Source organism: Melopsittacus undulatus, chromosome 6 (assembly GCF_012275295.1).
Source record: "Melopsittacus undulatus isolate bMelUnd1 chromosome 6, bMelUnd1.mat.Z, whole genome shotgun sequence".
NCBI classification, from domain to species: domain Eukaryota; kingdom Metazoa; phylum Chordata; class Aves; order Psittaciformes; family Psittaculidae; genus Melopsittacus; species Melopsittacus undulatus.
In genome coordinates this window covers 82,950,898-83,239,255 of record NC_047532.1, presented here as the reverse complement: position 1 = coordinate 83,239,255, position 288,358 = coordinate 82,950,898, and the positions used below count along the sequence as shown (strand labels likewise).

General features: G+C 40.3%; 1 protein-coding gene across 2 annotated transcripts; it reads left to right on the top strand.

The window, feature by feature from the left end:
• The first annotated feature begins 133,285 nt into the window (after positions 1–133,285).
• GRIA3 (glutamate ionotropic receptor AMPA type subunit 3) lies at positions 133,286–279,082 on the top strand. Of its 2 annotated transcripts, none has more exons than XM_005148297.3 (16): positions 133,286–133,559; positions 134,348–134,506; positions 167,650–167,889; positions 197,174–197,361; positions 215,027–215,080; positions 216,586–216,747; positions 220,091–220,258; positions 223,852–223,956; positions 225,565–225,672; positions 226,828–227,034; positions 236,388–236,764; positions 244,118–244,316; positions 258,695–258,942; positions 275,521–275,635; positions 277,628–277,875; positions 278,803–279,082. In XM_005148297.3, exons 1-15 carry the CDS (start codon positions 133,469–133,471, stop codon positions 277,871–277,873), a joined length of 2,667 nt encoding a protein of 888 aa, XP_005148354.1. In that variant the 5' UTR covers positions 133,286–133,468; the 3' UTR covers positions 277,874–277,875; positions 278,803–279,082. The 2 variants fall into 2 exon arrangements, with proteins under 2 accessions (XP_005148354.1, XP_005148353.1); XM_005148296.3 differs by lacking the exon at positions 275,521–275,635 and adding an exon at positions 259,504–259,618 and having other exon boundaries at positions 133,340–133,559; positions 278,803–279,077.
• The last annotated feature ends 9,276 nt before the right edge of the window (positions 279,083–288,358 follow it).

Below are 288,358 nucleotides of genomic sequence, written 5' to 3'. Positions count from 1 at the left end.
TTAAAACTTAAGTGAAACAAAATCCATCAATTTTTCTTTATTTTTGCTCTGAATTTCAGCACTTGTAGAGACTAGAGAACATTGGAAATTGATTGATTGGGCGGTTCCATGTTGTACAGGGAGCCTTTTCTTATGATGTTCCCATTTGAAATGCAGTAATGTCTTTAAAGTATACAGACTAGCAAAAGTATAGGCTACTGCTAAGAAAAACTGAACCTAGCCACCTAGTGATAACTCCTCAGAAACAGGGGTGTTTGTCCAGAAGCTGTAAATGCAGGCAGGTATGCAATAACAAATCAATCCCAGCATATAAATGTCCGTTAAGGAAGCAGTAAAATACAACATTTATGCTTCAGTGGAGAAAAAAAAAGTATATTTATCAGAGTAACCTTTTTAAAATAGAAAAGGTATGTAAGCATTTTTTGGTAAAATCATCATCAATTCTAAATATGTATTGGATAAAATAAAAGAGTCAATTTACTTGAAAAAATAGTCTGAAAGACCCTGTCTAGAAATGTATAATTTTCTCTTTTAACAGAAAGAAGCCATTTATCTCTTTTCAGAAAACAGACTCCAATTATAGATTTTGTACATGTTACACTCAATATGCAGAAATGTGATCAGATCAAATGCCTACACACAGGGCACACCACTTCAGAACTACTTTGGAACAACAGCTCGCAATCTTTATGTAAATTCAGATGTGTCTATCTTGTTCTTCCTGTGTTTGGTGTAGCATGAAAAACTGCATACATCATCTTTTTGAAGGGAAATGACTGATGAAATTTTAATAAAGGTTAGGAACAGTGTTGTGAATCGGGTTCTGTGAAATAGTAAGGGCTAGATGGCAAACAGTTTTATATTGCAACATGGTGAATTCTTTTGGCAAAGGAGGAAAACCCACTTGTGGTGTGACCTCTCCTTTGCAATAACATTAAAATGCTTCTGATTCAGAAGTTGAAAATGAGTTTGTTCTCATTATTTTCAAACACCAGGTGAAAGACAATACTTTAAAACATATCTGAAACGTTTTGAACATGCTTGAAACCTGTAGCTTCTTTTTGGTCTTGTCCCTTTGGCCTGAACATTACAAAGGGCTTGTGGGGGTGCAGGAAGAAAACGCTGGTGTGAATAATGGCATTAAACTTAGTTTGAAGGGGTAGTTGGAGTGGCTGGTGAGTTAAGGTCTATCATGCCATCACAGTCATATATCCCAGATCTACAGTCAAATCAGATTAACTTTAACATAAAGGTTGGCATGTGAAGGGTGATTCCTTTGGCCTTTTGACATTGTATTACTTAAATACATGAACTGCCATCTGCTCTACATGGCAAAACTCCACTGAGTTAGATGTACTCTAATTTTCAGCTACTAGGAAATGAGGAAAATGGTCCAGATGTCAATAAGCCAGGGAGAACATGGAAATGATGGATAAAACCACTAATAACGGAACAGAAGGTGATAAAGAAAGGTGATGGACTGCAATGTTTGTATCATTAATCTGATATATTTTGGTGATATTATAAAACTATTAATTTTACAGCTTCCGGAATGGTTGTGCTGTAGTGAATGGGCATATGTAATGAATGGGCTCAGCCAAAGGTGTTTATTCCATGCTATGGCTGAAGTGCAATGTGCAGTCAATGCACCATGTAGAGGAAGGTACAGTTGCCAGTGAAGCAAAAAGTCACTGTGAGGTAAGGAAAGATGATCTGTGTGACTCAGGAAACAGTAAAGGAAATCGCTTTTAAACTTGTTCTCACTCTCAAAATTCTGCAGGAAGGAGAAGAAATATTAGTTGGGCTCTTTTAGCTCCTTGGGATTTAGAGCAGTACTCACAGGCCATATGTTTGAGAGGGAGACTTTACTGATACCGTGTTATATATTCCAGAAAAAGCAAAATTAGGTTTCCTGTTTACACTGTGATCAAGGGGATATCTTGTGGGCAGCACTTGTTCAGAACTTGCATTGATGGGGCTGCAAAACGTTGCCCATTTCTAGCTGAAGGCTGGGAGCTGCTCAACTGGAAGCATAGTGCCATGAGGAAAACTGTAGCAGGGTTTTGGCAAATGCTATTGCACTCACTCCACAATCCTTACCTGGCTGGTTAGTTTGTGACTACACCAAGTACCTTCATATTCAGCTGCAGTTATTTCTGTGACTGTCACAACCCTGATTAAAATGAGGTTCCAGTCTTAAAGAGTAGCTAAATGGATTTGTCTGCCTCCTTTGAGGATACTGATGAACGTAGAGGGAGAAGTTTGCATCCCATTATATAAATTCTACAGGTTGTGAAGGCCTAAATTGTAAAGAGCTCAATCCTTTGGTGAGATGTGTTTCTATTTAACTGTATAGATACTTGCAACAAGTGCAGAGGGCCTAGTTATTGCAACATGTTTTATATTCTTAGTAATTAGATTTATAATCTATACTGTCTTGCATTCTCTGCTTTTAGTAGTCTTAATGGCAGGCTTTGTATTTATTTTAATTGTAGTTGTTTTCCCAATCCACTGTAAACCATGTATTGCTTGAGATGTGCTCCTCTTCTGCTTTGTTTTTGAATCATAAATTTATGTTTTTATTTTCATCTGGTTTTGACCATTTATGCAGTGCTTCGGGATTTCAGAACTGTAGCTGAGAAAAACCCATACACTTACAATGTAAAACAAATCAGCGTTGCTACTTCAGGCTTTTTTTCTTCTTGCTTCAGTCTCTGCTTCCTCTGTGCTGCTGCTGCTAGGAGTTGAAAGTGGCATAATCAATGAGAAATCAGGTCTCTGAAGCATTCAGGTAGGAATGTATCATAAAAAAATAGGTACTACTGCTGAAGCGTGTTGCTGTGTAGAGCTTTAGTGTTCAGATGTGCCTAACAGAAGAAGGAAACCTGGTCTGTAGCTGTTAAGAGTTGACCCTTCGCTTGTTTGCAGGTAATTCTCATTGATGCATCAGTGACCAACTGTCCTGACACTTCTGGACTTGAAGCATCCATTGTCAGCCCCTTCATTATTGTTTCTGGGGCTATCAAAAGGCCAAATATTATCTAAAGTGTTCAGTACTTTTGCTTCCCTCATTTTCCCCCTTCCCGTTCACCTGCTTTTTCACTGTGTCGATTGCCAGTGAAGAAAAAGCAGCAACATGCAAACTTCTGCAAACATCACTGTAGACTGGAGAGCAAATAGGAACCTCTTTAGGGAGCCAGCTGGTAAATTATAAACTTTGACAAGGAGCTATTTTGGTATGGAAGTGCTTCATAAATGAGCAGTGTCACTGTGCTCTTTATGCTACAGAAGCATTTGTGTCTTCATTTCCCATGCAGAGCTGTGTAACGTTTGCACTGATACCTGGTTCAGTGCTGGGCGCAGCTGAGCTGTGAGAGAAGCAGCTTTAGCAGGCTCAGTGGCAGTGTGAATTCTCAGCATAAGTGAACTGCTTACAGTGTAAATCGCAATCAGCTGCAAAACCTTCTCTTTGGAAAGGTAATAAAAATCAATAGTGGGCCTGCTAATATAGAAAGGACAGCAAGAGGCAGACATTTAATTTTGTTAAAAAGTAATCAGAAAGGAAAGAGCCAGACTAAATAACCTGTGTAATTAAAGAGTTTAAAGGAAGTTCCAACTGGAATGTGCAGCTTTCATGTGTGTGGGAAGTAGGGAAAATATATGTATATATAGTGAGCTAAATTTAAAGTTTTCCTGGCAGTAGCACAGCCTTCAGCAAAGGACTTTCTGCTTTTGACAGTGATGTGAATATTAACACAATTTAAAGATTAATATGTTATATAGAAAAATCAATGACTGCCTTAAATGCTTTAAAGACTGAAAGGAAAAGCTCACATAGAAGAAAAAGGAGGCAAAGAATGGCTGGTGAATAATACATTTGCTGCTAATTGATAGACAGAGGAAGAGGAAAAACTGGCAAACAGATTGTGACTTTCTCAAATGTCATTTTCCCTTAAACATGCTTCTTGTTCTAAATAGCTCACTGTGAAGCAGTTTTGGACTTGCATGCACCCATGCTTGCAAATAGGAATGAGTAAGAGTCTGGCTCACATCCCCTCCCACGGTAGCCACACCATGAGTCTGGGCTGTTAGGAACCAGTGAAGCTGCTCACCATTTGCATAGGTCTCCAAAAACTTGGGTAGGACTCATCCTCCACCATTCACTGCCTGGGAGTGACTGCTGAGCAAGTACCAGGCTTTGGCTTGCACATGTCCAGTGTGGGAATGCTGGGTTGGATGGACAGGGCCGTTTTGACTAGCTGCCATTCAATTGGAAGTCTTTAATTGCATTTGTTAGCTGTCTTCATTAGTATGTGAAATGGATAAAAGATAAACTCAGTCTCATACACAAAATAGAAAGATGGAGAACGCTTGAAGAAAGCACCAAGTTATAAAGTGCAAAGCCATCAGCATGCAAACCATGGCTGCTGCTTCGCACCAGCAGTGCTTTAGTAACTTGGTGGGAACAGGAGATTTCGCAGAAATACGACTATTTTAATGAACATTTTACAACATGTTCTGGTTCCTCTAAGGAGTAGAGGACATCCCACAGCAGTAGCACTTTAGGAAGATATTGGTCTTGTATTTAATAAGCAAAACCCAAGATCAAGTGAAAGGTTCTGATCATCCCAGCACCATTCCCGTGATCCTTTCTGATCCACTGATGAGCCGGATGGAATTTAGAAATCGTGACAGTTTGTCCCAGCTTGTCATATTTTGTGTCAGTTTCTCAGGTACTTCTTTTGAGCCATCTACAGTGTTTTCTCACTCAATCTGTTCTCACTCAATCTTCATGTTCTTCCTGCAGTAATTACAAGCTGTTTATGACAAATTTCTGTGCAAAGCAACAATTTTTCTATGTTTACCACCACCAGTTAGCTCACTGGAATGACTGTTTGGTGTTTGGAGAGGGAAAAGAAAAGTTGAATGAGTGTAGACAGTAGAAAGCCTGGCTTTGCAGTGACGGCAGATGCTGTTGATGTGTTTTGGATTCCCTTATGACCCTGTAAACTGAACCATGGTTTTACAGTCTCCCTTCACCACCACTTTGTCCTTGCAGCCTGTAGGTGAGTCCTGCTGCATTGCCCCTGAAGCTGGTTTATGAACACTTCTATTTTCCTGCTGTCTTTCTCCTCAGGAGTGGGCTTGCTGCTTGCCTTGAGATGATGCTGCTCAGCAGTGCTCCTGCAGGGCCCCCTCAACCTCTCCTTTCCTCCCTGAGTTCCTCCAGGCTGACAACCTTGGCTTTGAGCCATTGTCTCTTGTGCCCTGTTGTCTGTACCACAAAGGCACAGTTTCCCCCAACCCTGAATGGTCTTGCATGTGTGAGGGTGGATTATTCACCCCCTCCCCACTTGGCTCCCTGTTCCCAGCATTCACATCCTCTCTCCTGTGGATGCATGATCACTTTGCCCTGTGTTTAAGGGTGCTCTGCGCTGCTCCCATCACGTTGGCTGTGCTCCCACAAGCAACCTCCTCCTGCTCTGCTCTGCTAAGTCCCTCTCTGCCCAGTCTGCTGGCTCTGGGTGCCCTGGATCTGCTGCCAAACACCAAATGGAGGTGTGCAAACAGGAGGGGAACCTTTACAATGTTCTGGGACCTGGTTTTGTAATTGCCTTCCCCTCTGCAATGGGGTCTTCTGCTCCAGAGCACAAGATTAGGGCTTGTATATGCAAATTCCTCCCATCTATCTTCATATAACAAAATTTAGAACCATTTTTTGAGCTTAAAATCCCCACATTCAAGTTGTAATATTTAAATTTGATCTTATCTATGTACTGTGATAGGCTCCTCTTATAGGCAAGTTACTGGGCTCTTCTGGGTTTTCTTGCTAGTCAGTAGCTGTGCTTTCCACACGTGCTGCAGACCCAGCTGGGTGCAGCTCTGGGACCTTCCTGGAATTGAACCTCCCACTCTTTGGGTGCCTGGGAGTTACTTAACCCCAATTTGAAGTGTTCCATATGTTTCTTAGTCCACTTCTTATTTTACAGTGTGCCTAATAACAGCAATAAATGGCATATGATTGCAGTTGAAGACCCTTGGCTCACTCATTTACAGCTCTCTGTTGAGTCATTGTGCTGTGCTGTGCAGGGAGGACGTCTGTTACCAGAGATGCTAAGTGAAGCAGAAGGCACCCACCTTTCTAGAGCCAGAGATCATTATATTAGCATATTGGTGGAAAAGCCAGGCTGATGCCAGTGTGACTGGAAGAGAAGTGGGAAGAGGCAGTGGAAGTAGCTTAGCAGCACTTTCCATTGCTAGGATAGCTGGGAGAAGGAACTATATTAGTTGAACTGGGGGGACTGGGAAAAGCCAGATCTGTAGTCTTGGGTGATCAGTGAGAGCTGTTGCAGCAGGGACCAAAGTTGCTTTACTCAGTGAATTGAAGAAAGCAGGGAGAAATGCAGTGAGGAAAGATGGGGGGAGAGGTGGAGAGGGAAAGCACTGAACAGATGCATCTCTTTTTCATGGGAAAGGATGGTGTAGGCGGCGAATGAAGTTGCCTGAAGCTGGCTTGGTGATGCTTGTGGTTTGTTGCCAGTCTTGTCATTTTAGAAGGAGATGGGAATTGGAAAAGAAATGTTACTTATAGGGTTCTTTTGGGTTTGGGTATTTCTTTTGTTGTTTTATTTTAACACCAGGCTTGGTAATGCTTGTTGCAGTTCTGCAAACTGAACCTATCCTGTTTATAAAAAGAACTCCCTTAATTTCTGTCATTCATAGAATCATAGAATAGTTAGGGTTGGAAAGGAACTTAAGATCATCTAGTTCCTTATACTTGGATCTAAAGTTGGTTCTAAAAGATACTCCTTAAAATGTACATCTGCTGTTAGCTGGGGTTCCAGTGTATGGCTCTAAGTCACCATTTAATAAAGTTTGTATACCTTTGGAGATTTAAGAGTGAGTTACAGCTTTATGCAGGCAGCTGTTGTGACTGATATGACTCAGATATGGAAGAATAGTGGTATAAAAAATAGATCACATTTTGTACAAATAATATTTTGATATGGTTTAAGCTGATAACTATTTTATAACAAAGTTAAAGTAAATGCAGAGTTATCCAAATGTGAATAGAGTTCTTAATACTTATGGCAGAGAGGAATAACGTTCATTTTTAGCAGTACTTTAGGTATTGTGTATTTTTATTATGTTATAAATTAAAATTATGTAAAAACACCCACAACCACGGACTTTAGTGCTTCTTTTATGTACTGCACTAAATAAGCAGAATATTTTTATTAGAAATACTTCATTTAAAAGGAATCTGAAGGTAGGAGTGGAAGCTGGATATCTGAATTTTAATGGTAGCATCTCATTTCTAAGGGAGATTTTGCTCCCTTTATACTCACAGTGAGCAATTAGTTTCTCCAAGTCAATAGTCCTGGGATAATTCAGTGTGAACAAAGGAGCAGAGAATAATTCTTAGTATATCTTGGCAAAAGTTTGTTCCTTTTTTTTTAATCTTTATTTTTAAAGCAGCCATTTTTAAAAAACAATGGGAAATAATCCATATTGTGGGGGCTGCAGCATATTTATAAATGTAACTGCTTTTGTTACCAGGGAACCTGTCTGAGTCAGCTAAGCTTAGCATTTCAGCAGCTTGTTCTTTCCTCTCATTCCTGTTGTTCTCCATCTGATTTTAGGCACCTAATGACCTAATGTACTTTATCAAAACAGGAACAGTTTGTCATAGTTTTCTTTAAGTTTTGATAACTGTGCTAAAGCATCTCATGTATATTCCGGGATGGCGAAAGGAGGCGTATGTTCTGTGCTTTACTAAAGTAAGAATTACTGGTATTTCTACCTAGTCTTGTCACGCATCAAGATCAAACACATTAGGAGTGTAGATGAAGCAAACGGGACTTTTGCAGAACTTGGCAGTTTTGGAATATCTCTAATTTTAGATAACACCTTCTATATTGCATCTTATCACCAGTCTAAACCAGAACTGCCTCTCTGGGGTTTCAACAGGATCTATAGTTCAGTGCTGATCATCCTCACCAGCCTTCTTTTCCAAAACACAGATATCCAGTACTTGAACAGAAAAATACTATCTGTTGCTTACAATAATATAATCAATGCTGAATTTCTACTACTTTCATTAGCAAATATGGTCCGTATGTATCTTTGACCAGTTCCATATAGCTTTTTTCCAAAGCTTACACCATATGATTTTAGTGTTTTCTTTATATTTTCAAAACTTCCTTAGTATGTTTCATAAGCCACAGTAGCTTATTCATATTTTAAGCGTGTTATAGCTGAAAACTGTTAGAATATCTTGATATGTTTTAAGCACTGGTAGCCACATAGGAAGAGATACCATTCTCAATCAAGTCCGTACTTGTTTTCAATTGAAAGAGACGCTTATTTACTGTTGGTGTCCATAGAAGCCTTTTAATCAAAGTTGTATTGCTTTAAGGTGAATCTTGAAATACAACATGGTTTAATTTTCTTTTACAGTCAAGAGTCCTACATAAATAACCATAGATAATTCTCTCATGGCCTCTGGTTGTTCCTGTTGCAGTGCCCTTCTAATTGCCTATATTTACATGTTTCATAGCATTTGAATATCTTCAAGAGCTTGGTTTCTAGACAGTGTTAGAATTCCAGTCTTTATTTTGGTTATGGAAATGTTATAGGAAGACACACAGTTATTAAGACCAAGTATGTAGAGCCTGTTCTGAAATGATGAGATAGTTTAGTTTTCTAAGCTATCATCTGTAAATGTAACTTATCACCTTCCACCACTCAGAACTCCAATACTTTTGAAGAATAGGTTCTCCGGTTGTCTTTACCATTTACCTGCCAATTCTGCATTCTTCCTCTGTGCCAAATTGCAGGAGATGTCTTCATGGACCTCTGAGGAAGTCTTCCCTTTTGGATCTCTCTTAAAACCTTCATCCAAGCTTTCTCTGAAACTTAAAGGGAATCTATCTAATTTTCCTTTAAATTCTGTCTCTCTCTGACATCCTTCTACAGTCTGCTATAGAATTAACCCTGTATGGTAAAGCTCCAAACAGAATGCTGTTTTCTTCAGCAGTGCTGGAGGAGTAAATCTGGAGGAGATTGTTATAAAATTCTAATAGGGCTTTTACCTCAAACTTTAAACATGCTATCAAGAAAAACTGTCCTGCTACCATGCATCCAAGGCCCTGTTCTTTGCTTTGCAATGCTGAGCTTTGTAACTTGGGTGCCTAGGCCTGACATGCCATTACTGTTAGCGTGCCCAGTAAAACCTTTCCAAAAGGTTTCTTCTTCTCATGTTATTTCTTTATTGATCTTGCAAGTATAAAAACAGTGATCTGGGCTAATCCCAGGTTTTGAAATTCAAAGCCCACTTCCTTGATTATTTTAGATGTGCAATTCAATGCAACAAGAGAGGCTTTTTGAATTTATTACTCTTGGGCCTTTCACATTGCTTTATAAGGCTGGGTCACTTCAAACTGAATTCTATACTGGAAATAATGAAGTTTCACACTTGTACTGCTTTCTGTTGCTCTTCAAAGGTGTGATTGATTGTCTCAACCTCTTGCAGCAAAACGGAGGACAGGTGGTCACCTGAAGTAACAAATCGAATAAGCCAAGTCTTTCATCAGTTGGTGGTGTAGGAGGGATGCAGGAGGTGAGGAGCTAGAATATGTTTGCGTGTGAAGTCTGCCCTGAGGGGTGAGCTGAGATATGGATTCAGCTGTGACTGTTTTCTGGGCTGAGGCTGATTGTTTCTGGGGCCAGTATAAAGGACTTACAATGGGGACAGTGGGAAAAGGACATTTAAAATAAACTTGTAGGTCTAGATACCCAGTGGGACTGCAGTTTGCCCATTTTGCCATACCTGCTTCTTGCTCTAGACCAACCAGTAGTGCATCTGATTTGAGTTGCTCATCCTTCATAAATACACTTGTAGGAATCTGGTTTCTGCAGAATGCCCCTTGACAAGCACTGCATAGTTTATCAGATACCTCACTGTGTTAAATTCACAGAGCACACACTGGTCAGAATTTCTGTAGCTACAACCAGCAGTGTATGTGTAACGCTTGCTAAGTGACCTCCAGAATGATATTCTCTGTACAACCCAACTTAAGCTACACTAAACCTGAAAGCAATGCCATTGACTTGGTGCTGTACTGAAATGGCACACGTTGAAAAATGTTTCAGTACATTTGCCCCATATTTTGCCTGGAAAACAAATATTGCAACAGTTAAAACCTTGAAAATTCACATAGTATGATATTGAAGCATTAAGATATTTAGGAAATTTAGAGCATGGAGATACAGGAAATAAGTTGTATGTGCTGTCAGTATGAATCTGAACATCGCTGTCAGTCATGGGCAATAATCTAATGTAGAAATTGCAGCTCATAAACAGTATAAGCTGCAGTAATGGCTTTGTTATTGGAAGATGTTTTTCTGAAATTGGAGGTTAGCCTTCAAAATAACAGCTTTGCAAAATGACATTTTCCCACTGACGTGTTCAATGCATTGCACCCCATTGGTATTGGAGGCTCATGTCTATCACCCCAGCAACTGTCACGTTAAGTAGGGCATGATGCACAGGGAGAGATTTTAAATACAAAATAAGTGCTGTTGTCTTCAAACTGTGTTTTCCTTACCAGAGCATTAAGGAATGTGAGATTCCTGTAGTCCACAAACTCCAGATTAGCACTTAGCAGGGCAAGGTCCAAACTAGTGGTAAAAATGGTTCTACTGGTAAAAATAATATCAAATACAGTAAAAAATAATTGAGCATCTTGGTGTAATTTATATGCAACTTGTTCATATGAGGTAAAAAATGTTTGTTCTTTACCATATGTTATTGTGATGCATATGCATCACTGTAAAACATTATGTATAATAATGGAACTAAAAAGTCAGCTGCCTTCCCCTTGCCTGGTGCTGTACTGGAGCTCATAGTAACCCTCCACCTTCTTGTATGGGGAAGAATACTTAGGTCCTGGAAATTGATTTAATCCCCCAGTGTAAACCCAGCAAAAGAGAAACAATTTCAAAGGATCATGTACTTACCTCCTGAACTAAACAGATCATACTAGTAACAGAGGGTGTACTGAATGAAATTACCAGTTTTGCCTACTCTTTTCCTTTCATTTTCTCTACATTGAAGCTTGGCTTTTTGAAGGCGAAATTCTCTACCACATATTAATAATTTCCATTTGACAGCAATACTGGTGCAATTTAGTCCACGTTTCCTCATCAGAGTTGTTCTGATACCAAGAAGTAAACTTAAGTTATATCCAAACTCTTTTTAAACTGCTCACTCATTTACAAGCCCTTTACATGTAATTAATAGTCATTGTACCGTAAGAAACCTTCAAAACTTAGCTTGTGAGTCATGGACTGTATCCGTGCTTGGGAATGTTGAGAAGTAAATAACTCCAATAAGCATTTAATTTAGATTTAGTAATTGATACAGGAATGTATAGAGATGTTAAACTATATATTGCAGGAAGGAAAAGCTATTAACTGAAGTAATGCAGTTAATTTAGCAAAAAATTAAGGACCTGAAAATGTGAATATGAATTGAAGTTCTAATTTCAAAGTCTATGCTAAACTAATTAGGTTGCTATTTAAAAGCTTGAAATAATCCCACCAAAATACATAATCTAAGTTCTGAAAATTTGTGGAATAAATGTAATTGTGAAAAAAAACCCACCAAAACTGCTGTGATGAAATGTTGGTTTCCTGATATCAGAGTGGGTGATGTGCGCAATAAAATTACTTTCTGCACATTCCAAGAATACATTCTGTTGATTTTTCAACTCCAGAAATATAGCTGACTGTATTTTGGGGCAGGAATATCAGCTTCATTAAGAAAATAGCTGAACCAAGGTTTGAATTTCTGAAGGAACCTGAGAGCTTTAGGATTCTTTATAATTGTAAATACTCAGTGCTATTTGTCTGAGAAGTAAAGATGGAGGAGATAAATTTTCCTGATTTCAGTTGATAAAGTGAAATAAAAAGTTAGGGAATTAGTTTTTCATATAGCAGGATCTTAAGAGAAGGAAAAAAAACAGCAAACAAGTGAAATGTATCATCATGAACTATAGGGAAATGGAGAAACAAGGGGCTTAGGTATTATTCAGGTTACTTCTGATTTTCTACCACCTTCACTGAGTGGAAAGTCAGGCAGATGCTAGGGGAATAATTGCAGAGGGATCTTAATGTCTTTTAAAGCAAGAACACAAATTTTGCTGGCACATCTCCCCCTGGCTAATGCTATACACTTAAACAGTCCCTGTGCTCATGCAGAATGTATTTCATGGACACAGAAATTAACAGCAAGCAATTTGGTATTTTACTACCTGAGAAGAGAGAAGTGTCATCTAGCTCATCCTTCTGATCAACTAGTGCTTTACTCCAGATTCAACACACCTTTTTTTAATAGGACCAGGCTTGCTGTATGGCAAAACCACAGCACGCAGTTTCATTTAGTTGCTCATTCACAGAAGTCCTGTTGATTTTGAGTTTTGAGCACACAGATATGCTTTATTAACTTTGGCCACTTTTGGGTACAGAAAACCTATATTTGCCTTGAAATGAAGGATAGATAAATAAAATAAGGGGGAAGGGCAGTGAAACATACCCATAGAAAGGAATTAAAAGCAAATTAGCGTGATGTTAAGCCAAGGATTTCTTTAGTAGTTAGTGGAAGATCTACACTGACTTATATAGACTGAGTCTGTCCATGTGTGTTTGCTTTGAGAGTTATGTCAGTACTTTGGAGGTCTCACAACTATTAGTACTTAAAGCTGAAATTAAGTTCTTCATTATATTATAGTTCTTGACCATTATTCTAACAATGGAGTGTTAAGAGATGCAGATAGATCAGTAACTATTATTCCTACCACTTGTTTGCATCATGTAAACTTAGTGTCCTGTACTGTTCACTAGTGTGAACTATCTTTAATGTCTAGAGATTCAGAAGAGCTTAGGAAAACCTTACTTCTGCCTCTAGAATTTGAATAGATGGGCAGCATTCCAGCCCTACTACCAGTCAAATAATGCTTGCTAACTGTTCCTGATGTTAACAGAGCAGAGCTGCAGGAACTCCATTGATTTCAGTGAAGTCGCTCAGGTAAAGATAACCTATGCACATTAAAATAACATAAAATTGCACAAAAGACATTTTTTATCCTTGTCTGCAGCCACTTTGTTCCTACAGGGTGGTTCACACTGCAGAACTGGCATCCAGACTCTCAACAGCTCATTACAAAGCACTCTTTTGAATCTTGACTCTTATTCGACCTGCTTAAAATATACTCTGTGAAATCTAGTTCTTAATTGAAGTTTGCATTTCAAATATTTGCAGAGTTCCCATGCATGTCTTAATGTCTTTTAACAAATGATTATCAATGCCTTTATACATCACGCAGTAATGCCAACAAAGAGCAGTTGTTAATACTCCTTAACTATGCTCAGAAAACACAAAGGGGTGACTTGCAGTTTGTGTGTGGATATTTAAATGGAGCAGGAGCTCTTTGCGAATATCAAATAGAATGGGAGGGGAATAAAGGAGTTCGGAGCTGGAAACAGCATCTTTTCTCTTTTGGTCTTCTATTGTTACCGTTGGTAAGTGCACATATTGTATTTGCAGATAGATTATGAGCAAGTGTAAAAATGTTACTCCAGGACTATATGAATTTCTGCATTTCCAGTTCCTGAGCTGTCCTCTTCACTCCAGTGTATCTGTGCCTGGATATGCAAGCAGAAATGAAGATTTGGTACAGATACAGGGTACAGATAGTTGTGAATTGGTTTCCATATTTGGATCTTTTTATTCTTACATAAAGTATTCAAAGGTAAACTGTGATCTAGTTTTCATGGGAATGGAGCCTTATTCTCCTGTTGGCAGTTACAATATCCATACTGGAGTGAAAACTGAGCAAGTGCTTCTCTTCTAGGGTAGAATGATGTCCTAACCTGAACCTTTCTAAAGCACGAAGAATATTTCCTGAAAAATGCCAAATACCATTTAAAATGGTTTTGCATGAAGGAGGCAACATTTTCTTAGGGGACAAGAGAACTCTGTTCCACTGAGCAGCTGGAAGTATTGGGAGCAGCAATATGCTGTATTTAATGCTGCTCCTGCCTTAATGTAAAGAACCTTAGTGTGCACATTTTATGCAGGATAAATCCTATGCTGGTTCATTGACCAGAACATGCTCCTTTTTATTGTGAAGCAAAGGCTATTTTAAGGCACTTTCAGTGCCGTGTTCCTCAAGGCGATGGCATGCTACATAGGTCTAGGACTGCTAATATGAATGTGTTCCTGCATCACTCAAATACCCTTTTCCTTGAGCTGCTCTACTTCCTACACACTGAGGGAATTCAAGCAATTTGAAATCCCCTCTGTACTAGTGTAGCAGCCCAAGGAGAGCTAATTGGGCTTTGAACATCTGCTGAAATATAACTCCTACAGCTGTGTCTTACCAACCTGTTGAGTTCTTCTTGATTGTGGCCTGCAAGAGACTCTCTCTACTTGCCTGGCCAGGTGAGTATTGAGTACAAGGAGCTGTTCCCAGTGTGGAGTCTGCAGCTCTGGGTCATACACCAGGGTGCTGGTTACTGCCTTGCTCTTCTGAGAAATGAAGATTTCCTCTTTGTGTTGTCCATGGAGATGTGTATTTATCCCAAGGATTCCCCAGGTCTCTGAAGTTGATATTTGCAGCTTGAAATCTCTCATAGACACTTTCTGAAGCAGTAATCTCCATACTTTATAGGTGCTGCGGAGTAGATAATTTCCCAAGGTGTTAAGCTTGTAAGTCTTGTACTGGGAGGCAGAAACATACAGTTAATCCCCTCCATTTCTAAACAACATAGACCTAGCTGTTAATTCTTCCCCTGGTGTATGGGGTAGTGATGGACATAAATCCCCTTAGCATTAATAGAAATTAAATGTGTGAATGCCATCTATGCCAGTGAGAGCATTGATTTCTCAGTTTCTCCAGCCTTTCTGGTTCTCTAAAATACTGAACTTCGTGTGCAGGTTGCCTGCAGCTATGCTGCATGCATTTCTGCAATGTCCTTTCCTGTGATGTGATAACCATTGTGAATTATTTAACTTTGATTTTGCAGGCATTTATATTCTCAGGCTTTCATATTATTTGAATAAACTGAATTCAGCTTTTACTCTCTACATCCATTTACATATGTAGGCATTATTTGTACAACTTTATGATTCCATAGTAAGTGAAGACACCATCTATCTACTCAGAAGTACTGTGCCAAATGTATTTTGAGAGGGCCATCACTTAGTGGTGCCCCTGCTGCATCTCAGGGGGCTCAGGGCTCTGCCATTAGGGTTTAATCCATGTCTCTTACTTGTAGTAGTTCCTGATGTTTTCTGTCATCCATCTGTATGTTTGGTTGATTTCTTTTACTGCATGGATCTGCTCACCAGCTTCCTTATCAACCTACCACATGGTACTTCTAAGTTACTCATGTATCAGTGAATCAGTGAATAAAACTTGATCTTGGGGCTAGTGAAAGCTGGGTGAAATACTCATTTTCTCTCCAGACTATATTAGGTATCAGCATTTTTTCCTCTGAAAACTGTTTTATTGTTACTCTTGCTTGTAGAAACGTCTGTATTTTGGGGTCTTTGCCTAATTGCTAGTGGCTGGTAACAAGCTATGGGAGATGTGGTGCTTCACTATGAAGAATGGGCTCAATCATGTAAAAAAGAGCCATCCTTATTTATTTTCTCAATAGTTATCTTCATGCTGTTCTACTTCATCACTGCTTACATCTTCTACTTTCACTAAGAAAGAAGTCACACTTTTTGGTCTATTACTGTCTTGTCGCATACATATCAAGTATCAACAAAGATACCACATAAAAACTTAATTATCCTTCTCTTCTTGAATTAAGTTCCAGTGTATCTTGTATGATAATTTAGAATAGCCATCAGTAGCTAGGAGGAGAAAAATGTATCACTGTAATGACTGGATTTTTTTGAGTCATCTGGATTTGGAAAGCATTCCATACTACTATCTTTGTTAATGCTGATTATTATTGTTATTTTAGGTACTAAATAAGGCTTGTGAACCTCCTTCCAAACAATTCACTATCTCAAATTCCTTCTAATCATGACTTCTAGTCATTTAGTGTCTTGCACTCTTGTTTGTTTAAGTTCTGTTTGTAAAAGGAGATTGCTGCCAATTTGTTAGCCATGGAAGTCTTAAAATCCAGTTTGTATTGTGTGTCACAGCATTTCAGAAGGCTGAGCTATCTGAAAGTTATGATCTGTCCTTTTTTAACAAATAGGGTGCCTAAGACATGAAGTATTATAAGGAAGACTGAATAAAACTGTGGTACAGGAAGCCATGGCCAGAAAGTATCATAAACAGTAGCTGGAGGGATAAGAAGGAAGAAGCATTTTCTGTTTCAGTACATATATAACCAGTGTCCCTTGTGTAGTGTGGGCTTGGAAAATCTGGATCACACTGTCAGATACAGAGATACACAGAGCCTAGAAACACTAATGGAAATTTTTCATAGATGCACATTTGTCCCAGAAAAGAAGTTTCTGAACCAGGGGTGGGTTATGATGATACAACTTCACATGCTGTAAAATGGTGGCTAGCCTGGAAAACCATCAAAGAAATGTGGAAAATCAAGCTACCCTAACAATACAATATGTCCAAATGAAGTCTTCAAGAAAAATCTTCAGTCACATTATGCATATTTTTATCCCTTGTATCTCTGGTTTTCTGTTTTATGTACATTTTATGCAATCCCTCTTATTTTGCTTTCACCTTATCATAATATTCTTAAATGCAGTTGCTTCATGGTTAGATGAAAGCTGGAACAAATTTCCTATTGCTGTTTCTTGTCAGTATCTGTAGTTTGGAGTCAGCAAAACATTCCTCATTCCAGCAGGGTTGCCTGATTCAATTTCCATGCATCTTTTTTCCATGTGTGAACTGTATCACCAGTATGCAGAAGGTCAGCTCACTAAAGCAAAGAATATTAACAGTGAGATTCAATTCTTTTTTGCATTTTGCATCTAAATGACAGAATTGCTGTTGATGCATCACTTTATAGCCACATTGAATGTGTTTTCTCTGAATTACATCTAACCTGAAGGCTACTCTTTTCTGTTAGCAAGTATTAAATAATCAGTGACAGCTTTGTCTGCCTGTCTTTCCTTCCCCAACTGAAAGTTCATATTAAAAGCACCCTTACTAGAATCTCCACACAAAAAACTACACGAGTATCCCAACAGCACTTTAATTATTGCTGATCACTGATTCATCAACATTGTGAGCAAGAGCAAATGGAAATTCTGTGCTGTGCAAAACCCACTCTGTTTAAAGAAGAGAAGGAAACTTCTCTGAACTGAAGCAATGAACTGTCAAAGAGTAGATAGAGTGCTTAACACTTTATGTAACCCTAGCAGCAGTCATCTTCTTCAAATAAAGAATTCAAAGTGGAGATGCAGTGAGCAAGTTGCGATAGGGAGTTTTCAGTGGCATTCTATGGGTCTTTGTAAATCAATTAAAAGAAAAGCTCTAATCTAGGCCTTCTGAAATAACTTTGCCACTTCTTTTCCTGTGTGTTCTAGAGAAAACTGGATACAAAGGTACCATACTAACAAAACCAGAAAAAAACTGCCTTCAAGTTTTCTCTGGGGCTATTTGAAAAAGCTAATCCTAGTATCAGATCCAAAAAGCTCTGCTCTACAATGCTAATGTTTTGAAATGTAAATTGAGTCATTGAATCATTTAACTTTACTTTGTCTGATTATAATTAATATTCTAATAAGGGATTTAAGAAAATGGAGAATTAAATTTCTTTACACCTCTCTTTCAGAATAGCTGTTACTGTTTCAGACTGTGTTCATTTAGATATCTTTAATTATCAACAGTTAAAAAGTGGACTTCCCTAAGCACTACAGACTTCCTTAATTGAACAGTTGTGAAATAATGGTAGCTATTAGATTGTTTTGCAGTGAAAAAGTGGCTCATATTTGTTTTGCAAGTAGTTCATTTAAAGAGAAAATACTTGTTTTACCAGAATTTCTGCTATTTTGTCTCTACAGATACTTTAATCTCTTCAGTCCTTTTCATTTACTTCTTTAGCAAAAATACGGCTCAGTGGCTTAGAACATATTTTTGTTCACTTCCTACATTGTAGCTTCTATCCTTTCATTTCACCATTTTATTTTTCTTGTATCTCACATATTATTTTATATTGAAAAAGGACAGAGCTTTGTACTGAGTTGTATCTTTTCACTAGCAACTAATGTCACCCTGTGTGCACTCCAGCCTTTATATGTGAAGACAATGAATCTGCTTCAGTTTTGTTCTATAAATAGAGATGCTAAATCTTAATTATCCTTTCAATTTGCTATGTCTGTATCTAGCCATGCATATGAATGTTACTGATCAGCGTATATGTACTATTGAATTTATTATTTATCTGAAATTGCATCCTTCAGGATACAAGTCAACATCTGAAAAGAAATAACTTGTATTTAGATGGACACATATCAAATGCTGAGAGACCTCTCCTCTCTTACTGGTCTGGGTTTACTTCATTCCAGTATTTCTGCAATGTAATACCACACTGGTATTATCCAAGTTATACAAGCTTATATTTTCCTTTTATACTTGCCCTATTCAGGCTGGATTCCCAAAGATAACATGCAAGTGTCAGGCATGAAATTTTACAATCCTCCTGTATCCCTTTCTTCATGAATTTGTAGCATGCTATGAAAGCCGAGCCGCTTAAAAGGATTTTATCTTTTAGCCAAGCTTTTGCCTCCTAACTGTGTAAGCCTTTACAAATATGTCCTTAAATTTTCAGTTGAAAACAGTTTATAATAAGAATGTGAGCGACATTTCTTTCCTCCATAGCAACATTGCTATTCCCTTAAAAAGAAAATAACTTCCTTTGCGGGTAATTTTTGAGAACAAAGTCTAGAAGAAATGGCGTTACATCAGTCTAAAGATACCTAAATCAGTCTGGTATTACATTAAATGTTCTGATTTAACTATAAGGAGCAGCTAGCATTTCAACAAAACATTTTCCAGAATGTGTCTGCAACAAAGTGGATACACACTCAAAAGGTCTTTTGAAGTTTTGATTCATATGGCAAATAGGAACATTGGGTCAGGTAAATTCACCCGAATGCAGCAATGTGTTATCCTGGATAGCAGCATTATCTGTATGTAGGAGTGCATTTGATATACTCTATTCAGAAGGGGGGTTTAGAGAACCAGTATCTTATTTTACATCTTTTTTAGTCTTTGGAATTTGTGCAAACAGCCACAGTCAAAATATACCAATTTGGTTAGTCAAGAAAATACATCAGCAACATTCTCTGAAGAATAAAGGGTGCTGTTGCAGGCTTTTCCCTACATTTCAAGACATTCTTACTTCCTCTGAAGTCCGCTATATCATTGTCCTTGTGTTGTAAAGGGCACTGTGTACCCTTCTGGGAATGATGTTTATGTCCTTGATGCTGCACAGGGATGCATTGCACTGAGCATGCGGAGACCTTAGGCTGGTGCTTAAGCTGCGGATGCACAATGGACAGCCTGAAGCCCAGAGGTTTAAAATGTCATGCTTTGGTGAATTCCATTAGTACTGTAGTTTTTACTTTAGCACATTCAATGGCATGTTCTGCCTGTTTATAATAGGTATAGATAAGGACTTTCCTGTAGAAATTCTGATCCTCCCTATTTAATCCTTCACCAACTTCAGCCTTCAAAGCTTTTTGTCATTATTCCCTTCTCCTGGAAAAGAAGTTCTTTCTATTTCATACTTATCATTACCTCCAATAAAACATTCTTTTTTCAGCCTTTCCTGCAGTAGTTTTCTTGCCAATAGGTACTGTACACCCACCTTTGTCTGAACTAGTGCTCTGGTTTTATCCTGCTGGCACCAGCTCCTGCAGAACTTGAAGACAGATGGTATATTTTATCTGGTGTTTTTGTGTGTTCTCAGAAACATTTATGTGACTCTGTCAAGTTAGCAAAATGGTGATTATTAATATGACATTGGTTTTGCCTCCTCTCCAGCCAGAAAAATACTGCAAAAGCTGCTTTTCTTACTTGGATGCCATTGAAATTGGAGGTTACATAAAAACCAAAATGATTTTTTAAAAATTATTTAGATTTTCACCCTTTTTTTGTAATTTTCCTTCAATTCCTGGCTTTGGTTGCTGCTCTGGGAACACATCTCATTATAATTGGATTGCTCTACACATCCCAGTTATGTTTTGTGTTTTGTATTGTGTCTTTTATCAGGCCCTCATTCCAGGAGTGGGGAACTGGAAAACAGATTTCTGACAATGAAAAAGCTGAACAATAAGCAGCTGATGTACTGGGCCTGGATGCTTCTAGGAGCCCCAGGGAAACTGGCTGCTGCACAAGGGCCAGCACAAGTTGAATACATCATTTTATGTCTCAGGATAAAGTCCCCAGGAAAGCTTAAGTCATTCTTAGACTATGTGTACCTTTTATCCTGTGACAGAGGGGATTATTTTTGTACAGACCTCTTTTGTCTTGTGTAGAAGTAGGAAAAACTGCTTACTACAGTCAGAACACTTTCCTGCTCTTACATGGAAAACAAGACATTTACTTCTTCTGGCATTATTGCCTTTTCCTCTGAGGAACTGGCATTTTATAGAGACAGCAGTCAACAGGGAAGCCATGCCTGCCCTCCAGTTTGCTACTATTAACAAAATCAAGGGCAGAAATGGTTCAGAGACTCTGGACAGGCAGCTCTTTACTCTTGGAGGCCAGATGAATTGTGAAAGCAAAGTCTAGCTTAGTCTCCATGGAGAGGGATGGCAAATTGTGTTCTTCCTGCACAGCATATGTTTAGGGTGTCTTTTTTGCTCTTTGTGTCAGGCTTTTTCCTTCCATCTATGACCTCAAGTGGGTTGCTCCTTTCTTTCGAACTATGATTTGGCTACATACTGGCTCTCTTTCCTTCTAATCACCTGCTTTGATTTCCCACAGTACAGTGCCAGCAGATCTGACAAAGGCAGAGGTTTGCCTTTTCATCTGCTTGTTAGATTGTTAGTCAAAAGCAGCACAGAAACATAGTGCAACCTGTCAGTGCAATTTAAAAACCCATATTCTAAATTGCCACTGAGGGTTTGTTTACTGGAGCAGAAGTTTCCCAAGAACCAGCTCTCTGGGGCTGTTCCCCTATTTTATGTCAGAGCAAGATACTGCTAAGGCTTCCCACACAAATGTCACAGGGTATGAAATTAGCCTGCTGATCTTAGGAGAGCAGCTTAAAATAAAGCAGTTATTGCCAGCTTGATGAAGTTCCACTTCATTTAACTTATCATAAATATATCAGTTTTCATACTCGACCACTTTTGTTTGTAAGGAGCAATGACTTACTGAGGTGTCACCTCATGCTTTTGCAGTCCAGGCTCACACAAGACCCCTCTCAGCATCTCTTGCCAAATCAAACGAGGCTGTGAGTCAGCCACCCCTGTATATTTATATTTTTCAATGTAATATCTGCCCCTCCTGGTTTCCAGTCTGTGATCAAAACTCCCTCAATTCTGAGTAAAAGCTGAGTAAGGACCTTGGGGTATAGCCTGTGGGTGCCTGGAGACTCTGCTGGCATCAGGCGTGGAATGAGTTGCTCTGAGATTAGCTCGTTCCCTGGTATTTCCTCCTGTCAGAGCCACAGATGTGCTTCATTTCATTAGGTGTAGCTGTGGGCATACTGCCATCCAGATCTGCTGCTGACTTTATCCCAGTAGTGCTGAAGGCCAAATAATCATAATCATTTCAAGTTGATAGCACAGTATATTTCCCCAGGGAATGCTATTCAAATTAAATCAGTCATACCAACAACAATTTTATAATTATAGAAAAGGAGCCCTCTACTCCAGTTATATGTAAAAAAAAAGTTGCATTCTAGTAAATGGTTATTGCTCTTTTCAAATTACTTTCTTCCCAGAAATCTTGATAGACTTTGCCTTCTTTTATATGAAAAAAATCATTATTCTGATAATTATCATGCTTACATGCAATCAGTGTCAAAATGAAAACAAATGTGAACTCCAGAATTCATTTGATGTAGGCAGTAGTTGCTGTAAGATAACTTTGCCATAAGTCAGAGTATCAACTAAGTCTCTTTCTGAAAGCACTGTGCATTTCTGAAGGCTAGGTTGAGAATGGAGAGTGAAATTCTCTTGTGAAACTACCATGACTGGTCAGAGGTTGGTCAGTCTCAAGCTCTTCATCTTCAGGTTCAACAAAGAGTTCTATTCTGAAGGCCCCAAGTGATTTCCTGGTGTTACTTGGACACTTGCAGTGCGTAAGCATTTGAACAAACCAGATGTGACATGGTCGGGTGTAGCAAGCTGTATCATGAGTGAGTACAACTGATCTCTGCAAGTGGGTTATTCCAGCATAATGCAGCTCCTTTTTTGTAGTAATGCTCCTATTTTCTACATCAGAGCAATAATTCAAGTAGCAAACCCCTCCTTATTTCTCTTAATGCAAGCAAATTTCTGAACATTTACGATGTTCTCAGATTCGAAGCAGGATGAAGCCTGTTTTCATAGAATCATAGAATAGTTAGGGTTGGAAAGGACCTTAAGATCATCAAGTTCCAACCCTCCTGCCATGGGCAGGAACACCTCACACTAAACCATATCACCCAAGGCTTCATCCAACATGGTCTTGAACACTGCCAGGGATGGAGCATTCACAACCTCCCTGGGCAACCCATTCCAGTACCTCACCACTCTAACAGGAAAGAATTTCTTCCTTATATCCAATCTAAACCTCTGCTGTTTAAGTTTCAACCGTTACCCCTTGTCCTATCACTACAGTCCCTAATTAATAGTCCCTCTCCAGCATCCCTGTAGGCCCCCTTCAGATACTGGAATGCTGCTATGAGGTCTCCACGCAGCCTTCTCTTCTCCAGGCTGAACAGCCACAACTTTCTCAGCCTGTCTTCATATGGGAGGTGCTCCAGTCCCTGATCATCCTCGTGGCCTCCTCTGGACTTGTTCCAACAGTTCCATGTCCTTTTTATGTTGAGGACACCAGAACTGCACACAATACTCCAAGTGAGGTCTCACGAGAGCAGAGCAGAGGGGCAGGATCACCTCCTTCGACCTGCTGGTCACACTCCTTTTGACGCAGCCAAGAATACAGTTGGCTTTCTGGGCTGTAAGCACACACTGAAGCCGGCTCATGTTCATTTTCTCATTGACCAACACCCCCAAGTCCTTCTCCTTGGGCTGCACTGAATTTCCTTATTGCCCAACCTGTAGCTGTGCCTGGGATTGCTCCGACCCAGGTGTAGGACCTTGCACTTGTCATGGTTAAACTGCATGAGGTTGGCATCAGCCCACCTCACAAGTGTGTCAAGGTCCCTCTGGATGGCATTCCTTCCCTCCAGCGTATCAACAGAACCACACAGCTTGGTGTCATCGGCAAACTTGCTGAGGGCACACTCAATCCCACTGTCCATGTCAGCGAGAAAGATATTAAGCAAGACCGGTCCCAACACTGATCCCTGAGGGACACCACTCGTTACTGGTCTCCAGCCAGACACTGAGCTGTTGACCACAACTCTTTGAGTGCGACCATCCAGCCAGTTCTTTATCCACTTTTTTTTTTTTAGGCTAGATCAAATTGATTACAAAAGGACTAGAGCTAAAATCACTCTACCTTTTTAGAATGAGATGATTTATATCTCCCTTATGAGCAAGAGATGGAATGTTCTGCTCTGTACACTCTCCACAGAAATACAACTAAAAATATGCCCTAATGCAGACAAGTTTAAAATAGAGCTCAGAGCAGACACGTATTCATGAGCAAATGAGTTAATGATTCCGACTGGTTGGGCATGTACCAGATTATCAAACATAACCTTTCCTAAGTGTGTGTGGTTTTATTTCATTGCTAGGCAATAAGTAGCATCAAGTGGCAGGCACTGTGAAATCTTGGATGAGGTTGAATCGGTGTTTGAGGAATGACTTCAGCAGCATGCAGGTGAACTTCGTGAATATGGCCCTCTATCACTCATTTTCCTATACTCTCAAATACTTAAATGTATGACACAGTGACTGATGCCTTTAAGGTGGTCATAAAAGTTTTCCCAAGGCTATCATATGTAATAGAAGGGAACCATTAATGGTCACAATTTAGGTCTAAATCTGATTTTGAATCATATCAGACTTCTGAATTGGATGCTTCCGTTAGTTTGTCACAAGCGTTCCCTTTCTTCTACCATGTTATCATCAAGGGCTAGTGAAAAGATTAAGTTCAGGAGATTTCTGGTTGTTAGGAAAACAATGACCTTTTGTTCTAACTGTGAATGTAGCTTTTATTATGGTAGTTGTATTTAATCTGTCTTTACAAAATCATTTAAAATCTCAAATGAACACTTCTGCTGTCAGAGACAGATAAAACTGATTTAAAGTTTTTAGTATGATAATATCCTGTTCTCAGTTTGGCAGTTCCTGAGAAATAAGACTAGGTAATATTGTAATCAGTCATTGACTTATGGTTTGTTTTGGGGGCCAAAGTTATGCAACCAGAATTCCAACATTAAGTTTGCCCAGCCATTTCAGCTGATGTTCTAGCAAGTGATGCTTCACCTCATTTCAACTTTGCTGGTCAGGATTCCCCATCCTTTGCCTTTCACCAAAGGAGAAAAAGGATTTTGCTTTTCCATCATTAATCCCAAAACCTTCTCAAAATGAAATTAAATTGCTCCTACACTGAAAATAAGAGTCTAATTGCCATCAATTGATTCTTCAAAGTGCGTATTGCTGCTTCTCATCTATTAGTCTCCTTCCATCATAAACTATATTAATGTAGCATATTGATGTAATGACTCTTTGAACACCTACAGAGACACATGTAGCATGCTGTGCCTCATCAGTGTCATAAAGGTTACGTGGAGGGTTGTATCAGAAGACAGTGTGAATGCTGTGTATATGATCTTATATTCCACTTTGTGTGCTATATTTTGGCCCTTGAATTTACATCTGGACAGTGCCTGTTGCTGCACATTAGCAGTCCTGCATGTCTATAGGTGAGGGCACTGCTCAACTTTTATGGGAAAGGTGATATCATTTTGTTATGTGTTTTGGGTAACGTATATCACAATGTGGTCTTGCTCCACAGGCGCTTGCTGAGATGCTGCTGACTGGCAGATAGTAATGTTGGGAGAAAAGCTGTTGCTCACCTAAGCCCTTTCCATGGGCTTTTCCCATACACCATATGGCCATCCCTGCATCAGTGAGCAGGAGCCACCCTTCTGTGAGGAGTTGCCTTAAGCTGTCAATGCAAACACGCCTTCTGATTCATAAAATGCACTAATTAAGCATTCACTTAATTATAGTGATTACAGTTTCTTCATCTTAGTGATTTTCCTACAATTCAACTGACTCTGGCATCAGTTTATTGCTTTCTTCTTATAAAGCATTTAAAATGCTTTCTTCTAAGTGTAAGTATCAGGCTAGAAAAAGAGGTTTCAGTGTTTCCTTTCTCCAGGACAGTGCTTTGACCTAAGCATTGATGCTAGGAGCCTTCATTGTTGTCTTAGAGATATTGTTGCTTTTTTTAACTATGTCTGATGAACTTTTAATTGACCAAAACATCAGTCACTAGAAATAGTGATTTCAGTCATCATTCTCTTGCACTCCAATCTTGCCTCAGAGAAAACTCCTCTATTGCTTTTTTATCTCCCCAGGGCATGCTACCAGCATTTGTTGTGGCTGCTTTTGTCCTTTACTAAACTAGCTTATATTCGCTAATGTAATTTCTTCCTCTTCACTCTCTTTTCAGCCTCTAGTTGGCCCTCCTTTCCATTGTGATTGTCTTATTTTTTTCCTCCTCCCATTATTTATGCTTGTTTTGTCTTATTTTTATCATATAAGTGATGGAGCTAAAGGAGTCAAGCAATAGTGCTTCTACCAACTAAATTAGAGCTACAGTATCTACAGCTTAGGGCAACCTTTAACAGTTTGATAATGTGATAAACTGGAAACAGACAGACCAGTAAAACTTCTTTCATTGCCTCAATTCTGTTTTCCATATACATTAACTACATCATTAATATTCTGTGTGCTGGCAGCAATGCTTAGCACCAATTCAAATTAAAGAATTCATGAGACAAAAGAAATAGTGACAAGCTTGGACTGGAGCATGACCAACATCATATGGATTTATAGGAGCAAGAAATGCAGCTATGAATAAATACCCTTTAAGGAGTTAAGTGTACCCTTGCTCTAGTTCTCCTGTCTCTGCCTTGGTTTTGGACTTTGTTGCCTGAACTTTAATGCTCCTCTTTTAGATCAGCCTTGAGAGTATAAAATCTGCTCCTCAAATGACCACTTTTCCTTTATCTAAAAATCACTTTTTTAACAAAATTTGCTAATGATAACACAGTTGACAGAAGACTCGCAGGTACAAAGGCAGAGGCACACCAGTGGCGTTCCCAAGGACACCTGGGGCATTCATTACCAGGTGATAAGAGAAAGATATGAAGTGGGAATAATATTTCAGTTGTTTTCAAAATATGTTAGTTAAACAATAACTGCAGTGTATGCTGTTTGTATGTTGTCACTTGTGCTAGCTGGACTAGTTTGTAGTGGAGCAATGGCATTGCCAGAGTATATGGGAGACTCTAGAAGATTAATGAAACAATAGGTGGATAGATAGATTGATGCACCTAAACATGGAAGATGATATATATCTCCATCTAAGGAAGGGGAGTTCTGGTGTTAGATCAGGTCATGGAGGGTATCTCCTCCCTACCTATCCTTTCGTTAATGATAAGGAATCCTTTGCTGTCAAAATAATTCTTCCTGTTTTCAGAATGAGTCTTGCTTTTCCCAGTCCTTAGGAATAAACAAGCAACTAAAACATGCAACCGTCATGCACAGCGTTATAGGTACTAAGATAAGTTCTGAGAACATTAGAATATGCAGTAGATATTTGAAGTTCACAAACAGTGTCAATGAAAACAAATTGGCATTTTGTCAAAATCTAAATTATTAAACCAGCGTTCTAATGTTGACCTTTTAATTTCTTCAGTAGATGCAAATGAAGTTGAACAGTTCAGTTTCAAACTCAGTATTTTGAAATTAAGAATGCCAACAGCCCAAAATGAAGCATTTTCACTAAACTTCGTCTAATTCATTTCAGTATTACTGACTGGTACCTTTGACATTTTTTCGTTACTTATGTTCATTACCTTTTGGATGCCTCAAAAGTTAGTTCCTTGAAATTCCTCATAGGCTAGGAATGTTGTTGTCCAACATCCTGCATACCAGGCACCTCCTGTGGTAGTAAAAACTGCCTGAATATACAAAGATATTATTAGTCTTGTGTCGCGTAATTTGGGATTTTCAATTCTCAGTCTTTCAAGAGATTGTTGGTCAGTGTTTGCTAGGCTTTTGCCGGCCATTCTATACAGTAGCTGTTTCTTTGTCTATCCGATATCTCCTTGAAGCTCCAGTGGAAAGTAACTGTTTGTGATCATCAGCTGCTAAATCAACACTTTGGGAAGGAATGAGCCAGGTTTCATTCATATATTTTGCTTCATTTTCCTTTAACTGGGTATTGGTGCTTTTAAGAGGAGATGTCTTCTTAATGGTGGGAACATAAAGAAGATATTTAGTTGTTTCTGGGCTTCTGGATAGGACCTAAAGCTGATGGTGTCTGTAGATTTCAAGAGAATTTGAATGGTGAAGAGTTGTTTTGACATCTGTGAGAGCATCTGCAGGATTACACTTTAAATTCTTACATCCGACCTTCCAATATAACTTTGAAATTACAATAATGCAGTCTTTCTGCAAGTAGGAACAGTTGGTTCTTTTAATTTAAATAGCTAATAATTGCAATTTCATTTTTTACTGGAAAAATGATTGTGGGGTTTTTTTCAAAGTAATTTGCAATAGTGCCTGTTCAGGTGTTGCTACTGTCAGAAACCACTAAATATTTGAACACTTTGCTTTTCTTTGGGACAGCAACAGCTAAATCCCAAAGTATGGATTTTTGTTAGGAACATCTGTGTTTGTGTCATTTGCCAGTACTTGGGGAATAAGCAGTAGGAGACAGATTTCTCATTTACTTCCAGCCACTTTCTGGCCCTTTGATAGGCGGTCTGGGCTGCTGTCAGCAGTGCTGCTGATGGAGGAAAATAGTGACCTGCTAAAGCACTAACACTTGGTCCTACCATCACGTCCATGTGAAACTAGATTCAGTGAAACCACAGATTATTCCTTTGAGTAGGAAGGAGAGTAAATTTATGGGTAAATAACTTTACATATGAAAGTATTACTGTGTTGTTTGGAATATTATTTGGTGAAACTCTTATCCTGGTTCTGCTGAAACTGTTGAAGGTCTTTGGCTCATGCCAAAGTCCATAATTGTGAATGTTCTTTGCAGCCATTGAAATCTTCACTGTATTTTATTGACAAATATGTTGTTATTATCATAGCACTATTCTATTCTTTGTTTGAATGCACAGAGTAACAAATGTAATACTAACAGGGAGATATATATGGCTGAATTTAGCACTTCGTGTACATACGTTGTGGAGACCAGTGACAGATGAGTAAGGAGAGAGCTGCCTTGCTTTTCCTTCCTCTCTTGATTTTCCTGTACTCTCTGAGCAAATTACATCAAACTTTAAACCTCAAATGCTGTTTAGATGGGTACACTGTATCCATGTTAGAAAAAAACCAGTGAGATCCCCAATCTGTGCTTATGAGCAATAAGCTAATACAAAAGCTTGAGATCAATCATAGTACATTTTTACTTTTACTTTAATATTCTCCTAATAAAAGTATGTATTCTAGTATCTCAAAATATTTGTGAAGGGCTGTGGATAAGTACTGGGAGGCTAATTTGCAGGGTTTTGCATATATATTGCTTTCATTTGGTCAGCTTCAGATATCAGTCTACAGCTTTATATGAGTGATAAAAATGTATTATGTATTTCATTTCATTATTTGGATGACTCAGTACCTGTAAATCCAACTGATCTGAATGAGAAGTGAAGTTGCAGAGTTACTTTGAAAATAAAGCTGCTTATGTGACTAAATGCCAGTTTGGTTATGTGACATCAGGGGACATTTCACATATTTTGATCTAAGGTGTTGATGTATGTCATTAACAACAATTACAATTCATTCTTAAATCAGTAAAACTACAATATTTTCAAGTATGTGTATCTGTATTTCCTCATGCACCCATATTTCACTTTTCCCCCTGTAATCTCAACATAAGCTTTCTGATTTTTCTTCTTACATGCTCCCTAAAGGGGACCTTAAAGATAAGTCTCAGGACCAAACAGTTCCTGTTTAGTTCCTTTCTGGAGCTTGGACCAGATGGTACAAAAGAACACGCATCCCCAAGGAGTTGCATAAAAAGCCTGTGGAGGCCTAGTACACAGAGGAGCTTTACTGCCTTCAGCATCTGAATAAATCTTCCTGCATTTTGATTAAACAGTGTCTTTGGCTGGGAGGAAATAAAAGGCTTGGGATGCTTCTTGTTGGTGGCTACTTGAATTGGATTATTTGAATACTGAATGCAACATCCTTTAAGAGGTCAGACAATCATCCTGGGCTCAGCAGGATTGTTGCTCAGAGCCAATCAAGAAATTAAACCTGATGAACCTCTTATCTTTGAGAACTGATGTTCAACTCAATTTATGTAACATGTTTTAATTCCAGAGAAAATTGGTTTGTCCTTTATTGAAAATAAAGATAAGTCGATTAGTGTTAAATCTATTATTTTAAGTTTATTAGAACTACAGTACTTATAGGACTATAGAGAAAAGTTCTGCTAAACTGCAAGCACATTTTACATCCTTAAATTAACAAAGCCTCACAACACTTGTTGAGAGATCCAGTCACTACTAATTTTAAACTTGTTCAAAATAATCTACACAGTCAGCAGTTGAGTTAGAAATAGACCTGAAGAGTCCTGATTAACTAGACAACACTTAAGATAAATGAGCCACCTAAACACCTTCCTACTTATCTGTGACTTGTTTGATTAATTCTTTAGAGAAAGGGTTGATTCTTCCATGATCTAAGAATAAGAACCTCAGTTGTAAAGCTCCATGTCAAGTAATATCAGCTCTGTTTGAAAGGATGAGTAAAGAACACCAGAGAAAGACCTAAGAAGGGAGGGTTTGGATTATAAATTCACAAAGAATCATAGAATCACAGAATAGTTAGGGTTGGGAAGGACATTAAGATCATCCAGTTCCAACCCCCCTGCCATGGACAGGGACACCTCACACTAAACCATGGCACCCAAGGCTCTGTCCAACCTCACCTTGAACACTGCCAGGGATGGAGAATTCACACCTCCTCTGGGCAACCCATTCCAGTGCCTCAGCACCCTAACAGAAAAGAACTTCTTCCTTATATCCAATTTAAACTTCCCCTGTTTAAGTTCTAACCCATTACCCCTTGTCCTATCACTACAGTCCCTAAATGTATTGGCCTTGGGAGAAAACTCAACTTTCCTCTTGGCAAGACTACAGAAAATAATTGTCTTATTCCTAGAATTGTGTAGTTCCTTCATGAATTATCAGGTGCCCTTTTCTGGTATTGTATGATGAGTAGGTTGATTGTGTTCAGAAAGACTCAGATGTGTTACCTTTAACTTCATTGGTTGTCCTCACTAAGTAGAAAACTCAGAGATGGTTTTGACTTGTAAGTAAGAGTATCCTTAAGTAGTTTCTTCAAAACTCCTTTGAGAAACAAAGTATTGTTTAGATATTGTTAGATACAAACCTGATATAAAGTTCTGAGAGAATTCAGGCAATCTTTCACAGCCACAAGGATTCAAAACTTCAATTTTTTTTGTTGTTTGTTTTTGTTGGGTTTTTTTGGCTTTTTTGTTGTTTTTTTTTAATAAAAACTGAAATTTGACATAAACAGAATTTCTGTGACCTTAAGAGTATCCTTTTGTCAGTTTTTGCTCTGACACAGGGACAAGAGAAAGCCAGATGAGTGGAAAATATAATGTAGACCCTCTGAACCCTCAGTTTAAGGTCAGTTTTGAGTGGTTTCATTTGTTTTAGGATGGAGATAACCAGTCAAAGCAAATGCATTCATCTGGTCTGCAGCCTATTTCCAGCTCTCATTTGTTCCTGCTGGATAGATCTGCCTGTCGTGCATCATTCTGGAGTATTTTTGAGATTCAAGAACTCTCAAAGACTTTGCACTCCAATGATTTCAGCCCATGTATGCACAGGTAAGAGTCCTGTGAATCACTTGCCTATTCAAGCTTTTCCAGTTCTCATTTCCAGCTGTACTAACAACCATAACAAAACATCAGTTCTTTGTCCCAACTCCACCTTTACTTGTCCCAGCTCTAGGAATTACTATTACTGTGTCTGTTAAAGCTTTCTCAGTTGTAAAGGGAAAATCAATATTCATTTGACGTTTGCAACTGAAACCTACACTATATAGAAATGTAATGATTTTGCTGTTGTTAATGTAAGTCCAGAACTGAGCTGGCAAAACAGAAATTCAGAGGAATGGGTGAAATAGCTTGTTAGTATGTCTCCTGTTAACCCAGGGAAAAAGTGGGCGTTGGAATGTAATCAGAAACGGGGTTTGATCAGAAGCTTTGGTTCAAGTGGATTTAAAGAAATAGAATTTATTTGTTGGAGCATTTATTCAATGTAATTGTTGTAAGAGGGGCCTTGAACGTGCTGGATAACACTTGTGGAGATTCTTTTCCCTCTGTTTTATTCCTTAAAGTGTTTCAAGTGACTGAAGGTGAGAGTCTGCGCTGTTCTGCTGGTTTTACTTTACTCTCCTTGCTTATCTTCCAAAAGATTGATAGCTCCTTTGGTTCCTGTCTTTGGTCAGGGCTCACTGTTCTTCTGAGTACCACGATTGTGGTCCCTCAAGTCAAAAACTTTCAGGTTTGTAGTCTTATAAATACAAATCTATTTGCAACTGAGGAGTCCTGTTTTCAAAAATGCTTGATAGTCTTTGGAAGAAGGTTTTAGCACATTTGTAAAGAGGGTTTGGCCTCTCCTCAGGCTGAAGAAGTCTCAAAGGACTGTTGTTAAGAGTTCAAGCAAAGCTTCTATCAAAATATGTTGTGTTTACTTAATGGTTTGAAAATATGAAGTTAGGAAAAGCTGTTCATTCATCAGTTTATCAGGTACCACCCAAAGAGCACAGGAAAGGAAGGATTAAGTTAGGAACTCTTAAAAACCAGATCCACATGAATTTAAAAGGAGGCAGGTAAGGAGTGTGTGTGTTTGTGTGTCAAAGTGAAATCACCTGTGCTGATTATAGAAAAAGTAACAAAACTGTAAATCAGAACCAGATGGCAACTTTGCTGGTTCTGTTTCAAACCGTAACTCTGATTTACAAATTGTAGCTCTCATTGGAAAAACAAACTTTTGCTTTTTGTCATATTTAATTTTCCAGTTTGAATTTTGTTCAGATCTGTGCTTAGAATATAGTTAGTAAAAAAAAGACAAAAAACAAGGGTTCTTCAAAAAAACTTGATGCAAAGTTGTCAGAACCCCACACTGCTGGTTAAATTGTCAGGTAACATTATTTCCTCTAAGGAGGAAGTCATATATAGATTGTAGTCGTAAGATGATTCATATATTTCTTACTCATCTCCCAACTGCTTCCCTCCTACAGAAAATACAAGATGCAGTATTTCCTACAGATAAGAGTACAAATCAGTCTCACACACATGTTCTTATTGTAGGTAGATAGATGAATAATCCAGATATATACAGATTGAAATAGTTTGTCAGGCAATAAAGTTCATAGTATTTAATTGATCCAGTAAATCTTTTACATTTCTGCTCAGTTAAACCAAAGAACTCAACATCCTTGAGATGTTTTTTATTCTCATGTTCAAAGATGGATTGTGCCACATTTTAAGGATTAGTATATGTCAGTGTCTTAAATGTAAGCAGAATGTCTTTCTTTCAAGGGAATGTAAACACTTAAAATATACCAGAGAGTCCTAGACTGATTTTCAAGTATTAGAAATGTTGTTTATATAGGCTGCTTTTGGCAATGTACCGGTATAGTTGTGTAAATACTGTGTATTGAGCCCAAAGGGTCCAGTTCTGCCAGCTGTTTGGTTCAGACAATCACATTAAGATAAGTAAAAGTTCTCAGGCTTAGGATTAAGGCATTTCTACACTATATCTATGTATTTTCTCATACTAACAAGTTAATAAGTAGACAATGTTTTTTAATGTATGGAAAAGAAGGGAGAGTTAAAAAAGAGATCTTGGTTCTTTTTATCATAGAAACAGCATTTCTATGCATATGTCCACTTAATGCCCATCAAAATAGGAAGAATAACAGCTTTTGTAAAAAAAAAAAGCCCCCAAATAATATTTTAATACTGATTAATGGAATGCAGTGACACTGAGGTGCATTTACCCTATAAATTGGCCTGCGCTGACATTGGGAATCATCTAATATAATGACAAAAAGCTCTTCTAAAGGATAAAGTGATTCAGCTGACAAACTGGCAATTACTCCCACAGACTTTTCAAGTCTGTCTTTAAATAAAACATTTGTTATAACATTCCTCTATATGCCTTGTGTCACCTGCACAAGGTGATAAATGCTGCATTATATTCTATCAGTTACTTTCAATTAAATATATTTCAAAGCACAGTGATGTAGCTGGAAATGCACAGGTTTTAGCTTCTCAGAACAGTGAGATTCCCTTTTTGATAATGACAAGCAAAAACTAAGGAAATAAATGCATTAGTTAATTTAATGCCTAAAGTTTTTTGTCTGTTGATAAGAAATCTACATTCTATTTATTACTTCATGGTCACCGTTGATCAAAACTACTATTATTACAGTCAGATTGGATTGCCCAGTTGTTCTCTGCTCCATTAAGAGCAGTTGAGTAGTTGATCTACAGTGTTGTAATTCTTTGGTTGCTATTTTCAGCACACAGGCTTCAGGATAACAAGGCATCATGGCCAATGAATATTGTCAGAAGACATTAATACATTTAGTTTAGCATAATTTATTATGCAGCACACAATCTAATAACCTGTCCCTGTGTTACATATTTTGGCACTGCAAAAGAAAGAAATCACAGTTTTAAAGCTGAAAGCAACTTGTGAAGAAGGGTTTCTTGAGAGAAGGCCATGCATTTAACTTAGCTAACTGTTATGGTTAGAAATAACGTTTGCATGCCACTTCTTTAACTTCTTGGAATCAGTGTCTTTGAAGAATAGGCCTAAAGAATACCTCATATACTTTAAATCTTGTCTGTTTTTTCCCCTCAGTTGTATCTTGTAGGCTAATAGTAGTTTCCTCTGCTGTTGAACCTTGCCTTACTTGTATGGGTACAGCTACAACAGTATTGCTAAGCCTGTGTGTGCATCCAGGTTATATGTCAGTGTCCCGTTGTTACATAAGGTTTGGCAGAGTATTGATAGCATCATCTGCTAATAGCAGCAGATTGCATGCTGCTAAATCCTTACAATGATTTAAACTCTGGGTGTGAATGCCTTGTTCACCAAGGACATTCTGCTAGAAACTGGCTAAAATTATATTTGAATTTGAAATCTGTTATAATAAGAAAAATGTGTCATAGTCACCATGAAAGGGATGGATATGGGTTTCTAACCTCCCTAAGGAATGCTGGGCACAATCCTGTGAGAAAGACTCAGACTTTGTTTTGTTTTGAATCTTAAAGCACGGTAAGTGGAATGTCACTAATAGGACCCAACAGTCTGTGCCATTCATTTATTGTAACATGCGCTGGTTTTGAACATATGTAACAAAAGTCCCACTGTATTCAGTTCTATTGCTTACCTTTGTGTACGTAGAACAACATAAAAATCAAAGGTCTTTGCTTATGTTCTCGCTAATAGCTTTATTTCCTGCTCACCTCAATTGCAAAAGGTGGAATCAGTCGAAAACCATGGTGGGGTGGGAGGAGGATGCCACAGGGGGTGCTGCTGTGTCATCCCCACACCTGGCTCCCCAAAAAGTCCAAACCCAGCATGAAAAGGTCATGGTTACTGCTTTCTAGCTGCAACTTTCTCAATAGATATCAGTGGGAGAGTCTCTTCTTTGATTGCTGGATTACTCCCTCAGCTAGGAACTGGCATTTTCAAGACTTGACGCAAAATGAAAACTGTAGCAAACCTCAGCACATGGAATTGCTGAGGAAGTAGAAGCTAAATGATTTCCTCTGGCCCAGGAAACCATTTTCTTGTTTTTTGAGGTCCAATATAAACTGAGACGGGAGAGGTTTTTACAGAGTTGTGGCAGCTGACAAAAGAGATGAATCATTTAACAACCAAAGCTAAGGCTGCAACAGAGAACAACTCCAGAATTTATTTGTAACATGTTTACTATACATTAATTTTGTAATTGCTTCAAGATAATATGACTCTCATCCAAAGAAATAAAATATATTCTCAAGAACAGTACGTAGAAACTCATGAACAAAATTAACTTGTGAGCTGAGATGGAAAAGGTGATATGTATTCAAAGTAAGTCTTAAGAAAACACTTTATATATATGAAACTGCTCTTCCTTCTCTCCTACTTCTTTTCTTTCTGTCTTTTTTTTGTGCTGTCTTTGCTTACTCTAGACATACATTGTAATATGTATGGGGCTCTGTATAGGTAGTAATAAATAATAGTATCTCCAACTGATATTCCTAGAAATGACAGCTTCTGAAATATAGTCAGTCATCTGACATATAAATCTTCCTTTTGAATCTTAGCAAATTCTCCTTCTCTTCTAGATTTGTCAGTTGCCTCTCAGATTCGTGGTTGCTGTGTTTTGGTTGCTACGTCTTTGAAATAGCTCAGGATAATCAAAGGTGCCCATGTTGGATCCCATTAAAATCTTTTCAAGACGCCCTAGAGGCTTAGAACTCAATAGACTGCATGTCCCCAGAGCTTGAAGCTCTTGAGTATCTCTCAGTTCTTGCATGGGTTTCAGATAACTGACAGTGCAGTTCATTCACTGAGGAATGGGTGCTAATCTAGATGGAAATGAGAAGATACTTGCTTACAAGGTGCTATAAAAGATGAGATAGCTGTAGGTGATTCTTACTGTTCTTAATGGACTGAGGATGCATTAAATTAAGAAATCTGTGGGCTTGTACCACATCTAGCTGGAAGGTTATTTATGTGTCCTGCAATAACCAGGTAAGAATGCAGTTACTCATAGAAGTACTGTACATACATGCTAATTGCTATCAGCGGTAGTGTTCAGAAGATCATGCATCTTTTATGCATGGCAAGCTGCTAAAATACCCTCACTACTTAATTTGCCATCAAAGCATCCCCATTGAAAAAGCACTAACAGACAGGTCTTCCATTTTAGTATTTCCACCAAGACTTTGAAAGCTCCCAGTGAAGGTGCAAGAGAGATGTGACAGACATTGCATTAACATAAAGCTCAGAATACTTATGTGCTTCTGCTTCCCAGGGAAGCAGTCACTCAACCTCCTATAAAGGCAAAAGACATGAAGAGACTGGGATCTGTTATCAGCCCTCTTGGGCAGAATTGCAATACAGAGTACTCTGCTTAATACTACTTATCGCTAATTTTGTGCATGATAACTGAAGCATGAACATTATCCAAGTGGGAAGCAAACCAGATCTATAGCTGCATAGTCAAGCCTACCAAAGTATATTGCCGAGCTCCAGTAACCAAACAGTTCTGCAGAATATCAGCTGAAACAGGATGTTCCAGCTCACTGGGCCTTCACTCACCATATGCTTGTGCAGCCTCACCTGTAATAGCAGATAGCTATGCTCAAGGGTAGGGTGCATTAAAAATTAGGAAGGTATGCTGGAGTGAATCTGCATTATACTGAAAATTGATGGGCTTTGTTACTTGCTATGTCTTGCTGAGTTGTCGGGCAATGACAATGAAGTGACTTGCTGAAATCACTCACATGAGTGAGGAGTGTATATTACTCTTAGAAATATATATATATATACATATGCAAAGTCATGCTGTGGAGATTACCCTGAGGAAAATCTACTCTTGTCTAACTGTTCATTCTATATGAGAAGAGAAAGAATGATGGTTCTCATATACGGCTTGCCTGTTTAAGCAAGAAAGGTTTTCTCTTCCAAGCTTATCCAATGCAGCAGGAATTGTATATGTATTTTGAGGTTGACTCAACTATAGGCAAACATTGTTTCTGAGAATATAAGACATAGGGTTGTATTTCATGACAGAGTCTGAATCATTCATGCGCCTGTGTTAGCTGTAGGTTAGAGACTTTACACCAGTGAAGAGTTTTGGGAACAGTCTCTGGTTTTGATGCAGAAGCTCAGGATCATCCTGATTTTTTTCTGTTTCTAATGAAAGGAAACGGAGCAGAATGTCAAAAGCAAAATGTGAATTTCTGCTTTTATTATAAGATGCCTTAATACACTGATTTTTCTTACACTGTTGGATTAAACTAAAAATTATTTTCCTGACAATTAGGGCACAAATGCTACAATTAAACTATTGGGAGGAAATACATAGAGTTTACATTTCCCTCTTCTTTTAATATAAAAAAACCCATCTGCACTAAGACCACACTTAAAAGTAGTTGGAAAAGCTTAGCTAGATTGAGTTCTATTAATGTGGTATTTTTCTTGTTTATAGTGCCAAGAAATCTCAAAAGATGTGAGGTTTAAGGACTGCAGCCCCAGCAAATCCAGCAACACTCCAGGGTTTTACATCTTCAAGTGTGACTTTTTCTTAGGAGGGAGAGGTTGTTTAGTTTTAATTCAAGCAAACAGGGAAAAAAAAAGCTTAAAGCAAAGAGAATATCACCGCATGTCTACCTCACTTTCCTTTTTACTCGGTCCTGTAATTACAATTGCAATTACAATTGCAATTACAATTTCAACTGAGCGGATGGCCCCAGGAAGCTCATCAAAGCTTGGTGGGGAGCTCATCTGCTTCCTGGTAAGGTTAGTACTGGGCTACCATTAAAGTGTTAAAAGAGCACAATTGCAAGGCAAAGGGCTGAAGGAAGTTGTCATTCTTTGGTGTGTGCTGCAGTCAGTGCTCTGTAACATCTGAATGTCTTGCTGTGAGTTAAGCATCAGTTTGCTGCTGACAGATAATCTCTACCAAAGATACTTCCCTGCTGGCCAGCAGCTTGGGAATCCAGCTGTGGAGAGAGTCAGGGCAGGATTATCATGAGCTCCGTGTGAAATGTGTTTAATAAATGTAGTCCCACATCCGGTGATGATTTGGATAAACATGATCTCAGGCTGTTCAGACATGGTGTGAGATACCGCATTTTCCAACCAAAGTGGGTTTTTTTCCTGCTTATTCTAAACATCAATGTTCCTATGACTAATTTTGATCCTAATGACATGTTTTTTCTCTTTAAATGTGCCCTTCTGGTAACGCTGGGGGCAATCATAAACTGGAGCCAAGTGCAAGTGAAATGGACGATTGCAAAGGGAAATATCAGGAACTGCTATAAAATCAGGTGCTGTTAATATTGTTTTATTTTGACCATAAGCAGCAATAATTATTTTTTCATTAGTATTTCAGAAGACAGGAACAGATTATTGGAATAGGATAAGATATTGTTCAGTTTAACTGCACTTTCTTCACATTAGGAAAACTCTGGCAATGCTTTTTAAAGCACAATTTATTGTTTCTGTCCAAATAATTAATTTGAGGTGTATGTATATGCTCTAGTGATAGCAGTTACAGCTTTGCCTTTCTAATAAGTGCATGTGCAGAACAGCGCACATGCATGAAAATAAGCATGCAGGCTAACTTGTGGTGCAAAACAGCTTCCAAAGTACGTTTCCAACAGATCTCTGTAGTCCATGGCACCAATTTCATGCTTGATGAAAATCTTATGTTGCTTAAACCGTCTTGATAACCAGAATAAAATGATGAATTTGTTCACATTAATTAATCATATTACCTAAATGATGCATTATGAATGCTCTTATATCTTTACTGTTTTTAATGTCCGTGTTATAAAAAAAAAACTAGCAGAACAAGAGATGTGTTGTGAAGGGGAAAGAATTGGAAAATGCTTTCAAGATTTTAAATAGATCATCTATGTAGTTCATTATTGCTTAGAGCAAAATTACAATGTGCTTAAGAGAAAGTGAAATGTCCATCAAAATAACAAAAACAATATTACTAGTGACCCTTAAGAGCTTGCAAGCAAGCAGGTTAATCAAGTCTTCTTTTTCCAATACACCTATCTGAACTTCAGCACAAAGTAATTAATTTCAGGTTCCAATACAGAAATGCAGCAAATATCCTCTTTGGATTTGTGCCTTTTCATAACATTCTAATTAGTCCTTTTTACACTGCGACTTTGTTGAAATGTGGAGGGTGGTAGAACAGTGCTGACATTTAAAAGGTCTGGCCTCCCATTCTCTGATAATCAGCTGGAGTCGTAAAAACTGCTTCTCTTAATTGAGAGACAAAAGCAACATGTTTACCAAGCTACTTTGCTGTATAGATGCATGAATAAGCCCTAGCTTAATTAACTGCTGTATTTTTTTCATCTCTGAGTAGTTTGGGGGTTTTTCACCCCCTGAAAAGAGCTATTACATCCCCTGTGCTGTGCTGGCAGTACCTTGTCTGTTACAGAGGAACTGCATGCATCCCAGGGCCAAGTCTTCCCTGAATTCAGCCTTTCTTCTGATGTCCACGTGCTCTCCTAGTCTGCTTAACTGTTTGTGGGTTTCAGTCCAGTCCCTCCAGGATTACAGTCTGCCAGTATTAACAAGGTTTAGAGACTTGGCCAACTCTCAGTCCCCTGCTTTCTCTGACTCCACCTGTGCAAGGGCATGTCAAGTTTCCTGCTGACATTTTCATTGCAAAAATGAGCGATTTAACATTGAGAGTGGAGAAGTTTCTATAAAAAGGAATGAAAGAGAAGATGTAATTTTCTTCTTTTGTGTATCTCCATTTCTGAATGCTGAAGAAAGTGTTAACTATGGAAACCTGGTCTGAGAGCACTTCAGCAAAATAGTAGGATTTAGACAACAGGTTTGTTTCTCTATACAGTGTTTCTATAGGCAGTGTTTTTATATTTCATATTATTTTCTGAAGGCGCTGAAACCCGTATTTCACAACTTCCAACAAGTTCATCTCTACCTGGATTTAAGGGTGTTTCCTAGAGAGGATAGGAGAGTTTGGTTGATAAGGTTTATCCATACAGGATGTGAAAATTGAACCACATCAGATCTGATGATGGTGAAGCTAGAGCTACATACATTGGGCAATACAGGACATAGCTAAGGTTGTTATCGCTACTGAAATAAAGCTGAAAGAGCAGTCATAAATGATATGAAATCTATGATGGCATTATGTGTATACAACTGGATATTAGGTTTATTGTTGGAGTATAAAGGTTACTTTAATTTTATGAGAGGTCTATACCTGCTAGATATATAGACAAAGTCAAGAGATCCCTTATAAAATAGGTTTTGTTATGGCCTGAAGATGCAGCTTATCACAGGTAAGTAGAATATTGCATTGATCTCTGCTGCAGATAATGAGACTGCCTGGGAGCAGCAGTCTTGTCACATGAAACAAATTGCTGATCACAAGTCAAACATACTGGGGAGTTTCACATTTCGTTTGAACTGAACTGTAATAAAAAGGATAAAGCCCTCGTAGCAGGTACATGCGCAAGAAAAATGAGCTGGGGAGAAAGAAGGGGAGTCTGGAAATATGGTAGGGGCTGAATGGACATCATGATCAAGTATTAAGTGAGGAGGGGGAACACCTGGCCACACTGATAACCTACCAAAGGTGCTGGTCTTTTGCTCTGCAGTGCATAGCAAGATTGCAGATGGGATGTTTCTGCCTCCCATCCTGCTGTGGTGCTGGTGCAGTGAGTGGGATGCTGTGCACAGCACCCTTGTGAACCTTTCAGCTAAACAGGATTGTGGTGAACAGGTAGCATTTCTCTGCATTCCTGGCAAAGGATGCTTGTTGCTAGGAATGTTATTTAAATAGTATCGAGGGAATGAGTGAGTACACTTGTCTTATTGTGCTAGGTGAAGGGCTATTACCAAAAATAAAGTATGTTGGCATATTGTGAAATGGTAGCACTTAAAAGATGAGCAGGATTTTTGTTCTAGAGAGGACAACATCAGGTACAAATGCATGCATGTGGAATGCCCAAGTGGCTGCTTGGTTATTCAGGACGAAGGTGGATGAGATAGAGATATTGACAGTGAAGGAAGCCAATACCCAGCCCTTCTCTTGGCTGGGGCAGGCTGCAGCCTTTGGAGAGGCCCCAGTCCTGGCAGGCAGGATGGTTGACATCACACATTTCCAGCGTCTGTGGTGCAGTATCCAGCTGTGGAGTCACTGGGGCAGGGCACTCATCCCTTGCCTGGGAGCAGACAGTGAAATTCTCTAATTCACTAATTGAAGCACTCTGTGATTTATTTTGTGTTTAAACACTGCAGCCCCCATAGTATAATGTAATGTAATATGATTAATATAATCCTCAGAATGTCTTGCTTACTCTTTCTCTGTTCATTTTCCCTCTCAGTAAGCCGTTTCTCCTCTTGCATTCTCCTCCATGCAGTTGAGGTGTAAGGCTCATCCTTTGCATGCTTCTTGGCTGGCTGTGGTACCCTTTCTCTCAGAGATTTGTCTTTAAAATGTATTAGTACAAGTAAATAAATGTGTGTATATAGAGGATCTTGGTCAACAGAAAAATGTAACATTTGATTTTTCTCTTAAATCTCCCAATTTCTGTGTGTTCACTGCCCTGCTGTTGTGGTGCTTTCATCACTCATGGTGTGAGCCAAAAGACAGAGGCTGTTATGCAAATGTTTAATGTTAAAGTGAATGGATGACTTGTTGTACTCATTTATATAAACTTGTTTCACTAAATCCTGTCTGTATTGTAAGCTTCAGGGTGAACAGCCGGGCTCCGCTCCCACTGTGTGTGAAGAGTTCATGTTTGCAATAGCAATGTAAACCCAAATTAAAGGTGTACTCTGCACGCAGGCTCTGCTATAACAAAGCACTCTGTGATACTGCCTCTGGTCAGGAAACCACACCGGTGGCAGAATGCACCAAAAAGAAGCTTTGATTTATTACACTTTTTGTTAGTCTTTGGAAGATAATGGGCAAGTGACACATTTTAGTCTGACCAAATATGGCCACTTTTGAGTGAGAACGCAGCTCTAGGAATATATGGTTTTACATTACCAATTTGTGCTTTGGAATTAAAACTAGACGTGTGGAAACACATCATTGTCAACATGTCAGCCTAACCGACACCTTTCAGCTGGCAGTGAATACTGATTACCTTCTCCACAGCAGACAGTTCTTCTGTCTAATATCATTAAAACACAGCTGAAATGAAAGTCTGTTTGGTTCTAATTTTAAAGGAATTTCTTAGGCAGTTCAGGACAGAAATACAGGTTTTCTTTTAAAAACAAATTAAAAAAATGAGAAAATCATTAAAGAAAATATTTCATGTGAATATTAATGTTTTTCATAAACTAAAGCAAGTCTTTGAAAGGAATTATTTCCTGGATGAAGATGGCATCTGTTATGTCAGCTTTTGGGGGGGGGGGTTAGGCAACACCTATCAGGTGTTACTTCTGTTGGCTTTTGACCTTCATGTTGTGTTGCTCTAAAAGTGCTGTCTTTTTGATGCTGCAGTGGATACTACTAGTAATGAAGATTTCCTCATAGTTTAAATGTTAGAGACTCCAGTTGTTAGGCCAGAAGGCTTTGAACAAATCTGTTCAAGTGAGAATTTCCATTTCCTTGGAAGGTTGAGCACTTTGAAATGTTTGAAGTGGAAACGTAACTATTAAGTCTGATGTTTGTTATCTCATAAATTAAGGTGTTTAAACCTATGCTTCATTTTGAATAGGGATGTCTTTTCACCATGGTATGAAATACACCCTTTAATTGTTCTTTTCTGTGGGAACTTCTTCTAAATGCAGAGGTCAGAGCTTGAAACTGTGGTCCTTAATACAGCTTAATAAAAGCCAGCCAATTGTTTGCTTCCTTGTCAGGTAGATGATGGAGGTGGCATGTCCCACATTGCTCTCTCTAATCTGACACCTCATATATTGTCTGTTATCAGAACAAAATCCTTTATAGATGCCTCTTTGAGAGCTTCAGAAATAAGATTTCAGCAGTGCTGAGATTTTCTTTTTCTTTATGACAACGTAATTAGAGCTTCCACCTGGTTGTAAAAACTCAATTTGTTGAAAATTGTGTAAGCTGGCTCAGGGTCAAATCCCAGGCTTCTTATTCAGGCTTTCCTCTGAATTTCCATTGATCTCAATGGCATAACTCAAGTTCTCTATTGCTAGTGAAGTCTCTTTGTGCTTCTTTGTTTGTTGTTCCAATGAGCAGTCTTCCTTCTCACAAACTGTATTTCAGAGATGTACGTTGAAAAGGTGTTATGATGTTATTGATGCAGTTAACAGAGTAAATAGGATCTTCTGTGCCTGGGACACTGACTTTGACATTCACTTGATACTACAAAGATACGAAGGTTAGCTACAACTTTGATAATCTCTTGCAATGTAGCCTTGTGTCAACAAAGCCACAGGTGTGACCACAGAGATAAGATAATAATTTTGAGTCTATTTTGTGTTCTCTTCTTTTTCTCACAGTTACACCTTTAAAAGTTCGAATTTCAAGTAAATAGAACAGTGAATCTATGTTTTCTATTTTCCTTTCTAAAATGGTGTCATGGGGTTGTTTCTCAGCAAGCCCCAATCAAGTTGACAGGATTTACAAATAGAAAGCTGTGTTTTTCTACCTGCCAGTTTGCCCTAACCTCATGTCTGCATCTGAAAGCCAAGCTGTATTTGATGTGGTCTAGAAGACCACCTGTAGAGGCCCACCATCACAATAATGGTATGGGGATCCGTTCAGTTAACTGAATTGCTCTTTTGGGGAAGTTTATTAGTGTATATAGCAGATGGAGGAGCTGGTTCTTATTCTGCAATCTTGTTTCTAGGTCAAAAATCGTGGGTAGGCCTCAGCAATGTTCCCTGAATTATGTTATCTCTAAAATACGCCAAAGAGGAAGTAGCATTAAAACTTCCTTTTCAAACATCCTAGATAGCAGATAAGATTCTGAACTCATGTGAGGAATGTATCATTGACTAAGAATTTTATGGGATTTCTTAAAATCATTGTCTGTCTCAGCAGTGTGTGGGGGAGAGACACTTATTTATCATTATATTGCAGTAACCCTTAGAGAAGCTACCTGCCCCAAAGAGTTCCTTTGTCCTAGGCACTGTACAGACATGGATGAAGCAGTATTTCCACATGATAGAGCTTAAAATCCTCATAATATAAGGTCACCAAGGGGTAGAAGAAAGCAAATATGGCCCTTTTTGCCCAGGAAGAGAATTGGAGGACAAAATTGGAACTGGGATAAGATCATACAGGTTACATAGAAGAATAAGAAATGACCTGTGATTTTCATTGTTGTAGTACTGAGGCCATGGCACACAGCAGTCTTCCTGCTAAGAACTGTTAGAGAATTCTTAGCAGTGTCAGAGCCAGTGTTATCCCAGCTGAAACCAGGACATGGCCCTTCAATGAAGGTGTCACCTAGGAAGGTTTCCAGTCTGACAGGTCTACAATAAGACACATCTGACATACAGGCAGCTTCAATGCACATTCCCTATGCTGCACATCTAGAAAGCTCTTATAAGCTCATGCTGTCTTTTCAGGGCTCCAGGGTGGTTGACAACCCCACTGTGCTTCGCTGGCAGTTGCCTTCACTGCAAAGGGAAAGGTGGCTCACAGGAGTCTTAACATCCCACTTTTTTCATACCTCATGTAATACAGAGCTCACAGACATAGTTTTTAAAGAGGCAAGGAGACAATGATCACTTTCTAGAAGAGGCTGCAAAGCCATAATTCTGTATGTAAGATACTTTTCTTAATACAGACTGAATTGTTTCATTACCTGGGAGTTCACAGCTTTCCAGAAGCTGACATTGTAGGGAACAGAGCACTGAGATGACAAATAACTTGTAAGCTTTTAACAGGACAAGTAATCTTTTATATCAGAATTGCTGAATCTACTCAGAATGTGCCTTTCCAGTAAATCACTTTTATCGCCTATTTCAAACAGAACTGAATTCAGCCCTTCTTCTCTAAGGGACTTTAGATCTAAATGGTGCAGTTTATTTAAAGCATTGAAGTTTGATTCTGTAGGATGCTGGACCCCCTCAAATCCCAGTGTGAAGTCACTGTCAAAAGGCAGTGCTCAGTGTGTCCCATTACTTGGTGCTTGTCACACAGCAGTGGTGTCAAACTGCTTTCTGCATTTACTGGCATGAACATGATCTCTTCTCTGATGTTCCTGCTTCTCCAGGTCCCTTTCTTAATGAAGTCCCACCAGAAAGGGTGTAACAGTGACATTAGGGTGGTAGCTGCAAACCAAGACCTGCTTTTATGGCCTGCTGCTTTCCTCTGCCTTGCTGTCTTTGTGCACTCCAAGTGGTAGATGGCATCTCCTTGTCTGAAGGCTGGTGTCTGCCCTTGTGGGACTTCAGTCTCTGTTGACTCCAGTGATCTACCAAATAGGTCATCATAATACCAAATGCCAAGAGATGTTCTCCTAGAGGTCAGCTGTAGGCAAGTGAACCTTTGGCTGCTGAGATCTGTTCTGCAGAGGCAGAAGGCAAGTTAGGGGTATATTTCTTTATTTATTCTTGAAGAACCATACTGTTTATGAGCTGTCAAGTGGGATTTCAAATCCAAGTTTTCTAATTCATTAGTTATTAAATATTTTAGCTTTTTGCATACAGCAGACTGTATTGGCAAAGCAGAAAAGAAAGCCAGCTTGACACATTTCTCAAGATTTTTTGCCCTTTTTTAATATGTCTTTATTGTGGAAGTGTAGGGTGCAAGGAGAAGTTCTCCAGCTCCATCTAAGTGATACAAGGTCACTTAGACTGACCTAAAAATACATTATCTCTCGCCACTGTGGGAGATGTAACCTGTTCATTTTAATGGCCAGTGAGAAAGGGCTGCAAGGACCGCCTCAGTATGTTCTGTTCCAGTGCATGCCCCAAGGCATGGGTTACACTTTTAAGCAATAACAAGAGTTTTAACGTTTTAGGTAGGACTAAGAGATGAAAGCTTTAATAACTTGAAAACATCAGTGAATGTGTGAGGGAAAATAGCCACCAATTCCTCTCTTTGCATGAGATGAGATTGACATTGTAAACTACATAACTGGGCTACAGTAATCTTGATGCAATTCACAACACGGTTGGAAGCTTTTCATGTGACTTTTCAGCCTCTGGCTTCACATGCCCTGTGCCTCTGCTCCTGCTTTGAAATGGGATAATGATATTCCCTTTATCTACCCTTTGACCACTGCAATTACAGGGTTGGAGGCCAGTGACACGTTAAGTGTTTCTACAGCACTTAGCAGATCCTTGGTATTGCATAAAATATCACACTACTTTAAATCAGTAGTTTAAATAGAAAATGGGGGAGCAAACCATCATACATTTTCTGAATATCTGGTGGAAAATATGTAGGTTTTTTTTAAGTGTACTTTCTAAACTTCATTCCTAATGATAAATGAGATTTTTACAGAGCCCCATTTTTGTGAAACAAGGATTTGTTCTGTATGGGATTAAAAAAATCCGTTTATGGTAATAGATGTGTTTTAATCCATGTCACAACCTCATAAAACATATCATCTGAATTTGCTGTATTAACTGAATGTTTCTTTTCCATTTACATTGCAATCGTTTTCTGTAAGAAAACACTTTACATCATGTTGTCATGACAACAGAATATGCTCTTAGGCTGAGATGCTGACATTTCTCCCAGTGTTCATAATGCACCCTCTGCTCCCTGCTCCCTTCTTGGCCAGTTCAGAGGGTCTCTGAACTGGCTCATGTCTCATGTACATCTACAACAGAGAGATGGATCTGGGGGGTCAGAAAAGGCTGGCTGCCTTATATTTCTTTTTCTGTGTGAGGCTGTGTAAGTGGTAATCATTTTAAAGCTTGGGAATATTATTGTGCCAACATCTGTAACGTAGTTTAAAGATGCACAAGTAAAAGGGCATTTTCTGTATCACCAAAACACATTTAAATTGTCTCTCAACCAAATATCTGTGCTGGAACTCATGTTCAAGCAGTCCTGGATCTGTTCCAAATGATTTGAGGGGAAAAAAAAATCATCTATGATGAATTTGAAAATATAGAGGACATAGAACAGGCTGTAAAATAAGTAAATTCTATTTTGTCTTATTATCCTCTGGAGATGTTAATAAAATTGAATACATGAGTATGTGAGTCTTACAGTCCTCAGAGTATTCGGCTGCAATCCGCATATTTCATCTCCCTCCAAAGAGAACAGGTGATGTTGAATTCTAATTGTAACAATTCCTGGAGAATTATTTTATATTGACAGTAAGTGGAAGCTATCGGAAGTGAAACATGGAGTCACCATAAACAGTAACACTTATGAAAATGCCCATTTAATGCAGTTTCACTCTTTCACCCAGAAGAGTCAGACCTGAAGATGATCTGTTAGTCCAAGATTACAGACATTACTTCCATATATAATGAAAGCAATCATACCAGTTTGCCTCTGTCTCGCTTTACTAAATAATATGGTAACTTTCATTTTGGGTATTCTTGTAACTTTGCTGAAGTTATGTCCATAGTTAAACAGAACGCTAAAGATTCTTAAACCTGTTTGGATATTTGCATCTTCACCTGAATATCTGAAAAGGTGTTTGTAGGTGAAGTGTGTTCCTGGGATGGACATTGGAAAGACTTTCTGACAGGATAAGACCGGAAAGGCTACATGCGCATAAGTGCTGATACTGCCTGATCTTTTTCAAGCTCTGAGAATATAGATAAACTTTGTGGACTGGTTATAGTTCTGCACCTGAGTCATGCAGAGCAGATTGTCTCACATCTGCTTCCTATAGGGTCTTTTATCATCTTCTGAAACATCTGCTCCCAGTAACTGTTAGGATATTGGATGGTAACATACTGTGAATGCGGTCCACCTTGGCAACTCCTTGTTGCTCTGCAGAATATTGTAAGCAGAAGAGTCTGATAGGGACAACACAAGCATAAAATAATTGTTGTGGCTTGAAGGAGAAGCTGAAGTAACAAAGTATATAAGTAAGCAATGCACTGATGCAATCCATAGGCAATATTCTCTGATTCAGCAGCTGGTGAAGTGGTTAATATATATTGATTGTGTTGTTAGTTAAACAAGAATGCTTGTTTTCATATGCAGGACACAGACAAGGTTAGTACTTCCTTGCTAAACATTATGCCCTACTCAAATATTGACACATCACTTAAAATCTGTGAGCAGGAAATCACACAAAATAATAATAGTCATAATAGTAAGAATGCATTTAATCTACTCATGTAGTTCTCCATAAAAGTATAACTGTGGAAGAAAACTGAGGGGTAACTTCAAAGAGGACTTCAGCTGCACGGAAAACATTCAGAGACTTGATGTTTGTGACCTAGTGCTGAATGAAATTCCAAGCATCTCCTGAAAATGAGATCACTCAAGCAGCTTCATGGTGAGGAACTTGTGCTGCTGGCATTTGTGGATTCAGAGCTGTTCTTGTAATGAAATGAAATGCAGCATGTTCAGTACCTCCTCTGTCATAGATGAGATTTGACCTCAAAGTTTGATTTGCATTAGCTAACGATTATTCTCTACTTTTCACCAGAGGAAACTTCAGATTAAAGTTTTATTAGATAGGATATAGGTCTCTGAAAACTTTCAATCCCAACTAATTGGCTTTTTTGGATAGGAAAAGCTTAATTAAAAAATCCCCAACCAGCTGCAGCTATAAGCCCTTTTATTCACTACATATGTGGATCTTTCTGCCTCTCTGTATAAAACTTTCCATGCCAATGCTACACCAGAATGAAGACTGGAGTGTGTGTGTGTGTTTGAAAGTGAAGATAGATTAGCTAAACTAATGACTGTAGATGAGCTTAATTAAAATTAATAGTGAATTTAGAAATGAGCAAATAATTATGGCATCAAGTAAAACAGCAAGATGAAGAAAGCAACTGTAACAGATTATAAAGCTTCTGTGGGAAGCTGTGAGAGCACTTGCCTTTGGCTTGCTGAATGGAAAAACCAAACCAAGCCCCTAGCCCATCTCTGACGTCAAGCATAAAAGTTTGGCCACTGAAGAATTGATGTTAGAGACAGCAAATGAAATCCCATTGTATTGCAGTCTGGTCTGAAGCCTTGTTTAGGCAGAGGGCAATGAGATACTAGTGTAAGGGCTCCTACCTTGCGTTGACTTCAGCTGACATTTTTATGTTAGGTCTAATTCTAGTGGTCCAGTCATAGTGACCCAAAACCAAACTGTAAAGCAGTAACTTTTCTTCTTAAAATGCTTTCCACAATAAAACTAAAGAAACTCTCAGGAAAGCTGCTTGGGAAATATCCCATGTTGCACCCTGATGGAAAGCTTTGGACTACTGTTCTGGTATATTCCAATTTCCATTTCAGCTAGGACAACATTCATATATATAGCTAGATATGTATCTATCTATAGATACATATGTATATCTATAGATATATATATACATAAAAATGTATATATCTCCCACATATAATATACCAGCACTATGTCAATAAAGAGCACTTCTCTAGAAGCCAGTTTCATCTTCCTTTCTCTCTTTCTGGTCATTAGTCTGGTTATGACAGGTCATTCCTGTGAATCATCATGAGGGACAAGCATTTAGCTGAGGTGCTTGTGTCAAGATCCAAGCTGTTAAAAGTCACTGCCAATCATCAAAAGGTGAGTCTTGCTCCTTCTGCTTATCTCTCTTTACAACTGAGTCCTTCAGGATCATAATTCTATCCCCGTCGCTTGTTCCATCACCGTTTTCCTAAGGACAGACGTTTGTGCATATGACTGTGTGAAGCATTTAAAGAGCTTCCACTAAGGCATTTTCAGAGCTCAGAGCTATTTCAGATTCATTCTGTTCCGGGTTTTGGTTCAGAGAATCCTCCTTGATAATTTGTATATGAAGTTAACATTCTTCAGGAAGCTGAGGGATGCCAGGCTAAGGGGGCTGTGCTGAGCCCTTGTATCCTGCAGCATGTGCACACCCTGTCTTGCTTTAGATTCTGAGGAGGTTGGGGTTTTTCCTGTCTGTTGAAGTTCCTTAACAACAAGGCTGTAGCATTTCCTGAAAGAAAGAGGAATGAAAAGCTTTTAATTCTCTTACATGCATTCCTGATTTGTTCAGCTGGAGGGGATTTATGTGGGCTGTTTCAGTGTGTCTCCATTTGTGATAGTTAAGAGTAACCTCAGCAATATTTCCAGTGGGCAAACTTGCTCTCATGCTCACCTTCTCTGTCAGTTAGCTCATTTATTTTAATTCCTATCCTTTGAACAAAACCAAGGTCTGAATTAAGCAAGCCAGTATATCCACTGCATTATTGGAATGCAGTATGCAGTAGCTCCAGATCTTCTTTCTTTGCAGAAAATTCTGTTATAGCACAGTGTGGAGTGCATCTGCCCCTTCCAGAGGTCGTATCTGGGGAGCTGGAGCTGGTGATCTGACGTTGTACTAAAGCTGAAAATTAAGGTACAAAAACGGAATAGGGCTAACTGTGTTGGACCAGCCCCAGTTTGTTACCTGACTACCTCAGGTAACATCTGACAGGCAGCTGTGTTTCACCAGAGATGTCATAGAAGTCATTAATTTTATGCTTTAGCATTCTTCTCATTTTAAGTTGATATTTAATGTCATTATCTGGTAGTTTAACTGCACACTTTATTTCCATCAGTGGGTAGCTGTGAGTACATGGCTCAATTTCAGCTTGTTTAAAAGGGCATTTGCAAACTCGATAAGATCTTCATACACACACCACCACAAAGCTGGAGCTTATTTCAGTCAGTCCTGTAAGGATTTTACAGTGGTGTAAATTTCCTGATGGCAACATTTATTCCTCATTGAAAGGTGGGAATGATGACAATCTCCTGCTGGACTGTAGCATTCTTAATCAGGTAATGTGGGAGTCACACTGCAGACTCACATCTTCACATGTGTCAGTACTATGGCCAAGTGAATCAAATGAGGGGAATGAAAAGATAACCCTCCATCACTGCAGCCTCATTTAAAGAAGTATGTATCAAAACCTGAAACCTGATGTGATCAGCAGTGGCCAGATGTTATCCTCTGTGCTAGCATGAGACTGACTGGGCTTCAAGAATGCAGCAGGGAAACCACCTGTGACTTCTGCAGACCTTCCACAGACCTGCGTACAAGGGCAGTTATCAAAGGCTTAGCAAAAACTGGTCTAATGCAATGGAGAACATTACTTCTGCAGCAGTGTTTAACAGCATATGAATCAACATCCAAACCAAACTTAAGCTCCAAAAGCCTTTGAAGTTTGCCCATCATAATTTTTAGTTGAATTCCCCACTACTTGGAAATAAAGGGTAATACTGACTAACAGAAAATTGCTGAAATTTGAATTGCTTATACACCCACAGAAATGCAGTGGGTTTAGAGTTTGACTGATGCACAAAAGGAAGAAATTCACAGCGCTTTTTCGTAAACATTTTAAATGCCTAAGTTAACCCGTGGTTTGTGATAAATTGTGAATGTAATAGTTTGTGACCCAGCCAGGACATGATAGGGAATTTTGCTTTTTGCTAAGTGGTACATATATCTAAGGGAGAGAATAAATAAGGACCTGAAGAGCAGATAAAAAGAACCTCAAGAAAGAAACCTGGCATCTGAATCATGTCAGGGTTTTATAAGGAATGATGCATTTTGTTGATGACAATGCCTTTGTAAAATTTGCTCTGAGCCTAAAAGGAAATGGAGGCCAATGCAGAAAGCACAAATATATGTGTTACAGTCTGGGCTAATGAACAATTTGAAGATGCTAATTTTCCTTTCCATTTGCTTTGCCCCTGATTGATCATTTTTGTTAATTACAAGCAGAATTTCAAATACCAGAATCATTCTGATTTCAGTTCTTTCCATGCATTTTAAAAAGCTGAAATACTATTTGGGTTTTGTGTTTTGTGCACGTGCTTTTAAACAAAATTTATTTGACTCAAAAGGGAATTTTGTCTTTCCAGAGATTAAAATAGGATGAGATTAGGAATCTTGCACCCAAACCCCCTCTTCTTCTTCAAGTCCCATTTGAGGTTTTGTGTAGATATAAATTCTCTTTGAAACGACAGATGTGTATGATATATGGTGAGCAAAACAGCAAAATAACATGATTGCTATTTAATCAAAGCATAAGGGTGTAAAGCTGCCTTCCCATTGTTAGCAAGTGCTGCTATGGATCTTGTACAATTGAGTTGCAAAAACTGATAGAGTTTTTGTGTGTCAGATCCGGCAGTATCATTACATGAAAAGTGATTCTGTTTTCCATCTATTGAAAATAAATATTTATGACCAAGACTAGACAAGAATTATTTGCACAAATTATTTGTAGTATATCATAATCACAAGTGAAATTGGTGCCAGAACTCTTTTGCCTTTGAAGCTAATGCTGCATGATGGCTAATGTGTTTCTCCCTGTGCTTCACTGGGGAACAGACTTCCAACAAGTATGTGGTTTTCCTGCCAAGTTTCTTCTTACAAACCGAATCTTAACTTCTGCTAATGCAACATCTTTTACAGACCCATGAGAGAGTGAAAACTTAGACATTTCTTCCTAATGCTGTGGCTTGCTAGTTGTGGAGGGCCTGGAAAGCACAGACAGTTCTATGGGTCTTGCTTTGGAAACCTATAAATAACTCAATATAAGAGCTGTCCTGCATTCACAGCTTCCGTCTTGGTGCATCTTTGTCCCCCAGTGAAGCTTCTGTTTGCAATACAGTTCTCAGGAACACATTGATCAGGCTGGAGTTGTTACACTGTCCAATACAGCTTCTACTTTCTTATGTAATACTGTTTCATGGGTATGGTATAGAAATCAGTGATATTGCCCTCAAAATATTCACATTGTCATTAACAACACTTGCTAAGTTAGAGGAGTGAAGTTGAATAGTTTTTCTATTTATTTTTAGCAATGACTTATTTTAAAAGCACATGAAGTCCCTTTCTTTTGAATGCCACTTGTGTAGAACAGAAATCTGTTGAGGTTATCCCTGATTTCCTCACCCTTACTTTCCAGTACTGTCTACTAATAAGCTATAATGTTGTCCTGTGCAACTTTCTCCTAAAAAATATAGTTAGAACATAGATGTTTTCAACTGATTGACTAGCTGGCAAAACAAGTTGTTGGTAATGTGCTCCATCTGCTTTATGTTCTCCAGGATCCAGTAGCAGTTGGTAGTGAGACTACCAAGGCGACAGTCCAGATTTGCATTGTGTCTAGTGTGTAGGCATGGAAGGAAAGAAACGGAGGAAGGGGTGTTAGATTTCCTCTCGGTCTGCTCAAGCAAGTAGGGCACCTTCAAAGTACATTAGAAAAGAATTTCACTTTGTGTGTGTGACTGAAAATATATCAGAGGGACATTTTCCTAGATAATTGTTTTAGTCCTTTATATCTCTAGTATTCTAAACCGAATACATCCATGCAGTTTAGTTCTTTAACAGAATTATTCTTTACTGTTAGGGTGGTGAGGCATTGGAATGGGTTGCCCAGGGAGGTTGTGAATGCTCCATCCCTGGCAGTGTTCAAGACCAGGTTGGATGAAGCCTTGGGTGATATGGTTTAGTGTGAGGTGTCCCTGCCCGTGGCAGGGGGGTTAGAACTAGAGGATCTTGAGGTCCTTTCCAACCCTAACTATTCTATGATTCTATTTGAACAGTGAATGAAAATATGTTTCAGTCATTCCTACAGCTATGTCTCTACTTTTACAGAGACACCAATGCATTCAAGTAAGTTATCTCAACTATGCTGTATGTGAGCCTGGCTTTAGGCCAGACAGCGTAGATGGGAATTGTAACTTGAACAAACTGATTTAGAAGAAATTCCCATGTTTAGGTATATGTTAGATATAGTTTCATATCTTGTTTCTCTTCTGCAATTCCTCAACTTCAATCTTTCTCCATTTTGCAAACACAGTATATGCTTTAATTTGGTGGTCATGAAGCATAGTTGCAAGGCTTACAGACTGCAATCTTGATGCTTGCAGGCATTGCATTAGCAGCAACAGCAGGCAGCAAACTTCCTCAAGTCCCAATATTGCTGTTGTAAAAGCAGTGAGAAAACACTGCCTCCCCAGTCAGGTTTTCAGGACTTCTGCTGGGCTTTCTAACTAGGGTGTTTGCATGGTGGAGATATTTCCTAGTGAGATACTAACTCTTGAAAATGAAGTGAAACTGTGAAGACATTTTACATAAGCTGTTATTAGGACAACCTTTGAATTGACCCTAGCTTGGGCAAAATTTGAACTGATACCTCCTCCAAGTGCAAAAGGCTCCATGTTTTATTGTCACTCCTCTGAGTCACCCAGGTATTAAAATACTAAAAATCCAACTGTTTCCATAGTGACTGTTCTTATTTAATATTTTCCTTCGCCTGTCCTCTATCTGCCTTTAGAGTTGCTATTGCTATATCATTTATTTTCTTCCAGCAATTGCACTATATGACTGATGGTTAAAATAGCAAACCCTAGAGACCGATTCTCCCCTCAGTGTATGCCCATGGCTGCTTTAATATTAATAGAAATCACATTTGTGGAGAAGCTCCATCAGTTTGTAATTTACCCCTTCATGCTAGAAATCAGAATGCAGTTTGTTAGCATTATAAACATAACCTTCTGCTAACCTTAGCCCTGCCCAGTCCTCAGATTTTCTTGCCTCGAAGCCTCACCCTTTTCCTGGGGCTTGGCTTTATTATTACAAAACCAGGTCCTAAGACAACATAAAATTAAACCCATACTTTCTGTGTCTGTTTATACAGTTTCTATCCTGAGAGTGCTCAGCTCGTGCACTGTCAATTTTGCTGACCTGGTGTCTGGGGAGAAGCTCACAGCTTAGCAAACCCTAGTAACTTTTCATGGAGATTCATCTCCAATTAGTAGGGTGCACTCAGGAAAGCACCACCAGATTGTATGCAACAAATTTCCATAGCCTATTTTTGATAATGAGTTCAGTACACAATTCAAATTATTTCCATTAGAATAGATAAAAATCTTGACATTACACTATAAAAAGGTAGCTCCCTTTGTTTGGAATAAGTCTTTTAAAAGGAGACTTAAAACAAGACCCAGGAAAAGTGTAAGGCTTAAAGGAACAAAGGGAAGAACTTTTCCTCACTGTATGGTAGCATCTGAGCCATTAGCAGTCCTTGGGAAGCAGCGCATTTCAGACTGGAACCAGATGATCACTCAGAACTGGTTTGCTCAAATTAGGGAATTTTGAGCAGGAATTAATCACCAAACTCAAAACAAATTAAAAAAACCCAAACTCTCTGAAATTAAAGTATAGTCCTTGGGGTTTAGGCTCTCCAGAAACTGAATATGGCTTGAATTCTGTGGGAGGAATCTGCCACCTTCGAGTGAAAGAAGAGGCAAAAAATCTGTTCAGTTAAGCCCAGCAGAGACACAGGTGATGACAGAAAACAGGTCTGTCACATTGATCCCTTAGTCAAATCTAACCTTGGATCAACTGAAACCAAAGATTCTCGTACCAGCACTGTTTATGTCACTCCCTTAGTAGTGTGCCCTTAATATTCTTCTGTTGCAAGTCCTTTGACTTTAATAGAGGAAAGGAGGGATGAGAATCCCAGTCCAGGTACAAATTCCTAAGCATAAATAATCCCAGCAAGTAAAGGTTTTGACTAAGGCATCCTATCCATAGCACAGTAGTACCAGAAGCTCCCGTTCTTTTCTCATGGCCTTTTGCTTGACAGATACATGTGTACTGCCCTTTGTGAATATACACTTCTCCCTCTCAATCTGTTCTATCAGCCCTCTCTATCCTACGTACCCACTTGTATGAGGCATGAATTGATATATTTTTAACTTTGCATCTGTGTGGGTGCATGTGACTGGAAGGCTGCCAGCGTCTGTTGTTTCTGAACTCTTGTCTTCAATCATTTTGGAAGCAAGCCTTGTAGGGAGACGCTAAGCGGGGATGAAAAAGGGTTTCAGCCTACCTTCTACGTGTGGCAGTAACTAATCACCTAGAAGGAAAATGTAGAGATAAAGTTCAGTGGAGAATGGAATAGAGCAGATAAAATACAATCTGCTCTTTCAAATCTCAATTGTGAAATCCTTCAAATAGATGTTTGTGTATTCAAAAGCTAAGGACTACAGCCAGATTTTCTATGTGGTTAGATGATATCCTGGCACCCTTCTTCTCTGGCTCCCTCTCTATCTCCTAGAAAGAGCAGCTAACCTGTTTGTGTCAAATTACAGCTCTACCAGAAGAGTGAGTTATGTTTAATTCAAGTTGTACTTTCATGTAGTTATTTAACCCAGGCTGGGCAAATTATTACTCAACTCCCCAAACTTGCTTCCTACCTAATACAGTGTTTTATGCCCTTTTGTGAAGGCAGATTCTGGCGTCTGGTGTGGGCATCAGTGTTATTTACAGAATATAGTGTGAGAACAGTCGATTCACAAGTCACTGAAGGATGTATCCTCTTCCCAAGCAAATTTGTTATCTAATGAAGATACAATAGTAGAATATTAGAATATATGACAGTAGGAAGAAGTTCTTCCCTGTGAGGGTGGTGAGGTGCTGGCACAGGTTACCCAGAGAAGCTGTGGCTGCCCCATCCATGGCAGTGTTCAAGGCCAGGCTGGACAGGGCTTGGAGCAACATGATCTAGTGGAAGACATTGCTGCCTGTGGTAGAGGATTGGGATTGGGTGAGCTTTAAGGTCCCTTCCAATCCAGGCCATTCTGTGATGATGACATGAAACAAACAAAATCCAGTGAAAGGTATTATGGTATTGAATGTAATGTTTGGGTTTGAAAATCTGTAGCTCTTCAGTATGTGTTGCCTTCTGCAATCAAGTCCCACATGTCCTATTCTGTATTTTAAAAGTCAAGGCCACTGTTTATCAGGATAAAGCTGTGCTTACTTTCAATAACATAGACATTCTGGTTTATATCACTTCATCAAATGTTTTTGCTCTTTAGCTCAGTTCTGCTTCTTTGTGTGACACAAGTAACATAATATTATCAACCTATGGAGGCTTTTGAGTGCTTCTCTAAAACAGTAAAACCAATCTGAATAATTAGACTGGGAAAACAAGAGACTTTATTTTGCTCATTTACTGTAATAGAATGCCAGTATGGAAGCCAAAAGCTGTTCCTCATACTAAACTCCATGTGTGGTCCAGTCAATCAGATGAAATAATTTCTTTGAACTTAGATAAGGCTCAGTGTTATCTGTCCTGAGACTGAAAGATTTAGTGCAATAGTGGATTTTGTGCTGAATCATCAGTAGGTAGCATACAATGAGCACTGAGAATTTGAAATCTTTGAGCACAGATTATTTTTCCTCTCCCACCGCTCGTATCTTAGGATAAGGAGTCAGTGCCTTGTTAACAGTACATCTAAACATGCTCTAAAGAGGAGAAAGTTTAGGGAAGGTGGAGAAGCTGGTTGGTAAGGCAGGTGGGGAAATGTGCTTTTTAATAACCTGTTGAAATTTAAGCAAGATGAATGCATAGTTTTACACTCCCTATAGTATATCCAAGTGTATTATTTCATGCATATGGCCTTTTAATTTAGGTATGTAGAAGAATTGTGCAACAGAAGGGTCCCTGGGAAGTTTGAGGTGAGGGCATGACCTGTCTGCAACATCCACGTTTACCAAGAGCAGTTCTTGTTCATCACTGGTCACCTTGCTATGTTAGAGGCTTTTCCCCACTGTGTGCTGTACTACATCCTGGTGTCCTCACACAAAGCATTATTTGGCACAGGGGCTGCTGGCTGTGAAAGCTGTAATGTAGCACAGCTGACTTTAGGGGGAAGAATTTAAAAAACCAGTGACCTGAGACAAGTTCCATTAAACTCATGGACCTTGAAAGACAAATAAAATGGATTCGTATAGCACGGAAAGGCATTACCAAACTTTCAACTGTTTCATTTCATTGAGGTTTTATGCATTACTTGTTGAATTGGTTACTGGGATGACAGAAAGTAGATTGAAAAATATGGAGAAATAGAGGATCAAAGGGAGAGGCCCTTTGTCCTTGTCAGCTAGCAAGTGGCTAGTCCTGCTGCTGTCTGTTGCTTTTCACTTCAGAAGCCCATGCCAATATAGACGTTTTATACCTCTGAAGAACTGCATTTCCCCTTAAAAGGATGCTAAATTCCTGGTGGCAACACAGATAGCAAACAGTCATGTTAAGTTTACCAGTGAGTTGTTTCCTTCATTGACAGACTCTAGTTGCAAGAAATAGTTAATGAAGAGCAGATAAATCCAAGATAGATCATTAAAAGTAATTCCCCAGTATTTTTCTACTTAGCCTAATTTAGGCTAGTTCAGAAGATCTTCTTTAATCATCTGATATCATAACACAGAATGTGTTTAGCCTTACAAAAAAAAAAGTCTCTGAGATGAATCATTGAAATAAATGATCTATTTAAGTTCTGCTTGAGACACATTTCAAGGGCACAAGTTATTTCTACATGTCATTAAAAAGGCTTGGAGCATCAATAAAATTAATTATTTGGGTAATATTAGAGTGGGATGAGATTTCTGGGCTCTCAATTGAATTATATATGGGTTTATCTTAATGTGTTGCTTAATTCTGTGAAGAGTCTCTAGCTATATGTTTTATCTGATAGCTTGAAACTGAGTCCTAAACCTCTGACTATGAATGTACCTGAATTTGGGGAGATTATTTGGAACTGATGGGCCACATTTATCAAATCTCTCTGTGAATACTAAGTGCCTGGTCTCAGTGACTTATTGCAGGATTGACTTGACAGGTTAATTATAAGTCATGTGGAAAAAAAAGTATTTATTAGCTTTAAACTTCATTGCACTTCAACTTCACTTGCTTGTTCCCTTATTCTTGTTTTAGTATAAGGTAGATAGGAGCCCCACATCCATCTTACTATTTTCTTCTGTCATGTCCACTCTCCCTGAATTAAGTCCTGCACACTTTTATATTTCTCCTCTCTGATACAACAATATATATTGAATCCTTGTGAGGGGAAGAAAAGACCTTGCTCCCATTAGACAGATGGCATTTTAAAGGGCCAAGACTATGTTTCAACATTGTCAATCTGCAACTGCAGAAATGCTCAAGTTCTCTGTCTTTCCATGATTATACCTCTGAGGAAAAGGCTGAGTAGGAAGCAGTTATGTCTGTAGGGAAAACAAATGACACTTTGTCCTATCATTCACAGCCTGTGAAATCTCTTTAGCCCAAACTGAGAACAGAATGCTATCCTGAGAGCAAGAAACCCAGTCAGACAACCATTTAAAAACACTTATAAACCAGCCACGTGTCTGCCCTTTCTCAGTTACAGTATTCAAATTATGTTTCCCTTTGCTAAAACGGTTGCTATCCCTTCTAATTGCTTCACCATGGAAATCACTGAGTTGTGGCTGTGCAAAGCGGTGGCTGGGGACCAGGATCAGCTTTGTGTATCTATGCTGAATCCAATCCAGGCTTCACTGGGGAATGGGGGAGAAGGTGGCCTTTTGTCACAGTGATTTGCCTGAAGAGGAGGCACAAAGCTCCAGCAGTGCTCAGGGAAGCAGGGATGGTGCTCTGAGCCATGTATAAGGTAGACCCAACCTATTCTTTCTGGAGGACTTCATAGTCTTCATCTACTTTGGCATGGGCATTTCCAACATTTCCTCAGTGCCACAGGAGACCCTACAACTCTTTTCAATCCTAATGCACCCACACTATTGCAGTCCAGATTTCTGCCTCTGTTTCTCTGCTGTCGGTATCTGAGTGGCATTTCTTCCACCACCAATGATGCCTCTCACTTTGTTGGTTCAGCCCTTGCCATCTAATCCCTCTCAGGAGAGGTTAGTACTTATATTTTCTCGAATGCATTCCAAACTCTACTTCAGTGAGCATTTACCTTTACGGTATATTACATTCCCTTATTTCTCTATTCAGCAAGGAACACTACGTCAGATGGTGAAAGGCAGTGCTCCATGTTTCATGCTGCTGTGGCAGAAGCTGTATTTGCTACAATTCATTGAAGTACCGAAAAGCTGTCTTGGATTCTCCAGAGGCAAATAACCTGCTAGAGGATCAGTTGTAGTGTTCACAGGTGTAGCAGATGCATTATTGTAATTAACAGTGTCTCCTTAGGAAGTAATATATTCATCAGCACTAATAGAACTCATCCAGTGCTATATGATATTTTCTGTGTCATCCTCCATGAAAATGCTTGGATGTGGAGTACTTAGGCTTAATAAAATTGCATCCTCTGGCATTAATAAATAAACTTCTTAGATCATATCATAGCTCAGATCAATATTTTTGTTGCCACAGAATTTCATAAACCCAGCACATACAAAGTAATATACAGACGCATTTGAATAACCTACCTGTAGTCTATCTCATAGGCAGACATTGCATTTAACCTCTGCCTTAAGGCCAAACCTGGGAGAAGTTTTGCATAAAGGAGGAATAGAGAGAAGGAAGGAAGGGGGCAGAGAACTGGGACAGGCACCTGTCAAGTGAGCCTGTCAGGTTCTAGAGTTCATGGGATCACCATTAGCTGTGATGTGGGATTGCACATTGCTTTGTTTTCCTGGGTACCCCAGAACTGCAGACCAATCTTCTGGAAATTTGGAAGTTTCCTTTCATTTGAAATAGCTCTTGGCCAAGAAAAATAAGCTTCTGAAGAATAAAACAGCTTAGAAAATGTATTTTCCATTTGTTCTTAGCCTTGTTTCCCAGTCCTTAATAGTTGGATTGAACTGTGTTATGGCAGACAATCTTTTATCTTCCTTCTAAGAAATTACTAATTTTTACCACACTGTTATGGTTTTCTAAGTTATAATTATTGGTGATTTGTGCTGTATTTAGAAATCTTGGTAAGGCAGGAAATTAAAACAAAAAACATGGGATGCTGCTTCTGGGACATGATGGGTGACCTCTATCTGCTGTTGTTTCAATAGTGAATTATTCCTTAAGGACTTAATTCACAGCCATCTGCATTTTGTAAAGCAACAAATCCCTAAAATCTACTTGTATTTCCTACATTTCTGAGGTGTCTCTTGTGGTGTCTGCAGACTTCTATTCTCCTCCTGCAGGTATAGAAAATCTTCCTTCCCAGTCTGAGAACAAACTAACAATAAGTACAGTGCAGATACCATAAGTTCTCTTCTCATGAACAGAAAAACAGGGGCACAAACCCATTTTTCCCTTTTCACTCGCAGATCACCTTTGGGCAAAACCCAAAAGTCTATATATTGGGTGCACAAAATAACAGGCTTGTCTAGCATAAAACTCAGCAGCTGTCAGGATTAGCCCGAAGGCCTGGAGGGTATGGCCTGACATATGGGTTTCCTGAAGCTCTAGTTGTACCTATTTCACTGTAGCAGCAACAATAAATAAAATGCTGATGGGAAGAGTAAGCACAAATGACTTGAGTTCTGAATTTCACTCCTTTATGGCCAAAACTTTACTTTCCATTTCCAGTAAACAGTCGTTATTCAATACACCTTCGTAATGTTTTTCAGCTAAAACAGGTCTTTATTGTGGTTAAATGTAACATGGCAGAAAAACTGGAACATAAAAGGTCCATCCATGTGTGTGTGGCAAGATGTCTGAGCAAGGAGATTGGCAGCATTTTAAGGGCAGCATTAACAGTGATCAGTCCCCTAGGGTTTAACTCCAGCCTGCATGGTGTATGTCCCACTCCCATATCAATGGTGGTCATGGGGATCTCTGTTTGTTTCTCTTGAACACATGCAGGCCTCAGGTTAAAATCCTGACTCTGAGGTGGAGAGAAAAATATTGCCCATTTCAATAGGGCAACATTGTATTCAAATGTCTGATTAATTTGGTAGCTGCTGTTTCTTAATGAAGACCTTTCATATGTGACACGTGTGTATCTGGTATTTATGGCAATGGTCATGTATTTTAACATAAGCACATGCTGGTAACTTGTAGTTAGCAACAGAGTATGGCAGGAAGGAGACTATTTATCCATCATCTGTTACAGATGGTACCAAGAGCAATGGTGTATGGAAAGGTGATAGGAAAAACGTTGTTTTTCTGGAGTTGTTTGTCTTGGAGACCCAGCACTGGATTCGCTCCTAAGGAAATGGAATTTTACGTTTACTAGAAGTAAAATGTCCCTCCCTTTTTCCCTTCTTCCAGTTTCTCTGTGTTTTGAGGTTCTGGGGCTGAACATTTGTTCCTTTATTTTTAGAGAAGCAATGAACACTGAGGGAGGGTGCAGGAAAACAAAAGCAAAGTGATGCATTTTATTCTACATCAAATGAAATGGCTCCAAAACGAAACAAGCCAACAAACCCTGTGGTTTTCCTTTCCTAGAAATAAAACCCCCCAACGTTGTTTGCGTATTCCAGGCTATCTTGAAGCTCTTCCTTTCTTAAAGAGGCACTGACCTGATCATGGTTTCCCCAAAGTTCAAGTTTGCTCTGAGCATCCATGCTTTTTACTGCTTTCCTCTGAATTTCCCCCCTGGTCTGCTCCTGTGTTGCTCTCGTGCTGCCTCCTTCCCATTTTGCTTTTGAAGTAAATTCAGAGGGACAGTGAAGACACCAGTAAGGACAAATGCAGAGTGAGGGCATTGACTTAACTCATTTTAACGCACAGGCTCAGATCTCCACAATATTGAGTGATTTCTGAAGGGCTGCAGAATCTGACACTGCATGTGTCCAGATAGCTCAGTTTTCATGTGATCTAAGAGAAAATCTGCTCAGTGTTCAAGTGGGAATTCACTCTTGGCTTGGGGGGAAAATATAAGAAAAAGAAAAAGAATCCTAAACAGAAATCCATCTTGATAGCTCAATTTCATTTCACCCAGCTCAAGAGAAGCAATTGTGTCCTTTCCTTGTTTACAATGCAGTGGAAGGAAACCAATCACCCACAATGATGTGAGCTGCAATTAACAGATCAATAGCAACTTCCCCTTAATAAAAGCCACAGTTCTGTGCTGGGCTGATATTTTATTCCCTTATTGCCATCAGCTCAATGGGTCTTTCTTTAATCACTGTATGTATGTCTTGATAGGTACACACTTGTGTAGCAGTGATAGGTGTAAGTCAGGCCTTTGAACCAGGCAGACAGGTTTCCTGCAGCCAAGCTCACAGCAAACCCTCACCTCCCTATAACAGTCTGCGTCTTTCTGCACCAGTGTGTAATTACTCACCACGTTCCACTTCAGTGCCATATGTATATTCCTAATGATTCACCATACAAATAAGTAGAGCAAATATCCAGTGACACAAAATGCAAAATGTACATTTGAATGAGTGCAATATTTAGATATCTACTTAGTGTGTGTTTATGAGAAAGTTAGTTATTTCTAATGACTGAGAGGTACTCTACTGGAACTAACTGTGATATATTGTTTTCTTGGCTCTAGTAATTTATCTGATGAACTCTAGTCTATACTTTTTTCTTCACAAGTTGTCCAAAACTTGGACTTCTCTAAACATATGTGTTATTTGTAATTGTTTGCCAAACTGCTTTACCAGTGGTTCTTGGGTTTTAGATCATTTGCAAGCTGTTTGCAGCTGGTACTTGCTCATGAGAGCTGTGCAGTTTCATTTGGATTAGTCACGTGTGTTTTTAACTGGATGAGCAGGACTCCTGATGGGATCTTCAGCCCTTATGAGCTTAAATTTTACTTCCTATCACTGCTTATTGATTCACTTGTGTTTCATGGCTCCTTCCTTTTCCTGCCAATAAAAAACTTGTATATTTGTTTATGGCAAGTGAACATAAAGTGAACATAAATACACAAAACTTATTCTGGACTTGGGGATTTTCTAGTGAAAAAAAAGATTAGGTTAATTAAAACAAAATAGAGGCAAATAGCTACACTTCAAGAATCCTTCACTCCCACTGACATACACACAGTGTAGCTATGGGTGCCTCTCTAAATAAGAGGGTACTGTCCTTGGTGATCTTACATTCAGAGTTCTTGTATTCAACTGTCTGGAAGATGGCTGAAGGTTAAGTGCATAGTTAAAAGGTCACCAGTAGCCACAAAGTAAGTCATAACCATTACAATTTTTAATTTAACAACTTGAGAAGCATTAAAGTAATGAATTCTCTATTATCCTTTCTTAGTAAATGCATTCTCGGCGTGATAAGAACATCAAGCAATAGTCAAATGTATGAATATAGCCCAGATAAGAAAAATAGCTGACACCTGGGCACTGGAAAATTAAAAGCTAACTTTTCCTGTAATTCAGTTAATTCTTGAAACAGTTAAGGTTTAATTGAATGGGAAAGCATCACAAGATAACTTTATTCTTGTCATTGGGTCATTTTACCTTTGTATGAGAGGTGCCATGCTTGATAGAAACCAATTAGAACTGAATTTAATTTTTCAAATTATTCATTTAATCTTTAGTTCTCATTTATCAGTCTAGAAAATAAGATAATTGAAATGCATAGTGAACAGGAATCAAGTGAAGTAAGTTGTAACAGCATTTGGAATTAGTTTAATAACTTTACATTTTCTGTGTCATCAGAAAGTATCTCCAAAGGTATTGACAGCCACCATTATTTGAAATATATACATTTAAAAATCCTGTTTATTTGGAAAAGAACCACAAACTTAGGTCTTTGTGTGGATTTTCAGAGCGGTGTGCCAGACACTTCCCTTGTTTTTACAGAACACATTGCTGCTGATGTGGCTGTGATGGTCTGGAATATATGAAAAGTAATTACACAAGTCTAGCTGAATGCCATTGGATATCTATCAGGAGTTCAGCATATTGTCAGGAGAACTCAAGGATCTCTTGAGGATAGATAAACTCTCTTCAAAGGGGACTGGCAGTTCTCAGGTGGGCCCTTGCATTAGCTCAAAAGATTCAGCAAGAGAAACACACAAATACTCAATGAAATGTGCAAAACTTAATAATAGCCATTTTACAGAGCTGGTGAACTTCCTCCATCTTTTGTGGTGTTTTTCTTCATGTAGTTCTCCTTTACTGTGTCTGTTTTGTAGGTTCTTTGTGTGTCATTGGGTTGCTCCTGAGTGTAAATAGAAGTTCAATCCCCTGTGCTAGAGGTTGAAAGTGTGTGAATGCTGTCTCCTCTTGAGCATATTCTGGGCACAGAACCCAGCAGAATTGCATGGGTGGTGGTTGAGGAGAAGTGTTTTCAGCTGTTTCAGGAGTGTAAAAACACTCAGATGAGCTGGAGAGCTGGGACATCCTGCGTCCTCCCAGTGCAGAGTATGTTAGAGCCACTCTGATCCATGAAATGGGGTCTGAGAAGACAGCGCCAGGCCTTCAGCAGGCTTGTGCCTCCCTGAACACATGCCAGCATTTGAAATTTGTATGAATTAACTGAATGGCACTGTTAAAACAGGAATGCTCAGCTGAGTTATGCCCCATTCCCCTTCCCTCTGCTCTTCACCTTGCAAGGTCCATCCAGTTTTGTCAGTGAGAAACTTGAACCCTTCTCCCTGCCTTTTCAGTGGTTACCAAAGGCAGTGCTGTCCACCCAGTCTGTCCTCTCTAGTTCATGGCTAAGTGTTTGCACTTTCCTCCTGATGGATCAGAAAGGCCAGCCCAGACAGGTAGGATTTTGGTGGTCTATAGACTTCAGACATGTCATATTCCTTCTGATTTCCCTATTGCATTGGTGTGATAGACCGACAGTCAGTTTTCTTAGTACTCATTAGACCCTTCAATCTGGATATTGCCATCTCTAAGCAGGACCTGAGCTCCCACATGAATAGGGCGTTCTGTCCTGCACCACACAGTGGGTAAGTACGAGATCGGAGTTGGTGTATTTATGATGCTGTGGTTTTCCACTCAGGAATACCCTCTAAGAAATACCTTGCTATTTCTAGGAAGCCCCAACCAGTGTTAGATTATAGCTCTATTTAGATGGCAATGGCACTTGGTGGTTCCTGGAAGCAGAGTTTATGCACTTCCTAACATATCATGACACCATCAATATATTACCAGGGTGGGGTGGTAATATATCAATAGCCAAACTTCCCTTCGAGCCAGGCAACAATAGAAGCTATGAGCTTGGCTGATTTTGTACGTCAGGCTGTGTACACCTTTTAAAGCAGAAAGCTTAGAACAGTTTTGGCTCTGAAAAGCTGTGTTGGTTACAGCAAAGCAGCCCAATTCATCAGCTTCTCTGAATTTTTTAATGAAACATGCCTTGCTTTTGCATTTTATTATATGTGCATTTATTTGTAATAGTGCTTTTATTTAATTGTGGTTCTATATGGTGGAATATCAGTATGCATTTTCTGACAACACAAATGTTTTCTGCAGTACAAATCAGGGAGTCACATCAACAAAGAAAACTCATTTTTCCTCTTATTTGTATTCAGTTCGTATCATCTTACCAAGGAATGGTAAAAATAGGTTTGAGAGATTCACATATAATGGTTATAAGATCTTAATGAACGTGTGAAGTGATTCCATCACAAATGTATACTTATAAGTTCTGCACAAGGTCAGTCTTTGTCAGTATTGATTGGGAACAGAATTGCAATGCCAGAAGTTGTCCAGTTTATCATCAAGCTGCTGAAACCATCTCATCTCTGATATTTCAACAAAAGAGCCTCAGGCAATCACAGTAATTATTCAGAAAAGCAAATCTCAACTACTTTTAAATGCAAAATTCTCTGTCCTAGCCAAATGATTGTTAGCAAGGGATTACAGCGTTATAGAAGATACTTTGCCCTTCCCTGTGAGTGAATCAGTCTTGCTTACATCTGGCTGAGCAACAAAGACCAAAATTCAGTTAACAAATTCTAGAGATCAGGCTTTGATGCACAGCAGATGATGTCAATAAATATGAAATAATGGAGGAGTTTTCAGTAATACCTAGTTTTTAGCTGATCTGAATATGAAGCATCTTGTGAGATAAATCAATACACTCCAATAAGACCAAATGTATTCTATGATAACCTTCAACTTATTGGTCTTTTCAATTAAAACAAAAAATCCCTCATCTGAAATTATCTATAACCTGGTAAAAGAGGTTTTTTTTCTTTCAAATTCAAAGGCTTCATAGGTTTGAAAGCACATAAGCAAATGAGAGACTCTCACTTCTTTCACATTTAACTAAAGCAAGTCTTACATGTTATCAGCATAGCTGAGATAAAAATAACTAAATAAACACAGAATGTCAGGGCAAGTAATAAACATGTCATCCATAGCCCACCCCTGCTAGGAAGCAAGGCAAAGAGAAATTAACTATGGGACAGCAGAGTAGTTCTGGAAGGCCAGTTCCAATGGCAAGCAAAGGCTAGCAGCTCAGTTTTTAAAAGGAGGTTTTACTTGCCTGTCTTCAAAGAAGGACTTAGGACTGGGATTTACTAGAACTAAAATATTAAAGCTTTAGTGAGCAACAGGCTATACATATTTAAGACACATGGTCTGTCCCAGCTGAAGCTGGATTCTGTTTTCTGTGTTCAGTGACTCCTGCAGGCTCCTATAGATCATCTTCTTCCTAAAACCAGGTCTCGGCTCTCTAGGGCCCCAGTGCACTGCACAGGGAAGTTGTGCACTGCAGCACCTGAGCCCTCTATGCCAAGGACAGCCTGCTGTATAGATTTCCCTTTCTAATGAGGCCAGATCTTCTACCTGATGACACTCTACATCACCCAAGTGACTAGTTCATTTAGGTTTAAATGGCCCTTCTGCCTTAGGAGAAGTGTTGGCTGCTGTCTTCATCTGTCATGGCCATCTGCTCTACTCCTCTTTTCTTCTCAGCATGACTAAAGGAACTTACGTATGAGAACAGATTGTGGGACACACATTAACCTCTTTAGAGACCATAAATGATCCCCAAGGAGTGTAGAGTTTACTCTTTAACTCCAGTTCCTCTATCTTAAAATGACTGTCTCTCTAATTTCCTCACTGGAGCATGTTCCGCCTTTGGTTTTTACAGACATCCCATCGATGTCAATGAAAGCTATGTGGAAATATTAAGAGCAACATATGTCCCAGAGTCAATACTTTCCTTTTTCTCATGTCTTTTCTCCTATAGTGGAAAATCATCTTGATTCAAGAGTGTATCATTAAAGAAAACTAATGTGCTATGACTTTTTGAGCTCTGCCATCGCACTGAGTGAACTTAGACATACATAGGATGGTTATCTCAGGTACCTAAAAATGTGCACATTTCTCTTGAATGTTAGGTTGATCAGAGTGTGAGTTGAGTAGAATTTTAATGTTGCTATCAATGATTCCTACAAGCACGTTTTGTGTATAAAGATGTAAGTGGAAATGTTTCTGTATGTAGTGGTATTTAAAAAACACAACATATATTTCCATATGGAGTTATATGGTATGTCTAGATCTTAAGACAGGCGTGCCAACAGGGTGTTACTTTTTAAGAGGTCTTCTTTGATGAATTTATGATACTAGCAATTTATGATACTTCCCTTTGAAATGTTTCAATTATTAGATCAAGCTACAAATTAATGGCCACACATTTCAAGTGCTTGAACCTTACTACACCTTGTCTTTCTGTATTATCCAGATTACAGAGAATTTAGGTCCAATTATTAAGAAAATTCTGCACTGATCATTTGACAGTTTTGATTCCCACTAACACAATATAGTTGATGAAAGCTTATGGGGCTTTTGAATTTGGGAATATATTTCTGTAACCAAGCAACACTCAAACCCACACAAAGGTTATTGTGGTGCTGATAAGAGGGTGGTACTTCACTAGATCTCAGATCACCAGGATTGCTTCATCTTCTATTAAGACCTAAAATCTTCCCCCAGGTTTTCTGACAACACCAAAATATACCCAAATCTGCAACTCCTCTAGAGAAAATGGTGAATTTGTATTTAGTCACATTAATTTTGCTATAAAGTAAAAAAGATTGTACAGTATAATAACATAACCAGAACTGAAACAGTGATACTGACAGAGATACCTTCTGAAGAAATAAGCCCAAGAAAGCATGAGCTAAATAGGGTAATTCCTCTGAAACTTGCCCAGAAGTCCCACACATCTCTAAGGGCTTCCTTGTCTCTATCTTCTTTGCCTTTTCTCAGGGTGGGAAAGATCCAGTTTGGTCTATAATTGGATTTGGAGATGGAGCTGCAACTAACAATATAGCTAGGAAATGCTCTTTCCTAATCTTGTCACTCACTGAGTAATCAAATAAACTGAAAGACAGAATGTTTCCTGCACTGCTTTATGCTCTGACTCAGATCCCTTTCTCCCATTAAATGATGCTTACCTGCATGGATAAACCTACTGAATCCTGAGCAGTTAACACCAATGAAACTCCCTGTGCTTTCCAGGATAAGGGAAGAGTGCTGACTAAGACCCACAGTCAACATTTTACCACCATTTTCATTTTGCTGTCTAAAGTCTTACTTCTGTATCAAAGGGAAGCCAAATACCCCTCAGAACATGACAAATATTTTGTCAGATGACCATAAATCCACATCATACAAAAACAACCAGGGCCTTCTCTGTTTGCCTATGAAGCAGCTTCCAGATTGAGTGCAGGCTAATAGCACTATTCAAAGCTGACAACTTGTATCAGTGTGAATCTATTTTATGATATTTTATGAATCTATTTGCAGATTTTATGCAGTTTGTTCAGGAATTGAATGCCTCTGCCACTGATAAAACCAGGTTGGATGAAGCCTTGGGTGATATGGTTTAGGGTGAGGTGTCCCTCCCCATGGCAGGGGGTTGGAACTAGATGATCTTAAGGTCCTTTCCAACCCTAACTATTCTATAATTCTATTATTCTTTTCTATAATAAAATAGGAATGACAAAGGTGAATGACAGAAGGATGCTAACATGGGCTGGGGGGGTAAATAGTTATGTTTGCAGAATCAAGACTAGCATAAATTTTTCCCTGCCTGAGCATGCTGGTTTATTTTTATTAAGGCCATTAACCTCTTTGTGATATGGCATCCCCAGTTAAACAATGAGGATAATAGCTCCTGCTCTCACTTGTAACTTAGTGAAACCTCTGCTGAGCTACCCAGACCACAGCTAGTACAGTGCCCACAGCCTCAGAGTGCAGGAGTGCAAGACCCCAGGCTGGTTTGGTGAGTGTCCAGGGTGTATTTATGAAAGGCTTGTGTTAAGCTTGGTTTGTAAAGAGTTTAGAAACCTTGTGATGAAATAGCTTTCTGCTGCCCTCCTCCTCCCAAGGCTGCAGAGGCTTTGCAGCCAATACAGGCAGAACCAGTTTCACAGCCTGAGCCTATACCTGGAGAGATTTGTCTTCTGGTTTTGCTTATTCATGTGAGATTCCCTGGCAGCCTATGTGACTTGTGGGTGCTCTTTTCATTACTCCACCAGTGGCTGTATGGCTCATTTTGTTCCTGGCTGGAATACCTTAAATATTGTTGAAGTATTAATGGAGAAATAAAAGATTCCACATGATACACTTGGAAAAGCACAGGGGAGTGAAGCCATAGATCAGTAAAAAGGTTGGACTCTACCTGTCTTTCTCCTGGTTTCAGGACTGCAGACCACAATACAACAGTACTGATTCCTGGTAGTTACAATGAGCAAAGACATTACCAGAGATCTCGGTTAATAAAAGCTTTTTCCACTGAGTTCAGTGAATGCAAGAGGCAGCCTGGCCTTGAGCCAAACCATCCTGGCAGCTAATGCTGCACTGAGCTGTCACTCCAGGAGAGTGGGATGAAACTCTGCCTCCCAGGCTCAGTTTCAGCTCCACTGTGCTCCCCTATTGCACAGCAAATAGGAGTTACTCTCATGCCTAAGCAGAGAAAGGAGGAAATCCACAATGTCTCAGGTTTGGGTGAAGGTATCACCCAGGTTTGTAGCCATCAAAGTGAGAGAGCTTATGTCAGAAATGTGTTCAATCTTCCGTTGTAGGCATGGGACAATATAGCCCTGTGAAGCTGTCGTCTTGGTCTCTGCTATTTGAATATCAGTTTAGTCCCTAAAGCATCAGCTTCATACATTCCTTGCAAGGTTTGCTTATATTAACTGTTTTCATGCCAGATATTCTTGGCATCCCCCATGTTGTGATTCAGCCCTGGGTTCTGGTGAATTTGTGAACACAAATTTGCCTTCATCCCTACTCCCTCTGTCAGCCCTACATCTTCTCTTAGCAGTGTCCAAGACTGTAGAGTTTGTGCTGAAAACCATGCTGACCTATTAGCATTTCACAGAATGGATTCTACCTGTAACTGCGGTTTCTATATTCATGGTTATTTGTGGTTTTTTAAATGCTGTACTACAGCCTTCTAAATAATGTAAAGGGTTTAGGTGAAAATACTTTTTCCATCAACTCTGCCTGATTAACACATTCTTTTATATGCTTTTAAATACTTTTTCCACCCTAGCAATTTATGAATCAATACCTCTGGCATGCAGTTTTGTTTAACAACATAGGCCAATGCTTAATTAGTGCTTCATAATGACATGAGAATCCTGTTAACAAAGTAACATAATGTGTGCCCTGGATGTTTTGTTGCTCTAATCTGATGAAAAGAAAGCCATAATAAACATCTTTTATAATTAATATAAGAATGTGAAGAGATGGAGCTCGGAACCTATCTCCTAGATACAGCTTTGCAGAAACAATAAATGATAGTTATGTAAGTTTTCTAGGCCATCAAAATACTGTCATCCCTAAGGATGTACTAGAGTATGCATGTACAAGGTCAGGATTAAAATGTCCTTACTGAGCCTCTCTTTAGCTCTATTATGTGCAGCTGTGTCTTGAAAACACTTTGGGCCAGACACTGTATTTTTCCATTTGGTTTTGGAGAGCCTGCAGGAGCACTGCAAGCTAAATGAGAACTACTCCAGATGATTCTCCTGCTTTTAGAGGAATCTCATAGGATTTTCCTACCATCTCATGACTATTACGTTGCCTTATTTATTTATTGAATTTGGGGGGGAACTGCCTTCAGGAATGGGCTCACAGACCACCTAAGCCAAACTTTAAACAGCTACATTATGTAAACTGCATTATAAGAACTCCTAAAACTACCATGTTCTCCATACAAGGCAGAGTTGATAAAAAACAGTCCGGTATGCACTGGCTTCAGCATCACACTGCTTAGAGATTGTGTCATGCACAGGCACCAAATCATTTTCTATATAGGACCAAGTCTGGTTTTATGGTAGTTACTGAAGAAATCCTAGAAATAAACAGAACAAGTCTAAAAGGAAATGTATGTTTATATTGCCTTAGAGAAAATGTCTGTTTCTTTTTCACTTTGGTATTCAGTTTTATTGCCCTAGATGATGCAACACCACCAAGTTACTCATCAACCTGCTTGTAGGCACTGTGTTTCCTGTGACTTCATGGGAGGTGCATGTCTGGGTTTGGTGCAGTGATATCTGGAGTATCTGCACTTTGGTTTGAAGTGCTTGAGAACACCTTTGCCCACACCCTCTGGGTCTTCTTTCAGCTGCATTGTCATGGTTCTGAAGAATCCTTGACAGACCCTGCTCCTTGTAAGCCTCCTTGGTTTAGATAAATTTAGGGAAAAGATTAAGTATTGGTTCCATTAAGCCATATACATATTCATGCAAGATTCGTTATTTGTATACTCATTATTTTTTCTGTCATAAGTATTTTAAAAGCAACACCTTTTGTATGCAAATTTCTGCTTAATAATACTTGCCAGCTTTCAAATTAATGAATTGCAAGGATAATTTTATGCATGGCTTTGAATCACAGAATGAGTTAAGATTCAGTCACAAAGATGCCATTTATCTCCAGTTTTGCAGCAGATGATTCTTAGTGCCCTGTATGTCAGCATGTAAATATCCAGGCTGGAGATGCACAGGCTTGTACAAACAAATTAGTGAAAACTTAACCTACAGATAGTGCTTATTTTCTTGTGTTCTCATATGCTGTCCTTTACTGCCAAGTGCCCTGAGTATTTTCAACAGATGTGCGTGTACATAGATACTGAATTGATAGTGTTGTGTTAACGCTATGAAAAATATGTTAAATGCCTCCTCCTCACAGATATATAAGGGCTATATAAAGATTTATGTGACTTAGCTATATCTAAACATATCATCCAAATAACAGGAAAATCTAGACCTTACTCTTTCCAATATAAGGCATATACAAAAGTTCATGATAAGATTTTCAGTAAGTGTGGAAGGGTTTTTCCCAGCTGTTGCTTTCTTCTATAGTCCCCTTCAGCCTAGCCAGCAAATCATTTCCATAGAATTGCATAGAACCTGTTTCTTACTGTCTAACTGCCAGTCAATGCATCCATCAAATAATCTTGTTTGCTAATATAATTGAAGTCAGAGGACTAATGGAGAGACTGGGCTTGGAACCCTTGATGCTCTAAAAGTAATGCATTTGTGCATGCCAATCAGGTGTAGCAGCTCAATGTTTTGGTTGAATGAGTAATCCCTCAACCAGGAGAAATGATGTTTAAAAAATGTAATGAAGTAGGTGCATATTACTGAAAGTTACACGTTTCTAAATGAAACAATGCCAGTATGGAGGGCAGTTCATTTCACACTTGAGGACAGGTTTCAGGCAGGTTACTATTTCAGTTTCATCAGCTTTAGTTACTGCTTGGTTGGTAAAGAGGGGGGAAAAACATAATCAGGCTGCATTACAATTAATCTGTGATATGATGTGGCATGAACAGTTATTACTCATAGTGAAAGCAATTTACCAATTCATCCAAAAATAGCACAGGAAAAAATCTTATCTGTAAAAATTATCATCTTGCACGTTATTTCCATTTATATATTAACTCACTACAGTTACTTCTTATTAACTCTGGGAACTGTTAAGCATTTCCCTAATGTACATATCTTAGGATTTTCCACCGTTTGTGTTTCCAGTTGGTATAATGGCATTTCTGAAGAAATGCTGCTTCTTGCTTGTGTCCCATGGCATTTTCTTGCTTTTTCACTTTTAAGCACCTGCTTCATAAACCTTCCTGAACTCATTCAGATCCTATTGGTATGGGATTTTTCCAAACATTTGTGTTTTCAGGAAAGGTGTTTAAACCAGAACCACAAAGATTTCAGAATGTGTTTTCTTCAGCCTGCAGGAGATTCAAGCATTTGGTCCCATCCTCATTTTTCAGAGCTATAGGCTAGATGTAGGCAGTACCTTGTGATATTTTTTCTACAAACAAGGGCTTTTATTGCACTACTATAGTGTTCCTGTCTTCCTGCCACAGTAATGAGCTCCAGTAATCCTTCCTCTCCATTGCTATTTAGTCAGTAACAGCACCACTGAGTGCCGCTAACAGACCATTGCCAACTTTTTGAGGTTCATACCAAACCTGTACTTAAAGGCATGGCTGTGAGCAACTTATTTCCTATTATAGCTGTGAGTCTGAAGAAACATCATAGTAGAAAGTTAATCGGAAAAACACTTTGGTTTTTCCTATTTACTGCTGTGTGCATGGTCTTGTTTCCACCCAATTAGTCTGTATGGGTGCCAGCTAAACCATTTTGCTGTTGTCTTGTTCCAGAACAGTCTGTAGAGCATGGGAGGTATGGCAAGATGGCAGTGGAGTCCTATGTGTTTCCTGGCATAGGCAGGATCTAGGCATACCTTGGCACTGTAGTTATTAGTCTTTTTGTTATTCATGCTAAGGTCAAAGAGATCTACTTAAGGTTAATGAGCCAATTGTTGTAAAAGACACCAGTCACAATGACTGTTTTTCTGCTTCTTATTATGTACATAAATTGATACTGGAGATGGAGAAGTATTGTAGTGTTGCAGTATTGTTCTCTGTACAAGCAGACAAAAATTGCTTGCTGGAGATAATTGCCCACTCATGTACAATTCAGAAAAACAAATGGCTCTTTCATTAAGTTTGTAATTCAATACACACATTTTCTTGCACTTGGCTGTTAAGCATGGGACATAAAATATGTATTTTTAATTTTGAATCAAATTTAGAGTAAACTGTAGTAATGTGAATTCTGTTACGTTTCCCAGGACTCGCTGATCTGTCCACTTAGTCATATACAGATGAAAGCTTGATTCTCTTAAGGCAGCATACGTGCTGAGGCACAGAAAGAGAATGCTACTTGTGGTAGGAAATTACTCTTTTAGACGATGTAGTTACATAGTGAAATACTGGTTTTCTTCAGACTTTTTTGTGTCCTGTAGATAGAAAACCCGCAATGAAATTTTCACTTACATTTCCTAATTACAACTTTATCATTGCCTAGACTACAGAGGTGAAAGCTCTTCTGAAAACGTTCTCATCCATTCATTCTCAGCTGAAGAGCATTTGCAGCAAAGACCCCATCCTTGCATCTGTTTCCATGCTCAACCCCTACCTAGATACTTTCTGTTGTCTACAAAGAATTTACAGTAGACTACGTTGTGTTATGTTGGTTGTTCTGAACTGTCTCCTTTAGAGAACAACTGAACTATCCTGGGGTCATCTCTGGACTGTCTTTTGTGTGATTCTGAACATCACTTTGGCTAAGTAACTCTTTTCACTGATGCAACAGCATTGCTACTTCTCTTCGTGTATTTTTGTATTTATTTTGGCTCTGTCTCATATGAGTTACACCATCTGCAGTATCAGTTCACCATCTCTTAGCTGTAACACGCATCAGTGAATGGACTTAAGCTGGCCCATAGTCAAAAGAGCTGATTGATGATGAGCTCCCTCAGCAAGCAGCAACTAATAATAAAAATGACCTTACGGGGAGATTTGAGTTAGTGCAAGCAACTACCTACAAGCTGCAAACACCAAAAAAGGTGGTAGTTGTGGTGCTATTACACCTGCAACCTGCAGCTCCTCATCTTTTCAACTTCAGATACACATTGCAGGGAGAAAGAAACCCCACTGAAGCAGAGATAATGAAAAAGAACATCTGCTGATATAACCTTTTTTATCATTTCCCCATTCTCACATTTGGGTTTTGACACAGATTATTATCTTTTTCCAATACACTTCTCCCTAGTTCCCAATTAATCCAAACCCACACTGCATTCACTTTCCAGTTGGAAAGACCAGTTTGGGGGAAATGTTGGGTATGGTGGAATTTGATTTCATAAGGATTATTCTGGGAACTGTCCAAAATTCTTACTTTTCAACACATCTCCTGAGCTTCTTCATTCATTCTCCAACAATTTTTACCTTTTTATGATCACCTGATAAAGTTTTCCTTAGCGTAGATGCCACTGCCATTTTGTAATACCCTTGAACCTTTAGTCATCTGCTTTACTGTCTGCAATAAATAGTTTGCTAAGTACAAAGCAGTTTTCATTTGCTTATAATAAAAGGATTTAAATGGTATAAGAATAAGGAAACTGACACTAATGAGGGTTTTTTTATAGCATTGAGAAAACCAGGATTGCCACTTGTGATTGATATGCATAGTTTCACACCACACAGTTCTGCTTTCTTCAATCATCATGCCAATTATTATACTAAAATGTTAATGATACAGCCAGCGAATCATATACAGGTGCTGATTTATCAAGTTAGCAGAGCAAATGCAGGTCATTCAAAAAGAAGACAGTTTTGGAAAGTTAGTTTGTTGCTGTCTGTTGAGAAGAATAGTGAAACCATGCAATGATGTGGAAATAGGTTGATTTTGTACTAGTACAGATATTCATTACAATTTGTAACATGAGAATTTTGTTTGAACTCTGTTAGTATCACAACTAAAAGATTGCTATCAGACTTATAAGAATGTTTCTAATTTCTGTTCTCTTAATCTTCGTAGCAGCTATGAGTCATCCCAGAATTTCAGTCTTCAGTATATTGCCAGTTTCACAATTACATCAAAATGCATAACAAAAAGAGAAACTGTGCAAGTTGAATCCATTTCTTGTGAAAATTTTGAAGAGAATAAATAATCTGCTTACAATAAATTGTATTTCTAGGGCTATTCCTGATGCAGCATTTTCTAATCATAGCTCCAAGGTAGGTTGTCACAGAATTCCAGACAGAAGATGCCTAAAATACCACTGAGAGTTTATAATGTGTATAATAAGTCATATCATCCATTAAATGTATGCTTGTTAAAGTATCATGATGGATAAATTACAACCTTATTCATGGTAACTGAAATCACACATACTGCTTCAATAATAGCATTGGCTCTGTTTCTGGCCTGTAAGAGGTAGAATTACACGAACAATCAACAGTGCATGCTTATGTTGGGCACAGAGGACCTGGTGATGTGTGAAAAGTCTATATAAATCCCAGATCACTATCCTGGAGGCATCAAACTATCCATTGGAAAAAAAAAACCCAGGCCAATCTTATTCCAGACTGCCAAATTAATTCCTGACCTAGCTTGACTGCAGTGTATGTGGTTACACATCAGATAATGTTGGTCCCAACAGGACAAATCACATCTGCTCACTAGGAGAGCCATGCAGTTGGCAAGTGAAGGTGTCTATTTCCCTAGCAGAGCAATGATGATTTATTTTTACTCTTGCTAAATTGCACTCACCTCAAAGCGGTGACGTTCAGTATATGTAATTGTATTTGTCTCTTGGAGGATGGGCTAATGGAAAACATTCCTATGATAAATACGTTCAGTCCAATTTGCCATTATCAGATGATGTGGTGACTGTCAGCTTTGCAAAGGAAGCATAAAATGATGCTCACTCAGAGAAGCATGTGAACTCACCCAGGCTTAGGTAGTAATTCAAGACACAAAGCAACGTCAGTTAGGATCAGCATGCTCCTAGGGGTGGGAATCTTAGTTATTTCTATCATTTCTTTTGTTTTATATTTTGCATAGCACAGATCCTGTTATTTAACTTCATAAATTGTAAGAAAACCAAGTTTAAAAAAATCATGTAAGCTTTTCAGTTCTATAATGAACTAATTTTGTCCTTGTTATTCGTAATTTAAAAGGACAATGGGTTCTTAGAGGTGTTTTAGCATCGACTTTCTTCTATTTTAAATGTGCCCTAAATAAGACTCAGTCATGCTCATTTAGGAATCCTCTCTCTCAATTTGGGCATTTCTAGGGTGGCTTCTGGAAGCCACACAAACAAGAGTGTGAAATGGTGTGGAGTTTGCCTTAGGAAGCATAGTAGCATCTGGATCTGAACTTTGCTAATATTAACTTTGCTTGAGGCTTTTGCTCAGGAGCAAATATGAATCTTTCCTTTGATACCCTCTTCAGTATGGATTCAATCAGGAAACTGCTGAGCTCATTTCCTAGACATGTAAGAGCACTCAGAATTTCCCACAGTAGAGTTGTTCTATCTTGGCACTAGGAAATTTAGGCCAAGGAATTTTAGATTACTTGAAAACCTTAACAGCCCATTCTGTACCATCTACAAATGCTGCTTGCAACATTCTATACTTGAACATCCCTGGATTTGCCACTGAAAGTTATATTAATGACAATATTTAAGAGGCTAGTTTGGTCTACAGCAAATGCTGTCTCCTTCTCGGTCATTATAGTGTGTGCTGTTTTATCATTGAGAGCTTTCCTACACCATTTCTCTGTTGGTGACACTTGCCTGCTTTGTACAATGACATACTGAGGTCTTCAGGTGCAGTAATGAATTTTTTATGCTACTTTACTAAATTCCTTTCTGTTATAAACACTAATGACTATGAAATATACTTTTGTCTCCGAGTTTAGAAGGTGAAAGCATATTAGGAATTGCAGAACAGTAATCCACAGGATTGTTTCAGAATTGCATTTATCCTGCTCATCAGTTCCATCACATAAACACTTTCACACTTCCCTGAGTGGTCACAGTCTAAATTAAATGTAAAAATCCACATTACTTCACCGCTAATAAGAACTGCCATCATCTTCTGGCAGGACACAGAGATTCAGCCTGATGTAGGCAGGCTAAGTACAGATACACAAGGAGACACAGACCTTACTTCATCATGCAGATTTTGCTACTGTAACTCATACTGAAAAGTCAGGATATTACCTGCAGAGGAGAGTATTTCTCAGCACAAGTGAAACTGCAAGAGGATCCTCTCTTCTGTCTTTTAAAATTCAAATACCCCTATACAGTATCATACTACCAGGGCTGATCATTTCAGGCTAGCGTAAGCTAACGCGAAGAGAACTGCAGCTTTCGTATTGTTAGTTTCAGTGTTAATGGATACCTTTATTTGATTTCCTCGGTGATAGAAAGAAATCCAGTCTCATAAAAGGCAAAATTTACTACCCATATTAACATGAATTTAAGGCCATTGCTAACAGCTACTGGGGAGTATATAAAGAAAAGAGGTGTTTTATTCAGTGCTGGCACAGCTTATCAACAGCATGTGTCTGCAGTAGCAAGGGGAGCCTGCTGTACTCCATCAAAGGCTGGGACAGTCTATAAAAACATTCCAGGAACTGGGAGAAGCAGCAGACTCTGTTCCAGCTAAGAGAGACAGCAGCTGTGTGCCAGGATGTTGTACTTCCTGCTATAAGAAGTAACAATAGTGAGAATAAATTAAGGAGGTGGAATGGGAAGTGATGGAGAAAGAGCAACCGAACAACGTGGAGACAGTAATTTACAAATTGTTTAACTGTTTGGCATACCCCAGTGCCAGCAGGGCTGGATCCAGCCTTGAATATCCTTTCGTGAAGATTGCTGTTGCTCTGCTGGAGCTTTGGAAGAGAAGGTGACAGGCAAATAGTACTGAGAAGCTGAGCGTGTATTAAACTGGGCACAGAAAAGTACCTTATGCAGGACACTGCTAGGTTCAAGAACTGTTAGTTGTTTCTGTATAACCCTCTCTTCTTGAGCCATGGACTGAGACCAAATATTCATTTCACATAGGTCAGCTGAGAGCCAGCAGATAGAGGTGACCTTCAGGTGCTCACAGTTTGGTTTGTCCCTGTGGTCTGGATCTGAGCAGCCTCTCATCTTGCTGCCAGTTCTCTGACTCACACAGCTCTCTATTGGCCTTTTTCATTTTCAAGACCTTGTGCTTTGATTCTGGAAAATCTCTGCAGCGGCATCTGGAGGAAGAAAACAAACCAACCCAACCCAACCAAACAAAACTAGCTTCAGGCCTAGGTTGTGGTTTTAGGTATATGTATTCAGCAGAGTTCGGAAGGGGAGCAGTTCTTCATTAAAGTGCCTGTACCTTCCAGCCAGCAATGAGGCCTCCAGGGGACACTTGAGTCTTGAACAGTAGGCAGTGATGCTGAGAAACAAACATAGCAATGGGTTGTCACCACATAGGTTTACAGGTCCTCCAAAAGGTTTACCCTTCCAGGGTACTCCAGAGCTTCTACTTAAAGTCACCCTGCCTAATGTGATTAGGGTGGTGAGGCACTGGAATGGGTTGCCCAGGGAGGTTGTGAATGCTCCATCCCTGGCAGTGTTCAAGGCCAGGTTGGATGAAGTCTTGGGCGATATGGTTTAGTGTGAGGTGTCCCTGCCCATGGCAGGGGGTTGGAACTAGATGATCTTGAGGTCCTTTCCGATCCTAACTATTCTATGATACTATGATTATGCCCATCTAGAAGAAAGCAAGGCAAAAAGCAGCTGCCCTCTGTGGAGAGAAATCCCATTTATGGATGTGTTGAGATTTCTTCTTTCCTGAACTTGCCACAAATGACATATATAAAATAAATATTTCTCTCATTGTATGGAGAAAACAAAACCTGTCACTCAAGACTCAGCTATGGGGTACTCATGCTAACTTCCATGGTGTCCAGTAAAACACCATAGAGGTTAGGGTCTCAATCCTTAGGGTCAGTGTTTCCAAGTGCCAGGATTTGTTTCCAGAATGACTTCTGTTTTTTGAGGTGGTGTTTCAGCTCCTTTAATTTCCTCCCCTTCACAGCATTTTTGTAACTACCTACCAATGGGCAATTCGCTTGGCAGTCTGCGGTCTGTCTGATTGAGATGGTGCCAGTCTAAATCGATAATACACAGTGTATATATACTGTGGTGATTCAGTGATATCACCTGATAGAAACTTTGCAGAGGTGAGGCTGTTTAACCTTTTAAAACTGTATCTAGAAGGTATTTTGTGGCATCCTATGCTCCCTACTGCAAAACCACCTCTATGTTAACCCCTTGTTGTGTTGACCCCTCACTTAACATAATAGTACTGTACTGAAAACTGCAGTTATGTTGTGCTTAGTATAAAGTTTAGCTAATGCTCAGGAAACAAGTATTCCATCATTACTAGAACTGCAAGTCATCTCTTCAGGTTTTCAGGATAGATACATCAAACACATTGGGTTTAGCATGGGTTGCAAAGCAGCCATAGTGCTAAGAACTTGTTTTCCATGATTCCACAGTACTTGTGTGCAGTGACAACAAATAACCCAGCTCTAACTCAATTTTGTTTCTTTCTCTGGTTTATGCTCATGTCCAAATTTGACCCTTTCAATCCTATATGACATTTAGAAAATGGTAGAATAAGGTTCCTTTTCTCAGTCTGGCAAACAGTTTCAATCCCCATCGTGAAGTGTAACTTCTGTGGTTGAAAGGTACTCACCTAATTTCCAGACACAAGGGTGATTATTTTGGGATGTTGTGTGGATATCTTGTACTGTGGGTTTGCTTAAGGCACACTTATTTTGCAAAATTGAATAGTTCACTGTAAAATATCTTCATAGACCATAGAAACCATGGAAATAAATCAGGAAGTGACTTCTAGAGATTGTTTATTTCAACATCATATTTAAAGCAGGTTTAATTCCAAAACTTGGGTTAATTCCAAAGCTTGGTTAATTTGGATGTTGTCTATTCAAGCTTTGAAAATCTTTCAGGATGGATATATATAATATGATATTATAGTCTTCCTTCCCTCCTATTCCTGTAAAGACACTCAAGGAATATACTCATTTAGGCAACGCAAGCTGCAAGAACTGCTGATTCTTGCATGCAGTTGGAGAAGGGTTCAGGATCTCATTTCACTCTTGAAACAAACATTTTCATTCCCCTGTTACAGACTTTTCTCTTTTTAGAAGATGGAAACTGTGTCTTATTTCTACCTCTTAAAGAAGCCAGCCTCAATTTTCATGATTCATACAGAAGCATACCAATTTATACCAAGTGGTTACGTTAATCCCTACTCCAGCTAAGAATTGATCACTTCCTATTATTTTACAGTAACTCTCAGTTCTTTGGCTCCTGCATTTGTTGTATCAGGCATTTATACTCTGCATTTCTAGACCACTTTGATTTTCAGACAAGGAGAGCTTTAAGGAGGCTAACTTATTATGCATTTGTACAATACCTAATCAAGAAGGTAGTGCCTTCCTTACAGATTATAAACCTGACCAATGACCAAATGTTAATGATAATAAAAACCCATTACACACTGGAAAACAAATATGCAAAAAGTAATATTTCTTCAACTGCTCTATGCACTTCTGTGTAGTCAAGTGATTTTTAAGTGCCTGGAAAAAGGGGTCTATGGGAGATGTTTAACTCTCCCAGTTAGCTGCCTAAGGAAGAAAGGAATTGCAGTCTGGAGAGTGTATTCCCTCTTTCTTGAGTAGATATCTAGACAGATGTAGAAAGAAAAAATCAGTAGATACTCCCAAGAAAGGAGAACTTTACAAGGAGATTTTCTTCCACTTGAAGCTTTACTCAGAAACAAGTAATGCTGACTGAGGTATAGAGTGGAAGCAAATGTGGGGATCAGTTTACAAATAATAGCCTTAGTATTTAATTCCTTGCTTTTTTTGCAGTATCCCCCAGGTATTCACTGAAGTTGGATCTAGCCTAGAACTAGCCTAGCTGCTTTATACATCAGTAGTTTTCCCATAGGATTCTGTACCATGTAAGTGCTTTCATATCTCTGGTAGGCAAACCAAGAAATAGGGTGGGACGTGAATACCACCTGGCATTTCATAGCACAGTTGTGACGGGAATAGCAAAACCTACTCAAAAGATGCTATGGAATTAGCGTCCTCCTCCCAGCCACAAACAGAATTTCCAAGAGCTGAAAGCAGCTCAGCCTGAGTGTGAATGAATGCACTGCTGTGACATTTGGGCTGGTTGTGTTCTCTGTCACCCACTCGTACAACAGCAGAGTGGCAACTCACCTGCCATGCTTCATAGACAGGTTAGTTTGCCTTTAGAAAAAGGAGGCTTTTAGTCATGCAACAGAACTGTTCCTGTGTCATACTCAAAGATACACTTCAGTGTTTAACCATATGTCACGTGTAAATTCTGTTCAGTCTGTGAACAATATTGACTTGATTCCACTTGAATTGAAATCTCAGCTATTCATTGTAATGAGCTGGAGTTTATTTTTAGAAGCTTAGCATAGGAGACCTCTGTTATTCTAGCAACCGCATGTGTACCTGTCCACAGCAGTAAACCATTGTATTCAAATCTCTTCAAGTATCAGTAATTCATTTTATATCCCACTATCATAATATGCGTAAATTAGTACTTACCTAATTTTGGAAATATAACTATATAATCCTTTATTCACTCTAAGTAGGCAGACTTTTAGTTAATATTTGTAACTACAGGCATTTTTTGCAGCTCAAACATCAGATAAGTAAGGACATAGCTCAAACTCCACTAAACCTGTGGAAAGACTCCTATTGACATCAGTAGTAATTCTACAGGGATTTAAATGTTTCATCCTTTTTTACATCATTTTTCCTTGTACCTGTAATCTCCTCTATTAAATATGGTTCACCTTGTACATTATAATGATCATGAATCCCCAAATAAAAGTATCTAATAATGGATAGAAAGTAGTTGATGACAGAAGCCCATTAGAGTTTCATAGGATTATGTTGGCATAAAAAATCAGTAGATACTCCCCAGAAAGCAGAGTTTTACAAGGAGATTTTCTTCCACTTCAAGCCAGAATAGGGTATTTCTTAAAATACGAGAAACATTAGGAAATCTCCTGGGCATTGACACTTTTGGGGCTATCATTTAAGTGAATTTGTTTCTTAAAAAGATGAGGTTGGTTTTTTTCCTCTTTTATGCTTTCCTTAAAATTCATAGGCAAGTATTCAGAGGATCTTTGGAACCTTTGTTCAATGAGATATGAGAAAGCATCACACGAGGTATGAGCTGGAATGCATGCCTGAGATACATATATATATATTCATTTGAAAGCATAGCTCAATTTGAAGACATTTTCAGATAGATAAGAGCTGTCTCTTTCCTAGCAGACTGTGTACAGCAGAAGTAGAAAACCTTCAACACATCTTAACTTCAGAAACAGGAATCTGGTGCTTTTCTCCAATTATCTCAATCTTCCCTTATTTGATTTTCCTCTCTAGCCATCTGCAGCCCCACTGAGATCTTTGCCTCCCAAGCCTGGTAAATTCACACTCTACAAAAGCATATAGGCTGAGCTGTAGTGGTGGTCTTTGCTATGCTGTCCTTTTCCCTGTTCCATTCCACTTCTTGCTTTTCCATCTCCTCTAGGTTACAGTCCCATCAGATGTGATGATTCATCTATTTGTAGGGCCTTGCCTGTGGGATTTAAATATGAGGATTAAGAAGAAAATATTGCAAGATTTGGGTTTTTTTCATGGTGTGGGTCAGGGATGTAGTTTACAGCTTCTTTGAAAACTAAAATAGTCCTGCTTAGAGCTTAACCCCACTATTAGTTGCATCAGTGCAGTGAAGGGCAGCAGAAAAGCACAGTGGTGAGCAGCAGCAGAAAACAGAGGCCAAATGCTTCCAGTGCTGGCCTTTGCTACCAGCAAAATCTTCATGCTGTGACACTACAATTAAGAGCACGGGTCCAAAGACAAATAACAGCTAAGTTAGGTGTGACATTGCTGCCCCACAGGGCCTACTGAAGGGTATGCCCTACACTACAGTACGTACAGGTGGGTTTACCCATTCCCTTAGGAGGGATGTTACTCTGCAGGGCTTAGTGCTTAGTTTTAGTTAAGGGCAGATGTACTTTACAATGGGGTACCTCATATACTATAAATGAAAAGTTACACTGTCCCATTCCTCTGCCATATCCTAAATTCTGTTTAAATCGCTGTAAAAAGCAGCCATTCCTTGTTAAACTGAACTTATTTTTGCTTATAAACTAAGCTTTACTGAGTCCTGTTTAAAATCCCAGACACACTTTCTTCAGCCCTCCATACAGTATAGACTTACCTGCTGCACACATTCTCCAGTGATTGAACATGCTGTGCTTTTCACTCCCAGCACAGCCAAGTCAAGCTGATAACCAGGCTTCCCCTTCTCCTGTGGGTCAGTTTGCAGTGTGCTGAACTTACATTTTCATTAACTTGACTTTAACAACACTTTCCACTGTCCAGGGACTGATGCTCCCTGCCATAACTCCTCAGAGCTCTGCTGAAGTCAGGCAACCTATGGCAGTTCTACCAGCTGAGGTCTGGCCTGAGAACACTGGGTTACGTCTAATGCTTCAATTACTCCTGAAGCTAGGTTTAGTCTAGACTCCTGTCCTTTCAGTGAGCAGCCTTCTGCATGAGGAGGATTGTGTTGTTTCACCAAATATAAATGGATGAGCATGTTGCTCAGCACAACTTTCTGCACAAAGTTCTTTGAAAGTGGCTTTCATTGAGAGGAGAAAGGCAGAGACAACCTCATTGTTTTGAAATGTAATTTTCTTGCTGAATTATTTATTTCCTCTTCTGCTTCTGTTGCCTCAGGTGTTCTTTCAAGTGAAATGCCCTGAAATCTGATCACATCAATGCCACTCTGTCTCTTCCCTCTCACTTTTCCGTAGTACTACATTCCTGTTTTTTCTTCTTGCATCTGTTTAGGAGAGCTATGGCATACCAATTACAGAGCCTACAGCTTCATAAAGACACCGTGCTAGACAACTTTGAGTTTCAGGAATGTGTCAAAGGTCTTTTCCTTCATACATACATCCTTTCACAGCACAGAATACTCACAGAGATGCTATGGTCAATTTTCCTTCTAGTTACATTACACGATTCTGATTATCAGATAAATCTATAATCTCATTACACCCACCACCCCTATCTCTTTCAATTTAGTGAATTTCATGTTGTTTGACCCATGACTTATCAGCCTGCTTGCATACTATAATTAAAAGTCAAGCTCAGAAACCACCATTATACTTTCTACTAAATATTTAACTTATGTCCTTGGCAGGAAGACAAAACCCTAACCATAGATTTAAAAATGGCCTTCAAAATCAGAAACCATTATCTACAAAAAAGGTTTATTCTCAGTTCAGCCATCTGTAATTACTGTACAATATCAAGCATCTGTCTGTCCTATTTATATTGCCAAGATGAAATTATAACCATGGTTTTATTCTCTTTATTTTTATACTGAGAACTAGCATAAGCCACATTCTTTAGAAAAATAATTACCCTCAGCCATTTAATGGAATTAGCTTTTCATTTTCACTGAGGCTTCAAAATCTCTCTCCATATGAAATTCGATAACAATTCTCAAATAGAAGTATTTTTTAGATATAATTACCTGTGTTCTTACCTTGTCAATGTAGCAGCAAGACAAGTACTACTTGATTACTATCTGCAGCCTTAACTAGATTTATATACTTAAAAAGTAGGGGGTCAAGCTCTTGGTAACAAGTATCTTTTCCAGGGTCCTACTGGACAGTGAGTGAGGTTTATAGTGTTTAGCTCAGCCAGTAACTCAGAGCCTATTCAAAGTGGGCTGGCTCAGGCTCTAGAAGTAAGGATATATTCCTTATATGAGTAATTCCATTTTCATCAGGGAGCTAACTTATATAAATTCACACAGAGCTGTAGACTTTCAGGCTCTTACTGTGTAAAATCTCGTAAGCACATCTGCAAAAAATGAGAGGAAATTCTTCTGGTTTCTGGTTTTAGATTAACTCTGTTGCTTTTCCCATAATCTCCAGTTCCACTCTTAACATTTTCTTTTGATTGGTTTGACCTTTGATCCAAGTCTTCCATTCATTTCCCTATGTCTTTACTTTCTGAGGCTCAGCCTTGCCACTGTCTGTCACTCGAGTCTAAGTAGCAGCAAACTGGAAGTTAGCTCTTTGGCATCATCTTCACTTTTTGGTGCTGTGAAAAGGCACAAAAGCTGCCTGGACTCTGCCTTTTCCCACAAAATCCTTTCTCAAGAGCTGAGAACCTGGATGAACAAGTGTTTCATTTTGTCTTTGGTAAGCAGCCTTGCTGAGTGTGAGTGGAGGAGGTCACAGTGAGCTGAATCAGGGATGGTTTTTGCACTCTGTGTGTATAAAGACATAACACTCCCTGCCAGCATCAAATAGAAATACCAGTAACTGTAGTATTTCTAATAAATTGGTGTGTGTGTATTTTTCCTTCAATGCTATCAGCTGCTTTTGGAAGGGGATATTAAACTCCAAGTCATACCCATAGCTTATATAACAGCATCAGAGGAACTGGTGGCAGCAGCTTATTGACTATTGGTATCAGGAGTCTCCTGTGAAATCCAACCAAGCCACTGTAATATGTTCCTTTCTGAACACAAGCAGTCTCAGTTCATTATCTGCTTGTGCCAACTGGCTCTTTGTGGCAGAATTTCAGACAACATAAAATGTATTATATACACAAAGAAACTAAATGCACCGAGATCCTCATGGATCTCCTGGTAGGATATAGCTTAAAGGCTTGTGGGGTTTTTTTGGTTGGTTTTCTTTTCCTTTTGGTGATTGAAAGTCAGGAATCAATATCCATGATCCAAAATTCAATCAAATAACTGAAAATTCTGGTTTTATAACCAGAACTTTTTTGCTTGTTTATTTGTATTTTGTAGGGTTATTTTGTTGTTGTTTTAACGCCTGGACTTGAAAAATAACACAAACACATTGTTTCTGCTCCTCTGCAGGCACTTATGGGGATCTTTCCAGCACAGAGGAGCTAATTTTAGGCAGGAAACATTGGAAGTGGGTATGCAAAATTCAGGCTGAAAATCTTGAGGAATTGTTGACAGTGAAGTTGTTTAGTCTTCTCAGTTACAGCAGTCTCAGTCCTGGAGACTACTTATAGTAGCAGAGTTTTACTGTGTGTTTTATTAAGTTACAGTCCTTTTAACCATGTAGCATAATAGTCTGAGATAGTTAAGGAAACGCTTGAAATATAAATATTACATTATGGAACAACGAAGACCTAAACATCAAATTCATTGCTGGTATGCACAGGCCTCTAAGATTTGGGAGGGGGAGAGAGGTTATTTAGCAGCTCATTTTCGTTGGCTAATTTTAGGTTTTCACTCTTTTCCAGCATTAGGAGAGAGCAGATGGTATTGATATTTTGCCCACTTTTATCATTGCTAACAGTTCAGTTTGGAATGTATTTATGTAGCCTCATTGTCATGGAAATGTGCACACAGGAAACTTTAAATCAGCTCAGCCATGTATGTGCTTTTGTAAACTTCTGTTTTCCATATTTAGCTATGAAATGAGCCTGTTGGGGTTTTTTTATGAACATTCATATTTTAAATATTTGATAGTTTAAGAAACCCTAAGAGCAATATCAAATTAACTGTTGCTTATATCAAGTTAACCATGGAGTACAAAATTAGACTTACTAATACAGGGACATAAAGGGTGCAGTACTGTATTTACATGCAACAGCAAAGGCAATGGAGTGAGCTCAGAAATTTGTGCTGGACTGTAAAGCATTTGCAAAGATGTTTTGGGTATTCCTCAGAACCATTAAATATTCATGTAGGATCAGTGTCGACCTTCACTAATATGATCAAAGCAAGTGAGATCAATAGTGGCCTTTCCTCTGATCCAAAGCCCTTATCATATTGTAGAAAGTGCTTAGAGATATAAAATGAAGGAGACAAAGTCTACGAGTGGGATAAAGAAGGCAAACAATAGTAGAACATAAGTTCAGACAATGTGATATTCAAGTGCACGGCACAGCTCTGTCTGGGGGGACCAGCTTTTACTGCATGTGGTATATGTGTTAGCTCGCGTGCTGCCTCCTCTTTGGCATGAACCAAGTCAGTCTCTTGACAGGGAAACTCCTATGTACATGAGTGGCCAGAGGATGGCTTAGGTCATCTACATGCAGTAGAGTAGATCCAGTCCAAGGACTGCCAACTCCCAGAGCATCACAGCTCTCATCCAGTGAATGAAAGCAGAGTGTGTGTATGGGAATGAGAGTCTCCTGCTAAACCCAGTGCAGAAGTAGCCCCACAGAGGAAAGCAGAGATGCTACGAAGGCCAAAGTTTTCCTCAAGTTTTCTGCTCTGTGCATTTATTCCTAGTGCTCCTCCTTTTAAAAAGAAAACAAAAATACCCCACAGTTGCTCTGAAGACAGAACGACCTCATTGAGGGCAATTATCCTGGACTTGTTGGGGATATGAGGGAGCCTGTTTTAATATTGAACTTTTCTGGTTTTGAATCTCTGCATTAGTTCTGTCTCCTGAATGATGTTTGTGAATCATCAAGCTAAAAAATGCAGGGAAAAAAGATTGTAATAAATAGTTTAGACAGCAGTGAAGAACTGGAAGGTTCTAATGCTGGGAATGATCTTCTGGAGAAGGCAAGCAGCAAATTAGATTTGCGTTTGTAATTGATATGGCAGCATGAAAGACAAATGCAATTTGGGGCAGGATATGGAAAAACATCATGTGACAGAGCAGGATGAAATGTGATGCTGTATTTAATTCTGGGCACCAAATGACCAGAAAGGAGTTAACTAGGGTGCAGTATATTGGTTCTTAAAACCACATTCCATTGGGGGTTCTTCTAAGTTTAGTGCATTTAGCACCAAAACCATTTTCTGCTTCTTGAGTTTTCTAGTCAGCCCATGGATTTTGCTTTATTACAGTCTTTTTCACAACTGAAATGTTCAGTATGATCCTGTCTTTGTACGTATTCCTGGAAAAGCAGGTGTATGGTGACCACCTCAGGATCATTTTAGGAGATTAGACCTCTATTTGTTCTTTGGGGTCAAAGATGCATATCCCTAGGTCCTCTAAAGTATTTCAGTCATTTTCATAAGCATTTGCTGTGAGTGATGTTTGAATCACAATATTAAAGGAAACAGAAGCCTTGAAAGGTCAGTAGCTTAAAAATGACAGTGCTGTTTTTTTACAGCCTCTGTTATCACAATGCCAAAACCACCACTCGAATAACCCTTAAGCCTTCATTTTAGCTGAAATAATATTTTTTAAGTTAAAATACTTGGAAAAGCCTACTTAATGTTAACTGACAAGCCTTTGTACTCCTATACCAGATGGTAACTGTCACCTTGAAATTAGCAAGGAGATAGATAATTTGAAGGTACAGATTGAGTGATTTATCAGCTTCCCCTTTTCATTTCTGTGCTGTTACAATCTCACTGGAGATCACTGCTGTAATCTAGATGAATGTTACAAAGGTATTTGACAAAGCAGAGCAGGGACTGTAATTGTATTTTGCCAATGCATCTTCAAGAAAGTGTTATTTTGATGAAACTTTAAGCCAACCTTATTGGCTGTGAAATTATAAAGGAGACAACATTCATCTATAAGTAAGCTGGATAATACAAGGTTCTCTTTGTTCTTTTATTTATTGTCTCATAGTTAAAACTTCTAGAACAAGTCAGTTTATCTTAATGAAATATGGTAATCTGGAGCAGTGCTTGAGGTATTAAAATACAGAAGAAATAGGTATCACACAGCGTGTACCTATAACCAACAGACCAAGCTTGCTTCAGTCCATTACCAAATGCACTGTCATGCTCTAGTCTGAGCATGTATAAATACAGATTTCTTGTATTTCTGGATGCCCAGTTTGGCTATCTAATTCAGCCTGATCCAACCAAAAATACTGCTTTGCACTTAAGAAAGCAGTTTTGGTTTTCTCTTCTATTTCTGTGTATCTACTTTAGCAATAATGATTCTTAAAAATGCTTATTTAAAACACATACTGCACTTAAAATTTCCTTTTGGACTCTTGGGATAGGATTTAACCAGAAGCTAGTGAAATTACTGGATATAACTTGGGCATGAATTCACGCACACACTGCTCAGCCGTCTTCAGATCCACTCAGGTCTTAGCTGAAATTTCAGGCATATTACTGAGTCAGTAGGTTTAGACAAATTATCTCTCCTTTTCAGAAATCTCCAATTACTGTGAGTGAGCACCAGCATTGTAACTTGTATAACCTCTGTACTTTTATACTGCCTTTTTTAAAAGCTGAATTCCTAAGGAAATAGAACATTTCCGCTAAATGATCAAATATCCTCCTCAACTATAAAAAGCACTTTTGAAAAAGTACTTCTGAAAAATTATTTTGATCCAATAGTTCATTTTAGTATAGTTATAACTTCCTGGTATTTAGGAGTCTAGCAAGGAGAGAGTGAAAAGAGGTCAACAGCTGAACCTAGATCAGCCTCATGACAATGGAAATTTCTGCTCTTTTTTCTTCAGTTAGAGGGCAGATTCCCAGATCCGTTGAGTTTAATTCTTTCATTATTGTAGCTTAAGTGGGATTAAGTGCTTTACATATCTGTGGAGTCATCTTATTTCTAGTTTTAGAAGTGTTTTTTATACCAACGCATCAACTGAGAAATCTCTCCTCTGCCCTGTGTTCTCTTCCTCTTTTCCAAATCTAGCTACCTTCAGGTATAATTGGAAGACCTCTCTAACTTTCCATTCCTCTGGATGAGATTTAGAGTAGGTATGAATCTGTGAAGACTCCCATCAGATGAAATAATAATTTTGCTCATTTACTTCTTGGTTCCTGTGCTCAAGATATATAGAGCATATTGCATAATACCTCCTCCTCTGGAGACAGGCTGTTGTAATTATATTAGCGATGCTATTCCATTATAGCTGATCTCATGCATACAGAAAAAAATAATCCAAGTAAATTTGGCATTAAAATCATTTTTTTTAAAGAGGCGTTAGAATACAACACTCTCAATGAGATTTTCTCAAATATAAATGTAAAGCTCTCATCTCTATCAAGTCTTAGTCTTCTAAGACTGCATTATCTGATGATCAGTTGACACTTGGAAAATACTACCTGTGGTTTTGTTTTAGAATGGTTTTACAGTCATTGTTGGATTCAAATTGCAGAGCTCCCATGAAAGCATGGATGTGACAAAGTGAGGGACTTTGTGTGATCCCCGAGTTCTACTTCCTTCTTCCTGTGCACATTAAGTGGGGAGTAGGATGGCTTTCTGTAGAGCCTGGAGTAGAGAGCAGCAAACGGGGCTTGTGAGAAGGAGCACAGATGTCTTTTCTTTAAGAGGAGAGAGGGTGCCAGGCATCAGCTGGTGTGTACATTGAGACCATCTGGGATGTGATCAGGGCCCTGGTTTGATCCCCACATCCCTGACACAAGGATGAAGAGGGGAGGTCAGTCACTATCAGCTTAGAGGAACCTGTGACAAGAGGGGAGGGTGGGAGGGGAGGGAACAACGAACTGTTTCCTCCTCCCTTGCTCAAAGGAGGTCTGATGCAGAGCAGACACCTCCCTGTGCCTCACTAAATTCATCATGTTTGAGGGCAAACTCACTAAACAGGCAGATTCTCAAACACCTGGAGAAACAGCCTGAAGAAGGAAGGAATTTTCAGCTTTCACTATAGCACAGCTAACACTGTCTTATAAGTCCTTTTTACAGCTTAACAAAAATAGGAACACCACCATCTGACTGGCATATTTGTCATGGGTAGAGATCAAACAGCTGCCTAAAGAGGTGGAAAATTTAACCAGACAAATGCAGAGATGGTTGAGATTCCCTTTCATCGCCTACAAGTGTAAAAGTGGTTACCTGACTGCTGATGAACGACTATTGGTTCTGCTCAGGTGCCTTTCCAAAGTCAGTGCAAAGTGAGTGGATCAGGGGTGTTTGCCTGCATCCCAGGAGGCTGGAGATCCAGCTGCAGGGTTTGGGGCTGGAAGCAGCCCTTGGGCCAAGGCTCCAGCAGAGAGCTGACAAGGAAGGCTGGGCATACTCTCTATCTATTAATATGGCAAAAGGTGACCTGAAGCATGTAGTGCACTGCTTTCTGTACCTTTGATAGTGCTGGGCCAGTGCACAGTAACAGCACAGAGGAATAATTGCCTGTATCAGCTTCTTACTCTTACATAGGAGGATGTACTATCCTGTTGTTGACTGTGCAAACATTGCATATTTGCATTAGGCAGAAAACATGCTTGCAAACTAGAAAAGATCTGTTTCACTCATCATGAGGGTGGCCTATGTTCCCTTTGTGTTTTTAAAATCTGTTACCTGCTATATATGAAATTGTTGGCTAACACAGCTGATCACTTACCAAACAAATACAATGTTAAATTACTCCTAATGTAATGATGGTCTCTGTTTACACCATAAGGACTATTCATGAAGTTTACAGGAGGACTTATTGTTCTGGTTTACCAGTTTTTCCCTGATAAATATCTTTAGGAAGACGAAGAACAAGATGTGTTTGCATTACAGTGACAGAGTATTAGCAAACTTTGATCTTGGATAACTAGGCTCATGTAAATGCACCTATATCCCAGACATAAGGTTTGACACAACTGTGGGTATATCACATTAACTGAGACTTTTTAAAGGCACTTTTTCCCTGTTGCAAACAAAGCATTAGAAATGATCATTACTGGGGTGTGATGTGTTCTAATTATCAAACTGGAACTCGATTCTCTTAAGAAATGCCAGTTTTGCTGAACTACAGTATTTGCCCCAAGTGCCTGCAGTGAGGAGAACCTTGTGATGAGCTAGGATTTACTCAGCTTGCTGATTTCAGGAGAAGCCACGACTCAAAATCAATGAAATCAATAGAAGCCCTTCCTTTGACTGCAGTATTCTCCACTGTGGAACTTCAGTTACTTTTGAAATATGTCTGTATTATTGAGATGTATTTATTTTTATTCACTGTGCACATTTACTAGACATGTGCTCTCCTCATTAAACTAAATAAGCTTATAATGCTCCTTTGAAAGAAAGAAAAAAGAAAGATCAAAGGCCAGGAAACTTGCAGCTATACTGTTAAATGGGATAAGCAATAAAGTACACCATGGTATGCCAAGAGTTAGGGTTACAAAGTCATTGAACTTCTACCTTTATAATGGAAATATTTTATTTGCAATTAGAAAGACCTACTTATTTTGCTATAATTCCAAATGGGTTAGTAATGAACCAAAACAAATCACCTCTATGCCAACCAGGCAAAGTTCAATGGTATTACTGAAGAAAACAAACAGTAGTGTAAGTGTATTATTGCCCTTAGTAAAGTGCATTATTACCCGTGATAGTTCTCCTCTAATGATCAAACTGTTATTTAGTAGAGCAAGGAAAGAAATAAAGCAACATGCTAGATCCCAAATGGCCAGAGAGGGCCCCTCAGTACAGAAACTGGAATGAGAACTATTCAGATGCTAATGCCACTCATTTCAACACAGTCTGGTACAAAGCAGTAGGCTATTTCCAGTAAGATACATCTCCTTCTACCAGATTCTTATCTTGCCATTCACATATATCCAGCATAATAAAACATGGGCTGTGAATCCTTAATTATAGGTACATGTAAGCACTGCTTTGAAGATGGTGCATTGTATTGATTTTTTTCCTCCTACTTATCTCAATGTTTAATAATAAAAGGAATAAAAAGAAACACACAATAATTACATCCGCAGTGGTATTAAAAACACTTCACACTCTGCTCTGTTAGACCCAGAATGTCTGTTCTTTTCTCTAGAATAACCCCAGTTCATTATGTGGGAGCCAGGGCAATAATTAAATCAAAACTATTCATTTTGATTTAAGAGCCTGTTTTGCAACAGAAAATTCATTGGGGTTTTAATACATTCTGGGGCAGGTATAGGAGTCTGAAAAATTAGTGTTTTGCTGCAATGCTGCTGTTTCATGTACTAACTCTGTACGTGCAAATGATGTCAAATGAAGTGAAAGAGGAAAATTAAGTGAAAGTATCCATGAGTTAGTCAAAAAGAACCTGGAAATGTATCTGCTCAGCTGAACATCCCAAAACCCAAACTGAGACAACAAAGCTGTTACATATATCAATGTGGTTGTAAATAAGCTGAAGAACATTTTCTGCAGAGACTACAGTTGTACAGATCAAGACTTTACAAATTATATGGCTGTTGGAAGATATCCCCTAAATTCACCTTATTGTTCTCTTTTAGTGTTCTGATATTCATAAGCAATAGGAGGGCAAAGAGTGCTCTGAACCTGATTCAGTAGCACTTGCTTCTTTGGGTGGTAAATAAGAGATAATCCCTCTGTTTGAACAAGTGCACAAAAGAGATGTAAGCATTGCATCCAGAACAGATGTAAGGTGCACCCCTCCCTGGAGACACCAGACTACTAATGTGCCATCCAGTTAATAAGGTCATAGACTACAAGGCCAAGAGAAACCTCTGTGTTATTATTATCTGGCTGTGTTAAACATCTGTGAATTTATGCTTGTTTGAACTGGAGTTCTAAGGAAAACATGTACTTTTGATTTTCAAATTACCATTGATAGAATTCTTCATAACCTTGATTAAATTGTTACAAGATCTAATAGCTCCTGCTGTTAAAACTGTGAATTCTATTTTTAGCTTGCATGTATCTGGCATCTATATCTAACCACTGAGCCTTTGTTAAAGCTTTGCAGACTAAAGATATCATTATGATAGTTATGTTCTCCACATTGGTCCTTGTATACAGTTGTCCTCTTTCCTCTTCATCTTGTCATTTGTAAACTAAACAGACTAAGTTCCTGGTGCCTATAGATTCTTCAGCCTCCTAAGCTCCTGTGTCTCCCCATATAACTCAGCAAAAAGCCTTTTGAACTGTAATTTTCCAGTACAGGTCTCACTAGTGTCAAATAGAGAAATAATACTTCCTTCAAATCAGTAATTCCCTATTTGTATATTCAAAGATCATTTAAATCCAGCATTGCACCATGATGGTTATGTACCAGCATCAGCCAGCTTTTTGACAGTGTTTCCATGCTGGTTTTTATCTTGTAAATATGGCTTGACACTATATACAATGGCCTAGGATGTGACCTAGCACACTCAGATAAAAAATCTGCTTACACTGTGTATCAGCAGTTTATTTCACTTCCCTTCTAACCACCATTACAGTTTGTTCATTCTTTATTAGGTTTTAGCTGTCCATAGATGTGGTCCTAGCCCCTGAAGATACTCACTGAAGATGCTTGCTGAGGAGCTTTGTTTTCTGAGTTAACAGTTAAAGGACAAGCATTATAACACAGTTAATTTAAAGTGTGCAATATTTACTTGATATTTTCTTAGTGCAGAAGTGGGATTGTATGTACTGTAGCGATGCTATGGCACAAAGGATTGTCTTTCTGCTCAGATTCTCACAGGTTTCTTCCTTGTTTTCTAAAGTCAGCATAAGGAAGTGTGTGTATTTATGTCCTCTGCTTCACCCTCTGTCTGGTAGTTCCAGCTGTGTGGGAAAAAAAAGAGACTGAATATAATTACTTACTTTCTACTAGTGTATAATTATAAGAAAATAGAGGAAGGTGTATTTGTAGAGTTCTTCACCAGTCATTAGTGCCTACTCAGTTCTGGATCTCAATTATTTGGGCTAAAGTAATAACCTCCCTGCTTGTTTTGTTACTGTCACTCTTGATTAGCTGTCACAGGAAGGGAGAAGAGAAACCATAGGAAACTGCCCTGATATCCACAGAAAGATTATTATCAGTATTAAATATATTAAATCTATCTTACGCAGCTAGCAATGTCAGCTTATCTCAGACACAATATCTCTCAGCTGGTTCTCCCGTTTCAGGAAGAACCTCAAACCACCTGTGCTCTATAGAAAAGTCCTTCAGCATCTCTAATTGCCAGATTCTGAAATCAGTAAATGATCAGCTGAGGCTTAGGGCTCAATGCATATCTTCAAGTGTACTTAAAGACTTCCCATGTACAGTATTAAGTGATCTATGCTTTGTGGCTGTTATTCCTTTTTTTTCCATTTCAAGAAAAAAATCATGCTGTGCAGTGATTACCCCTAGTGATAATTGTGCAGCACATTGATCCACTGTGTAACAAAGACTGAATAAAGGATTTTGCCTTTCATTTAGTTACTAGAGTTTAGCACTTTCACTGTAATCCATAATAGCTCTCTTGACACATCATCTATTCTTCCCTTTAAAGCTAACTTGCTTCCAAGCTATTCTCCTGTCAAGGTTCCTTACTGGAAACTCCTTTTCATATAAACTTTTAAACTTGTGGCTAAAAGTCATTCCTATGTAAATAGCTGATTTCAAGGATTGAAATCTTTGCTAATTTTTCATAAGCAAACATCATAACACCATTCTGGATAACCCGATGAGGAGCTCATTTGTTATAGGCCAAAAAGTTGAGCAATAAAACTTTTCTGGTATATTTATCAATTTATAATGTTTTCTTAAAATAAATGTTCTTATCTGTCAGCATTTCACAAGCTCAGTTGCTGGAATAGAAGGTCAGGTGGGACAAGAACATAGTGTGGAAACAGGCTGCCAAAGTAATGAGGTTTTCCCATTGTACTGGACTTCACAGAGTTCTGTTAAGTCTCTTCTACTGCTTGGTTGGCTTTACAAGCTCCACCTGGCACAAAACAGTTAAATAACTCTTGTGTTCAACTGAGATCTATACACTTGGGGGTGGGAGTGGGTTTCTTTATGGCAGCATGTGATTTAGGGATTATTAAGGCAACAGTAGCAGAGACTGTTAAATCATAGCAGAGCTTTGTGTTAAATTACATAGTGCTGAGTTCTGTGCTTCTGGGTAGTTTGTCTTAATTGTGCTTGTTAAAATGAGCTTTAGAGTTATGTCTTGCACAGTGATTTACGGGTATAGATCTTGATTGTGCTCATAAATAAGAAATCTTACATCCTCCCTACAGTTGCCAGGCCCACTAAATACCTGTGAAGGTATACTATCCCATCAAGTCATTTAGCTCACCCCCTGAAGGCCATTACCATATGTTCTCTCAGTCTGTCTGTTTTAGGGGTTTAGTTTGATGTGTTGCCCTAGTATCACGCTGATTATCCACTAAATTAAATCTACATGAGAAGGTCCTTAGCACTTTCTTTCTGGCCAGTCTTTAAGGTGTTCTGTCTCAGTCCAAACCCTAATGTCAATCAGCAAAGTCTGAACCAAGTTAGATTTTGAACCTTGTCTTCTGCCTGTGTTTTGCATATTTTGCATGCTGCTGTGGTTCCATTCAAAGTTTGCCTTCTCCTTGTCGTTATCAAATGAACTCAAATTAAAAGCCAGCCCTCATAAATTTGGCATATTAAGCTTATAAACATCAATCTTAGAGACTTGTCTCCAGCTTACATGAAAACCAAACACTCTTCTCAATTGCTCTGGCAATCGAAACAGGTTATAAGGGAAGATATTTCATATTTTTATCCAGATTTCTAGTTCAAAATTCAATTTCACAGTTTTGTTTTCCTGTGGATCTTACTCCTTTACTATGTTACTGCAGTTAAAGTCTCCAGTGGTGTCTTTTTTTCACTGTGTGGAATGAATTTTGCCCACCCTGTAATTTTTTTAAAGACTCAGAACTCCAACATAAGTTTTATATGAATATTTTAATGAAAATATGTGCTTACTAGGACATTTAGTGGAAACACTTTGCATGTTTTTAAATATATAATCTATAGGTGAAAGGTGTGTAAGCAACATTTGGCTAGTATATGTTATATTTTTACCAGTATATGAGAATTATTGTCTAGTTTTTCTAAACCTGTGTTTCTCAGATGTTAAACAAATTAAACAAAGAAGCTGCTTCTACCTATTTTTGTTGGTTTGTTTTACCACAGAATCACAGAAGTGTTCGGGTTGAAAGGGATTTTAAAGCTCATCCAGTTCCAGCCCCCTGCCATAGGCAGGGACACCTTCCATTAGACCAGGTTGCTCAAAGCCCCATCCAACCTGGCCTTGAACACTTCCAGGGATGGAGCATGAGAAAAAGAACATTTCTTGTCTCTGAGTGTTTACATGCTATAGTATTTTACTGCTCCTGACCATTCATAGTAGGCCACTACACTGCCATAGTAAACCACTTTGAAGTGTTGCTGCTCCCAGTTTAGATTTAGAAGGTTAAGGCACAAGAAGAAAACAAGACAACTTGAAGTTGAAGGCCAATGCAGAGATATTGGAGCTAGCTCCAAGGAAGTTGGGACTGTACAGTACAGCAGCACAAGTTCAGGTGCAAGTAGAAGGACTGAAATGCTTGTTTCAAAGCCAGCCAGTTCAGCAGTAGCTCTAGGACTTCTGCAGGACACTGCCTCACCAAATATAGAGATGCTGAATATGATTTCTCTAAGGTTACACAGAAACAAATCCATGTCTCCTGCAATAACAGTAATCACGAGACCATCATTCCTCCAGTTATTCATTTCCTGGGTGTGCATCTATCTCTGCAGAAGAAGAGGACTGAATTTCAGACTAAATGTTCTGAAAGTTTCACAAGCTCATAGCTGGCAGGGAAATAGAGATAGCTGATGCTCTACAATACATCAGAGACAAGTGGAAGAAAAGATAGCAGTAACCCTATACTGCTGTAACCATCAGACTACACTGCTTCAAAAGTATATGATTATTATTGGGCTTGGGTCTATTTATAGTTTTTAAACAAGCTTTTCTTAGCTGCAGAATATGTAAATTTTTGGCTCACATTTTCAAAGATCTATATTCTTCAGTTCTAGTAAATGTCTTGAAATATTTCACTTAAATGAAAACTTGCATATAAATATTCAATGAGTTCTGCTGACCAGAATAGATGTGCTCATTTATCCTTCAGGCAGACATTTTGGAGAGTAAGGAACAGTTGTGCTTACTTGGTGTTTGGTCCAGAAAGTACAAATCTCTGTCAGTATCAGCTTTTCCTATTGCTCTGAGGCCAAGTATCCACTCAGCCCACCTAGTGTTGATGCAAAATATTATATATGAATCCTGTTATATACTGGTTTATATACATCTTAATATCTTATTCATGAATATATTTATTCTTTTTATATATCCTTCTTTCTTCATCCAAATCCCCCCATGGTGGGTGTAATAATACTTAATAATGCTAGTATTCAATTATATATATTATCAGTGAACATTGACATTTTCTAGGATTATGAACGTGTAAGTACAAGATATTGTTTGATAAAGCATTCAGCACAGCTGTAGCTAACAAGCACTGGAGATTTGGGAAGTTTGTTTTCCTTCAGTTTATAGAAAGAGACTTGGGAGTCCGAGAAGAACAGAATTACAGCATATGTAATGCCAGAAAAAGACTAAAAAGGGGCCAAGTCAGATTTATCTGTGACCAACCATGAAACATAGCAGTGGATGGTAGATTTTTGCAGAAAACAACATAAAGTGAAATAAATCAGGTGACAGACATCTCTGTATTCAGCTCCTATAGCTGAAATCATGGTTCAGCTCCAACATTGTTCCTGGCTATCTCTTTAAATGCTGTTATCCTAGATAAAACTTGTTTTAATCAGGATTAGTTCCATTGCTAACATGATTTCTGACCTCTGTATTCTATCTCACTTCATACAGCACAGCACTTTCAAGCATAGTAATGCCTAGGCTGGCAAAATTGCCTTCCAAGATGATCAGGTTTTGCAAGTGTTTTCTGAATATGAACTATAACAGAGTAAATGTCTTCCATGTTATAGGGAACACCTTATGTATTTGTGATCAATTCAGCTTTTACTGAAGTGCTCACTAAACTCACTATTTGAACAGTTAGCCTGAAATTGCTTAGCTGTAAGGAGCAATGAATATCAATTAAGTGATTACTAATGAAAACCTAATCGAGCCTAAGCACAATTAATTTCTATTGAAATCTGACCCCTTAAAATGTAAGTAAATTAACTTTGTGCTGTTTTAATGGAAAGGGTTTTTTGGTGTTTTTTAAATTTAAATATTTTAACAAGCCATATCAGTTTGATAAAGCAGAGTGTTCAATTGCAAAAGATTCCTCTTTCGTTTGCAAATGCATACATCTTGGAAAGTTAATACATGATATGTAATGAGAAATTTCTGCAAAGGGATTTAAAAGCATAGAGAACTATTTGTACCCAAAGGCCCCGTCTTAAAAGATGTGAACCCACTGATCATAATATCCAGGTATACTCTGTAAGACAAAAGGCCTGATAATTCAAGTTTTTTAAGATCATGTCATCTGATCTCCTTACTTAAGGGAGGGGAGCCCTTCCCATACAGGAGTAAAAGACCACTTGCAAGAGAGAAGGCCATGAACAGAGGACCATCAGATTCATAGAACTGAGATATTAGTGCTATAAATTCCTCTCAAGACATGACACGGATTGGTGATGCTCTTTGTGTTGCTTAGCCTGATCTGTCCGCACAGTCCTCTAGAGTTCAAAATACATGAAATATGTGACATAGAATAGTTTTTTGTTCATTTACCTCAACTGCCTGTGAATTAATTGTATTTCAGTAGGGCTATTGTACCAAAATATCTGAGAAGACCTGGGGCTATTTCTTAGATCAGAACTGCATTTTAAACGGACTTGCCACACTAAACCCAGCAAAAAAAAGTTTACCCTGGAAAATTTCATTTCCTATCGAGCCATTATGAGACAAGCAAAGGAAATGAGGCATTACAGGAGTTACCAATCACTTCTTGTCTCTCATATTCATCAGTTCCAGTGTTTCAGCTGAATGTGGAAGATCTGATTCAAATCTGTTGGAAGGGGCTTGCCCCACCGTCTAGATGAATATCCTAATCTCCCAGGTCTGAAGTCTCTCTTGCTTAACTCTCCCAGGTCAGTTCATAGTACACAGAGTTCCTCCTCCAGAGGGGAGGCTGAGGATGCTTCTTCAGCCCAGCAAACAGCACAGTTTAGGAGAGGTTAGGACAGCAACCAGGTAACAACACCATCCGGCTCCTGTATTCCCAATGCCTTGTCCTAACCACTGGACCATTGACTGACTACTAGCTAGTTGTAAATATATCATTTTCACCTCCTTCTAACTTAAGGTTTGTGGCATGCAAATTAAGTTTGTGAATTTTGATCATCAGCAGTGGCCAGCATTTCAGGAATGAATAGCAATTTGGTGTACCTGTTTCAGCAAGTTCACCCATTTTGTGCTTGAATGTAACTGATTGCTCCACTTTAAAAGGAGCTCTGAAAATCAATGCAATAAAAAAATACCAGTATAAAACCCTATACCTTCTTGTTATGAAATCCATTGTTTTAAATGAAAATTTCAATACTCAAACTCACTACAGAGAAGGATCATTGTAAATTTTAACCTGACATTCATATACTGCAGGGTGCACCCAGAAAATTTGTAGAGGTTATTAGTTGGTTTTACTTGTAGGTTTCTTTATTATTGATTGAAAAGCTGTTAGCCAGAAGGCTTGCTAACATCAAGCTTTTGATTGTTCTTTTTTTTACACTGACAAAAGCCAGTCAGGACTCTAAGTCTTCAGATGCTGATAATATGCATAATTTTATGTGCAGCCTTTTAATAATACAGTAAAAGGATATGCAAATACGCCAATTTCATTTACAGAGTTGAAATCTGCTTCAGTAATTCTTGTGAGATAAGAAGAGATAAACTGTATGTATTCATTTGCATCAAAAGCCCACTGACAGCCTGCTTTTAAGAATAGCTCTGGTTCTTTCTTTGCTCTAAAATATAAGATGGAAATTTTATTTTCTGATAGAAACAGAACATACAAGTGAAAATGGGCTATTATTTATTGGATACTTCCCATACCAGGCAGTCTGCACTGGTATCTAGCTAGACATCTGTCATCCATCCTTCTTGAAGAGCCCAAAGGAAATACTTCCACCATCAGTCATTATATATGTAGTCCTTCTCCCACATCTATCAGCCAGTTTGGAAGTAACCATCAATGCTATATGCTGGGGTTTATAAACTACTGAGCTGGGCTACCACAATACGTTGAGATACAAAACTCTGACTCCTTCAAGATGAACCCCTCAGAAGTACACACTTGTAAAGCAGAGATAGAATCAAGAAATTAAGAAATTTACAAATGACCTATGAACAACTCTCTGCTACCCAAATTAATTGTCACCTACTGTTAGCATTTAAAAGGCTTTTACAGTAAAAAGAATAGAGCATCAGTCCTTTTCTTAGCAGCTCGATGTTGCTCTGGCACACTGAAGGATGTAGGGAAATGATTCAGCCTAACTTTGCTGATCTAGAAATTAACCAGTGAATGTGTAAGACTTTCAGCCAATTTCCTTGAATTGATCTATCTATTCTCATGAGTAAAGATGCCAGCTTTGCAAGCTAGTTATAATAGTACCAGTATCACTAGCCTGCTCAACACGGTCTAGGGATGTCAGCAGAGCAGTAACTCAGAGGGATGAGGGGCAGCTACCAAATCTTCAGTGGTATTCCTGCGGGGTATGACTGTGAGTCCAAGGTCTCTGCTCAGCTGAAGATCAAAGGACAGGCTGTGCTTGCTTAGTTTGTCAGCTCTGATACAACCAAAGGAAATGTGCGTGTGTTATCTAAGACAGACAAATCTCTCTAGGCAATAAGAAGGCTTTTTTGTTATTACAAGCAAAGGCAAGTTTTCTTCAGTAACTCTGATCTGTTGTTTTTGAAAGCAAAAATAATTCTATTATAAAACTGCTAGAAACCACCTGTGTATATTCATGCCAGAAGATTAACAGAGGCCAGGCCGCCTATCATTGCTGAGGTTTTGATCCACATTAATTTCTTTAGAAGTTAAAACAGTGCAATTTGCTTAAAATAGGTAGTCAGTCATAGAATCCCTGATGTTGTTCGTATTTATCATTGAGACACAAAGCTGAGCATTCACTGTGTGTGCAAATGGCTCTAGCAATGCTCTCTCTCTGGGGAAGGATGCTGGCAGTGAGATTTGCTAAATATGACCCTGTTAAAGTAAGAGAAACTAGGAAGTGGGGGAAGGCAGTAGATTCCAATGCCTTTGTAGGTACTGTTTTCATTCTTAAAACAAAAAGGCATGCAGTTTAGCAGATTCTGCCTAGGTTTACTGCTGAAGACGCATACAATATTTTAAAGTACTGTAAGAGACCTATAGTGAAGTACCTTTAATAGTGTTGTTTATATCTGACTTTATGGAGAACACCAAGTGTCTTAGATTAACCTTAACACAAATGGATATGGACCCTTGGCCAGATCTGAGCTAGAGCCATTGAAACATGCACGTCGTTGGCTGACTACTATAGAGGTATTATCTATTACCAAAGTATCACAAGTGGGCTCCTGGGAAAATACTTTCTCAAACTGGTTAAAAAATGTTATCCAGAGCCCATGTTATTACCTGGTTTTAATACTTAACATTTGTCCCAGGGTTACCTAACTTGAAATGTTTTATTATCACGTTAGAATCTTAGTCTCTAGAAAGTAGCAATCTTCCCCAGATGCCATCAAACAAAAAGGCTGGGAAAACTCTTTGACAGATCAGCATGTGGTTTTTCTCTTCACTCTTCTACCTCCTGATATTGGCAATACACACAAGATCCTTCAACTGATTTCACAGAGGGATAGTGTTCACATAAATATGCCTGAGGTTCTATATGTATGTGTCCTATTATATGCACATTTTAAAGGACTATTGCCTGCAGGTGTTACCCGAGAATTGAAAATGCACCAATTTGGGCTATATTTAAGCAATAATGACTGATGAAGAAGCTGTTTCTTTTCAGCTAAGTGTGCCATGACTTAGCTTATCTGGTAATTAACCACAGGGAAAGATCTCCCTGTCAGTCATCCTTGCTATAATAAGTATTGGATGGCAGAAAGGGGGGAAGGTTTTTCATAGTCACCAGAAATTTCAGGCAGCTGCTGTTTTGCTGTTATGGAACATGAAGGTATTAAGAAAAACCAACAGCTACCTTCCAAGGTATTGTAATTATATGCTGGCCTGCATGTTGTCTTAGATATGGTTTATACATATAGCATTTAGAGATCAGCATAATAACTGTTACTAAAATAGGACCATACCAAATCTGCAACATTCAGTACAGTTACTGTTGCACTTGGCAACTTTCAGTATGCTTTCAACTGAAAAAACAACAGCATTTGCTAGTGACAGTCATACATCATCTTTCAGAGACTGGAAAGAACTGAAGTCCTTAGCCACAGATACAGGCAGTAGGGAACCTGTTCTGACAAAGGAGCTGGATGCTCATTTGGTACTTCTGTCTGGTATTGTGCTTCATTGCAATGTGTATGGAGTCTAATAAATAAGAAATATTCATTATAAATTACTAGCAAAATAAACATAGCTTTCATAATTATAAAATATCTGTATCTTTCTTCAGTGTATTTAAATAGAAATTGAAATTACGAGATTACAAGTGACACTGGCTCCATCTATTACTCTGTGTATATTTGACTGTCTCAGGAAGGGATAAACATTAACCCATCTTTCCACAAGATAGCACATACTGAAATTCACTCTGTGTCAGGGGGGTCTTGTTGTTTCTGCCTGGCACATAACAGAGAATTGCATGCAGGTTCTGATGCTTTCACATTAGAAAGCAATAGTCACACAAAGGCTTTTTCCTGTCTTACCAAGTGGATGATTCATGCCACTTTCCCTTTTCTAGCAGCAATATTCAGTACCAAGAGCCTTCAAATCAATATATTCCAGTATAAACAGCTAGTATGATTTACCATAGATGTTATAAACAATAACCGCTTTACGTGCTGGTGCACATATGGACTGAAGTCCTAACCTTGCTGAAGTGGGAGGGAGCTTTGCCAGTCACTACACTGTGATCAAGATTTCATGCACTGCATCTTAAAATGTAAAATATCACCATATGTGATGGAACTTTGCCTATCTGCTGAACCCTTAGTAGGTATTCTATACAACAATGCTAATTTCTACATGACTTATTTTCTTGAAGTCGTGTAATTTCAGTGGAGTTACGTGTATTGATGATACTCAGATGAGGGTTGCTCTTTCTAGATATATTACCAAATATATCTAGTTTAAATACTAGAGATCTAATAAGGCTTATCAGAGAATATAATAGCATAGCAGGCTGCCCTGGGGCAAGTAAGAACTAATGAAGCCATGGTATTGATATTTTAGCCCAGGCACAAAGCAGACTTTCTAATTTGATGCAGACATATTCCATTCTGTACGAGGGTTGAGGGCTTACCTATTATACAGCATTTGTACATTGCATATTACGCAGCTCCCTCCTGAGAACATCACCCACATTGTGTGCACGCTATGTGACACCCACAGACAAGATTGCATCCTGGTGGAAGAACCACCCTAGCAAGAAAACAGGAACAAGAAAAGTAGTAGAAAGACAGCTCATGGAAGTAAAGGAGAAAATGGGATCAGTGATTCAGAACTTTGTTTTCCAATAATAAAGCCTGGTCCTAAGTCAAGTAGAACAAAAGGGTATATTTTCTTATGGAGCACATGAATTGAAAGGCTTTTTTTTTCTGGTAACACATATTGTAATTTAGGGTTAACAAGAACAGAGAGAAGGGAGCATTTTCATTGAGAAAAATCCATATATTAGTCAATATTTGTTGCAAGTGTGTGGTTTTTTAAAAATATGTAAAACTTTAGATCTTCTCAGACTTATGTACATTAATTCCTGTTACAATTTCTTACAGAAATGCTTCACTCTAGTTTTAGGAGTGTCTCAGATTAGGATTTAGCCAGGTGAGCTTTCAAGTCTATCCTGTCACTCTCTCTATTATTTTGGACAAGTCCATTTTTCATCCTGAGCTTTTCACCTGTAAAATGGGAATCGCAATGATCATACCTTTGCTTGTCTCAGCTACTCTTATCTCTCACAGACTTCTGACTTTTTTTTAAACTTGATGTCTATTATAAAGAGTAAGATCTGAGCCTTGGCACCTGCTTTGGGGAGCTATTTGTTTTCTTTCTGGATATGCTGTATATCCATTTTCCTAGATCTTATATGACCATACTGCTATTATATAAATGCTAAATAATGATGTTGTTATTTGTGTAGAGTCATTGTGAAAATGGGTCCTTAATAAAGGTTTCCAAAAGAGGAAAGTTGTTTTCTGAGGGAGCGTTAAAGATTGAATAAATACAGTAAGCCAGGCTCATGTCTCAGCACTGCAGTGTCTGCAATGAACTTAGGTATATGTCTGTAAGTTATGCATTTCTCTGGTGCCTGGTTTATCTGTTTATCACTTGCCTTAAATATGTCTAGGGTTTTTTTCTTTTAATTTAGGTTCTAATTTGAGCTAGGACTTAACATTAATTATATGGGGTTGGAACTAGATAATCTTGAGGTCCTTTCCAATCCTAACTATTCTATGATTCTATGATTCTATATCAGCTCTTTCTCCATGCCACAGTTGTATAGTCTTGATTTTTCTTGCTTGAAAACTCTTCTTTTTTTCATCTGTGGTAGCAATACATAATGAATGCCTGTTCTGGATTACCCAAAAGAAGTAAAACAAAGGATATGCTGCAGTTATTTGTAAACTCTGATTTTGAAGCTCTTGACTAAAGGAAATTGAATTAAAATGGCTGGTTCGAAGCAGACTGCTTAAATTAAAAGATCTGTGTTCAGTTTCAGTTATCCTTGAGGTATAATCACATAATTTATCATTTTATCAATACTGTAAACATCATTAAAGTAAGAGGTACCACTGTAATATTTTTGGTTACTTCATTATTGGCTTTGTTACAGGAGCCTTTCAGGTATTAAGAGTATTTCTGGTTTGGATTTTGTGTTGTTTGCAAAAGCCCTTTAGAGAATAGGAGTAATTTTGGTTGTTTCTTACCAAGCAAGTGCTTAGAACCCAGACTAGGAAGGAGCTCAGGAGTGATTTTGTTCAGTTGCTAGTGCCACTGTCTCACACTTCAGCTTCTGTTGGTGACATTCTCTATTACCTCTACTTCTGCATGTCATGGCCCATAACATGAAAGTGCTGTTTCCTTTGTAGGTTCAACAATGGAGTAAATTAGAGAGGGAGCCATCAGCACCTCTAGTCCACAGTGCAGTACCTCTGGCTGCAGAAGACTGTATGTATATCTTTTGCCTATTATTATTATTGAAGGAGCTTCAAACCATTTGCGAATGTCACAATAAGCAAATGAAAGACAAATGAACTCAATTAAAGAAGGAAGGAGAAGCTGGATTTTCAAAACTGTTTGTATGATACAAAGCCATAACTCCTGTCATGACCCCTCAGTTCAATAGGAATTCACTGCCTACATCTTTCAAGCTCTTTTGAAACTACCAACCAATAACTTTTCCCTGGGCAGATATCACTAGCCCTTGCTTCTCCCCAGTGAAATAACTGTATCATAAATAACATTTAGCAAAATAACTCTATAATATGCACTTTTTATACACTTTCACAAGGGTAGAATATTGTCTGTATAAAAAGTTAAAATGGTTTAGTACTGCCGTGGATTAATATATATTTAAACTGTAAAATATTGATTCTTTGCCAAATCTCATCTGGGGTAGTGCTTTCCAAGTTTGCCTTCCATTTCGCTTTGGTTTAAAGGATCAACAAAGTTCCATTACCCAGTAAGTCCAACAAATCAGGGTGACTGGAATCTGAGATTCAAAATGAAGTGTATCTAAAGGCTGAAAACCAATTGTATTATGTTACAGGTAGGTAAATACTGTAAAATTGCATTGACCTCACTGAAATAAAAGCCATGCTGCACCTTTATGGCCTGCAGTGTTTATTTGTCAGTGCCCATGAGCAAGAGGCTTCTTTAGTTCCAAGCCAAGATGAATTTGATTGAATGTTTTGGGAAGTGTCAGCACTCACGTTTGTGCAACTCACACTGAGTCTATGGGCTCTCTCCCCTCTTGCCATGCACAGCTGCAACCAGCAGGGCTTCACCTCAGGCCAGGCTGCAGTAAGGTATGCAGTTCTCAGTCAGACCCTTTCCCCTTGAAAGGAACCAAAACCAACTGTAGGGAATATCTGCTCCAAGCTGACAGGGTTTTGGGAGAAGAAAATTAGTTTGTTTGCTAATGTAAACATATCTGTAGCTGTTTCATTAAGAAACACTACTAATTCTGTGCTTTGGAGAAGATATTTAGCATGGGGTTCATCTCACTTGACTTCATCCATCCAGAAACTAGACTTCCAGTCTAAACTCACTTAGATTTCCTTATGGCCAAAAGACATCCATCCTTTCTGGACTCTTAATTTAAAGCAGGAAGGATTGCCTCCTGGTGGTACCTATCTCCTGGCAATATAAGCAGAGCATCGTATAATTTAGCTTTGACTAATGCTGATCTTTTAGATGTCTAACACTAAGTGAGACAGATTCTAACTTTAAAATTTGCCCTGGAAGATGGCCTACAGACTGGGAATGGCTTCCTATAATTCTCATCATTTCACACACTCCATTGGGACTACATGTGATATTAGTTTCCAAAGATTCCATGTCTGTAGCTCCTCCATGCTGCTCTGTTCCTTCACCTTCTCCACCACCTGTGCCTGCCCCATCTAGGCAGCCCTGGGTCTAAGCTGGACTTTCCCACAGTTATTTTTTGTGCTCACAGGAGCTGTCATGTGCAGAACACAGAATGGTTCTGAAGATGCAGACAAGCTAAACGCATATTTGGCAGCATACAGTGGTGATCATGGCCTTCCTGGTCCTTTCAGGTGTGTTGGTCACATCAGATCACACCATATCCATTTTTATTCATTATCTTTATGAAGAGAAATTCTCACAAGCTAGGGAGGAAGAAGACTCAAAAACTTTTGTGAAGTCTGATGCTATTTGATTTAACATTCTGCATGTATATATTGAAGAGTTTCCATATCCTAGACAATCTGCACACTGGCATACAGTATAGCACCGTAAGAAAGGCAATTGGAATAAGTCATATTCTTAAAGAAGTATCTAATCTTTTAGATCTAGAAGTTTTGAAGGCTTCAGAGATAGTGAGTCTACCACATCTCCCAGTATTTAATCACACCTGTAATCAGAGAGGGGGTGGAGGGCTGTTGTCCTTGTCCCATGGCTTCCCTTCACTTTCTTATGAGGTTTTAGCATTTCAGTATCTTTTCTCAAATGCAGATACCAGACTCTAATATTGCTCTTGCCATTGCTGTTAAGAAGGATAAGATAGTTTGATAATTCTTCCTCCTTTTTTTTCCCCCAAGAATTATATTAGACAGTACCATTACACAACTGCAGTTAGAGCTCATTTGAGGTAACTCAAGAGCTTCTCTGCATCAGGTGGACACAGATGAAGCTCCTAAACTTTAGGTGTCACTTTCTTCCATGTTCTGGATAGATTGCTGTGTATTTGTATAACATGAAAAATATTGTGTTGGCTTGTGATCATTTTAGCAGGTGACTCAGAACACACTGCAACAGCAGCCTCTCCTTACTGCCAACTTCAGTGTTAAAACAAATACTACAGTTTGTTGGAACACAAATTAGTCCTTATGTGTTACCAATAGAAGCAAGAAAGTTGATGTCCCCTCAGTAGCAATTGTATTCTGTGATTTGTCAGTGGGCCAGTAACACATCTAAGCTATCCTGCTTTATATTGCTGGTATAAGCATTTTAAAATCAAAAATTGGTGTGGTACTAAGTCTGATGTGTTGCAGAATTCAGTATCCCACCTCGAGAGAGTTGTTGTTATCAACCAGGAACACACTTCTACCAAAACAACAAGATCTACTTTCTAGGAATGTTGACAGACATTCATTATGGTTTTAGGTTTGGGTGCTTTGCTAACACAGTCCTGACACAGTCCCAGTTTGCTATTTCAGCCAGTATTGATATCAGATTAGCCAATCTGTTTTTCTCTACATCATTCTTCTAACGTATTGGGATCATGCTGACAATCACCAGCTGTTTGAGGCTTTCTCAGATTGCCCAAGTGTGATAAGATTAATATTTCTAGTTTCGAGAGAGCTTGTTCACCTCAAGACTGCTGGGATGGATCTGTCTCTGTATTCGGATCTGAAAACATTTCTGGTTTGAAGGTTTAGCAGATGTGGTCTCACATGTTAGTTTGTTTAATTTCATAAACCTTTCTGAATGCTTCTGCTTTTAGAGCTTATTTTGTGAGGTATTTCTGGCTCACTTCATAGTAGGGGATGTGTTTTGAGTCCTTCCTTAAGAAATCCTGTAATCCTGCACATTGTTTACCTTTCTTGTTGGGGTAATACCATTTAAGTGAAATGGGAGCATATATATGAGAAGTATTTGATCAAGACTTCAGGTTGCATTTCCAGAACAAATAGTAACCAGCTAGAAAAGCTGTATGTGCTTTACCTGTGAGCTGTCTTCAGTTTCTAGATGCATATATAGAGGCTATTGATGTGATACCATACATATGGGTTCTACTGTTTATTTTAGTACCTGATCATCCTTAGATCTGAATATATTTGAGCAAAGCAAAGTTTTAATTTGTACCAACAACAAAGAACTTACCAGGTCACAGTTCTTACCTGCTCCTCAGGAAAAATAGTATATGAGCATATATGCATATATATATATGTACATCAGAAACTACAGCACAAAGAAGAAAGGGAGACAGAAGCACTGGCCAAAGTAAATTGTGGAATTCTGGGGATGATCAGAAATGTTAGAAAGCTAAGTGGAAAATTAATCAGAATTCCATCCCACATCAGGATGTATTTGCAGAATAAAAAGCCTGATGACTCTGGCCATAAGGCAAAGTAGGTGTTGTGAGGAAGTAGGAATGTTCTCATGTTCTCAGAGTGGATATAGATTTCTCATGTGTCATCCATATTGCTCCAGAGCCTTAGCACAAGGTGATATTTTAAGGGAAGAAGCAGAGAGATCAGAAATAAGAGTATTCCAGCTTGAACATAACAGCTGCCAAATGATATTGTAAGATTTACATGTGTACAATAACAAGCCAAATAGGTTCACTCATTCATGAGAGAAGAATATTAGAAAGGTTGATATATTGCTGAGATTACAAAATACAGACTGAAAATACATCTGAAAGTGATTTTTCCCCATTTCATTATAGTTTACAATATGCATGCTCAATACTGGCCAATAGCTCTGTAAATTATGATATAATGGCTTCCTACCTAATCCTAAGCAGTGCCATTATAAACAATTTTAGCATATTTAATTGGGTCAGTGAAAATCTTATTCTCTGAAAAATGGTTAGAGAATGAATTGCTGTATGAAAAACACAGCAGAGTACCATGTGCAGTTGTATGAGGGCTAATCCACAGCCAGCAAGGTTCCCTGGCTTTAATAAGCAACCTGGGCTCAGAAACCAAGTGCTTCTCCTCTGTCTGCAAGTGGTTCTCTTGCATGCAATAGCCAGGGAATGCCACCTCTGGTAACAGACCTATTGCCAAAGTTCATGAGCTCTCGGAGTCTTAAGGTAGATAAGTTCTTATGCAATTAACTGTTCTTCAACTTGGTAGCTACTGCTAGGTGAATGCTATTTGCTGGTAGGTATTTCCCTGTCTGGTACCTCCATCAGAGGGGGAAGGCAAGCGAGTACTAAGAAGAGCTGAAGTTCTTTCCATTTGAAAACTGAAGATGCAGGGGGCTTATCTTCCTAGTAGTAAATCCTGCACAAGAAGAAGGAAGGTGAGGGTGTTAATGGCAGATTGAGGGGCTGTGATGTGTGTGAGCTGCTCTGAAATATGCATAAGACTTTTCTAAGTGTGGGATCTTATGGTGTGGCAAGCCTGGAGGTACAGAATATTGCTTGGTCTTCTCCACCCCATGCTACGCTACTTGGAGTGAAAACCAGCTGGGGTGAGACTGGTGTATTAGCCTATAAAGCAGTAACCAGATACGTAAGCTGATGTGTCTCAGGGTGTTAGAGATGACAGGCTTGATTGCAGCAACCCCTATACAATGATTTTCAGGCATTTTCAGTACAGGGACCCTAAACACTTTCCAGAGGAAGCAGAGATTTGTGTGAGGTGAAGTTAAGCCCTTTCTTTTTTTCTTTCCTCCTTAGTTACCCTTCTTGATCCCTTATAGAGCACTACCCTCTGGGGCTCACAAACCGTAGGCTGAAAGCCACTGCTGTAAACACACACACAAATCAAGCCATGGCACTAATGTTTGTAGGCTGTCGTTCACTTCACATTTGTTTTGCCTCTCTGGACTGCAAGCTTTTCAGAGCAGGAACTGCCATTTTCTGTATACAGTGCTCAGCACAGCAAGGATTTGATTTCAGGTGACACTACTGGAACCCCAACAATGAATAACAGTAATGAATGAACACAGAGGTTGTCATTTAATGTCAGGAAGGATTCTTCCACAGAAACCCAGCAAGTCAGAGACCTGATTACAATGAGGCAGAGGAGGAGGCGAAAGAAGTTTTCCTTCCCACTATTGACTCTGGTACAGCAGGACAAAGACGTTGGGTGTAATGTGCATTTCTTTCTATAGCTATTGTACTTGCAAAACAGTGCAATACAAAATGTTGCAACCCTGCCTGTTCTCCTACATGTGGCTGTCTAAATACTGACACAAATATTTTACCCATGCTGTTAGCTCCAGAAATCTGACATTTCTCAAGATGAGGCCAAATGTGTTTACAGATAGATTTCTGAGTTTATTCAAGCTGAAAGGTACTTCTCATCTTTTGAAATGTCACACTGCTGCTCCAAGAAAAATGAGTACAAGAGATAGGGCCTCTGTTGCACAGCTCCATTCTTAAATGAGCAATATCTGATTGAAGATCCCAGCATTCATACACCTCAGTGTTTTGCTATGATATATTGGCTGCACTGGCAGAGTGTAGTTACTTGAGCCCACTGATTATTTGCTTCAGTTGAATGCCCACAGCAGTCCCCAAATTCTAGTATCCTTTACAACCCTTATATCTGTTTCAGCATCTGTAGTATCACCTGAGGGGCTATACTTTATGCGTGATTTAATAAGCTAGAGGGCACAGATTTGCTGTAGAGATGCTCTGTAGCTAGGTAAAGAGAGGCACAGGGAAAGCACAGTGTAGTTGAGTCTCACTGTGAATCTGTAGTGAGTAGGCTACCCTTGTGTTGCAAGAGCAAATTTGAACATCAGTACTGAGAATGTCAAAAAACTATAGAATGGAGAAAAATATGATCTAACATCTTCTGCTTCAACTCCCAGTACATATAGCTTTATTGCCTTTCATACAGCTTCTCTGTATATCCCCTATTCTTTAAAGTTCTCTATAAAATCCGGGTGTAATGTCTAAGTCATTATACCATTCTGTTCTTGTACCTTCCGTGGATGTGCTGCCTGGAGATGTTTTTAAACAGAAAGCATGAGTTGAGAGCATGGAATGTGCCATTTTATTTTCATCCTAGATGAACTCAGGAGTTAGTTTTGACTATTTGCCTCAAATCTGCTTGGATATGGAGATTACACAACACCAGAAAATCAAACAGAGAAGCAGAACATTAAAAATGGTTAATAAATCATTTGACTGTTAGAAAAGCCCATTTCGGTTCCTCTGATAGTACTGGAATTATGTTAAGAGCCTGCTGCAAGAGAGTAATGTGGATATGCTATTGCTATTGAAGCCTAGATTGAACCTCTGTGCCAGAGTACAAATTACCTAGTCTACACTTCACAGTGAAACCACTTTGACCCAGCTCTCTGCTAGAGCAAGAACACTTGTTTAGTTTACCATTGTTCGGCACAAAATTAAAGGTTATATTATCTGTAACAGCTGCAGTGTTTAAGTGTGGCACAAGCACTGTGAAGGATTGGGTCACCCAGCTTCCATGAAAAGAAGAAGTGAAGCAGCTTGGAAAATGTGCCTGTAATTCTTTTGATGTTTATCTTTCAGGTTTCCCTTTCCCTTAGTGAAGGTGTCTGTTGTCAGCACATCACTTATTATAAACCTCAGTGCTTGATATAAGCTGTTTTATTTTCACTTGTCCCTTCAGACAATTTCATCATAGTCTCTCTCCTTTTTTCTCCCATACAGCATCTTCTGTGAGAACAAATATCGACATTAGATATTTTCTGCTTGTGCAGGAAAGTATAATAATACTTAAATGGCTTTTAAATAAAGCTAGTACTGCTGCTTCAGACATGGCAAGGGCATGTGGAATTTGTCCTAAAGATCCGCTCTATGGAGAAGTTTATCGGGTTAAATTTGTATAAACAGGCTGTAAATAATATCTAGCTGTAAATAATACCGCTCCCTAAATAGCTTTTCACTTAGAGCACTGTATGAAAAGTTTACAAGATCAAACCAAGGAGAGTAAGGTCTGTAAGAAATCTCTGGACATCACCAGTAGACATGGGGGAAGAAACCCAATCTGCAGTCACCCTGCTGTGGTGGTACATCTCTGTGAAGACCTGGATACTTCCAGCATCTTCTGTATATCTGATTTCAAATGTCTTCCTTCTGGAGATAACCATGAAGCTTTCTGTGAAGCTCAGCTTTGTGTAACATGCTGGTTTAAATAGATACTACACATCCCCAAAACGTTACTCCCTTCTCTCCCTTGGTTTTTTTGAAAGCCATAAAAAGAGGAAGGCTGAAGGCTGTTATAGAGACAGGGAGTGCTGCTTCTTAGTCTGCCCAAAGCAGCAAATAATATTCTCTGTAACGAACAGCTAAGACACATTGAAACTGTGGTAAAAATTACTAAATATAAAAAAATTATTCAAATTAAGGACAGTGTAGGAGGAACGAGTTCTCATGTGGTATCAATGCCCAGTAATATGTTCTTAGTGCATTTCTTGTTAATAGAAAAGAATAGTTTCATATAAGATGGAATAAATTCACTAAATACTAAATCTGGTAACAGGTAGGATTTGAATGAGCCACCCCCCCTACACAAAACCTCTCAGAGGACCTCAGTGTCTCACATTTATGAAGCTGTGTAGCAGACTGAGTCTATATTCGTTGCTGCAGCAAACAAACATTTACACCTAATGATGACAAGTGTATCCTCTTTATGCCATAAACAATTGATTTTCAAGCAAAGATAAAAGAATTATGTATTATGTATTCCATCTGTAAAACTAATTAACTCCTTTGATTTAGCTGAGAAAGGTGATGTTTTCTGAAGCTCAGCTTTACTGGAAATTGACCTTTCCATCTACAAACATACCATTTAATTTACAAGAGAAACAAAACCTTCGGAATTGTATTTACTCAGTAACTTTAATAAAGGTCAGCTCTTTTCAGAAACAATTGTAAATGTGGCATTTAGCCTTTCATATTTTGGAGAGTGTTACTTGAGTCTCCACATCCAAGTAGAAGATTGCCTTAGAATTAAAAACAACTAAATAAATAAGAGCACAGAAAGTTTGCTAAATTGTCTAGATCTAAGGTGTTGTAATTCACCCTTAGCTGTTACACTTCCATGGGACTGTTTTCTAGAGTCTCCCTTGACTAAGGTCAACTAATCTTCAATACCTATAGTACATATATAATGCTTTTTAAAAGGTCCACCAAATTCAGCAGGAAAATAGAATAGGCTTTTTCTTTGACCTTTAGGAAGGAAACTTGGCAAACCCAATGAAGAAAAGCTTATTCATCTGAGACATGGAGGCCCCAGGCCAGCAAAGCACTTTAGTACATGATTGACTGTAAGTACGAGTAGCCCCACTGCAGCAAACGGGTCTACTCCAGTGGTTGAAGGCAAGCAGCACTAGTTACTTATTACATGTATTGTACTTGAGCTCTGGGATAAGCTGAAGCAGAGCCTTGCTGTGTAATGAACTACAAAACCACCCCAACTTTGGACTATGCTAAAGAGGTGGCAATTTCAGTGTTGTGGATTTGCTGGTTTTATTTGACTCATTGCTCATTTGTTTGTTTATTAAGACCCTTCTGAGATCAAAGAATCTAATTGCTCTGGTCCCCAGGTATGGAAAGTAGCATCCAGACAGAATTTCCTTGTTCCTTCTGTCTCTCGTGCTTACCTGTACAGCAGAAATGACTGAGATTTTTAATCTGCCCATTTTCAAATACAAACTACAACAAATGAAAGCCATTTGGATGAGAATTGCTTGAAGTTTGCACAATCTAAGGGGGAAATTACCCAAATGAGAGAGCTAAAACAAGCAGGGATTCAAACTTCTTGTTTTCACTCCTGTTTGCTCTCTTAAAGTGCATTCTTTCTTAAGGGTAGACAGTGCCAAAGATGATGCTCAGGTAGAAACTTTTTCTCCCATCTCATGTGATGCCGTAATAGGAAAAGAGGATGGAAATCTGCAGTGGACCTGAATTGGTTGTTCTAAACTTAAACTTTCTAAAGAAAACATATATCTTCCAAGGTATTTGTGATGCTTTTCAGTGTGTGGAAGCAACTGCAGAACCCTTCCAACAGCTCCAGTGAAGAAAGGATTTACATAAATCCAATAAAAAAGCTTACGTTTGCCATCATGTGATAACATTTCAAACTAGCATGTGGAAAATGCTGCCTAATAGAATTAACCAGAGAATTGGATGGCTCAGGACATGTCAGTCAGATTAACACTAATCTTACAGCGATTTACAGTGTGAGAAAACTTTCTCTACAGAATAAACATTCTGGAGTCAGTTTAAAAATGTCATAACTGTTGACTTCAATGCTGTTACACCTGGGATGTATTAAAGTTATCCTCCCAAGAGCCCCTTTCTACAGTGTTTAATAAATATTAAGCCCCATTGCCTTTATGAGCCTAAAGTAATTGTGAATGAATATGAGATTATTGTTTCTTTAATCTTCTTCAGAGTTGCATGCTACTCCTGTGTTTCGTCAACTAAGTGCTGGAGACTAAAATTGAAGGTTTGGAGCTGCTGGAGCTTCTTGCCTGTAAAAAGATTGACCCAAGGTGAATTAGCTTCCAACTTCATTCATTCAAGACTAACATAGTGGTCTTCAACCTTGCTATCAGCAGCTGGCCTAAGCTTCTACATGCTTGAATTGCATGAAACATCTCCGTTAAGAACCAGTCTCAGCCATGCAAGTCCAGTGCATTGCCTTGTGTGAATGATATTGAGATCCTAACTAAAGTTTCGCACACAGAGGATCTTGAAATCTTGGTTTCAATTCAGATTTTGCAAATTTTACTATACTAAGAGAGTATCAGTTGTATTCTCTCTGTACTACTAGAAACTGTATCACCTAAGGTGTTTGATTCTGTAAGAATTGATAGTGACAGCAATGAAAAAGACTAGTTGACATACTTGACACACTTCCTTGTAGTAGAGACCAGTAGTGGTTTTTTTTATATGACTTAATTAAAGTACAAAGAGAGTGCAAATTCTGTCTCATTGTGAAATAGTGCTAAAAAATACAGGTTCATGATAAAAGCTCAGTTATTCTTTCCCACACTCACAGTAATGGTGTTTCACCTTCATCAACTGACTGTATTCTTTCAAATCTTTTACAGATTTCTTTGCAGTGTTGTCACTAAAAACAGTCTCACTCAACACTGTAATAAATCTCAAAGCCAGGTAGAGAACTCTTTGTAATGCATTTTAAGATATGCTTCTATCTCGTCATGTGTTATTCGGACTAAAAATGGCAATGGTTGGCATGAAGCTAGAAAGATCAGATTGTATGTGTTGGATCAGGGAACGTATACCACATATATTATAATGATAACAATAAGGCAGATAAATCAGATTGTTCTAGTAAAGTTTTAAATGTCCTTTAGTATACACCTTCCCATTCTCTTTTAGGCTCAAAAGATAAAATCCATGTTTGGAAGCCTTAGTGCTCTAGAGAGGAAGTACGGTGTAGTTTAAACATCACAGAGAAATAGTGTAGTTTAAACATCAGAGAGAAAGAGAAAAAACATGTGAATGTGGAATGTGGGTAAAAAAAGTAAATATTAAGTCAATAAGTTCAGTTGTCTAAAAGAAACACTACATTATTACTTTCTGACTTTAACACTGAAAACAAATATAGCTTTCACTGCTAACTATTAAGATTTGGCAAAATTTATGTTACTGTCAGTGTCTTACTAACAGTAACTGTTCCTGTTAGTAAGATACTACATAATATACTTACATAGTATCATACTAACAGTATCTTAGTATGTTAAGGTACAATATTTAGTAATAAACACTGCCTTGAATCAAGTAGTAAAAGCAATCTGAGAGTGAATACTAAAAAGGTTCTTTTATTAATGAAGGAATCTCCCTAACACAAAATTCCAGAGACAAATACATCCACTGTCAAGCACCAGCTGTGCTAGAGTTTCATGTTTATCTTATAGAGACCATGGGTACTAAAAACGTGCCCTTCACCCATGCAGACTGGGCATAAATATTTCAGTAAAGGGAATTCTGAACATAACTTCCATTTTTTGAAAGAAAAGAATAATTCTATGTGTTTGTGTGAATACAACTCAAATATTGGAACAGTTTTTGTTATTTGTAATGTATTGTGAATGGGATTTGTCTTTGAAAACTTGCTCATAAGGGACTGCAGATACTGCCCTTGCAGATGTAATGCTTCTAGCTGCAGTTCCAACATTCTAGCAGCATAACATGGGGCTGATTTGGAACTGTTTGGTGCACAGCATTATCTAGTTCTGTTTACACTCCCTTGTATTCTCTTTATTCCCTCTCTTCCTCCCTGGTTAACACAGTTTTCCACAAAGAGTTTAGACTCTGAAGATAAAAAAATAATTCCCATATATTCCTTAAATATTTAGAAGTCCCACTGATCACAGTGGGAAGTCTGCATCTGAAAGGATGACAAGGTTGGGTTGTAACCAAAATTCGTATTTGAAAATGGCAAAAGCTTATGCTCTAGGTTTTAGAGATGGTTAGAAAGCAGCAATCCCATGTTTCTGTTCAGTTGCTATTCTAATCCAGGCATCTGGACAGCATAAAGATATATAAAATAGACCCCAAATTTTCCTATTTAAACTGCAGTATTTCTTAATAGGTATCTCTTTGTTCATATCCATTCAGGAGAAATAAACAATAAAGAGAGCATCCTATCTAAGAAAAACATGCAAAGGACAAGAACAAAAAGTGAAGCTAATCATTGGTGATGTCATATTTCAGTGCCCCTGTATTTTGTATCCCATTTGTGCCTTTTAAGCTGCTTCAAGCTCCTTGCTAACATTTGATTAAGACATCACATGGTGTCTTGAAGGTGCTATGGCAGCTGGCCCCAGGCAATCTGAAACAAAAAATAGAGGTGTGAGTGCGCCCACACACATATGGACTGTATTGACTTACACAGAACCAGTCTTCTGAGACTGGTGACAGATAGCCAAGGAGCCTAGGCCTTCGGCTCTGACAAACACTGTTCTGACTGTAGCTTTTGCTGACTTGTTTGGAGCAGTGTATTAACTCTTGCATAAAACTCTATTTTAAATGCGGTTCATTCTTTCATGGTTTTGTGAGCCTCTGTTTGATGACAAAGTAGCTCTTCGCTTGTCAAAGGCTGAATGCCACTTCTGTACAGCGCTGGAGCTTTTTTGTGCCTAGCTATCAGTGCATGCCAGTGTTCAACAGCAAAGTGATGAATTCATAAAATGTACTAGCTGCTCAGCATTAAACATTCTGCACCACTGGGATGTGATAATGGCACTGACTTGAGAAAATGTTTTGGGGTTTGGTATTACAAAAGACCTTTGTGTCTAGGGAATGATGCTCTAACCCCTACCAGTGTAAGGACACTTCTGCAGCATCCTCCCCCCACTCTAAATAGTGCACTCGCTGATGTGCTCAGCTTTTGTCTGGAAGAGCCAGTGAAGGTTTCCTTTCTGTTTTTACACATGCTGGTGACAGAATACATTTTCTTTCCCCCAAGACTGTGTTGGGTAAATAAGATATCACAATGATTTGAGCAAATAAGCTTTCTCACTGGAAGTATTCACAGAGCTGTTCTGGAGAAGCCGATGTGTTTGCAAATCATCTTGATATGGATCAGAAGCAATGGTATGTGACTGAGGTGACCGGTAACACTTACAAAGCCTAGAGGGCCAATACTTGATTCATTCAATATGTGAGGACGATGAACAGTGCTACTGCCTATAATTCCTCTTGAGAGTTTTTTCACATGAATATGTATATGCAGGCCCTGCTGTTCCGTTTATAGATTAAGTTCTGGAAAACTGAAAGAGTTTCTCATTAATGCTGAAGCTAGAAAGGGAAAGCACAGCCAATGACTGTATGTGGTTACAGAGTATGTATCTTATTACATGCTGCCATTAACTTGCTTACATCCCTGAATATAGTGGTAAACAGTTGCTCTTAGCAAAGTTTCTCACATTTATGTGCCCATGTCATTTGAGAGATGGGCTCCTGGAAGCAGATGAAGGAATGTCAGAGGGAAGAGCTACAAGCGGTATATAGTAGTCAGAATTCTCTAGTTGAGACCTGCTTACATACAGGCTCCTGCACCTGTATTTCATTACAAAGTAACCAGGGTTCTCAGAATTATAGAGTTTCTGCTGCTTTCACTGATTTACATTGTTTTCAGGTACCTAAATTAGAGATTTGATTTCAGAAGCTATTATTCACAGTTTAAATGTAATGCAAAATGCAGCTACTCAGTGCAGTTTTTCTGTCTGTTTTTAAACTGTGTTCAGATGTAGTCAGTTGCCTAACTGGGAATCGGAGTTTGTTTTTTGCCTCTCTATTTCAGTTTCTTTATGTCAGTCATCATCCCGGTTCTGCAAACACAAAACTGCTAAGCCTTATTTTAAAGAACATGCATCACATAATGTGTTCTTTGAGTGTTTGAGCCTGTGCCTGTTGAGGTCAATGACAAAGCTTCTATTGACTTCAGTGACACAGAATCAGGCCCTGAGGCTCAAAGAATTGGTGCATTGTTAATCCCTTGGTGCTAGCAGGCAAAGGGGCTTGTAAATGCATCTTCCATTGCCAATAAATGGATGCCAAGCAGTTAGCATTTCTTACACCCAAAGCATATGCACTTCATATCCATACAGGTTTTTAGAAGTCTAAATGAAGCACAGTCCCTCCCTAGGCTCCCAGAGGTAACTTTTCTACCTTCAGATTAAAGCACCATTAATTAGCAACCCCAACTTTGCTGAGTTAATCAGACCAAACACAGTTTCAGCATATCTATGTATGGAACAGAGGTATAGTTTGCTTGGTTTGTTATCTCCTCTGTCATCAACCATGTACAGGCATTTTACAGACTAGTTCTGAAACAATTAACTGCCCTGTTCCCCAGCAGTAATTGACACGATTGATTTCTAGTCATTTCATTCAGCCCTGACCTTGCTGCATTACAGCATCTATAGCCCCAAATCCAGTTAATCTGTGCTTAGTGTCTGAATTTATAGCTAAACAACAATATTCAAATATTAACTAACCTTTGCTTGTGATTTCTTTTTGGCTACCTAAATTGTCATGGTATGATGTCAGGACTCTGCATATGAACTGAAGGGCCAGATCCTGAGGTCTGTAATCCTTTCTTCAGCAGAAAAATCTCCTGACAATGGGAGTACTCCCAAAAGTTGTAAGGTTATTTGGCTCAATCTCCTTTTTTAATAAAACATCATTTTTAGAGAATATCTATTAATGTCTTTGAAACACTGAAAAACATCAGGCGAGGAGGGGATTAGTGTTTGGGAGAATACAGGCAGTTTTCTAATAGTCTGAATACAGAGGTAGGGAACATTATGATGTTTGAGTGGAACAGCTTTTCTTTCCATGCTGGTCCTGGAATAATAGAGCTGCTTTTGTGATCAAACTAACTTTCATCTCCAAACCATTTCTGGGGCTAAGAGTACAAATCATGTACTATACTGAACAGAAGGAAAAGCCATAGAGCTGAAATACATGCTAAACCCTACCTGAGCAGTTTTGCCCAGAGTGGGGAATCTGTTTATTGCACATTCTCACTTAGCAGTCCGGCTCACATTTTTGAGCTATGCCAGCTTTCATGCCAAAAATAGGCTTTCACTGCTCTCTTGCTTCTGTTTCTCAGGAAGAGCCAACATAGTCGGCACATGCAAACTGGATTCTTATGAGCAGCTTCAACAGAATTGAAGGTTTCGGAAGTTTCAGTTTGTTGCACTTGATAAATCCCACTGATAGGCTTTAGGCTGCAAGGACATCACTGGGAGTGCAATTAGAAGGCAGTGGTATCACCCTGAAAATATTGAAGGCCTGGTTTAGCCTTTAAAGGCTACTTGGTTGTGAGATTGGGAAGGGGGGGAATATGGCTTGAGTTTTAGGGCCCAGAATTGAGAGCTTGAAAGTGCATTTTTAATCTTAACAGGAATATGTTTGGTACAAATAATCAAGAGGTACATAGGACACCATGATGCTGTTTATGCAAAGCTGCTGTGAAGTATTTAATTTCTGGGTCAGTTGGAACCATTCAAACCTCTGATTCAGAAATGTATTTCCTGTTATAGGAATGTATATATATATGTACTGCCTGGTTTTAAGATGTGATGATCGCAGCCTAATGAAGATAAAATTAGAATGGTGTTTCCTCTTTCTGTGTTTCTGATCTAATGACTTGGAGTCCAGTCTGATGTTCACTGATGTCAGTGAGGGTTTCTTATTCACGGTGCATGGGACTGGAATGTTATCTAGAGGTTACATCTTTATATTCTTATGCTTAATGGTCTGATGACCTTGAGGCTCTTTGTGAACTTTGAAAAATGCTGTTACTACTAAGAGCTGCCATTCAGCTTCCCTTTGCCTTGAGTAGCCTAAATGGTCTTGTATGTTCCCAAACCTCACAAATTCAGCAAAAGCCTTTTGATGAGCACCAACTAAATTGAGAGAGATCTTCCCTGATGAACCAATTTGGGAAATTTTAGTTATGTTTTGTCATCAAAAATGAACGATGCTGACGGATGTGAGAAGTGCTGTCAGCTGATCTTTGTGGTTTTAGCTTACAGCTATAGTTCTGGGGAAATTATTTTCATGTATCTATTTTAGAAGATAACTATCAGCTTATTTGAAATGTATCATAATCAAGGCATATGTGAGTGTAAAGTTATGGGGACTCTGCTATTTGACCAAATGGCTCTGTAAATGTGAGCATGACAGGAATAATCTCTTACAAAAAAGCTGGTATGTATATTTTGCATACTGAAAATATGCATAAATTAGTTGGCTTTTGGTTCATTATTGTGCAAAGTATGGAAAAGGCATTCACTGCGAACAAGTAAAACAGCTGGATTCTGGTCTTGTTTTAAATACAGATCTCAGCACTTAGTAAGTTTCCAATGTCATCTCCAAAGTGAAATAACCGGTTTAGCTTGAGTGAAGCTCATGCTGCAGTTAAGGAGGTTCTTCACTGAGCTAAACCAGCAGAATATATCGCAAGTACAAGACCCTATTCACATAGTTCTGTGCCTATGTGGAGATACATCCATCATGGCCTGACATCCACTTCGGTTTGACAGTAGGTCTGCAGGGGTATTTCTCAGACTGCTAATTGTCACTGACTTCAGTTTCCTTATATATTGATTCATGGAGTGTTCTAGAAAAAAACCTGCCATTTCTGAATGAGTTTCATCCTGTAATTACAGTGTCATTCCCAAGCCTCTTTTTCCTAGTCAGGCGGGGTCCTAATTTCCAAACATCATATGTGATTTGACCTGTTAAAGCAACATCACTGGGCTGGTAATTATCATATATTGATCTGTACACAGATTTGCTGTTGACTGCTGACTGAACAGGATCTGAGAGGGCTCCTGGCACTCTGAGCCATATTTTATAGTTAGCCTCATTGTATTTACAACAATGCAGCCTGCTGAGGTGATGTCTTTCAGCATTCTTCTGCAAAAAGAGACAGAGCATGTGGAACAAAGGGTCAAATGCTCAGTAGAGCTGTACAAAGTGGCAGGTAGTGTCTAGCAAGAGCCAAATGGGAGACGAATTATTCAGAAACTAAGGGTCCAGGAGATGCAAATCTTGAGAAACTGTGGTCATTATGGTCCAATTCCTATAGAATTAGAATACTCTCAATACATTAGTAAGTCCCTAAAAGAGAGATTTATCCTCCAAACTGAATCCATAATCCAATGAGATGTATGTAGCAAACACATGAATTTATGTATGCCTTAAAGCTAAATTCCTTGCTTTAGGAGTGCTGATCTACTTAGAAGTTGAATTCAGCTCTAACAGCAAAAATAGGTTCAAAGTTCATGTATACAAAGGCATACAAGATCGCATGATGCTGGGTGGAATGGGGTGGCCCTAAAGCTAAGCATAGACTTGCAGTGAAAACATAGCCTTTGGTGCTGCTGTCACTGGATTCCACCTTTGACAGCAGAATGTTTCCCTAAAGAATAACAGAAACAAGTGCTTTCCAAAAGATTTCCAGCACATCACTTTTCATATATACTTAATGCTTCAAACCCTTATAACAGCACTCCAGAAATTTACAGCACCAAGGAGCCCCATTTAGCAACGCCTTTCCATTAATCTGCCTTTTTTTTTCTTCAATGGCATAATTATGTTAGAAATAAGGAAAGCAAGTGTGTATTCACAGTCCAATTTAACAGTCCCCAGTACTTTGCTAAAGCACTGCAGTGGATCCATTGGAGTTAATTATTATACAAGATTACATTGCAAATAACAATAGTATGTCAAAGTAATGTGTAAGGTCTGCCTTGCAACACAAAAGCAAGAGATTTCAAAGTTAAGTCTAAAATGATGTGTTTGCATTTCCTGCTTAACTTGCTACATCACACTTAATATTATGTGTAAGACTGGCCACTTCTTAGCTAACCCTCCTGGTAACTGCACAGCTGATTACCAAGAAGGCATTACAGACGATTCTGAATTATCTTGATTTTAGAGATTTAATTAACAGGTTAATCACCATGAGAGTAATTGTGCAGTTGGATGCTGCTCTAAGTCAGTGTCATAACCTAGGTACAGGAGGCAGAGATACTGCTTCTGAAGAAGAGTGATTTTTATGTATTTTTAAGGTTTCAAGGCAGAACTGGAGGGTGACCTCTCTGCCACCTTCTTCCTCCAGAAACCAAATAAAATCCATGCTCTTTTATTTTATCCTTTCTGCTGTATAAAGAATAAATAGCTTATGAGATACAAAAAAAATATATAAAATTCTAGTCCTGCTTTTCCTGTTGTTTCCTTGCCTCCATTGCACCTCAGCGCTGGATATATAGGAACAAAATAGGCTATTAGCTTTATTCAAAGACTATTGAAGTCAATAGAATGATGCTTAATGAATGTAATGGGTTTTAGATTAAACTCTAGGCTACTGCATCACAAGTACCAAGGAAATAGCATATGACTCATGGAAAGGAAGGATTTGACTTGATTTACATTTATTGTTTTGCATTTGTTAAGATACACAAATTATTATCTGAGATTGAGCGTCCAGTTATGGATTTATGTTTTCAACAGTTCTCTGTAGTACCAGAGGGGCCTCCAGCAGTAAGGGAAACAATCACATTTGATATCCCTAATATTTATAAAGCCATATAAAAGATAAAATAATAATTTAAGTGTAAAAAATCTTTTGAGGTTTCTTTACATAATTTGAAGCAAGAAAAATCACAGTGCTTCTTTTCTCAGTTAATTTTGTGCTCTTGAAACATGATTCTTCAGGGGGTAAGTATGCAGCTAAGCTAAACAGTAAAAACAAATGTTAAATTCCAGATTATAGAATCATTTTTAAATGAAAGGAAATTTCTGCCTAACCTTTAGTCTTAAGGGAAGCACAGAAGGATTGTCGTGTCTGCTACCTTGCTCCTAGAATACACAGGGGAAGATGAGAAGAGTGAAATCAAATATACAGATCACAGTGATCTTACCTTAATGTTAGTGTTTGAGGGCTTAATTGTTATTGAGTGCTTATAAGAACACAGCAGAGCTCAAAATAGGGTTCTAGCAGTTTACATGTTCATGGCTAGTTTCAAGATAAACTGATACTAAACCAACATTTAGCACATGATAATAAATAAATATCTCTTTTTCTACACATCAGGTGAAGAGTCTGCAAATGGTAATTAAGAAGAGTAGATCCATCATCAGTCAATTTGCTATACAAGGACCACTGCAGACCTATTGGAAAATGCTTAAGACTCTTCAAATTGACACAAGGTGAGAACTGCTTTCACAAAACCTTTTTCCAGTTGTTCAGTTGGGTTTTTTTCACTTCTTATGCCTTCTGTTGTGCTGAGAGAGCAAGCAAAGAGTAAGTTTTACACTGTAATTATCAAGATCCAGTACAACTGCTACAAGGTGCAATTTACCAAACCGAACAACTTTTAATTATGAATGGAAGTTTCATAGAGAACATTTCTGTTTATATTGGCTATATTGTAAATATCAGATCTTTACACAAAAGCCACTGGGTTTCCAAAGGATTTGCTTGTCTCCCAAACACTGCAGATTATCAGAACCACATTGTGTTATTCACATCAGCGTTAAAACTCTAGTCACCTTTGTACTCTTGGTTAATCCCACCGAAATCAATAAACCAAATCACGTTAGGTGAAATTCATCTCTGCAGATGGACAATGCAAGTCCTTCACAATACAACAAAATATGATTTAAAGACTATATTAGATCTTTTAGTATACAGGGATCAAAATCTCCAGCCTGTGGGTTAGACTGCAATGCTGCAATAGGATATCTATCTCTTCTGAAGATCTTTCCCTATTGCCTTCTCAGGTTCTGGACTGTTCTGTAAATTCCCTATATTGACAGTTTTTTGCTAGCATCCTTGGTGGTTTTCTTCCATTTATTGTCTTGTTAGACCTTGAGATGCTGTTTTGAGTTGGGTGTTAGGTTAGGTAGGTTTTTAAGGGCAGGTTTTACCAGAGCTGCTCATTCTTACTGTGTATGCTATGTACACCTTTTCATCTGAAGAAATGCTTTATTTTCATGGAAGTTGTACAGGAAAATCTTTTCACATTTAAGATGACATTTCTTGGGCAGTGACAAATCAAGGGAGAGACCTATACTTCCACACAAAACACATTCCCCAGGACTAAGGGAGACACCATTTGAATCATAGAACAATCAGGGTTGGAAAGGACCTTAAGATCATCAAGTTCCAACCCCCCTGCCATGGGCAGGGACACCTCACACTAAACCATATCACCCAAGGTTCTGTCCAGCCCAGCCTTGAACACTGCCAAGGATGGAACATTCACAACTTCCTTGGGCAACCCATTCCAGTACCTCACTGCCCTTAAGGGTAGTCCTTATATCCAATCTAAACTTTCCCTGTTAAAGTTTTAACCTGTTACCCCTTGTCCTGTCACTACAGTCCCTAATGAATAGTCCCTCACCAGCATCCCTGTAGGCCCCCTTCAGATACTGGAAGCTGCTATGAGGTCTCCAAGCAGCCTTCTCTTTTCCAGCCTGAACAGCCCCAACTTTCTCAGCTTCTTTTTCCAGTTTCCTTCCCATATTAATACCTTGTTTCTATGAATCAAATGAGCTCTATAAAAAGAGAGTTGATTCCATATCCTAGTTCTGCAAAGGCTTACTTCAGAAGTAAAAGAGGTTCTTTGAAATTAGCAGAGAACTGAATGTCCATTTTGAACTGAGATGAGGTGAGTCATGGTAATATATAAACACACTCAAAGGAAAATAGACTTTTGATTGGCAAACATTTCTCTGAAGTGATTATTCACTACTTAGAGTTAAAAGAGATTGTCTTTAAGTACATATCTCAGTAATTACATACAGAAATTAAGTATTCAGTGGTCAGATTCCGCACAGTTCAAGTGGGTATGAACTGGATATAACTCCCAATATTGCTTGAAAAGTGTACTCATAGATATAAAAAAGAGAGAGAGGCTTTACTTTATTAACAGTATATAGGGGATACCATTACTTTTTTATTTGATTTACTGTTTCCTGAAGTAATAAATATAGATGAGCACAGCAAAAGTACAGGTTTAAGTAAGAATCACAGGGCTGTGTTATGCCAGCAGTGCCTAGTGTACAGTTAATCAGAAAGCAGAAGGTAATATAAATTGCTCCTGACATTATGAGACTATAATAACAGTACATCTCCACCAGCCCCGTAGCTCATAGAAGAATTAGAAGTATGTATCCTGAAGATACCACCAACCCAGGAAAAATGAAGACATTTGTACATGCTGACTTTTTCCACATTTGTGTCTTAGTTCTGCAATTGTAATACATGTAGGTTATTACTGTAACAGTCAGTTCAGTTCCGATTAAAGTTGCTGCCTAAATTTGCTTCTGTTACCTGACGTTGTATTAGACTCCTGTAATGGAGCAATGACTTTTTCTGTATCAAGTTTCCTCCTTGACCCTGTTCCTATATATATATTGGCCATCTTTCTGTGTACAAGAACATATTCCTATCCACCAGACCATATTATTCTGCCAGGATGTGTTTGGTAAAATCCTAGCTCAGATGTCAATAAACCTACTATACATTTCTGTGGTCCCAGGATTTCACCTGTTAACTGTTCTTAGCAAAAATGAATAACAAATCAATGATTCAGGTAGTTTCCTATCTTGTCTCTACTGCTGACCAGTATAAAAACTGTCAAAGAACTTCAGACATACTGGAAACTCTTGTCATGCATATGATCTTTTCTGAGCCATTTTTGCTATGGATTCTTAATATTAATCCCAAAATCTTTTTACTAGTTAGTCTAATGCATTTAATCTACTAATTCACATAAAATTTGAAACTGTTAAAAATAATCATTTTTTCCCAGAGTGCTGTGTAGAAGACAGCTTTATAGATTAGCTATAAACTGCATAGCAGCATATTTCTCTTAACCTGTCTCTCTCTGCTGCCTTTTAATTTCATTTTATGTCTTCGTTATTGCACAGTAATGAAAGGTAAACAGGAGAGTCTCTATAGTTTCTTCTATGCCCACTCATAACATAATCACATCTGAAGTAGATGTCCTTTTGACCTCTTGTCTAAAATACATGAAGCTATTATGTCCGTATTCATCTTCCCTCTTTTGACACCAACTTTCCCCTTGACTCCTCCTATCTGTAGTTTCATCTTCTCCCTTCTCATCTTGCTTCTGTCTCTCCCAAACATCACTCTGTCTGTTAAGTGTCTATGGTAGAATGAATCAGTTTAGCTAATCCAAATGCTGACACTAACAGAAAGTTCAATTAATTGTGTGTCCTTTGTTTTAATGAAGAAAACCAGTTTAGAAAAGAAAAAAGAAAGAAAAGGAAGGAAAGTCTGTAAGACACAATTGGTAATACATTTATTGGCAATTATAACCTGTTATGGTTGGTATTCGGAAAAGCACAACTGAGAAACTCACTGCCTGAGCCTCTCTCTTGCAATTAGAAAAAGGAATGTCAGAAGTGATAAATGCAGTCCAGTTAGTGTGAAGCTTAAGCCACAAAATCCCGGTATAGATTTTGCCATGGCCTTATGCTAATACTATGGGTTTAACCTTGTAAAATCAGAAAGCTCAGTGAGAAGAGTGTCCCAAATTCCATAGCATTTTTCTAATCCACTATTAGACATTACAATGAGGACACATTAGCTAATTATAAATCAGTACCTCCTTCTTCTCAGGTACATAGTACACAGAATCCCCTACTGTCCCAGAACACTATGAACCATCTACACGTGAAGCTCTGATGATACTGCAAAATTCTGGTTGTATTTAGTTAGGGAAGGTTTGGGAAAGCATCTGGCATGACCTTGGTTACCATGGCACTCATTAACTGAAGCCACTGAGCATCTCTAGCAAAGTATATAAACTACTTGCATGGTATTAATATCCAAATAAAGCCAACTAATCCCCTATTGTTTTAGTCTGATTCGGAGAAGCCCCCCCTTGTCTCAAGCCCTAAGACACACTGGGTTTGCTGAAAGAAAGATAAACTGGGATGGGGTCTCTTTGGGTTTCTCAAAACCTGTAAGGGACTGCTACTGTAGCATTTGTATCTGCAAAGAGTACCATGACAGTAATTGCCTAAGCAAAAAAGCAACGTGCATATTGAAAATGCTAATAATGTATTAGGGGCCTCATGAAGAAAAATGTGGGTGGTAATGAAAATCTATTTGTCTCTAAGCACAGATATATTTTGGATTATAATAAGTCTCCAACTCAAGATGAGGCTGTGAAGCACCATTTTATTTGAGATGAGGTACCCACCCTACTGGCTGTGTATGAAAACGAGATTCTGACACAAGCCACTTCCATCCACAGATATTTTCTCTCTTCTCTTGTTCTAACATCCATAATGTTAATTTATGTCATATCTTTTCCAGTACATCATCAGCTGTCAGTGTGGCAGGTAGCACTCAGCCTGGAGTACACAGCTGCAGGGATGGAGAAAACTTTGTGAGAGCAAGTGAACAGGAAGAAAGCAGGGCCACTAGGAAAGGACACAAAAAGGGGGACAGCAGGACTTCATAGAGAATGTGTTAGAAATGGGCTGGAGGTGAGTAGAATCAGGAAATATAAGTAGTTTGCAAACAGAAAGAGAAATGATTTGCTGACAGGAACCTGACTTTCAGAACCGTCTTCAATGTCTAAACTTCAGTTACCTGTCTGCAGCTTTCAGGTCTGCTATGCTTATCTTAGGACATTTGAGAGAGTGCTCTACAGTTAAGCTGGGCTGCTGCTCATGACCTTTATTCTCATATAAAACTTCCTGTTTAGGTGGGCTGGGCCAATTGCTTTCCTTAATTTTAAAGTTTTCACATCTGTAAAACAATACAGTTATGCTTCATGGGGATGTTTACAAGAATGCATTGGTAATATTAGTGGAGTGCTATAGGTATAGAGATGGACTTTATACCCCACCTATCCATACAGATAATCGTTTCTCTAAGTAGAGAGATAAAGTGACAACTGCTATCTCAATCCTAACAAGGGACATTACCAGCCACCCTACAGCCTGATGCCTGCCCCTGCCTGAACTGGATTAGACTCCATCTTCTGGGCATGATTTTCATAAGGAACACAACATGTAGCAATCAGTGCATGCACCTAGGAGCAAGTAGGAGTCATGTATGTTATGCTCCTGCATCATGAATGTCCTGTTCCTGAATGATGTCCTGTTCTTCAACTGTGTTCTGGCTTCCTTGAAGAGCAGTGGTCTGAATCTCTCATGTTAACCCATTAGCACATTAGCAGGAATATGCCACCTTTCCCACACTACAGCCAGTGGCACTGGTTGATTATTTTGCAAATGCAAAGCCAAATGCTTTTGGTATTATCCCTAACTCAACTGAATACCAGAGCCTGAGGTTAAGGGTGGGGGTGAGTGTAAGGGAAGGGAAGCACAGAGTATAAAGGGAAAGTAACCTGCTGAAAGCAGAGGAAAAAGAAAGTGAAGAACAACCTTCCCTGGTGGGTGGACTAGATGGCCTAGTACCAATTTTCTGTCTCCATTTTGTACAGTTTTATGAGCCTCAAAGCAGCAAAGAGAGAAAAGAGCTACAGGATCCATTAGTGGGGTGTCAAGGAGACAGGTGCAAGATCAAGCCCTCAGAGAACTCAGCTTCAAGCAGAAGCACAATAGCTCTCTACGGATGTGCGGGCTAGGGGCACATAAAGGTTGGTGCTCAGCCAAGTGGATAGCAGAGAATTACAGTGTCCAGCACCCACCACCAGCCTACTCCGGGTGAGCCATGCTTTGTGCTCTGGGCTGGGGCAGCACAGCATCTGCCAGGGATGTCTCCCAGACAGGGAGACTTTGTCGGATTTCCTTCCTTTAGAGGAGATAAGGAAAGAACCTAATATTCCCTTGCGTGGGATGAACTCTTCCTTGTCTTTCTCCACTTCATGGCACTGTAGGCGGATGAATGCGGGAGCCTCTTCCCTCAGGTGCTGGCACTGGAGGAGGGATGGGGAGAGCCCAGGCAGCCCCTATGGGGAATCACTGCGCCTTTTCTCGCTGCCCTGTGCCCCTTCCAGCCCTCCACGCTGCAGCCCCGCTCTCCGGCTCCCCCGCAGCCCTCTCCCCTCCGGGGGGCCCTCTCCCCGTGTGCCCCGCACCGCGGCCGCCGTCCTCCATCAGCCGAGCGGCAGGCCCGGCGGCACCGAGCCGAGCCCTCCCGGGGCCTCTCTCCTTTCGTATCCCGGCCCTGAGGCTCCCGCACCGCCCGCCTATCCCCGGCCCTGGGCAGGACCCCGACCGCATCCCCTCTCCCCACCGCCTCCCTCCGGCTCCGTTCCGCTCCTCCCCCGGCGGCAGACACATACACACACACACACCGGGGCGATGCAGCTTTAAAGGGGCCAGCTGCAGCCGGGGGCCGGCCCATGGGAGGCCGGTGAGCTCCCACCGACCGCAGCCCCGAGCTCCGCCGCGGCCGGCAGACGCCAGCGCCGGGGCTGGGCGAGCGGAGCGGAGCGGCTGCCAACCGCCTCACGCCAAGTTTGATCGATAACCCCCGCCCGGCCCGGGCGGAGCACCCTCGTCGGCTCCGCTACCCACCATCTTTGGGGGAAGTCCTTGCGCTGGGGGGGGGGCTGCTGGAGACGGGGGGAGAAAGCAATCTCGCAGCCAATGAGCCCTCCCCGGCTGGGGTGAAGACAACAGGAGAGGGATTTGGGGAAGGGAAAAAATAAAGGAAGGAAGGAAGGAGGGGGACCACCCTCCCACTACCTCCGCCAACATCGCCACCACCATTGACACTACTCCGATTCTCCAGTTGCGCCCATGCCTGTGCCGCCAATTTCGTTTTAGGGGCTGAACCGCAGGGGCTGAAGAAAATGGGGCAGAGCGTGCCCCGGACCCTCCTGCTGCTGCTAGCGGGGCTGCTGGGGAAGGCTCTGGCAGGGTTCCCCAACACCATCAGTATCGGTAAGCGCCCACCGCGGCACCGCGACCTGCGGCTTCCCCCCCAGCAGCCGAGGGGAAGTTGTATGGAGGGGAGCGGGGGTGCAGCTCCGGGGCCAGCCCCGCTCCGGTTCCTGCCCGAGCGAGAAGCAGGAGCGATGCTCGGGCTGCGGCAGCCGCGTTGTCCGCTCCCTTCCGAGCGGCGGAGGATGCGGTCCGTGCTCATGCGGAATCGCTCCCTGAAGCAGCGCATCCCGTGTAGCAAACAACGTGAGGGAATCACGGCGCCAGTCTGCCCTGAACCCGGGGCCGGTGGAGCTGTGAGGCTGAGGGTATCCGGGTGGAACGGGGGACTTTCCCCTGCCTCTCCACCGGAGCAGCGCTCAGCTCTGCCTGTTCTCCACCAGACCGCACGTTTGCCACGCCACCCGTGTCCGTAGCCCATAACTCTACAGAGACACGTTATTTGGGTAGTCTGGGGATGATTTAGGAGCACAGTTCCCCGAGTTGGACTGAATCAGCGTGCGGGCATCGTGTGTCAGTGGTCGGGTGCTAAAGGGGCACCTGCAGCTCCCGGTGACTCCGGATCGCTCCGGGGGCACCTGGATGTGGTGTATGGCTTTAAAAGCTTAACTTTGGACTCGGAGTACGTATTTCATGTACGTGCTCTGTCAGTATTATGTGCTCGGGCTCAGCCTGCTCCTTCTTTCATGAGATGTGCGGTATGCAAATGAGACCTATTGCCACTGTTTCTCCTCAAAACTGGTTCTGAAATACCATTTTGTTTTGTTTTGGTTTGTTTTCAATCCTAGGTGGACTTTTCATGAGGAACACTGTTCAGGAGCACAGTGCATTCCGGTTTGCTGTGCAGTTATACAACACAAACCAAAATACCACAGAAAAGCCCTTCCATTTGAACTATCATGTAGATCACTTGGACTCTTCCAACAGTTTTTCAGTGACAAATGCTTGTAAGTAAATACATGCTTTAAAAATATATATATATTTATTTGTTATCTATCCTTGCATTCATTTTCTCCCTGATAGCCTGGCATTCTTGCTCATACAAAACAATGCAACAAATGTGTGTACTGGCATGATGTTTAGTAGATTTGCAGCTTTATATGGTTGAATAATACCTTAGAGAAAGTTCTCTCACCACTTCTCTTCACCCTTTTAGTTCTGTTTTCCAGAGAAACAACCATCTTATTTATATAGCAGCGCTGTTTAGCTGTGATCAATGGATTGCTGCTGAATTAACATCCCTTTTCTGTTGAGGCTACAACCTATCTGTGTGAAACAGCATGATTTCAAATCAAACAAAACCAGCTGTTTAGAAGTGACCTTGAGGGGACATGGTAGAGGGGCTTACTTGCCTCCTCTACCCTGAAATACTGTGTTGTTTTCTTACAGTGAGAGTCCTGTTAAAGGCTGAGACAATTGTAAACTGACAAATGATGTTAGAGCTGAGGGGAGAGAAAATGGAACCAGAACATTTGGCATTATGAGAAATAGCTCATAGTACATACATATAATTTGAGCCTTTATTAACAGAAGAAGCAAAATAGAACTTTGAGTAGTGTTAATGTGATGTTAAAATGTGAAATCACTTTCTGAAAGACTGGTGCATGTTCTGCATTTAAAAAAGCATTCCTTTAGCAATAGTAATTCTTGAGCATTTGGTGTACTGATGCGTCCAAGCTCACTTTTATACCTGTTTTATGGTAAGCCTTTGAAAATGAATGGAGTCTTCATGTGAGGTAGTTGCATTCCCTTTGCAGTATACAGAAATATGCCTGCACCTCATCTAAAGGAACTCTGAATGCAATGTACTAACTTTGTGCTATGAACAGGAGCCCTGTTTATATACTTGCAGTATAAAATGTTCAAAGAGGAAGCACTGTCCTAAAATAATCAAGTACTGCAGTACAGAAAACTTGCTTTAAAACAGTTTAATGTTTTAAATATCTGATATTTCTTAATTCATTTTTTGTCTCTTTGGGGCAGCATATTTCTCATATCCCTGTCCCACACTGTGTAATTGGAAGGCTGCACAAGTAGACACTTTATTCTACCAGGATTTCAGCTATTTTCTGAGGAAGTTGATGGTTAGAAGATATTCAACAAGGAAGTAACTTGGCAAATTTTGGATTGGTATTCTAACATATCCCCCATGTGACTGGTTCTTGCTAGTGCAGCATTACACTTCTTAAAGGGCTTTGAATTAGGACCTTTAAAACTTTTGCAGGGGGGTTAATTGTATAATATCCAACAAAAATCTTTGGTAAAGTGGTAAAATGATAAATAAAAGTGTGTCTGCACTTTGCATCTTATTTCACTAATCCTATCCAGCCCCAACAGCTCTTACAACAAATATCAGACTATTAATCCTTAATCAGTGTAATCCCTTCAAGAGGCTGTATCTCAAACATAGTTTCCTAAGTATCAATTATATGGATTTAAACTAAATACATTAAACTGCTTGGGCGATTAATTATTAATTGTTTTTAATAGTTCTACCAGCATTGCTTCACAGATCCCCCCAGATAAGTGAACCACATACTCCTTCAGATGAATGTGTTATTTGGTCATCACGCTTCTCACCTGACGCCTAATAACCCTTGTCATTGCTTAGTAAAAGCTGTGGCAATTTGAGTCAGATGAGCTGGTTTTCTGTAGTATAGGCCTGTATGTTCCAAGACACGTTACCAGTGTAGTAAAATTGAGAAAACTTAAATCTCTGGAGAAACCAATGACCAGAGAACATCAACCTACAGTAACCTATTTAAAAATAGAAGATGTGAAAAAAGAAACAGAAGGAAGAAAATGAATAGGTGACCTTCTCTGTAGCTATGTCAACCATCGGGTAATACTGGTGGTAAGAAAAGAATGCAGTGAGTCCAAGTCACCAGTCATCTAGGTCTCAGTAGCTCAATATAAATAATATGAAAAGAAAAATAGAACAGTTGCTCTTTTTGGATCTGGAAGCAATTATCTTTGAAAGTCAGAATGCTTCTACATATCTCAATGCATTATAGTGAACTAATAGCTCCTCACACTACCTGGCTAACATGTAGAACATTGTGGCCTAAGTACCCTAATCACATCCTCACTTCCCATTGGAGTGGCAGATAATTTCAGGGTGCTGCCATAGCCATGAAGGAATTATTCCCACAACATTTTTCCTTCTCTTGGAGATAAGCATATATTTTCTCCAGAGCTGTCACACAGCCGTTTGATCAATAGTTGCTATTGGCAGAGATCCATAGGAGAGGAACCTGCAGTGACTCTTGACTGCCTTCACTGGAGAAGGGGAGGCTGTGACTGACTTTGTGGTCGAATAGGTAAAGGAGCTGAAGGAAAATTGGAGATATTGTAGCATGTGTAGCTTGATCCTAGGGCCTGTACTGGTCAGTATAATACTTATATATATAATATATATATAATACTTTTCATTCTTTGCTTTGATTTATGTGATAGTTGACTGTAGTAAGTGTTCATGTGTGCAGGAACTGGGAGGGGGGGCTCTGCTCAGGAAAGTCTTATGTTCTTACCATACAGCTGCATATCCCTATTGGTGCAATATGGTGCATTCCAGAGGCAGGGGGAAAAAAAACCTCTTGTCAAAAGTATCCTCATGAGCCAGAGATTAAATACCCACCTTAGGCAGGTCTGATTTGGCAATATCCCAGCATGGGAACAAACTTGTTTAGAAGCAAAAGAAAATTCCTGCCCTAAACCCCTCCCTCTCATTCCTTTTTCGGTTAAATTATGCATAATTTGATTTATGTACATGTATTCTCTGCTTCACTGCTACACGGAGCCCCTCTCTGTGTATTTCATTTACAAACATGCCCACAGTATTCATCCACTCTATATTTATCTTCCTACCTATTTATTTAGCTGTATGATATCTTAACAGAGAAAACACAAGCACAGATGGAAATTCAGATGTATTTAAATGTGAATTGAAGTTTATCAGTGGGCTCAGGGAGGGAGGGGATTTATTACATCTTTGGGAAGATAAAGCTTTTTGCCATGAGGAAAGAAAAACAGAAAGGAAAAAAGTTATCTTGACCTATGAATGAATAAAATGAAGTAAAATGTGGATATTTCCGTCAAAAAAGCTCTTGTAGGGAGGGAGATGGTTTTTTTTCGGAATAATATGACTATAACAACTCAAATGTATAAATTCATCACTGGAGCATCTCTTATGCTGTTCTTATAACCCCTGATAAAGGATGTTAGTATTAATGTTGAATTATGCTTACAGTTCTGCAGATCAAATTCCCTCGAAATAACCCGCGTATGTCTTTCTGCTCTGCACTTGTAGTGCACTATACTAACACTGCTCCAGCCTCTGCAGTGTCAGCTCATTAGCACACAGATCTCATATTCCCTCTCTGCACTGTCATTGCAAAAAATTGCTGGTGTACACCTTTACAGCCAACAAACGTGCACTTGTGATAGGTGCAGTTCTCAAGAAATATATAGGAAAGTCAACCTAATACGTAGTCCTGCTGGAATTTCTCAAAAGAAAGCATTAGTTTTCATTAAAATCTGTTGATCATGTAATGATAGTGGTGGGATGTGGATGGGTGAAAAGGGGCTGTGATTGCAGAATCTAATTAATCTACAGGCAGATTCCCTCTCTTGCTAACCTATCAGCTGCAAATTCTTGTCCTGGCAATTTCTCTGAGTCATTTCTCATGTATCTTCTGAACCCAGAAGGCTTTTTGTGTTTTACCAAATGATGATATGTAGTGTTTTTTCCACAGGCACTCGTTCTTTAAGAGACAAAAAAAAGAGGAGATAGAATGATACGCTTACTTTAAGTTGCTAAGATCTTGTAAGTGCATGCTTTTTAATCTGACTTCAGACTTTGTTAGGGAATTTTTCTTTAGCATCCTTGCAGACCTTGTGTTTAATCTTTACAATACAACTTAGAAGGTTTGAGTATAAGAAGTGCCTGTTTGTTGTTTGAGAGCATTGCAGAGAATGATACCGCAGGGCTAGTAGCGGGCAATTTTTCTCCTGTTTAACTGTATTACTCCCTTTTCCAAAGCACAGGTGTGCATATATAAGTAAATATATACATATGAATACTTACTCACACATGTGCACACACACACACACACTTTTTCTTTAGGTTCTACTCAGCATTTCTTTTTGCTAGTGGACAGATACTTGCTTTCCTTGCATCTGCATGCTCTTTGACCAGCTGGCAAAGGACACAGATGCTGAAAGTGATCAGCTCCCTTCTGCCAAAAGCATTAGCATGTCTCGCTAGAGTCTTGCCAAGTTTGGGCCATGTACTGGTGGTTTTGTGTGAGTAGAGACCATAGGGTAGATGCCTCACTCTCATGATAAGGAATGCACTGTGGTTTCTTCAAGGATCTTGTGGTAGAACACCTGGAAATGTGCTTTCTACACAACCCATTACAGATCCCTGAAAATGCCTTTTATGCTATGGAAGGTGCTCAAGTATTGTGTGTTACTGCAGAATCAGAAGGCTTCAATTTAGGGGTCAAAGTTTTTGCAGTATTGGGCTAGGTCAAAAATGAAGGATGTGTTTCAACTAAAGTTTCTTTGCACGTAGAGAAGATGATTTGTCATTAAGCTCAATGAGATCTTTCTGTTAGCAGAAGGACCCATACAGCTTTCAAGTATGTTTTATTATTTCTTAACTTTAAAATGAGCTGACTCTCCTTTCTTTGCTGTATGCCTAGCATTTGCATACCACTTAGATGTTAGGGTTCCATTTAACTCACACTGTAGAGGTAAAAAAAGTCTTGGACACTTCTATAAGAAACTTTGCATTCACCAAATGAATGAAGAATTAAGAATGATGAAGAGCACCATTCACTTGTTTAGTTTCAGGAATATATTGTGCAGATGCATAGATGAATTTGTTCATTTTTCCCATAGAGTACTGGGCCTGGGGACCCATGAGACTATTGGCATGGGTTGGAGAGCTACTGATTAACTACCTTTTCCAATAAAATGTGTAGCAGCTGTAGTTTATCTTTGGGAGGAAATGGAGATACCATGATGAGAAACAAGCCCGTTACAGTAGCTTTTAACAACAACAAAACCCCACAGTTTTGTTGAAGGCTGACTTGGGATCTCGTCCAAGAGCCACAGGGAACAGTGGGTTTCTTTCCTCTGGGTTCGTGGTGTTCAGTGTCTGGGAGGTGGGAGGCCTTCCTACTGCGAGTGTAGGACTGTTACGCAAGAAGGTGTGAAATGAGGGAGCTGATGTATCTTTAATAGATTCTTTATTTTCGCCATCCAGTGATTTAACATTTTTCCATTTAAAGTACATATTTTGTCATTACCGATTTTGGAATGCTAATTTTGATTTAGTCAGGCGTCCTTAAAATGCTTTAGAATATGTTATTTTTAAAGCAGTAACAGTTTGGTTTCGTAGTTTAGTTTTAAACCAAGCCAAACCATAGAATGAAAAAAGTCGTGTTCATTTATTGTGATTAAGATGTTTATATTGACTTTGTATTTGGCATTTAAGTTACAGCCTAAGTTGAGTACTTCCTATGCTGCTGTGAAGTACAAATCACTGGAAGGCCATGGCCCCCTTTTTAAGAGAACTCAAAAGGCAGCTAAAATCTCTGTGCTTATTGTTATGAATTCTGCTGTCCAGGGTCTTTTACCTCCACTGGAACAATATGGCAGTCTAAAAATAGAAATATAAAGATGATTGATCTAGATCTAACCAGTGTCTAGGAAACTGTGATGATCGCCTGTTTCCAGTCAGAGGCAGAGACATGCTTCCCTGTGTTGTATCACCTGCTTTGTGTTATTGTTGATCTCCACAGTATCAGATGCCCTAGAAACCTCAAACTTGAAACAAGCTTGAAGTTTTTCATGTGCAGTCACCTGATGGAAGGCTCCAAAGCAAACACTCATGTTTAGCTGTTTCTAGTCATTGTAGTGTGGGTACTAGTAATTATCACATGGCTTCACAGTGTGTGCTCTGGCCTGACTGTATTGAGGAGGTTGCAGATATTTGTGTAGTACTAGAAATGCAGAGTTCAGAGTTCATTTATCAGTCTGTAGCTATATGTGAAACATCCAGAGGTGAATGCCTTTTAGTTGATCTTAACAATGTAGTTATTGTAATAATTATAATGTATTATAATAATGTAGTAATAATGTAATTATTAGGGCTAAAACTATCATATGTACAGAGCAAGAAACAGGTGATTAGTTTAGTGTGTAAAGAGGAAGAGTGAATGGAGGAACCAGTTATGTGAATGAACCCACCTAGCAGTTGTTCGTGCGTATCCTCCTTGTGGTGTCTGAGGCACTGGATCTCTTTTGTCATCTTAATCACTTCCAAAATAGCGAGTCCACCATACAGCCAGTACATGTACACTGCACAGGAGGCACAGGAGCTGTTAATGCATGAGGATCAACCTGCAGGGATGCTGTGCTGCGGCTTACTTGCCCATACACTTGCAGAAAAGGGTGAATAGCTTTCCTAGAATTGGATGATACCTCAGGTGAGGACTTTTGTGCTGGAATGGAGTGGCCTGTCTGATCACCAATATGTGATTACTTTGCTAGACTGGATGTTTCAGATGTGCTGAAAGTTTTCTGTTTGTTTGCTGGTTTTGGTTTGTTTGGTGTTTTTTCAAACACAGTTTACCAAGTATTCCACTTGTAAGTGATGTGGTTGCCTTTGGATGCTTGGTCCTGCCCTTGTGTTGGGATTGTATTTGTTGGAGTTTATTCAAAGGTGATGTTTGAAATGTTGATAAAGAATTAGAATACAAATGCAGGGCTTCATGGTTACTTCACTATCTTGAGTCCTCTCTAATACAAAAACTGTCTTTAATAAGATATGCAGGTATCTGGGAGAAGTATATACGCTCCGATGGTACACAGTCCATGTGCACTTCATTCCATGTATAGTTCATTATCTTCCCAGCTGTTTCTCCTGGACTTAAGTATAAAATAGTCCTTGCTAATTTCACCATCAAGTAGTTTTATTTATATGCAAACAAGCATTTGGGACCAGCCCATGTGGTAAAGAGACTGAACCTGGGCAATTATGGAGTCTTCTGGTGATTCTTAGCATGATTTGGAGTAAGTCAGTTTGTACTTTTGGTAGTGCCATTTTGTATCTCTCTTACAAGAGTAATACAATTTACCCTTATCAGACAGTATTGCAGGGCTGTTCGCAGTGAAAAACTTGGAGAGCTTTGGCTAACAGCATCTTTTTCATTTTACTGATCATTTCTTCCACTTCCCTTCCTAGAACAACAGCAGAAAAAGCCAAAACCAAACCCAAAAGCTAAACCCCCCTCACCAAAACCCAGCTTACTCTTCATGCTTCAGAAAACATAAATTGAAATTAGCACTTGCTAATTAGCTGTCCTTGTCAGAAGATGTACATTCCCACCGATGGACCTGGGAGAACATGTGTCACAGTTGTACAGCAAGCCCATCTATCACTTGACAAAGGAGAAGTTTTCCGCTCTTTACCTGAAATAAGCAAAGCTGTGGGAAAGGAAGCAAGTTCATTGTTCAAACGGTTTTTTATCTCCTATACATCCTGGATCTTTATTGGGAGTATGGTCCTTACTTGTACAGCACAGGGTATGCCCGGCTTGCCCACCTGATCCACACTCGGACTGCTTATTTGAGTGGTAGGAGAAAAAGCTCTTTACTAGATGTGGTAGTGCCTGCTCACTTCTTCCAGTGAGGTCTGCAGAGCTTGCTGTAATCAGTGTCTCACAGCGGCCAGCTTTTCTAGATGTACAGCACTGCATTTCAGGGCTGGTGCTTTCCAGGATTTCCATGTCTGATACCCATTTCAGAGATCTTAGTCTGAAATAGGTGCTGGAGACCACTTAGGGAATATGGATCGGGGTTTGTGAATTACAGAGTTGCTGCATCATGACACACACCTCGATGGGTTTCTGTACCCTGCTGTGTATGCTCAAGTCCTTAAAACTTGTTGTTGGTTGTTGTTAGTGTTTTTCTTCTGAGGGGAAGTGCAGGGGGAGAGAACTGTCCAAGGCCTCTCTACAAGAACACATGGCGAGATAATGGTTTTTACTGACTGCAGGGTTTTTGTCTTCAGAGGCTTTACCACTTGTGTCACCAAGTTTGGATTCTAATGAATTCTGATGGTTGGAAAACTTCAGTTCATGTGCCTTCTTTTTTCCCAGCAGTTAGATGAGAGCTAATTAGAATCCATTGATCTGCAAAGGACTGACCCAGGGTCTAACCCTGAATTGAATCAAAACTGTTAGGGGGATTCTAAATTGTCTAGCAAGTTTAATTTACTCGACCATCTTTCTCCAAAGTTCTTATACATCCAGGGAGCATCTCTAGAGTGCTTTACTGCCATTGTGAAGGATGTCAAAAGGAGTTGGACCTAATGAAATGCTGAACGAGTGAGCAGTCAGCATAATACCTGCTATCCTACTTTGAATTTTGTTTTTAAAACATTGCTTTTTGTGCCTGTTTCCTTATAATTTCTTGATTAATATAAAATCATACTAAAGAGAAGAAAATCACACAGTTGTCCTATGCCAGATAATCCTATTTCTTTCCTATTTTGGCCACATCAGCAGAGTGATCCTCATGACCAGTGGTAGTATTTATATTCCTTGGCCAACTCAGACCAAGTTCCTCCATAGAACCATTGTTCATCCCAGAACATCATCCTGTATGACTTCAAAAACATGTGATTGAAAAGGATGGGAGCTGTGCAACTTGCTGATTTTTTCAATTCAGATGTAGTTCCAAAAGGGTTTTAAAGATTAGATTGGGATCAACCGAAAAGTTGGAAAATTAAAAATAAAAGCTTTTAAAATAGTCTCAGACTTCAGACTGTTGACTCAGATTCAGTTGAAGCCAAGTATTTTGGTTTGGAAATTATGATTTTGGGGTTTTGTACATTTTTCTTCTTGACTGAAACAGTTTGGTGAAGCTTATCCCAGTTAGCAGGATGTTTCTGCAAACAAGAATCTGCCTTTTTCAGTGTAAAAACACCCGTTCTGTCCTATTTTTATAATGACATATAGATGATGGAAAAAAGAAGTGTATGTTTGGAAGAAGCTGTCTAGGGTTTTTCAGGGGATATAGTTCAAGTTGCTTGTGATGGATTTTATGGATAGACAATTTTTGTCAGTTCTAGTATGTATAGCGTGTCTTTCCACACCATCTACAGGCAACTTACTTTATTACTGGAGAGGCAGGGAGATAAGCCAAAAATTGATCAAAATGATACCAGTTAACCCTCCTGAAGTTTTCTACTGCTGCAGTTTGGCGCTCCAGGTGCAGAAATTGCCTTGTTTAAAGCGTGAATCAGTGTAGCTTTACTGCATGCAGAGCATAGTAAATGTAGTGATGGTTTCTACAACCACAACGTCCTGTTTCAGAGGTGTGCATTCGTATGCACCAGATGTACTTTACTGCCACTTGTTTTGTGCTGTGTAACAGAAAAAGAAATTTCATGCAGTGATACTTGTGCATATCTGCAGTGACCACTGGGACCTAAATGTTTTAGTGCTTCTTTATTCTACCGTAAGAGAAAGCAAAAAGCAGTCTCTTTGTATCCCATTAGATAAATAGGGACAGTAAAATACATAATGGAGTCTTGCCGTAATCTGATTTACACCAGGGGAAATTTGGAGTAGCTCTGGAGGGAGGTGAAGGAGTGAACCCAGTAAAGGGTAAAAAAAGAGTGGTCCCTCATGGGGTATTCCTGGCTTTAAGCCTCTGGATAAGGGGGAGATGTGGGTCCAAGACAGCCAATGAATTCTTTGAGGGAGACTTGGAGCATTTTAATCAGTAGCATACCTCTCCTCGAGGGCTACCCAGGTTGTCCAGGCTCTTGACTTCAACAGCTAACTGAATACACCCCTGTGTAGCATTACACATATTTCCTCTTGGAACTTTGGGAAGTTTAACAAGATATTCACGTTCAGCAGTAATAATTGTCCTTTTATAAGTGATGCTGGGTATCTCAGAAGTATCTGTAATAGACTGTAGTGCAGAATCTGCCAAGGAAAGATTTTGTTTCTCAATTGAAACAAAATAGTGTAAATCAAGTAGTCTTCAGTGGAAAGTGCTGACCTTGCTTTTAGCAGGAGTCACCTGTACCTTCCCTACTTTCAGATTCTCGTATCTCTTTTTCCTTTCCCCCATATATGTATTTTTGTAGCTGTGAACCTTTCACTACCTTTCTCTCTCTGCATCAGTTTATGGATTTTGCAGTTCTTGTATGAAGAGAGTCTGTGTGGCATTAAAGACCATAGACTCATCCATGAAATTTAACTCATTGTGTCTCTTATGTGCTTGCATGACTAGTGACTGATTATAAAACACAACACCTTTTTCTGAGTTGCTCTAGAGCTAATTCAAGAACAGATATCTGGCAAAACGGGGTCTTTTGGCTGAAGCATAAAGCTAACATTTTAAGCTATTTTCATCTGCAAAAACACTGCTATTTTTTATGAATAGGGAGCCTATCATGGGTTGTGATGCTGCTAACTCCTGCAACCTGGTCAGGTTCCAGCTTGGATGAGTATCAACATAAATCAGTTAATCTTCTGGAAGCTTTACTCAGATAAATTATCTGCACTTCCTGTCTTAAATTCTTATTGTGGTGTTCTGCAGTGCTAGCCCCTGTTTCACATAAGATGCATTTGAGATTTGAGGCAATCTGCATACGCAGGAGGATACAGTTTGATATTAAAGTACATTTTCCTTGCAGGCTTTTCTGAAAAGATACTATTCTTACTTGGTAATGTCTGGAGATTCCCTGTGTTAATAAGAATTTTGTTAGCTGATTCCAGAATCTGATGCTCTGGAATAATCTGCCTTAATCAGGATCTCCACATGAATTTAAAAATGGCATCTTTCTGGACAAACTTGCAAGCAGGATTAATATGATTCCTCCTTTGTACTATGTGGTCTCTAAAAATGCTTCTGTCAGCCCTGTGTATGTGTTGTGTATGCTGGCTTGAATTCAGTCTGTTGCAACATTCGCTGTAAGGGGATTAAAATCTTGTTGGAAATAACTTAATCAGAATCGATTATTAATTGTGTTTTCAAGAAGCTTGGGTGAAGCTGTGTGTGAAATACGACTCTTTCATTTCCGTTTCTCAGAGATTCAGCTGTGTAATTCAGTTTATGTGGAGTAGTCTTGCAAGAAGCATCGGAAAGCCCCACAGACAGGAGTCCTCCTGCAAAATGGATGTGGGAAGGGCTATAGCAGTTTAAGATTCCCCCCTGCTATCCTGCCTGCCTCATTCCTGGATGAAAGGTGCTATAGAAGTGTAAAACATTAAGATCAAACCTCCTGGATAATCAGGACTATGACTTTGTTCTACATGACAGAGAGGGGCCTGAAGTTGAGCCACTGCTGCTTACCTTCACCGCTGAGCCTGCCAGCAAAAGGGTCAATTAGTGCCAACTGCAGGAGTGCGGCTCCCTTACAAAGGCTTGCGTCCACTTAGAACTGTTCATTTAAGCTCTCATTATAGACTTCAGGTTAATAGCAGGGTTCATTGCTACCTAATCATTTACCTGAAAGTGAGAGGTTTTATTTTGCCAGTTTAGCTCTCCTCCTACACAGTTTGTTTGGGGTGATTTTTCTAAGTCCAACATTAAATCTCTGGAAGAAGTCTCCTGTTGTGCTGTGATGATTACAGTTCAAGTATGTAGAGATTTATTGATGGTATAGAATAAAAAGTAGTTACTTTATTGCTTTGATCATCAATATTTTAAGGACTTGCAGCTTGATAAATTCACCCATTCTTAAAAGCTGGATTTTCACTGTGAATGTCCTACAGACAGTTTAACCATATAATTCATTTTAAACCAGCTGATGACTTTCTGTTTGCAAAGGCAACTTCCACAGCACAGCCTGTCTCATTTCCCAGAGGTGTAAAGGCACTTTTTAAACTTGGCCCAGCGGTTTGGTTACCCGGATGTATGTACACCCTGTTGCTACCTGCTCAATAGTCTATGCAGAGGGCTTGGGCATTTGCCTAGAGCTCATCAGATGGAGTTTCTTTGGAGCATTGCACTGTGCATGAAGGAGCTGAGGTGATGGCTTTGGCTCCTATTCATGGCATCTGTAAGAAAGAAACTGCTGCAGTTGGTGGTGTATTGAGCTCTCTGCAGTGATGTCTTATGGCAGCACAAATCCTGCCTTAAAGCTTATGAGTGCCGACCTCTAGGTCCTTGGAAAAACTGCTCATTCCTCTGTTTTCCCTTGAGCACACACCAGGCCCCTTGTGATTCAGCTAAATATGGTATAATACCTAGTAATTTTCAGGATCAGGAGATGTATTCAGAGCATCAAGGCCAGTGACCCACAGATGTGCAGGCTGGTAGCAGTGGTGCTGCTGTGCCAGCCCAAAGCCCAGCAAGGCTGCCAGGAGGAAAGTCACTCCAACCACAGCAATTAGATCTTCTTTTCACTTCAGGGCTTTGGAAGTTTTCTTTTGGATCTGTACTTCCCAGAGGTGCGTTTTTCCCTTTAGTCAGCCGAATATTTCTTTTCCTTTGTTCTCTGCTCTTGCCTTGCGTTGATAGGTGCAGATAGACAATAATTGACAAAAAAAGGGAAAAAAAGGAAAAAAAGGATTAAAAAAAAGAGCTCTTTCACTTCCCAGAGACAGCGAACAGGCCTGTGAATGGCGCCTTCTGTTCCCCGTCTGCCTGGGTTCACCTCGCAGCCATGAGCCGCAGCGCTAGTCTCATTCCCGTTGCGCTGTTAGGTTTGTTTCCCCCTCAAAAACCCCTTTGAGAGTGGGCACGTTTCACACTGTTGGGTTCAAAATCCCAACGTTGCTCACGTTTCTCAGCAGTGACATTAGTTATTCCCAGGGTGGGTTTACTCAGGTCACTGGAGCTTTGTCTGGATCCAGTTTGACTTTGAAACGGTTACAAATCCTTGGGATCGTGTGAGTTCCCTGCAGAGCTGGAGCTGCTGTAACACTGGAGGGATTCCGGTGCTTTCGGAGGAGCCTCTGTGTAAATACAGTAACTGCGTGAATGAAAAGCCAGCAGTGTAATTCCTCAGCATTAGGTTCTTGAAGCCTGCCATGCTTTTTGCACTGATATGAGACTTTGCAGCTCCCATTGATGAACCCCCTAAAACAAATGGCTGAGATTAGTATTATTTATAGATAACCACAGAGATCATTCATTCCTCTCAAGCTGTTTATTTTTGGGCAGCCCAGTGAAACTGATGAAATTGCCAGTTGTCTGAAATGCTACTGCCAGTTGTTTGAATGAACGGTATTGATTACAGTTACAGGACTATTCATCTCATACTGGCACGCATACAATACATGTATTATAAAAATGTTGTCTCTGTTGACAGCTGGGTTATGAAATGATACACTGAATTATATATCCTTATAGGCAGTGTATACGTAGATGTTTCTCAATCCTAATTCAGCAGTATTAAAAGCTGTTTGAAGGAATACAGAATGGAGTATTGGACTGTGAGGAGTATTATAGTACCTTCGTTAGGAACAACCAGCTAACAAATTTAGGTTGAAATCAGCTGACACAGTGAAACCCCAATGGGTGCTAACTGGTCTAAATGATCTTCTGCTGTGATGATGGAGAAAATCTTATTTCATTAAATGAGTAAAAATTTCTTAGAAGGTGTAGATACAAAAGAGACTGTTTAAATCTACTCTGTTACCACAGTTTTGCTTTAAAAATCAAAGAAAACCTCGAGGCAAGCCCTGTTTGCGGTACATATGGTGGTAGCCTTCTGACTTCATAGCAAATACCTTAATCTTTGACATTTGTATTTAAAAAGATGCCGTGATACAGCAATTGTGTTTGTCTGCACTTACCCTGGAAAGTTTTCCATCCTTCATTCTGTCGTTACTTAATGGTGTGTATCCTAGTTGCCTGGGTTGCTCCACCACATCAGTTTTTGCTGTGGGACTCACTGGAGGGAAGCTCAGCAGATGGCCCTTTGGCTGCAGCTTCTGTCCCTTCAGTGGAGCAATCTGTTGTTCTAACTCAAAATGGGTTAGAACAAGCCCCAAAAGTTGAAATAAAACCCCTCATGTGTTTTAAAGGATGTGACCTTCCATTTGTGCATTGCTGTATGTTTGAAGGATTTGTGTTCTGAAAAACTGTGGTTGTTAAAGAAAGATTAGAGAGATTTTAAGTACGGGGTTGAAAATTTCCATTGTCTTGCTCTGTAGTCACGAGTGATCAAAAATAGACTAAAATGGTCAAAGCATCCTTTTTTTAAGTATTACTAATGCTTACTTGGTTATATTTGAAATAGCACCACTGCCTCCAGTAGGTGCTCTGGGAGCAGACTTTCCTCCTATTTACCTGAACTAATAGGTACATTGAACTTCAGCGGTACACAGTGGTGACAGATGCAACTGTAGAATGTTTGGGTGTGTTTTAACATATATTTGCTATTGTAGCAAATTTATTAAGTAACTGCATTTAAGGTTTCATAAAACATGTAATTCCAGATCACAGCTGGAGTAGATTGATTTACCATGCCTGATGTAAGTAGATTGGAGCAGATTTATATACCATGATTCTTAAAATGATGCCTAACAGTTCTTTTGGGCAGTAGAGTGGGTAGAAGTCTTTACAAATTTGTGTGGTTCAGTTGCCAAAGGTTCACACTCTCTTCAGTTTCTGTTACCTATGATAGCGTTCAAATGGAGTATTTTTTAATCATACTTTTGGTTTTCCATGGCATAAACTCAATTTCCTGAATAGGAAAATATGTTTTTCTCTTGTTCTTTCTTCCTTTTTCTTCATAGTGTGAGATTTTTTTTTACCAATAAGTACTACATTTGTAACCATGAAAAAGCTTCATTTGAGCATCTCTTGTCATTGCTTTCTCAGATCTTAGCAAGTCTCTTTTCCTGTTTCCTTCTGCTCAGCACTTCTGTTTTCTGTTCCTTTGTATCAGCCTCTGCAACGAAGCTGTTATCATAAAACCACATTAACTTCATGGTGGTTTATTTCTGAATTCTTTCTCTAAAAATTGAATTTCCTGTTCAGAGATGGGCTATTTACATGTTTGCATGCTCATCCTCTATAAAAGTGGATGAGTTAGCAGAATAAATATCCTACACATTTATGGGAGAATAGACACCCCACCCCCATGCTGTCAGTGTAGAGGTGGATTCTGTTGGCATTTTGTGTGGTGCAGTGGTTGACAAGATACAGTAGCAAGGATAAAACATTAGCTGTCACACTTGGCAAAATTGAGGGTCTCTTCAGCTGTGAATGGCTGTGCTTAATTGTTCTTGAAGGATCCCCTGCTGAACCGGTGCATCAGAGCAGCACAGGCTGAGCAGTTGTGATGTCTGAACTTGCTCCTGCTGCTTATGAGCCAGGTATACTGTAAATGCAAACAGTAGGCACTCCCCTTATCTCTAATTAAAGCATGGATGCAAATTTGGCCATTCAGCTGCAGTATCAAGTTACTCAGAAGCTAACTTGGGAGGTGAAAAGTGGATATTTTTGCTTGGTACATATTCTCAGTACCTTTGCTTTTCTGGCTTCCTCTGCCAGATGGAGAAGCAGAAAAAGATATGGAAAAGTGTGATGTTTTCTGTTGTTCACCTCAGAGTAAAAAGGAGAATTTCCTGGGAATTCTAAGGAAAAGTGGCTTTCCTAACCTTTGTTTTCTCGTTCTTCTCTGGAGCTGCTTTATGACTGATTCTGTCCTGCTTGTCTTTTAAAGATGTGAGATTGGTTATGGCAATAAGGATTACATGTGGTGATTATCCAGATTCTTAAGAAACCAGCAGCAGAGGTGGAATCAGGGAAGGGCAATATTGTCATTTGAGCTTGTATATAGCTTGTAGCTAAAAGTCTTTACATGTGATCTTCTTCAATATTATGTGCGTTTCTCCATAAAGGCACTAACAGCTTGTCCATTACAAGAGTCAATGTGACTGTGTGTAGCCTCCCCCATGATCTTCCATTACAAGTCGGTCAAATCTCTGCTTCTGGATTTATTTATTAGTTTGTCTTTCTAGAGAATGGCAACATGTGGGCTTGCTTAGCTTAAATAACTGGTTATTTTCCAGATCTAGTTGATCACAAACCCGAGTTCTTCATCTGAACAATCTACTTGAATAGATGATCCTGGAAAGCTTTTTCTAATCTTAGGCAACAATATAACAGAAACCCTTGTCTAGAGGAAAAAAACTTACCTTCTAAATCATGTTTCCTCATATGGTTGATTTTCATTATCTTTAAGAAGTCTTGATTTTGTTTTTATTTCCTTTCAGAGCAAACTTGGGTTTATTCTTTTGCACTACAGTTGCATCATGGATAAAATGCACATCTCCTGTTTGTGCAGACAACATCTGCTTACATCAAGGACAAAAGTGTAAAAAGTGTATGTACAGCAGCAGCATTGTGTAATAAAACTGTAATTAGTTATATTTTTTAATAAGCTACATATCAATGCCATTGCTCAGTTCTAGAGAGGAGTCTCACAAAGGTGAGTTAGATGGGATGAGATGAATTTTTCACTTGCTCCCTGAGTCTCCCAAAACTGATATTCAGAAATAAATCTTTTAGGAGGAGAATTTAATTATCTTACATTTCCCACATCGTTGGCTCTAATTAACTGACTGTCCTTTGGATCCTCTCCCTCATTTGGGAAGTTGAATGAATTCTGTATCTCCAACGGTTTTAGAAAGAGACTTCAGAATGCGGCTTTTCAGAAGACTACAGCTCTGTAGAATGTGATTAGTTTCTCTTATTGGCTTGACCCAGTGCATTGATTGTGCTTAGCTGAAGTCATGGAAATCCCAGATACTTATTTATAATTGTTTGATCTGTCCATTTGGTTAAAGAAAATATTCTTATTATGGCAGTTTGATGGTTTCTTTATATTCCCTAATGGTATATTCTGTGTTACGTTTTTATTCCAAGTCAGTTGTGTGATAGCAGGCTATTTTTTGTTTGAGAATAGTTTGGGGGGCTGGGAGAGAGAAGGAAAGGGCCAAGTAAGTGAAGCCACAGCTTAGAAAAGGATCCAGAGCCAAGACAGTTAAATTACACTTCTTACTAAGATGTGAAATTGCTTCTAGGGCACAACCTTGGTGTGTTTGCTGGTGCTGTTTTGAATGATTTTCAATTACTGTATCGTGAGCAGATTTTATGGAAGGGAAGTGTTCTTTCTGAAGAACAGAAATTAAATCATACTTGCTTCTTTTGGAGCTAATGTGTAGTGTGTATCCATATATTCATGGCTGCTGAATTATCCTGCTTCTGTCAATGTCTCCTGTTCCTGTAGCCCCTCAACAAAACAAGAGGACAGATTCAGAGTATTTTTGTTTCCTCCAGAGTAAAAAGGAGGCTCCTGTCAGTTGGCCACCATATGAATCTATGTATAACCTGAGAATTTTAATGGGATGAAAGATTTTTATCAAACACAGATTAAACCAGAATAAAATCCCAAAGCTTCTGTGCTTAAAGAGATGCTGAATTAATGGATTACATATACAGCGTGTAAAATGGTCTTTCCTGCTGTCCTTACTCATAGCACCAACGTGACTGTCATTGAAATGAACCAGAGGTGAAAAAAACCCAAACATTTCTTCTTTTTTTCTTTTATTTTGGCAAGTAGCAGCAAATTCTGACTTGTTTCACTATCACATACCTGTGTTTGTTGGTCCCATCACTTAATTTTTTAATACAGCAACAAGAAAGAACTGTATATAAAAGTATGCTGTTGAATCCATTAAAAAAATTAAGAGGGCTGAGCTGATTGTGGCACCTGAAACTGCCTTGAGAATCATCTTCTGAAACGGACTTTGTATCCAGCTGAGGATGGAACAAATACATTGAAGAGAATGATAAAAAGAAGCTGGCATAACACAAATTTACTACTTGAACAAAGGAAAAGTACTCTTCCAAATAGTAACTCGAATCCTGATTGCTTTCTTTAATAGGATGGCTTCAATAGATTTTAATTTCAGACTAGCTTCACTAAGCTATGGAAAAATGGAGAACCAAGAAAGGGTCGTTTTATTTGTGTTTAAATTATTTTGATAGTTACAAAATAATCTGGGCATTTTCAATTCATGGACTTTGTAGTTTGGTTTTGTTTGATGTGATTTCTATAAGTCTCAAGAGTTCTTGACACACTGGACTGACCGTTCTTAACTAAATCTAGTGACAGCCAAATTGCATTTGCATTTCAAGCATGTTTTTTGCAGACTTTTGGTTTAGGGGAAAGCTGTAAAGGACAGTAGCTTGCCATCTGTCCATACAGTAACTTCAGGGCTCATGGTTATGCTCCTAAGCAATAAGGGTGTTACAAGTATGTTAATCTAATGAGAAAGATCAGAAATAAATTGGAATATCGTTACATGTTTCACGTTTACTTACTGCAGATTCAACAGTGTGTTTAGCCCCAAAGGCAAAAAGTGGCGTAACAGAAGGACTTAAAAGCATGTCTTTCTTTTATAGGTGATCTCTGTAGAACAGGAGGTAAGAAATAACTGGCTGGGCTTCTTTGCAAAGCTCGAAAGAGCTGATGAATTTATCAGTCCTTTTTATGCAGTTCTACTGGAGGATTTAAATCTTCATGCCTTCAACGTATTAAATTATTATGAGAAAGTCATTCTATTGTTATCAAATTCATTTTTCTTATGCAAGTTTCTCTGCTATTTTTGTTATAGGAAGGTATTGTCTTACTGATAACATTGCCGGGGGAAGGAGGGCTCGGACTGGCTTGTGTAAATGGAACATATACAGAGAAAATCAGAGTACAAGGAAATCTTCTGTGCCTATAACTGACATTTCTTGGAAAATGAGGTCTCTTATACCTTCTATTATAGTCTGGAGAGACACTTCACTTAGTCCATTAATCTTCCTGAAAAGCTTTACAACCTGAGTTCACCAAATAAATCTATTCCAAGACCTACAAAAGTTTCAAGTACCAAAAAAATAATCTGTTGATGGGCCATTTTGGAAAGTTTGACACTGTCAAGGAGTCTGTTTGAATATCAGAGTAGGAAAATTCAGTAACAATAGCCTAGCATTAGCTCTGTAGGATGTATTAGCTTAAACAAACACAAAGACACGTTATGATAGTCCTTGCTTTTGTCTGCTATTTTGATGCGCAGTGTAGAATTATGTAAGATATATATGTGTGTGTAGTGAGAGAGGGAGAGTTCCTGGCTTGGAGCTTAAATTTGTGATGAGCTGCTTTGCATCAAGTGCTGTGACTGTGTCTCTTGATAACTGTTAACACTGGTTTTAACTAAAGAAAAAATATTTATTTTAAATTTAAACTGAAATTGGCAATATTTGCAAGTTAAAATTCAGAGTAATTGATCTATAAAACCTGAAATATATTGTGAATTAATTTAAAAGAAATTAGTAAAGCAGAAACTTAATAACCTTGTACTTGGTAGGACAAGGGTACATTTAAAGCGAAGCGTTACTTACAGTCTCTAACTGGAGTCACATACCAGTTTCTGTTCTGTTGTGCATAGCAAGCTGATTTTTTTAAGCTTACCTAAAAGAGAGCTGAAAAATCAATTGAGTTCATTGAGTTCATGAAACAGTTCCTCCTATGGTTACACCTGTGCCTGCTGTGAATAAAGGCTTCCCTGTGTACCTATGGAGCCTAGTCGTGTTGTCCAGAACTGTCAGTGTTTCTTTCCAGGTTCTCAGCTCTCGGTAAGATCCTTCCTAACCTTAGTCCAGTTTTGTTCAGTGGTTGACCTCTGGCAGTGCTGCAAACAAGGGATAACCAGCAGCTGGGACAGGAATTCAGGATTATGTTGCTCTTCTGGAAAGAGCTCCTCTTGCAGCTTACTGCAGAGCTAGAGCGATGGTACAGCCATGTGAGAACATTCCTTAAGACAGAGAAATTTATGGCCACTTGTCATCTAAACTGCTACAGTTAAGGGGTTCATTGCTGGTAGATTGGCTATGGGGACTACTGTCGTAGGGATGCACAATGCCATTTTAAGGCTGTTTTCCCCAGCTTCCTACTGATCTGGGTACTGCACAGTTGTGAGATTCATCTGCTTGTTCCTAGAGTGAACAATGCCCCCTAAATAGGCTAATTCAGTATGATATGTCAAGGACCGGTTGAGAGCTCTGGATGATTCACTGAAGTGACTTCCTGAAGGAAGGATCTACAGTGCATTGCTATTTAGAAATCCATATCTATTTTCTACTGTAACGATTAGAAGTTTTGTTCCCAAGGCCAGAAAAGACTTGTGTTGTGCTGCTTCTGTTCTTTCAGACTTCCCCCTGCCCTCACTTTCCTCTCCCACCTGAGTTTACACAGTACTTTTGCAGGATGCTTGGAATTCATTGTTGTATACAAGCAAGGTGTTAGCAGCTTTAGTGATTCTTGTGAAAAGCTGGAGAGAAATATGTAGATGCTTGTAATAAATGCTACAATCACAGTGAGATTTGGATTAAGGATGCTAATGCATCTCTGAGGATGGAGTATGTCCATGAACCAAGAGGCTAAGAAATGAGTTGGAAGCCAGGCTTGATAAAGATGGTTAAAGAGTAGGTTGAAAACATAGTTATTTCAGTACCAACAATGCTGCTATTTTAAATAAGTGTATTTACAGGCAGAGAGCCATTATGTAAAAGCAGCAATATTCTCTGGCATGGATGGTGGTTATGACTAAAAACTTCTAACTCATAGGAGTGGAAGTTATGGGACTCTTCTCATTCTCTGTTAACTGTACTAGCAAGTTTGAGAGAGAAAGGGGAGAAAGGGCTGTTCTTTGAAGTCATTGATTTGCAGGTGATTTCCCTCTTGGAGAGAATTTAGTAGATGTTAGTAGAGAAGAGACCAGGGAAGCATGGAAGTACCATAGTGTGAATAAGTCAGCTGGATACCCCTAGTACAGCCAGATATTAATGCATCCTTTCCTTCTAGAGGGAGACTCTTGGTATTGTGACCCTCAGCTGTGATTCGGTGTCTTGAGCACATACTTCAGTCTGTTCATGAAAACACATAAGCATGGGCTAAAATTCATGTGTGCAGGTTTGGGATGGAGGGCATTCAGTAAAACCTCACTGGTGTCATTGAAGCAATTCTGTGAGTGCAGAATAAGGTTGACCAAGCTGTGGTTCTTCAGGTGTGTGTCGTTCTAGAGAAATTCAAGTGCCACTGTCTCATAACATACCAGGTTTCTGAGGAGGACTTCTTGGACATCTTGAGTAGAACCAAGGGATTCTTGGTTCTTGTATGAGGCATTTAGCCTCTGTGAGGACAAGATGTGGGAAGAGTCCCACCTCTCTGTCATCATCACATGCACCCCTGCAGGCCACAGTCTCATGCTGTTGCTGATGATTAATGAGATTGTTCTCTGCTTATGAACGTAGCAGGGTCTCTGAAGCACAGAAAAGCAATGGATTTGCGCCAGGTTAACATTCTACTACATAGCTGGCTGAGAGCAGACTTTGAACCAGTATTTAAAGCTGCAGCAATCTGTCCAAACCCTCTGAGATCAACGAATAATTTCAGACTTAGGCCTGTCTCATTTGGCTGCCCCCTCCTCTGAAAGGGCAGCAGTCAGTTAAGAATTAGCATGTAGTAATATGACTTTTCCTTCACAATCAGGCTCTTGCTATACCATTTCCATCAATTTTGGCTTCCACATTATTCAGCTGTGCACCAGACAACTCTTTTGTTATGTGCCAATTAACCCAGCTTGATAAATAGTGATTATGCATAATTTATACAGAATGATATTCTTGTTGTTCCCTGTAAATAAGGCACTGGCTTAGCTGAGGGTACTGGTCTGTGAATTACTGTCAGATGTGTTCATGAAGGTCCAGGAGGCTGGTAGCAAGAAGGACTCTTGGGACTGTAAGATAGATAAAAATGGCACCAAGAATAAAACTAAATGGGGGATGTTTGGGGTTCTTTTTAGGAGGGAGTTGGGATTTTGGTTTTGTGGTTCTGCAGTTTAGACTTGTACTGAATAGACCTCTCGGTTCCAGTCCAGCTGCCACTGAAGCCATTGGGGGCTTCTCCAGTGTGTGCTTTATTGGACCCCTAAGGGACATCTTCAAATGATTTCCTTGGCTGCTGAAGACAGGTTTTCCTCTCCTGTATGAACTGACCTGAAGTCTCTCAGACTGGTAGGGTAATAGCAGTGGGACATGAGGAGTGGGTGAGAATTGCGTAGCCCCATGAACCTTGAGTAAACAGGGGGAGGAGATATAGAAATGTGAAATCCAGTCCACTGGTCTGAGATGTACTCAAAATGACAGTACTTGCTGGAATGCTATTGCAGAGCCTTCAGGAAAGTGTTGGGGACTGTTGCTTTGGGTAAACTGAGCTGTCTGTTAGCCAGCACCATGCTCTGCATGCATAGAGCCAACTGGAAAGCCTCCAGAGCTGGAGGCTGCTTGCACAGCTGCTGTTTTGGCAATTGCATACCCTTTCTCCTTGGACAACCTTAGTCTTGGCCTTTACCTCATGGTGAATTTTACCCAGTTCAGTGATTCCAGGTGTGTTTGCTATTTTGCCTCTTCTTTCTCATCCTCTGTAACGTATCCCCACAGGTCTATAAATGGCACCATCTCAGCAGACTCAGCTCATCTTTCATCCCACTGCCAGGGCCTTGTTTTGATTTATTGCCTTTCACCACAGTAGCCCAGAATGAAGTCAACTTCTGAAATCACTTAGGGAAGGATCTGCTGAACAAGCACACATTTAATAATATGCCTCTGCCTTTTTTGCTTCCACCATACTGGGATGTTCCAATGAAATAAGAAATCCCTTCAGAGTATGGGAGTGCTGGAGACAGCTGCTGCTGATTTGCAGCTCTGAGGCTCAGCATTGCCTTTAACTGCTGCACTTTGATTCAGCCCTGCGTTCTGCCTCACATCCTCATCTGTAGAATGCTGCTGTTTCCTCATGGGTGTGCCCTATTTACTTCACACCACAAAGTGCTTGCTTTTCTTTTAGCCCATTGTTTAAACTATTAATGAAATACATGAGATGGAAGGTCTCTGAAGGTGGTAGCAATAGCTACGTGGATACTCCCTGCTCTACCATATCTTGTTGAATTCGCATTAAAAAACTTTTTGGCCATGTCTTTTTGTTCCAAGGCAGAGTATTTAGTGGCTTGTGGAACTCTTACTAGTTTATTAGTTTGAGTAGAATTATAGAAACATTCATGATTTTATGTTAAACTGTTAAATGTTACTATGTGTTTGTTATAATATGAATATTATAGTATTATAGTAGAGTATATTGGCTGCCTGTAAGTAAATGGCTGCTAAATTTCATTGTGTGTTATAACTGAATAACTTTTGAAAGAATAGGGTTTTTCATATTTTTGCTCTGGCCAACATGTTTAGAAAAGTGCTTCAGAAAATAAGATACAGTTACAATCACAGCATGCTGCCATAACATAGCAGATTAAAATGAGAAGCATTTCAAATGGTACAACAGATGGAAACAAGTTATTTAACTCAAGCGTGTGTTACATATTTGAATTACATGCACACTCTCCATGTTTCTGCAGAGAAATGAAACAGAAAAGTCATGAAACAGGAGTTGAAGTCTCGGATGTGAACGCAAATGATCATTGTTTTCTGTGAATATATTTAGACTCTCCTGGGGAGAGCTTTGCCAGGTCCTCTGGCTCCCTCACGCAGCTGTTAGCTCATCTTCCATGCTTCAAGGAGAATGGAGTGTTATGTGTATAGGATAGACTAAGCCTTTTCTCAAAGTGCAAAAGCCTTACATCTGCATGTTTAGTCTCTACTGCTCCCTAAACTTAAGGCCAGCGCTTGAACTTTTAACCATCCAGGATCATGGAGCTGCCCATCAGAAGCAGAGCATTGGCTTTGCACACTGCTGTTGCTGGCAAGGCAGTGATTATCCTGGAGAAACTGAGCAGCAGCATCTCTACATCAAAGCACACAGTCAGAAACTGATGCCTTTCCATTTCTCTCCATCAGCGAGTTTAACTGTCTACGAAGAGAAGCCTCTTGCTGTACCTCCTACATGATCCTTTGGTGTCAGGATCAGCGTAGGCAGTAAGCGGAAGAGCTCAAAAGTGACACAAATCCACAGCATTTAAATCTGAGTTCTGCAGCAGTGCTACATACTTCTTTCTAAGAGCTTTTTGTTTTAAACTGTGTGGTATGTATTTGATTTCTTCCCTTTAAAAGGAGTTCTCCCTTGTGAGCTGTTGGTGGAGGTGGTGGGATCAGGATGGAAAGTGGTCTCTTACCAGTAGAAAATTGTGGCTTGCCAGGATGGGTTTAAAATAGAAAACTTGGCTATAATTTGTGGTGTCTGATCTGAGAACTTGAGCTCCATCTTGTAAAGACACAAGCAAGATAATGTAGCATTCTGATCAGGACATACTTAAGTATAGTCCTCAAATATCATATTTCTTAAATCATCCTCAAAAAAGTTGATTTTTGTAGCATGTACAGTGCCTCCTCTTGCCTTTAATCCATTTTAAGCTTTAAACCCCTCAAACTCCAATAGATTATTCTTCAAACTCAGCCATGATAACCTGATTCATAGCCTTTCAAAAGAAATAAATCCGTGGTATTTTATAACATCAGTGTGTAATAGTGATGCCAGTTAAACAAAATGTGTTTATAATTTGGACTACTGGTAGGAGGCAGGAAACTGGATGGATCGACTCCTGGTTTCTTCCATTATCAGAAATGAGTTGTACATACAGAGATTCTGAATGACAAGTGATTAATTAATTAATGAAAAGTAGAGCATTACATTATAATTTGATAGGTTTGCAGGACCAGATACTCCACTTGTGCTTAAGCTTCATCAAGGTTCTATAGTTTTTTATTGTTCTAGCTTTGTGGCCAGTAGCCTGAAGGCAGCGGTAGCTCAGACTACATACTCTTAGGTTTGGAAGCAGCTTGGGAATTAAATGGTAAGCGAGTAGATAATAGTAGCACAAGTAGCAGAGCCTATTTCAAGCTACTCAGGCCACCTGCAGTATTTTCTGACCTTTCAGAAAGCTAAGCACAGCTTTCCTGGGACAATCAAGGTTGTGTTCAGCCTGATTTTCTGTCTGTTTTAGAGCTTGGTGCTCAAGGATGTCCTTGTGATTGACATTTTAAATGTATTAGCTAGGGTTTTCTTAAATACCAAAGCTTTTATTTGCCTATAGATCAAATTGGCAGTTTGGGGACAGAGAGGTTTTGATCCTGGTTTACCTTTTATCTGAGTGTATGCTAATGGATAACTTACATCTGACCTGAATGAACTTCAGCTACCTTTCTGTGAGTGCTTTCTGAAACTGGGCCTTGGTCAGCCTTTGTGCCAGGAAGGATCTGACTTCAGATACGCACTTATTTCTTGCGAGCTGTCATTGCAGCTTTTGACAGGCATCTATTGCTATTATGATGTGCATGAGACATGGTGCTGCTGGTGTCCCTACTAGCACCGTTACAACCTACATGGCCTAGTTTTATTGTTGCAAGCTGGCATTTTTCATATGCTCATAAAAATCACACAAATGTTTCAGTGTGAAGAGAAGATCCAGCACGCAGCAAATTCATGTACATTGTTAGGGTTTTATTGAACTGTAGTAGTATATATAAAGGCCAAAATGTGTAAAGTTTAATGAGTTGAGTCATGTATGTCATAAATAATTTGGCATACTGAAGAAACCGAGGTTGTAGTAATGCATTTGTACAGCACCCAGCACCCAGGAGCTGTAGTTGTGATCAAGGTTCAAAAGTTATTCTGAAAAATGGCTAAGAAATAAAGACTCATTTAATAATGGAGTTGTGATAAGGTGACAAAATTCATCTTGAATGGGATCTTGACCAGAGAATGTTTGGGGATGCTTATTGTTGTTTTGGATTGCTTTCCAGTAAATGGTTTGTAAAATATGAGTAGATTAATCCTTATGCATTCCACTTGCAATTTAGTAATACACCCTCCCGATGCCTGAATTTACTGGTTTTATTTTATTGGCTCTTCTAAAAAGAAATGCATACTGAAGGAAGTGTGCATGTTTGAAGAAAGCACTAGATAGAACAAAGCAAGCAGAGTAGTTGTTAATAAAGAGAACTAGATAAACCATACTTCAGTTATTTCACTGAGAATACTGTTGCCATAAATAAACAGGAGTAAACCATAATTTTGTTCTACGCTCTCCTGTGAGGTTTTGGGTTGGGTTTTTTGGTTTGGTTTGGGGGATTTATGTTTGTAAGAGCACGTCTTTTTTTAGGTAGAATGAGAAATGATCCTATAGCAAATACCTCAGGAGGATTTGTATCTTGTTCCAAGCTGTAAGTTCCTTGGTTCCTTCCCGTCCCCAGCAATATCCACTATTAACTATTTCAGAAATGGGTGTTTTCAGAAACGCTTTGCTGTTTTCTCAGCTGAATTTTAAACAGCTCAGTAGGGTATTTTCTTCTTGGCAGAATTCAGTGTCTTAAAAGTTTAAATGAAAAAGCTATAGGCAAATTGGCTATAGGTAAATGCAGTTACTTCTTTTTTAGTTTTTAATATGATGGGTTTGTCTTTAAAGGAAGCTCTCAAGCCTGATTGCTTGGAGCCCCCCAAAAGTAGCTTATTCTGTCTTCAGGGGCACTGCTGTGCTGATCTCCTCAGAGCTCAAGGTAGAGAGAGTATGCCTTTTCATTCAGGGTATTAAAATGGAAGAGAAAGGAAACAGCAGAGGCATTGTCAGTCCCTCTGAGAACCTGTGTGTTTCCTATATAAAGTGACGGTAATGATAACTCTTGCATTATTACAGCAAGGAAGTCATAGGAAGTCACTTCTATGAGGAAGACTTCAGAAACCAACTTTTATGAGGAAGTGACTAGGTGGAGGGATGATGGTAGAGTGGTAGATGTGGTTTTTCTTGATTTCAGTAAGGCATTTGATACTGTCTCCCACAGCATCCTCATAGATAAGCTAAGGAAGTGTGGGCTTGATGATCAGGTAGTGAGGTGGATCAAGAACTGGTTGAAAGGAAGAAGGCAGAGAGTTGTGGTCAATGGGGCAGAATCTAGCTGGAGGTCTGTGACCAGTGGAGTCCCTCAGGGGTCGGTGCTGGGACCAGTGCTGTTTAATGTTTTCATCAACGACCTGGATGAGGGAACCGAGTGTACCCTCAGCAAGTTCTCTGATGACACTAAGTTGGGAGGAGTGGCTGACACACCAGAAGGCTGTGTTGCCATTCAGCGAGACCTGGACAGGCTGGAGAGTTGGGCAGGGAGAAACTTGATGAAATTCAACAAGGGCAAGTGTAGAGTCTTGCATCTGGGGAAGAACAACCCCATGTACCAGTACAGGTTGGGGGTTGACCTGCTGGAAAGGAGTGAAGGGGAAAGGGACCTGGGGGTCCTGGTGGACAGGAGGATGACCATGAGCCAGCAATGTGCCCTTGTGGCCATGAAGGCAAATGGCATCCTAGGGTGCATTAGAAAGTGTGGTTAGCAGGTCAAGAGAGGTTCTCCTCCCCCTCTACTCTGCCTTGGTGAGGCCACATCTGGAATATTGCGCCCAGTTCTGGGCCCCTCAGTTCAAGAAGGACAGGGAATGGCTTGAAAGAGTCCAGTGCAGAGCCACAAAGATGATGAAGGGAGTGGAACATCTCCCTTATGAGGAGAGGCTGAGGGAGCTGGGTCTCTTTAGCTTGGAGGAGACTGAGGGGTGACCTCATCAGTGCTTACAAATATGTAAAGGGTGGGTGTCAGGATGATGGAGCTAGGCTTTTTTCAGTGATATCCAGTGATAGGACAAGGGGCAATGGGTGTAAACTGGAGCATAAGAGGTTCCATATGAACATCAGGAAAAACTTCTTTACTGTAAGAGTGGCAGAGCACTGGAACAGGTTGCCCAGGGGGGTTGTGGAGTCTCCTACGTTGGAGATATTCAAGGCCCACCTGGACAAGTTCCTGTGTGATGTACTCTAGGTTACCCTGCTCTTGCAGGGGGGTTGGACTAGATGATCTTTTGAGGTCCCTTCCAACCCTCGGGATTCTGTGATTCTGTGATAGGATGGAGCCTTAGATAGAAAATAGCAATTGCTCTGAGATATGCTGCAGATTATTCCATTATAAAGTACTCCCATTAGTCTGTTGGCAGAGGTTGGAGTGAGAATTGTCTGGAATCCAAGACAATTGGCAGAGGAAAGTGGAGGGAATAAAATTTCACAGCTGAGGGAAACGCAGAACATGAAAGTGAGGAACTGATATGAGCAATGCACAATAATGCCAGGTGTGATTGTGCTCCTTTCATTCCAAAGAGCCATGTGGTTATCAGTAAGGCAGGCCTCACAGTGCCCCTTTGACATGGATTAATTTTGTCAGGCCTACTTTATGAGACATTGATATGAACAAAGGGGAAATTACTTGTCTATACAAACAGTAATGAAGAAGGAATAGTATTTGAGATATTGCAACCTCCAACCCCTGATTCCAAACCTACAAGGCTGTTATACCCCTGGGCAGAAGCACACTCTGTGGCACACTTGGGAGCATCCTGCCAACTTACAAGTCACTTTTTATGATATCATCTGGTGGAAATAGTGTATTAAGATCCACCCATTACCAAATGTCTTTTGTTAGCTTTATACATATTTTCTTTAAACAAGCAAAATCCAAAACTACTTGTAAATGTTCCTAGTAATACTCCAGTTGTATATACTAAAAACTGGAAGTAAAAATTGAAAAAGGAAAAGAAAAAGGGTGTCAGGGAAGTTTTAACTTTAGCTTCCAGGCAATAGACACTAAAAATGACAGAGCCTATACAACCTTACTGTGTCAGGAATACCCACAGACACTAAAAGGTAGAAGAACTAAATACCGTTAGAAAGCAAAACTTAATTGTTAAAAAGACACAATAACTTGTGTGAAATGGGGCATCTTTTGGGATTCTCACCTGGAGCCTGAGTGAAAAAGAAAATCACATCTGGTTAATCTTAGCAGGTTTCTGTGGTGGGTCTGATTTGACTGGAGAGAGGATGGAACTGCTAGCAAAACAGGAGGCTGTGTTCATTGAGTTACACTGGTGTTTAGGATGGCTCAGAAACCAAGGTCTTTTCTTCTTTCTCAGCTAAATTCTGCTCCCCACTGTGATCCCTGACTCTGAGCATCATTTTCCTTCCTTGACATGAAACACCAGTCTGTCGTGACCTGAAAGTTCTTTGTCTTCTCTTGACATGCTTGAGAATTTACAGGCTTCTGTCACACCATCCCTTCCTCTCCTGAAAGTGATGGCATGTGGCAGCTGACTTACTCTGGGAACAAGCCCAGTGTTCAGTCTCCATTAATAAATATTCACCTTGCACCTAATGCTAAAATAACAGTATATCATGATCCCCTGTTAGGTTACTGCTGTTCTGTACCTTGTTTGTGGAGGTTGCAACTTTTACACATCAGATTATAAAGCAACCTGCCTATGTGCTGCCCTTGGAAACGGATGCATACCCATGGTATTAATATCTATAATTAAGAGCAGTTTCATAAAGGGAAAAAAACCAACTCCTTTTCTTGTTTTTGGTTTTTGAAGAATGAGTTGCATCAAGATTTGTCCAAATCACTTCTTTAGCAGCCAAAGTGTGTGTTTGACCATCTGCATTGTTCAAATAAGGAAAAACAAACACAAATCAACTGTGATTAATTAAGGAAGAATACCAACATTCTTAATCAAACATGAGGATTGTTGTGATTGTCAATAGAAAGTAGTTTGTAAGAAAGAGCTTAGAGGTGGAGTTTAGTTAGCCTGTTATAAATCTTGATTATGGCTTAGTGATGTTAGAACAATAATGCCATTAAAATGACTGTAATTACATGTCTGGTTTTGGAGAACAGCTAACAATATGGCCATGCTTTCACGGATGTTCATTAAGTTCATCTGGTCACACAGGAGATTAGGTCGCAAACAAAATGAAAGACCTAACGCTGTGAGTTCAAAAATGCAAATGAACATTGAGAACCAAAATAATTGGCCTTTTAGTTTCTCCTTATCAAAACAAAAGTTTATTTGTCCTTACAAAGGGCCAGTAAAATAGAATTGGCACCTAACAGTGCATGCAGAATACATAAACAAGAAGCAATAAGCAGAGGAGTTTAAGGGATTAAGAGTTTTCAAAACTAACAGAAGACTGTCTGGAAAAGAGTTAAATCTTGAAGATCCACAGTGAATACAAATGTGAACAAGAGGAAATCAGACTGGGTAGAGAGGTGCACTTGGTGGAAGACATTGTTGGTAATCCTCCAGGATTTTTAGGGAAAAAAAAGGTTGCAAATATCAGAAAGGCCAAATGAGACGCTCTCACCTGCACGAGGATGCTCCATGTGAGCAGCAGCTCTGTGTTGGCTGTTAGGTATTGTCTGGTGAAGGTCCTGCTTCTGGTCAGGTTGTTCACAGACTCTGATTGGTTTTGGTGTTTGGTTTGTTTGGGTTTGGTTTTTGGGGGGAAGAGAGGATTCACAAATTGAGAATGGACTTTGCATAGAAGAGCACAATCTGCAGTGAAAATAGATACAGCTTAATACAGTGTTTTAAAGTATCCAAGCAAGACAGAATCTTGTCCAAAGGACAATGACCTTGCCAGCATTTTCAAACTGTTGACCACAGTGCCTGGGCTCTGTATCTCTCGAGATCAAGGAAGAGCACAAACTGGAATAGTTCTCAGTGGGTTGTCAGCACAGTGTAGAGGAACAGGTCCGTGCTGGAGCCAGACACTATCAGTTACCTTTAGTACTGCTCCTGTTCTCTCTGCTGACTGTATGGGATGTAGGAACTAACAGTGCTAATAAGACCTAATTTCCATTCTTTATTATAGTCCTACAAGTACATAGACTTTCTGACCCCCCTTCTGGCTTTTTTTTCAGATAATGTGTCCCTGTAAATCTGAGAGGTTTCAGTGGAGTCACAGTTCAAAAGTATTCCTGAGCCTTATGTCAATAAGAAATAATGGGTGAACACAAGATTGTTTGAAATACTTTGGGTTTTAGGGTCAGGAGGCATGTGAGAATATGTTTTGTTTGCATTGCAAGAAGGGCTGTTTTCTGGAATACTTGATCTTCTCTGCAGTACAGAATCTACACAAAAACCTAGTGAACTAGGCTATTAATAAATATGTAAGAAGCCTGATTTGTGAGGTACTAAGTGTATGTGAGGACACCCAGCTCTGCTGGCCCCACTTCAGCGAATATTCCCATAGAATAAAGAGAGTTTACATGTCTTCAAAATGATTTGGAGACTTTTAGGTTTTGTAATGTCTTTATTTTTCCCTTTTTTTCGCCCGTAAGTTAATGCCTTTTATTTGTTACTTCAACAGATAATTTTTATGATAGCTTTTCTGCTTTATATCCTGTTGGTATGTAGTTTAACAAAATACCTTTTGAAACAGTGTATTTAATTCCTCACTTATGCCGCTGGGAATAAATTCTTGCTGCATTATGATATTTTTTATATCTTTTCGCTGCTGTGGTTGAGAACTTAACCTTTTCTTTCAGAAATCACTACTTCTTATTCCCTCTCGGTGCCTCATGTGCATCTCTTCTGTCTACACCACCTGTTATTTGCTGCTAGTATCCACGACTGGTCACGTCCACTTACAGTGGCTTGAACACTTAACAAAATTCCTTAATAGCATTTCTAGTTCTTGCATCTGGATCTCCAGGAAGAAATCACATTTTCACACCTGACTTCCTATCTGAGGTGTTATCTATGATGTTGTCAATGAGCTGATATTGTGGAGAATTCTATTTAAAATTACTTTAATAGGCTTTAGTGATTCTGAATGGTAGAATTTATGGTAGGAAATGTTTCATAATGGTACTTTCAGAAGTAACGATGCTATATATTTCTGCATAAAAGTCATGTCGTCTTTATTGGTGATTACTTCCCCTTGCCTTTTGCGAAGTTAAATATGCAGTGTTTTGGCAAAAGTGGTTAATGGAGCTGGTTGCAAATTGTTAAATCCAGTTCTTGACAAGCGAAATTGTTAATGCTGAATGGACAATGTTCTGGGAAACTTATTTTCATTACAAAGGGAGCTTGCCCATCTCAGTCCAGAAATGTTTTGATTTGGAAGTGCTGCTATGCTGTAGTATGTATCAGTTGTACAATCTCTATTGTACAATCTCTATTGTACAACTAGACCAGAGCCCCCAGCATCTCCCATATCAGGCTTCCTCACTATCCCTGATACAGTCTCCCTCCGTGGAAAGAACCCACGATCTTAAGAAATGTGCTCTGTTTCTGCAGAGTTAAACAGCAAAGAAACTCTTTTCCCTGGAACTCCCATGAACTTGACCATGTTTATAAATTGAAATACTTCCATTTTACCCCAAATAGTCTTTGTTCAATCCCTATAAAGTATGGAAGATGAAATGTTTCCCCAGATAAGTGCATGTAAAACAAAACAGCTTGACAGCTTTATATTATTTTCTTGTACTGGATGAGTTCCTCAGAACACCAGAATGGTCAATGACTAAAAACCTCCATGTTAAGGGATATCAATTTTTGCCCCATGAAGCAACAATACGTGTTCCTTGTTTGTGTTTAGAGCTCATTCATGAGCCATGCATTTTCCAAATTGCTTCTGAAACGTTTTAACACTCAGTTTAGAAGCCACCACAATTTCTCGCTGAAAAAGACCATACAGAGGTTTCATACAGAGATTTCAGAGTTGTCGACTATAAAGGAATTAACAATACAGATTTCTTTGAGTAAGATCTGAATCAAGTTGGGGTAGCAGGGAAAACTACATCTTAACATCTTGACTTTTAGGCATTTATTACATAGCTATGAAAAGAGTTCTCAAAATGCTGCTCAAGGGAGGGAAGATATTTTATGGACAAGCAATGTAACACTGTGTTCTAAACAATATGGATAGATTAGTGGATTATAACAGTATAGCACGACAAATTACAATCAAAAATGTGCTCAGACCGGCTTAATTGTGACAAAGTTGGTAAAACTCACGCTACAATGAAATTAGTATATGTTATTTCGTTAATTCATTCCATCTGCTGCATGATACAGAGTAATTTCAGGTGTTCTTAGTTTACTTCAAATATACTTCAAAAGGGTTTTTGGGGTTCTTTATATGTCAGATTTTAACACCCCGTCTGCCTTTGTTAGTCTGTTCACAGTTTTCCAGAGGAGTTTATGCCATCTTTGGATTCTATGACCAGATGTCAATGAACACACTGACGTCATTTTGTGGGGCGCTTCACACATCCTTCATCACACCCAGCTTCCCAACGGATGCAGATGTGCAGTTTGTCATCCAGATGCGGCCAGCATTAAAAGGAGCCATCTTGAGTCTCTTGACTCATTATAAGTGGGAAAAGTTTGTGTACCTCTATGATACAGAACGGGGTAAGTACCATCATTTAAACTGACTTTCTTATTACCTGCTATAAGTATTACTAGAAAAAGCATGTGCAGGCCAACCCAATTTTCTTTTGGATTCAGGTAGCATATTCTGATGGTCCTAGAAATCAGTTTTATTCTGAAGAAACTAAAATGAACGGATAAATGAAAACAAGGCATCTTCATATTACTGATCATTTGTAAAGAGATTGTCTGGAGGATAGCATTAGCAGTATAAACATTCAATTCAGAATACCTGGTTTCCATGGAGCCGCAGATTCAGCACTTGCCAGGGTTTTTGAGTTCTTGCACAATAAATAAAGTTGGCATTATGAAGTAGGCTGTTAAACAAGACCTTCTGCTGTGCGTGACATTGCAAATCCCACGCCACTTTACATAAATGCACGTTTCTCCTGTCATTGGACAAAGACATCCCATGCTAACATATACTCTGGAGGTGTCTAGGCATCAATAATGGTCTAAGAATATAATGCATAAGATGCTTCAGGGTTCTGCTGGAGAAAAGATGCTCTAGATATGTCACATGGATATCCAGAGTTGTATTTAGATACGTGACAAGAATTACCAGAGATATCTTTTACTAAATAAAAACATATTAAGCCCAGCGTTTTCACATTTAAGCCAATACTTAACAATGTAGAAACCCCAAAGGGAGCAAATCCTGTCAAAAAGAGATCTAAGCATCAGAAAGCATTTTTAGTGAGGAATCTTGCATATTTCTGTGGCGCATCTCTCATTGCCTGCTCTCAGTGTACAGAATTTGCTTGGTTACAGGTTTCACCTGGGTAGCATTCTTTGCATGAGATAGGTGTGCCACTGCCCTTCTCACCAGCTTTATGATTAACAACTCCAAGACTTTCTTCAGATCCAGGGAGTGTGGATAGAGCCAAAGAAGCTTACATTCTATTCCATTACAAAGTTCTAATACCCTAGGCTACTGCATATTGATAAAGATCAAGTCTTCAGTGGCTGTACCTTTCACCCAACTAATGACATACCCTATGTTGAAGTTAGAAATTCTCAATCTGATCTTGCGTGGCAAGAGCTCAAAGTGATTTCAAGGTGTTAAGTATTTCTAGGGTTGAAAAATGCTAGCTGTGACATCAAGTAGGGAAGTATGGAGAAGAATGTCATTAGTTTTTAAATCTTTTAAAATCACTAGCCAAACATCTGTATTTCTGGTTTAGTCTACTTTTAAATTCCAGCTCCTGTGAATATGTTGTTTGTCTGAATAAGAACGGTTTGATGTGGCCAAATGTGATAAACTTACAGCATGTGATAAAGGAAAATGTCATATGTTCCAGGACTGATGATACTTAACATGGTCAAGGCTTATAAAGTTTGCTTTGGGTAGCAATATATCAGTCATTCAATATCACGCTTAATAAGAAATTTGGCACTTTGAAGAATCATCCAAAACAGTGTGAGTTTCTCAAGAACATTTCTACATGATACAACTATCAGACTAACTGAGACAGTAATAGAAGTCATGAGGGAAGACTTGCGGTCTCATACTTGTATTTTTCTACAGTTCTTAGTGTGTACAATCTTCAGGTAGGCGCAGTCTAATCATGAGCTTATCATGATGACTAATCCCTTTGGAACAGTTTAGGTTATGCTTAGGCTTCATTTTTCCTTGTTCATACTAAGATTTTAACTCCAGGTTAAAACATAGCTCTTGTTGTCAAAATTAGCCCCAGGAGTCTGACTTTACCTCCGTTGTCTTCTGCCCCTTGTCATGACTACCTACTTGCATCCTACTCATAGAGTTACTATTCAAAGTCATGTTGTGAACCTACTGTGGCTCACATGCGTGTTATGCTAGCTGTATATTAGGTCAAACATTCAGCCTAAGTGTCAGAGAGCTAAATCTGAATTAGGTGATGGCACAGGTGACTGTGGGATTATAAAATATAGCTCAGGATTAAAAGATAAAGGACAGCAGTGTCTTTAGGAGGGAAGAGGTATCAGAGCATATAGGTAGCTTGATGAAGTTCTTTGGAGTAAACTTACCACATCTTAGCTGTCCTTCCTATACATACATCCACATTGCTGTTGTTTGGTAATGTATTTGCCATCTGCTAAAACAGGAGCACAAAAGACCAGTTAATTCAGTTGCTGCTGATTTGCTTAGGTTAAAGCAAACTTGGTTAGCAGTCTTATCATAGTTATAATTGTTGCATGCTTCCAGCATTAAAATGAATTGAGAAGATTCAGACAGGAGGGAGATGCAGGGCAATTAAGTCCTGAGAAATAGACATTTGATATTTTGATGAGCAGTAGGCATGGATGACAGCACCTGAAACATTTGGCAGTTCCAGTAGGATGCCTTGTTTCTGGTGTTAGGCTTTCAAATACAAAAATATCCCCAGAATTTGAACAATCATAATAGTGAATGTCTCCTTGTGTCAGGTACTGAGTAGGGTGCACATGTTCCTGTGCTGAGATACCACTGGAAATGAAACCATTCGATGTCACAGTTTTTAATAATACCTATCTTAGATACTTAGATGCACTGGGACACAAACACTGTAGAGAGAAGGTGTTAAGCAGTTAGCTGTCAGTCCCTGGGATACACTGTCATTTAAATACTGCCATTCTGTGAATGTTATTATCTCACTGGTTTGTTCAAAGAACCTGAGAAATCACAAAACATTAGACTACTCCTTTTTATGTTGAATATTAGTTATGGACTAAATTGTTCTTGCAGTTTTAAAGTGTTCTGCTAAAGCAAAGCATTGATGTGTATTCACAATTAATAAAAACTGCAGCATATTACAGATGCCATACAGAACTGAATAAACCTTCTGGTGGTTTCTTACTGCTTATTGAACTATTTCAGTTTAAGCTTAGGAGACTGGAGAATCAGCTTTATAAAACTGTTTTCCTTAAGCAGTGGCTCTTTTCTTCTTTGCCATCAAATCATATAATCATATGGTTTCCCACTCAGTGACATCAGGCACAATGCTGTGATGCTTGGTTCCTGCAATGAAGACAAAAGCTAAGTCTTAAACAATAGAATAAAGTTAAGATCTACAATTACATAGATAGGTGGTGAAGCTTTTGATCCAGTGAGTTAGTGTGTATGTTGTATAAGTTTATATTTTTAAGTACTTTATTTTCTGTTGCTATGAGATGGCTATTGCAGATTGTGCTTTCAAATGTATATTTATGTGCAGGTGCAAAATTCAGTTTCTTAAAAACTGCTAAAGCGCACAGAAAGAAAGATAAAATGGGAGGTTTATGAATTCCAGCAGCAAGAATTATGTCTTATCATTTTTTATTTCAATTGCTGGACTTACTTTTCTCTGAAGAAACTGAAATTTAAGGGAAATACCAAATTGCTTGTTCTTCTCCTACTTTGCAGAGAGTGATGATGCATTAGGAAATGGCTGCTAAGGGAAGGACGCACGTACGTAGTGTATAGAGGAAATAGTCACATGTTCATTCCATGCCACATGCTTTTAGTTTATGTGAAAGGGAAAGGCAAGGTTGATTTCTATTTGTATTAACTCACATCAGGAAGTTGACACTGTTGGTTGCTGTGATGCGTGCAAAATATCTGATTAATTACATGGTGCTAACTGCCTCAGTAGGTTTCCCTGCAGTAGAACGAAGACTAATTAAGATTATGTCAGGATGAAATGAGATGGGGTTACATACAGAAAGCTATTAAGAATTTGGGTAGCACTTGTCAGGAAAGTCACCTTTTGCATCTCATGCTGAGGATTGTGTTTCTTCAGAAACCTCAGGTTTATTTCCATTCGCCAGGTCTGTTTTCTTGCTTTCCTTTACTGTAAATCAGATGTTATTCCACTGAGTCAGTGAACCAGAGTAACACTAGTATGAATGTGTGGAGAGGTAAGCTTGTGGTTTTCGTAGTCATCTTAATGTTGCATGAAAGTGTGAAGTACTCCTCATTTAATTACAAAAATGGTACAGTAGATTGTAACACTGAAGCTTTTGTTTATTTAAATTACCATAACATTTCTCAAGTAATGTTTCACTTTATTTTTGCCTGAGAAACACTGTTTTTTACAGATTTTTCACTTTCCAGCTCAGTACAACACAGCCATTTTGTCCTGAGTTGCTTTGATTTGTCATACCTACTGTGCACAGACTTAAACTAAATCACACCAAGCGGTTTCTGTGATGTGCATCAAGTCACCATCCACTCCCTTCAGATCATCCCAGGACAGGGAAGTGGCTGACACTGCGTAATGCCTACCTACACAAAGAGTAGACAGAGTCTAGACAGAAGCGCAGATAGATTGCCATTTTTATGGCATTGTAACCAAATACCTCTCTGAATCTGAAGTTTTTCTGTCCGTTGGTTTTGATTTAGTCTGTCAGTAAGTATCTTGTGAGACCTAAAGTCAGGGTGGGGGAGAAGGAAGCTTTAGTAAATAGGGTTATTGTCTGGTTGCGTATTAATTGTTTTAATTGGTTAACACTGGCTAGATGAAGGCTGAGGCTCAGAAGTCTTCTTATAAAGCCCCAGGTTATGTGGCTAAGAAGAGTTGAAAAGATCTGCTTTAAAAGCAATTACATCTTTAATCCTTACTGCCAAAAAGCACAAAAAATCTGACGTGAATCATAATGGATGTGTAAGGATGCAGAAGGGCTGAAAGTACAGCTTCAGAAAATATGACCTGTCCTATTCCTTTTAGATATAAAACCTTCTGGTGCTGTGTTGCATAACGAAATGCCAGGTAAAGAGCCAAAAAGAACCCAAGAGTTACAACTAAGCTTCTTGATGATTAGGCATAAGGCATCAAATTGCCTTAAATTAGGTTTAGTACAAGGCAATGAGGTCTGATTCACTGCTTCTGCTGAAGACAAAGAATAACTCTTCTGTTTAGTTCTGCTTTTACAAAATGAGGTTAGTTATCTATTGCTGTCAAAGGACAAGACACTTCTGTACTGCTTTCCCTGGGGAATGAAAGATTGGAGCTGATAAAAGAAGTGGTATGTTGAACCAAGCTTCTTATATCTTCCACAGAATTAAATGGATGGATTTTCTTTTTTCTTTTAGGAAATTAGAGTTGCACTGAAAATTACTGGTATGTAGAACATAACATTTGTTACAAAACATCTGGGTAGGATGGATTTTTGTGGAGTGTAATAAGACTGCTTTAGTATCTGTTGGATTCCTAGGGATTTCGGAATATCAGGTTGGGGTGGACTTAATGCAGCACAGAATGACTCCTGCTTATAAACAGCTTCCATGAGCAGACAGGTGCAACAGGACTAGAACTCCTCCTTCCACATAGCTCATTTGTTAAACTCTGTGTTGTCTTTCTGCATGTCAGGAAGTTCTATCATCATTTATAAAGATCATCCCCCAGTAAGGGGAAAAATGAAACTGATGGTAGAAGCTACAGCAGCATTAGTAAACCCTGAATTCAGCACCTGCTGAACAGTCAGATGTCAAAAAATCAATAGCTGAGCTGTTCATTAACATGTTTATTCTTCAGAGCAGGGGAGTTATTCCACCAGCTGAAGAACTGGTCTGAACCCATTGCATGAAGGAAAGAGGATTTAAAGCTGGCTCATGGTTTTCTCATAATTAAACATGGGCTTGTTCCATTTTGAAGTTATAATTCTTGTTTCCTAGTATGTTTACACCTGTTTAATTCTTAGTTGCCCCTGTGAGGATGATGTGGTTTATCTTGCTTATATGTTCAAAAGTATGAAAGGATTTAAAATCTTGACATTATTTTCTGTAAATATCAGTCTGTGGTGAAGAATAATGCAACATATAAAACATGTTTGGAAGCCTAACTAAAGATAACAAAACAAGAAGAGTTACTGCAAACCTTGACTCTTCTGAGTTTTTTGGCTCTTTTCAGGAGTATTTTGGACAGCAGCCCAGGATCATGGGGATGACGTGTAGACAGTCTCAATTGCTAGCCTTTAGGTAGCTATGTAGATGAGCTGTCCCATTTCCCACTTCTTTATGTACTGGGAAACTCACAGCAGAGAATAAAACCTTGGCAAGTGAAGCTCAGCCTCCACATCACAGGAGCAGGCTTCACAGGGCTGTACATTTAAGACTCATGGCCCAGTAGCTGCCATCCAGAAATTCTCAGTCATGATTTCTGCAAAAGGCAACTTGCAGCATGGCCACAAAGTGTTGCATCTTTTGCGTGGCTTTGCTTAAAAGGATGCGATGTACTCTAGGTTACCCTGCTCTTGCATTGGGGTTGGACTAGATGATCTTTTGAGGTCCCTTCCAACCCTCGGGATGCTGTGATTCTGTGATGTCAGGTCAAGTTTTCAAGCTCTGGTACAACAGAGAGCATGCACAGTGTAAAGACCCTCTTGGTAGAACATCCATTATTTCGATTAAAAGAACAATCATACTTTGTGTAGTTATGTGCAATAGGAAAATTACCCATTTGTTTCACTGTCAGCCTTTTGGGAATGAGTGATTTTTGCCATCTTATAACGCCTAGAATTTGTATTTATATAGAATGGAAAGTTGTAGATACTTAGCAATGTTTGTATGAAATATGAGTAATTTACCCTGACAAAGAGGCAAATCTTGACATTCTTATTTAGGGCGCATTGCTTCATTGCTTTCAGCAGTATAATGTATGAACTAAGGCTCTATTCAGGAAACATGCCAGAACCTTTAATGAAATATTCCAGGATTGCTTTGCAGTTCAGTTTTGCTGCCCAGATATGTTCAGGAATAATCTGAGCCTGGACAGTTAAATCTAGCTTTTGATAATCACTCTCCATTTATTTCCTCTGAAATCTCTACGGTCTCATGGATTCCTTTTATCTTGGTCTCTGTGGTACAGAGATACAGAAGAAAGCCCTTTTACTGATTCTTCCCCAAACAAACACTGAGACCCTGTGTGGGAGAAGGGATGTTGGCTGTGGTTTGGATGGGCTGAGAGCCTTAAGCATTTTTCTCCTGATCTTTCCCATTAGCTGCTATTTGTTTAGCTTACCCCTGGTAATCACTTAAACTGTTTTTCTAGCTTATGAACAAGAGGGGTGAATCACCTTTGAAAGTCATCCAGCATGGGATGTATCATACTGTCAAAACTAATACAGCTGAAGACCAACAGCACAGAGTTCATGGCAGGCTTCTGTGCTTCAGCTTTGTGCCTCTTTACAAGTTTTGGGTTCAGTTTGGTGTTGAGATGCCCAGGCAAAATGCCTAAGCATCCCTTGAAGCTATTGAAGCACACGCTACTGTTAGCAGCATTTCCCAACAAGTAGAGTAGCTGCACATGGGCAACAAATCTGTGTCTTGTTCCATGGACCCCCTGAGAATAAGGAAGTGTGTCAGCCCATCCGTGGAGAGGAACACCACAGCAAGACCGTGGTGATCCACTGAGTGTGAATCTGGTTGCAGCTGAGAGAGCGTCAGAATCTGACCTCAGTTCAGGTGAAATGAGCCAAGTCAGAACATATAGGGTACAGAGTATGAATAGGAAAGTCCTGGATAAATAATTTCTGGAAGGCTAAAGTAGGATGTGTGCTATCCTCACGGTCCTAGCAAAAGCAACTAGAACTCTGAGGAACATAAGCTGAGACCCTGAATATCTTCTTTAGTAAATACAAGAACTAGCAGCATTGCTGCTCACCCATGCCTTGGAGATGTCTGCAAATTGTTGTATTTATAACCTGACTTGTGTAAATGCATGCATTTAAATATTTAGTTTTGCATAAATATGCATGGTTTATCAATTTTTGGCATAGCCATAGAATTTAATTTCTTTATTGTATGCACAGGTACTGAAGTGGCAGAAGCCTTTGTTCTCAGTTGATTTTATGTGTGCATCAGCAAGGATTAAATGGTCAGAATCTCAGATTTCCAGATTTCTTGAAACAAAGCTGAAGTTGAAGACAGTTTCCAAGGGCAAGTGGAGGGGAGAAGGACTGAAAAGGTACATGAGAGGGGTTGTTGGCCCTTTTGCTCTGAAGGACTTGACACAAAGCCAAGCCTTAGAGATGATGGAGAGTCTTTCCTTGGAACCAGAGCAGACGAGGTAGAATTTGTTGATCTCAGGGAGGAGATAAGACTTCTCAGACCAGAAGGGAAGGCTGTAGAAAAGAATACCTATATGCAAAGGACCTGATCTTCTTCTACTGAAGTATATGGAAATACCTTTCTTGAGTTGAAAGCACAGACAGCTTTGACTTGCAAGATGTGCAGATTGTCATCCTGGAAGTCAGTGGCCATAGATACAACTGAAAAACAGGTTTTCATACTCGAAACAGGAATTATCTTAAATTTTACCATGAATTTCTTGACCTGGAAAATAAATTGACCCTTTGAAGAGATGCATAATTGATTACTAAGAAGCTCTGCATTTAAGGTAGTTAATTAAATGGTGTTTGCAATGAAGTTTATATGAAGAAATCCACTAGCTAGAGCTTCAGTACTTTCCTTCATCGAGGACAGTTGGCCCTTTTAGATGTTATTTCTTGTTTCAGGCTTCAGAGACTTTACCAAACTAGTTTGACCATATGCTTTTTTCTTCCCAGAAACTATCAGCTGTCTCAGTAAGCATAAAGATGACACAAGTGCTTTATAGAAGAAAAATAAATGTGAATCCATTTATGACAAACCCACTCAGCTGGCAGGTGAAATGACCTCATATTGTATTTAGGTTAAGGAGTTTATAAAGGATTTTTCTCTTGCAGAGATAGATTTTTCTCTGGTTCCTCATGAGACATTTTAAATCACACCTTGTTTCTTTTTTCTGCTTTTTTTAAACTCGCATTCTTGCTATTCACGGTAGGACAGCACTGTGAGCATGCATTTCAGAAGGTATATAAAACAGTGTACTACTTGAGTACAGCGGAATGGAAAATAGCTCCATAAAGTGATTCAGTTTTAATCTCTAAAGAAAATAAGTGAAAAGTTCCTGGCATGAATGTTATCCTCACTAACAGGTAATCATTTCTTCAGTTCTAGATGCATAGCTTTTCCTGACCACCTCTTTTGATTTAATTCATGGTGCAAAGAATCATCGGAAGAGTAAGGTGACCTGAGGTTTTATTCCTCCTGATCCTGAGCTCCTCATGTTCACAGCCTGTTGCTTTGCTCTTAGAAGGATTTACTTTGGTTTCAGCAGCCCAAAGTAGCAAATCACCAGGCAGTGATTTGCACCGCACAGCAGCATTTAGTCAGGGGCTCTCTTCAGTGATTAAGCACAGAGTTGTCACCTCTTACAACAGCAGAGTATCCCCTTTATTGCTGGAGTGTTCTCCTTCAGGTTTTTAGGGCCAGATTCTTCAGGCACTGCTCTGTGAAGCAGGCCTGCCACCAAGTCTGGACTGCATGGGAAGTACATCTGTGCTCCCTCCAGGAGAATGGGAGGGAGCCTAAGTGAGGTGAGGTGCTTTAGGAGAGGTATCAGTAATATAGTGAGCAGTGTGGGCTAATGTGTCATGTCAGAAACCGAAGGATTTATTCAGCCAGAACTGTGACTTCTGTAAGCACAACTTCAGTTCTGTTCTGTGCCCTATTGCAGTGATCTGTGCTACAGCTGAATGCTTGGTAAGCTGTGAGTGTGGCAGTTCCATGCTGACATGATAAAACAGCATCAATCTGGAATGGTTAACAGATACCAGGCAGTGGTTGTTAAGGTTTCTCTAGTTGCTCCTGAGGTGTTGTTTGCTTTGGGGATATTTTTGTCTATGCTGATAATAATAATATGCAGTGAATTGCCAGGGCTGTGCACATACCAGGTGTAGGAGGATTATGTTATTTGCATAAAGTGCTAATATCTTTATAGCATTTCTTCTGCTGCTTATGAAGTTTTGAGTTATTTCTTCACTCTCTGTTCCTGTTCAGGAGAGCAATAATTCAGTTTTGATAATCTGCCCAATTATACTTGGAATGAGTTTATAAAGGAGCATGACTACTCCATACACTGCATTGACCCATATTACCCAAGGCCAAAGATATCCAAATTGCTTTGTTTGGTTGCAGTGGTTTTTTAATCATCATTTGGGAGTTGTGAGCATTTAATTGAGGATCTTTTCCTCTTTGTAAAGTAAAATCCACTTCTGGCTATTCCAGTCTAGCCTAATGAAGTGGCTGCTGATCACTGAAAAGCCTTTTTGCTCCTTTCATGTTTTGCTTGTGGTGTGGTGTACAAAGCAGTTTCAAAGACAATGGCTCTGAGCTGTTCTTAACCTGTCTGCATCTCAGAGTCATAGTTAAGAAGACTTTTCCAGGGAAGAAATGCATTACTCTGGTCATTAAAGATTTTTCTCTGGGTACTTCAGAGTATTTTAAATACTCTGAAACCATCAGGTAGGCCTGGCAAATAATGCAGATGCTTTCAGGTGTCTTTTTGAGCATGTTAATCACTCAAAGGGCACAATATTGCCATTTTTGTAGCAAAGGCTGTATATGGCCTTGTAAATTTATACTGTGATCCTCCAGGTGATATAAAAATAATGAGGTACTCTCAGAATTAACAGGGGAAAGCATTTATTAAAACTCTTGGGTGCCTTCAATTGAGTATGAGTAGTGTAGTTAATACCCAAGTATGGGTGGTTCTAATGGGTGAATTCATAACATAAACTAAAATGTTGGGCAAAGTTAAGGTATAAACAATATTGGAGGTAATTTTCAGTTACCTTTATGTCCTGCTGAGCCATCTAAAATCTATGAAAGAATCCATAATTGACACTCATCTTTATGAAATGTCAAAGTCATATAGTACATTGACCTCAATCTATGCACATTAATTCATGAAGAATTTAATGTGATGAGTTTAAGTCAGAACTGCAGTATAAAATCCTTTCAGTGCAGTTTAATTATTTTTGCCAGCATTATATACACATAACACCGTCATAGTCTAACGGCTCCTAAGACTAAAGATACTGTAAATGTGTTTACAGATCAGAGAATGCTATTTGCTACAATCTTATTTCTTACTGGCTTTTCTTTGCTTAAAAAAGGGGAAATTATTATTTAGGAGCAAATGCTAGTTTTCAGTTTATGTAGTTTGGCACATCTTTTATTAGCAAGATAAGGCCTTATTCTTTAAAGGAAAAATAGATAAAGGGACAAAAAAGAGGGTAATGAAAAATAAAGAAGCCAGTCTTCTGACATTGTTTAGCTCAGCAGGATCAAACCTTTCAGCTGACTACATCAGGGTCAGTAATTGCTCTGGAGATAAAATTGCCTATTGCTTAGTATTACTAACATTATTGATCAGTTGGTTTTGTCCATGAACTGTCAATGATAACCTCAAATTTGATCAAGTTTTTATTAAAGAAGTAAAATCAAATTATGCCTATCTGTAGACAAATAATGAGTTATAGGAACACGTAATTACTGTAATAATATTTTTGCAGAGATTTCATTAAAGTAAAACCCCAAACCCTCCTGTTTGTTTCTTCTGTCATTAATTATGCAGTTCTTTGCTCCCTCACCTACACAAGTAATGGGCAAGCCAACCTATTTTTAATGGTATTGTAACGGTTGCCACAAAGAGGTAGAGAGATGAAGGCGGGAGGGGAGGTCTGAGCTTCCCTTTGACAGGGGAGGTATATGAGAGGTGAATACAAGGATGCATAAGTTATTGCAGCCTCAAGGCAGCAGTAATTTATGCACTGACAGTTTGAGTTTCATGCTATGCTATTTTAAAAAAGCCTTACAAAAGAACTGCCTCTGTTACATTAATGTATGTGTTGGTTTTGGAGATATTCCACATCAAGGAGACAGTTTGAACACAAACATTTGAAACACGTTCATCACAGTGTGGCAGTTGTCTTGTTTTAGTAAGAAAAACTTAATAATATAAAAGGGATAGTTATTTTCCTTATTTTAACATGAAGTTGGTGCCCTGAAGGATTTTTCAGGGTTGTTTCATTGCTTATTTGTCTTGTTTTAGATACATTGGTGAAAGTGAAAATTGTGGCTTTAGTTGATGCATGTATATTGTATTATATAGTTGTCCTCTCTGGAACCATTTAGCTACACTTGTCAAAGAAAGCAACAAAATGGATGTGAATGGCATATGTTTGAATAATGACTATTTTGATTTGCATCGTTTCCTTATGCCACAAATCAAAGTAGCTGCACACAGCATCCAGAACGTGAAAGGCCAAACAATGCCTCCCTTTTGACATGAACCATATAATAATATTTATGCATTAAAGCACTGTTTCTGTAGAAGGAAGTATTCAGCTTGGCTGTTTGATTATTAATTCCCATTTATATAGCAGTCATTTCCATTAGTTTAACTATTATTCTGAAAGTACGCATCTGGAAGCATAAATAAGAACAGCAGTGGCTTCAGAATTTTGAAGTGTATAGAATTGCACTGAATTTTCATTAATAATATATATAAAACCAAACATATTGAGTGCATGCAGCTGCAGACCATTATGGTTTACATTTAATTTAAGTAAACTCTGGATTGACCTTCTTCAAAAACTGGCCACATTAGACAATATAAACACATCATCGTCTGTCTTCTAATGAATTTTAGATGCCAGCTGCATCCTCATAATACTTTATTTGGTCTCCTATGAAAATTAAGGATAAAAAGATAATAGGAACAATTATGTTATTTGTTCTTATGTTGTAAGTGTTACTCATTTTGCATAGACCCGGTCTTGGTTTATGGGATATTCATTTGCATTTTTCTGCAGATAGTCGTTTTGTGACTTCAGTGACCTCCCTCTGCCTATAAAAACTTACTGCAGGGAATTCAGACTGCTTCTGAATGTAACCAAGTTGGTTCAGTTGTGTAAAAATCAGAATATGCCTCAGAGTGTATCAAAAGCCATTCGTTGTGTTTCTTTGAAGTAACGCAGTGCAGATTTGCACAGGTGAAGATTTGACCTTATGTGTTTAAAAATAGTTTCTTGATAGGTCCATTCTAAACAATAGAATTGTAACACAGAGTTGGAATCTTGTGCAAAATCATCATTACAAAAGAAGATGAAAAATTCTTCCAGATTTTGATATTCAAATGAGTTCTTTTTTTCCCCCAATCCCAGATAGGTAATTTTTAGGTTTTCACATGAATAATGGATGCTATTTTAAATGTTTGCTTAAGAACAATGAGTTCATTATATAAATAATGAGAAGGTTTACTGTGGGCCGCTTTGTAATATTTTGACTGTCACATTTTATACCACTCTTGAGGCCAGATGGTAGAAATCCACTTAATTATTGTATTTAACCTGCAGTCATTACTGTAAGTGGGAAGGGAATGCATCTTTGCTTTCTGTTTCTACAGCATCTACCACACTGGGGGCTCTTGAGAACTCCTTTAAACAAGCAATTGCTGATTCTTACACTAGAATGAAGGGAAATGGAGAGGCTTCAGTGGATGTTTTGTTTGAAAACTGAGAATTAGCTTCAGTTTCGTTATTTGAGGTATATTTATATGAGTTACAGCATGATGAATAGTAGCCTCAATTGTCATACAGGGACAGGAGTCTAGAAGCAATAAAACCAGGAATCGCTGTGTCACAAGGGAAACCAGTTTTCCGTAAACTAATAGAAATGATGTTCTAATGATTTCTGTGTATCCTCCAGGGTTTTTTAGGGACATATTTGTTAAAGAAAAGCTGAAAGCTTGTTTTAGTCTTTTAATGACTGTACTTTACAGAATATTCCTTGATGTGGTGCCTTCTTCTCAAGCTACTGTTCACAGATGTTTCTGTTTTCCTTTCTAGGGCTTTCTACTTTATTCTGTGATAATATAGCATTAGATTCTTCAACATAAGTACAAATGTTGATTTTCTCTCCTGCCTGACAGAATTAAAGCTTAGAAAGTTTTGTTGAATCAAGTCGAACCTGAAGAGGATTGGGAAATGTTGAGTGAAATAGAAATTACAAAATACATTTTAGATAAAGATAAAAAATATTCACTTATCTGCAAAAATTCTGGCCTGGTCTAGTTCAAAACTAACCTTTACTTGAATCTTGGCTTAGATTTTGAAAGTAAAAGTCATTAACTCTCATTTTGAAAAGTGTTTTACTTCATTCTTTTCAGCTGGACATGTGAATTCCACTTGGCCTAAATTAATATGTAGGCATAGGAGCTCCTCTCCTAAAGGTCTGTTCTTCCAGTAAATGTAACCTTAATTGTAAAAAATTCACTAGCTCTATTACTGAATTAATGAAGCTGTAATTGCTAATGGGACACTAATATAAATGAGGTTAGATGTCCATATGTGACTCATTCAGGGCATAGATACATTTTTGATTTATTTGAGAGTGGCCAATGGCCACACTTCACAGAAGAAACAGCCAGAGATAAACACACTGCTTTTTGCTGACAGTAAATGTATCGGGACATTATTGTAGCAATCTTCACATCTCAGTTAATATTATATCATGTTATTCTGTACAGAGGTGTCATTCTGCTGAGACTAGAGTTATTTCTATACCTGCCTTCAATTGTTATCATCCATGCATTTTATTAATAACTTCACATAATCATAGATCATAGTTAGAAGCTGTAAACATATTGATAATATATGTTCCTGTTAAATTTGGGCAAAAGTAAAATGGATATTTAGCAGTGATTTTTAAAATTCATTGCATTACAGAATTATTGCCCTTCTGCATTATATAAACTTATTTGGCTTCCATTGATCATTTATAGATATTTATAAACATAACCTGAATAAAAATCATGAAATTATCATTAACACATTTTTCTGAGACAAACATAACAGGTTTTGATTAAAATTGTTTAGGTGCAGAGAAAACTTTGTGATGTTTGTTTTATTTTCCATTCAGTGTAGTCTTGTCCCCATGACTTTTGCATACTGTAATAAATTGTTCATTGTGCCTTATCTTTATAGACTTCTTAAACATTGGTCACTTAAGCAACAAGTTAGCAAACTGAATGATAACATTTTATTCATGTAAACGAGAGATGCTTTCCCTTTGCCCCAGGTGTTAGTTTGTATTCACATCAGGAAAGATAATCGGAAATAGATGTCTGAACCATGTCTATTGTGAGGAGCTAGTTAACAGCTGAGGCTATTGAGAATAGGTTCTATCCAGACACAAGAGCCATCAGACAAGAAGCAGTCAGGTTTGCTTGCTGTCATATTTCTTGCATGGTACTTACCAGACAGTCAGCCTAATCTCTTTTTGTCTTGTCTCATACGGAAGATGGATAGTGCTGTGGCACCACAGGAGTCAAATGAGGCCACAGTACAGTTACATCTTCTAGAGGTGAGAGTGTTTTTGTGCATAGAGTAGATGAACCTAGACAATATCTAATGTTGAGGCTGTCTTATCTCCTAGCCCTGATGGCATGTATTGTTCATTCTTACACTAGGCATTGCAAATACTAGGATAGCAAGCCCATTAAAGCTGATGAGACCTTTTCCTTTGTTGTATTCAGTTTTCTAAGCAAAAAAACGTAACCAACAGGATAAAGGCTCCAAAATCCATTAAGCTAAATAACAAAAAATTCCCCTGCCAGGAAAGCATACCTTTCTGTACTTCTTGTAGTAAGAAGTTGGTGTCTCTTCTATCAGCTGTGGCACAGATAATAAAGGACCACTGCATACTATTGGATTCTAGCAACCAGCTCTGCCACAGTGTTACAAGGAGAAGGGACCCCTTCCAGAACTCTGGTCTTTTTGATGAAGTCAGATTGCAAGGTAATTCCATCCTTTTCCTTCTGCAGGTAATATAAATGTCCAGTTGAAAAGGCAAGCCTTGATACACTGGGGTCTTGTTCTGTAATGATGCCTGGAAGAGACTTTAGGCATGGATTGTACCTGTTTCCTTAATTGGGTTGTTGCATTCACCTGCTTTTAGTTGCTTTGACAATACCCAGTGGAGCCTCTACCTTCTGTTGGCAAGGTTGCAATCATGGTGCCTCAGTTTCACTGCAACAGTAGCTCTGTTAAAACCATCACATTCGCTGACCATTCGATAAAGGTCATCTTGTTTGTGACAGAACAAGCCAGCCAGAAAAGAATTACATGGCCTCTGGCCAAAAGGGGAAAAAAAGGCACCATAGAATTATTTTGTCTTTTGTGTCCCTTTTTTTCCCTTGGGATTCTTTCCAAAGAAATGAAGTGTATTAACCATATGACTATTAGGAGAAAGAACATTTGAGATAGCCTTTCAGCAGGACATCATTGAGGTCAGTATGTGTATGTCAGGTACAGGTGATGCAGTTGTATTTGCTCTTCAGTGTAGGGGGATACATCCCATATAGCTAGCAAAGTAAGGGAAAGATGGCTTCTACCACATTCCACCTGAGTTTGGAACAACTGCTTCAATGCAGTCTGAGTGCTGCCACATCAGAGGCTTCATCTCCCACGTTTCTTTGTTCCGCTAAAGCTATTCTGGAGTTCGGGAAGAGAAGCCCCTATTTTTGTCTTCAGATGCCAAGATGAAATTTAAGTTAGTCTTTGAAAGACAACTGCTGGTGCAAAAGCTCACTGGGAATTACAAGGCAATCCCATGGCACCACAGTGTTTAAGGTGTGTTTGTGAAGATTGTTCTAAGAAACTATGTGAAGGATGCAGGAAATGAAGCTTCGATATGGAGTAAAAGCTTTCTTACATTGCCAATAATTAGTTTATTTCAGAGAAAAATCAAGTAAGAAAACACAAATGTCTGGTAGTGAGGAAAAGTTTTCCTGTGGCATATGAGATATTCGGCTCCATTCAAAATCCCTAGAGAAATCAATGGGACATCTGTCTAGTGTATTAGAATTTCCCGTGTTCCTTGAATCTCATGTCTGTTTGCCATGAACTGATCTCTGTGACTCCTAAGAGATTATAATTTGGATTCAAATTTACCCTTTCTTCTTTGGCCATAGATGAACCATGTAGACCTTTTAAAACAGGGACAAAACTTTTGCTGCATTGAAAGAGGAACCAGTGAAGTGATGGGACATGCTCCAAACAGTGAGCAAGAAAATCTGCCATTGAGAGCTAAACCTCAGGGAAAGCTATTAAGTGTGGCAGTACAGTTAGATTGTGATTCTTGACCTCTTGATGTGCTGTAGTATATTGCGCAGTCATAATAACCTAGTGTTTAAAGAATACATTTTATAAATGCACTTGGTTTTGGCTTTTTTTTCCCTCAGAAACAGCAATAATAGAACTTATTTCTGTAAAAAGAAAGATGCTAGCTTGATATTTCACTGCAGGGGGAGGGTTAGTTTTTATTGAGTATAGTCAGAGGAGACCAGCTCCCTGGAGAAAGCACAGGCATTATATTTTGAGCCTAGAACATCTGTACATTAATAGTAAGATTAGATGGAAATTTTTTATTGAAGTCAATTCCAGTTCCTCACAGGAGTGACCGACCTGGTTTTCCCTTGCTTTCCATACCTGCACAGCGATCATTACACTGGCAGAAAGTGTTAAAATAAGGAAATCTTACTTAGGTTTCTTGGGGGGGACAAAACTAAGACTAAACAAGTGCCACCCCACTGAAGGAGGACAGTGGTGGAGTGAGACCCTTTGATTTTGAAGTATTGATTTCCACAGAGCACTTGAAACCTTTCAACTCTGTATATGGGGGCCCTCCCTTGTTTTATGACATCTTCCTCTGCCTGAATGACTACAGTAATGGCAAACTGAGTGATCAGAACTATCAGTGCTTGTGCTCCTAGCTCTGTGTACCATCCACTCTATAGTTTCTCCTTCAGATCAGCTAATACTGAACTTTATGCATATTTTATCATTGTAGTTTGCGAACCATGCAGTCATATCTGGGAGGCTTTGGAGTCATGGAAGAGTAGCCATGCATCAGTATAATATCAAAACAAATGGGATAGAAGAGTTCCTTTGTTTCACTAAATATTAGATTGAATATTCAAATAGCATATAAGCATTTTAAATAATAGGCTAACAGATCTGAGGGATGTGTTTGTTACTGCTTCCTAATTTTACAAAACGACTCTGAGAAAACATTAAGAACAATTTAGTTTGAAACTATGAAAACAAGGAGTTTGCAGTTGCAACCCCTTCCTTTTGTAACAGGTACTCTACCACTTTGAAACCTTGGAGGGGAATTTTGTATCTCCCTTTTCTTCTTCAAGTGAATACTTGATAGTCTGTCTCAGATATGTGTACATCCCATTTAGTCAGGCAGTCCTTATCTGTGCACTTGTTGAACATGTTGCAATGAAATAACTAATTAGCAGTGTATTCTGTAGAGAATTCTGTGCCACTTTTTAAGCAGGACACAGAGTACATATTCTGAGAATCACCTATTTCCATAAGTGATTTCCAAAGGCACACAGGACAGGTCTTTCAGCAGTATTTTGGGTTTCAACGTACACATAGTCACATTGTGAAGAGCACCTCAATGGGATCTTTGCCTGGCTGCCATTTAAGTCAGTAGAGTGCAGGTACCCCACCTGCTGAGGTTCTTCAGCATCTGCATCTTAATTGCCTTTGAAAGCCTATTCCTACTCTCCTACCCTGTCACTTTTGTAAATGAAAGACACATACCTCTGAAAATTTTATCTATTAAAAGGTTTTAACTATTTTACTGTGAAGTGAGCCCTTTTCTAAGAGGATCATACACAAAAGTATTAGTCATTTTAACTGCTTCAGTTACTACCATATCTAGATCATTGAACAGAATCATTACCATGTGCACATGCAAGAACAAGATTTTGTTGTTAATGTTTATTGATAATATAAAACTAAGAAACATAATTTTATGTGTTCTGTGATTTTGCTGTGTATTTATGGACATATATGGGTATATAGTCCAGCAGCAGTTAAAGATCCAGTGGCCATTAGTTCTTGAAGGTTGCATAAACTTATATTGATACCGTTCTGTGTTCATGGTAATCCAGAAGTGCATGTTTCCATTATGCTAATTCTGGGCCAGATTTTGAGAGTACATGCCTGTCTATCAGCAGGTCCTTTATGTGCAGGACCAGGTTTTGCCCAAGGTGGTCCAATATGATAAGGCTGAGCTTCTGCTGAAGTTGTTTTTGAAGTCATATAGATTACTCCTTACTCTGGTTTCTCATGCTTGTATTTCTAAACCATCAATTACCAAAGCAGTAAATCAGGCAAACTCTGCTGATGCTTAGGGAATTATACTTTTTTCAGGTGGGTTTTTGGTTGGTTGGTTTGGTTTTATTGAACAAAATTGCTCTGTCTTCCTGTGCAAAAAATGAATGGGTTTGCATCATGGGAAGAGAGAGGGGGGACAAAATCCATGGGAAAAATGTCCTGGTAGGGGGACTTTTGTAGTCACAAACCCACTTGGATGCTGTAGAAAAGTCTGGATTTGAAGCCCAATGCTTGCTGGTGTGCAGAGCCAAGTCCAGGAAGGCTCTCCTGCCCTTCCCCAACTGAGCACAATGAAACTTGGAGATGAAGCCAGAGCTAAACTTCTGAATCACATTCCTGTCTCTACTTAGTGCATATTTATGCTGAAATGTCTGCACAGTACTATATAATCCAGACTAGTATTTCCTTTGAGCTGCCTTCCTGAGCTACATCAGGAATAGCATACTCAGTAACTGACCACAGATGCTTAAATCTGGTTGGTTTGTTTGATTTTTTCCCCATCTAATGGTACTAGCTCCAACCCCTGTATATAGAAGTTGTGAAATATCCTGTTAACAGAGACGGGATAGCTAATGCTTCCTAATATTTAATCTAAACCTACCCTCATTCCCCCTTGTCCATCCCAGGTACAGGACCATGCACTTGACCTTGGTGACCTTCATGAGGTTCCCATGGGCCCACCTCTCCAATGGCATCCTTTCCCTCCAGCATATTGACTGCATCACTATAGATACACTGTATATATACACCATATATACACTGTGGTATAGGTATGTAGGTAATAGTGCTATATAGAAGCTCCTTGTTACTAGCCATTGGCAGAAGAAAAAGGCAGAAATAGCCAACTGAGTGCCTAAAAAGAAACACACATGCAGACTCTTGAGTATAGATCCATAAATTATCATTTATATTATCATAAAAACTCATTTAAATTTCAAAATATTTTTAAATTGGTACTCACCCTTTGATTGCTATATTTTTTTCTTATTCTGAATAAATAGAAGGAAATTAACTTATAGGTTGAAACATGAGACACATTCCAGCTGCAAGGGCAATTAAAATGCTGGATACCAAAGGGTGAGATGTTGATGTAGAGAGACTTTGAAAGGCTGATAGCATCTGTTAATGAAAATTCTCAGAGGCAAAAGATTTGTTTGCTCAGGTAGTTTGAGAAACAAAAAGTGTAGATAAAGGTTAAGGAGAAGAATAAATCTTTTTCTAACATGATTGACTGAAGGTCAGATAGAAAGAATAATTTTACTATGTTTGAGGGCATTCAACTAGCATATTCTTTTTTACAAGACATTTATCTGAGGTGAATCCAGGGTCTTTTTGTGATGAATATGTATGTCAATTCATGCTCCGATTACCATAATCTCCTGTGATTGTTTCTTCAAAGGAATAATATTTAACATTTCTTCAACTCAGCAGTTCCAGCCATGTTTTCATGAGAAGGCAGTCAGCAATACTCTCACATGCTCAAGCTAAAAACCCTATACATATCATGGCAAAGAACTAAGTTGTGTTATCAATAATTTGAAGGTTGCAGCACACATTAAAATTACATTTTTAGCTCTTGAGATGAACGCAGTGATATGTGAGGCCAAGTTTTAGCTATTTTCAAAACCCTGTGCTGTTGATAAGAGTCTAGATTTCCTTTTCCCAGAGCATTTCCTGCCTACAACAGAATAAATCCACTAATACTCTCTTTTGGCTAAAAAAAAAGTTATTTAAGGTTAAAAAAGACTTCATTTTTATTTCCTTTCTGAGATGATAATTCCACACAATACTTTCCTTTTTAATTCTATTTGTAATCATATCACAACTGTGCAACTTTACTTGGAATAATAAAAAATGCTCTCCATCAGTATCCCAGTTCACTGGCAGCTAGGTAACTATCCAGCTTAGTCTGGCAAATAAGATAGGAGGAAAATGTATTCTGAGATACCATACTGATGTTTTTACTATATCATTTCAGTGGCTAGCTGTCTGTCGGCAGTATAGGAATCTTTAAAAGTATATGCTCAACTACGTTACTGCTTGAAATAGAAATAAATCTAGATAGGAATCAGGAGAACCTGAATTTGAAAATTGGCTGTATTACTCATTCTCTGCCTAGGATAGGCCAGATAATTTTTTTATTCTATGACAAATTTATTATTTGCCTATTTCATATGGGAATGTTGATAATAAATCTGTTAATTTTCAGTGCTTTGAGCATTTAGAGATGTTAACGTGATTAACATCTTTGAAAGGATTTTCTGAAAGCTGAATCACACTAAAACGTCTTGTGTGATGTGCCCTGCTTTGTATTAAGTGTAGATGGCTCTGGGGGAGATGCAGACCCAGGGAGGATGTACTTCTGAAACAATGAAGCTAGGCTCCAATGTGTCATTAAGGCAGAGGTACACCAGGAGTTTTGCAGGCCTGTGGAAGAGAGGAAGAAAATCCGTATCAGTGCCACCATTGTCAGCATTGATGTTACATACAGGACCAGACTCTTTGTTTCTGCAATGAAGACTGTGTTCATTACACCACCTTGCTCAGACCAGCTACAGTCAAGCCTCGATAAAGGTGGTTCAACAGCTTGGCTCATCCCTGAGAATCATAGAATCATAGAATAGTTAGGATTGGAAAGGACCTCAAGATCATCTATGGTTAGGGTTAGGGAAGCAGTGCACTGCTCCATTATTTATCAGGTGACTTTTCATTTCCTGTTTTTCTCCAAGTCATCTGATAAGCCAAATATATCTCCTCAAACTCAGAATTGTCACCAAAAGATGAGTTAGATTTTCCATGTCCTGTAGGATCTGCACATGCTCTGATTTTGGTTGTTGTAAGCTTTCCCTTTGGCTTCACATAGAATGTTCTACGGTTGTTTTGCAGACAAGTTAGGTTTTCTTTTTCAGACTGATAATTGCTAACTTTGTGATTCCTAATTAGAATCTTTTTGCTGAGATAAATATGTAAACACAATTAAGTATGTATTTTTAACATACAGCAATTAGCCTCATCAGTTGAGTGCTAGTCAACACATTGGGATTTTTGTTCTCTTTCAGTTTTTCAATTGCAGGTAATGATTGTGAGTAGTACCTGCATGATGATGCCTTGCACAGCTTCATTCTTTTCTGTGTCTTCTTCCATTGATTTCCACACATGTTGCAAACAGAGAAATGACATGGAATCTTTCTCTTTCAACTACGAAGAGAAACTGAGTCTTCCAAATATGCCTGAATTTAGGACAGCCTAAGGCCAAAGGATCTTACTTAGAACTCACTATGGTCAATTTTATGGCATGTAACATTAGGAGGATTATGGCTGGCATATTTTCTGTGCATGGTGGAGCTCTAATCTCTTCAGTAACCAGTGAACAGGAGTAGTTAATTAGAAAACCTACCTCTAATGGTCTGAAGGAAGTGGTTGGTAATACCTGTGTATCTTGGTTTGTTCTTTTTTACCGAAAGAAATTACTATTCAGATTATATCATTCAAATGCTCTTCAGCAGTAGGCTGGTCTCTCGCAAGCAGCAGGGCTTGGTGTGGACTCCTTCTAGCTTGCTACATAAAAGAGGCATTATGTGAGGCTGCAAAACAGTGTGGTTGTGGGATAGAAGTGCTCGGAAGTGAATAGAAGGGAAAAAGGCTGTTACAAAAGGCTGCATCTAGCAAGGCTATGATATCGTACTACAGTTATGGTGTTACTTTCCCAATACCAGGAGGATGCAAAGCTCTACTCAGCAAATGGTTTATTTTAATTTTGCTGATGTCAATTGGAGCATGTCCTTGTTGGAGAATTCAGGGCACTCAGGGAAATTGGTGTTGGGCAGGAATATCATTGGAATTGAACTTCTTGGACTTGCATCCCACTGTATGTGTAACTGCATATGCTTACTGCGTAGTTTTAGATTTTCAGCTCTGCTGGGCAAACTGGACGTAGTGCAGGGATTCACAGATGAAATCTCTCTATGCTTAAGCAGTTTAATGTTTTTTTCCCTAATTCAGATCTCCTAAAGGCTGAAGTTGGTTATTTTTAATATTAATGTAGTTTTATAGTTTTGCCATTTGCATGTAACAAAGTTTTCCCTCTGGGAGTGCTCTCCACTACTCCTAAGCCCATATCTCCCAGATCTCAGCATTCCCTGGTGACAGAATGCCCTCACTACTACCTCTGTTAGCTTTCTGATAGCATCAGTATCAAGAGTTCTTAATAATAAGTACACAGAGGGTATCCTTACAGCCCATGCCCACTGGACAACAAAACGCTCTTCACCTTCTGTCACTTCTCAGAATACATTATTCCTTTCTCTGATTTTCTGTGCTAATTCTTCTGCCTTCTCTGCACAATTGTTTACCTGTTTTATTTTCCTCAAGCAGAACATACTCTGGTTTTAAAGTGTTCTTATCTCTCTTGTTACCCGTCTGCATCCAGAAGCTATAATCAGACAATTGTTATTCCCTTGGAAATTATTTAAATAAATATTTGCATAGCAAAGCTGAAACTAGAACACAGCTCTTTTGGTAAAGTTTGGGTCATGTTGTTGTATTGAGGTATACCTATCTGTCCTACATTTGCCCACATCATTGTGAAAGTCATATGAGTAAGTGCCTTTACGGAAGTGACAGCATTGCTTACACCATCCTTATGTCTGCCCTTGATTGTTGTACTCTTTGATCTCTTACTACATTACTCATTTTACACTAGCACAGCTTCATTCAGAAACACTGGAGTTGCACTGACCTAAAACTTGAGTAAAATGAGGGGTGAGTTAGATGCAAGGTTGTTATGAAAGATCAGATCAAGGTGAAATGCATACAGAAAGAGCCATTTAAAAAAGAGAGAAAAAGTCTTTTACTTGTATTCATCAGATCTCAATTCCTGCGTATTTAGCTGTGTCCCATCCTGAGCAAATGTGGACTACACAGTTCCTGTGAATCCTCCCTCAGAGAAGGCAAACTCACATTTACTCAACAAAGCTGATGTACCTATTTGTGTAGGTTTCTCAGTGTTATGGGGACAGGTTGCAATAATGTAATATAAGTGCAGGGGAAACTAGAGGTATACTGAATAGAAAAAGCAGAAAAAAACCCTAACATTAGAGTGTGTTTACTACATGGCCTAGAAGGTTGTCCTTTACCAGAACAGTGGAGTGCAACACTTTACATGCTGGTTACCACATAGATGTGATCATGTCAGGAACAGATAGAATGCAGTTATTTTAATGTAATAATTTGAACATACAGGTGTTAGACTTATAGAGCACTCTGGTGTACTGGTCATCTGCTGCATCTCTTACTGGTGACTCACTTAGTAGCTTGTTCCTTGCTTCTTCCCTTACTATAAAGTTGTCAAGCAGACATAAATGATGTGAAGCATACTTGCCTAACTGACATGTTTGGATTCTGGATGATGGGGAGTGCTTTGGGTTGGCTAGTTGTTTTTCACTCATGCTAACATGTTGATCTGTTTGCTAGGCTCAGTGCCAAACACACAGAATATCCAAGAATTTCTCAACTTAAGACCTCTGGGACGCTTGAAATGTAAGCTGGCATTGTAGAATTTGTACTTTTCTTAGTAAAGCACTTGCTGTGATGGCCTCCTTTTGGTGAGTTCATTGTGCCCTTGTCAAACACAGCTCCTCACTTAAATCCCAGAAGTTCACTTATAGGCCAGAAGCTTAGCTCTTCATGTTGTGTCCCAGAAGCATAGCTCAAAACACAAGTATTCAGATTAGAGCTGATGTTCATTCAGCTTGCACAAGCATGCTGCATTCCAAGAAAATATACCCCTCAATGACTTTTGGCACTCAGCAAGGCAAAAGAAAGAGGGACTTTAAGGAAATGCTGTTTCTTTTCTAAGAGCAGGCTGCAGTCCAAAATCTTATCAGGAACATTCAGGAAAAGAGAGATTTACATAGGTGGTAATTTTTTGTCAGTAAGTACTTTGGTACGAGTTCTAAGGTCTCATGTGATGCTACGGATGTTCCAGTGTGGTCATTTACTCATGACACATTAATTTTTGCTGTTACTTAAACAAGAGTCAGTGATGTAGTACATAGAATTCCATATGGCTGAGAACACTGCTCGGATGCATTTTGCTTACATGGGTGTGGGAAAGGTTTCATGAGCTTTCATAGATGCAAAAGACTGCAATATCCTCTTCACATGTGTTAGTAGGGTCTGTTGAGAGATGCTTGTATCAAAGGGATGATCTGAAAGACTGAGGTACAGGCTTTGCTTCCCTAGCAGAAGTATGAAGATAACTGTGTGAATCTGTGTCTTTGTTTAGCTGCAGGGAGGGCTACTTAGAATGTAATTCTGTCTGGGTTGTTTAAAGTACAGAGATAGCATGGCAACAAATTACATTTTCCTTCCTTTGAGGGAAATTTATACTGAATATTTGCCTTCTTTGCAAGCTTCAGTCAGCAAATCTCAAAGTACTTGCTTCAGCTCATGAGAGGTGACCTGGGCACTTGTTTTGTTCTAGTTTTATTACTATATCTGCCTCCAGCCCAGTCATTTTGCAGACTGTTCAAAATGAGGGTTAAGTCTTTTAAATCATCAATATCTCAAGAATAAGCCAGACAATGACACATTTGAATGTTAAGGCCGGGATTGTCTCTGCTTTTAGTCTGTGCTGATCAGATTGTCTTGTGAGACAGGAGCAACCCATCCCCAGTAGTTGGCTAAAAGGGACCATATCATAATATGCATCTGTGGCATGACCTGGCAAGTATGGACATCACCATCATGTAACCAGACATACCTGTAAATCAGTTACAGCAACATGTTAATAACAGTGCAGTGAAGGGATGTGATGCCATCAGATGAGCTAACCTCAGAAGCAGTGCTCCCAGGAAAATGCATACCTTCCATCCTGCTGCTTTTTCACATCCAAGGTATGAGTAAAACAAAATAGGTAAAAAGATCAGATTGGAGTCTGAATGCATTTTTCCTGTGGTCTGTATTTGCATTACTGACTATAGCATGAACAACGTTTGAATTTTAGTAGTGGTGTTATGAACCTGGTTTTGGATTATCACATTGCTGTCCTGTTCTGGGAGGATGTCAGTTTTTCTTGCCATATCTAATATTTTATGGCTTTATCAAGTAGTATAAACTGGCAGCAGTATTAATGAAAGCATTTTTCACAGACCCGTGGTGAATTACCAGTCTTTTAGTCTTTAGGACTGATGCAGACCATAGAAAGACTACAAGACAGAGATAGTTGCCATGGTTGGCTGGTTTCCTTTAGAGTGAATGGAGTGAGAGGCACCCAGGAGAATTCAGCATCTCTGGGCTGCTCTGGGGCAAGCATCTCCTATAGAGCTTTTGCACAGTGTGTTTACTGGGGGATAGGGAATGGAAAAGCTGAATGTGAAGGTCTGGTCACTGACGTGCATAGAATAGAGAAAATAATGCCCTGATTCCTTACTTAGGCAGTGCCCCCGAACTGTCACAGCTTGCATTGTTATGCTAAGGAGAAAGAAAAATGCACATTTGAAGATAAAATGGTCCTTTTATTTAAACAATCACACTACTTATATAACAGCTCTCTTAATGGTAGAGTACATCTGGAGCCTGGAACATGTTGTTTACAGAAACACCACATAATGGGTAGCGATGTAAAAGGTGGTAAATGGGCTGAAGGCAATAGGCATGGAGAGAGACTGGAGGTTAGGAACAAGGAACACATGTTTGCAAAAGAGAGGATGCTGCTTTCCTGCAAGCAGGAGGATTGAACCATGCTTTTGTAAAGCAGAGGGAATGGGCTTTGTAAATGTTGTCAGAGGGCTGGCCTAATGAGGAGGAAGGGCAGATGCTGCTTCTCAGTGAGGACGGGAGGGAGCAAGCCCAGGAGAGGTGAGCTGGTACAGCACAGGGACCGTAGGGAGGATTCCAAGACCTGGCAAAGGTAGAGGGGATTGTGACTGTAAAGACTTGGTGTGACAAGAAGAAGCAGGAGGTAGAGAAGAGAGAGATGCTGAAGCTCTGGAACTTTTTCACAGTGAGATAACTGTAATTGTATTTTTATGTCTAGGAGAAAGGCTCCGGAGTATCTTAGCCCTTCTCTTTCTTGAAATGGCAACTGTTAATGCACACACATGCAAGACATAGACACTCACACCCACATGAACATGCAATTGCACAGAATTAGGAAAATTACCCAGCTTTCTTCTGAGATATTCAAAGTTTGACAAAATGAGCTCTGACTCAGTTAACTGAAGCCGGGTGCATGGCAATCAACCGATGGCGTCTGCTCTCCAGCATGTGTCTTGTCACTCTTTCCCCAAGGCAATTCAGAAGTTTTGTATGTGATATTAACATAAAGTAGAGCTACAGATTTTTTTTGAAGTGTCATTTTTTACATTATGTTGCACCATTTTGTTCAATTTGAAGTGAAAAAAATAGACTCATGGACTGGTTTCTGTTGTTTACAGCAAGCTCAAGGTTCATGCTTAACAATATATGAATGATGAAACAAAGTTGTAAATATTCATTACTTAGTGGAATCACATTTTTTTAAAAGCACATCTTTGTACACAAAGCGTTTCTAAGTCCCCATTAGTGGTGTTTATGTTCCCACATCAGAATTCCTTGTTTGCAGTGAAACAAGTATCTTAGGCTTAGATCTTCCTCCTACATGTAATGGGATCACAGTGCTGTCACAGGCATCACAGCCATTTTTGTAAAATATGATGTTAAGGAAGACTGAGTTCATATGTAAATGCCTGTCTTTCAATAGTCTCAGGGGAAAGAAGATGCCAGAAAGAATTCCCAACCAGCATGTGTATTAATTGTCACCACCTTTCATGGGATAGTAAAGTGCATTCATACAAAGACAAGCATAAAGAATCAAGGAGGCTGCACAGGTAAAGTGAGGGCATTTGAGTAAGACTTAAGGAGCTCACATGGTAAATTGTAATAATCTAATTGCAATCTAGAAAATCACATTCGTTCCTTGTTTGTGTCTATAATGAGGTAATGATGCAGCTCCTCTGGCTTCAGACAGCCACTACAGATTTACAGCAGGCTATGGAAGATCACACTGCGGCACAGTTCTCAGTTACCTACAATGATATCCAAGTTCAGAGTAGCTATAGGTATAATTTGAAGCAGTGAACATGCTGTTCCTCTGTAGCTCAAACTCCTTTCAGTTTCAGAAGCATAGGGTCTAGTTATCAAAAAGCATAATTGACTATTGATCCTGTATGTTTATGTATTTATGCACATTGACAGTTTTACAAATAAATTATCTGGACAGAAGCACAGTGCACATTGATGCTTCTGAGGAAAGAAACTCCTCTGGAGACCCCTGTGTGTGCTTGAAGTAGATGACCTCTGTCTTTGATTGGCATCCACCCAAGCTTGAAACAATTAGAACTATAAAAAAGTTTAATTTCCTGAATCAAAATAGGTAATTCACCAAATTCCCAGATAATAAAAGGATGCAAATCAGTGTCTGATGACTCCTACATAGCATGACTTGAAGTTCACCATTCGCAGTTCCACCACCTAAGTTCCACTTAGGGACTTGAGTTCTGTCTGCATGGCTGTTCACAGGAAATGAAAAGCTGTTTGCTTTTATGATTTCCCACTGTGCAGTCTTTGGTTATTCCGTGTGGCTTCTCTGTTGAGGCTGCTAAATGAGTTGGTATTACCTGAACGAAAGCATTCAAAGTGTGGTTAATGCTGCTAGACTCCATATTTAAAAACATCTTTTGAAATCAAGGTGAGTATCAGTAAATATTCTCCTGTGGTCTGTGGCTCAATAGCCAATGCAGTGACTTAATTGGCATTCTTGAGCAGTGCTTGGATCTCTGCCAGTCAATGACCCATTGCTGCAGTCTGCACAGGCAAATTACCCCTTCGGTCCAGCCCTTCAGGCTGATGTTTTTTTGCCCAAATAATGGCTGCAGGCTCCTATTCTCAGCTGGCACAATCCCCAGCATGACTATAAACATCCCTAAGAGGATCATAATATGATATATTGGACAGATTCTGATACGCCTCACAGCAATATACCGCCAAACAATTCTGCTGAAGTCAGTGACTTTGGCAATGGCATAGCTGAAAGAAGAAACTGGTCCCTCCACTGTTGCTTTCTCAAGTAGTGAAGCATTTGCAGGCTGTTAGTAAGTCTGTGTCTCTTCGGATGATGTGAGTTTTTGTGAACCTGTTGTCAGACATTCAAACCCGGTTTTGATCTGTTTTTAAACAGTTGCGTTGTCTCTTCCTCCTGCAGGGTTTTCCATTCTTCAGGCGATCATGGAAGCAGCAGTACAAAACAACTGGCAAGTGACAGCCAGATCTGTAGGAAGCATAAAAGATGTTCAAGAGTTCAGAAGAATTATAGAGGAGATGGACAGACGGCAAGAAAAAAGATACTTAATTGACTGTGAAGTCGACAGAATCAACACCATTTTGGAACAGGTATATGCCTTTTAGAAACTGTGATCTCTCTGTGACAGATACTGTTAATGTTCCCAGAACTGTCTGTTTCTAAAGATTAATTAAATGTCCATTGATACATGAGTCCCAACAACTGGTTGGTTACCTAGTGAAATTAAAATGCCTCAGTGATGCTCATGGTTGATGGCAGCACTTACATGTAGCCTACCAGGAAATGCCTCTGTGATATTTCTTCCCAAATGTTAATAATGAATTATTTTTAAGTAGGTTAAGAACCTAAAACCTCATCTGCCAGAATAACATTGCTGACATCAGGGCTACTTGTCGGAATTGCAAGACAGGTGCAGTTTGTTAAGTGGAACATAAAACAAGAAATAAAAAGCCATTGAAGTAGTTTTGAATCATCTTAGAGAGTTCCCAAATGGAAATATTTGCAATGAAAAATTCAGGTGGTAGTCCAAATGACTCATTAGCACTTTTTGGTACATAGAGCCCTTCCCCCTGCACAGCTATTGATAGGCTTAAATTGTGGATGATAGAATCTAAATACTTTTAGTGGGGAAGATGTAAGTTTGGGTGACTGTTTTGCTATTACATGACCTTCAAAGTGTTTGCTTTGCCCCAGAGGAATGGCCATAATCTTTGGTATGACTTAAGTTTCTACAGGGAAAGTCAGTAATGGTGGACCCCATGTTGACAGCTGAACAATTAACTGGTTTTCAGCTTTTCCTTCCATTTCCTCTGTTATCGTCTCATAAAGTAGGTAAAAAACCTCTCACAAATATGTGTGGTACTTAAATCCAGCCAGCCAGTTTGCTCCAGGGAATGGCAAGTTGTCTTCTCTCTAGCCAACTGTGTTTGCTGATAGCATACCATTGAGAGGCAAGGTAACTCTGGATTTGCATATTTCAAATCTAGCAGTTTATTGCAATTTTACTGCAGTTTAGAAAGTCAAATGAGTGTTTTGTGTGGAGTCTAGAAAATCTGCTCAGCTTAGAGGCGGTAGCATCTGAGCATCTTAACAGCGTGCTGCCTGCACAACTGCAGGTGTCTTTGAAGAGCTTTTCCACAGTGAGTAAAGGGAAGCCAAGACACTCTACCTGTTATGGCAGAGTACTGACAGAGAGACTCTATCCCACAGAGGGTTGGCATAGGCTGCCTCAGCCCAGCTGCCTTTCCTTTTCTTTCTCTTTTTTGCCTTCCTCAGGAGCATATCTTCAAATGCTCAACCCTCTCATCACCTTCTGGGAGTGATGCCTACATCCAGAGAGGGGGGTTTATTGTAGGGATGAGTGGCCCCTGCCATTTTATTGTCTCAGGGACAACAGCAGCATTTGCCAGTGATTCTGTATTGCAGAAGCTTGAATAGGACTTATTCAAGAACAAAAGTCATAGCAGAAATAAACAGACTGTAAACCACTAAACAGTCTACACACGTGCTGAGTTTGCTATCAGACTTTTGGGCTCTTGGCCAGGCTGTTCAGCAAGCTTGTCAGTTCTTTACTCCAGAAACTGCGTATTGTGGCTTTGTGTTAGTGCTTGGATTAAATACGAGTGACCTCTTCTCCTGTGTCAGGCTGGCCAGTATGTGCAATTCTCTTCCTTTGATGCGTTTTTCAACCAGTTCAAGTCAGGGTGTACCTCTCTCCCAAAAGTGTTGGCTTGTCTAAAGATAGTTACACATCTAAGGATCTTTTTCAGAGCCTCCAGATCCCGCTGGAATATTCTGTACCTCCCTCCAGCGACATGCAGATATGCAAGTCAGTGACCTTGAGTATTCCATATGCCTTTAGCATCTGGCACATCTGTATGTCCCTGTGTTTGCAGGATCTGAAGCCTGTCATATGAAGTATTTTTCTTCTCAGGGCTGGCTGATACCCAGGAAGGGTTCTCTCCCAGCTGTCTCCCCCAGTATGTAGCTGTAAGGAAGGGGAGAGGGGACACCTCAGCTCCTACTCTGTGTGGGTTGCCTGTTTTGTGCCAGGTTTCAGTTGGCAGCACATCTGGTTTCATTTCACTTCCAGAGAATCTTGTGATGGGCCCTACATTGTGTCCTAGAGGTGGATACCCTGCCCAAATTACTTCTGGCCCTGTCTCTTCAGCGGCAGAGTATGGGGAAGCAGAGAGATTAATATCCATTCTGTAAGTTACCATCTGTTTATTCATTTGCCCTATAGTTCTATAACCACTGAGCATGTGGATCCATATCCCTCTTTGCGCAACAAAACTATAGCCAATTTAATCATCTAGTGGCCTTTCAAGCATACAGATAGCAACACTTATGTCATGCAAAATTCATAAGTTCCCCACACTTCTTTTCCCTTGATGCTAAAATATTCCAGTATTTCTTCACAGATAGATATAAGATTTTGTTCTTATAAACAGAACATTTTCTTCTGAGAGCTAACAGTAGGCTTTAGCTTGTTCAACCATGTATTTAGAGACATCTTCTTGATTTAAGAAATACGTTTTTCGTATTCCCAAGATAACAAGTTGTATTTCAGACTAGAGTGGCTTTATGTCCATTTAGAAGGAAATCTCCTGAGGCAAAATAAGGAGGAAGAAACTCCATTCAGGATCAAAATGGTGAAACTTAACAAAAGACCTGTTTTTTTCCAGTCTGTATGTTTTTTGCTGAAAGGACAGTATCTCCAAGCATAGTCATAAAGGTTAGGCTCCAAGGCAATATCTGTTTTGAGCAGAGGCATCTCACAAAGCAAAAGCAATATTGCAGTAGAGAATGCAGTCCCCAAAGTTTTACAGTGACAAACTGTCAAAGACTTCAGGTAAAGCATCCATAGGATTAAGAAGGGTAATCTGATTGTTTGAACTCTGTCCAGTGTGAGCACTGACTATGACTTGACCCTTGAGTCTGAAATGTTGAGATTAGGAAGATGGTCTATAGGTTTTCGGTGCAGCTACAGCTACTTCCTTCTGCAGAACTGTTCAGATCTCAGAGGAGTGAGGTCACAGCACAACAGCTTTCACATTTGGAGTGTCATAAGAATAAATGCAAAGCTGCAGTATTCAGTTGACCAGTAGTCATTAAAAGCAACAAGAAGGAAAAATGTAAGTGAAAAAAACAACCCTGCTTTCCTGTAAGCTTCCTGGTTTATGTGTTCCATTATGAACAGTGTGGTGTGGGTTTGCCTGTGTTCTCTGTAGCAATTAAAAATATAACAACTGCCTATAAACACAGTGGGACACTTGAAGGAGGAGCAGAGCTTATGGGTAGCTTCAGCTTCTGCTTTGCTTATGAACACCAGTGATGCCATGTCCTCTGAAGGTACTGCCCTGCATAGAGCACAGCCTCCAGGGCAGTGTGCCCTTACTGTGTTTTCCATTGCCATATCACACTCTGCTTTTATCCTTTGTGTGGAGCTGTGCAAAGCAGAAGCCCAAAGAGAGTATCGGGTATGTAAATGTTGTGTAATGTCCCTCAGAAACTGGTACAGTTCATTTGTACGTTTCCAATGAACTAGAAACTTAAAATTTAGGACATTTCTTCATTAGGTGCCCATGAGTATTATTGAAACCAGGATCTAAAGCAGAATGAAAGGTCACTTGTTCCCTTCACATCCAGAGAGTTTCAGCAGTTCACAGGTCTGTATAGGCGTGTGGGGAAGAAAGGGGAATTGCTTAGGTCAGTCACCCTCAGGACCATAGCTAGCGGAAGGTAAGTAAGAAATAGGCATATGTCAAAAGTGACAGCTGTTACCTGCCTTAAAGGGTCTGCTCCTATCAGCTGTAAAGCTAATAAAGAGCTGGAGATGGATTGCTAAAGCAGAGAGAAGTAACATCTTGGGTTGTTCTGCCCCATATATAGCACATTTCACACATACCTGAGGAGCGAGTTTCTAGCTTGTAAATAGTAATGTCTCTCCAAAGCCTTCATGCAGACTTCTTAAAGCAAGGCAGGTTCCAAATGGCAGGAATTTAACAGAGTAATAGTAATCCTGCAGAATGACTGAGGTAATGGCACACAAAGCTCGGAAGTGTTCAGAAGACATTACAGCACAGTTTTAAATGTATCTGATCTGCAATAATAATAATTAATACAAAATGTCTCACCATAAGTGTGCAAGCTGGTGTATGTAGAAGGCTGCAACTCTGGTTTCATGTGCTAGAGATGTATGAATCTGAAACCACCGTCAGAGGTTTTATCCTTCTGTGATAGTAGTAATTACTCATTTTATGTTCTGTGGTAATTCCTGAGCTGTAATGCACACACCAATGCACACACATGCATCTGCTTTTAGTATTTTTCATGGGTTTACCACAACATTTGTAGTACGCTTTTTATGCAGTTACAGGCGTATTTATATGGCAACCTCTGCATTGCCATTAAATGCAAGAAGAACCAAAATCTTTTCTCTAAACTGCTGCAAGTATAAAGTCGACTGTTATCCTGGAGACAATATTTAAATTGATGCTACTGTGCTTACAGAGAGGTTGTATTTGTGTTGAACTTCAGTTAATGGGTAGCTGCAAAAGCACAATTTGCTGTGGAGTTGGCCCTTCTTTGCATCTTTTCAGTGCACAGAAGTTGTGTGTCTTTGCCCTTAGAAAGCCCTGTGAGGGTCACACTCATTATTTACCCTGTGTCCACATCGTATGAGCTGCTTCTGCAGCTGGCACTAATTGTCCTTGCTGACAGTGCCAGGACAAAAGTTGAGCCTGAGGGCCACCATTTGCGATAGCCTCTCGCTCCCGCATTTGATGTGCTTTGGAAGCAAATGTATACACTGATGCTTCTCGTGCCATACCTGGATCGTGGGACAGGATTTGGTCCCTCATTAGCTGTACTGGTGTTTTTCAATGACAGCATTCAAAAGTCTTTTAAAGGTACAGAGTATTGAGGGAAAGGGAGAGCTGGCTAGAATTTGCTCAATGTGTGATCTCTTGAGGCTTTTGTCCCACTGTATTTGTCTGTTTCCCCATCCCTATCAGCTCTGGGAATCTTTGTCATCTCTTCTAAGCCTGTGGCTGATTTTAAACTCACTCACACACACACATCTCTTCCAGGTTTTAAAACTCAGTGTTGTATAGAAGTTGCTTTGTTACAGTCCTAGCAGTTAATGTGGCTCTTTCTTCTCTGTATAAAGGATAAACCCTTTCATCCTAGCAGACATTACCTTAATTTCTGCATCTGTCTCTCAAATAGTTTAATGCTTGAAACTCTGCTTCTAACCAAAGGCTTTCCTTAATTAGTTTCCAAGGCAACCATCTTGGCAACAATTCAGATGAACCAACTGCAGGGAGAGGAAGGAAACACACTATCAAAATGAATAGTAATAGCACAATACCACTGTGCAAACAGGCGTTGTACATCACCAGAGACAGCGTGATAGTTCTGCTATCTCATAAGTTCATTTACAAGGGAAGAATTCCTAACTCAGTAAAAGAAAAGCCACACAAGAGCGTATGTCTTTTTTCACAGCTGACTAAACCAGGATTAATGCCTTTGGTGTGATACGAATCACAGGTCTGGGGAAGGAAGAGAACCACTGGTGCATTTCAGGGCCCTCATACACCAAGGTGTTCCCAAGTGCATTTCATTGCACTGCAGTTCAAATAGCAAGGTTTTTGGAGTGGGGACCACCCCACTGGGCTTTTCTAGCCCAGATGTGGCAGGGCAGTAGTAAGACAGCAACTGACACCTACAGCCTTGCAGGGAGAAGTACCTAAATATGAGGTCCCTAGATGCAATCCAGAGGTACAGTGCATTTGTTCTGGCTGCAGATGGTTTTGGAGCAGGCCATAATATGGCAAAATACCACCCCAGGCCAAATCACACATTTATACATTATGCCAATCTCTTATCCCACCTTCATAGAATTGTAGAATCATAGAAGGATTTAGGTTGTAAGGGACCTTCAAGATCATCTTGTTCCAACCCTCCTGCCTTCATTCCATTGCAATTCTGCTGGCCTCTGTAGAGCAGATTAAAGGTACCAGGGACAGTTTGGGCTAAATTTATAAAGAATTAGGTCCTATAAGTTATCAACTAAACCTCAACACAAACTCCTCCCACAGTGTTGAACCAGTAAGATGGAAACCAGCATAACAGTTTTAGAGGAAGTTAATGCTCCCAGGCTTAAAAAAAGCCCGTGTTACTAAAGTAATTTGTGTCATACCATGGATGTGCATGTGTAGGTATAACAGTGTATGAAGCTCAATCTTCCAAAACGTGTAGTGAATAGAATTATTGACAATATGCATAGATCCTTACAAATACCCTGAGTATCTTCTATCCTGGGAGAACGCATGTAAAGAATCAGAAAAGAAAAATATTGCTGTAACTTTATTACCTCATATGAGTAAAATGGCCTCCCCTGCTGCATAGACTAAGTCTAGTAAAAATAAATTAGCTCTTTGTAATCTTTTTCAGTTCATGGTTTATGCACCAAGTTATACAGGGAATATTGCAGAGTGCTGTTTATACTGAAGCAGAATAAACCTTTCAAACTCCTTCAAAGCATTGAAAACAGCAAATTGAATGCAATTTTAGGCACAGTAAAATTCCATTTATAATAAAAAATATAAGAAAAAGTAACCTCAATTTTTCTAGTGGAGGTTAACATTGATTTATTTTTTTCCCTTAATTTCATAGAGCACTTAAAGAGGAAAGGAAACGCTCAAAAGGGGAAAAAAGAAAAAGAATGGCTCCTATTCAGTATTTTTTGGTCTGCTTGAAGGCAGTGCTTTGCAGTACAAAACCCCTTCCAAAAGAGTCTCATGTGAGCATTGGGACTGAATTACTGCGACACTTCTGGGTTATATCCAAATAATAGTTTGAAGTGATCCTGACATGCTGTAATGGTTTATATAAGCAGAATTCTGTTTCCAAGGACTCTTGGTCAATTCCAGGGAATAATAGTGGGATTTTACTCTAACCTGCTAATAGGAGATATGGAGAAAATGGAAAATGTATGTATTTTTAAAATGAAAACTGTGTGCCTCAGTTTACCTGATTTCTTCCTCTCTTCCCCCACTGGATATGCATGCTTTTATATTTTGAGCAGCTAAGACTGAAGGAGTTTCATTTACCCTATGAGATACAAGAAGAAATTAGCATGTTTTATGTTTGTCTGTGATTCCAAGAGTGTACTCTTAGGCATGTACAACATACAGTTTCATGGGATTGAAAACCAAAAGGGACAGTTAAATATCATCTCCTGTGTCACAGGGATTAGGCAAATGATGCAAAGGTCACTAAAGAACTGCTTGTCAGTGATGTGGATATAACTTCAAGCTGCATGACAGTGCTGAAACATATGTGCTAGCTGCAGAAGGTTTGGAAAACCAAGAATAAATGTAAGATTACTATTATTAATAGTTTTTGTGAAAGTGACTTTAAGTGTTGTGAAACTTAGCAAAGGATGCTAGTCTGGAAGTTGGTTCTGATAGTGCTGATTTTGCTGTACCTGATGTAGACTAGTAGGTCTACAATGATAGCATCCACAGCTTCCAAGAAGCAAGGAGGCAGCATAAGTAAAGAGAGCCTATGTGAAACTGGAAATGAGGATGTTACTGTGATGGGACCATGTTACATGGGATAGGAGCTGGATGCATTGTAGATTGAAGGAAATCTAACAATGAATGTTGCTAGGGAAAGGAAATCAACTCTTAACAAGGTGCAAGTCTCTGAGCTAAGACTTGACTAAGAAATATCAATGTCTTTTGAAAAGGTGGTTGCATGTCAGTGAAAAAACATGTGATGGTTACTGAGAAGCTTACCCACCTGAGCAGTTAACATAAATTCCTGTTCTCTTGGGCTCTCTAGAGTATCAGAGCAGAGATAGCAATGACACCTATTTGCTCTCGGGTTAGCAATACCTCATGTCTCTGCTCAAAGGTGGTGAATTGAGGCTTATGTAGCAGAAGATGTATTTCCAGAAGACCTTGACTAATGAACAAGAGTGGACCTTGATGGGATCAGATGCAAAATAGACAAATGCTATGTCAGAAGCCACTGGAAGACAGAATACAGCGAAGATCTTTCTCTGTGTACCTTTTCTATGAGCTAATACAAATTTCAGTTTCCCTGCACTCTTTGGAGGATCCATGTGGAGAAACTGAAGTTGCAAAGTCCCAAATTACCAAATCAGTTATCTTCAAATAAGTTATTCAAGCTTTGATAGCAACAATGCATCAAAATGCTTCAGACCCAAGTAATTTTTAACACCGTACCAACAATTTGTGTCAAATCAGAGAACATAACCCAAATCCCTTGATGTCGTGGTGGCTTTCTGGTAGTGTCTGACCTGAAAAGTGTTATAGTCAAGAAAGAGGGAGGAAGACAGAACACTGAACCAGTAGATTTAGAAGATTAAATTAGTGAAATCACCGCTACATAGTAACACATTTAATGAAGTCATTTACTTCCTGTAAATACAGCTGCAAAAATTCCTCCATAACACCACTGGATTGTTATTTTATTAATCTCACTCAGGAAGCTGAAGTATTCTCTAGTTAAAAGTATCTACAACACGTTTCTTCAAGGAAGCTCTATGGGAACAGGTATCTTCTCTTGAGAATATCTTGGCAAAATACAGGGCAAAGTCTTGGCAATGTTGAGTATCCCTTTCATATGCTACAAAGAATTTGCTGTGATTGTAAATCCCCCCCCAAAACTGATTGTGTTTTTAGTGAAATAGCCTCAAGTGATTAAGGGTAGCATGAGATTTGATTGATTTTCACATGAAGGTCTTTGTATTGAAGGACATGACTTGTGAAGAGAGGTGCAGTCCTGAGTCATATAACTCTGTTCTCATCTGTCTAAACAAAGAAGAGATTTTGATATAAAGTTTATTTAGTGAACTGTGTTTGGCTTAAAGAGTAAATAATTGTGATTATAAATGTCAGTTAAAAGGGATCATCAAGCTCTTCATCTCAGTGTTCTCTAGGGTCTGATGTCTTGCAGCAGAATATGTCCTTTAACAATAACCGTGCCAACAGATCAGGTAATCTGACAATATTGCTAAATCACAGCAAGGGAAAAGAATTTAGGGAAATAGTTTCAGGGCACAGAAAAACTTTGTCATCGCTCTGAAGGAAATGAGGAGGAAGTGTCATGCCCTCAGAACCTAAGTTGCAGCTTGTAATTTTTGTTTTAAGTAATTTCTAAAGTAACCTTTCATGCACACATTAAATGTGTATTCCACTTCACAGGCTTCAATCTGCAAATGTCACATTAGTTATGGGAAAAGAAAGTTTAAGCATATGGAGGGAGAATGAAGTACAATGCAGCTTTCAGACATTGCGTTTGATTACCCTCCAAGGACTTACCTGCGTAACCATCATCTATCTGGAGATGGCCTAAAAGTAAAATTTCACTACTGATATGACTGTCATAAAGGAGAAAGGCAAAGGAGAGAAGGGTACAAAAAGGGGACAGAGAGGAAAGAACTTTAATAATATGCTCCAGAGGCATCTCAGGTCCCTGCTTCCACCATGTGTTTGTCTCCTTCAAGGAGACTCCTGTTCTCTGAGAGATTATCTCCCATGAGAGATACATTGAGGAAAAGTCAAATGAATGATCTTGATACTGTGCTGTAGAGGAAAGTAGGATTTTAGTTATGAGGTGTAGTCATAAATATATATATATATATATATATATATATATATATATTTAAGGTGATGTGGAAGTAAAATTCTTTGGTAATGCAAAAAGTACAAAATGCAGCAGTTGAAACTGTATGTATGGATCTCTGACATTCCCTAAAGGACATGAGACCTCTGAAATGGTGGATGAATTAATGTCAACTATGTATGCAGTTATTTTTACCAACGAATAGTACGTGTGTGGAATCTTCATCTTAGTATTTAATACATTCTTCATTTAATATTTAACTCAAATGTAATATACTACTCATCCTTCATATAAATGAAATCATTGTTTACTGCATATTTTACAGCATCACAACCTCTGGTGACCAGATTCCCATCCCATTAATACTAAGTGAAGAAATAAATAGCCTTCCCTGGGTTTGCACTGCAATTACATCCATCCTTTGTATGAGGAAAGCTGCTTCTGCTGAATGGGGAAATGGCTTTATTTCCATGGAATTAAAGGCAGGAAAAGTGTCACATATTTGTCTTTTGCCACCATAAGATTGCAGTTCCTTTGGAAACACCTATGTTGGTGCTGGTGTTGTTGGTGTGATAGAAAGAGATAAAATCACAACACCAAAAAAGCTACATTTTATACATTTCACTGAGGAAAGATCCAGCTTTGTCTTGTGTTTATAATCCTCAAAGGGAGCTCTCTTTCTGGAGGAGCCTGTGTCTGAGTTGGAAAACAGGGGAGTGGGCTCTGCAGACTCACTGTGAAATGGATCTGCTATAGTTCCAAGGTATCTTACTTCTACTGTGGCATCTGGTTAGATGAGGAAAATGCTATTCACATTTCATGAGAGCTTTTATTTATTGTTCTTCCTCTATTTATCCTCCCTATCTGGAACATTTACATGACAAGGGGTGACCTGTGCGAAGTAAACCTAGTGAGGAATGATTATGTATGGCTGTCAAAATGCCATTACACCTTTGCTCACATGGTAACACTGTGGAAGGTAACTGCATTGCCGTTGACAGCGCACTGACCCCCGAGAACTGAAGTGTGGTGGCTGCAAGCCCCATGGGCAGCTCCCCCATTGCAGGAATAGGAAGGAGGCCAGGGAGAGGGTGCTGCTTTCCAACTGAAGAGCTGCTTCAGTTTCTCCTTCTCTTGAGTGGTAGAAACAGAGCTGAGTTGTAGTGCATTGCAGATGCCACTCAAGATGAGTTAGACATCATTGCTGACATGCTGCCAACAACTTTTTGGGCCTTGACTTTTGGTTTTCCTGACCTGGTAGGATTGTCACCCTAATACTCTGCTCCTCTGCCTTCCTAAGTGTGCCCTGAAGACCATATTAGCTGGTAACACTGGTCCGATAGCATGTTGCATCACAGGGCACAACTTTTCAATCATTCAACCCAATATAAGGTTGGAACTGCTCAGATCTGAGATAAGCTTTAAGTAACTCCGACCTTAGAACAGAAAGGATATCAATAGGGGTAGAATCTATGAAACAGCTGACCTGATACCCAGGAGAGAAGACAGTGTGCTCCACAACAGTTCGGGTTTGCCAGACAGTTGCTGTCCTTGATGTGCATCCACACTGACAACTGATCCTGACAATGCTGTTGAAATTTCTTTAGACCTGAGTCCAGTTGTCTGTTTTACTTGTTTGCTCCTGGAAGAAAAAAATCATGCCATCAATTCTGGCATTCACACACTTATGACACTGAAGGTGACAGTGTCATAACTGTATTTGTATAGAAAGTCATAAAGACACTGCTCAGAAATGTACACATATACTTAGAATAGTTATAGAATCATAGAATAATTAGGGTTGGAAAGGGCCTTAAGATCATCCAGTTCCAATCCCCCTGCCATGGGTGGGCACCATATCATCCAAGGCTTCATCCAACCTGGCCTTGAACACTGCCAGGGATGGAGCATTCACAACCTCCCTGGGCAACCCATTCCAGCACCTCACCACCCTTACAGTAAAGAATTTCTTCCTTATATCCAATCTAAACCTCTGCTGTTTAAGTTTCAACCCGTTACCCCTTGTCCTATCACTACAGTCCCTAATGAACAGTTCCTCCCCAGCATCCCTGTAGGTCCCCTTCAGATACTGGAAGGCTTCTATGAGGTCTCCACGCAGCCTTCTCTTCTCCAGGCTGAACAGCCCCAACTTTCTCAGCCTGTCTTCATATGGGAGGTGCTCCAGTCCCTGATCATCCTTGTGGCCTCCTCTGGACTTGTTCCAACAGTTCCATGTCCTTTTTATGTTGAGGACACCAGAACTGCACACAATGCTCCAAGTGAGGTCTCACGAGAGCAGAGTAGAGTGGCAGGATCACCTCCTTCGACCTACTGGTCACACTTCTTTTGATGCAGTCAAGAATACGATTGGCTTTCTGGGCTGCTTCTGTCACCAAGCACCTTGTTGTTTTTCATGTGCCTTAGCATGCCTTCCAGGAGAATCTGCTCCCAGATTTTGCCAGGCACAGAGGTGAGACTGACTGGTCTGTAATTCCCTGGGTCATCCACTTGCCTCTTCTTGAAAATGGGGGTTATATTTCCCTTTTTCCAGTCATCAGGAACTTCACCTGTCTGCCATGATGTTTCAAATATGATGGCCAGTGGCTACTTAAAAATCAGTAGAAATTCTTGAAGTTAATGTGGGCTTTTTCCAAAAGTGGAACCCAAATTAATGCATTAATAACCTCAACAAATACAACAAAATCCTTTTTTACTCTGAGCTTACAGGAAATCTTTTTTTCTTGCTGTCTTTTTAAAACATAGGCAAGAAGAGTTCTAGAGTTAAACTGCCTTATTGTTCCCAGGTATGGTTGAAATGGAAAGACACATTATAGCAGGTCAGATCTTTGCCTGTCATTTCATTTCAGTGGCATACTTCTGCCCCTTGTCAGGTATGTAAAGCATGGTAAAAATCTTTAGCCCTTCCTTGTGGCAATAATGTCTGTCAGCATCAGTATTTTATGTTATGGAAACGTCTAATGGACTTTCATGACCTCTTTTTCCTTCTTTCTTCATTTGTAAATAAAGGATGATAAATAACTGATTAAACAGACCAGATGGCAATGGATTCAAATGAAGGGAAGATAAGCTTTACAAGTATTAAATGGACATGGTAGTTTTCTTTTCACTGCTGCCACAATCATGACAGCTACTTCCCTGGGTGAAAGTGCAAGCATATCCACTTAGCTTGTGTTTTCCAATGACTCTTTAAAATCAAAGCCCACACAGGCAGTAAGGTGGATTTAAAACTGACTGAACTGCTGGGCTTAGAGGGTTGTGATCAGCAGCACAAAGGCCAGCTGGAGGCTAGTTACTATTTGGAGTACCCTAAGGGTGCTGGGCTAATACTGTTTAACCTCTCTATTAATGATCTGAAGGCTGTGGGATGAAGTGCACTCCCAGCAAGTTTGCAGATACCAAATTAGGAGGAGCATTTCATACACCAGGTGCTTGTGCTGCAATACTTTTGCAGGTTGGTGAAGTGGACAGAGAGGAACCTCATGAAGTTCAACAAAGGGAAATGCAAAGCCCTGTACTTTAGAATAACCAGTGCAGAGTGGATAGGGGCTTCCTGGCTGTAAAGCAGCTCTGCAGAACAGGACCTTGGGGTCCTGGCATACAAACTGAGCACAAGCCAGCACTGCACTCTCACAAGAAGGCCAACAGCATCCTGGGCTACATAGATTAATGTAGTCAGCAGGTCAATAGAGGTGGTTCTTCCCCTCTACTCAGCACTGGTGCGGCTGCATCTGAAGCGCTGCATAAAGTTCTGGGCTCACTGATGTAGGAAAGACATAGGCATCCTGGAGCAAGTCCAGTGAAGGGCCCCCATGACAATTAAAGGACTGGAGCATCTGCCATACAAGGAAAGGCTGAGAGAACTTGGGTTGTATAGCCTGGAATAGAGGAAGCTTATGGGGGATATCAGTAATGTCTGCATATATCTGATGGGAAGGAATGAAAAAGACGGAGCTAGACTTCTCTCAGAGAGTCTCACTGAGTGTCAGTCTCAGTGTTGGCCAGTGACAAGAAGAGGTGAGAGCACAAACTGAAATGCAAGAAATCCTGTTTACACGTAAGGACCATTTTTGCTGTGTGTGGTCAGACACTGAAACAGGCTCCCCAGAGAACTTGTGGAATCTCTTTCATTGGGGATATTCAAAACCTGGGTGGACATGGTCCTGAGCAGCCTGCTTCAGCTGTCCATGCTTTGAGCTGGGGAACTGGAATAGACAATCTCTAGAGACCCCTGCCAACCTCCCCTGTTCTGTGATTTTCTCCATCCATGAAAGAAAAATGCCCTTTTATGAGTTAGAGACAAACCATTGAGGTTTTTAAGGCAAAATATAACTGCTCTGTCACACCTGACAAACTTGCACTGTTTTTCCATCGCTTGATTTCTTTTGAGCCCACAGAGACTTGTCTTTCATTAACCCATTCTTTCCTTGCCTCTGCTGTGTTGCTACTGTTCACCTACGTGCTCTGTTCTTACCAATCTAGTTCCTTATCAAGTCCTTGGAAGAACATTCCAGTAAAATCCTCAGGTCTGTCTCCATTGCTACCATTTAAAACAGCTTCCTTGCCTTGACTTTCGTTTAAGAGGTCACCAGTCTCCTTGTAATGTGCCCTTCACCCTTTACTCCAACATTGTATTTATATGGCAAAACAAACCCAGATCCATGTAGTTGCTACTTGCTGTAGTCATAATTTGAATAGGGAATAAGTCAAAAGATAACAGAGTAATGGTGAGGTTAGTATTGTTTTGCTTCCTCTTCACTGTCCTGCTTAGGTGTTATGTAGCCTTTGAACTACAGTGTGAGAGAATCATCATTATTGCTTTAGAAATCTCACAATGCTCTATGCCAATTTAATATTAGCCAGTTAATCTCTCTAATGCTATCTTTGGAAACCGTGAGAAAAATGTAAAAGCTAAGGCAAAAAATTGTAGCTGCCTATTTATTATCATGATGACTGATGCAGTGGAAACCAAGATGTCTTTATGCTCTCATTTGAAAAATAACTTCCTCAGGCAAATGAAACACTAAAATTGGCAATGCTGACTTAATCTCTCAAATCTGGCGTATAGGCCTGAACTTCCAGTAAGCCTGGTGCTAGCCAGCAGATTTTACTTCTATTTTAAAACCAGATACATTGTAATTATGTGTTCCCTAGATTTTCTCTTAATTAATTGGAAATATCGGAAGAGTTAATTAAAAATACAAAACTTATTTGATTCTATATCAAACCTGACATTATGATCTTTTTATCTACAAGACAAGAATTATGTAGGATCAGAAGTCTGAATTATTCATGATAGTTTCCAGCCATTTTTTCCCTCCTCCTTTATTCAGTGTAAAATCTTATAAGCTTTTCTTTCAGTCAAGGTGAAAGCAATATTAAGTCTTGGAAAAGAAATGTACCAAAGACATGTAGCTCTGTGAAATCCTTGTCCTGTAATCCTGGCTTTCTATTCACCATCACTATTCAATATCCCACTTTCTGTATAAGCTTCATGATATATCAGCAGTTGATGAGATTTATTTGTTATACTCCTGTTTTTCTTCTTCATAAAAAAGCTTTATCCATCCCTTCACTTCTCTAGGAGTAGCACTGATGTCTGTGATTGTGTCTGCTGGGCTCATTAATTCAGCAGCTCCATTCAGGATATTGGACAGTTGGTAGAGGGTGGACAGTGAGGGAGGAGGAAAGCTGTACTTGTTAGAATTTAGGACAGCGTGTGTAGTGAATTTTAAGAATGTTAAGATCCAGTTAAATCCTTATGAACTAACGTGGTTGATTTTGTGAGTAGAAACACTGGCAGGTCACTTCTGAAAGAGACTTTATGAATTAAAGCTTGACCATAGTACATTGGACCTCTGTAAGGGGCTAAAAGGAATTATTTCTGGTCATTCTGGAGACATGACAACAGATGACATGGAAGTTGAGTCTGATCTGTACTAATGAGTCCTGCACTTCCTGTTTGCAGTATTGCTCCTGATGGCTGTAGCAGCTCCATTTATGTTTTTCTTACAGGCTCTGACTTCATCTGTCATGGTATTCTTCGTCTTAAACAAACACATTTCTAAAGAGAAATGCAAAAACTTTCTTCTTTGCTATTCAGGTTAAAAGGACGAAGAGTATTGTTTTTAAATTCTTTGTCTCTAACCTTTTAAAAGTAAATCACTGCCTTTAAGGTGAAATTAGAATGCATAGAGAATTCAATATGCAAATAGCATGTGCACCAGATGATCTGAAGGAAGCCTGCACGTTTCCATAGAAAACAAATGTGAGTGTAGGAAAGCAGATGCTTTCTACCAACAGAGTGTACATACAGTTCTCAAGAGGACCTGAACAGCAATTTCTTTTCAGACTGCTGGAAGTATGCAAATTTCTGCAGAATTAAATGTGAATTTAAAAGAAATAGCATCTGTTAAGGACAAGACAACCTAAAGAGGCAGTTGGGAACTAAATAATATAATCAAGATCTTCAACAGGCTCAGCAGTATATATAAAGTCAATGACTCAAGTGTCACCTGTTTTTAGCAAAGACATAAGTGGTCATGTTGAAAAGATGTCTTTTCGAGTATGGCATTTGGAGTGTTTATCTGTGACTGTGAAGAAGGACATTAGTATGGTGGGGGGGGGGGTGTTCAGATGATTCTCCATCAAAAAGCATCATCTGTTCAATTGAGCTGCTCATAGGATATAGTCAGTGATGCACTTGTATCACCAGCATTATGTTTGCTATTTTTGACTGCTAGTTTAGCCCAGTAAGTCTAAGTAGGTTTGATTCTGTCCTGACATATGCGTAATCACCACAATTATTAATTCAAATTCTTACTGCTGGACATCTTTTGAGCTGATGGCTGTGGGACTGGATGGATGTTACTGAAATGATGATGATGTTACTGATGGATGTTACTGTTGTCTGAAGGCAAGGGAATAGTGCTAGATGCAGTAGCATAATTTTGCACAAGGGGTATTGCTGGTGAGCCAACAGTCAGCTGCATAAGCATAGGAAGTGAGTTCTTTTCCTGCTTTCTGATAAAGCATACCATTACTGGAGTGGGGACGAAAACACAGGATGGCACAATTCAGGTTTGCCAAGTGGTTCTGCCTCCACTCTTCCCTGTTCGCCTCACAGAATCCAGCTGCTCAGTTCATCCTGCTGCTTTGTTGTGTCTTAAAGATTCCATTTTATCACTTCATTTTTACGGAAGTGCCCAAATGAGGTCAGGGAGGGCAGGAGATGTTGATTTGGTAGAATGTGCAACAACACACTTAGTAAAAATGTTGATGAAACCTGTAAGGTCAGATGTGTCTGTTCAGATGTTTTGGAAGCACCAAATGTTCAGGCTTTTTGAAAGCTGTCAAAAGGCAATAAAGGTCACTGGTTATAATATTAGGAATTTAACTTCAGGCATTCATGTATGACAAGGCCTGACCAGGGTTCTCATGGCAGGAAACCCTCTCTATGACCTGGAATCTACTGAGCCCCACTGTACTGGTGCACTTTCATAAACACAGTGAGTGTCTGGGCTGTCACCCGGCTCTCCTCTCATACACTGCACAAAGAGCAAAGTAAACAGGAGTTTAGTGAGTGGGTAGGTGTAGTGTTATAGAACCATAGAATCATAGAATAGTTAGGGTTGGAAAGGACCTTAAGATCATCTAGTTCCAACCCCCCTGCCATGGGCAGGGACACCTCACACTAAACCATATCACCCAAGGCTTCATCCAACCTGGCCTTGAGCACTACCAGGGATGGAGCATTCACAATTTACCTTATTTCAGAGCAGAAATACTTGAACTGATAACTAAAAGTAACCTAGTCAGCATGGGAGACACTGCTATTGCAAGGGTGAGTTTGCCAGGTAAGGTCATCTCCACAAGCAGAGTCTTCTCAGCATTGTGGGTTATTCTTCTTTATACTCTGCCCATTGTGTCTGTAAAGCCACAGATCCATTACTCTTGTGCAGCCCATGGATTGGGCATAGAGGATTAGCAAAATATTCATTCTCTGGCTGGTTTTTACTACTTAAGAATCTGCTTCTTACAACTGAATAATTTGTAACTTTTTTCTTCACACAGGTTGTAATCCTCGGCAAACATTCTAGAGGCTATCACTACATGTTAGCTAACCTGGTAAGAACTTCTCTTCATTACAAGCATTGCTAAATTTTAAAGGGTAACATATTCTGTTCAGGTGGTGGAGACTTTAATCAGTGAATGAGGAAATGCATGGATGAGTTCTTGGTTTTTGAGAAATTACTTCAGTAAATACTAGAACTGGTAGTTTATAGTAATTTGTACCCAATTATGGCCTTTCTTTTGTTTAAGAATCTCATATCATCTACTAATTTTAAAATAATAATTTAATTATATGTTTTCCACTGATTTTTATCCTCATAACCAACACTTGATAAATCAAATCATCTAAGTAACGTATTTGACATTTAAGCACTCCACAAAAAATAACTGTAGCATATTTGTGTATAAAATAAGTGATTAAAAGCTGCAAATTAGAACAGTTCCATCAAGTAAACCAGACAGGTTGGTTAGCTGTTGTTTTGTGTTTCAAAGTGTAGGGTTGTGCCTGTGCATGTGTTGACCTATCAGCACAAGACAGTACATTTTTGTCTGTATTAGAGCTTCTTCTGGATTCTGGAATTGACTTTTAGAGATGTTTATGATGTCTTTGAAACTCCATCTGCTAGAGTTCCTTAGAAAAGGTGTTGTATTGAAATTGATCCTGCAGCGAGTCTTGGGTTCTGTGTGAGTGGAAAATGTTCCTCCAAAATTCCCACTTTCAAGTTAGCAATCCCATTTGCTAGCAGATTCCCTGTATCCATGTTTTGGTGTGATTAAAGCAGAAAAGATAATTTTTAAAATAGCCTTATTTATGTGACTTTGAGATGTATCATTTTGACTGTATGACTTTAAGATGTGTCATTTTGCATTATAAGAACCAGTCATGATCTTACTGATGAATGTATGCATAGAAATACAGGGGTTCTTATTCTAGGTTGCCTTTTAGCATGTGTAACCATTGACGTTCAGATAAACATGACTGCAATCAAGTCATACTAATCAAAAAGACACCAATTTACTGCTTCAGGTATAAATAACAACAGAGTGGGAGAGAATCATCCCGTTATATTTGCAAGTAAAATGCTAAGTAATGCTGTGATGGAGAGCTGCCTCACAAGAGGCGTGTGCTTTGCCTCCAGAGAACAGTATGGGTGTTGAGTGATATTCTGCTCCAAGCACTGAATCTTCATGTGCACTTTGCTGTATGAAAGGGATTGAGGTCTTGGACCAGTTTTCACCATGATGAAGAGTGGAAATAGTACATCAAGTTTCTCCACTTTCTTTCTTTCTGACCAGTGGATATTACATACAGCATTACCACCACACAACACAGCAGTTTTCTATTACAAAGATCCGAACAAGTTGACATTTTAAATTCTATTCTACTCCACTATCACACTTCCAATTATGATAATAATTGTCTCCTTGGTAGAATATTTTCAGCTAGCAAAAGGGAAATTAATGTTTCTTTTGTGCTACGCTTGTAGCAGGTAAAATTGAGCCTAGGAAAAGGGGATTGGGATGACAATAATTCTTGTTTTCTACATGTGTCCTCCCAGGGTTTCACAGACATTGTTCTGGAGAGAGTAATGCATGGAGGTGCCAATGTTACTGGGTTCCAGATTGTTAATAATGAAAACCCCATAGTTCAACAGTTTCTACAACGCTGGGTGAGGCTCGACGAAAGGGAATTCCCTGAAGCAAAAAACTCCCCATTAAAGGTATTTCTTTTACCCTGACAGTGATGATGATTATACAAGTTGCTTTTAACAATTATTTGATGTTTTTAACCCCAGATGTGTGCATGTGTATGGTACAGACACCTCATTAGAATATGTTGCAACACTCACTGTACTTCCAGAAGAGAGAAAGGGGCAGAGGCTGTTAGCTGGACATGAGTGCCCAGTGTGGTGGTATTTCCTCAGGGACAAAGGCTTGGTCTTGCAGATCCTGTTGTTGTGTAGTGGCTGTAAAAACTTATAACTTGAACTCCTTAAGTTAGTCCTGGGGGGTGGGAGCTAGCTAGGTTAGCTTCTGGATGCAAACTGTGGGTTACTAGCCCATTTTAATGCTGACAGAGAATTGGATTCACTGAGAAGCCACTGCCACCTCCTAGGCACTGATGACAGTTGCCCTCATAATCTAACCCCATATTTCTGTCCCTTACTTAAACACTGGGTATTTTATCTCAAACCAATAAAATTGTCCTGATTTTTTTGAATGAAAGTCGTAATTTCACAAAAACTGTTACAGTTTGGGTGAAGGCTGCTGTTATTGGGAGACCTGTTAATATCTCTCCCAGGTATTTTTCAGCCTAAGCATCTCAATAGTAGAGCGGGACACTATTCACTGTCAAATCCAGACATGAATCAAGGGTACTCTTCCAGTGATGGAAATCATTAAATCTTCTGGCACCACTGCATATTACTAATACTTCTATTACATTCCTTCTTCCTCTTTTGGTGAGGCCTGTTATTTTTCATCAATATGCATGGGTGAATAGAACCTGGGGCTGGTGGTGAATGAGAGGACCTTGAATTCTGTCACTCTTAGAAGTCCAGTTCTCCACATCATGTATACTAACAGCCTCATACTAACTGCATCAGGGAAGCCAAACCTATTGAGGAACCACGGCTGTGATGAGACAGTTCATGTCTTTTCTTCTTGATTTGGGAAGGGTTTTTGCAAATTGAGGAATAGTTTTGGAATTCAAAACTACACTGATAAACTGGAGTAATATCTTGATATTAGTGAGACAAGGTTTGGAGAAGCATCAAATACTAGCTAGGAAGGAAAAGTCTAGTCCAGCCTGATGCATCGTGGGGGGGATACCAGGGGTAGGTGGTAGCACTATGTTAGACTACAGACAGAATAGGACCTGGTTATGAGGTTCTGCTGCCAGAGGCTGATGCCATTCAGAGGCATACGTTTCCATTCCCTGAGAGCAAGTGATTTCTGTGGGGGATGAGCATTATCTTAATCCCATGCCGTCCCACAGCCTTGCTGGCATTTCAGAGGAAGCAGAGAAAGGCAAACAGAGGCCCACAATGCTTGGATTAGTGTATTGTTCCCTGTTGATTAGGACCTAAGCCTGCTTTCTAAAGCTTTCTAGCAGTGATGCAGAAGTGAAGATAAGTATCATACTGATCTTACAAGCTCTGAAATATATAAAGTTAACCTAGGAAGATTTTATTCCACTTAAAAGCAATTTACCTTGACAGAAAAATTATTTTCCACCCTTAAAAAACAATCTTAAGTATATGGTACAAACACAAAGATTACATGTTTCCATAAATGTACCACTCATTCCAGAAACGTGCACAGTATTTGTCCATCAGACAAAAAGCATATTTAAAAATTGATGTACAATATTTTTGATTAGGAAATAAAATTGCCTAGAGATTAAAGCCCTGATGTTTAATTTATTCCGTATTTTATCAGCCTTCCCCTTCTCTCTCTCTTTCTTCTCTTTGCATGCTCATGCATTTATAAGTAGGATTCAAATAAAGTACAAAATTAGATAGCTCTCTTGGCATGACTTGGAAGGGACTGCATTAAGGTTACTGACAATTGATGCAGCCTACTGAAAAAATTATCAGCGTGTAAGTTTTATGTAGTGCTAGATTGGACAGCTATTACAAGATTTCTCTAATACAAGAACAAATACCTTAAAATTATGGCCTGATTCTATATTGTGTGGAATCTGACATATAACCTTTGTTAACTTACTAAAAGAGGAGAGGATGATCATTGCAAAGCATCACAGAAAGAGGTAAAGATGGGCAGAATCAAAAGAGTGCCTGTGCTTAAGTACAGTCAGAGCAGGGTGATACAGTCAGAGCAGGATCCACACTCAGTAACTGCTGTCATTTAAAACTATGTAAGAATGTCTGCTGTTAAACCTTCTTCACAGTCCTACCTTTGCACTCTTTTTATCAGATGTGATTCTCTTCATCTGTGCATGCAGACACACCTCATTCTGCGCAGGTTTCCTAAGGCAAGAATTCACAATAAGATAATACACATTTTAAAGCAATACAGAACACCAATTGTACTATCCTGCTCTACAGGATAGCATTAACTTCTGCTAAATTTGATAAGTCTTACCCACAAAGAGAACAGCTGAACGTGCAGTTGAAACTTGGATTTCTGCCTTTCTAATTCACACAGTATCTTCTGGCACTAACTCCAGCATAAGGTTTATCAGGAGCCAGGAGCATTACGGTATCAAAGAGACAGCCAAGAGAAGGGCAGGCGCACCAGCACATGCAGATACCCCTTATATTCTCTTTTACTTCTCTGCATTCTCTTACAAACACTGTGGCAATACAGAAGGTTGGTTATAGGGAGTTTGAAATCTGGTTTTACACACTGAGCACATTCAGTTGCTCTTGGTATGTATGTGTTGAAATGGTATCCTGGTATGCTGTAATGCCAGTGAAAACCAAAGATGTCATATGCAGAGCCTGGTCCACTATAGGAGGGAAAAACTTTCAGCAAACACGTAAATGTGGAGAAAAACCCACCTCTATGTTGCTTCATAGGTGATAGTAAATTTATACCACTGGGAGGTGTCCTTAGACACATACAACAACCAATGGCTGAAGCTGACAGTAACATGAACAAGTAGTTAAGGGGTCTGTGGGGTTCAATTCAAAACTCTCTTGGCAGTCTTTCAAAAAGAATGCTCCAAACAAAAAACAATATGAGCTCTTCTTTGCTATTGGTAGCAGTATGGGCCAGCATGGAATTGCAGACCTTTGTAGTGACATCACTTAGATAAACTTGCTTCCAATTGAATTTAAACTTTATGCAACTATAAACTGGCTTTGTTGTTTTGCTGATTTATGCTATAGAAAATGAAAGTGGTTTTACTTTGTTAATTGAAATAGATGGAGTTGTTAAGCTACATAAAATACCTGTGGCAAGACAGAGAGCAAGAAAAAGAGTTTGCAAGCATGATTCCTTTAAGAGTATTTTAACAAAGAGAAGGACTAGGCCTGATAAACCTGGGCAATACTAAGATTGCAGCTTGTGACCATATTTTATTTGCATCAATTTTAGTATACATCTGCACTGACCCATGATGCAGTCCTAGTCATAGCAGAAGCTTTCCGTTATCTCCGAAGACAGCGTGTGGATGTCTCCAGGAGAGGTAGCGCTGGAGATTGCCTGGCTAACCCTGCAGTACCATGGAGCCAAGGAATTGACATAGAAAGAGCACTGAAAATGGTAAGAGCAAACACACTGGCTAATGAATGTATATATTCCACAACAGCAGCAATTCTGCTGGGACCAAACTGCATCCTTCTCCTTGTACTCACACAAACACCTGCAGTTCCTCAGGAAAAAGAAGACAGAAAGAAAAACTTAAGGACAAAGGATGTATAAAATACACTCAAAAGCAAGTTAGGTCTCAAATCTTTGTCCAAAATCACATCCCTCTGGCACCAGTGCAGCGTCGGCCTGACTATCCACACCAGGGCACCTACAGTGTGACTCCCCTGTAAAACCCAAGCTTCCTGTGACAGTGAGCATGAGCCATTTTGCAAACAAACATGTGTTAAGGGTTTCTTAAAGCCAGGCTGAGCCTGAAAATCTGACTAACAGAACTAGACTGGGAAGACAGACTTAGAGAGTTGGGGCTGTTCAGCCTGGAGAAGAGAAGTTCTGCGTGGAGACCTCATAGCAGCCTTCCAATATTTGAAGGGGGCCTACAGGGTTGTGCTGAGGGACCATTCATTAGGGACTGTAGTGATAGGACAAGGGGTAATGGGTTGAAACTTAAACAGCAGAGGTTTAGATTGGATATAAGGAAGAAATTCTTTCCTGTTAGGGTGGTGAGGTACTGGAATGGGTTGCCAAGGAGGGTTGTGAATGCTCCATCCCTGGCAGTGTTCAAGGCCAGGTTGGATGAAGCCTTGGGTGAGATGGTTTAGTGTGAGGTGTCCCTGCCCATGGCAGGGGGGTTGGAACCAGATGATCTTAAGGTCCTTTCCAATCCTAACTATTCTATGATTCTATATGTGTATTTGTGGACTTAAACACATGTATACAGTGTTGATAATTAGCTAGTGGAAAGTCAACTCAGATTGATTTAAAGCAGTGGAAAAAATGTTGGTCATAGCAATACTGCTGGCTTTCAGCACCAGGCTGAACCTTGACACAGTTTAGCCTCAAACCAGTTCTGTTTCCTGGCATAACTTTGCACTCAGCCTGATTACCTTCTGCATGACCTATTTTTATCCCTAACACTAGTTATTGCATGGGATCCTACCTCACTTATGTCTCTGATTTTGTTGGTTTTTAACTCTTCTTAGACTGCTGTGTGTGTTAAAGCAAGTGACAACAGGAAAAATTGGATAACATTTCTGTAGATATAAGAGATGGGAATATGTTCTGCTTCTGATCAGGCTCAAATAACTCTAAAAGAAACCTGTTAGGAAACATTATATTAATGCATGCACAGAACTGCAGTGAGTTATATCAGAATTAAGGCCATGTTAGGTATAAACAAATCCTAGGTCAGCCTTCAAACACTTAGCTCAATTACCGCTTCTTCTCAATTACCAAATTGCAAGGATTATATCAGAAGGCTATAATGAGTTATAGAAGGTTATAATCAGATCATATCACTCATAAGAGTGAGATGGTTCAGTCTCCCATTGCCAGAGCTCTTTTTATGCAGTTATGTCACTTCCTAACAAATGCCTTAACTACACATTCCCTAATGCTAATTAAATTCAACCTTCACAATAGTTAAAGAATTTGTACTGTCCATTTGAATTTAATTACAAGCAAAACATAGAACTCCTCCAAATGAGACATGAGGTATTCATGTCAGCAAAGAAAACCAGCACTGCTGCAAGACACTCCCGTATTTGGGAGAATTGATTTCATTTGTAAGATATACAGAACCAAACTCATGATTAGAAAAAGATACAGAAACTTGACTTTCAGCTGGTTGCACTGAATTGTTTTAGCTGCTCAAAGCCATCTAAGTGAGGTTTGTGTACACCTTCTACAAGTGCTACCTTAGATCAATCATCCTGCAATGCCTTCCAGACCGCCTCTTGTCCATCACACTCTCCCTGTAGTCAGGTAATGATCCTGAATCTTTGCTGCAGAAGAACTCTTTGATTTAACAGTGTTTCCTCTCCACTCTGTAGCTACAACTCAGATGAGAGTATTTTTTCCAAGACATCCATGGAATACCCTGTGCCAGCAGAAGGTTCAGTGCCACACTCTGGTCATCCTGCTGGCAAAAGGCAAATGGGCATTACCTGAATCTGCTTTCCTACAGCCTGGAAAACTCTGCCTGTCTGTATTTCTAAAGCTGATTCTAAGACATCAGGATGGCAGCAGACCATTTACCTGAGCAGATCTGGGCAGTTATAAATGGTCACTCCATTTGTGCTTGCCTCCGCAGGCTCCTGCCAGAAGCATTCGGAGTCCTGGTGAGCTTTCCTGCCTTGGTTTTGGAAAGTGCTGAGTTTTCCCACCAAAGATAGAAATAAATGATAGTTGAAGTCAAAAGGTGTCAAGTGCACAATGCTCGTGTCTCAGTACACGTCGGGTGAAGCCAGCCCTAACAAGCTATGCTGTGCTGAGGTAGCCAGGCAGCTTCCAGCAGGTGCCAAAAAGCAGGCACAGCAACTTACATCTGGCTGCAAATTCATTTACTCAGTCCACAGCTGATTAAACCTCTTGGGCAAATTTGGCTTTCAAAGTCCCATTCACCTCTCTAGCTTCCTGGAGACAGGAATAACTCACATGTTATTCCAGACCCCTGAAATGATATAAACTATTTTAAGAAAGGTTCAAATCCACTTACTGATTAAAAAATCATGCTTCTTATGTGTCAGTCTGAATTTGGCTCACTGGATAACATGGGGTCCAAGGAATTTTGGCTGGTTTTATGTAGCCTTGTCCACCATAACAAGTTTGATTGCACCACCTCTAAACCATAAATAGCAGATCAGTCACCAGTCCTGAAGAGCTTCCTTTGACTAGACTTTCATCACCTCTTCCTGTAATTTCTACAGCATTTTGCTAAATATTAAAGCTAATTTACCCCTCCTGAGGTTTCAGACTGTAACCCCTTCTGCTTGAGATGACAGCTTGTCAGTGTTGATAGTGATAAATGGAAATATCTCACCCTTTCATACAGGGAACCAGGCAAGATTTTTTTCCTTTGAAACAAAGTACTTCATACTTCCTGTTAAGATGATTCATGTGAGTAGGTAATGATAATGACTTACCGTCTGTACACCCATCCATCCAGACTGAGACCAAAACTCCATAAGCAGTAGAGACAATTGCCTGTGCTCATTCAGAGAAGACATTCATTCCTTTCTCCTACGCTGGGACTGATCTTAAAATAAAGCACTTCCCAGAATGAGCAATGCTACAGGATTCTGGTACATATCACATATCAGTATCACATTGTGAGGGGTTTAATGGCACTGAATTGTTGCATGTGCCTCGCTGATACTCCCTTCTGTATCTGTGAACCCAGCATGATTAAGCGTGGAAGAATCAATCTTTCTTATATTTAACATACCTGCAGATCTAATTTCACTTAAATGCAGCTCACTGCAATTGTGAGTCACCAGCTGAGTACTAACTATCAAAGAATATGTACAGATGAAACAGAGGAGATAGATTGTTTCTGTTATGAAGAATGCAGCTGACTGTGTTAAACATGCTACAAGCCTCTTAGGTAAAACTTGTGCTAGAGCCAGTGGGTTCCTGCAAAATATAACAGAGGCAAAAATAAAGTGAATCTTTTATTAAAATGGTTTTTTTCTGTTTATTCCCTTAAGGTGCAAGTTCAAGGAATGACAGGGAACATCCAGTTTGACACCTATGGGCGGAGAACAAATTACACAATTGATGTGTATGAAATGAAAGCAGCTGGATCGCGGAAGGTGAGTTTCAAGATATGCATCCCAATTTCATGTCTTCATAGGTGTTTATTCCAGCAAAGTAATGAAACTCAAAAGTACTACACAGGCACTGTAATAACAGGGCCCTGAGGAAACCCCACCTTCTCACTGTCTTCTCTATCCCAGGAACTTTGTTGTATTCTGTTCTTGGGCCAAACCACTCACCCTGGTTAATATTGTCATCGGTTTCCATGTCAGCTTCAGACTTCACTTTTCCCCCTAAAACCCTTCTGGGTTTTTTCCACTACCAAGCATAATACCTGCTGTTGTGGTCCCGTCCTCAGCCCTATCTCCTTAAATCCCATTCCATCTTCAGGCCTCAGAGCCACAGCGAAGCAGGAGCCTGTGGATTTTAGAAACCTTCCGAAATTAACAGAAAATAAGTCTGGTTTCAGTTAGAATTTGCTACTCATTTTCTTGTCTGCTAAATAAAGTACAGACCCTAAGTGGGATAGGTGCCTAGCACCTGTTATGGGAGGAATTTAGAGCAGATCTTCAACAATAATGATGTAGGAAGGGTTTCAGGAGAAACGAGAGAAGTGTCCATGTGGCCGAGGCATGAAAATCCCCTCGATTTCACCTGGTGAAAGGTACCTAACCTGCTTAGGCACCACTGAGAATCCTTAGACTCTTCTGCACATATTTGACAAGAAAACACCTTTGGATATGGCTTAGCCATTCAGCTAGGTTTGTAGCGCCAACAGCAGTGTTACTCCTGTGTTATGGAGAAACTGATGTAAGCACATAACAGTGTAACCACAGCACCATGAACATAGAATAGTTAGGGTTGGAAAGGACCTTAAGATCATCTAGTTCCAACCCCCCTGCCGTGGGCAGGGACACCTCACACTAAACCATATCACTCAAGGCTTCATCCAACCTGGCCTTGAACACTGCCAGGGATGGAGCATTCACAACCTCCCTGGGCAACCCATTCCAGTGCCTCAGCACCCTAACAGTAAAGAATTTCTTCCTTATATCCAATCTAAACCTCTGCTGTTTAAGTTTCAACCCATTACCCCTTGTCCTGTCACTACAGTCCCTAATGAAGAGTCCCTCAGCACAAGCCAGCTGACAAATAGCCACCTCATGGTCACTGAGGGTTTTGTATCCCATACTGAAGATAATGATGTGCCTGCATTGCTAGTGATGTCTGGGCATCCACTCTAAAGCTAGCGCAGGCATGTCTGCAGGGACTGTATTCACTGTCCAAACCATGGCAGAATATGGATAAAAATGATAAAATCAAAGAATTTTACTCATAGTGCTGTGCAGTTTAATTTCTTGTCTATAGTGTATTCTTATGCTGTAGGTACATGAGAATTTATTCCACAGGCACCGTGATGATGTGAATTTAGATAGAGGGAATTTCATATGCATTTTCACTTAGATTTGACTTGTATTTATGTAGGGGTCTGCTTGAGAACATGGTTTCTTTGAAGAAAGTAGATTAAAGCTAAAATAGTCCTTTAATGGCAAGAATGTTGTGTAAGTGTTAGGAAGCCCTGTCTTTTGAGCTTGCTGTTGCAAGTTCATGCACTCGAGTCCTTGTAAACATATACAGTGAGGTAACAATCTCCATTTTTATAGGTTGGTTATTGGAATGAATATGAAAGATTTGTGCCAGCATTAGATCAGCTGCCCTCTAATGACACTTCCTCTGTGGAGAACAGAACTATAGTAGTCACTACCATCTTGGTAAGTTTGATGTTCTTAGTGTGTTTGTGTTTGGGAAATAAGACACATGTCCCCTGAGGTGTGTTAGACACCTTACCAGGAGGCAAATGTTGAATACTATGTGACTTCAAGTGACTGAAAAGTTCAGTATCTTCCAGAGATGTGCTAAAGGCTTGACCCTGCAAACTTCTCTGTGTATCAATAACCTTATTCACATAAGGAGCTCACTGAGCTCAACACTCTGCTCTGCTACTTCTCAGCCACTTGAACTCAATCACATGTCTCACAGAAGTTATTATGCATGTATGTAATTGACTGCAGGATCTGGCCTCTCTGATATAGGTTCAAATCTTGCACCCTTCACTCAGGTACAGCTCCTGTAAACTCAGCCCCTGTGGACTGAGTAAGAGTGGCCTGTAGAAGCATATAGAGAACTGGAGCTGCTCTAGCACTGGGTGAAAAGCGACCTATACCTGTGCAATTCCAGAGGAGTAAAGCTTTTCCTGTGTCTCACAAACAGCAGCATGTGTGTCAGTCCCAATGCCTCTAGCAGATGTGTTATGTACAGTATTGTTTGTGACTCTTATGGCTGTTACAGTTCTACTAAGCATGAACCAATTTTATGCTACTCCCTGAAGCACTGTATTTTATACTTCTATGGATTTAGTGAGATATAATCAGCATTTCAGCTAGAATTTTCCAAGAAGGCTAAGGGAATTTAGTTGCAAAAATTGCCTCTTTCTCGCTTCCCTTAGGCTGCTTTGAAAATATCTCCATCAGAGCCCCATTCTAGACCACTGGGGCCTTAGGAAATGATTTTGGTGGTACAGGTGTTGGGTATGTCAGTTCTTTACACCTGAGCTATTACTACAGTGATGCTATTTGACTGTCTAATCAGGCCTAATCCTGCAAACAAAAGTGTAACTTTGTTAAACTGGAATAGTCCTGTTGTCTTTATTGGATCCATACTAGGAACTGAATCAATGGTATGTGTGGCTGTAGGATCAGACAAGAATTTTTCGACTGCAAAAGCCTGTCATTCTAATTGCTATACCAAAGCAGGAGATACTGTAAATACTTGCCAGTAATATAGAGGATAATAACAGCTCTCATTTTGTATGTTTTAAAGCTGTATTTTACATTCATAGACTTTTGATCTTTACTTTTGTTTCAAAGGAATCACCATATGTAATGTATAAGAAAAACCATGAACAACTAGAAGGGAATGAGAGATATGAAGGATATTGTGTAGACTTAGCTTCTGAAATAGCAAAACATGTTGGAATAAAATACAAACTGTCAATTGTTGGAGATGGGAAATATGGAGCTAGGGACCCTGAGACTAAGATATGGAATGGCATGGTGGGTGAACTGGTCTATGGGGTAAGTTTCTCTTAACCTTCATTTTAATGTTGTCTTTATCAAAAGTTATGCTGAAAGTTAATAAACTGCAAAATAAAGATGATTTGTTTGAATACCACCTTTAAAATTCTAGGTATTTCTTTGCAGTGCTATTGTTTTAGTTTACATTTCTAATCATTTCATTGCAGGAAAGTGTCATTTTTTTACTGCTGTTCTCCAAATCAGAGTCCATAAAATGCTAAGAAATAGCACTGGGCAAATTAGCACAATGTCCATTTTGCCCTTCATAAAGTACTTTTGCATTTGCCGTGTCTCCTTTTCTCTGTCAGTCTTGGCAGTGCTGGTAGGGTACCCCTCTCATTAAAGGTCTGATCCTATGATGCTAGCCCTTGTTGGATCACTGATGTCAGTTTGTGTTTGACCAGAGACTAAGGACTCAGCCCCATGGTTGGGTAAGAAGCAATGCAGGTGTGAAATTGCCCACATCCTTTTTTCTTTTCAAACCCTGCCTTTAAAAAACAACTGTGAGACAAAAAAAAGCCCTCTCATTCATTGCATTCATCTTTACATTTCTATCCTGGGTGTGCATTGCTTTGTTTAGTAAGAACAAAAACGGTCCGGAATTGCCATTTTAGAAACTCCTTTGAAAATGAGAGTTTTGGAATACAGATAAACCAGATGGAAGGAGGAGAAAATTGGCTTTGCAGAAAAGACTTTACAAGCTGATATTTCATCTTTTCTCTTTCCCCAAATGGTGATGAGATGATTTGTGATTCCGCCCAAATCTTTACAGTTTATTTTTAACAAGCTCTGCTTTATTAAAAATATCTGAGCAGGAGTGAATATTTCAGTTGCCTCCTTTTGTTCCATAGCTGAGTGTAATCTCTAAAAGTCACCTCAAAATTTCCTTGGGATAACATATCGTGGTTCTTGCAAAGTGTTTGGTGAGATAATTCTTTCCAAATGAATCAGGCTGTTTAAAGTAATTGCTAGATTTGCAGAAGTTTCCTCATTCTGATGCAGTGAGAATAAGATGATGTTTTATTCTGGTAAATCCTGATGCCTTATTACATACTTGGTAGCCTATTAGACTCCAAAATACTTTATATAAGCCACAATGTTTTTGTAGTATTGCATTAAGGGGAGGGTGGGAAATCTGCTGATAGAGAAGGTGAATGGGGGTTTGGACCCCTGGGTTATATCTCCCCTGTTGCACTGAGGTTTGACATTATGCAGATATCTGAACTCCCATGCCTTAATTAGGTGCTTTGGGAAACTGGTTTTACCTCTTTTCACGAATACAAGAGCATTGATAACCTCTGAAGCAAAGGTTTAGTGTAGTTCCAAGCAAATTACACTGCAGTGGAAACCTAAACCATCAGTTTACCTGTATGTGGTTCAAGAAATACCAAGAGTATTAGCTGTAATTGAGTCCTTTTGATATATTTGCAAGTCACAAGCCATGAAACAGTTTATTCACTTAAAAAAGTAATCATACTATATGCAAAAGGCATGACAAAGTAGAACCTGAAATTACTGCTAACAGCCAGGGCACAGGGACCATCTATACCAGAATAGGAAGGGTGTGATACAGGTCACTGCCTTTGGGACTTGAGCCAAGTAAGATTAGCCTGTGCAGCTGCTGTACAATGAAAGATCCATCTGGATAACAGGCAGCAAAAATGATCAGAGGGCTGGAATACTTCTCCTGTGAAGAAAGGCTGAAAGACTTGGGGTCATTTAGCCTAGAGAAGGCCCTGGGGAGAACGTAGAGCAGCCTTCCAGTACTTAAAAGGGACTCATAAGAGAGATGGAGACAGACTGTTTAGCAGCGCCTGTTGCGATAGGATGAGGCATAAGGGTTTTAAACTAAGAGAAGGTCAACTTAGACTAGATTTAAGGAAGCAATGTTTTACATTGAGGGTGGTGAAACACTGGAACACAGGCTGCCCAGAGAGGTGGTAGATGCCTCATCCCTGGAAGTGTTCAGGGTCAGGTTAGATGGGGCTTCGAGCAACCTGGTTTGTTTGAAGATGTCCTTGCTCACTGCAGGGGTTTAGACTGGATGACCTTTGAAGGTCTGTTCCAGACCAAACCATTCTGTGGTTCTATGATAAACAGATTGGTTGCAGCTGCCTTTTCCACAGCCTCTTGGAAGGAGCCTTGCTTAGAGAACTGCCTCAGCATCAAACAGCCCTAGCCACTTCCACTTGACCCAGCCATGCTGGTTGACCTTTCCCCACCAGCAAAAATAAGCCTCGCAGGCACCACAGAGCATACCTTAAAACAGCCCCTAACCCACCCCACCACTGTTGTCTCCTCCTGCAAAAATGCCTGTTCCTTTGTATTCTGAAGCTCAGTTTTCATCTGTGTTTTCTCATTAATGAAAAAGAGGACTGTTTCCCTCCCTGACCCCCAACAGATCCTCTTCTCATGCTGTGAGCTCAGTACTGAAGCTCTTCACTGCAGTGCTCAATTATTCAAAGGTCAGATGCATCCCTTGAGGTTTGACTGTAGACCCAGGTTAATGCTTACAGCCCAGTGCTGCTGAGCTAGCTCCCCATCCTGCAGAGCTGAACTTCTCAGCTGGCAAGCTGCACTGAAATCCACCTGGCTTTCTGTAGGCAAGAAAGCAGCCCCTGAACTCTTAAGTAGAAACCTCATCAGACCTCCAGATCCTTTCCCAGCCATGTGAGCAAACACCACCAAAACCCTTGGCCTCTTTATCTGTTGAGAGGGGACTATGTACCACACTCACAAGGATGTGCACAAAGCCCTTTGAAGATGAAAAGTGCTCTAGAAGTGCTAATTATTTGGAGCAAGTGCCTCATTTACGTGCTGACTTTCCTTTATCTCTCTGGGGCTTAAAACTCTATTAGGGAGCTAAAACTGTACGTTACCCCTGATGCCCCAGTGAGCCTTGTCTGAAAAATGACTGTCATATTTGGCTCCTCTGGATTCCATTTTGGGAAGACAAGAGGGAGATTAGATTTTAAATGCCTTTATTAGCATGTATGGAAGAGAGGCATGGGGGGGATAAAAGGGACCTGATTGGTTTTGGTACCAGTTATCACTTGTCTCAAGTGATAAACAGGCAAATGCAGCATTCTCCTGACCCAACAACCTTCTCACCACCCTGGCACTGCTGGGAAGTCTTACCAGGCTTTGTGTGCTGTGCCCTATTTTGCATAGCCATTTGCATACAATTTGTTCCTAAATTTGCTCTTGGGCAGTCATAGGAAGTGAGTGGCTTGTCATTTTAATGCCAAAACGCTCATTAACTGCAGTTAATGTTTCATTCCTGCCAGTTCATTGTTACTGTCGCTCTGGCTTCCTGTGGGATGCAGTGTAGACTCAGGAGAGGAAGTGCAGCCAGGTCCTCACAGCCTCCAGACCACTGCATTGGAGGGCTCTGAATGGCAAGGAGGAATGGAGGGGACCCAGTGTGCTGAGCTGTATCTGAAGCAGCAGGGGTGCTGCAGGTCCTGAGGCTGACCAGCACAGCCCTGACTCCAGTGCATGGCTGCCTGGAGGTCTGCATTAGCTGGGTTAACTGGAACAGTTGCAAGAGGTACACATTACCTGGGCATAAACACATTAAAATACTTCCCATTAGAAATTCCCCCTCCCCTGTCCCATATCACGTCAGGGCTGGTTGGAGGGTATAAAAGTCTGCTGTGCTATAGGGCCCCCTGAAGTCAAGGACAATCTCAGCTGGCCCTCTTGGACCATTCCTTGTGGCTTTGCAATGGGCTGTACAAATGAACCTGGTTACAGAGAAGGGCAGCACAGGGATGGCAGCCCTGGAGGCAAGAAGTTCTGGCTGAGCCAGTACTACCAAAGTCCTGGGCTTCAGACAGGAGAACCCATAAGTCTTGTTAGACAGGAGAACCCATAAGTCTTGTTGTGGTTTGTTAGCAATTTTCCAATGTTGGTGGTAGTAGTAATAGTGGTAGCAATAATAAATGGTAATGAAATATGACATAAAATTAAATTTATTTGATTTTTCATAAATAAAAGTCAGTTCAGGTTGAAGAAAATGTTAATTTTGCTTTTTCATTCTGATGGTGTCAAAATAAGACTCTTATTCCTACTAGAAAAAAAACCCTCTACCAATTCAAGTGCTATTATCCTTCAAACTAAGAGAAATTTCTAAAACATAGTGGAAACTTTTGACAGAATAAAAATAGCAACGAGGTAAAAGCCTTTTTTTCATGGACATTTTGGATGAGGGAAGTAGCTAAATCATTCTCAGGGTGGAAGGCTGAATGGCTGTTTAAATCTAAGCAGCAAAGCAAGCCATCAAGGCAAGTGCTGTCCTCCAGTGATCTGTCCACCCACTAAGGACGTGCGGGGCTGAGCAGCAGCAGCTCCTCCCGGTGCACAGGGCTTTGTACCCACCAGCTGCTGAGCACTAGACAGTCGTCTTTTCTCTTCTGCAGGGTAAGCCTCTGTCTATAGGCTTTTATATCTTCTTTCCCTTTTGATGCTGGCTGCTGTTCTTCCTTCACTCTGCAGCCAGGGAAAGCCTTCCCTCCCCGGGCCTGATGCTTTTCACAGTGCTGAGGCTAATTGACAGTAGGTTCAACACAGATCTTAATTGTAGCTACAAATGCTTTGGGACTGGGAAGAGCAGCCAAACCTTACAGCCTTTAAAACTCTCCTCGGGTAAAAAAAAGGTCTTTATAGAAACCTTTCAATATGTAAAATAGTGTAAAGGAATGAAGCAGGGATGTAAAGAACAGACAGTCCCCTGAACACAAGCAGCCTCCACAGTCTGTCAGAGTGGGACCACCTACACATCTCCCTGCCTTTAACAGCTAACCAGCCTCGCCTGGCCTCTCTGGCTCTCCCAGCAGAAGAAGAAAGACTACATATGGCATATACAGCCTTTGAATCGTAGTAGAGTGGAAGACTAATTCGCCTCAAAATGTGCCATGTGCTCTTAGTCTGTGGCAGAGCCTGACTGTGCTATAAGCAGGAGAAGCCCACCCTTCACCCAGGGACAGGTGCCCAAAGGCATCTGATGTCCCACAGCTCAGGCAGCTGTGTGCAGATAGACATGGAGTCCCTGCCCAAACCATGGTGGCACCAGGACCACAGCCCTGGCACAGCCCCATGCACAGAGCCACACTGACATGGTCCCAGACTCTATCTGCACAGCTCAGGAAGCAGATGTACCCTTAGTTTCTCCATCTGCGTACAGTAATAGTGTATCAGGAGGAGCTATGGGCATCCACATAAAGCATGTATGAACTGAACATTAACAGACTATAGCAGACAAGGCCAACTGCAGCTTAACACCTTAATACCTTTTTACACGGCCCAGCTAATATACATTCGGACTTCAGTGGAGCATGTTGCTAGTTGGGTGTCAGCTGTTGTTTTTGAACAAGTGTGAGCTAATGTGTTAAAAACACATTGTCCCTGTGACCTGACCTCTCAACACATACTTGGGCATACTGGACTCTCTTCACAGGGTAGCATTTACCAGTAGATGCCACAGATGATGTGTTGCTCAGTCTGACACCCTTTTCTGATACTTGGAAACCTCAGACTGTACTGAGAGGACCTAAAATGTGCTCAGTCTGTCATCATTCCAGCATAGTCTCTTCTATGTATATCAGCACTTCTGGGGTGGTTGGCTCCTGATGGAAATCAGGCAGTGTCCCTCTGCTTCCATCCACACATACCTTGAGTGCTGGCTGGCTTCCCATCACACAAAGGCTTTGTAAAGTGACTGTAGCCCACACCCATTGCTTGGAAAACAGCACATTAGCAAAGGAATTGTTTGGTTCTGCAAGCATGAATGACCTGCATGTACAGGTATCGCTTGTTGTATAGCTAGTGCATAGCTTTGAAGTTAGGAAGACTCATCTTTAGGTCTGTAAGCAGAAGAATTTGGTTCCTCCTTTTGGATTACAGAGGTGGAAATCTTATCATTTTTATTTCCCCATGCAGAGGGATATTTCCATTTGGTATTTTTCTCCCTCCCCTCAAGAGTCTTGAGGATTTCAGCCCCTTGGGGTCAGCTTTGAACAGAGTGGGTAGTTCCTCGGTGCTGCATGTCCCCTCTAAATCCATCCCTCCCACACTAGTAGGCAAAGGCAGAACAAGCCTCAAAGGAATCCATGACATTTCTCACCCAGCTCAAACGCAGCAGAGATGATGTTTGAAACGCCATTAGTCATGAGCGATTAGCAAAGCTTAGTTGTTGAGGTTCTTAAACCCCCCCTCCAGTTGTGCACAGGGAAGGGCATGGTTGTGGTTGTGTTCCTTTTAATCGAGCTCAATTTTCATGAGTTCTGCTTATCTGCAGCCATTACAGGAGGGCAAATTCACAACTGTGCAGCAATCATTAATGATCCTGTAGAGTGCTTAGAGCTCTCCATAAGCTCTCCATTTCAAATACTGTATCTCTAAGTAAATAAGCGAAGAGCAGTCTGGGCTTTAACCTCTCTAGTCCAACTAATATTCAGAGAAGTGGTGGGGAACCAGGCTCAGTTGCTGGATTGTAGCTGATCCACTCTCAGTGCCCTGGTTGTTGATGGTTTCTGAGACCCTGTGTCTGAGCCCACGCTTGTTCTCTCTGCAGAAAACAATTGCTGCCATTTTCACTTAAGGCATGAAGGTGTTTGTTGGTGTTTCCATTATATTGAACACCTACTGAAAATGGTAGGAAAGCAGGAAGACAGAAATGTATTGGGAAAAGTTAATGTTTTATCTCTTAATATTAAAATGTAATTTAAAATCATTTACAAAGAAATCCATGCTGAGTGTTATGAATGAGGACATGGCAACGAGGCCTTTAAAAACTGATTTATCTGTGCTTCAGCACAGCATCAGCTTCATTCCCCCCAAAGACCCCATAGGAGCATCCCGCATGAACTCAACTGCTCATGAAGGAGATGATACAGACTTTATTGCACGCTGCATCAGCACATAGGAAGAGCTCCACCGTGTCTGCTTTTGCAATTAAAATATTACTTTGGGAGGATTAAATTTCTCCAAGTCCAGGGGAATGCTGCAAAAACTGAATGTTCTTCCAGCTGAACCAGCCTTTTCCTGCCTGATGAGCTGTCCCAGGGCTGGCTTTCCATGTGCAGAAGTGCCAGGCAGTAAGGCACCTGCCTCCCACCCAAGCTTCACTTCAAATACAATCACTGCTAAGTCTCTGTAGGGGTCCTTATCCATTAAGCTTACTCTCCTAAGGATTAATTTGTAAGTACCTCATTAATTCAACACAAGACACAGTAGCCATGGTCAAAGTGCTTAGTCTTCCAGCTAGCCGTGGACTCTGACTATGTTTAAAACTGATACTCTGCATCTCATACTGACTGCAGGCATGTAATATTTAACAGGAGCTCAATAAGCAGCAGCTGCTAGACAAATATATGTTTGGGGGGAATTCAACAGTGAAGATGTTCCAGCATCACCCAGTCCCTTTATCACACTCTACCTGTGTCCCCCCAAGTTTCTCTATTACTTAGGTAATGAACAGGTTCATCTGCAAAGCCAATAAATACCCAAGTATCCAAAGGCAGTCAGAAGTTTCAGGGTTTGTAGTCAAGTCACGTTAGGCTGGATTTTTGCAGTAAGTGACCAAATCACTTTGGTTTTCTCCTTGGGGAAAGAGGTCACTTAAGGGAAAAGACAATGTCTAACGGGGCTGAGGAGGGCTGTGAGAGGGTACACCAAGGTCCATGGTTTCCAAATGGCTTCCTTCTATGCACAGGAATGATTTATCTGATTATTATCAAACCACAGCAAGTCCCTTGGGCATGGCTGCACAGTGACACTGAGGCACCAGCTGGCACAGAGCAGTGATACCAGGATTAACCTTGTGAGAAGCCTTCACCATTTCTGATTATTAAATGTTAAAATAACCAAGCCACCAAACAGCTATCTAGGAGGAGGAACAAATCAGATATTAATGCAAGTCATGTACACTGCCATCAGATTTACAGAAAGGCATATTCAATTATTTTACAGCACAGATTTTAATCACTTCTTATTAACAATTCCTAATAACTTTTATTCAAACTCCTACTTAATCAGGCTTTATTTTTGCATCAGAAAGAGGTACATACTTACTAGTGGAAAACAAAAACCTGATTTAAAAGGTGCACTGTGGTTTAGGTATTGAGAAGGTAAACTTTCCCTAGGAATAATTCTTTCTCTGAAGTTTTTAATTTACCAATGAAAGGCCATCTGTAGAAATACCAGTGACATGAATAGTTAGGGTTTAACTTTTCAACAGTTTAAAATAGAAGATTTAAAACATTATATGTAGGTATACAGACCCTCATAAAGATAATTTTTAAATTAAAAGGGCCCTTTTCTTTAACATTCTAATCCCTTCTGTTGCAAATGCTGACACCTGCTTGAGTACTTGCCTGAATCAAGACTAGGTTATCTAACAGCATGACTTGAACCTTTCTGGCATAGAAATACAGGTGCAATTAGATGCATGTTGAAAACAAATTCTGGAATGCTATGTTTGATCAGGTAATAATACATTTTTTTACTTCACATTCTTACCCTCCCATGGAATCCCAACAAAGATGTATTGATTAAAGGGAAGGGCATTGGTTCAGAGCATACCAACATGGGGGTAAATGACAGACGCAATGCGATGAGATTGTGCTTCCAGGTGATGCAACCCCAGAGCACAGTCTGTGTTAAAGATCCATAGAGCTGAGTTCTGTAAAATATGATGATATCCATTATACTGAAAAACAGGCTATTGACAAATCCTCATTATTGTTCTTCAGTGACCACAGAAAAAGTGTGCTGTCTAGTTCCTATCACCTCACTATTTTGCCAGCTTGTATAGCTTATTACAAAGGGGTTTCAAATGAGTATACGAGTGGTAGCATCCAAATGCAGCTGAAACTCAGTGACCAATTACGTCTCTTATATTCCCTTTAATGGTCCTGGACTAATCAGTAAGGCCAAATAATTTGCTGAAAGAATGGGAAAGTAAAACCATAACAAACACATAATTTGCCCAAAGTCTTCAAGGCAGGTGGATGGATACAAACCATTACTAGAAAACTACATTGTTTTAATTGTTATCTCACTGTCCAGTTCACATAGTGTTTATTCATCTGTTTTAACTTAATAGAAACATAAATACATGTTGGTATCTATCTGCCTCTGTTGTGAGGCCCTTGCATGGGTTTGATTGTAATTTTTCTCAACAATTTGCTATCAATATATAGTCTTTAACTTCAGTGACTGCAAAATAAGCTGCAGAGAAAATGTTTTGTACTAGTTCATGTAATTTATCATTGGATTCATTAGCCTGAGACTAGATTGTGATTATGATGCAACTGTTTTGTAACTAACTTGAGCTTGTTTTCCCTTTTCAGAGAGCAGATATAGCTGTTGCTCCCCTCACCATAACACTGGTGCGAGAAGAAGTCATAGACTTTTCCAAACCCTTTATGAGCCTGGGCATCTCCATCATGATCAAGAAGCCTCAGAAATCTAAACCGGGCGTATTCTCTTTCTTGGATCCTTTGGCTTATGAAATTTGGATGTGTATAGTCTTTGCTTACATTGGCGTCAGCGTAGTTCTTTTCCTAGTCAGCAGATTCAGTCCTTACGAATGGCACTTGGAAGACAGCAGTGAAGAGCCTCGTGACCCTCAGAATCCTCCTGACCCTCCAAATGAGTTTGGAATATTTAACAGCCTTTGGTTTTCCCTGGGTGCCTTTATGCAGCAAGGATGCGATATTTCTCCAAGGTTTGTTCCATATCACTCCATCCCCTTTGTGCATTTTATGGTCATTTTCTGATGCCATGGTGCATATATGTTACTTTTATTCAAATTTCTTTTTTATTCAAAACTTTTGGTTTTGACATTCCATTCAATGCTCAGCATCATCATCAAGCCACCATGCTTGCTAATGTTGACCTCCAGAGTGAATGGCATTGCTTTATAATGATATTTATGCATTTCTGCCAAACTTATATACACCATGCTGAGGCTGTAAAATGCATAGGGTTTTCTGTTTTCAGCAATGCTTGGAGGGCTACCGTGTTTTTGCTGCATATCTCATTTTACGGTCATCTCCTTGGTGCATATAACATATTTTGCTTTGTAAAGTAAGACTTGTTTATTTAAAAACATCACATGCAACAGCATTTTAAAACAGCTCCACTCGCATCATAGCTTCTGCTAGTCTTTTTACTTTATCCTGTGCCTAATCTCTCTAGTTCTGTTTTTCTTGAACCATCCTCTCACCCATTACTAATCTGCTTACCACCCTCTTTCGTATGTTCAGGTCTCTGTATGTGCCTCTCTAACAGCTACTGCGCAATACCCTGTATGTGTATCGTTATTTCAGTCCTGTCTAATCTGTTGTCCCTGTGTTCGTAGTCAATATGGTCTAATAAGCATTGCCAGTTTCCATAAAGATTTCTCTTATTCATGAAGACAGTCTTTCTGAATAAGACTGTAATAAAAATGTTTGATATTATTCCAGTTGAACAGAGATCACTGGTAGTAACTTGTAGAATTATGTTTTTAAAGAAACACTTTGAAAACCATTCTTAATTGAACAATGCATAGCACAAATGGTTTTGAATAATATATATAATATTACTTCATTTCCACTGGAAAAATACTTTGGTAATGTGCTTATGGTAAGCAGTAAAATTATCTGGGTTCTTAGTGACGGAGCACTACTTGTATTTTGTATGACAATATTTTAATAACCAGTTTACAGCTATTTTAATTACTAAAGATACTTGCTTAGTACAAACAGGATGCAATTTTTTCCTTTCACAAGGTTGCTGATTAAAGCAAGAGATAGATATTGTCTAACTAAGCACTTAGGTTTGAAATACACCTTGTCAGTCCTTGTATTTGTGTACCTTTTTCAATACCTGAGTCATTGATGCTACCAGTTTTTCCTTGTCCATATAGTGACAGGGATCTTAAATAGCCTCATTGAAGCAAGTGACAAAACTGTTTGTGAATGCTCCATCCCTGGCAGTATTCAAGGCCAGGCTGGGCAGAGCCTTGGGTGCCATGGTTTAGTGTGAGGTGTCCCTGCCCATGGCAGGGGGGTTGGAACTGGATGATCTCAAAGGTCCTTTCCAACCCAAACTATTCTATGATTCTATGAAGTTTAATGGAAAGGATCATGATTCTACCTATTATAATGTAGTAGTGATCCTTTAAGTTCACAGTCATTGCGCATTCAGATCTCCTAATGCTAGCAGCAAAATCCAGGACTTCTAAAGATATTGGCATTGGCATTTGATGCAAGTCATGCATATGTTTTAAAAGCCTTCATAGCAGCAATTAGATTCATACCTATTGACAGATGAATATTTATCCTATGTAAAGCACGCACATTTTTGCCTGGGTATGACCATGCAGTTATCAGTGTCTGGGTGTGCTGCCCCACCATAGTTATAGCAGTTTGCCTTCTCCTCCTGTTTATACACTGTGCTTCTGCTTTATACCTAAATTCTGTGGTGAAACTTTGCCTCTCTGCTTGCTCTTAAAGGTGATGAGTAGTGTTAACATTTAAATTGCTGTTGACCATGTGTGTGCCCCATATAAAGGACCGGGAAATAAGCACTGGGACATCACATGGAAAGCTGCAGGCATTGCTCTGTTTCCACTAGGTCTGTTTATTGACAGTTAAGTAGAAGTCCATAGGATTTTTGTTACGCTCTCATGTGACTCTTAGACATGTCCAGCCATTTACCTTACATAACAAGTGGAACATACTCTTACTTTTCTTCAGTAGTACCACGATAAGTGCCTTGGAAATACCTACTAAAAAAGAGAGGCAGCAATAAACCTATTTATTTTATCTGTCCATCAGAAGTTATTAGCTCAGTAGTAGTATATGGCCCTCATTTGAAGACATTGTCCAGTTAGTTATCTTTCATGATAACAGATTCCAGGCAGTTACATGCATTGTTACTGAAAAGAAGAGAAAATTAATACCTTTAAACACTGTTCTTTTGACCAATATGTTGATTTAAGTTGATTAAATGTCAAATTTCTTTTCCATAGAAGGGACTATTCCCAAATATTTCATTCTTAATCTGTATCTTTGTAAGGTTACACCATTCACAGTACATTGACTTTATGAATGTTTCATACTATTTTATTGCCATTAAAAGGGGCTTCATTCTTCCATTGTGAGTTTTGTCTGAATAAATTTCTTATATGAGAGCGTACAGCACTTGTAGAGAGATGCCGACAAGCAGTCTGGAGAGATCACTTTTGTACTTGCTGATAAAGGCTCTTTCAGCTGCCTTTGTGTGGAACAGCTGTGACATCTAATGACTAGTTAGATCTATCCTTGGTGAGTATGCTGTGTGGATATTCCAGAGGAAATATCCCTGTACTCTCCTCTCTGTATTTAATAGGAGTCGTCTAAATGGAATCAGATAGCAGCCAAAGGATGGGGTTAGTGCATCCCTTGATGGAATCAGCATTTGTTTCAGCAGTTTTGTTCTGCTATCAAAGGCTGCTGTGTTTTCTGCATAGTGAGCTAAAGCATTGAAAATTCACTTTTGATGGATCAAAAGTAGATTATTAAACTTGCTTTAATGTTAGATGTGCACAGCAAATGGAACCAGGAGAAAACACAGTCAAATTTGTAACACTGTTCTGAGCGAAAGTATCTTTGAAATCTCTAAGAGAGCGTGTATTTTCACTTTGCTCTTTATTCATGTGGCACAAAGAGGCTAGATTAATTAATTGTTGATGGAGAAAGACAGGGGGTTCATTAAGAATTATCTCATGAGATTAGTTATTTAGGAGGGTGTATTTCAAGATCCCTATTTTCACAGCAGAAGGCTCAAGAGACTCCTATTAAAGGCCATGGGAATGACTTTGTGGGACTTTCAAAATAGCAATGAGAGGTAACGAGGTATTTCTGAAACTCCCACTGCCAGTTCCTATGATAGAAGCATCTCAAGGCAGTGCTTTAGATGCTGTTGTTTCTCGTGTTTTCTCTCAGTAGCTGCCTGGCCCTATGAGGCCAGCAGGAGAGGCAGGGGCTGGCTGGGCATGGGGCAAGGGACTGAGCTCGCAGCTTCTTAGGCACCAGCTGACTTGTGCTTGGAATACAGACAGGTTCTAGACAAGGAGGGTTTGCACCAGAGTTCTTAAAGGTTATTTGTCAATATAGCAGCCATCTTGTATCAATCAGAAGAGCCCAATTAGAAATTGAGTAGTGTAAGAAGCTTATTATTTAGGTGTGCTATAGGAAATCAAGAATGGTTTGTGCGCATGAGTAGAAGCAATATTCAAGCTATTTTGGTAAATAAATGAGATTTTGTTGAAGTGTATTATTCTGCTGGAAAATGAATGTGAATTTGAATATCTATTTTGTTTTTCTCTTGTTACTAATTTGCTCTCATTTGACTCCATGCTTCCTTTTAAATTTCCTCTCAAGGTATGCACTCTTCCTGTTTACTTGCTTTTGAAAACACCGTCTGACTTTGTTTTGATAACTGAGCTATAATTGTTATTCCAGGTCTCTGTTACTCTTCTCATTTGTTAATATGCTAGTTCACTTTAAAATAATGTTGTGCAAAGTATCTGTTTATTGAGGTCATTTGAAAAATGACGTGTTGGGATAAAGCATTAGTTGTTTGCTTCTAAATTACAACACTGCACACTTGGACAGGTATGTCTTCATCAGAAGAAGTGGTGCTGTTATTAAAAGCTGTGATTGATTTTTCTATCATTATTACCTGAGTAATGGACGAACATTTCTGTGGTTCACAGCACAGACCATACAAGTATTATCTTATTACCAGCCCACTGTTTATGTACTAACCCTTTTTCTCCCACATCCCTCTACACCAGCCCCTGCAGTGGGTATAAGGAGTCTTCATATCAGCAGATGGACTGGGGGGAAACTGGAGTCCTTTGGACAAGGAGGCTGCCAGGCCATGCTCGTCCATGTTCTTGTTCTTCTGCTCTCTCTGTCTGTCTTTCCTTCAGTGTCAGCTTTGTGGTTTGTTTTGTTTTCCTTTTGCCCCATCCTGTGTACCACCAATTACAGCTATCAGCCCAGACAGCTTCGTAGTAGCAGATGTTTAATCTTCCTTTTCATGCCCATTGGAAGACCCTGGTAGAAACAACTCTCTAGTGACATCCAGTTTTCTTTCAAGTGACCTCAACTCTCCTAAGAACAGCTCTGGTCCTCATCTAGCAAGACCCCTCTTGCCTGTAGGACTCTAAGACAAGCGCTGCCTTCATCCAGGGATCCAGCCATGCCCACCCTCCCCTTGCCTCTCCACTTTTGTTCTCTCTCTGACTTGACTCATGCAGGTTGCAAGATCTCTGGGGCAAGATGTTTTTACCTTCCTCTGTGTGTAATACGCTGTATGAAGATGCAGCTCGACACAAACCTTTTTATTGTTGCAGAGCATAAGCTTCAGGTTTCAGTGGTTTAGAAGATGGTTGTCTTCTGCACATTTTATCCCAGCAACCCATCTGTCCTGATAACAGAAAAGGCAGCTAGTAATGCAAATAAGACATTTCCTATGAGAAACTACAGGGAGAATGAGCACACAATATTTTGTTCCCAGTAGTTACACTGAATTTATCTAAACACTCTGGCAAGTCTTCTTTTCATCTTCCTATTTCAAGACCTATTGTAAAGCAAGAGGGCCATGGGAACCTTGAAACCCCAGATAAAGCTGGTCTTGCTATATGCAAGTGGATGTTTCATCTTCTGTTTCTGCTGGCCATAATTCTGCTCAGTCTGGCTCTGAAACTTCAGGAAGGAGGAATTCAACACTGGGTCTTCAATGAAAATGGAAAGTATATAGTGAAGGAGTGAAGGAAAAGGAGGTGAATTTCACCTGACATTGCCATCTAAAAACAATAGGCTGTGTTTTAGTTAGTCATCTCAGTTCTCTCCAAAGTCCTAAGACAGATGGGCACCTTGAGACTTATCCCACATTACAGCAAGTGAGATAAATCTCTTTTTATCTATCAGCTCCAAAGAGAGCCTTAAACGATGAGTTCAGAAGGCACTGCTTTGTAGCTGGCTAAAATTACATTAGCCTATGTATGAGGCTGGTTCAGTGTTTAGGATATTGAGCTGTACAAAGTAGCTAAAGCTTACCCAAGCTGGTAAGGGAGCTGCCCAGAAAGGCCTTTAGACATCTAACATCCCGAGAAATTCACTTGATACCTACAAAGAACATAGAGCAAGGTAGAGTGATTCCTTGATTTACTGCATTATTCTGGATTCCTATTTATGCAACTTAACCTTTGCAGCTACTCAGTAGCCTTCTGTTAGTGATCAGCACAGCAGCAGTGGAGCCAAGGTTGAAACTTAGAAGCCTTTTATACTCTTGGAAGCCCCCCAAGAAAGGCAGGGAAGCCTTCTCCACTTGTTGGTGATCTGGTGGGTGTCTTCCTGCCCTTGGGAAGTGCACACAGGCCAGAGTGATAGTGGTCTCTTTCAGAGTCACACCTCAAACACCATTGTTTCCTGATGGACACAGTGGTGATGCTTCACTCTTCAAGCTTCCCTGAGCTGTGTAGCCACTTGAACCACCTTGCACATTGGCACAGACTTGATGCAGCAGTCCCTGGGTGTAACTGCTCTGGTGCTGTTATCCACAGCAACCAGCCTGCTCAGTGGGAGCTGTTGCTTCCATTTCTTGGGCAGAGGAGAATGGAGAATAGCAGTGCTTCACCTCTTAGTTTGTTTCTCCACATTCCTCTCACCTATTCCATATCGCTCTGTTTTTATTGTGTTGGCAATTCTTTTTCTTTGACGTGTTCTTTAACATTAGATGGATTTGGTTTTTAGTTTTTCCATTCCTAATTTAATGGTATTTTTTCAATGGCCAAGGCAATCTCAGGCTCTGGCCACGAGTAGGCAGTTTCCCAGCTAACCCCCCATGTGGGAGACTTGCTTTTTCCTATCTTCATCAGTTGGTAGGACAACTTGTACCCACTGTCTGGGGATGGCACTGAGGGGCTTGAAGGAAACAAGTGAACAGGTAAGAGTTTTCTTGCTTTCTATTTCTTCCCTTCACACAAACCAAGGACTACAGCACACAGGCTCCACGGATTTAATGTACTGGGATTGATTCTTCCTGTGACAGTATTAGTAGATTTAAGGGAAAACATAGGCAATAGCTTTGTCTTGGCTCCTGAAATGATCCCTGTCAACACGCTGTGTTTGCAGGATGAGCACTGTACATGGCAGTGAAATTCCCCACCCAGCTGAGCACTGTGGCACTGGCACCCTCCAGCTCTCAACAGATATTTTGAGCCTGATGTTCAGTTGCTATAAAGCATCAAGAGCTCCTACTGACAGGATCTAGACCTCCTGACCACCAGGCATTTTGTAGTTACATGTTTACAAGTAGGCTTTTTTTTAGTCCTTAGGATATTCTTTCAAAAACAAAAACCACAACACAATTAACTTTTTTCCTGCTTTTTTCTCTGTTTTTGTGGTGGTTATAAAGCAGGAACATGCTTGACTTGGAACAGTGCAACATGTACATTGTAATTCAATTAAAACACAGCAGCCTCTCTCCTCATGTCAGTATGCAGATTCAGTCTGTAGCTCATGCTGGGCTGTGATGAGAGAAGGATACTGGATCAGTTTTGGTTTGTTCCTTTGCATGTTACTCACATTCCTATTTGCAGTTTACATTTTGAGAGTTAGTTGTGTAAAAGGTACATTTGTGTCCTCTGAGCTGGGCAGCCCCAAAAGAGACATCACAGCAGCTAGGTCCAGCCTTGGGGAAAGGCTGGGCAAACAGAGAAGACAAAAGTCTTCTGGCAAAAGACTTCTCCAGCAAAGGATCTGTGGAAGTCGGGAGAGCTTCTTCCTCTCCAAGCCTCTGATGGGGTGGCTCAGATGAATCATTTCTTAGTTGACTGTCCTTGTTTTCACTAGGACCAGGTTCACACCACATTCGCTTTGCTGAGGAAGACTACAAAGAGCTAGCTCACAGTCCATCTGGTCACAGATACTGGGAGGATCTGGACATAAGGGTCGTGCATGTGAATTTGTCTTCAGTAGATTAAAAACCAATCAAGGAATGTCTTCACAGCAATTTGATGATGTGTGTTTTTCCATAGATCTCTCTCAGGGCGAATTGTCGGAGGAGTCTGGTGGTTCTTCACTCTCATCATTATCTCTTCCTACACTGCTAATCTTGCTGCCTTCCTTACGGTGGAAAGGATGGTTTCTCCCATAGAGAGCGCAGAGGACCTGGCTAAACAAACCGAAATAGCATATGGCACTTTGGATTCAGGCTCAACCAAAGAGTTCTTTAGAGTAAGTCTGTTAAATCTCCATTAGAGCTTTTCCAAACTGTAAGAGCCTAATGTATGGGTTTCAGTCCTTTGTTTTTACCCAGCTGTGATAGCTGTTCTGGTAAAAGCTGCTTCATGCAATCAGGATGGGCCTGGGTGCAGATTTTAAATATCAAAAGGTATTTATCAAAAATGAGTGGTTCTGCTCAACATGAAACATCTCAAGATGGGAAAACCTGACCTCTGCTATCATGGGAAGGGGTTTTTAAATACCGGTTTCATAAGCTCTGTCTGATGAGCAATAATGCAGTAATTTTCACAATATTGAGCAAGGAAAACTCTTGCAGGAGTGATGCTCTTGACCTACTTGCTCTGTTTGCCCAGCTGGCAGCCATTAGCACCATCCGCTGTCAATGCTCACTTGCCAGAATGAGAAGGGGGACAGGAGGCACGTGTTGCTGTTCATTTCTATATGTGCATGGATTGCTGCAGTTGCTGTTGCTCTGTCTTCACTGCCTGCCAGTGTATGGCAGGGGCCAGTGTCAGGGGTGAAGCTTTTGTACCCCAGAACACTGGTATGTGTTCACCTTGGTTAGGGAAATGCTGGGTTTGCAATACTTGGGAGTAGGGGGGAGTACACACTTTTATTTAAGGTCATCCTTTCTTTCTTCACTTGCCAGGCCACAAGCTGAACTGCAGAGCACTTGGTGAGGGTCATTAACAACTCCAAATACAACCTCAGACCACTTTCATCTAGCTAAAAATGCTGTGACCTGGAAAGCTCTTATTTCTTGCCTTTCTAAGGGCAAACTGAGATGCTCAGCACTTTCAGGGAGCTCTTGGTTCTCTCTCAGCGGTGCCAATCAGATGCCATTCAAACCAGCTTTTTTGTATAGAAAAGTGGTCAGTGCTGCAGGACTAATCATTGCCTGTCACGGGTACTGCCCAGGTGCAAGTGTGAGGGAGGGGGGACACAAAAACCCTGCTGCTGTTACCTGATGGGGTACTGAGGGCTCCTTGGATAAATACTGAGTGAGAGATCCTTGAGTCTACTTAAAATGTCAGTACATGAAGTTCGTGACATTCATACACACAGATACATGTGTGTATGAGTCTGATGTAAAGGTAGAAGTGAATCAAAGGTATTTTATAATGCTTTTGTACTCCGACTTCATGTAAAAACATATACTCAGTAATTCTTCATTGACTGTGGTGGCTGCTGTGCTGCAAAGGCTCCTGTTTGTATTAAAATGCTGTCAGATCAACACTGACCTTGTAAGGGTGACAAGAGTGTGTAAAAATTTGCATTCTGTTTAATTATCAACCTGAGGCAGTGTTATTTGCACCACAAAAGAAAGAGTAGAGTAGCCCTGTCAGAAGAGGTAGCACAGCTTGATTAGAAACACTGATGCTGTATACAGTCACTGTACTGTTCTTAGGGGGTAAAAATCTTATCTTGAATATCTTGTTGCCATTAATACAGAAAGAGGGATTGTGTGGGGGTGTATCTTCATTTCCTTAATGGTTTGACATAACAAGGAAATCCCTTCTCACCCAGAGATCAAAGGAATGAGTGTTTCATGTGAAAGGATACAAAGTCTAGTAAATGCATGAATACTTTGTTGTGCTGTTAATAGTCTTGAGATGAGCTGTGACTCTCTCTTGGTGCTGGAGAAAGCAGGGCTGTAAATGAGGAGGATCTGTCAGGAGCTGGCAGCTCCATCAGGCAGGGAGAGGAGGCAGATGAGGAAGGAGGAGAGCGGAGCCCAGCAGTGGTGGAGCAGGACATAATGGGTGATGAGCCAAGTGGGAAGGAGAATGGGCCCTAAGTGGTGTTTCTCTCTCCTCAGCATTCTCAAGACACACAACATCATTTCAGTTGTATTAACTTTTGCAGAGTAATTAATTTGAATAGAGTGATGTAGCCATGAAACTGTTGTAATTAGAGTCTTCTTCAATTGATTTGAGAAGGGCAAAAGCTTTGCCTTAGATTAAATGCATATGTTCACATAAATACTTTGTGGTACAGTCTTTATTAGCTCCTTAATAAGATGGTAATGATGGCTGAAACTTGAAATAACTCTTGGAGGACACTTGGTTTCTGAGGCCCTGGTGCACAGACTATGCCTGCTCTGTGGTTTGGGATACTTCTCTCCCTGTAAGCTCTTGTCTCACTGCTAGCACATCAGTGGGAGTGATAGTGGTCTGAGTCAAAACCATGAGTTCTCCGGGGTGCAGTGTGATGCTTATTCCCTCTGTGAAGGGAATGTCCTCTTCAACCCATTCTGCACCAGCATTTAACCAGTTTAAGTAACAGGCTGAGTGGGTCAGGACCATCTCCCAGTGAGAAAGGAAGCTTCTGACTGAAGGGATGGCTCCCTGAGCAAGTTAGTGCAAACTTTACCTCTACCAGTTGCCCATGCCACTGGCTGTGGCATGTGAGAAGTAGCTAAATCTTCCCAAGAGGTGTGAGAGCAGGAGGTCAGCACATGTGTAGAGGCTTTATATCTGGGCTGTGACTTAACACAGGAGGCGCAGGACAGCCTCTCCAAGATCCCATAAAGAAGCTTGTATGGGTATATCTCTTCCTAGAGCTGTTAAGCTAAAATGTTTCTCAAAGACATTAGTCAGATAGTGATCTTAATGGCTACTGTTGGTCAGTGAAAGGCACTAGACTGACAACAGCAAAGAATATTTGCCCGCTAAGGCATCATAGAGGGACTACAGGTAAATGAGCTACAAATACCCACCATCTTGTCTGTGTGCACTACAAGGAGCTCCTTGAGAGCCTTCAGTCCATGGCTCCTTTTTGCCAACACCATTTGCAACCAGGATTGCTTCTGAAGGTTTCTTTTACAGCATGGATACCTATCTGCTAGGAACTGGACTGATACCAGCGCCTTCTTTCAGATGAACAGATGGTGATGACTTTCAGCCACTTCGGACCTGGGCAGACTCCAGCTAGTGACCTATTTTATACTCTTGGATGTTTCCCTAAACATCACAGTGTCTCCCAGATAGAGGCTATCCCAGCTATGTAGGTAACCTAGATACACCATTGCGGTTTCAAGTGTTCACGATGTCTGCTGTCAGTGTGACATTGTTCTCACAACAAGAGAGCCTATTCTTTATAGCAGTTTCACAACAGGCATTATTCACACTTGTTGGTGTCTCTCTGCATAAGGGCATTTGTCTAATGTATATCTAAGAACCATATGAGCCTTCCTTTATTTTCATGGTACTTGATTGTTTCTGCTCAGAAACATTTTACTTTTCACTAATGAGCTTATAAAGGCATTTAAATGGCAATCAATACATTACATCAGTTCCCTTCTGGCTTACAAAGGGCACTCATCCATATTGAAAAGGAAAAGAAAGAACCTCTTCTTAGATATTTATTAGCACATAGTCTCAGATTAAGGACTCCAAAATACCTTTCTCTTTCTTGAAATCTGGCAAAAGCCTGTACTAGAAAGCAATTTCAAATCACTAAGCTACTACTTTTGAGGGTGTATCTGTTAGAATTAACATCTTTTAATACATTCCATTAAAGCTTCAGCATATCTGAGTAGCTCATCAAATCAATATAACACCATTTAATCCAAATTCAGCACTAAGCCTAAGCATAATAGCGCAGCCTAATACATTTTACACCTCCAATATGCATATATTCAAAAGGCATGACCTTTACAACCAATTAGTAATTCTTATGTAAACTTGGCTGTATTTAAAACTTCAGGAGAAGCAGAACACGTTTCTAGATGCATAGAAATATAAATTGCTCTTGAATTTATGATGGTCTCTTTCAGTTGATTGCAGGTATCTGTGTTAAGAGGCTTCTGTAAAGTAACTTTCAAAGTGTGTGTTTGATCATCGACAAACACAGCTGACCTGCTAGTACACTCTGCTGAAAACCTGACATTTCAGAAGGTGTCCTCAAAATTGATCTGATGTGACAAGGCTTTACAGGTTGAAATATTAGGTGGGTAGCATGTAGCAAGATTTTGCATTAGGTCCTTCTCTCTTTTGTGAGAAATTGAAGGCGACTCCTATCACACCATTACCAATGTAGCTAATCACGGTTAGCTAAAACTAAGGAAAAAGGAGGCCTCAAAGGACTGGTCTTATTGTATTGTACAACTTTGTATGTTTGTTAGCAATAGTTTCAAGGATATCCCTGACAAAATGACTCTGCTATCCTGCAGCTCCCACATGCCTCAGATGGAAGGACTCACTGCTCTGAAGTCAGCTCCTATTTTCTTCTCCTGGAAATGCCATTAATTGCCAAGCTAGTTAAAAGTTCCAGTAGAAAGGCCAAAGATCCTTTGGACGTGATGGTTGCTGCCCTTACAGTCGATTACTCCTACCTGGCACTGTTCGTCAGTATTGGACAGAGTGTTTGACACTGACATTGCTTCTGCTGTTGTACAGACTTTAGGCTCAGTGCCTGGAGGTGTTAAACAGGCTGACAGACTTCAAGCACAGCTTAGGTATTATTTTTAGGGTTCTTTTGCACCACGGTATGCAATTCACAGCTAAGGCTAAAGTCTTAGGACACATGGGAGTTAGAGCTAACTTGAGGACACCAAGGAGTCTGCACATGCTTTCCTTGTGCCTTCTGTGTGAAAGCTTCACTTCTTGTAACACTTGGATAGCCTACCCAAACACTTCCATAATGTTTTGCCCTTAATGAATGTTTTGTGAGAAGGTGTTACTGTTCTTTTATGCCTTTGTGGACACATTCTGCACTTGAAATTCCTCTTCATTGGGTTTCTCAAAAAGTGGTTCTTTCCAAGCCAGGTTCAGATGTGAGGACTTTCTGGGCTTTGTATATACATAAAACATGTTCTAAAACTACAGTTTTTAGGATGCAGAAAGTCATGCTAGGGACAATCTGTAAGATGTCCTCCTTTTTCTATCTTCTTGGTTTCATCAAGTCTGGATAGCTCAGCAAGAGCAGATAGACAAGCATGAGATGCCCTGGCAATAGGCTTTGCATTTCTGTCTGCAGCTCTGGTTGCCTGTGATGCGGAAGGGTGCTCTGACGTGAAAGTGGGTACCAGAAAAAACATCTAAGTATGGTAAGGGGACTGTTGAGGTACCTCTTGGAAGGGTCTTTAAGTACAGCTTGTTTAGCTGGGAAAAGTAAAGCCGGTATTTTATGAATGCTCCATCCCTGGTAATGTTCAAGACCAGGTTGGATGAAGCCTTGGGTGATATGGTTTAGTGTGAGGTGTCCCTGTTCATGGCAGGGGGGTTGGAACTAGATGATCTTGAGGTCCTTTCCAACCCTAACTATTCTATGATTCTATAATATAGGAAACTATTTGTTCAAAAGAATAGGAAAAAACATCAGACAGGTGAGTACCCAAGCAGAAAATCAACATTTATCTGACAAAAACAGTGAAAGAGCAAGTGAACATATTGACCCCAAATTCCTCAGAAATTAAAATATATAGCTTAAGGATTTTGAAACACCCTCCACTAAAAACACTAGGGGTAACTAAAACCTTCCCTCCTGCTCATGCAGTGCTCTGTAATGGGCTGCATGAGCTGGGGCAGGAGCAGCACCGGTGACCCCACTGAGTCCCTTCTGGCTCCAAGGGCAGAGTGCTGCTGGATCCCACCCAGCGGGCAGTGGGCAGGGAGGACAATCTGTTATGGTCCCTCCATGGAAAGGGCAGGGCAGTCAGAGCCATTGGGGACAGCGGCAGACATAATGACTGTAATGCGTTCTGAAGCACTAGCATGTTACACCCAGTTGTAAGATAAAGAGCTCTTTGCTTTCCTCTGATGACAGGGTTGTGTGAAGACAAGAGGTAAGGGAAATAAATTCTACCAGCAAGTGGTCTCAGGAAGGAAAAGCCCTGAATTATGAACCAATAGCTGCCGTGCGATTTTATGCATTCTGTGCAATCAAATGATATTGAGATCATCATTAGAGCCTATTAAAAACACCGCAATGAGTTCCGTGCGTGCAGCGTGAAGGGTTTCATCTGTAGTTAAACTCTTTGATTTTTAATTTCAACATTTATTTTGCTAGTGAAGATGAAGGACTTGTTTCTAGCACAGCATTCATACAGACGCTTTGCTGTTGCCTTTGGATAAAACTGTGATTAGCAGTTTGAAGCTTTCTGTGTTCTTGGCATCGAGCAAAACAACACAGTCATCAAAACAAATGCCTGGCAAAAATATTGAAGTGTGGTTGAATTTAGGGACTTTAAAGATCAGAACATCACAGAAAAGTGATAGCTTCAAATAGGAGCTGTATAGATCTTTGATAGACAATGTGGCAGCAATTAATAAGGAAAAGTGCTGGGGGTTTAACTGTTTTTCAACACAGATAATGTTGTCTTTCCCTTCCCTGTTTGATATTGGTGGGGGTGTGCACACGTGAAAAGGTGGATGTACACGTGCAGAGAGATCACAGCCTCTCCATTGCATGAATAGTAAATGGTCTACTGGGGGGGGGTCTTAATCTGTTGAATCTCCTTTCTGTCACATGGCTAAAGACAGCAGGAAATCAAATGTGACATAATTACAAAAGAAACAGTTTCCCATGAAGTGATCTAATGTCTTTAAGCCTATAGATTGGAGAGGAATATGTATCCTTACGGGAACTAAAATTAACAGCTCATCCATCATCCACTGCTTGGAAAGGGAGCGCTGGGTGGTACTGGAGTTTAGGTGCCTGAACCGTTGTACTAATTACTAATTTCAGCAGGCAGCTAGGATTTAACAAAGCTTTCAGTTAACACTTAATAACAAATAGTTGAATAAATCTCTCCTTTGTTTTCAATAACAGATGGCATTTGTCTATCAGCTCTGCTTGTGCTTGTGGCTTAGGTTTTCCAGCTCACCAATGTCTCGATGCTGCTCAGAAGTTGATCTCTGTAAGAACAGGGTTTCTGGCTGTGCTGTTGAGGTGACCAGTTTCCATGGATCAGGCACTGCGTGTGAATGCAGCCCACGGCACAGCAGCCAGCAGTGGGTTAACCCTGTAACTGTGTCTGCAGCACAGAGGCAAGCAGAGAGCGCCTCGGGGCAAAATCACTTGCTGTTTGAATGCTCTACTTTTTGGAGAGCAGCTCTGTGATAATGATAATGACATTGCTCAAGACAGGCAGGACCCTGGGTTTTCAAGTCTCTCCTGCTTTACGTAATGCTCTGTAACATTAATACATCCTTACTAGGGATTCATTTAAAATACATGGGTGCTGATAAATTACTCACAGCACTGCTACTGTTACTTTTTGCATAATTAGAAAATACATGAAGGTTTAGAAACTCTGATGATGTGAATATGAAACATCCCCTCTTGCAGCCCACTGGGATTTCTCCATCATTGCCTGTATATTGGCCTGTTCTGTCTGGAGCTGCAGACTCATTAGACCTGACAGTGTTCAGATCATGTGCTGAAAATGCCGTTCTCTGTTATTTATTACGGGCCAGATCCAGAGCAGGGCTGGTGTGCTGCTCAGCTGTGCAGACAGGACTGCTTTGCTAAGTATGTCACTGCTGGGGAGATGCCCCTTAGCCTGAAGGCTGATGTAATCGCTCCCTCCAGCCAGCTTGGGTGCATGCTGCCTCCTGCTCCCAGGGCAGACAGACAGACAGACACATGTCACAGCCCAGCCATGCAGATCCCTGTCATACCCATCCCCTGCTGCCTCCCCATGCAGCCATGCAGTGCACTTCCTCGGTTAGGATTCTGTCTCTGGCCATGGATCACAGGGGATTTACAAAGGCAGCTTGTCTCTTGGTGAAGGCTTTCATTTTAATTTCCTGATCAGTATTGCAACAAGGAGGAATGAATGGCAGCAGTAGAGTGAGGGGATGAATATAAGCATAGTCTGAAGTTCAGTGTTGTGGACATAAGGACATTTTAAAATCTTGATTTACATTGTGCTACTCAGACTGTTACTGACATGTCAGTGATGTCCAGGTACAGTCAGAGTGACTCTTTGCTTGTCTGTTAGCCCAGCTCACTCCAGAAAAGATGCCTGTTAAATCAGCTACAGCATATTACCTTCCTGCTGCCAAAGCTCATGTATTCAAAATGACCATGATGCACAGGAAGCGAGTGGAAATACTGTAGTGTTGCTGAAGCCTGGAGGGGTTCTTTGCAGGCTGCTTTCTGGCTGCATTGTGTGCATAGCTGCCCTTGACCCTCCTTCCCCAGCACTGCCTCCTCCATGAGCTCCTACTGGACTCCTATCCCTGCTCAGGTCAGGCAAGAAACACTGCCCATGGGTTCAGAGGGCTGTCCTCAAAAGACAGCAACTGTGCCCAAAGCCCCCATATAGGAGCTGTCTGAATCTTGATAGGGAACATAGGGTATCTTAGTGCAAAGTGGGCAGCCCAGGGTTCATGGGTCTGATCCTTCAGCTCTTCTGATCTTCAATTTCCCAACCGGGAAAGGAAAATGCCATTTCTAGAGCAAAAGTTATAGCATCATTAATTTAAACAGCAAACCAACATGACAGTGTCGCCCATCACAGCCTTGACTGTGAAATACTATTCACCAGGTCACCTTTTGTTTTACATTTATGCCTATGTTATCAAAGCTCTGTGTATATTGCAAATATACAGGCTAGTTCACTTACACATGCTTGAACCTTGCTTTCCTGTAGCATCCACCAATTCATGAACCATGGGTAGAGTTTAATAGATCTGGGGGTTGGCTGTGCTGAAAGAGAGATGCCCTGTGCGTGCTCATGGCATCTGACCTACTTTCTGCCGAGAATGTAATAAAAACAGAAGGTTCATGTAATGATGGGATTGATTTTTCTGTCCATATAGGTAAGTAAATTGCTGGCATCACAAGTTATCTGTGGCTAAAAGCTGTGACATTGATCTGTTAAGACTTTGCCCTATGACCTCCAGTAAATGACAGCTGTACATTCATGTCTGCACTTGGGAAAGGGGACTAATGGTGCCCTCTGGCCTTTGTGAGAGCTATTTTTACCTTCTCAGTAAAAAGCTTGGAAATCTCAGAGAGAGGAACCTTATTAATCATGTTCTTATTATTAATGTAGCATCATTACTCCAGCCTGCATGTGTCCAGAGCTCCTCCCAAGGAGGCAGAGCTGACCCAATGTGGCAGGGCAGAAAGGCATCAGATCAAAGCCTTATCCAAAAGAGCAAGACAGTGGTAGCCACTGCATTGCAGTTTGCCATACTGAAAGTCCAAGAAAGCAGCTTCCTAAAACCAGTGGATTGCAAAGTGATCCCCAGGCCAGGCACCAGCAGTGATACCAAGGCAGTCTTCTGGCATGTTTTCACTCCTTTCTAATAACTTGATTTTTAATGGTTCATAGGCTACTGGATCCATTAGTTGTTGTAGGAGAGCTAATTGCACATGTGGAAGAAAAGCAGTGAGTGATGATAATGAAGCTAAGTTCACACTTAACTACCTAAGTTCATATCAGTGAGGTGTGCATGTATATAAAGGCGGCATGTATTATGTAGATTAAATACCTGCACTGTTTTTAGTACAGACCTTTGTGTTTTGTATCAGCAACATCTGTCTGACTTAAGGCTATAAATTTCCCTAGTTAAAGAGCTGTAAAGTGGTCACAGGGCTGATGTAGCAGAGGAATGTGTTACCTTTGCTGCTTTAGGCCTTTGTTGATGTCTTTTCCAACCTTTGTGTGCATGCTGTGGTCAGGATGCTCCATCCACTTTGCCCTTGTCTCACTCCCATTTGCTGCACTTCCCTGTTGGATTTACTGCATTTCAGTGTATGCTGGCCAACTCCAAAGTGTATTAAAGTTTATGTAGCCTGGACCCAGCCCTAAGACCAGGCAGCTGTAGCTGGCTTCCTTCTGGATCTTCTCCCTCTCCGGAACACCTGTTCCATTTCTTACACTGATATTGTTCAGTATGAAACAGTCTCCTGTTCTTCCTCATAGCCTACCTCTTGTATTACTGGGGGGACTTTACCTTTTCCTCACCTCCCTGTTTCATTTAAGCTTATTTGTCACTTTTATTTAAGCTTATCTATCCATTTTGAAGACAGAGGTAAGAAAATTAAGATCAGTGTAGTCTGAAATTTTAAACATACAGAATAAAGGGAGAATACATAAATTCATTTTCAAAGTAAAATTGCTTTGGGTGGGTTTGGCTGGTCAGCCTGACTGCCTGGCCAGCAACAGTCACCTGTAAGAGAACTCTTTGAGCTTGACTGCTGAGAATTAATTTCCTGGTGCCTGTTATAAGAAACAAAGGAGCATTTTGGTCACTTTAATAAGATATCCCAGCAGGGTGCATGAGATGGGCATTTTGAAGAGGACCTGCAGGTTGCAGAGAAAGTGGCAGAGATGGCAAAACATTCTAAAACAGGCAAAGGGCATCCCTGTAACATACTGTAACTAGAGAGGGGAAAATGCTGTTTCTTTCTAATAGGATAGCTTCTCTGCTACCCGGTAATGGAGGAGGTGACACAATGTCACTTATCATAGAAGTGTGAGACAACTGCCTGGAGAGGGGGAAAGGTAATTCGGTCAATGGGAGAAGGCTTCAGTCACAAAGATGTTTTAGAGCTGTATTTAACCAATGTCAAGGAACCATCCAAGACATGCAATATATCTGTAGGCAGTTTGGGATGTGCAAAAGTGAACCTAAGGCATCTGGTACCAATCAGCTGGAGCCTGGTTGCTGGGGTTTTATTGTTGAATGGATTGAAGAAATAACTGTAACTGAGAGGTAAAGCTGCCTCATTCCCACTGCCTACTGCACACCCGCCCTGTCCAGCTGCACTTCTTGATGCTGCAGCATGTTGTGGGCTTGTTTGGTTTTCCATTTCAGTACTGGAGCCAAACACACACCAACACTAGGAGAATGGGAATGACAGTGTTAAAACTGTGGACTAATTGAATTGGCACCTTCTTTTAGACTGAATGCACCGCTAACCAGAAGCAGTGTGCATTGAGGTACCAGTGAGCAGCATGAAGTGACTCCTCAGAATGAGGAGGTGCTGAGGTGTGTGTGGCTCATACTTCTGCATAAACATCTCCACATAAAGAAGAAGCCAGCATTATCGACAAAGCAAAGGCCAGCTCTATTTATATCTGCAGTAAGGCTGCGATAATGAAAAGACGCTTTAATGTGTTCCAGGGCCTGGATGAAACACTAAAAATGTTGCTTTTAAGAAAAAAAAAGTGATAATAATATCCCCTTGAAATCCTGAGGAAATGTGTGTGGCAGACTTCTTGAGAGCAATATCAAAGGAATGAAATAGGAGTTGCAGAGCACAGGGAGTTACTGCAGTTATGGGCTTTGAATTGGTTTAAATCTCTGCTTTTAAGCTTTTTTCTAAATATCTCTTTAGAAGTAACACTTTAATGAGAGGGAAAATGTTTTACTGCCACTGAACTCTAGCAGATCTGTCAGACCTTACCTTATTTCAGAGTGTAAATCCTTTCTCTCTGGTTGCTCCTGTCTGGCCCCTCTTGCAGGTGTCAGACTCCTGGAGGGACACGCAGGCAGGAATGTCTGCAGAGGAGGACAGATGGGTGATAATGTTCTTTCAGCACAGGATTTGCAGTCTTATAGCTGGAAAGAAAAGACATTTTCCTTTTCTGAAAGCCTTTTAGGGGCTTCTGGGTTTTTTGGTCTGGTTTTTCTTTGGAGGCAATTGGAAAATTGGAAAAAGGGAAATATTTACTCAAAATACTGTCTTTCATTTCATCTTGTTGTGTCTTTGACCAGCTTTAGTCGAGCTGTTTCTTCTCATTTTGCAGGTGTAAAATACAGCATTTCTGAGGAGGTTTGCAGGTTTCACGGCTCCTCTGGTGCCCTTGTCCCTTTCTATATGAAGCTTCATCATAAATCATTATTTTGGCCTCATGGATTTACGGAAATGGCTGCAGAGAGAAGCACTGACCAAACAGGACTCAGTGGCCAGAGTCCGTTGCTTCTCTGGTCCCCACTCCAGGGACACCCATGGATGCTCATCCAGACTCCCCCAGCCAGGCTCTGGCTGCTCCAGAACCAACATGTGCACTGTGCATCTCATTTTGACCTTTCCCGGTCAATACCTGCTGTGTTAATTTCTATCCTGCATTTTTGTCTACTTCTACTAGATCAGACCACTACACTCATTCAGTTAATGTGATAATAACAAGATACTATGAAAATCCCATTTGGCAGAATATGAGGTGGGCAATGATCACATAGAAATGTACTGGTTTATTAGCTACATCATCCAAAAGAGTAAAGGGAAGGGAACAAACTATAACACTTAATCTGTTTGTTAAAGCTGAAAAGAAACCTGGTTTTGAGTCATGAAATTTGGTTTTTTGAAGCATGAATGATGATATTCACCCTTTGCCCTTGAAGCAGGGAGTGTGCTTTGTTTGAACCATTTGCAGCCCTGAGCGTGCTGTTGGCACTCATCAGATAACTGTTATTAATAACAATGCACAGTTGTATTGGCAATTGCTTTTAGGTAGTCTGGCCAGCTGGAAAAGGGTATGAAAGAACTTGCTAAAGACAAACATTCTGGTAAGAGTCAGGAGATGAAAAGGAATTCTGGTTTATCTATACCTTTATCTATATCTATATCTAGTTATACCTTTATAACTAAAGGCATGGTCTGCAGAGGAAAACAAGCAAAAGCATAGGTAATAAATTCACAGTTTTTGAATGCTAACCATTTTAGCTTGCTGAGAGATAGAATAAAGCTGTGTTTGTACCTTGGGACTCGGAGCTGCCTCTGTCCAAACCCAGTGGCACAAGGCTGGTGGAGGCAGCGAGCAACCATACTCCCCATCAAAAGAGGGTTTTACCAGTGTAAGGACCATTTCAGGCCCCATTGATACACCACTTTCTCTCACCACTACTTCACTCCAGATGCTGGACAAATGTACAGCCCATCTTTGGCCAAACAGTGCTTTCAGTCAAAATCCCTCTTGCTTGTTTTTCACCCCCACCACCCAGCCAGCTCCTAATGAAGCTGTGCTCTATTGTTGTCTCTCTGATTTCCTTTGTTGATTGGGCTGATTTTAATTGGTTTGCATTTTCACTTGTTTTTCAGCTCATCAAGAAGGGTAATTAAAATAGAACCTTGCCCTCTGTGCTACTCTCCATCCACCACAGCAACACTATCTGAGTGTGTTGATCTGAAGAAGGGTGAAGGCAGGGCTTACTCTGGCGCAATGTTTGGAGGCTGGTTGTTAAGCATTGCATTACTCAAATCACATTGTCCAGAATAAGGAGGAAACGTGTCTCAATCATCAAGCTGATGGACATTAACAGTCTTCTGCCACAAGTTAGTTAAATTCAAACTAGATTTAGCTACTGCCTGCCTCATTCCCATTCTGCAAGGAAATCTGTGGACAGGAAACTAGCAAGGAGTAGGAGGCATAAATTCCAGATACCCACAGCTTGGACTGAAAGCCTTATATAAATCCTTTGGATTTCTAGACTTTAGACAGTTGGCATTACAGCCTTCTGTCGACCAAGCAGAAAAGTTTAACTGGTAGTCCAGGATACCAATGCTTTAGAGTCTGGAGGTGGCTTTAAGAGCTGAGGGCGGTTTAAATGTTACTGGTTGAGAAGAGGGAGAAGGGGAAGTAACACATTTCTCCACATTGCCAGGTTTACAAAACCTGTATGCTGAGCTAGAGGCTGTTAGGATTGGCTCAGTCTCAAACTGAGGAAAACGGGAGAAAACAGATATATCTACATGACATGCAAGCAGTTAACAGGAAGGTTTTTTCAGCTTATTACTAATATTTGTGTTTGTTGTCTTAGGAAAATGTGAAACTGAGTTTTGAAAGTTTTACTATTGCTTCATAAAGGTTTTTGTAATTGCTATTTATATCTGGTATATGGGCATCACTTTTAGAAGCCACGAGAGCTGTTCTGGTCCTCTGTATCATAGACCTGCCATCCCTGCTGTGGAAAGCGGACTCATGCCTTGCTGGGAACTTGTAATAAGCAAATGTTGGTGTTTCCTAGCTGCAGATTAGCACAAAAACCAATGCTGAGGATTGCTGTGGAGAGGAGAGGCTTCTTCTGCACCTCTTGGCTGTGATGAATGAGCTAGGATGTAATGAGCTCCCTCTCGTTCAGTAGCAGAGCAGCATGCAGGCAGTTAAACCCACTGCAGAGCAGGAACTGAGCCGCTGGGATGGGCACATGCTGTTTCTCATTCTGACTGCCAGTTACATGGCAATTAGTAAAATAAATGTCTAAGAGATGTTTTCCCCTCCCCAACGGTTTTATGGCTTGGTTGTTGTTCAGGGGCAACGTGTCTCTCTCCAAGCTACCTTGACTTCTTTATTTCTTAATCAGGTATAGGGTGTTAATGGTACCGTTGAGCTAAGCCCAAGGAGCTCAGCCTTGTGCCTGTCCCAACATGGCTTATCCATTTCCCTCTTTCCTCTCTCGCAGAGGTCAAAAATAGCCGTCTATGAGAAGATGTGGTCATACATGAAGTCAGCCGAGCCTTCTGTGTTCACCAAGACGACAGCGGATGGGGTGGCGAGGGTGCGGAAGTCCAAGGGGAAGTTTGCCTTCCTGCTGGAGTCCACCATGAATGAATACATCGAGCAGCGCAAGCCCTGCGACACCATGAAAGTTGGAGGCAACCTGGATTCCAAGGGCTATGGTGTAGCAACCCCCAAAGGCTCAGCATTAAGGTGGGTGGAATAATATAACAATATCCATGTTGTTATAGTATTCCACCTACCCTGATGTATTGTGTTGTCATTTTCTTTCTTGTGGATTTTGAGGTAACTTTAAAGTTTAAAATCTTCAATATTCCATGGAGTTAAATAAGACGGTAAATTATGGTTTCGTTTATTTAATGCATCCATTTCTTTTTAGTGTTCTCTTCGTGTTGTCCTCTCCGATTGTTTGTTGCTGTTTTAATTTTACAGTTCAATGGCTTTTTCAATTTAAATGGTAAAAGCCGAGTTAACCTGCCATATGTGACGAATGTTAACTGCATGATGTGGTGTTCTTGTTACTTTTTTTCTCAAAGACGATTTCCCCATCCCGCACACTTCAGTTTTGAGCAGATGTTATCCTCCATGCCACCTTCCAATATTTAACCCTGTATTTGCTGTACAGACATTTTGATAGCTCCACGTTCTGTGAAATTTTAGCCAATTTGTCCTCTTGTGCTCCTTTTTTTATACGTTACGATTTCCTAAGCATTTGTGCATTTTTTCTTACAAGCTATGTTTTATCGTTTCAAGAAATGCTGTTAACCTGGCAGTATTAAAACTGAATGAGCAAGGCCTCTTGGACAAATTGAAAAACAAATGGTGGTACGACAAAGGAGAGTGCGGCAGCGGGGGAGGTGACTCCAAGGTCAGCCTCAATGTCACCACAATCGGGTACCTTAGCAAAGAGTAATCGGCAAGGCTGTTATTTCACTTCTCGAGGACAAAAAGAAATCAAAAATCACCAAAAAGAATGTACATTAAAACCATTTGGATAATTCTGGTGGGGAAGAAAAACCATTTGCTCGGCCAGTAGCTCTTTCAAAGAAACGGTCTTATTTAATATCATCAGCAGGCTTGGTCAAGCTTGGAAACCTTATTTAACTAACAGATAGAAAGTCTAGTCTTGGTGGGACCTACACAGAGTAAATCAGTACTTGTAACTGTACAAGGAACCTTAGGCTTAGTATGGCATTTACATCTGGCTGCCATACTAAGCCCTGAGGACAAGGCTTCAGTCCTTCCCCATGCTTTAGCTGTGATGCAGAGTGGGTTTTGAGAGGCTTGTTTTTGCCAGCACAGACATGGAGGTGAGGGCTTCCTTCTCCTTCATTAGGGAGGGCTCAAGCAAACCAGTACCAGCCCACGCCACTTTGCTGGGCTGAACTGGTGCCACCAGAGATCCTGGGAAGAAGCCTCGTGTCTGGAGGAGAGCTGCATGTATGGGTCTGTAGCTCAGGAAAGGAAGGAGTGGCTGCTCATCTAATCACAGTGTGGGGCTGAGAGAAAAGACAACCATAGCAAAACCATGTTACACAGAGATAGTCAGTCACCTGTTAATGGTAAAATAATAGCAGTGATGGTAATGTGTAAGGAGCTGGAGCTTGCAGCAGGTGAAACTGAAAGGTGTGTTGCTTGCCACGGGGAAGTGTGTTGATGCACGAAACTGGAAATGAATCTTGAGGAAAGAGGCTTTGATAGTTTTGCTTAGGCTATTCAAATGTCACCTTTGGCAGGCCACTGACGAGTCTTCTGCAGTGCAGGACCACTACATCTGTGTTTGCTGTGCTTTTCATACAGACATGGGTTTATATCCCGGCTCCAGTGACAGCAGTCACTGCCTTCTGCTGAGCTGAGGCTTCCCCCAGTCTTCCAGGCAGCCTGTAGGGTAGTGACACTTTCAAAGTTGCTTTCTTGAGGTCCTGTATTACAAAACCAGTGTGCTTTCATACTGCCAGCCTTAACACTGGTACTTTCTGTGGTCTTTAACCTGGTGAGGAGAAGCTGTAGCTGGAACAGGCTGGGTACAATTGGTCACCTTGGGTACAGGAATGACAGGTAAATTATTAAATTCAAATACCCTGTTATACTGAAAAGCACTGAGATTAATGTTCATAGTGACACTCTCCTATAGCCAGTAAAACCAGTTCCTTAGGAACAGTAACTCCTAATCTCTCTTATAAGAATGCTCCAGCTTTGGCCCAAAATCAATAACAGTATTTTCAGTAAACTGCAGTTTTGGACAATTACTGCAAATTACAGCTGCATTCTATTAATAACAGTTGCTTACAGTTGACTATGTAGCAAATTGCTCAGCTGCTCATCTCTGATGTTAGCACAAACTACTGTGTAATAATAAAGGAAGGAGAAGCTCTCAAACTCAGGTTTGATCAATAACTGGAGGTCTGCAGTGCTCAGCAGCAGCCTGAAGATGAGCACGAGCCTTTTTATGCTTTCTAGCTCTGCTGCTCATCCTTCACATAACATTTATATATAATGTTATACATGTCAGTGTATTAAATGTTTAACATTCTCCTGGGATCCAGCACCTCATTGTCTCATGCTGCCTACGTGAAAGAAAACCTTTGTACAAAGCAGCTTCAATGAACTCCATTGCTTTGAGTTCATTGAATTAAGCCCAGCCAACTAATACTTGCAGACCTCAGAAAACTTAAAAGGGTTTTCAAATGGTCACAATTAGGACAGGGACATTCTATTTTTTACTTGTGCTGGAAGACCTTTTAAAAGAGCATTGCTATCCCTTGGCTCTGGTCAGGTAGTGGATTCAGGTCAGCTGTGGTAGCATGGTTTGGTATCCAGTGAAGAGGGAAGGGGCACAAACACAATGAGTGCCTTGCTGGTTGAATCCATAAATCACAAAGCACTGTCTGCAGTTTGTCATAACACGCTGTGATGAAGGACTGCTTGTTTGTTTGAGCTGCAGACATTGCCTCTCGGGGGCACGGCACAAGTCCCCATGGAGGAGAATGTGGGTCAGTAAAAACCTCCCACCGAAGACTAGACTAAGGGAGGCAGGGAAGGGGTTAGCTGTTCTTTCCAGAGATGTAAATCAAAGCTCTTTTTGGTTATTAAGGTAGTGTTTTGTAGGCACTGAGTGCCGCAGGCTGCGATGCCCATGGTGTTGCAGCAGATGGGGAGATGCCTTCCTGGGCACACACACCCCCATTGACAGCGACTAATGCCCAGTTCAGACTAATGCCCCAGCCCCACAGGGACCCTGCTGCCCTCCTCAGAAGGTGAGCAGTAGTGCTGTTAGCCCCAACACTCACTGACCTCTCTCTCCTCTCCTTCCTCCCATCAGAACCCTGAGTTGCCCTCATCATCTCATCCCATTCTCTGGTTGTTTCTATGAACATGGCTTTATTTACAGAGCATTTCAGAGGAGTCATGTCAAGATTGTTCTTTTTGGGGGGGATCAGAGGGGATGGAGTGGTGAAGGTGAAGACCTTGCACCCTGTCTCCCAGGGCAGCACAGGGACCATTACTCACTCAGGGCAGCTCTCTCTACCGGCTGAGCTGACAGAACACCTCTCTCAGCTTCTCCAGTAGAGACCCAGGATTGGGAAACAGCTGTCCCAAGTTTGTAATCAGCTGCTTTCTACCTACTGCCAAAGAGGTGTGTGTAGCTGTGAGCCTTTGTAAACTGATGGTGCCAGTGTCTTAACTGAATTCCTCTGTGCAGTCTGACATTCTAGCTTGTGCTGAAAGCCAGAGGTAAGTGTGTTTGCTTCTGCCAGTACCCAGCATTGTCCCGCACAGGACCCAGAAATGCCCTCCCATGCTCCTCCTACCTGCGGTTAGCATGTGGTTCACCCGTACTTGGAGATGAATGCTTCCAAGTTGTGAGTTCACCTCTTGTTATTGTGTCTTCATCACCAGTGGAGAATTAAACAGTCACTTCAGATTTCACAAGGATTTTGAGTTTCGTAGCAGGAAAAAGGTATTCAAATTGACTTCCTGCAAGTTTTGGGATCTGTTTGATGACACAGACTGCAAGGTTAGTCCTGTGGGCATCTCATGCTTGGGAGGTCCATGTGTACTTTAAAAAGATTGTGCTGTTTTATTGTTTTAAAGGCCCAAGCTGACACATGTCTCATTTTCAGTGCTACCAGTATATGCCAGTGCTGGTGTGGAGCAGAGGGTGCCAGTCTGCCCTGCAGTGTCTTGCTGTTGATACTACCCTGGTGAACGGAGTTACCCTTTGGTCCTTACTTAAGAAGTCCAAAAGGGAATGTGCTCCATCCATACATGATTTGTCCGTGATGCTTGTCAATATGTGTGTGCTGACTTGGCTGGTGCAGACATTCTGGTGCATGCATCAGAATGTGTTCCCTTAGTTCTCCTAAATGAGCATGGTTTTAGTTTCATCTGTTGGATTCATGGTAAATTATGCCATCTTCAGATTCTCCGGTACATGTAAGCACAGTTCTCAATCGTGAGAGAATACAAAATAGCAGCTATTAAAAAAAACCCAAACATATTCCAGGAAATATGTTACAGAGTATTATGAGTTTGGAAACTAATTATTTTGTTTATTATACAATCCTATCTGAGTGAGGGCTGAATAGGAATTTAACAAGCAGTAGACAAAAGGGGATGCAGACGGTGGGAGCAGGCTGAGTGACTTAAATGAAACTAATTATTCAGCTGCATAGGAACAATTTTCTGCTAAGATAAATCTCTGTAGTTCTGCTATTGATACATTTCTTGTACTCTTACACCTTCACGGTAACATTTAATGACAACCAACATAGAAGGAGAATGTTTGAGTGCCCCATCTCACCAATTTTTGCATGCCAAGATTCCATACTAATTATTTGACTTAATTTCTTTAATATATTCCTTTTTAGGCTGATATCTCTTTTGGAGTACATCTGAAATGACATGTGATGCAATACTACTCCATTTCTCAGCTGTTTCTTTTTAATCACAGCATTACTTTTCCAGTGTGCCCGTTGAGTTCTGCCCTCAGAGCCACGCTCCATAAAGCATCCCATTCCCAACCCCTTCTGAAATGGGAACGTGGCCATTAGCAAATGGAATTTGTTCCCCCATTTCTTTGTGCTGTTTTGCTTTGATACATTTTCAGCACAGCCGTCACCATTTGTGGCATAATTTCTTTAAGTGGCATATTTTTAGAAGGAATCTGTTCTGCATTACTTTAGATGATACCTGACATCTACAGAGCGCCATTGCCAAACGTGCTCTGCTTTAAAAAGATACCCCCAAGGAAGCATTTCCCAACTTTCCCTAAGGAAATGGCTGTCTTTAAAAGATGCAACTCAATTTATTTGAGCCATTTGTTTGAAATCATGTTAATCAGCATGAATTTACTTGCCACACATTCTATAGGCCTGGGTTATGAGCTGGAAAAGAGATACAATGGCTGGTCAGAGCCAGCAACAGTAGCACAGAGCTAATTCAGGCTCAGAGCTAGGAAAGTAATATGAAATTATCATATTGTGCAAGTTAGTGATAAAGCAAAAGAATACTTTAAAAGGAAGACATCAGAGTGTTTGTTTAATTGACAGCATATTAGGAAATAATACTGTATATGCTTTGTGCCAATAATGAAGTCTTAATGCTCTAGGAGTTCATTGGAGCATCTCACTTAGAGCATTGCCAAGAAGGGCAGAGAGCCTGCTCTGGTTTGCAGGAATATCTGTGCTGTTTGAGGGTATTTTGCTGGGATTGTAACTAGGAGACTCAGTACAACAATTTGGGATGAGCAGGATGCCCAGGCTGGTAGAGTCAGGGCTGGCATGTGAGAATTAGGAACTGCTTTGTTTTGCCTGCATAACCTTTAGCATTGTGGGAACTAGCTTTTCTGCCTTGTTGAAGGTGGAGCTGAGTGTGCAAGGAAACATGCTTGTGCAGTGTTAGCTGTGGTAGAGCCAGGCCTCATGCAGAGGTACCAATCCTGCCTTCTTGGCCATAAGGAATCTTAGAGAAAGACTTATGACTCCTGGACTCATTTGGATAATACCTGTAGTGCTGAATGTTTAATATTCATAAATTGCTTCCATTGAGTCATTTGTCCTGCATTGTAAGCATCAGTGTGGGAAAAGCCAAGGCACAGCTCCTTGGGACTGAGAGGGGAAAAGGAAAACAAGCAGCTCAAAGTGGGGCTTCCAGCAATGGGAGCAGGTCCCTTCCTTTGACCATCTGCCTGGGGGTCTGGGCTCGGCTGTTTCCTCTTTAATGGTAGCTGCTGTCACTTTGCATACAAAGGGAAAAGTAAATGCCTTTCTTCTTCTTCTTCAAAGTAATTCTGATGTTTCAGCATTGAGCTCACGTTGGAGGACGCAGGCACTTGTGCCTCTCTGGTGGATTTCTGTGTGCTCTCCAGCACTGTAATCATGGGTCGGACACCTCTAGCTTTATACAAGCAACGTAGCTGTTCTTTGAAAGTCTTGTATAGCCTTTGGAGTAAGCAGCACCCGCCTGAGGAGCCCGAGAGCAGGAAGCAGAAGAAGCCATCCCAAGAGGAAAATAAATCGTAGAAGATGGGGGGGAAAATGGATGTGTCTAGAGTCAAGAGAAAGAGAAGGTGAGGGGATAGCCCACGCACAAGGTAAGTTGAGTCTCTTGCTCATATCCATCCAGGTTAGAAGGATCCAGGCAATGACAGGAAAGATCCCTGTTAGTTCAGATGTTGTAGGGTTGAGCGTGATACTAAGCATCTGCTCTCCCTTATTCTGCCTCCTGTGTGGGTAGTTCTTCCTCCCACCCCCTCGGCGCATCTGTACCTCCAGTCTCAGGCACTGCTGTGAATGAACTACAGTGACTTGTTACGACTTGCATTTCCTAATCCAATAGGCATGTATTATTGCGTTAGCATTTGGCATCTCTATTAGATTATGATACTGTTAGTACAGAGTTTAATTTGTTTGAGCTACATTTATGAAACATATAAATATACTTTCCTAGAGGCAGTCGCTACTGGCAAACACAGGCTGCAAACTCTCTGCAGCATTTTGCAGTCTCAGCTGGGAACACCTCTGGCTCTGTGCAGGTGTACTCCGAGTGTGAGTAGGTGTCACAGTGACATTGTGCATCTGTGTATGTCTTCCAGTTAAAACATGGAAATTTAAAGTGCATACCAAGTTACTACAAGGAAAAAACCCACAGATCCCACAGGGATACAGTGATTGCTCCAGCCTGCCTTGAAACATAGAGTTCTTTTGGGCAGTTCAGTGTTTCTTGAACACTGTTTATGGAAAACACGTGAAGACTAGAACAAAGTTCACTTACAAAGAACTCTTGCAGCTACTGAATACTCAGCAGTAGCTAAAAGATCATCCCAACAGATCATTTGCCTAGTGCTGGAATGGCTGTGCTGTGTTCAGCACCCTTTGCAAAGCCTCTGGTTTGCAGGCGTTTGCCATCGGATCCAAACTGTGAGCAGTGCGCCAGTGCAGGAGTCACTAAGACCCTCCAACAGAAGCAGTCCTCACTGGCTGACACCCCATGTCGTGCTGCAGGAGAAGCCACTGCCTGTCTCCATCTCCCATAGCTGCAGGCTCTGTTGTCGCAGTACCACCATGTAAAGAAATGGTGAAAACTACTTTGTGTGCTGTTTCATAGAGAAGATTTTTGTCATCCCATGACAGTACCAACATGCACAAAAGAGGCAAAACGTGCAGCACCCTCCTGAAGGAGCATCCTTGCCCAGCTGTGGGATGGCCCCAGATGAGCCCATGGCCAGCACTGGCAATGGGGAGCTGCAGTCCTGGGGTGTTGCTCATTGGCACCCACAGCCTCAGTGCCTTCAGCAGCAGGAACCACTTCTGGCTCTGCTATTGAGGAAAAACAACATCCTTCTGCCGCAGGATTTATCACTGTGCCCAATGCCTCCGAGCACTACACCAGCCATCAGCATGCAGTGTGTTTCGTAGTGCCTGGGGATATATGGAGCTTGAGGCAATGAGTTTTAATCTTCTAATTTTGAAAGATCTTTGTCTTTTCAAACGAGATGGCTTCTGCTTTGATCCCTTCCTCTGCAAACCCATCAAGCATTTCAATCCCTCCAATGTTAAATCTTGTAGACGTGCAACTGCCGGTAGCACCGAGCAGCGAAGAAATGGTGCAGGTCTGAAGTGATAGCAAAAAGCAACCAGGTGTTCCTTTCTTAAAGAAGAAATGCTTTTCCATGAATTCCATATTAAATGTACAGTGCGAAATGCAGATTGCTTTCTGAGACAGAAGGCAACAAATAGGAATAGTGAGTGACTATGGTTTTCTACTTCTATTTTCAGGGCTCCTGCTTGAAGTATCACATAGCTGCAGTCTTTAAACAAACATAGTGGGTTTTTAATTATATACCCATTTCTATCTGAAATCTTTCCCCTCCCTCACATATGGGTGCGTAGCAAAACATGGAATTGTGGCAAGGGGACACTGCTATATTGGTAAATTATGACAGGCAGATAGATTTGAGCTCAGAAAGAGGAGCTCGTGGACAATGCATTCACCCGCAGGTTTTGTACCCAGTCAGAAGCTATTTCAGTAACAAGATCTGACAAAAAGCCCATTCAATAGTTACAGATCAGGCTGAGATTTATAGAGCTTGGGGGAATCAAGTGCCTTATTTGATTTAGATGGGTCTTTAACCTCAAGCAATGCCCTCTAGAGAATAATCACTGGTATCACTGATTTGGTATCACTTCCTGGGCTGTTTCTATCTTTATACTTTAACGATACTAAGGTGGTTGTTAGTGAGATTTTTATGGTATCCTGTCAAATTAAGCTGAGTGCCCCCACATCACTTCTGCATCTGTCATGCCCTGTGGGGCCATGCAACTGGCTCAGGGACCCAGTGGGGGGCCACTCAGGTCCCATGAGCAGGACTGGAGGCCCCATTAACATCACGTTTCCTTCCACCCATCAGAGCGGAGCAGGGAAGGCTGGTGATGTGCCACGATGGCTTTGAGGGGTTCCCTGTGGCGCTGCATGTGTGGGGCTGAAATCTCAGTGCAGAGCAATAGTGCAGTCATTCTAGGTCATTCTCCCTGTCCCCTTCAGGTATTTACCTTTCAGAGCATGGTAGAGGTGATGCTTCCCATGTGTCTGCTACAAGCTTCCCCTGAAGTCAGTGGAGTTTGCCAGTGATACCGACAGGAACCATTAATTCAGTGTTTTCAGTAGTTTTCCCCTACTGTTTTTGGAAACATTCTGAATTAAGAAAACACTTGTTTGTGCATTAATCCACTTGCCTTTCCTCTGACAACACAAGGTGGATTTTAGAAACCAGAGCATTTAATGTCTAAACTGTCATTGCAATGTTGGTCGGTTTGTGCTGACATCAGCGATCCCAGGGATGCTCCAGCCAGCAAGGACAGCTTTGGTCATAAGAAACAAGAGAAAAACAATAAGTGAGAGTGCTCTAAATATGTCAGATTCCCAGATTAGGCACAAATAACAGGGATTAAAAAGAAAACAAGTTAAGAAACCACTTTAAAATGTACTAATCAATACCTGGTAGCACAATGGACTTTTGCTTCCTTCACATCACTGGGGTTTGGATGGGAGGGATGGAGCTCTTGGTTTGGCTGCACGGCTCGCAAGGTTCTGCACACTGACTCAGGGGGAGGATGTCACACTTCATTCATATTGCACTATTCAGAGGACCAGATCTGCCAGAAACCTCCTGTGGCTTTTTGTTGCTCTGATCCCGCGAATCGGCAATAAACCTGGCCTAGCCAGATATTGGACCAGATTTACAGCTGCTCTGTGCCCATGTGGTGCGGCACAGCTGGAGCCCAGGGGTGTCTTTGGTGATGTGATTTTGCCTCCCCTAATATACCCAAACAGCCAGTGCCAGGGCACATCATAACACAAACAGCTTTGCTGTAAATACCGCATCCCTAGTGATGTGTGCCTGCTTTTCCATGGCACTTCTCCAACCAGAGTTACTTGGCATCTGATGTTGTAGTGCTGGGAAAAAATGAAAGAGGACATGCTAATGACCAGGCAGGATTTTACATTGCAGCAATGTGTATTAACTACGTGGGGCAGTCATGCTGCTGGCCTGCTAGCCAGAACTGTTAGCAATGCACACCGCTGCTGTTGGCCATGTCTACAAGATGTTTGGAGCCAGCACCCACCTGACTTGTGAGAAGGATCCCTGTTGCCACTGGCCTTAAATTCCTTGCCTTCATCACTGAATGAGATGGCACACATCCCTGCCTGGTGCCACTGGGGATGCAGATGTCCTGCCTGTGTAGCACTGCAGAAGCCAGTGAGCTCTCCTGCTTGGGTACCACTCATAGAATCAATGGAATTGTGGCAATTGGAGTTCTTGCCTGGTGGTTGGCATCCTCCTGAGCCCATCCAGGCATCCCTCCTTGGGCCAAGGTGCTGATCAGCTCTTCTGCAGCTTGTTCCCTTCTATCCTGAGCCTCAGCTCTGGGTGTGAGTGGAGGAAGGACATTTTCAAATCCAGAGAGGAGCTCTCAGTGTTGATGTTGTTCTGGTCTTCTTTCAAGCTTGTGGGTGATTTCTTCACCTTCTAAACCTGAAAACATCTGCATTTGGACTGAAGATGCTGCAAGCAACAGTGATGAGAAGATGCCATACTGTACCCTGTACACCAAATGTTCTATGGAACATCATAAACCACCTGATGATGAGTGAAAGGTCAGGGCAGCCCTCAGGCAGCCTTCAGTGAAACCCCTGTGCTGCACACCCCATCCTGCCCAACTGAGGAAGCTCCAAAGAGCCTGTACTTGTTAACACCTTTGCTCTGCAGCTCCCTTTGCTGAAAGACTGTGTCTAAATGCTCTGAATTCTGAGTTCATGGTTTGAGGGAGCAGTGTGCTGTTTGCCATGTTCATCTGCTCTCCTTGGCAATGATCACTTTTGGGTATAACATTTATATTGCATCCATTAGAGCATAGAATGGGATGTGAATTATCCAAAGCTGTTCCAATCACCACTTAAATCTTTATGGATTGCAAGTAATAAACATAACTACAGTGTTGCTGAGACTTTATACCGCTAAAACACCAGTTACACACAGCCAGTGAAACTTTACAGGTTATTGGGTGAGATTTTCAAGTCCCAGAGTGAGTTTTGCTCCTAAATCTCAGCATCTCTTCTCTGTATCACCTGCTGTGACTTGTGAGGACCAAACCAAACACTGGCTACAAAGTGCTAGCATCAGTACATCCCATCCCAGTACATTCCTGGAAAACAGCCCTTTCCTGGCAAGATCAAGATGTTCTTTCATAAATTGACTGCACTTTTCCAAGAAGCTGCTCATTCTCTTCTCTGCAGTGCAAGTTCATTCAGCAAAGGGTCCTGTCTGCAGCACAGGCACATAAACATGATGGCCAGTAAATGGAATTAGATTGCCTTAAAAGCAGCCTGGCCAGCTTTTTCTGTTGTATGTGGAACTTCAGCCTGCTGGATCTCTTTCTTAAGCCAGTTGAAGCTAGAGTGATGGCACTAGGTAAAATGTCTGGTTTAGGGTTATCTACTTTATGTAGGTGTAGGAAAAATCATGAAAAAGAACCTAAAATGTCATTAATCAAAGACCTGTTACAATTTATTCGAGAGGGACAGAAATTGTATGTTCTCACCTTTGGGACTAATAAAGGACTATACCTATGGAAAACAGGTAATGATGAAACTTCCAGTATCTGAAGGGGGCCTACAGGGTTGCTGATGAGGGACTGTTCATTAGGGACTGTAGTGATAGGACAAGGGGTAACGGGTTGAAACTTAAACAGGGGAGGTTTAGATTGGATATAAGGAAGAAATTCTTTACTGTTAGGGTGCTGAGGCACTGGAATGGGTTGCCCAGGGAGGTAGTGAATGCTCCATCCCTGGCAGTGTTCAAGGCCAGGTTGGATGAAGCCTTGGGTGATATGGTTTAGTGTGAGGTGTCCCTGCCCATGGCAGGGGGGTTGGAACTAGATGATCTTGAGGTCCTTTCCAACCCTAACTATTCTATGATTCTATGAAATAGAATGAAAAAGCATACAGCAGCTCGCTCTTCTGAGGGATGATCTCATATGGCAGCATGGTGAACATACTCAGCCTGGCAGCAATGCTGTATTTAATGCAAGATCAGCACTGATGACAAAGAAGTGTTGTCACAGATCCCGAATTTGGAAGGAGAGGTGGCCAGGAGTTTTAGACTGAACCCAGCATTTCAGGGACCTATTTCAGGGGTGAGATGTCAATGAGTGAATGCATCATCCTGTCACCTGGGGCCACCAGCAACAAGGGTGCAGCAGGACTTTGGGAGCTGGTGTCCTCAGCCATTGGGGGTGAAGAGCAGCAGGGAAGAGGCCCCAGAGCCATGCAGCAAAGAGAAGAGGACATTGCCTTTGAGATGGTGTTGGTTGTGTTTGGAAGAAGACTGGCACAGCTTGGTCTCTAGCAGCAACTGATGGCTGAAGAGGAAGGTGATGCAGCCAGCACCTGAGTGTGTCTCCTACCAGGGGAGTAGAGAAACCAAACTGCTGAAACAGGGATGAAACCCACCTCTGTCCCAGGTGTAAAATGGTGTTTGCAGCCAGCTCTGATGAAGTGAAGCCTCTCAGAACAGATGGGCACCAATCTTCTTAAAGTCACACCTCTCAAATAAATCAATCATAGCAAATGGCTTAATTTGCTATTTGGGGCAATACTGTTCCATATGAGACTCTTCGTACCATTTCTCCAGTCATTTGTAGATGTCAGCAACAAACATCTTAGCAGGGTTTGGTAATGCTGCCCAACAGACCCAACCTCGTGTGGTTAAGCCTGGATAAGCCAAGCCTACTAAATCTGGATGAAAAGCACAAGCAAGTAAAAAAAATATCCTTCAGTTATCATGAGGAAGAAGAGAACTACAAGTCTCTATGACATCCAGAACACTGACATCCTGATCCTAATTGCCTCAGTGGACATACAGAGCACAACAAGAGAACAACAAGAACATTTTCCTTTGATAAAAGCAACCAAACTAATAGAGAGCTGGTCTGCAAACCACACAGGGGGGAGATGAAAAAGAATGCTGTCATGAATTAAAGCAGACAAAACCCAGCTGAAGCCACCTGGGAAAGGGCTGAAGACCTCATAGGATATCCCATACAGCCCAACAGCAACCTAATTAAATAAGCAGCTGGAAAGCACAAGATTACCCCAGGAGAAAGATGAGGAAATGGAAGTTTATTGAGATAGAGACCCAGAAACTGAGTAAATGATCCTCTGAGCTGGTTTTGGGCAGCACAGCTGGCCAGGAAGACAGGCAGGCAACTGGGACTCAGCCTTCCAAGGGGAACTGGGCTTATTTAATCCATGTTCCTCTGCCTCTAAGGCAATAAAAGAAAACCCTTTCTCAAACAAAAAGTGCCAGGACAAGCTATGAAGAATCTTCCTTCTGCAGCCAACATCCCTCACCCCAGAAGAACACTGTGCTTCACTCTACAATAGCCAACCAAACACTGGTAGCCTTCAGCCTTCTAGCATGGGCAGGGTGCTGGTACTGCCCGAGGACCTCCTTTGGGAGCGGTTGAGTTGCAAGCAGTGTGGAGGATTCACATTCAATGTGCAATGGTGAGCGCTTGGTGACACAAATGCCACTATCCAGACCTCCATGGGGATTTCAGCCAAAGCTATGCCTGACTCTGTTAAATGGAACAAGCCTAGACAGCTACACAGAGATGAGCAATCAGAATATGCACCAGCAGCCAGGCTCACTTTTCAATGTATTTACTTATCTTGGGAATCTGGGAGCTGAGGGGTCCATCCCACACCAGCTTACATTGTACCCCATGGATGACGCGCTGGACCAGGGGCTGCAGAGACATCACATCTTCTCCCACCATCAGGTCCCTCATACCATGTTGCACCTGAGAGCAGATCATGCATTAAGAGGTGTTGGGATAAATTTCCTGGAAGCAAAGTTGTTGCTTAGGACTGATTGAACAAGCTGCATCGTGTGATACACAAGTTAGTGTCTTTCCTAGCACATTCAGAGGGATGCTTCGCCCTGGTACACACTGTTCATCCCAGTGCAAAACAACAGAGCTGAGATGGGCCGGAGCTCACTCAGGCACTCAGACCTGGTTGTCTGTGTGTTGGATGTACGGGATGGGCTCAGACAGGGGAGGATAGGCACCAGCCCTTCTTCATGTCAGACTTGCTTCCAGCAGTTCCTCCTTACATAGTCCTTACACAAGCTGCCTGTCTTCTAGCAGCCACCTGCAGTCATCCGCATGCCAAGCCTACAGCATGGGGTTCTTATGGCACGGGAGCAGCCCAGCATGGATACAGCTCCTCCAGCAAAGGGTTGGTGGGTCTGAAGAGTGCAGCAGCTCCTCAGCACTTGTTCTGCTTCTCCTACCAGGACAGAGGGACAAGGCAAATCACTTCAACCTGAGCACTACCTCACCTGACAAACAGGGCCATGACAAACTATAGTGAAACCCCCAGTTTAGGCAAATTCCCATCTGTTTAGTTAAGATAATTTTAGTTTACTACTACTTTTTTCTTCCCTGGCAATTGCGTGTGTGCAATTTGCTGCAATCTTGCCTCTAAAAAAAATATAAAGCAGCCTAATTAGCATATTAAGCCTCCTCATTTCCCAATACTGTATAATGTTGTGAAAGCTAATCTATAATGTATTGGGTACTATGCAAATTCTCTGTGCTCCATACGGGGTTTATAAAGGCATGCAAATTAAAAATAGGGTTTGGAATAGGACTGGGGGGAGGGGAGAATTTGCACAATAGGAAATGCGGATAGGAGGAAAGGTGTTTATAACCTTCTCCCTATTGTTTGTGTATTCTCAGCTGCGCAATGTTTTTCAAAGCGGAGAGATGTATTGCATAAAAATCTCTCCAAATTGGATAGTTTTTAAATGAAATTTAAATTGAGAGTGCTGTTCTCTAAGCAATAATCCATACCATGCTTTCTGCTGGGGCTTGTAATGGGTTGGTAGAAGCACTCGCTTCCACTCACTTGCATTGCAATCATGCACGGCTTCATGTAGCATCTTTGCCTGGGTGTCACCAGCGGCCTCATCACAACACAGCTGCCCAAGGAGGGCACATAGGGGTGGTTTGGCCACGACCTGCCCCATAAGCATAAACCCCAATGGGGCCGGTGCCTTACCTGCAGCACCCAGCGCGTTCGCAGTGCCTGTGGAGCGTGCTTGGATCCTGTTGATGTTTTATAGCCCTGCCTATAGGTGATGCAGACATAGCAGTGATACAGCTGGTGGTGCAGCGGCTCCGTGCGTGCTGCCAGAGCCGAGCCAGCACACACGGTCTGTCTCATGCAGCTTGTCACTGCCGCCCGTCGGCTGTGCCTGGTCGGGTGCATGCAGCTTCCCTGACTGATGCTTAATTAGATTACAGCTGCTGCTTAAAAATAGCCGGGTTATAAACATAAAACCCTGGCTGGTGTCACAGCAAGGCCGGGAGGAGTGATGCTGCCTCTGCCTGGCCAGCAGGGAAGCTCTGCTCACACAGGCAGTGCCGCATTCCTGCCTCAAGGAACAGTGATTCTCCTCTCCTCGACAGGTTTTCCCTGCTTTTTGCCTCGTTTATCTTATGGTACTGCACAACCTGCCTGGCACAGCCTGTCCTCACTCTGTGGATGCTGCTCCCTGCCTATCTCCTACCTCTGCCCAAAGTGGACATATAGATAGGCAGGGAGCAGCAGAAGCGAGAAGTGAGGCTGACACCAGGGCAGACGTGGCTGAGCTCCTGCATCTCCACTGACAGCAGGCATGGATGGACCCACAGCAGGGCACGTTGCAGGGCAGCCATGTGTGTGTCTGCCTAATGTTTTATCCCATGCAAAGTGGCACAGCATCATTAAGGATAAGGGCCCATTCCTTTCATTCTCACCAGCACAGTCATGGAGCGGAGATCAAAGCTGTTCAAGCAGGAGCTGAAGATGTCCCTGGCAGAGGGCCTCTTGGAAACAGGCAGGAAAAACTCCAAGACATCACACAAGGAGGAAATGGAAATGGCAAAATCCAACTGAGGACTTCTCAGGCACTGCTTTCCCATAGGGAAGCGATGGGTATGCTCCGATCCCCCTGGGCCTGCAGGCTCTTGGCAGCACCACAGTTGGTAGCTCCCTTAATTCTGCTAATCCCCCCCCACCCTAATGCTTCCAGACAGTGTTTCCATGTTCACTTGTGTTCCATATAGGTCTGTATTTGCTTATTACTTCCTGCATCTCCCTGGACCAGTAATGTTCAGGATGCAGCAGCTCCAAGGGAGAGCAGCGCCTGTGCTGTGCCTCTGAGCACAGCCTCTTAACAGCCACTGGAGCTGGAGAAATCACCACCAAGAGGGAAACAGGCAGGAGGGATGGCAAAACCTGCCTGTTGATCCCACCCTGGGGTATCTGCTTTGCAGATGTACACACACACAAGCACAGTTACTCGTTGCTGGGGCTTTGCTGTCTGTTAGTGCAAAATGAGGGGTCCTGCTAGATCAAACCCACTGTAAAGCTACTGTGAATGCCTGTGATTGCACCAAACTGGGAAATTGGACTTGCTTTGTTTCTAGTACCTTCATTTAACAGTGAGTGCCGATTACTCAAAGCGATATGGGCAGGACCTGGTAATATAGCATTACTGTAGCATTAACTTAAGGGGATGATCCAGTTGCCTGCAGTGTAAATACTTTGTGGCCAGGAACCCTGCTTTATCGCTTTGTATAGTTTTAAAGTAGTTTAAAGATTGAATAACATAAAATAACATAATATAATGTTATTTATGTTATTTCCCACGTGAAGAACTCCTGTAAACCTTGCAGTATTGAAACTCAGTGAACAAGGCATCTTAGACAAGCTGAAAAACAAATGGTGGTACGATAAGGGTGAATGTGGAGCCAAGGACTCCGGAAGTAAGGTCAGTCGCTGAAGGTCTTTTTGTACTGATTAGCAATCACATTTTGACCCACTGTTTGTTTATACAAAGAATGACTTTCAAAAGTTGATATTTACATTTTGAAGGTTGAAAGAAAGGAATAGGAAAAATAATTAAGTCTCTGAACGTGACAGCATTTTTCTTGTGTGCAGTAGCAGGAGGTAGTTGTAAGTATGCTTTACTATGTGAGTATTTTGCTAGAGGAACATGGAGAGAGAAGCCCCCAGAGCCTCTCAGGCTGGTACCTTCATTTAAGTGTGCCAGTTGCAGCACAGTCAATGTGTATTATTCACTGGTTTTATTGAAGAAAACACATTTTTGTTTCAAACTCCTGACTTACATTCTCTACATGTCAGTTTGGGGAACAGCCGCATGCTTGCTAAAGGTGGACAATTTCAGGACAGGTCTGCAATAAGGAAAAACAAATGCCCTTCCTGTCCTATTTCCCAATTCAATTTGGAATTGGTTTGATTTTTAAATGTAGGAATCCTATGGATAACTCATTATGTAAAAAATATATGTTCTTCTTTATGCTGCTCTGAACCCTTTTGCTGCTGCACTGCTCTGTCCCACACTGCAGGACTGCTTTAGAGGCCAGTGGAGATCCACCTCTCTGGTGGCAGTGGATAACCCAGTACACTTAAATTGCAGGAAGTGTTTACTTACACCTCTCAGCTAAAAGAAAACACAGAGGATTTTTGGGTTTAATGCTCATCGAGGCATTGAGGAGAAAAATCCTATAGAAGTGCTGGGCTTATTGCAGTAAAGGACGTTTTGAAAGGCACCGAGAGGAGGAGAGATCCAGCTCCAGCTGAAATCAGTCACAGTCGAGTTCCTGAGTCCCCTGGTGCCTTTGGAAGTGCTCTCTATAATCATTCAAACAGAAAGCTGTAATTTGGAAGCACCCTCTCAGTGTTGGAGGACAATTTCAAGTCCCATCAAAGCCAATAATAAAAATTCATTGATTTCAGCTGGACTGGAAGTTGCTCAGGGCACAGCCCTGTAGCTGGTGTCTGAGATAAATCTGGGATTGTGGGACATCTGAAAGCACAACAGCTGCAGAAGGAAACTGATTGAAAGGAGGTGTAAATAAGTAACAGCTTTAGTTTGAATGGCAGGACATTTGCTACCTCTACACAAACTGTCCATGAAATGAACAGATACTTGCAAGGTAGATAGTACTTTAGTCTGTATGCAAGTATTCCTCTCCCTGAAGTACTTCTAAACCTAGCTCTATCAGCAGGCATCCCGTGGGCACAGCCCCTTGCATTATCTGCCTGGCCAGGCCCATCACATCAACTCCATCCACCCTGCGCAGCAGCAAAAGAGTTGCAGCAATATTTAATATGATCACTGAATCCTGTTCTTAAAAATGCAAGCTTTCTGCTCCATCTGACATGTATTAAAGGGAGGTAAACCCTGACCAGCCCTTTTTCATGTTACAATGACTGGTTTTATTCAGTAACTCATTCTCCCTTGGTTACCAAAGGTGCTAGTTTAGCTTAGGGCCCTGCTGCTTGACCTTAAAGTAACTGACCATCTTCCTAGGGTGGGTTTTTTTTCTCCTAACTGTTGAAAACAAGGTAGATGAGTTTAGCAGCGTCTCTATAATGTTATGTACATTCACCAAAACCAAGTGTTTTATGCTGTTTTAAACCTGCTGGTTTATGCAGCCACTGCTTTCCCCATAGAGCATTCCAGAGGGGTCTTTGCTACCAGGGATGCTTGGCTATAGGCAGGTTTACCCAGGGATGCCAAAGGCCTGGGGAAATCAGTGGCCACAATAACCTCATTGCCTTGGAGTCAGCCAGGGTTTCACCCACCAAAGGGTGGGAGACAGAGCAGTCCCTGGGCTGCTGGGATGGGGGGACAGCATGAGTGTAGTTATTCCAGCTAGACTTAAGTGTTAAATAGCCTGTTGTCTGTCTGTCTGCTCCTCACAGCTAAACTAACACCGCGGCTCATTTCTCTTAGGACAAGACGAGCGCTCTGAGCCTGAGCAATGTTGCTGGGGTTTTCTATATCCTTGTTGGAGGCCTCGGGCTGGCCATGATGGTGGCACTGATCGAGTTTTGCTACAAGTCTCGGGCTGAGTCCAAGCGAATGAAACTCACCAAGAACACCCAGAACTTCAAACCTGCCCCGGCCACCAACACCCAGAATTATGCTACCTACAGAGAAGGCTACAACGTGTACGGCACAGAAAGTGTGAAAATCTAGGGGTACGGCTGTGGGCCGGGACCTAAACCCTCTGGGTTTTCTTTCTTTCTGTCTGTTTTTCAGCTGTGGGTGATCTTTGTTGTGTGAATCAGCCACTGCTGCAGGAGGGCTTGTGAAACATTGTCTGGTGGCCATCTCAGAGTGTTAGTGATGTAAATGTTTTCCCTGAACGGAAGTAAGCTTGGTACCATCCTATATTGTGATCAGTGACAGCTGTCTTCATAGAATGATTGGAGTTGGAAGGGACATTAAAGCTATCTTGTTCTAACTCCCTGCCATGGAGAGGGACACCTTCCACTAGAGGTGGTTCTTCCAAGCCCCATCCCACCTGGCCTTGAACACTGCCAGGGATGGGCAGCCACAGCTTCTCTGGGCACCCTGTGCCAGCGCCTCAGCACCCTCACAGGGAAGAGCTTCTGCCTAATACCTAATCTAGATCTACCCTCTTCAGTTCAAAGCCATTCCCCTCTTGTCCTACCACTACATGCCCTTGTTTACAAGTCCCTCTTATAGGCCCCTTTTAGGTATTGGAAGACTGTTACAAAGCCTCCCCTGAACCTTCTCTTCTCCATGCTGAAGTGAGTACCTTCTCTCTCCAGCATGGTGCTAGTTCAGTGCATATAGAAGTGTTTTGTTAGTCCCTTTGCAAAATACTGTCATCAGAATTCACATCTTTCTTGCCAGTGACCTCTTCCCCTTTATTTTTAAGCTATAATCAGGCCAGGTAAGTGCTTTTAACAAGTCTCAAAAAACCTACAATAGAATGGAAGAAGTCTACACTAGAAACCATCATTTCTGAAGCATCAAAAGTAGGGTTGAATAGCTGAAAAACTGAAGTCAGTTGAATTGTTGGCCCATCAGCCACAGACTGTGCCTCTCCCTGCCCCTTGCCACCAGGAACTGATGGAATCTCTCTGGCTTTATTGTAGATCCTCACCCTGGCAGCACGCAAGAGGAGAAGCAGCAGAGAATGTGGCTACTTCATGGATTCGGACCACCTGAGCCAGTTGTACTCTCTCCGAGGTGTCAGGCATGACACGCGTTGATGATGGTGCAATGTACTTTTAATAGGAAAAACTGATATTTTTTTCCTTCAGTGCCTTATGGAAGACTCTGAGACTCACAACAATGCAAACCATCACCGAAATATTCTTGCTTTGCTTGAAAGAAGAAAAAAGAAGGAAAGGAAAAAAGGAAAAGGAAAGAAAATAGGGAAAAAAAGAAAAAAAAGAAGAAAAAAAAGGAGAAAAAAGAAAAAGAAGAGAAAAAAGAAAAAATAAAAGAAAGGAAAAGAAACAAGAAAAGAACAGAAAAGAGAAAAGAAAAAAGAGGGGAAAGAGAAAAGAAAAGAAAGAGAAAAGGAAGATAAAGAAGAGAAGATAAGGAAGGAGAAGAAGAGAAAGAGGAAAGAGGAAAAGGAAAGAACAGGTAACAAGATATTAGTATGTGGGAAAAAACAAATCTTGTACAAAATCCGTGCAACAAAAGCCATTCTTTGATACCACTGCACAGGAAATGAACTTGTACCTGAGAGCAAACCGCGGCCGGTTTCATCAGCCACCCCAGTCGTATCCGATTGTGAAACTCCTCCTGACACACAAAGCCTCAGAAATGTGCTGCGTGCGAACACGGACTGGCCTGTCACTGCTTGTACGAGCTGATGTCAAGGTGTTTCTGTATTTACTTACCGGTGGTGTGATTCATTTCTTGTCTGAGCCACTTTAACTCTCCAGCTAATCTGAGCAATTCTGTATAGCAGTAAAGGCTGTGACACCTGGAGAAAAGGATTTGTGCATTAAAAGCAGTTAAGGTCAATGACTGTGAACCTGTACATCCAAAAGAAAGTAATCTGTGGAACTGCATGTCTTGCTTCCAGATCAGTAAATTAATTTCTTGACAAGGTAGCTAAAGTGCAGGCAGAAAATATTGCATTCCTGGGGTTTTTTTCTATCATCAGGCATACCTACAGGTGCTTTAATAAAGTGACATTGGGTGGCATTTAAAAGGAAAATAAAGAGAAGAAAAGCTACTTGCTGTTTAGGTTCAGACCATATATCTCTTTTCTTGCTGTGCATTTGCATTTTAATTCACTGTTTAATATCAAGCAATGAAGCAAGAGAAGCACAGGTTAGTTTTGCCCAGGCCTGCTTCTGCTTCCGCCCCCAGTTCTCTCACAACTAGCACTGTGCTCAGCTAATGCTTCTCGGGAAGGGTTATTTTAAACCAGAAGTAAGGAAAGAGGATAGTAACTCAAAGTAGAGCTGCAGTTCCAGGGTAATATTAAGCGATCTAACATGATTCCTGCTAGTACTGTTATATTATATCAGCTCCTGCCAACTCTTGTTTCATGGCTACTGGTGAGAGGATGCTCCTGTCCTTGCCCCCTATGGGAAGAGGACACCGCACTCCAGCCAACACTGCTACAGGTAGGGGCTCACTATTACTCACATCAACGTCTTAGGCAGCAGCAGCGTTTCAGCCTTGAACCTCTGCCTGGAAACTACTTAACTTCATCTTAAAAATAAAGTAAAATTAAAAAAAAATAGCAAAAGACAAAAAAAACAACCTTTAAACATATTGTCAATCATGGGAAATGTTCAATGGAATATCTGCATACTAATTACCTCTAATCGACAATATGTATTTTCTGTAGTTTACTATAGAGTTTTATTTCATCAGTAACATACAACGAAAAGGAAATCCATTTAAAGCAGTCTGACCCTTAGGCATTTAGTTTGCTGATGATAGATTTGAACTTTTAATAGGATTAAAAAAAATAATAATAAAAAAAAGAGATTCTATGGGGAAAGTCTTGTTAAAAATAAGCATTTCCAACAAAATGTAATATAAAAACCATTTTAAAAGCTCGTAGGAGAATAATTTATTGTTCACGTTTTTAACAAGATATTGACAACAAATCGTTGGGTTTCATTTTCTTTTCATCAAACTGTGATTTCTTTTCAACTCCTGAAGGCGACCACGGCCCCAACGTGGGCGAGCTAAAGCTGTGCAGTACGAGTTGTATTTAAAACAGGCGTTTTTCTTAAGAGCTGTATAAAAGATGTATGTTTATCAGGTTCATTTTTAAGTGGCTTCACTCCCGTGAAGGGGCTTTGGGAAATGGTTTGGTATTTTTTAAACCTGCATGTAAAGCTACAACAAAACGTGTTGAGTGCTTACCAATCCCGGCTACCAACTTCGAGCTAGCGGAAGTTCGGCAGTAGTCTCACCATGATTTGTTTCAGTGCGTTTTACTTTGGGGGATTTGGGGATTTTTTCCTTGTCTTGGGTTTTATTTTCTTCCTTCCTCATTTTTTTTTCCTTATTTTTTTGGTTTTTTTGGGAATTTCCTTTCCTGGTTTTGGTCTTTGAAACTGCACTTCAGTGAGCAGAAAAAATTGCCAAGCGAATTAATGGCTGTAAAAGCATAAACTGCATGTGTGGGCATCAATTACCGAGCCTCATTTTAATGAGGCGTTGTACAAAGAGTTTTAATACATTTTGTAAATAAAACTGTAAAGAAAAAACATTAAAGAGCCCGCTGATCTTTTCACCACCAGCACTGAACCAAGGATGCTGCTAGGAAATGCATATTCCTGTTCTGGTACCCTGCAAACAAACTGGTTTCACTCTTGATGACCCCTCTGGCCAGTTCCAAAGGGCACCCTGGGTGGCAGGAAGGGATGCTATGCCCTGCCCTGGAGTAGCCAGCAGCACAGGTAAATCATTCCCTCACTCTGACTCTACAGATGTATTTTCCTGCAGTTCCCATATATTCAGCAATGTTTTGACAAGAAAAACAAACTTCACCAACATTACAGCTAATCCCAACTCTAATTTATGGAGTTTACCTCATCCACACTTTATTTTTCCTAGTCACCACAAACAATGAACCATAGAAGTAATCCCGGTGTTAAACACCTGGTGTGCACCCAAGTCACATCCCAGCAAGGGCAAGGCTCAATCAGCCTCATGGTCCCCATCAGAAGCCAGCTCCCACTGGGCTCTTTCCAGGGTCCACATGGGTGATGAGTGCCCAGTGCCAGCTGAGTGGAGCAGTGTAAGGCTTCACTGGGCTGTGGAGATGTGAAGATCCCAACAGTGAGGGCCCTAAGCAAGGAGTGCTGATACAGAGCCGGCAGCATTGGACCTGAGCGACCGGCTTGGTACCCCCTGGCCAAAGCACACCTTGAAACCCAACCAGATTTGATGCAGGGAAAAAACACATGTGGCAGTCATCTCTTCCCAGGGCAGCACTTGGTGCCCAGCAGTGGGTTCTGGCTGTGGACAGAGCTGCCATCAACTGTGGTGCCTGTTGTACCTGAGCACAGTGGTGGGACACAGGCACTGAGCTCACCTACATGTCTTAGAATCATAGAATAGTTAGGGTTGGAAAGGACCTTAAGATCATCTAGTTCTAACCCCCCTGCCATGGGCAGGGACACCAAAGGGAGTCTTCAGCAGGAGCAGACAAGGCTCAGGAACAAACAAGAGCTAATACGAGAGCAATAAATAGCAAGTATTTGACACCAAACCAGCCCACAAAACTGAAGGGTTTAGGGTGCTTTGGGGCTGAGCAGAGCACTGTGCTCATCACTGCCAGGCCCTGGCTGAAATGAGCCTATTTACATGTAAAGTGCCCACAGAGAAAATGCAGAGAAAAGATTACCATTGTGTCTTTTCACCTTCATTTCACACCTGACCATGGGCAGGATGTGTTTGTCTAGAGAATGGTCTTTGATTCACTCCTATAGCTGCACGCAGCCCCGCACTGGCTACAGGAGTGAGTGATGCTCTCATCCCCATGTACCTTAATGCCTGCAGAGCCCCAGCACTGAGCTGGGAGGGTGTGAGCAACACAGCCTGATAACTAACCCATCTGCTGGGGTCACACTGAGCATCACATCCAAGCAAAGCAGGTGTTAAGAGCTGCTAATAAGTATATATTATCAGGTGAAACTGATTGGGGCTGGGGTGAAGAGGCACAGCTGCATCTCTGAGCTGGGAGAGAGAGCCATGGCCATAAGGATGAGGCATACAAGTCTGTGTGCTACCCCAGATCAGGCTGGGACAGCCTATGTTAAACCAAAACCTGTACTTCACAAGGTAACACTACAGCCAAGGCAGCAGGGCAAATGCAACAGCCCTGGAACACAATGCTCTAACACACCCTAAGGTGACTTTGTTGTTTGGGAAATAACATAAGGAAATATTTAGAGTAATTCATCCAGTTTCCAGAGCCATCAGTGGGAGCAAAAGGACATCAACAGTGCTCAAGTTCACACCTAAAAATCCCAAACTCATAGCAGCTCTGCCTCACAGTAATGAACACATCTGACACCAAAATAATACGCTGTAATGCAACCCCCACTGTACATTATGGCATAGTTTCCCTTCCAAGGTTCTGTACAAAGCACTGAACCATTATTTTTAATAATTATTATTTATGGCTATTAAAATAATAATATGTCATGGTTATTTAAATTACAAAATGTCTTTGGTGCTCATATTCAACATCTCAGCCTGGAAAATTGACTATTTTGCAGGCAGCAATACATAAACAAGCTCTGGATAATGATAGCTCTATTCAATTAAGCTGAGAATTTAAGTGCAGAGATAATATTTCTATGGATATTACAAATTTCAAAGTAATATTCACTCAGGACATAGTACATCTAAGATTGGGATCAGGGAGGACAGTGCCCACAGCAGCAGCAGCGCCCACATCCTGATGCACCACGGAGCTGGGCTCAGTGCCTCTCAGCACCAGGGCTGCAGGGGAAGCATGGACTTGTGCCATGGGCTAGCACTGAAGGGGGTCAGAAACCCCTCCACTATAGTGGGATGCTAGTGTTCAAGGCCAGGCTGGATGGGATTTGAGCAACCTGGTCCAGTTGGAGGTCTCTGTGCTCCATTCCCAAACCATTCCATGATTTCATGACCCAGCAGTAGAAGAGTTACTGAGATGGTTTGCAATGCAGCAGCCTCTCTACAACAGCATCAACAGACACGCTTTCCAGCTTCCCCAGGTGTGAGCACAGGCATTGGCAGCATCCACCACACCAGTACCCAGAGAGGAAACCAGTACTCCAGCAAAGGAGCTGCCATACACACTTTATGGCCAGCATAAAAGCAAAACCTCTGCCCCTTCCCAGCTACCAGGCTTTGTGTCCCATCTGCTCTCTAGAGTGGTTGATAAAGCTCACTGGAAGCACCTGCAGGACACTGGGACAGACTGATGTGCTGGGTGGTGGTGCTGCCACGGGCTGACATGGAGGGCAGGATAATGACTCCTCCGTGCACACACCAAACATCTATTTATTGCAGTTTCTAACATTGAAGTGTTAGCCCCGAATTATTGATGATAGCTGTGGTGTTTCAGGATGACAGCACATCTGACAGAAGAGCAAGACCCCATTCCACAGCAGCTTGTAATCAGCAGAGCAGGAGGGGCAGGGAAGGTGCCATAGGAAGTGATGGAGCACAGGGCATGGCAGAGGAGAGCTGAGGAAGAACACTTCATTTCCAGCTGGTGAAGAGGCTGTTGACATCCCCATGCAAGCAGGCAGAACTGACACCTAAAGGTGAACTCAGAGCCAAGCAGATGAGGTTTGACACCACGATGAGCAGTGGCACCTGGGCTGGTGCAGCAGACGGTTACAGGGGATTCTGACATCCCCTATTTTGTTACAGTTTCGGGTCTTCCTTCCTTTAGTTTTAGGCAGAAAACAAGATAAACCCAAAGAGATCTGGCTTTGAGGAAGGGCTGGGAAGCACAGCAGAGCTGCCCTGCAACAGTGGGGACCTGCACAGACATCACAGGGGCAAAACATGTAAAGGTTTAACAGCGTCCACCAAGCACCTTGATGGCAAAGCAGCGTGAAACACCTAAAGCCTATAGAAGTACACAGCACAAACCACAGCCATGATGCTGGTACTGACAGGTGCTTTAGAGAATGTTTAGCACACAAATAACGCAATTAACCAATTAATGAGCACATGGCAGATGTTTGAGATGCTGTAATGAGTGAGGAAATGTCTGATTTAACACAGGAAACTGATTAACGAGGACAGAACAGAGCCTGTGCAGGAGGGCAGGCGCCATGAGACGTGTTGATGCCGTCTGGGTACTTCAAGCATGAGGCTGGGGCCGCAGCCCGTCGCTGTTGCTCGGAGCAACACTGACATATAGCGGCCGGTCAGCGCCGATCCCGCACCCGGCCCCATCACGACGGAAGGGGGGGTCCCAGCCCAGCCCCACACCTCCTTCTAAGCGCAGCTTTGCACATCCATGTCCCTTCGACCAGGCTCTTCCCACCCCTGCTGCAGTGACAGCCTTCGACAGAGGAGAGGTGTTTGCTCTGTGCTCCCGGAGCAGACTTTAATATCAGTCGGAGCTTTTCAACAAATACTGGATTTGAATTCCAAATATGGCCTGAGCAGGGTAATTACCAAAAACCTACAGAATTAATGTAAGAGCCACGGTTTGATCTGAGGCAAATAAATATAAATGGTATTTATTTAATATTCCGCTGCTCTTTAAACAAGGGAAGTTTGCCATATTCAGGCAAAATAGCTTATTATAGAATAGGTGAAGTTGTGACCTATCACAGATGCTGCAGATTACACAGAGCAACTAGAATATCACATCAAACAGGGCACACCAGAAACAGGGATGCATTCAGAGTGCACTGCATAGGGTACACTGCCTGGGCTGCCCTCCTGCTCACCCATCCAGCCCTGTCTGCTCTTCACAACCCTCTCAACTTCAGTCAATGGGTTGAGCCAGTGAATGCAGCTCCACTTGCTCTGGAAACACAGACCCCTTCTTTCCCATGCTTTCCCCAGCCCTCTGGGACTCACCGACCCCCTGTTTCCACTTGGAAGTCTCATAGACCCATTCGGTTACCCAGCCAAAGCCTCGTCTCATTGCACTGCAGTAACCCACAAGGACCAGGGTGACTTTGATGGAAGCATTTCATTTTAGACTGAACTAATGAGTTAATTAAAAGTGCCTGAGCATTTAGCTTGGTTACTCTCTGTTTTAGTAATTCCTCCCACCTCTAATTAGCTGGGTAACTCTTACCTGATTCCCTTCCCAATCTGTCTGTGTCTTTCTTGCACTGCAGGACAAGCATTTGTAATCTTCTCCAATTGATTCAGAAATAACCTCTAATTAACAAGGACAAAGCTAATCAGAAGAGTTTTACTGATCAAGTCTATAAGCACTGCAATTCCTTAATATTCAGTATGTTAAATACAGCCACCAGGATGACAGCTCCCATGCCCCAACCCTCAGAGTACAGACAACACAAACCAGCACTTGCAGAGCATCAGGGATGTTCAATTTCTGGTTCATTTTCTATGGATTGTATTTAATAAAACAGATATTAAACAAATCAGCAAACTCAAAGCCACCTAAACCTCACAATATGTAAAAGACAAGTGTCTGTTTAATGGTACTAATACTTGATGCAAAAAGGTTTGGGTTTTATCATTGCAATCAGCTAATATTCCATCAGCTACAAAAGGTTTGCTTTTGTTGGTATTGAATCAGCGCAAAAAATCTATTGCTAAACACTGCTGGGAATAGAATAAATTAATTTGCTTTGTGAGCCTGCAGGCCAAGATCATGATCTGCAGTTAAAAATCCATCAAGTACAACTCCTTGCAAGGCAGTGACTTTAAGCAGGCATCTACTCCACCTCCTCTCAGTCCCATTATCTACTTCAGTGCCAACAGTATCACACACCCAGGCACAGGGATAGCTCAGATCCCTATCACCTCACAACACACCCAGGCTCATTGCTTCAGGCATGGACAACAAAACTCTCAAAGGAGATAAAAATCCCTATATTGGGGTTATTTAAGGGGTGGTCAGTATAATATTTTCCCCACTTTGTCACATATTTTATGAACCATCAGTTGTTTGAACCACCAGCTAAAATAATCCATTAAGAGTTTTATTAGCTTCAGTCCTGTTGAACACTATCAATTTAGTGCAGAATGTACCTTACTCATCTTACTGTTTTTAAATAGTCATTATAGGAAAATCCTAAATAAATAGCAATCATGCTCCACAGGAACACTGACTCTTAAGGCAAACCCACACTGCCTGCCTCAGCTTGATCTGCTGGTGATGGATACACAGTCCTGCCTGTCACCAAAGAGAATTCCTTGGCAAAGAAATAACCCTCAGAAACTCAAGCACATCATACAAGATCTTTTTGGACAAGGGGAAGAGCAGGACAGGAAAAAGCAATACAGGTGTGACACTGCATAGAGCAAACCAGCACACAGCAATTAACTTGTCATTTGAAACAGGATTTAAGTTTTTAATGTCACCCTTATCTCCTTATGTTTTAGATGTTCACAAACAGAATATTGAACATTTAAATCTATTAAGCATGTTTCTCCCAGCAATCATTAAAAATCAGTTGTATTTTATATCCTTCCCAAGCCTGTTCATCAATAAGGACTGATTACCCCATCTAAACTTAAGTTGATTTGTATCTATTACTACGAATCAATAAACATCCTTCTGGAGAACGCAGCCGACAGAAAGCAGTTATAGGCATCATTGCTGCTACAAGCATTGTGCTCAGTGGAGGTAAGCGGACTTAAGGCATGAGGGACCAGCATGGCACACTGGTGGTAGTGACATAAGCCACAGCAGTCCAACAGGCAGAATGGATTTTCTGCTTGTCAATCTGGAAGTGTAACCTTGAAAAACATGATCATCCTTTCCTGTCAGAGACTGTAACAAAAATGAGAACATGCTCTATATGTAATAATTCCAGTATTACAGGGATTTGATTACATTACAGTCCTGGGAGATGTTACACCTATGAGAAACCTGTGTTATCAAGATCATCACTTCCCAGCACTACTTAGATTCCAAACCTCCTCCAAGAAACTCGTCCTTAATTTGCACTTCATCTTTTAATTATTCAAATTAAAGGTGCTATGATTAGAGCCTTGTGTTTGCTGTGCCTTTTAAAAACAGGAAACCTTCACCCCAGCCTTCAGGCAGCAGCTATGACCTCTCACTGCTTCTGAAGCTACATGAGGACCAAGGCTTTACAGTTCTGCTAGTGTTTCAGTGTTGATACATAGAAGTTTTCTCTCTCCCTCCAGGTCACCACTTCTTCTACCACACATGTGGACTGCAGATACAAAGGGCTTAGCTGGGGTCTACAGAGAGCTAGTCTGCCTGTCTGTATCACAGGGCTCTGGACAGAGGAGCAAATGCATTCAAAGTTCCAGTCAGTCTGCAGCCCCTGGAACAAGAACTGGCTGAAGAGCACAAGAGATGCACCACCTCCAAAATACAAGAACTTAGCTGTAACAGCAGCTCCTGTTCCTTGGTGAATACATATTCATTGGGTATTTCAACTGCTGTAGCCAGGCCAAAAATGGTCAGCTTCCAGTTAGTCCTTCTTAATCACTAAACAGCAAATGAAGATTCCAGACAGCACATTGAGT

What these genes read in the sequence shown, in the direction of transcription:
- GRIA3 (XM_005148297.3), top strand. Translation starts at nt 133,469, where the DNA reads ATGGGGCAGAGCGTGCCCCGGACCCTCCTGCTGCTGCTAGCGGGGCTG. An exon ending in CCCAAAGGCTCAGCATTAAG is followed by an intron (nt 258,943 to 275,520) that starts GTGGGTGGAATA and finishes TCCCACGTGAAG; the next exon opens with AACTCCTGTAAACCTTGCAG. An exon ending in CCAAGGACTCCGGAAGTAAG is followed by an intron (nt 275,636 to 277,627) that starts GTCAGTCGCTGA and finishes CATTTCTCTTAG; the next exon opens with GACAAGACGAGCGCTCTGAG.